Source organism: Bos mutus, chromosome 3 (genome assembly GCF_027580195.1).
Source record: "Bos mutus isolate GX-2022 chromosome 3, NWIPB_WYAK_1.1, whole genome shotgun sequence".
NCBI classification, from domain to species: Eukaryota; Metazoa; Chordata; class Mammalia; order Artiodactyla; family Bovidae; genus Bos; species Bos mutus.
In genome coordinates this window covers 87,266,225-87,532,552 of record NC_091619.1, presented here as the reverse complement: position 1 = coordinate 87,532,552, position 266,328 = coordinate 87,266,225, and the positions used below count along the sequence as shown (strand labels likewise).

Genomic DNA, 266,328 nt, shown 5'->3' with positions numbered 1-266,328 from the left:
ATTTCCAAGGCAAAGGCCTTTCCTTTTAACTTCTGTAGTGCCTATAGGAAAACTGGGCACACAGTACCGTAAATAGATATTCCTTCCAGATGTCTTTTTTTTGTACATCCAGAAATAGAAATATTGTAGCTTTTTTATACATTATATTGATCATGTTCTTTTTTATACTGACTTGTTATGGGGTTCAGTAACCTTATATCCAGCCACCACAAGCCACTTGCCTTGTCTCCAATAGTCATTTCCCACTCCACACTCTGTCCTCCTTCTCCTTCTGCCTGTAATACACATCTATCCCTTCTCTAACTACCAAAATGCTTCTCTTGTTTTAGAGTCTGAAATGTCACCTTTCCTCTGAGCCCTTCCTTGACCCCTGGATAGAATTAACTTCCCCTTCAACACTTTACTCTTGTAGCATTTATCACAATCTGATTTGGTGCTATAGTTAGTAAAGACTAGTGCCCTCTGTAGATCATCAGCTCTGAAGCATCTCCCAGGTATCTTGCACAGAGTTTGGTGCCTACAGAACTAAGCTCAAGTCTAGATGGCATAGCAATCAGTGGGCAAAGAGAGGCAAAATCGCTGTCTTCTGAAAGAGAGAGTAATTGAATCTCCAAGACAGTTTTGGAGCTGCGGTATCTAGATACAGATTAGACCCAGCATTCTCCATTCAAATAGCAGCAAGGAAAAGTCAGGGAAATTAAGAGAACCGATCCCTTAGACACCTTTACAGTGAGAAATACTTCTTCCTGACATGTTAAAATAGCAGAAACAATACAAGGCCAATTACAACAATTACAAGCCCAATTCACCATTACTGACATTCTCAGAGGAACTCTGGGATTCTGGTATCTACCCTTGCCCACCCCACGCTCCTTGTTAAGACGATCGTCCTTGAAGTTCGAAGTCACCAAACTACGTCTTTGGAATCCCAGATGAAAAGTAAAAACAAGCCCCTGAGACTTCAGCAGCCCTCTCTGATTTTTCCCTCCTCTGAGCATCAAAAGTCCTCTGAGGATCGTAAGTGCCACTGACAGCCACTTATATCCCACTGTAGAATCCTCTGTTCTGTTATTTGAATTTTAAGTTACCTCCCTTTACATCTCCTGTCTGTTTTTCCCTCTCTATGGAATGACTTTTATTAATTTAAGAATACACATTTTGAAAAGCTAGACTTTTACTGTAGTTAAATGGTATAACTCAACAATCGATGTTGGGGTCCTTAAAGTTACTGGGTAAGATTGATGGTAAACTTCAGCTTTACACTGAATACCAGGAACCTTTTTGGCTTTAAGGTTCCCTGGATTAAATTCAGCTACTTATTAAGAAGGATAAAAATCTGTTATTCCAGGAGTGGAAAAAAGGGGAAAATAAATGAATGTTTAAATAAGAGCTTTATATTTCCATTTACAAGGCTCTGTGGGCTACTTTTTCCATAACAAAAAGATCATAGTGCTAATTGATGCATGTTGTTGGGTGCAAACAACTATTACATTTGGATTACTCTTCAAAGGAGCAGAACACTACAGATACTCATTAAAATGGACTTGAACAAGCCATAAGCATAGTGTCAGTATCATTCTTTAGATAATAGGATATAAAACAGCCTCCCCAGATGCATACATTTGAAGGCCTCTTTGCTTTAAATCCTAAAATTGGAGAAACCAACTAGCAAGTAAAATGCAACAGAACTGACTTGATAGTTTAGAGTGGTGTCATTTCAAAGTAATTACATAATTTAAATTCCTGGTAAACATAGCCTACCGGAATGCACACCTGAAAATGACATTCAGTTCACTAAACTAGTTTGTATAAAGACTATAACATCAGCGGGGATAAATGCCTTCTTAAGATTAACTTATTATGTGTGGCAACAACAGCACATCATTCTTAAATAACTAATACCTCCCAAGAGATTTAAATGGCCTTCATTTCTAAGATCTCTCGTTACCTCATAACTTTATTTCTCTCTCTTTTTAACCCCTAACTTTTAATAATTAATCATTTCTTTATTTTTTGAAAAGGCATGAATTGGCTCTGGAAATATTTAAAGGAAAGGTAACTGGGTTTCTTTACATAAAATTGAGTAGTCAAAAGGTCAGAGCCCAAATTTCCCAAGTCGTTGAAATTCACTTAAGGAGACCTAAGTTTTGGCTAACAAGTACCCATTTATCCAGGTTCTTTTAAAGTGTTACATTCCATCTCTGGTTTTTACTAAACAAAACTTGTTGGCTTGCTGCTCCTAAGTGTTGGATTCAATAGCACAAGAGCTCCCACTGGACTAAGCAGAGGCCTCCAGAGCAACACTCTGGAGGAAAGGCAGGAAGGAGCAGAGGATTTAAGGTCTGAATATCTTGGGAGTGCTGTTTGACTTGAGAAACACTCAACAACCTCTCTGAACTTTAATTTCCTCAACTTTTCAATGGAACTGACATTTCTCTCTGGTTCCAGGGACTAAAACATTAGTAATGAAATAAGATTTGAAAACACCTAGTTCACCACACCAAATGGGCTTCCCAGGTGGCACAGTGGTGAAAGAATCCGCCTGCCAATGCAGGAGCCTCAAGAGACCCAGGTTCAGACCCTGGATTGGAAAGATTCCCTGGAGTAGGAAATGGCAACCCACTCCAGTATTCTTATCTGGAAAATTCCATGGATAGAGGATCTTGGCAGGCTACAGTCCATGGGGTCACAGAGTGGGACATGACTGAGCATGTGCATGCACACATACATACAACAGATAGTTGACAAATGTTAATTAAATGTTACTGTCTTAAATGAGCACTTTATTTCTACAATATACCTATTTTAAATTCAGATTTTAAAAGTTATCCAGTATAGACTGAGGGTTAAAGTCTTTGTGATTCATGTATCAGATTGCCCAGGATGCAAATAAAGATGTGGCAGAGATATTCCAATCCACTCCAGCATTTTTGCCTGGAGAATTCCACAGACAGAGGAGCCTGGTGGGCTACAGTCCATAGTGTCAAAAAGAGTTGGACAAACTGAGTGACTAACACCCATCCAGTACTAACTCTGAATGTATCATTTAATTTTATTTATTTTTCCCCTAGATGAAATAACACTTTCAGCATCTCTATATCTATATGTTTTTAAACGTGCAGTTTCTTGAGAATTCTGAAGGTATTAAATCAAGCATGTTTATTTCTTTTACATAATTTAGTTACACATGGTTTTCTTCAGGATTGTTTGTGAAACTCAAGAAAAGCTATTTGCTTAAACTAATGATCTTGTACAAGTGGAGTACTTTCATTTTAAAAGCCCTTTCACATCTATTATTTTATTCTTACAGCTCACCAGAGTAGGTGGGGTTGATATCATTAGACCATTTTATAGATGAGAAAACTGAGGCAAGCCCATTTAACTGGCTAGGAATGGTTTTCCCCGAAGGTAAAATGGAAATGATTCTAACATTAGCTCATGCTGTGTAAAATAGAGCCCTTTGCAGTTTATAAAGGTATTTACATTCACTGATCTCATTTCAGGTAGGTAAGGCAGAGATCATTATCTTCATTTTAGAAGTTAAGGCACTGAATTTTTGAAAGATAAGAGATTTACTTAAAGTTGGAGTTAAGGGGATTCCTGAAGCACTAGAATTCCTAAAAGTGAAAAAGTGAAGTCGCTTAGTCATGTCCGACTCTTTTGCGACCCCATGGACTGTAGCACCCCAGGCGCCTCAGTTCATGGGGTGCTTCCAGGCAAGAATACTGGAATGAGTTGTCATTTCCTTCTGTGGGGGATCTTCCCGACCCTGGGATCAAACTCAGGTCTCCTGAATTGCAGGCAGACTCTTTACTGGCTGAGCCACCAGGGAATCTCTAGAATTCCTGAAGCACTCTTTAATTTCTAAATTAAGATTCTTTCCTTTACACCCTCAAAGATACCAGAAATTTCTGCTTCTCATCTATGGTTTCAGAGTATGTTAAAGGGAGTGCAAAATTAGTCTCACATCTTTATTAAAAAGAACTAGAAAAAGTTTCACACTGTTTTGTCTTTTCTTATAGATTTGGAAAGGAATGACAATGTTGCACTTTGTGTCACTGAAAAGGAAGATTTGGGTCCGTTGTTTGTCAAGCAGTTATTTGTTACCAAAAGGAAGTTTGAGAACACAAATCGCTAGTATTACTGTAAAGCAGCCTCAATTCATTTCAATATTTTTACCTTTCTACAAGCAATAATCTTTTCTTTAGCTAAAACTACACAGTTAAGAACTAACTGCATAATAATTTAAACAGTCAATGCTGTTCATTAATTTTTTTTTAAAAAAAATCCAGAATGGACAAAGGAACTTGCCAATTTAAGATGTGGCAGTTTGTCTCTAGACCAAGTAAACCTGGAGCACGGCTGCAAACTCAAAAGGAGACTGATGCTGCCCCCTTGTGTCACTTTAGAAAAATGCTAGGATTCCCAAAGTAAAAATTGTAGCTGGTGGAATAATTGTAAGGATAATTCAGAATTTTTATATTGTACATTAAATGATAATAGTCAAGAATTTTTGATATTTTCCTGATCCAGCATTTGTTATTCATGCAACAAGGATTTATTGAGCATCTTGGAAGGAAAGTTATAACCAACCTAGACAGCATATTAAAAAGCAGAGACATTTCTTTGCCAACAAAGGTCCCGTCTAGTCAAGGCTATGGTTTTTCCAGTGGTCATGTATGGATGTGAGAGTTGGACTATAAAGAAAGCTGAGCACTGAAGAATTGATGCTTTTGAACTGTGGTGTTGGAGAAGACTCTTGAGAGTCCCTTGGATTGCAAGGAGATCCAACCAGTCCATCCTAAAGGAGATCAGTCCTGGGTGTTCATTGGAAGGACTGATGTTGAAGCTGAAACTCCAATATGTTAGCCACCTGATGCGAAGAGCTGACTCATTTGAAAAGACCCTGATGCTGGGAAAGATTGAGGGCAGGAGGAGAAGGGGACGACAGAGGATGAGATGGTTGGATGGCATCACCGACTCGATGGACATGGGTTTGGGTGGACTCCCGGAGTTGGTGATGGACAGGGAGGCCTGGCGTGCTGCGGTTCATGGGGTCGCAAAGAGTTGGACACGACTGAGCAACTGAACTGAACTGATATGTACCAAACATTCTTTTAGGAACTAGGGATATGGCAATGAACAAAGCAGACAAAAATTCCTGTCCTTGTTGAGCCTTTTGGCCTCTAGTTATTTTATATGTATGAACTCATTAAAAACTCTGTGAGGAAAGTGTTCCCATTTTACAAATGAGGTTACTGGGGCCCAGAGAATTTAAGAAACTGGTCTGAGATTACAAGGTGGTAGACCCTGGATTTGAACTTGGGCCATCTGATACATGAGTCATTGAAACTTTTATCATCAATCTGAATAAATTTGTCCTCTGTCTAGGTATACAAGGGAGAAATTAGAGCTTTTCCCTAGTGGCACTTCAGCTGTGTGTGTCTGGAAAAAGAATAGAATGTGTGAAGGTGTTGTGTGTGTGCATGTGTATATACATATGGGTTTCCCAGGTGTTCCTAGTGGTAAAGAACCTGTCTAACAATCAGGAGACATAAGGAATGTGGGTTCGATCCCTGGGTCGGGAAGATCCCCTGGAGAAGGCTATGGCAACCCACTCCATTATTCTTGCCTGGAAAATCTCATGGACAGAAGAGCCTGACGACCTATAGTCTGTGAGGTCAAAAGAGTCAGACATGACTGAAGCAACTTAACACACACATATACATACATACACATCTATGTGCATTATTTACTGAATTCATATGGTATACATATTCCATATATGTATTCACTGTATACATATATGTGCATTTATTCACTGTATATATATGGGCATTTATTAATTTAATCACATTTTCATGAGCACCTATTCTATACTAGAATTCATGCTAGATGCTAGAGATAATCAAATGAAAGTTTATGGTCTCTTTCTTCAAATGACTCATTCTTAGTAGGAAAAAAAAAAAACAAATACTTGCAGTGTTATCCTAACACTTATCACATTTTATTGTAAAGATTTAATTGCTTTCTTCAAAAATCTATACTCTTTAGACAAAAGCGAAATCTTTGTGCTTAGCATGGTACATAATAAGTCATCAAAAAGTAGCCATTGAATGAAAGGCTAGTAGAGAGATATAAGTTCCACATAGGGCTATCAGGGAAAGTTTCACAAAGCAGATAAGGAAGGGCTATGAAAAAAACCTGGGAAAAAAACCTTGAGTACACAGAAACAAAAGAGAAAAAAACATTTGCAAAAATTAACCCCAGAGGGATAATTGACATAAACATGAATGATAAAATACTGTTTTTAGAACAGAACAAAGAAGAATCTATTCATGACCTTGGGTAGGCAAAGATTTCTTATATGGGAATAAAAAGTAATAATGACAAAAGAAGAGATGTAATTGGAATTCATTAAAATTAAGAACTTACATTTATAAAATACACCTGAGGTCACCAAACCATGGGCTAAAATTCAGCCCACTACATGTCTTTGTACAGTCTGTGAGCTCAGAAAGGTTTTTACATTTTTGCATGGTTGAAAAAACTTTAAAGAACAATAATGTTTCATGATATGTGGAATGTATATGAAATACAAATTTTTGGTATCTGTAAATAAAGTTTTATTGGAACAACCATGCTTATTCATTTCATGTATGACTTTCTAGAGCTGCTTTGTGCTACAAAGGTGAAGCTGGGTAGTTGCAATAGAGACCACATGGCCTACAAAGTCTAAAATATTTACTATCTGGCCCTTTACAGAAAAAGTTTGCTGACAGCTAAAAAATATAAGTAAGAAATTAAAAAGGCAATTAGGACAGATTAGGAAAATACACATATCCACAAACAGGACATATTCAGAATGTATAAATAACCATAAATCAATCAAAAATATAGGCATCACTTAAAACTTTTAAAGGGTCAGGGAAGAAGGGGAAAGTCTTAAACAGGCACTTCACAAAAGAGGATATATGAATGACCAATAAGTATAGGACACGGTGCTCAACATAATTAGGCATTCAGTTCAGTTCAGTTCAGTCGCTCAGTCGTATCCAACTCTTTACGACCCCATGAATCACAGCACGCCAGGCCTCCGTGTCCATCACCATCTACTGGAGTTCACTCAAACTCATGTCCATCAAGTCAATGATGCCATCCAGCCATCTCATCCTCTGTTGTCCCCTTCTCCTCTTGCCCCCAATCCCTCCCAGCATCAGAGTCTTTTCCAATGAGTCAACTCTTCGCATGAAGTGGCCAAAGTACTGGAGTTTCAGCTGTAGCATCATTCCTTCCAAAGAACACCCAGGGCTGATCTCCTTCAGAATGGACTGGTTGGATCTCCTTGCAGTCCAAGGGACTCTCAAGAGTCTTCTCCAACACCACAGTTCAAAAGTATCAATTCTTCAGCGCTCAGCTTTCTTCACAGTCCAACTCTCGCGTCCATACACGACTACTGGAAAAACCATAGCCTTGACTAGACGGACCTTTGTTGGCAAAGTAATGTCTCTGCTTTCCAATATACTATCTAGGTTGGTCATAACTTTCCTTCCAAGAAGTGAGCGTCTTTTAATTTCATGGCTGCAGTCACCATCTACGGAAATGCAAATCAACCACTATATATCTATCAGAATGGCTACAATTAAAAATCCTGACAATACTGAGTGTTGGTAGATGTGGACCAAGTGAAAATTGGTACAGCTGCTTTGAAAACTCTTTGGCAATATCTACTACAAATGAATATATATATATATATGTATATCTATATGTATATGTATATACATATATGTATATACATTGTTCATAGTGATGCTTCCTAAGGCCCACTTGACTTCACATTCCAGGATGTCTGGCTCTAGGTGAGTGATCATACCATTGTGATTATCTTGGTCGTGAAGATCTTTTTTGTACAGTTCTTCTGTGTATTCTTGACAACTCTTCTTAATATCTTCTGCTTCTGTTAGGACCCTACCATTTCTGTCCTTTATCGAGCCCATCTTTGCATGAAATGTTCCCTTGGTGTCTCTAATTTTCTTGAAGCATTGATCGCTGAGGAAGGCTTTCATATGTTTCCTTGCTGTTCTTTGGAACTCTGCATTCAAATGGGTATATCTTTCCTTTTCTCCTTTTCTGTCTCTGCTTTTGAATATGCTATCTAGGTTGGACATAACTTTCCTTCCAAGGAGTAAGCGTCTTTTAATTTCATGGCTGCAGTCACCATCTGCAGTGATTTTGGAGTCCAAAAAAATAAAGTCTGACACTGTTTCCACTATTTCCCCATTTATTTCCCATGAAGTGATGGGACCGGATGCCATGATCTTCGTTTTCTGAATGTTGAGCTTTAAGCCAACTTTTTCACTCTCCTCTTTCACTTTCATCAAGAGGCTTTTTAGTTCCTCTTCACTTTCTGCCATAAGAATGGTGTCATCTGCATATCTGAGGTTATTGATATTTCTCCCAGCATTCTTGATTCCGGCTTGTGTTTCTTCCAGTCCAGCGTTTCTCATGATGTATTCTGCATATAAGTTAAATAAGCAGGGTGACAATATACAGCCTTGATGTACTCCTTTTCCTATTTGGAACCAGTCTGTTGTTCCATGTCCAGTTCTAACTGTTGCTTCCTGACCTACATACAGATTTCTTAAGAGGCAGGTCAGGTGGTCTGGTATTCCCATCTCTTTCAGAATTTTCCACAGTTTATTGTGATCCACACAGTCAAAGGCTTTGGCATAGTCAATAAAGCAGAAATAGATGTTTCTCTGGGACTCTCTTGCTTTTTCCATGATCCAGCGGATGTTGGCAATTTGATCTCTGGTTCCTCTGCTTTTCTAAAACCAGCTTGAACATCAGGAAGTTCACTGTTCACATATTGCTGAAGCCTGGCTTGGAGAATTTTGAGCATTACTTTTCTAGCGTGTGAGATGAGTGCAATTGTGTGGTAGTTTGAGCATTCTTTGGTATTTCCTTTCTTTGGGATCGGAATGAAAACCGACCTTTTCCAGTCCTGTGGCCACTGCTGAGTTTTCCAAATTTGCTGGTATATTGAGTGCAGCACTTTCACAGCATCATCTTTCAGGATTTGAAACAGCTCCACTGGAATTCCATCACCTCCACTAGCTTTGTTCGTACTGATGCTTTCTAAGGCCCATTTGAGTTCACATTCCAGGATGTCTGGCTCTAGGTCAGTGATCACACCATCGTGATTAACTTGGTCATAAAGATCTTTTTTGTACAGTTCTTCTGTGTATTCTTGCCACCTCTTCTTGATATCTTCTGCTTCTGTTAGGTCCATACCACTTCTGTCCTTTATCAAGCCCATCTTTGCATGAAATGTTCCCTTGGTATCTTTAATTTTCTTGAAGAGATCTCTAGTCTTTCCGATTCTGTTGTTTTCCTCTATTTCTTTGTATTGATCGCTGAGGAAGGCTTTCTCTCTTCTTGCTCTTCTTTGGAACTCTGCATTCAGATGTTTATATCTTTCCTTTTCTCCTTTGCTTTTCGCTTCTCTTCTTTTCACAGCTATTTGTAAGGCCTCCCCAGACAACCATTTTGCTTTTTGCATTTCTTTTCCATGGGGATGGTCTTGATCCCTGTCTCCCGTACAATGTCACAAACCTCAGTCCATAGTTCATCAGGCACTCTATCTATCAGATCTGGGCCCTTAAATCTATTTCTCACTTCCACTGTATAATCATAAGGAATTTGATTTAGGTCATACCTGAATGGTCTAGTGGTTTTCCCTACTTTCTTCAATTTCAGTCTGAATTTGGCAATAAGGAGTTCATGATCTGAGCCACAGTCAGTTCCTGGTCTTGTTTTTGTTGACTGTATAGAGCTTCTCCATCTTTGGCTGCAAAGAATATAATCAATCTGATTTCCGTGTTGACCATCTGGTGATGTCCATGTGTAGAGTCTTCTCTTGTGTTGTTGGAAGAGGAGGGTTGCTATGACCAGTGCATTTTCTTGGCAAAACTCTATTAGTCTTTGCCCTGCTTCATTCCGTATTCCAGTGAATAATAAAACAAGCAAGTGAATGAATGAATGACTACCTGGGATGGCACTCATGAACACTTCAGGAAGAGTTAATGATAATTTTAAATATTGTCAAGTCAGAGTCCTCACTGGAGGAGGCCTGCTCTATTGATATTTATTAGATACAAGACACGGCTATGGGGTTTCATCTCTTAGCAGCAGTGTCCCAGACTAGCCCAACTCTCCTTTTTTCACAAACTACAGTTCCTTAGGAACTACAGTCTGCTTTACTGTTTAAGATGAATTCTAAGTTTGCTATTGGCATTCTGTCTCCCCAGCCTAGACTGTTTCCTCCCCTCAGACATTGTTTTTTTCTGATCTTTTGTCCCCTCTTCAACAATGTTAACTGGCCTTTCTCTCCCATCTTAAATTGTTGGGCAGTGTAGTGGGTTTTCCCTTAGGAGAGAATATCTTGGGTTGATCCAATCAGGATAGAAGTAAAATTTTGATTAAGGCAAAATTCAGGTGGACAAATAAAGAAATTTTAGTCCCATTCTTCAGACTATACAGTAGTATCTTTCATATGTATTAGCTCAACTCTTCATGTTAACACTGTGAAATAATAGTAATAGCTACCACTTACATTGTGCTTATATGCCAAGTCCAAAGCACTTTGCTTGGCATTATCTAATGCATATACTAATTAATGGCCCTAAGAAACAAGGGCTTTTATTAAACCCCATATGTGGTTTAAGAAAATGAGATTCAAAGAAGTTAAATAACTTGCCCAAGGTCACACAACAATAGTCATCGTGGAACCAGGATCCAAAACAGAGAGTTGGGGTCCACCATCTGTGCTCTTAACCAACAAGCTCTAATAACCCAGTATGCTATTATTTGGCTATTAGAGGTTATTGTTATTATCTCCATTAACAGGTGAAGGGATCAGGAAAAAAGTAATTTTTCTCAATGTCATAGAGTTAGTAAACGGCAGAGCCCATATTTGAACCCAATCTAAACCACCTATCAAACTACCCATGTACATAGACACGGGGTTGTTCTCAAATGCATCTCAAATTAAGCATGTCCAGAAATACAGTATCCCAAACCACTCTACCTTTAGGAGTCTCCATCTAAGTAAACAGAATCTCCAGCTATCTCATGCTCTACATCCAATCAGTCACCTACTTTCACTGATTCTCCCTCCAAAGTAGATGACAAAATCTGTCTCTTATCCCTGTCGCAATGCCAGCCATCCTTTCTTTCTAATCTATTGCAATAACCTTTTAATTGCTCTGTTTCTACATTTGCCCACTTTGGGCTTCTCAGACAGGTCAGTGGTTAAGAATCCACCGACCAATGCAGGAGACCCAAGAGACATGGGTTCCATCCCTGGGTCAGGAAGATCCCACGGAGAAGGAAACGGCTGCTCATTCCAGGATTCTTGCCTGGAAAATCCTATGGACAGAGGAGCCTGACGGGCGACAGTCCATGGCGTCGCAGTGAGTTGGTCATGACTAAGTGAATGAGCGCACACACACACATACAATTTTCCACACAACAACCAAAATGATTTTTTTTAACATAAATTTGATTATGTCATTTACCTGCTTTTTAAACTTTGAGGCTTATGATAAAATTTAAAATCCTGCCTAATATGGTCCCTAACTAACTCTCCAGCTTATTCCCCACCTTGTTTGTGCAGTCTGGGGACATTGGCTTTCCCTCTATTCCTTATAGATGTTAAGTCCGTTCCCAATTTGGGGTCTTTCTTTATATGCACTGCCCCTTTTATTATGTTCTTTCCCCCTTTAATACTTCTATTTTTAATGGCTTTATAGAGATGTAATTTACACACCACAAAATATACTCATTTAAAGTGTACAGTTCAATGGTTTTAATATATGCACAGTGATGAGCAGTCATAACCACAATTTTAGAACGTTTTTATCATCCTCAAAAGAAACCTGAAAATATATACACATATACATATACAACTGAATCATTTTGCTGTTCAGCAGAAATTAACATAACACTGTAAATCAACTATACTTTAATAAAATATTTTTTTAAAAAAAGAAACTTGTACACTTTAGCTGCCATCTCTATTTCCTCCAATCCCTCCAGGCCTAAATAGTCACTAATCTATGGATTTGCTTATTCTGAATATTTCATGTAAAGGGAGTTGTACAATATATGGTCTTTTTTGACTAACTTCTTTAACTTGGGCAATGTTTTCAAGGTTCATCCAAGTTGTAGCATGTATTAATCTTTCACTTCTTTCTTTCCAATTATTACTCCACCTTAGGGGTACACCACATTTTATTTAGTGACATTGAGTTGTTTCCACTTCCTGGTTATTATGACTAAAGCTGCTGTAAACATTTGTTTCATGAAAGGGACATTAGCCTTTTTTCAGAGTGAAATGAAAATTTAGAGTTAGAATTGGAGGAGTGATGATCTAACTTCATTTTTTAAAGAATCATTCTAGCTGGGTTTTTTTGTTTGTTTTGTTTTTACTTTTTATCTTGTACTGGGGTATAGCCAATTAACGATGTTGTGATCATTTCAGGTGAACAGCGAAGGGACTTGGCCATACATATACACATATCCATTCTCCCCCAAACATCCCTCCCATCCAGGGCTGCCACATAACACTGAACAGAATTCCATGTGCTATACCCACGTAGGTTCTTATTGATTATCCATTTTAAATATAGCTGTTTGTACATGTCCATTCCAAACTTCCTAACTATCCTTTCCCCCCATCTTTCCCCCTGGCAACCATACATGTACTTTCTCAGTCTGTAAATCTCTTTTTGTTTTATAAATAAGTTCATTTGTATCATTTCTTTTTTCGATTCTACCTATAAGGGATGTCATACGATCTTTCTCACTCTGGCTGTTTGAAAGTAGATTGGATGTGGGCAAAGGTACAAGGAGGGAATCTAGTTTAGAGACTATTGCAGTAATCCAGGAGAAAGCAGTTGTGGGTTGATTTAAGGCAGTAGTGAATAAAAGTGATGACAGAGGTCAAATTCTGGAGATACTTTGAAGGTAGAACCATCAGAATTTGTTGACAAGGTGGATGTGTAGGAGGAGAAAAAGACAGACATCAAAGATGACTCAGGACTTTTAGCCTGAGTGACATTTGCTCAAATTCTAATAGGTTATTAACTACTAACTAATAGGTCCATGTCCAATACTGAACTCCTGATCTTCACTCCCGAGACCTGCTTCCTCTCAGTTCTTCTTACCTATGGATGACAGCCCCTTCCTTCTAGTTACTCAGGATAACTAGAGTAACTTGAGCAATTAGGACTTGAGCAAACTCTGGGAGACAGAGAAGGACAGGGAAGCCTGGCATGCTGCAGTCTATGGGGTCGCAAATAGTTGGACACAACTTAGTGATTCAACAACAACCTATTAGTTATTCAGGATGGTTATTAGTTAATAACCTATTAGTTATTCAGGATGTCAAGTAGACAGATGTATATGATAGATATCATTTTATTTATCCTTATAACATCAAATAAGATATTACCAATTTTTTATTCATTCAGTGAACAATTAGTGAATGCCTAGTATGTATAACGTAGATAGCATATTCAAAAGCAGAAACATTACTTTGCCAACAAAGGTCCGTCTAGTCAAGGCTATGGTTTTTCCAGTGGTCATGTATGGATGCAAGAGTTGGACTGTGAAGAAAGCTGAACCCTGAAGAATTGATGAATTGATGCTTTTGAACTGTGGTGTTAGATAAGACTCTCGAGAGTCCCTTAGACTGCAAGGAGATCCAACCAGTCCATTCTAAAAGAGATCAGTCCTGGGTGTTCTTTGGAAGGAATGATGCTAAAGCAGAAACTCCAGTACTTTGGCCACCTCATGCGAAGAGTTGACTCATTGGAAAAGACTCTGATGCTGGGAGGGATTGGGGGCAGGAGGAGAAGAGGACGACAGAGGATGAGATGGCTGGATGGCATCACTGACTTGATGGACGTGAGTCTGGGTGAACTCCGGGAGTTGGTGATGGACAGGGAGGCCTGGCGTACTGCGATTCATGGGGTCGCAAAGAGTCGGACATGACTGAGCAACTGAACTGAACTGAGTATGTATAAGGTGCCACCTGTAAATATCCAATAAAGATAATCTAACTCTCTTTATGTCTCTGACAGTATTTTACATACTGTCAATGAATCAGTGAAAACAGCAAGGGGTCTGAAGACATGAATGTTAATTCCATCTCAGTTCCAATTGGTTATATGATTTTGAGTAAGTATCTTCATTAGTTTCTTCATCAATTTCTTCATCTTTAAAATGGGGGGGGGATGGGTTGTGCAAGATAATAACCAAGATCCCTTTCCCAGCTCTAAAACTCTTTTCCGTTTGCTTATCTTAACTGAAACCTAGTTTTCCCCAGTCTACATCATTTCCCTGAAAGTTTGCTGGGAAAGGAAGCTACTTCTTCTTCTCCTGTTAATTCACTCAGCAAAAAAATAAGAGAAGTTGGACTATATGGTCACTTTCATACCTTTGTTTCTCTTCCATGAATGTAACAATCTCTTCTTTAAAAAACAAATAAATGGGACTTCCCTGGTGGTCCAGTGGCTCAGAATCCACCTGCTATTGCAGGGGATATGGGTTCAATCCCTGGTCTGGGAAGATTTCACATGCCATAGGGCGACTAAGCCTATGTGCCACAACTGCTGGGCCCGCACGTCCCAAAGCCTGTGCTCTTCTACAAGAGAAGCCACCACGAGGAGAAGCTTACACACCACAGCTAGCAAAGAGTACCCACTTGCAACAACTAGAAAAGGCCCACACACAGTGACAAAGACCCAGTGCAGCGAAAAAAATAAATATTTTTAAGTGGATCTTTTTATTATTATTACAAGAGTAATACATATAAATTTAAGTCTGAATTTGGTAATAAGGAGTTCATGATCTGAGCCACAGTCAGCTCCTGGTCTTGTTTTTGCTGACTGTATAGAGCTTCTCCATCTTTGGCTGCAAAGAATATAATCAATCTGATTTTGGTGTTGACCATCTGGTGATGTCCATGTGTAGAGTCTTCTCTTGTGTTGTTGGAAGAGGAGGGTTGCTATGACCAGTGCATTTTCTTGGCAAAACTCTATTAGTCTTTGCCCTGCTTCATTCCGTATTCCAAGGCCAAATTTGCTTGTTACTCCAGGTGTTTCTTGACTTCTTACTTTTGCATTCCAGTCCCCTATAATGAAAAGGACATCTTTTTCCGGTGTTAGTTCTAAAGGTCTTGTAGGTCATAGAACTGTCCAACTTCAGCTTCTTCAGCGTTACTGATCGGGGCATAGACTTGGATTACTGTGATATAGAATGGTTTGCCTTGGAAACGAACAGAGATCATTCTGTCGTTTTTGAGATTGCATCCAAGTACTGCATTTCGGACTCTTTTGTTGACCATGATGGCTACTCCATTTCTTCTGAGGGATTCCTGCCCGAAGAAGTAGATATAATGGTCATCTGAGTTCAATTCACCCATACCAGTCCATTTTAGTTCACTGATTCCTAGAATGTCGACATTCACTCTTGCCATCTCTTTTTGACCACTTCCAATTTGCCTTGATTCATGGACCTGACATTCCAGGTTCCTTTGCAATATTGCTCTTTACAGCATCGACCTTGCTTCTATCACCAGTCACATCCACAGCTGGGTATTGTTTTTGCTTTGGCTCCATCCCTTCATTCTTTCTGGAGTTATTTCTCCACTGATCTCCAGTAGCATATTGGGCACCTACTGACCTGGGGAGTTCCTCTTTCAGTATCCTACCATTTTGCCTTTTCATACTGTTCATGGGGTTCTCAAGGCAAGAATACTGAAGTGGTTTGCCATTCCCTTCTCAAATTTGGAAAACTCAGCAGTGGCCACAGGACTGGAAAAGGTCAGTTTTCATTCCAATCCCAAAGAAAGGCAATGCCAAAGAATGCTCAAACTACCACACAATTGCACTCATCTCGCATGCTAGTAAAGTAATGCTCAAAATTCTCCAAGCCAGGCTTCAGCAATATGTGAACAGTGAAATTCCTGATGTTCAAGCTAGTTTTAGAAAAGGCAGAGGAACCAGAGATCAAATAGCCAACATCTGCTGGATCATGGAAAAAGCAAGAGAGTTCCAGAAAAACATCTATTTCTGTTTTATTGACTATGCCAAAGCCTTTGACTGTGTGGATCACAATAAACTGTGGAAAATTCTGAAAGAGATGGGAATACCAGACTACCTGACCTGCCTCTTGAGAAATCTGTATGTAGGTCAGGAAGCAACAGTTAGAACTGGACATGGAACAACAGACTGGTTCCAAATAGGAAAAGGAGTACGTCAAGGCTGTATATTGTCACCCTGCTTATTTAACTTATATGCAGAATACATCATGAGAAACGCTGGACTGGAAGAAACACAAGCCAGAATCAAGATTGTGGGGAGAAATATCAATAACCTCAGATATGCAGATGACACCATTCTTATGGCAGAAAGTGAGGAACTAAAACGCCTCTTGATGAAAGTGAAAGTGGAGAGTGAAATAGTTCGCTTAAAGCTTGAAGCTCAACATTCAGAAAATGAAGATCACGGCATCCCATCCCATCACTTCATGGGAAATAGATGGGGAAACAGTGGAAACAGTGTCAGACTTTGTTATTTTGGACTCCCAAATCACTGCAGATGGTGACTGCAGCCATGAAATGAAAAGACGCTTACTCCTTGGAAGGAAAGTTATGTCCAACCTAGATAGCATATTCAAAAGCAGAATATGTTGTTACTTTGCCAACAAAGGTTCGTCTAGTCAAGGCTATGGTTTTTCCAGTGGTCATGTATGGATGTGAGAGTTGGACTGTGAATAAAGCTGAGCGCCAAAGAATTGATGCTTTTGAACTATGGTGTTGGAGAAGACTCTTGAGAGTCCCTTGGACTGCAAGGAGATCCAACCAGTCCATCCTAAAGGAGATCAGCCCTGGGATTTCTTTGGAAGGAATAATGCTACAGCTGAAACTCCAGTACTTTGGCCATCTCATGCGAAGAGCTGACTCATTGGAAAAGACTCTGATGCTGGGAGGGATCGGGGGCAGGAGGAGAAGGGGATGACAGAGGATGAGATGGCTGGATGGCATCACTGACTCGACGGACGTGAGTCTGAGTGAACTCCGGGAGTTGGTGATGGACAGGGAGGCCTGGTGTGCTGCGATTCATGGGGTCGCAAAGAGTCGGGCACAACTGAGCGACTGAACTGAACTGAACTGAATACATATCTATATAGATGAACGTTAAAATCTAAAATTATGCTGCCTCCCCTTTTCCTCTGCTAATTTCTTATAATACTGTACTCACATCTCTGGTAGTATCTATAACATTCTATCTGCTATTATAGTTATTAGTGCACTAGAATATTGTACATTTTCATGAGGTCAGTGATGGTGTCATACACATTTTTACAGTTTTCATAGTGTTCAGTTCATTGCCTTGTTGATAACAGATATCCCCAAAGTTTATACTGAATTAATGAATGAGTCAATCAACTATGTATAGCAAAATGAATTTTAAAACATTTAATGTACAATAAATAGAATTTTCCCAGGAAGACCCTTCTGATATTTGTGAGTAGTTTTTCTGCTGTTTTTGAGTTATCATTCTACACCCTTTGATTTTATATATGCCTGTGAGAACATTGGAATTCTCTCTGGCATAGATAAGGTATTTCTGATATTTGAAAAAACTAGAATAATAGAAATATCATAGCAAATATCATGGCAGTTTGAATCCCAATCAGTCACTAAGTAGCTGTGTGGCTTTGGACAAGTTGCTGTCTCTTCCTAAGCCTTAGTTCCCAGTGTGATCAAGTGAGAATTACCAATCTTACATGCTTGGTTGATGTGGAAATACAATGAAATAATGAATGTGGAAATTCTTTGCAAACTAAAATGATCATATTTTTAAAAATTATCTTTTTAAGAACCTAATTTCTGAGAAGACATTCTATTATTGTTTTTACTGTTAAAATGATCAAGTGCTTTGATGGAATAGTTGAGCTGATTTCTAGTAAATGCTAAGATTTGATAGGGATTGGACTAGAGAGGTATGTTGTATAATTTTCAAATAAGGGGACAGAGAAATAGGTCCATAAAAATTCTGAAAATGTATGTAACCTTAGGGCCACCACACATGGCCACACAATCTCAGGGTCTCCATCCACATGGATACACATGAAGGCTCCTGGGCTTGTAAAGCATAGCAGTCCTAGTAGGCAGCCATGTGGTTAAAAATATGGAGAGCCTTAGCATGGAACAGTGGATAAATTCTGAGAATATTTTCAGAAACATATTTATAATGACATTATATTTATAATCCTTAAACTGTATATGTCACCCTTTACCATTGTGCTGTGCTAAGTCATTTCAGTCATGTCTAATTCTTTGCAACCCCAAGGACTGTAGCCCACCAGGCTTCTCTGTCCATGGAATTCTCAGGCAAGTATACTAGAGTGGGCTGCCATGCCCTCCTCCTGGGGTACTTCCCAACCCAAAGATTAAACCCATATCTCTTATGTCTCCTGCATTGGCAGACCAGTTCTTTACCACTTGGGTTTTGATCTTTAACATCACTAATACTAAAAACGTGAAGTAACAATCATTAAGACAAATTGTTATTGCTGTTGTTTAGTTGCGAAGCCATGTATGACTCTTTTCGAACCCATGGACTGTGCTCCACACTTTTCTTGTGTAGCATAACTACCATGCGTACTTAACAGCTATGTTTCCTCAAATCATCCATTCATTAAAATGAACATCAGTTGAACATTGACTCTTGGTAGGTTTTAGGACAAAAAAACTGTCCCCAAGATGCTCACAGATATTTGCTGTGGATCCTAGGGCTCTTGAGAAAGCATGAAGTAAACTTTAAATATGATTGCATGAAATCCAGCATGAGGGTGTTTAAACCTCAAGCTAAAAGGAGTAAAGGGAGATAAAGACCATCTCTAATTTCTGTGGGGTAAAATCAACTTGAAGTCAGAAAAAATTAAGACAGCTTGGGGCTCAATTTGGAATGGTTTTAAAAATCAGTCCTGAATATTCATTGGAAGGACTGATGCTGAAGCTGAAGCTCCAATACTTTGGCCACCTGATGGGAAGAGTCAACTCATTAGAAAAGACCCTGATGTTGGGAAAGATTGAAGGCAGGAGGAGAAGGGGACGACAGAGGACAAGATGGTTGGATGGCATCACCGACTCAGTGGAATGAGTTTGAGCAAGCTCAGGGAGATGGTGAAGGACAAGGAAGCCTGGCGTGCTGCACTCCATAGGGTCACAAAGTTGGACATGACCGAGCAACTGAACAAAACAAAAAGAAAAAAAAGGACATTGAATCACTGTCAAATGTGTTTCATTCCAGCCAATGGAGAAAAACTGATAAAGCCCCTTGTGAGCCAAATACAAACCCATAAATGCTGGAAGGAAAGGACCTTTTATCCATTCCCAGGCATGACTGATGATACCAGCAAGGGAAGCAGCAGCAGTTTCAGAATGAGCCCAGCAAGTGCCAAAACAGCAGGGACACCTGGAGCAGCTGTAGCACCAGGAAAAAACTTCAAGGATCCCCATGGGAAAGGCAGACACATGTGGGGACTTGGGATCCTGGTGAGCCCACTGAGAAAGCTTAACAATATTAATGGTGGTCCCATAGTAACAAGAAGGAAAGGTTTACACAATGTCACTTTAGAGTCACTCAATCTTTTATAAGAAAGATGAGGCTATTTATTCATTTTTATGCTATAGGATCTGACTTTTGGCATCAATACTGCAATGTTTTATTTTATGTGTCAGCTTGGCAAGACTACAGTGCCAGATGTTTTTGGTCAAATATTAGTCTAGATGTTGCTGTGAGAGCATTTTTTCAAATATGACTAGCATTCAAATTAGAAGACCTTGAGCAAAGCAGATTACCTGAGTGGGCCTCAGCCAATCAGTTGTAGGCCTTAAGAATAAAAAGAGGGGTCATCTATAGGAAAAAGGAATTTTGCCTCTAGACTGTCTTTGGGCTTAAGCTACAATGTCAGCCCTTGCCTAGGTCTCCAGCATGCCAGTCTGCCTTGCAGAATTCAGACTTGCCAGTCCCCATAATCACATGAGCCTGTTCCTTCAAATCTTTTTCTATATATACACACACATACACATTATTGCTTTTATTTCTGGAAAATCCAGACTAATATGGATACCTAGAAACCCAGTATCATCACAGCTTTCTATAGAGTGGATGCAAAAGGTAGTCAAGCAATAAGTGGATTCTTGGTCAGGCATCCCATAGACAGGGAAGCCTGGTATGCTGCAGTCCATGGGGTTGCAAAGAGTCAGACACAACTGAGCAACTGAACTGAACTGGCAAAGTGAAAGTGTTAGTCACTCAGTCGCATCTGATTCTTTGTGATCACATGGACTGTAACCCACTAGACTCCTCCGTCTATAGGATTCTCCAGGCAAAAATATGGAGTGGGTTACCATTCCCTCTCCAGAGGATCTTCCCAACCCAGGGACTGAACCTAGGCCTCCTGAATTGCAGGCAGACACTTTACCATCTGAACCACAAGGGAAACCTTCTTGGCCACAGTTTGACTTGAAGTCTGTATACAAGGTCTGTGCACTCACCCTGTAGTTATTTCCCCAGTTCTTGAACGTATAATTGACATTGACACACTTGGCATTTGGAATAGCACTGAGCACGTGGGATAAGGAATGCGACAGTAGGGAGGGCCAAGTGGAGGTCTCTAAAGTTCCCCCACTTCTATCCACCAATCTAGATAGAAACAACACTGTATCCCAGGGAAGATGGAGTGGATTAGTATCACTCTGAAGTATCTCAAGGATGCAGGAGTGGTACTCCCTACCAGACCTCCATGTGTCCAGCCAGTCAGGTTCTGGAGAATGATAGCACACCACTGCAAGCTCAACCAAGTTATAACTCCAATTTCAGTTAGCATACTGAACATTTATGAGAGCAGATTAATTATGGTGTTAAGTATATGGCACATAATCATTAACTTAAAGAATGTATTCTTTTCTATTTCAGTCCAGAAAAGGGACTGGAATCAGTTCACATGGAATAGACAACTAGATACATTCACAATTTTCCCCCAGGGTTATATTACCTCTTTTGCTTTTTGACATTAATACCATCTTTGCAGTATATTAAGGGTTTTATGGATGTTGGTTGTTCCACCAAACTCTGTGAACTATTTAGAAATGCTGTCTCTTACATCATATTATTGGCTTCTTGGTGCCTAGGACTGAGTGTGCAATAGAAATTTGACTTCACTGAAAAGTCAAAGAATGCTTGCATTGAGAAGATGATTTCTATCCCTGAATACTGAATCAGTTCAGTTCAGTCACTCAGTCGTGTCCAACTCTTTGAGACCCCATGAATTGCAGCACGCCAGGCGTCCCTGTCCATCACTAACTCCTGGAGTCCATCCAAACCCACGTCCATCGAGACAGTGATGCCATCCAACCATCTCATCCTCTGTTGTCCCCTTCTCCTCCTCCCCTCAATCTTTCCCAGCATCAGGGTCTTTTCACTGAATAGGCAATAGCTAGAGGAAGAGCAAGAAAGGGGATTCCACGCAGAGGGAAAGGCATATCCTAAGGTACTTGGTAGAAGAGTACATGAAGATTGGGAGGAACTAAAGAAATCCAGTGAGTTAGAAGCACAAAAAGCAAAAGAAAATAAACTGGAGAGGTAGGTAGAGGCCAGAACATGCAGAATCTGTAGACTAGATTATGGACTCCTTGTTTCATCCTAAAATATACAGAAACCATTTAAAGATTTTAAGCAACTTAGTGACATGGCATCCCACTCCAGTACCCTTGCCTGGAAAATCCCATGGACGGAGGAGCCTGGTAGGCTGCAGTCCATGGGATCTTGAAGAGTCAGACACGACTGAGTGATTTCACTTTCCCTTTTCACTTTCATGCATTGGAGAAGGAAATGGCAACCCACTCCGGTGTTCTTGCCTGGAGAATCCCAGGGACGGGGGAGTCTGGTGGGCTTCCGTCTATGGGGTCGCACAGAGTCGGACATGACTGAAGCGACTTAGCAGCAGCAGCAGTGACTTAATTGAATTTGGAGATTTAAAACACCATTCTGGCTGCTAGGTGAAAAAAACTTGAAGTAGACAGATTCAAGAAGAATTTTAAATAGAATTAATGGAAATTAAATTCAGCAAAATATGGAAGCAAGCTAAATGTACATCAACAGATTAATGGATAAAGAAAATGTGATACATATATACAATAGAACATTACTCAGCCATTACAAAGAATAAAATAATGTCATTCACAGCAATATAGATGGATTTAGAGATGACCATATTTCAAGCAGTTAGTGAGACAGGGAAAGAAATGTCATGTGATATCAGTTATATGTGAAATCTAAAAGAAAATGATATAAATGAAATTATGTACAAAGCAGAAACAGATTTACACTTAGAGAACAAACTTATGGCTACTGGGAGGGAAGACTTTGGGGGAAGATACACTGGGAGTTTGGGATTGACAGGTACACATTGCTGTGTTTAAAATAGATAATCAACAAGGACCTACTGTATAGCACAGGGAACTCTGCTCAATACTCTGTAATAACCTAAATTGGGCAGGAGGAGAAGGGGGAAACAGAAGATGAGATGGTTGGATGGAATCACCGACTCAATGGACATGAGTTTGAGCAAACTCTGGGAGATAGTGAAAGACAGGGAAGCCTGGCATGCAGCAGTCCACCGGGTCCAAAGAGTCAGACACGACTGAGTGACTGAACAACAAGAACAATTGGGACAAGAATTTGAAGAAAAGAACAGATACATGTAGGGGCTTCCCGGGTAGCTGAGCAGGAAAGAATAAGCCTGCCATTGCAGGAGATGCAGTTTCAGTCCCTGGTTCGAGAAAATCCCCTGGAGAAGAAAATGGCAACTTACTCCAGTAGTCCTGCCTGGGAAATCCCATGGAGAGAGCAGCCTTGTAGACTACAGTCCATAGGGTGGCAAAAGAATTGGACACAACTCAGTGACTAAACAACAGCAACAAATACATGTATGCATACAACTGAATCACAGCACAACCTTGTAAACCAACTACACTCCAATATAAAATAAAAATTAAAACATATTTAAAAACTCTACAAATAGACATGTCTAGTGATGAACTTGGAGAAGGCAATGGCACCCCACTCCAGTACTCTTGCCTGGAAAATCCCATGGACGGAGGAGCCTGGTGGGCTGCAGACCATGGGGTCGTGAAGAGTCGGACACGACAGAGTGACTTCACTTTCACTTTTCCCTTTCATGCATTGGAGAAGGAAATGGCAACCCACTCCAGTGTTCTTGCCTGGAGAATCCCAGGGACAGGGGAGCCTGGTGGGCCGCCATCTATGGGGTCACACAGAGTCAGACACGACTGAAGCGACTTAGCAGCAGCGGTGATGAACTGGTTAAGTGGGTCCTTCCCCGTCAACTGTGTTTCTGCTTAGACTTGATGTCAGTGATACCAATCACTGAAACAGGGAACACCAAAAGACAACCAGGTTGGGCAGAGTGAAAGGTGGGTTAGAAATAGTGAGTTGGTTTTTCGGACATACTGAGACTAGTGCATTTGAGACTCCAAGATAGTAAGCACAGAATCAAAATAAATGTCAGAGGAAAGGTCTTGGTTGATGAGACACATTTGTGAGTCATCTGCAAATAATATAATTTGCATCATGGGTGTATATGAGAATGTCTAAGAATGTAATGAGGAGGGAAGACGCCTGGGCCAAATCTTGAGAACTTAACAGCATTCACAGCCAGAAAGAGGAGGAGGAGCACACAAATGTAACAGAAAAATAGCAGCCTGTAAGTGGGGTTAAAAGGAGGCCAGGAAAAGAGAGTGTTTAAAGGACAGAAGGCTGAATTGTGTTGATTGCTGCCTAAAAGGCTGAGTTAAAGTAAAGCCATAAAAAATAGTCATTACACTGAGCAACAGAGAATTCCTTAGTAACTTCTATAAGGGCAGTTTCAGTGATGTGGTGGAGGTGGAAGCCCAATTAAAGTGAATTGAGGAGTGGATGGAAGGTGAAAAATGGAGTCAGCTTTCTCTATAGACTGGGAAAAGAAGTACATTAACTGTGGGATTGGCTGACAACAATGTACAGTAAAGGGAGGTCTTTTGAAGAGGGGAGGGGCTTCCCTGGTGGCTCAGATTGTAAAGAATCTTCCAGCAATTCAGGAGAACAGGGTTTGATTCCTGGATCAGGAAGATCCCCTGGAGAAGGAAATGGGCTACCCACTCCAGTTATTCTTGCCTGGAGAATTCCACGGACAGAGGAGCCTGGTTGGCTACAGTCCATGGAGTCACAAAGAATCTGACACGACTGAGTGACTAGCACTTTAAAGATGGAAGCGCATTCTGCGCATTCTGAATGTAGTTGAGTGAGACAGGTGATCATTGCAAGGAGGAGGGAGAAATAACAAGGAACCAAACCCTGGAGAAGTCCAGATGTGTTCTGAGGAAACAGCCACCAACAGAAGGGAGACTTCATCAAATGAGAGGAGAGAAGGAGGTGAGGTGGGCAAACACAGATGGGTTTGTTGATCTAGTGATAAGCTTATGAAGAGTGCCCATCTGATGGTTTCTACTTTCCCAATTCAAAATGAAGAGTGGTCATCAATTGAAGATGACAGCGATAGGGATGGGAAGTTTGAAGGTAGTCTATGAAACAGATATCTCAGACAATTCAAAAGAGAGCTTATGAGAGAAACAGAGCCTGATGGTTGGACAGTGCTGACAGATCATTTTACTCATCATTGGCAACATTACTCTTCTTCTGTATTTAATTTCCTAGCTTGCAAAATTAATCCAAATTGATCTCTGTAAGAGTTTGGTCTGAATTAACCAGATGATGGTTTCAATTTTCCCCTTTATTAATGTCCTAGCCTGGATCTTCCAGAAGCAGAGCCTGAAGCAGAGGGCTTAAGTGCTCTCATTTTATTAAGGAGTACAATTCCAGGGAAGAAGAGTGAAGGCAGGCAGAGTGCAGCAAGGAAGACAAGAAAGCCAATGTGAGGATGTTGTATGTTAGTTATTGCAAAGTATGATTAATGGCTAGTTTCAAAAGACTGTGCTCTTAAGAATCAGGACACAGTGTAACTCAGGACTGTCTATTTAGGAGAGAATCTGGTAGAAGAGAGAAAGATTTTGGCCATTGACTATAATCTGTGAGATCCTTGGTTCACCACTATGCTTCCAGGTTGCATATGTCTGAGTGTCCGCCCTTGGGATTTCTGGATGGCACAGTGGTAAAGAATCCTCCTGCCAACGCAAGAGACACAGGAGACCTGGGTTCAATCCTTGGGTCAGCAAGTTATCTGGAGTAGAAAATGGCAACCCACTCCAGTATTCTAGCCTGGAAAATTTCATGGACAGAGGATCCTGGCAGGCTACAGTACATGGGGTCATGAAGAGTTGGACACGACAGCGACTGAGCACATACACATGCATATGTCTGGGTGTCAGTCCCTAGTAGGGGCCAGAAGGGGCTGTAACACAAGGAAACTCTGGGATGGGGAGAGAGAAGCGCCAGGCAAGTCCTGGAGGCAAAACACTTTCCACTTCAGCTTTTTTGAACTTTGTCAGAGCCATGCAGAACTGGCTGACCCTACAGCAACTAGAATGAGACACAAGTACCTCCAAAGAAGTAAATGATACAACTTACAATTAAGAATATAGCTTCCTTGATTTGACTAAACTCGCCTAATACTTTAGAATCACAGACAAAAATGCAAATCAACTAGTCTGTCTCTAATGTCATACTAAAATCCTCTAATCTGGATGGTGAGCCAGTTAGAGACTTTTATAGAAAAAGGAGTACGTCTAGGCTGTATATTGTCACCCTGCTTATTTAACTTCTATGCAGAGTACATCATGAGAAACGCTGGGCTGGAGGAAGCACAAGCTGGAATCAAGACTGCTGGGAGAAATATCAATAACCTCAGATATGCAGATGACACCACCCTTATGGCAGAAAGTGAAGAGGAACTAAGGAGCCTCCTAATGAAAGTGAAAGAGGAGAGTGAAAAAGTTGGTTTAAAGCTCAACATTCAGAAAACTAACATCATGGCATCCAGTCCCATCATTTCATGGCAGATAGATGGGGAAACAGTGGAAACAGTGGCTGACTTTATTTTTCTGGGCTCCAAAATCATTGCAGATGGTGATTGCAGCCATGAAATTAAAACACACTTACTCCTTGGAAGGAAAGTTATGACCAACCTAGATAGCATATTAAAAAGCAGAGACATTACTTTGCCAACAAAGGTCCACCTAGTCAAGGCTATGGTTTTTCCAGTGGTCATGTATGGATGTGAGAGTTGGATTATAAAGAAAGCTGAGCACTGAAGAATTGATGCCTTTGAACTGTGGTGTTGGAGAGGACTCTTGAGAGTCCCTTGGACTGCAAGGAGATCCAACCAGTCCATCCTAAAGGAGATCAGTCCTGGGTGTTCATTGGAAGGACGGATGTTGAAGCTGAAACTCCAATACTTTAGCTACCTGATGCAAAGAGCTGACTCATTTGAAAAGACTGATGCTGGGAGGGATTGAGGGCAGGAGGAGAAGGGAATGACAGAGGATGAGATGGCTGGATGGCATCATCGACTTGATGGACATGGGTTTGGGTGGACTCCGGGAGCTGGTGATGGATAGGGAGGCCTGGCGTGCTGCAGTTCATGGGGTTGCAAAGAGTCAGACATGACTGAGAGACTGAACTGACTGAACCGAAGATGCTTTTGACATAGCAGGAGGATTTCAGATTTGTGTTGGGCAGGCTTATGCAGGAAACAACTTTATAACTATTATTTTGATAGAGCAGAAGAGTCTTGTGTATTCTGAAGGCCCCTTTAATCGTGAACACTCTGTTCTGCCATCTAGTGTTCACTCAGTTCAGTTCAGATCAGTCGCTCAGTCGTGTTCGACTCTTTGCGACCCCATGAATCGCAGCGTGCCAGGCCTCCCTGTCCATCACCAACTCCCGGGGTTCACTCAGACTCACGTCCATCGAGTCAGTGACGCCATCCAACCATCTCATCCTCTGTTGTCCCCTTCTCTTCCTGCCCCCAATCCCTCCCAGCATCAGGAGGGATCATCAGTGTTCACTAGTTTATCAAATTTGAAAGGAGTGGCTTTATCTGTTTCTCAAAGGCAGTACTAACAACATTTTGTGGCAGGACAATTTCTAGTTTTGAGGTGTCATCCACATTTGGGAATATCTGTGTCCCTGCCCCCCACTCCACCCCCTTACTAATAGCAGTGACCACCCCCAGTTACTGTGAGGACTGAAAGGACTCCCCCACAGTTTCAAATGTGCCCCGGGACCTCAACCATTGAGAATCACTACAGGAGGTGTTGATGGTGAGTCCCCACTTTTCAGATGAGGAAACCAGGGCTTAGAGAAGCTAAGTGACAAGGTCATGTTACAGAAAAGCAAGTGCTCAGTACACACAAGTCTTTTATAACTCCTACCTTTCCCTTTGCAGAGGGTAACTTAAGCATTCTTGTTGTTTAGCCACTCAGTCTGTCCGACTCTTTGCAACCCCATGGACTGTAGCCCATCAGGCTCCTCTATCCATGGGATTTCCTAGGCAAGAATACTGTAGTGTATTGCCATTTCTTTCTCCAGGGGACCTTTCTGACCCAGGGATCAAACCCAAGTCTCCTGCATCTTTACTGACTGAACCACCAGGGACGCATTCTTAGTGCATGTGTAAAATAACACAATCTATTAAAAAATTATTTTCACATGGCTGTATTCTATAAGGTAAGATTCAATTGTAAGATCATCAAGTTAACAAAATAGAACAGTTGAGAGATCAAAGTGACAAAATACAAAGATCACTGAAAGTTTGAGAAAGAGTTTGTGGGAGGGAATTTTAAACAAACATAGTTATTGAGCCTAAAAATCAGAATGAGGATTTGATGATGGAACACCTTCTAGCATGTGAAGGGTGTTCACACAGAGAATGGTGTGTTTATGTGACTATATAGTCTGAGATAATACGAGTTCATGGTGATTGTATTGGAGTATCACTTGTATGGCACTTGAAATCTTACCAAGCACTTTCATATATGTTACCTCATTTTAATAGTTTTTATAGAACTGAGTCAAGGTAAAAATGTCAGTGTTAGATATACTTTGTTATACACATATGTAAAAGACTAGAAAAAAACATTACTGATAAAAATAAGGAAGAGAGCCACTGAATACAAACATATTCAGTGACCAAATTTTAACTAAGTAGGAAGATGGGCGTTCACGTAGGCCCATACCTGACCACCTAACATCTGGGCTCTGTAAAGAACTGATTAATCAAAGGCAGGGGTATGTATTACAAGACTTAGCTAGCTGAACAAACAAACAAAACATCCATCAGAGTGAAATCGAGTTCAAAAATAGCGTATACACTCCTGACACACTGCAGAGAATCCGTGAAAATAAACCAGACAACAGCGAAGTTAGGGACAATGGATTATAGAGAATGCATGAGGTACACAAAGACAGAACAGAAAAGGTAATACTTGAGAAAAGCCTGAAAAAAACAAGAGTTTTGAGAACTCCTTGAGAACAAAATTACTACTAATTCATTATTTGTGAAGAATTGTCCATCCAATTACCCACATTTGTTAGTCTGAATAACTAGAAATAGCCACCTGATACAAGAGATAAGAATGATTCACTATGCACTGTGCATGAATATCTGTTTTCATAGTCATAGTATTGATCAGTTTTTACATTAGGAATTACCTTTTGTGATGGTGTTCTTATACTTTCCTCTTTGACATTATTTATTCAACAAATAGAGCACCCACTAGGTGCCAGGCAGCATTCCAGGCACTGGTGATACAATAGAGAACAAAATAAGTATATTCTTACCCTCATGGAGGTTACTTTCTCATGTGTATATGAGGCAGGGGAGAGGAGGAAGAGAAGATAGATACACAAAATAAAGAAGTAAGAAAAAGTGCAGTGTGTTAATAGTGTTGTGTTACTGAGTTAAGCAGGAAAGGAAGTAGACACTGTTGGGGCATCAAAGGGAAAAATAACATTTGCTGCTTAGGCTAAATATTAGGTGAAATGAGCAGGACTGAAAACCACATATGAGTACATTGCCTATTTTATGTAAAAAATACATTTATAAAATATGCATAGAAAAGAGAATCAGAGGAAATATTATTAAATATTAAAGTGACTATCTTTTTTGTTGGTGAATCTAGGAGTAATTTTTAAAGTGCTTTTCTTTGTATGTTGCTATTTTTATTAGTTTTTCTATGATTAGCATATATTTTATAAATCAGAAATAATAAACATGTTATTTTTCTCAATGTTTTTCATCACAGCTAATTACAGTGGCTTAATCTCCAGCGTAATATATTTGTGTTAGATGTATAGAAGAATCATTTTTCAAGAGATAAAATAAACCCTCCTGCAATGTCCTGTATTCTCTCTTTAATATTATCCATGCTTCTGTTAATATGTTATCAGTTTTTACAGTTCTGGCCCATATACGCCTGACTTCTTTGCCCCCATTCACTTATTGGTTAAACCACTCATAAGATGCTTATCATTTGTTTTCTTGTATCAGTAGCCTCCCCTTGAGAGGTAGTGTGATAATCTCGAGGTCCATCATGTTGCCCCAAGTGGCATTATTTCATTCTTTTTTATGGCTGAGTAATATTGCGTGTGTGTGTGTGTGTGTGTTTCACATCTTGTGTATTTATTCTTCTGTCAGTGGTCACTTAGGTTGCTTCCATACCCTGGCCATTGTAAATAATGCTGCTATGAACACTGGAGTGCAGGTATCTTTTTAAATAAGCATTTTTGTCTTTTCTGATATAAGGCCAGGACAGGAATTGCTGGATCACATGGTAGTTACATTTTTAGTTTTTATCAGGAACCTCCACACTGTTTTCCATAGTGGCTGCACCAATCTACATACCCACCAACAGTGTAAGAGGATTCCCTTTTCTCTACACCCTCTCCATCATTTATCATTTGTAGACCTAAAATTTTTTATTTCTTTATTTTTTGGCTGCCCTGGGTCTTCACTGCTGCATGTAGGCTTGCTCTAGTTACAGAGAGTGGGGGCTACTCTCTAGATGCAATGCACGGACTTCTCTTTGCAGTGGCTTCTCTTTTTAAGAAGCACAGGCTCGAGGCACAAGGGCTGTAGTACTTGTGGCTCGAGGACTCCAGATGTGGCACAGGGGTTACGTTGCCCTGAGGCATGTGGGATCTTCCGGGATCGGGGATCAAACCAGCATCCCCTGCATGACAAGCCAGATTCTTAACCACTGGATCACCAGTGAAGTCCCTGTAGACTTTGATGATGGTCATTCTGATCAGTGTGAGGTTGATACTTCAACGTGGTTTTGATTTGCATTTCTCTAATAATTATATGTTGAGCATCTTTTCATGTGACTGTTGGCTATCTGTATGTCTTGTGTGGAGAAATACAAAGAATATTCTTCTTTGGAGAACTCTGTTTAGATCTTCTGCACATTTTTTTTGGCTGGGTTGTTGGGTTTTTTTTTTTTTTTTCCTATACTGAGTTGTTTATATATTTTGGAAACTAAGCCCTTGTCGATTGCATTGTTTACAAATACTTTCTCCCAATCCTTAGGGTATTTTTTTGTTTTGTTGATAAATGCTAATCATTATTATTGTAAATTTAATTTTCTAAATTTTATATTTCTCTTTATTTTTAGCTACAGATAAGCACATAGGAAACTCATCCACCCATTTTTTTAACCATCCAGTTTATTTCCCTAGTACCTAACATGTCTGCAACTGGTGCGATTTCGTGTGGGTGTGGGGGAAAATAAAATGTCAAGCAGTTTTATATGTTGTGCTTGTAACCCGCTCTATCTTTCTGTGAGGTAGATAGCAGATACGAAAACTGAGGCTCTGAGGATTTAAATAACTTGCTCAAGATCACCCAGCTGTTACGTGTAAATTAAATCCATGTTTGTTTGACTCTTTCCATTGTACTGTTGGAAATAAATGTGAATAAATGGATGAGTGAATTTGAGAAGGATCTGGAATTGTATTTTGAGCTCCTCCTGTGTTTATTTACCACTGTATTCCCAGAACTTCCCACAGTGACTACTTCATCGGAAGAGCTCAATAAATATTTATTGTTAAATGAATGAATAAATAAATGAAGAAAAGGACAAAGGAACAAATCAAGGAATGAATCGGCAAAATGACTGCTCAAAAAGTAATTTTCAGCCTTCCTATCCAGTCTCCTACATACAGTATATGACATATTTATGATAAACGCTCCCATTCGGTACCTAGAGAAAGTGGAGGAAGTAATACATTACCAATTTGCTACACGTATGATTTCAGACCAATAGTACACAATCACCTTTGATTTTATTTTATGAAATGAGGAGGTAATATGTCTCCAGCTGTGCAACCAGAAGCTTCATTTGTTTGGCTATGGGTTCACTTGGAATGGGCAAAGGAATTCAAATAAAACTGTATGGTGTATCCCAAACATATTTTTCCTTTCTGGTTCAAGGAACTTTGGGAAAACCCATTTGTTTGTATTTTACATAATTGTGTTCAACTCCCCCCATCCCTCACTCTAAAAAAAAAAAAAAAATCAGCCCAAAGCTGGCAAGGGTCTACAGGGACTAGGGACTCCTGGAAGGACCATATCAGATACTTCCTTGGATTCTAACTAGTCCCCTACTCCCTCTTAATATAAGCATAAGGGAAACACCATAAGCTTAACTTAAAATGGATTTGTTTATAATAAGATGTCAACATGATAAAAACACATTAAAACATCTGCAGGGTACAATGAAAAACTACTGCAAAAATCAGCTGTAAAAATAGTCTTCATTTAGATGAAAAGTACCAGATAGCTCAGGAATGAGCCAATATGTGTCTTTGTGAAGGAAGTTTGTATCCCACTGGTGCTTATAAAACATTTCTCAATTTTTAAAAATATGCTTTCTTGCATGATTTTAGAGGCTATAAAATACTCATACTGGAAATAGCATAATATCATTATGTTTTATATGGTTACATTATCTCCACTCCCTCATATAAATTGTCAACTTTATAATTAATTTTGGAACAGGGAGATTGCTTTGAGAGAGCCACATAACTAAGATACACAAATACTTTGTAGTGAGAACAGCAGAAATATAAATGAGTGTCATAAATGAGCAGTAGATGATTTTCAAGTTTTCTAATGCACAGCATTGAAGAACTCTTTTTCAGTGTTAGAACTAGAACCTCATTCCAAATGAGAAAATTGCTAATGTTTAGTATGATTATTATTGATATTTTTATTATCACACATATACAAGTATGGTATGATATGATATTATATTCATAAATATGGTTTCTTTGTTTCCTGTGATCATGAGCGGATAGTGAAATGGAAGCATTAAATAAATTTAAAGTTCTATTTTACTAGGGTGAAGCTCCCTTTGTTGTTGTTGTTCAGTCATTAAGTCGTGTCTGACTCTTTGTGACTCCCTGGACGGTAGCCTGCTAGGCTCCTTTGTCCATGGAATTCTCCAGGCAGGAATACTGGAGTGGGTTGCCATTTGCTTCTCCAGGGGATCTTCCTGGCTCAGGGATTGAACCTGGGTCTTCTGCATTGTTGGCAGATCCTTTACTATCCCAGCCACCAGGGAAGCCCTGAAACTCCCTTACCTCACTTAATTTTCTGCATTGCATTAGATTAATGGCAATAAATTTCATTGTAAAAATGAACCACTGTCCTTTAGAATATTACAATCTAAGGAGAATTGTGACAGAAACATAGCTATTAATTATTTACACAGTCATACAGATACATAGACATACCTGTAGATTATTTCCTGGCTCCTGAAATTTTCGTCTCATACATACACTTTGGTACTAAAAGGGAGACACTGTATTAAGGGTGAACAAATGGAGCACATTACACAATCAGTGTACAACTTTAACTTCTTGTATTGAATGTCACTTCAAATAGTCTGCTTTTTGTTTATATTGCTTAAAGTTTTTCATGAATATGTGCTTATAAAGTTTATTCTTGTATTAATCTTATTTGCTACATAACAAAATATTTATTTCATATTCATAGGCCTATGAATTGCCTACAGCTTTTTAAATTATTTTTAATTGGAGGATAATGGCTTTACAATATTATGTTGGTTTTTGCCATAAATCAACATGAATCAGTCACAGGTATACATATTTCCCTTCCCTCTTGAACTTCCCTCCCACCTCCCACCCCTCTAGGTTGTCACCAGATTTGAGCTCTCTGTGTCACACAGCAAATTCCCACTGGAAATCTATTTTAGATATGGCAATGTTTTATGTTTCAGTGCTGCTCTCTCAGTTCGTACCACCCTCTCCTTTCCACAATGTGCCCACAAGTCTGTTCTTTATGTCTGCATCTCCATTGAAAGTAAGTGAAAATGCTAGTCACTCAGTTGTATCCAACTTTTTGCAACCCCTTGGACTGTAGCCCACCAGGCTTCTCTGTCCATGGAATTCTCCAGGCAAAAATACTGGAGTGGGTAGCCATTCCCTTCTCCAGGGGATCTTTTGGACCCAGGGATCAAATCCAGGTGTCCTGCATTGCAGGCAGATTCTTTCCCATATGAGCCACCAACATTGCCAACCCATTGGTGCCCTGCAGATAGGTTCATCGGTACCATCTTTCTAGATTCTCTGTATATAAATTAATGCACAATATTTGTTTTTATCTTTCTGACTTATTTCACTCTGTATAATAGGGCTCTACATTCATCCACCTCATTGGAACTGACTTAAATTCACTTCTTCTTAGAGGTGAGTAATAACATTCCATTGTACGTATGTACCACAACTTTTTTATTCATTCATCTGTCGATAGACATCTAGGTTGCTGCTCCAACCGAAAGACACAGATTGGCTGAATGGATACAAAATGAGATCCCTATATATGCTGTTTTCAAGAGACACACCTCAGACCTAGGGACACATACAGACTGAAAGTGAGGGGCTGGAAAAAGACATTCCATGCAAACAGAAGTCAAAAGAAAGCAGGAGTAGCAAGACTCCTATAAAAGAGACCTTAAAGACCATTTCAAGAGACAAGGAAGGACTCTACATAATGCCTACAGCTTTGATGGGCTCTGTATTTTTTCAGTCTAGGGATATCTGAGGACAACTCTTCTTTTGGCAGAGGTAAGAAATTCAAGAGGCCTTGCCAAACTATGCAAGTATATTTAATACCTCTGCAAAGATGGGGTGTGGGTCACATTTGCCCACGTTCCTTTGGCCAAAGCAAGTTCCTGGGGAAGTACATTCCTCCCATTGTAGGGGAAGGGGAACTGGAGAGATACAATAATATTAACACACTCTATCATGACTACAGATTATAAAGTTAAATCATATCCCTGAGCTACAAAAAGAGGTAAATACTAAAATACCATCACAAATGTGAGTAAGTTTAATATCTCTTTGAACAGCTACTTACCAGAGACATTATTATTTGGGAGCCAGAGTGGAAGGTGAGAGAAAAAAGTCCAATAACTAATTAAATCTATAAAAGTACAAAATGAAACACATTCTTTCCTCTTTGCGGCTTCCTTAGTACCTGGCTTTCCTTTATCATGTCGCTCATCACTCTGCTTTCTGATTGTTCATTTCTAAGACAGAGCATTATTGATTATCTTTGTATACTACTAAATTCCCTGGCATAGAGTAAGCACTCAATGACTGTTTGTTGAATGATGAAATGAATTCATGCATACATAACCCAGACTATGTTGTTCTATTGTTTCTTTTTTTAATGTGAAATTATTTGTATTTTATAACATTGTAGAACTAACATAATTTTTTTTCTGCTCCCCGTTTTCTTTTCCTACCTGGGACTTTTTATTTTTCCTTCTCTCAAGGAGGTTATTTTAAATAAAATAAGTTGAACACGCTTGGTTTGATATATCTCAAGTGTTTCCTTGCCAACAAACTTTGTGCATATACATGTGTGCACCTGGCTGTGTGTGAATGTGTTTGTGTGTGAAGGAGAAAGAGATCTGGTGAAGTTTTTACACTATCAGGATATAAGTTTAGAGTATTCACTATACTATCAATGAAAATCAATTCCTGAACCAAGTTCTTGCCACACTTATTTCTTGTGTGATTTGCTTATTGGGAAAACCTCATAACCTTCACATTATGTAGTTATGAGCCTGTCAGGTGGACGATTACCATACTAGAACAGATAAAAAGATTTCAAACAGGTTGTGTAATGCAGTGCCTTCATAGTAAACAGCAGACAACATAAAGATATGAGAAAGCTGATGATAATTTTTAAAAAAGCAAAAATGGAAATAGCAGAATGCCAACTGGTTTCTATTACCATTCAACACAAATAATAAACCTTTAAATCTCTTTCAGTTTTGCAGGATGAAAAATTTTGGAGATTAGTTGCACAACAGTGTGTGAATATATTTAACCTAACTGAATGGTACACTTAAAAATGATTAAGATGGTAAATTTTATGTTGTGTTTATTTTGCCACAATTAAATTTTTAAGTGAAAAAAAGAGAGATAATGGTATCAAGTCCGGAAAAAAAAAAAAAGTATTGCTAAATTCACTTGGCTAAACTGTGTACTTTTCATGATTTAACTTCACTTGAAAGTATTTTCAAGTGAAGTTCATAAAATTCCTATCTTTGCAAGTCATCCAGAAATAATACAGATATCATTTCTATAGTTTCCCCAAACTATAACATTCCAATTCTGTAGCTAGTTTAGATAGACTATGTACGTGACGAGAGTGTAAAGAATTATTTTAGTGTAACTGCACTAAAGGAAACAGAATTTCCTCATGATTTTTACAAATGTATATCTACAGAAAACTTAATTGCTCATGACAAAACTTTTGAGGACTCAAAGGGATGTAATTTCTCAGTTCAAGTGACCTTGTTCTTTTTCCCTCATAAGTTAAAATGTGATAAGAGTTTAGAGACTAAATGAATTATCCAAATTCACACAGCAAAGCCAGCTTGCCCCATGAAATATCAGATTTGTCATGAACATTCAGAAGAAGACTTTAACTTTGGAACTTCGACATATCATGTCAGGAATAGTAAAGTGATTAAAAATAGTTAACATTTGAAATCTCAAAATTCTTTGCTGGGTGTTGAGAAATATTTGCAATACAGTAAGATTGAAAACAAGAAAGATTTGTTTTTATTTGATGATTGACTCTATTCTAAGGATGTTATCAAATATAAACTCAGCTAAGATTCATGACATAAACTCATGATATAGAACTCCCAACAGTAAAGGAGGAGAACATACAAATTCCTGGAGGGATTTATTTTTTAATTTATATTTGAAAAATGTTTCTAACAGATGGGAAAAAGTAAGGAGCTATTCACAAAAGCTTTGGCTTATTCCCATGAAAATGCTCCATTTATTGAATAGGAAATAAGGTATCCAGTGTACTTTTAACCAAACTAAGACTTCATTTCTCCAATTTATAAAAGTTGTTCATTGCTTCTACTAACAGTCCAAACATTTTCTCATCTGATACCTCTTAGTAGGCTGGACTCTTTGACCAAGCTCAAAAATAAATGTTTTTGGCATCTTCTTGCATGAAGAAGAGAGAAAAAGCCATCTCTTTTCAAAGCTGATAGATTCTAGTGAGTGACAAGGTTGGGGACCATTTAGTGTGACAAGAAACTTGCCAGACTGGCATGTTCTTGGTGTATTCAATGCTATGACAACCTTTTATTCAGGTGAAAACCTGGAGTTTGCTTGGGTGCGTCCAATGTTTTTAGAATGAATTTTGAACCTGTGAAGATAAGCCAGAAACCTTTAGACTCTTGAAACTGTTCTTGAAACCTTTAGACTCTGAATTAAACAGGAATGGAAAACAGGGGTAAACATCAAAAATGTAGAATTTACTGGCAAACTAAGAGAGAAGGTAAGGAACCGCTGGTGAGCTTGGATTTATGACTAATGCAGAGAGCACTTCCAGCAATAACTCAGGGTAGAAACTGAATTTTGGATTCAAGGAACATAATCAATGTTGTGACTTAGAAACATATTTATTACAGACAGATTTGATTGATTCTGTCTCAAAAAAAGTTTCTTTGCCTTCCAGCTTGTTTTCACTAAGCAATTATCATACCAGTTAGCTTTTGTTCTGTGGGCATCATAAAACCATTAGATTTTAAATTGAAGAAGTAAAGAAAAGGGCAGGAAAAAATGTATAATCACAGTCTTGTCTTTTTTTTTTTTTTTACAAGTCTATGTTTCTGAGGGTATTAGATCTAACAAAAGTAGGTACCAAAAATCATGTAACTTCTCACCTATGTAACTAAAGAGAGTTTGGTGAAAGAAATATAATGAACTTCTGTTTTCATCCATGAGCAGTTTTAACCCATGAGTTAAAAAACAAGTTACTGGTCTCTAAATTGTTTCCAGAGTACAAATTTCCTTGAGAAGGTAAGAGCCTTCAGGGCGTTATTCATGAGATAGTTCTTTTATATCTAGAAGGGTAGGCATTCAAAAATCCTGAGGCTTGAATTATATTCTGAAAAATAGCATTTAACTTACTCCTAAAGGTCCTCTAATGATTCAATTTTATAATAAGCCAAAAACCAATTAACTGGAAAAAAAGTCATGTCAAAAGTAGTTGTAAATTTGAGATAAGTGACTTTTATCAGTTAAAAAAATCCCTCCAATTTAAAAAAATTTCATTGTTCCTCACACAAACCTTTGAAATAGTTTGTAAAGGGCTTGAAATGTACTTTTTAAAAAGAGAAAGTGAAAGTTGCTCAGGCATGTCTGACTCTGCGACACCACGGACTATAGTTCGTGCAATCCTCCAGGACAGAATAATGGAGTGGGGAGCCTTTTCCTTCTCCGGGAATCTTACCGACCCAGTAATCGAACTGGGGTCTCCTGCACTGCAGGCAGATTCTTTATCAACTGAGCTATCAGGAAGATACTTAAAGTGCTTTTTTTTAATTCCTTATGAGGATAAACTCAAAGCCATATTTCTAAGAATATGGTTAAAGATAGCTTTGAATTCTTTTTTTTTTTCTGGAAAAATTCATGAGAGATGCTGTGATGTTTTCCATTATACATCATAACTGTTAGGATTTCCCTATGTCTGTAGCTAAGTATGCCTGAAATTCTACACAACTTATTACATAATCTATGTGAGATATCAGGTAGATCAAGCAATGAAAGAGTAAAGGAGCAGAATCATTGTGGAGATGCCAACCACATGCTCACTTTTCGAATTCTGGCAAGGCACCAAACTGTCCAATTTGCAGACAGCCCTCCCCCCAACACGCCTTGCTCTCCCTTCTCCCTTTATCCCAGTAACAGGAGAAGCCTTCTAGAATGATGACACAAAGAGAAAACACAAAGTGGATGTATCGCTGATCCTGTTCGTGACACTAATTGACTTGTGCTGTCCACACTGTCCACTGAACCCAGGGTAGGCAAGGTGTGAGCTAAGAGGCTCGAAGGAGACTCGAGGGGCCGTAGGAACTGCAGACACTTTTATTCTCTCCTGGCTGGCACGGCAGCCATAATACAGCCTCTCTCACGGCTGATGCAACAGCCGTAGCAGCAGCCATAACATAACCTCATATAACATAACCATGATGCCACTCCAGTGTAGCCCCAGTGCCATAGCAGCCAGGGCTTTCATGGTGGAACTCTTACAGGCATACTGCACAAAGCAGCGCGTGACCAGCTCATAACCATTTGGGTTACCTTCACCAGGGACATCTTCCGCTTTTCCAAAGAGCAAGAGGCTGTGGGGGGACAGAGCCTGACCACACAGGCCACCGTGGCTAAGTTGCTTTTTTCCTACAGAGGGGGGAATTAAAGCTGCCTCCAGTCTTTGGAAAAGTGGAAGATGTCCCGGGTGAAGGTAACTCAAATGGTAGAAGAAAGTATAAAAAAGACACATACAATTGACTTGAGCTACTTGGTTATGGGGTATTCCAGTGGCTCAGTGATAAAGAATCTGCCTGCCAATACAAGAGACTCAGGAGAGGCAAGGTCTCCCTGGGTCAGGAAGATACCCTAGAGGAGGAAATGGCAACCCACTTATAGTGTTCTTGCCTGGAGAATCCCATGAACAGAGGAGCCTAGCGGGCTGCAGTTCATGGGGTCACAAAGAGCTGGACACGGCTGAGCCACTGAGTGCACACACAGCACTCAGTTCCTGTGTGCAGGGAGCAGGGATACTGCTTATGACTGTGTGTGGCTGATGTTCTCTGTATGTTGCTCAGTCCTTTCCCTGAGAAATCCACTGCAAGTTCTGCATTGTAACAAGGGCCTACAGACTAAGAGAACAAAGTCACCTTCTCAATTATTAGAGCTGTTGCTGGGAAGAGGAAAAAAAAAACAACTCTTCCTCTTGAATTTTGAGGATCAGGATGGCAGTAGAGGGCGCCAGGTGGGTAAGGAGTGCTGAGTATCACTAGGAAATGGAAACAAGTGCAGGTCAGGTGGGCTCCATAGAGGTCAGAGCTCAATAAAACCTCAGGGGGTTCCTGAAATAGTTCTGTTTGCTTCCAAGACTAGCATGACCTGAGGAAATAAGCATCATTTTAAAAGTAAAACTATTATTTTCTTTAGAATTTAGTTTACGAAGGACATTATTGTATCCCTCTAGCTCACACAAATAATTATTTCTGGCTCTAAACAGTAATAGATTAAATGAGTGGACTTACTTTGTACAAAAGGCCAAGTCTGAATTCCCTTTGGACTTGGTAGTGGAAATAATGCTCCTTCCTTCCTTCTTTTATTCATTCATGAAATATTTAAAGAACACCTAGTGAATAAGACTCAGTGGAGCAAAAGATGATCATAAAGAGTTACTAATTTATGAAAATACTGTGCAAATGCAGTAGATTAATTGTTTAATAAAATAAACCATAACAAATAGAAGAGTGTTGCTTGACAGCTCTCGCCAGTGGGAAAGGGTAGAATCGTGCCAAGTGATCTAGGAACTGGCAGTGGTGTGCACTACCCAAGTGTAGCAGTACACAGAGAAGTTGAGAATCACAACACACGGGCAAACAATGAAGAATAAAAGTTCTCTTGTTCTTAGGCTTTTGTTGATACTCTACATCAATAACACCCCCCAAGTGATAATTACAAAGAGATATATTAATAGCCCTAGTAACAGAATGCCAGAGTGAAAGATTAATTCTAGCCAAGAGTGATTAGGGAATTCTTTGTGAAGGTGGAAAAAGATGGGCATGATTACATGATATAAGACTTTAAAAGGTAAGATAACTCTTTAATTATTGAGCAATACATTCTTAAAACATTTATGGAGAAACTAGGTACTTGGGATACAAAGATAAACAGGATAAACCCCACACCCTTGACTATTTCAGGCAGGGAGAAATGTTTTTCTGCCTGAAAACAGAAGAAAAAGAAAACAACAGTGCAACGAAACAAACACCATGTTATAGCACAGCACGGTGCCGGGAGAGAGGACAGAGGCCCTACAGGGACAGGCAGAAAGGAGCCTCCAGTGCTTCCAATGCTATAGCACAGCACGGTGCCGGGAGAGAGGACAGAGGACCTTATAGGAATAAACAAAAAGAAGCCTTTAGTGCTTCTAGGAGGGAATAGGTCAACTGAGATAGAGTTATGCTGGAACTAAGATGTCATTCATTTATTACTTGTCCAATTCATATGCATGAAGCACCTATGATTTTCACAGTGCCTGCTCTCAAGGAATTAATAGTCAAATAGTGGCCCAGACATATGGATAAGTATAGTGATGGATCTAATTAAGTGTAATTTAGCATTATTATTAATAGATGCAGCATGGTCAAATGCATCTGGGAAGTTGAGGAAAGCCTACCAAGAGAAGATGAATTTTGAATAGAGGAAGTGAATGTGTTACTGATACAGAGTCCAAGCTCACTTGCTCTGCTTGCCACACAACAGACCAATGAACCCAAGAGAAGAGGGGTTGAGGTAAGGAAGAGACTCACTGGGGAGCTGGATGACTGAGAAAATGGCAGGATAGCACCTCAAAATAACCATCTTATGGGAGCTGAATGCCAGACTTCTTTATAGATCAGAGATGGGGGCAGGTGAGGAAGCAAAGCAAAAAGGCGATTAATTTTGCAAGCATCTCCCAGAACGGCAAGCCTCAGGCAGGGGATGTATTAATTTCTTCCTTCCTGCCATCCACTGGTGGACAGGGTTCTGAACAAAGTCACTTAAAACAGTTAGGCAGAGGGCAGGATTCTCTGAGGCCAGGCCATTCTGTATGATTACAATAACAAAAGCAACCAAAAGCAAGTCATATAAACAGTTCTAACATGGAGTCAGAATTGGCTTCTTCTCTGCAACAAATGTTGAAACTGTCTGTTAGGCAGACTGTGATTTAGAATACCAAGGACTAAAGAGGTTCCAGACAATGAGAACAAAGCGAGCACAGGTACAGTCTAACTACAGCTTGGTGTGTACAAAAAACAGAAAGAAATCTGATATGAATACAGCTTTGGATAAGGAACATGAGGTTGCCAGGGATCAGATAGAGGGCCTTGAATGCAGACTTAAAGACTTGGAATTTGATGCTGTAGACCAGTACTTTTTAAACTGGATTTCACAAAGTCCTTGAGTTCCAAGGACATATCTCAGGAAGATGAAGGTACTTGCCCTAAAGGGCAGATTTTAGGGGTCCATGAATTCTAGTATAGAGTTTTAAACTTTTAATCTTTAGACAATGTAAAGTGTTTGAATATTTTGAAGGAAGGAAGTGATAAACTAAGAAAGTTTTTAGAAGATTCAGCCATCACAACTTCTTCATCCAGAATTGTCCCATTTCTCTAATTTATAAATAACCATACTAAATCCTATTCATTCTTTTTCTTCAATATCTCTGAAATTCATCCATTCCTCTCCTTTCCTACTGGAACTGTCACTGCCATTAGTTTTCTTCTGGTTAAACACAAAACCCTTTAATAACTGTCCTACACTCTTCAGTCAATCCTATCCACAACTTTTTATTACTTATTGCACCATTTTTGCAGCCATGAAATTAAAAGATGCTTGCTCCTTGGAAGAAAAGCTATGACCAACCTAGACAGCATGTTAAAAAGCAGAGACATTACTTTGCTGACAAAGGTCCATCTAGTCAAAGCTACAGTTTTTACAGTAGTCATGTATGGATGTGAGAGTTGGACTATAAAGAAACCTGAGCACCGAAGAATTGATGCTTTTAACCTGTGGTGTTGGAGAAGACTCTTGAGAGTCCCTTGGACATCGAGGAGATCAAACAAGGCAATCCTAAAGGAAATCAGTCCTGAATATTCATTGGAAGGACTGATGCTGAAGCTGAAACTCCAATACTTTGGCCACCTGATGTGAAAAACTGACTCATTGGAAAAGACTTTGATGCTGGGAAAGATTGAAGGCAGGAGGAGAAGGGAGCAACAGAGGATGAGATGGCTGGATGGCATCACCAACGATGGACGTAAGTTTGAGCAGGCTCCGGGAGTTGGTGATGGACAGGGAAACCTGGCGTGCTGCAGTTCATGGGGTCACAAAGAGTCAGAGACAACTGAGCGACTGAACTGAATTGATTTCACCATTTTCAAATTTACTAATTTTTTTGCAATTTACTAATTTAAGTGTATATGTTTTCCATTTGAGTATAAGTTCCTGAAAGCAGGTATGGAAGTTCCTTAAGGACTGCCAACATAGGATCCACTAATAAACGTTCTATAGTTATTCACTCTATCATACACCATCAATTTTTCCTTTTCTACATGATCATTCCTATCAACATATAAGCATGTTGCATTTTTCTTCACCCTAAAAAATCCCACCCTTGTATCCAAATTTGCCTTTGCTATGGTCCCTTCATAGCAAAACTCAAAAACTTCTCTGCTTCCTTTCATGACAAAAGATAAAAGAATTGTATATAATCACCTTCTCCACTTCTTCAACTTTTTCATAAGCTCACTCCATTCTTTAATCTTCACCATTCTGCTGCAAAGTCATTTGTCAAGGTCATCAAATCCAACCAGCAACTCTTCATTCTCATTCACTTGATCTCTTGGTATCATCAGACATAGTTGGTGTTTGTTGAAATGGTTGATGACAGTTTTTTAAATTTCCTCCCACTTTATTTTTTGATCACATGGCATGTGGGATCTTAGTTCCCTGACCAGGGATCAAACCCACACCTCCTGCATTGGAAGCACAGAATCTTAACCACCAGACTGCCTAGAAAGTCCCTTCCTTCCTCTTTTCAGCATCTTTTGATAACTTCTCTTCCTTTTACATATCTCTAAACCTGGGATATCTCAGTCTGAGAACCTCTTCCTTTTGCTGTTTATATTTATTTCCTAAGTGATCTCCAGCTGACTATTTTGAAACATTTTCAGACTGGAAATGTCCTGGAAGTTCCTGGAAGTTCAGTCTTGTATCAGTCTCCTACTTGACATATTCTTTAGAATTTCTATTAAACATCTCATGTTCACCATGATCAAAACAGAATTTTGTCCGTTGTCCTTCCCTTCTTCCCAACTAATTTCTCGTGAAGTCTTCCACACATCAGTCTATGGCACCCTTGTTCGTCTAGTTGCGTGGACCCCCAAACCTAAGTATTCAGTCCCTCTTTTGTGATTTTTCTTACACCTCTCATCCAACTATTAGCAAATTCTCTTGGTGCTAATATAAAAATATATGCCAAATCTGAATGCTTGTCACCATCTTCATCGTAACTACCATTGTGTCAACTACTATCAGCACTCATCTGTTCTGCTACAATGGCCTCTTAATTTGCTTTTCTTCCACTTTGTCCCCTTAGAGTCTTTCCCACACGGCCATCTAAAGAGATCCTTTACATTTATATCTCATCACTTTTCTGTTCAAAAACCTTCCCAAAATTGTGATTACACTTTGAAAGAAAATTCAAAATTTTTACCATAGCCTACCCCAGATGACCTGGCTCCAGGCATTCCAACTGCAAACCCCACCGTTCTCATTCTGGTACTTACCACTTTGGACACACTGACCTTCTCACTATTCCTCCAATATGCTATTTGTACTGTCTCAGGGCCTTTGGGCTTGCTTTTCCTTCTGTCTGGAATGCTCTTATCCCAGATATTTCAATGACTCCTTCCTTCCTTATCAGGTCCCTGCTCTATACATTCTCAGCAAGACTTTCTCTGACCATCTATATGAAATGCATACTCAACCTTCCCCCTTCCCCACTTTCATCTTTGTATCTATTTATTCTGCTTATTTTCCTCTACAGCTCTTGTCACTAACAGTATATGATATGATACATCTGTTTGCTTATTGTCTGCCTCTTCCACTAGAATGTGAAAAAGACTCTCTCTTTGACCTAACTCTTGTCAGGCTCCTCTAAACCCAATTAGGCCCAATCTTTGGACATGTCCTCAAGAGCTCAAGTTTAGCAAGAATCCTGTTAAGCTGGTGGCACTAGTCATAAAGAACCCACCTGCAATGCAGGAGACCAGAGTTTAATATCTGGGTTGGGAAGATCCCCAGGAGAAGTAAATGGCTACCCACTTCAGTATTCTTGCCTGGAGAATCCCATGAACAGAGGAGCCTGGCAGGCTACAGTCCATGGGGTTGCAAAGATCTGGACAGGACTGATCGACTAAGCATATACACCTACACACGCTGTTAAGTTTGGTTTAGCCAGAATAATCACCCTCAATATCCAATAAAATCCTTATCCTCACCATCATCTTGGCCTTCTTTCAGCAAGGATCCTGTTAGGTTAGTCGAACAAAGAATTACCCTAGCCTCCCAGTAATTTTCTATTCACCAATATTCCCATGCAGCTCCTTGGCTACAAATCCCCACTTTTCTTTGTTGTATTCAGAGTGGAGCCCAAGCCAATCTCTCTCACCTCTTGTAATACCCCATTACAGTAGTCCCTACAGATATAGTCAACTAAGCTTCTTTAAAACTGCTGTGAATAGCTTTTCTTTAACAAATGCTAACACTATGAGTGATAAATGAGACAAGGAGCAGATGTCTTGTTCACTACTATATCCCCAGTGCCTAAAACAGTATCTAGCACACAGTTGGCACTTAGTACATGTATTTTTCAATGAATGCATATATTTAGAACAAGGAGCAATATACCCAAAGAATCTGGGAATCTTTACTTGGTAAGATCACTAGTTTTATACCACTTTAAAAACATTTCAACACTTAAAAAAATAAAGGGTGTAAAGTTTATTAATGAATGCATGCGTGCTCAGTCACTTCAGTTGTGTCCAACTCTATGTGACCCCATGGACTGTAGCCCACCAGGCTTCTCTGTCCATGTGATTCTCCAGGCAAGAATTCTTGAGTGGGCTGCCATTTCCCTCCTCCAGGGGATCTTCCCAACCTAGGGATCGAACCCACATCGCCTAAGTCTCCTGCATTGCAGGCAGATTCTTTACCACTGAGCCACCAGGGAAGCCCCTTAATGAATGTAACACAGTTAATTTCAGAGAATCAGAACCTCAGAGTTAAGAGCCCTTGAAGGGCACCTAGTGCTTGCCCACAGAAAAGAAATAGAAATCTCTGGGTATTTTTTTAGGTCTTTAATCTTAGAGGGAGAGTTACTTTAATATATATGCAGCATTAGGAAATTTTGAAATTAGCTAATTGGTCTTACGTTTGCACTAATTAATCATGTTAAAGCTTTGTAGTTAATGTTCACAGGATTGAAGCAAAAACCCAAAGCATTAACACCCATTGGGGGTCATTAAAAGTGTATTATAAAAGACTTCAAATAATGTGTATACTCTATAGTTTTGTCAAGGGTTGTTTTAATTCCAACACACAGCTATAATACGATGATAATCATGTCAAGGTGACATTGGTATCACTTTATTCAAACCTCACTAGTTTAAAAGCACAGTATAGCTAGGCACTGAATCCATGCCAGGCGGGAAAGAATTGATTTAATTGATCTAAAAGTATGTTTGAGTTTGTTTTTTTTTTCCAGACAAGCTGTCAACACACACATGAAAGCAAGATTCTAAAAATGCTGTTAGATCCATAATGTTTATACAGCAAAGCAAACAACCTTTGTTATTCCAATTAATGCATCTGGCCATGGAGAAAATCTGATCCAAAATGTTATATTTTTCTTAACTACACTGAAAAAAAAGTTGACTCATATTGAAGCAATTTAGAAACATACTCAGATGAAAATGAAAATGGATTACATTAAATTTAATATTTGTTATTAGAATACCTGCTAAAAATAACATCACAAAGTTTTATACTTCCTTTAAAGGGTTTTAACGGTTGTCACATGTATTGTATCTACTTATTTGTTGGAAGACTGTTGGGCCAGGTAATATTATCCTCTCAACCTTACACTCCAGTAATAATAAATGTCAAGAGGTAAAACATGTGTAGGGAAAATAATGTACCAAGATCAGTTTGTTGAGATACCTTGGACTACAGCCTATAGTACTTCATAGTACTCTCCCTTTTTCCTTCGATAGCTTCATTCTAACACGGGCAGTGGATTTAGGAATTGAATTTCCTGACACTACTGGTTTTACCAATGAGATGTAAATCGATCTGTTTAAGGACACACTAAGTGATTAAGCTGAGACAGGAACTCAGGATTTTTGTTTCTAAATACTATGCTTCCTACAACACCAGACCATCATACTTTGATAATCAAGAATAATTGTTAAAGTAAATCCAACAGGGTTTAGAATATTCAACAGGTAAAATGACCTACTTATTAAACAACAAATGACACTTATTAAAGAGGGAGGAAAAAAGTCACGGATTAAAAGAAATATAAGATGCATTTCAATAAAATGCTATTCAAAAATCTTGATTAGAATAAACCAAATGTACAGTTATTCTTAAGACAATCAAGAGAAATTGAACACAAAATGGGTGGTTTATAATAGTAAGGAATTACTGTTATTTTTGTTAGATATAATAATGGTAGCATCACTATGCTAAAAAGAAGTTCTTATCTATTAGCAGTGTATACTGAAGTATTTACCAGTGAAACAGCAAGCAAATAATTTTAATAAAACACCCTATGAAACAAAAAAACTGAAAAAATAGATTGCTAAATGAAACAATACTGATAATCATTAAAGGTGGGAGTTATTTATCCTACTTTGGTGTATGTTTGAAATTTTTCATAATAAAAACAAAAAAGCAATTACTGAACAAATACTATCAGATACCATCAGCACATTTTATTAATCATTGAGTGTCCAACTTTCTTTTTATTTTAAATTGGAGAACAATAATAGGAAAGAATACCTTATCATGAGTCTCTAAGGTCCTATATGTTCTGGGTTATGCCCATCTCCAATCTCACTAATGACTGCTATACCAAAAATTCTGCTTTGTATTTAATACATGTGTTTGTGAAATCAAATTGATATTAATTTGACTTAGTTTTCAAATGCTCTTCCCTGTATTCTTGCTACTTGGTTCTGCATTTTGGTAATCTTTTTCTTTAATCTAATTCAATAAATATTTTGGGAATGATATACTAGGTTCTGTCAAGTCCCAGGAGCAGCAGAAAGGGTATGTTATTTTCACATGTATATGAAATATTAGTTTGTATATGAAATGTGAAAGGTATATGAAATATTCACATATATAATAACAGAATTGATAGATGCTATATTAATTCTATGAAAAAAGCGCTATGCGAATCCTGAAGAGGAAGATGTGAACAAAAATTCAATCAATCATGTTAGAGGAAGGACAGAATTATCTTTCTATTCTCTCTATAAAAATATAAAATATGAGGAGACAATCAAAGAATACACAGCCAAAATATGTAGAAAGCACATATTATAGAGATAGGTGGAATCGTTAATTTATAAAAATGTTATTTTTCTAGATTTGGTAAGTTTGTGTTATTTGTTAACTTCAAAAATTTTGTAGATTTAATTTCAAATATTTACTTACATCTTCAACTTCATATTTTTTCATTAAGGAGGTTCTGCCTCATTGTATAAACTTCAGGTGCCACACAAGCTTAATCCACTGAAGAAAGAGCCTGTGACTTACTAGGGTACATCTGTGCTGAGGATATATCCATTAGTGAATAAAAAGAGAGGGGAAGAAACTGTGAAGCTTACCTTCTAGTTGCAAAAGATAGACAAAACAAAAATGTAATAAACGAGTAAATTAAACAGTATGTCAGAAGGTTAGTGCCATGGAAAAAGCAGAGAAGGGCTAGGGGAATGGAGAATGCGGAATAGAGAGCACAGGTGCGTGGTCAGAGTCGGTAAGCCTCAAGGAGAAGCAAAGAATTTAAGAAAGTGGTTATTGATAATACCAATGGAATCTAGTTAAGTGTATTTGCTTAGGTGGTGCTCCATTATTCTCTTACTCAGGTCCCCAGTATAGAGGATTTGAAGTCAAGTAACTCCAAAGTTACCGTAGTAAGAAGGTAAAGCAGTAATAGCTGGACCTGGTTAAGAACTGAATAGCTTCCCAGGGGACAGTAATCTTAGAGACTGGTACTAAACAAGTGGACACTAAAACATCACTGGAAAACAATAAAATGGGGTCTATTGTGTTTACTAGGACTTTTTGGGGGTGGTAAGACCCTCTAAGTGGCATGGCTCTTTAAGGAGATTCAATCTGATGAATTCTCACGTTGTACTGTTGGGTAGGAGAGGCAAATATGGAATCACAATTGAAATTATTCAGCAACAGAAGACTGAGTGATGCCACCAAGAATTGTCCTTTCCCATCGTCATCACCCACTTAGCATTCCATCTATCCTTTAAACGAAAGTCATGAAAACAGACAAAAATACAAGATTAAAGTACATATTGTTGACATTCCCTGCTGCTGCTGATGCTAAGTTGCTTCAGTCATGTCCAACTCTATTCGACACCATAGGCAGCAGCCCACTAGGCTCCTCTGTCCCTGGGATTCTCCAGGCAAGAATACTGGAGTAGGTTGCCATTTCCTTCTCCAATGCATGAAAGTGAAAAGTGAAAGTGAAATTGCTCAGTCATGCCCGACTCTTCACGACCGCATGGACTGCAGCCCACCAGGCTCCTCCATCCATGGGATTTTCCAGGCAAGAGTACTGGAGTGAGGTGCCGTTGCCTTCTCCGGTTGACATTCCCTAAAAATAATAAAAACATGACAATGAAACTATAGTTGTAAAAATTTTATGTTTTTAGAGCATCACATACTCTTTTTTATATGGGTAGCTGTTTCATGGTAAAAATACAAAAGGACAGGTCAGAACTGGATATGAGTTCTGAGTCTGCCACTTAGTTGATCTGCATTGGGCAAATCAGAAAGGGAAAATCTAGGTTTTATCATCATAAAATGGGGATAATAATAAGTTTCTTTTATGACAACTGAGATAATTGCATTTAAATGAGCTTTTTAATCTATGAAGTATCATCTACTTGTTTGGTATAATAATAAAACTACAAAGTAGTTCATAGTTGCTAGGTAAGGATCATAGTTATGTGGCATATAATAATTAAAGTTTAATTATCCACCAATAGTTAAGACACTGCAGAATGCTTTAAAATTTCTTTATAGGCTGTCTTCATAAAGCTTCAAGAAAGCAATCTAACAGCCTTTAACATCTTTCACTGGGATGTTAAAACAAGTGACACATTCATCTTATTTCTCAAAAGCAGAACAGATATTTTTTCTTACTTGAATAAATACCGAAGGAGTGATCCTTAACCAAATACCAGTATCAAAATAACTGGCTATTTTCCTCCAATTGCCGGCTAGGTAGAGTGATTCTTAAATGATACTTCTTGTCAGCAAGAAAGATGATCCCAAGAATGAACAGAAATAGCCTCTGTTCAACAGCTGTGATGTCTATAATTTATAAGCCATGATCATCTCTCATCAGATTGGCTTGGTGTGCAGAATAGATGCAAGTTTGCAGTTTGCATATTCATCACTTCTCAGGAAAAGAACTTGTGTTACATCTTATCCTTTTTAATACATTTCTCTCTTTACCTATAAATAATGCGATGAGACTTACTATTTGAGGAATGTGACCTTGAAACTCTACTGTCATACACAAAGGTAAAAGATGTTCAACTAATCCTTAAACATTTATTCCCAATAGGCAAATGATTTTTAAGCACTGAAAGACAGGCAACACTGGAAACTAGGAGACTGAAGGAAGGAAAGAAAGAAGAAAAGAGAGGAGAAAGGAGGGCGGAAGGAGGAAGCCATAATCACTGTACTTACTGTATCTGGGCAGTTTTTAAGGCTCTGCCTGCTTCTAGTTTCCTCTTGCCGTTTCCTCACTCCCCCTTCAATCTTTACCTTTAATTCGTGCCCTTACATTGCCCTTTGTCCCTTAGGTAGCTTACTCCCCAAGCTCACTACGTTCAGTTTCCCTCTTCAATTTATTTCACTATTTCCCTCTTGTGCAGCTCTGCCACAATTTCTATGCTATATATACTTGATTAGTCGTGTCTGACTCTTTTGCGACCCCATGGACTGCAGCCCGCCAGGCTCCTCTGTCTATGGGAATTCCCAGGCAACACTATTGGAGTGGATTGCCATTTCCTTTTCCCTGGGATCTTCTCAACCCAGGGATCAAATCCTTGTCTCCAAGGCGGATTCTTTACGACTGAGCCGCCTAGAAAGCCCATATATTTATATAAGTATGTCTAAAATACAGTTGATCAAATATTGGGACTGATTGGGGAACTTTGTGCAAATTAGTTAGAACCGAGAGCTCTAGAGAGGGTCTCTCCTCAACTGAGAATTAGACAGTACGTAGAGGAGGACCAGTGAAGCCAGCAGAGTTGGCTTTTTTTGTTTGTGCTGTGGTGACCTGTATGAAAACAGTGCGTGACTCCAAACGCTTCCTTGTGACTCTCCTCCGACTGACCTTCGATCAAGGCCCTTCCCCACTGCCGCCAGCCTGGACTTCCCTCGGACCCACACGCTGCTTTTCACGCCCCTCTCTCCCCACACTTCAGGCCTGTTTCTCTTCTCCAGGCTCTATTAATACTTCCATCTCTTTCCACTCGCCAAGATTCGGCCCAAATCTCACCCTCTCATTTCCACCGTCAGGTTCTGCTCAAGGGCCCCTTAACCCGGCTCCCACCCCAGGGCCCCTCCTCCAGGTAGCGAGGCGACATCCTTCCTCCTCCCCGCTCCGCGCACACCTGTCGGCCTCCGACCTACCCCGCACCGAGCGCCACCCTCCCTCCACTGCGCCCCCAGGGCCCTAGTCCTGGGCCCACGCCGGCCTGACGCCCGCCCACGGGGCCTCGGCGCGCACACGCCCACGCCCCCCCCCACCTGCTCGCGTCCCCCCTCCCCGCGCCCCGCCCCGCCTCGCCTCGCCTGGTCCCCAAGTCTCGGGCCCCCGCCCCCCGCGGGCCCGCTGCACTGTGGGTAGGCGGCGGCGGCGGCCGCACAGAGGATCCCGCGGCGGCGGAGCGAGGCTGCGCGCGCCGAACATGGCTGAGAAGCAGAAGCACGACGGGCGGGTGAAGATCGGCCACTACGTGCTGGGCGACACGCTGGGCGTCGGCACCTTCGGCAAAGTGAAGAGTTGAGTACGCCGCGCCTCGCGGGAGGCCCAGCCCCGGAGTCCCGGAGCGCCGGGCCGCGAGCGGGCAGCGGGTGGCGGGGCCTGGCGGCAGGTGGAGCGGCCGCGCCCGGGCCGCGCGGAACCTGGGGACCCAGGGAAGGCAGTGGGTACTGCTTCGCCCCGCGGCAACGGCGGGGGCCTGGCTAGGGGGCTCGGGCGGGGGCGTCGCGAGGTCCTGGGACTGGCGTCCAGCACGCTTCTACTGGCCGACCTCAGTGCCCGCCTCTGAAACCCGGAGATTGGGTTGTTGGGCGAGATGCCTTTCAGCTGGGAGGCTGTAGGGATAGGGCTGGGGAATGATCCACGGCCCTGATGGTGGAGTTCCCATTTCGTGCCAGGTGTCCCGTTAGGTGCTTCACGTGTGATCTCCTGTAATCCTTACAGCAGGTGCAGGTGTTATCTTCGCCTTTAACGTGAGAAAACGGGGACCTCCTAGGAGGGACGTGTTCAAGGTCACACCGAAATTGGCAGAACTGGGATAAAGGTCTAAAATGTCCTCCAATTTTGGCCAGGCTGGGAAGTCCTCAAGTCTGGATTCTTTCGTGCTCCCTGGTTGTGGATTAGTAGGGCTGGTAGTCTACGGGGGATCCCGGGGCGCGAGATGGGTGGGTCTTTCTGCGGGCCGTGGGAAACGCTGGGATGCAGCTGGGTTGGGTCAGGGCTTAGTTAGAACTGGGAGGTCTGAAGCTTGCTTGGTGTGTGTAAAATGGTTCTAGGAAGGCTTCCAGGATGGAGGGAAAGGAAAGGGGGACTTTGGAGTTGGATCTTGGAGGATGTAGGGCTGAGGCCAGAACTGTAAGACATACTCTGCTGAGCTCTGTGTTCCTAGGTGATGGGATCCCATTTTGGGTGTAGAAAAACAGGCTGCTTTGATTTTTTTTTTTTTTTAACTGGTTACTGGTTAAGTATTGAACTTTCCTGTTTTTCTTAAGAGTCATGTGAGTTTAATTAACTTGTCCTCTCTCCAGAACTAGAATCAACTTATTAAAAATACTTCTTTTGGTTGTTGCTTTTTTCTTTTTTTCGTTTTGCTGGGAAAATGTTGGGTAGGCAGCTTGAAGATTTTATTGAGGCCTCTGCTTCCTTAAAAAATCATAATGAAAAAAATTTTAGGTTTTTAAAATTATAGTAAATCACTTTACAATTTCGTGTTAGTTTCTTCTCTATGACATTGTGAATCAGCTGTAAGTATACGTGAATTCCCTCCTTCTTCAGCCTCCCTCCCACCCTGCTAGGTCATCACAGAACACCCAGCTGAGTTCCCTGTGCCAGACCTTAGCTTCCCACTAGCTAGCTGTTTTACACATGGTAGTGTAGAGATCAGTACTACTCTTTTACTTCGTCCAAAAATCCTATTTTAACCTTGAGTCCAGGCTGTAAGTGGGTAGAAGAGACTCGTTCATTCATATGGCAGGGATCAGCTTTTATTTACTTGCACACATTTGATACCCTTTCTTTTGTTCAGTAAACACTTACTGAGTGCCTACAGTGTGCCAGGCACTGTTCTAGGTAATGGGGATACCCTAGGAACAAAATCTTGAAAATCTTTCCTTTTGTGGTGCTTATATTCTAGTAGGGGAAGACAGTAATCACTATATATATATTTGTGTGTATGTATGTGTGTGTGTGTGTGTGTGTAGTATTTTTAGTGCTGTGAAGAAAAATGAATCCGTTTTGTGCAGTTAGCAATTTTCAGTAAGATTGTCAGGCATGGCCTTACAGATAGGGTGGTATTTATGTAAAGACCTCAGGTTTGTAAAATTCTTTCAAGTCCTGTGAGGGCTGTGAAGTTCTAGCTTAGGTTTGCAAGACCTCATAAAGTGGTAAGTGAAGAGAATATATTTAGAGTGAATATATGAAGATTCAGGAACTGGATTAATGCTGTGACATTACTAAGGACTATTGTGTTTTGATGTTATACACTCAAGTCTTCACCATCTAGGCATGTACACTTTCCAGGTTATATAATGTATACTGTTCCTTTTCAAATTGTGTTAAAAATTGTTGTTTTTTAAAAAAAATTCTTGTGTAATCTGAATGTTGGCTAAAATACCCATCAGATCATTTGGTCCATTGTCACAGGACAACTTAAATCTCTTTTTGTATATATCCTTGAACTGCTTCTAGGCACTGACTTAAAATATAAACCAACAGAAGGTACTTGAATTTATGAGAAATCCTTTTCCTGGAAGACTCCTTCCCAGTGAGCAACTAACTGGGGAGATTTCCTAGCACTGTATGAGCACCTCTCCAAAGTTAGACAGTGCTCTCCCATCCAAAGTTAGAATTAGTACAGTTGCTTAATAAAAATATAAGTTAAAATAAAAATATAAGTTATATAAGTTGCAGCAGTCTGAAGTTACTCATTTACAGTGGACCCTTGAACAACATGAGTTTCAACTGCAGGTGTACTTTTACAACAGATTATTTTTTTCCTCTAAATAAATACTACAGTATTATACAGTCCAGGTTGGTTGAATCCTAAAATGTGGAACCATGAATACTAAGGGATGAATATAAGGTTATACACAAGTTTTTAACTTCCTGGGGTCCAGTGCCTCTAACTCCAGTGTTGTTCAAGGGTCCATTGTAATTCTTTAAGGGACTACAAACAAGAGCACTCTTATTTTTAAACACAACTTTTTTCCAAGCATATTTAACATATCATAAAAGTCACCCATCCCAAATGTATTATGCATAGTACAAGTCAGTGATTTTTAGTGACTTTACTGAATGGTGCAACCATTTTATAGATCGATTTATAACATTTCCATCACCACAATAAAATTCCTCATGCCATTTATAATTAACCCTTAGCCCTAGGAAACTGTTCATCTGTGTTCTGTCTGAATAAATATGCTTTCTCTGGACATTTCTTATAAATGAGATCATTGAATATGAAGTCTCTCGTGTCTGACTTCTTTAACAAGGCTTTTGATGTTCATGCATGACATAGCATTGTTCCTTTTCCTTGCTTAATAATACTCCACCTCATGGAAATGCCACGTTTTGCCTGTGCAGTCACCTGTTGATGACCTCTGTTTTCAGTTTGGGACTGTTACAGATAATGCCACCATGAACGCTGTGTGCAATCTCTGTTGCAGATATCTGTTCTCATGTATATTGGGTAGATATACCCAAGAGAAGAATTGTTGGCTTGTATCATAATTTTATTTTTATTTGTTGGAGAAACTGCATACTGTTCAAAGTGGTTGTACCATTTTACAATCCCACCAATAATGTGTGAGGGTTCCTATTTCTCCAAATCCTCACTGACATTTATTTATTGTCTTCTTATGACTCTTCTAGTAGGTGTGAGATGGTAACTCATTGGGGTTTCAATTTGTGCTTTCCTAGTGATGATACTGAACATCTTTTCATGTACTGAATCGCCATTTGTGTATCTTGGGCGAAATGTCTTTTTTTTCGTTCATTTGTTGGATTGGTTGAGTTTATAAGAATTTTTTTTTTTATAAATTCTGGATACAAGTCCCTTATTGCAAATATTTCTTCATGTCAGTTGTCTGACATGTATTAAGTGTTTTGAATTTTTGTGAGGTCCTTCTTATTGACTATTTCCTTTTATGGATGATGCTTTTGATGTTACATTTAAGAAATCTTTGCTTTGGGTTTCAAGAATTTCTTCACATTTTTTAAAAAAATAGATGTTTATTGTTTTAGCTCTTATAGTTACATTTAGGACCCATTTTGAGTTAACATTTGAGTATGGTATAAGTTGAGATTCTAAGGTCAACTTTTTGAATATGGATATCCAATTGTTCCAGGAGCGTTTATTGAAAATACTTACATTTTGATTTGCTATTGATTTAGACTTTATAAATTTAATTTCTACTAAAAAACAGTAGTAGATGGTTTAGTTTTATATGGCTGTAAAAACATGGAGAAGTGCTGAATATTTTATGTGCCTTCTCTCTTTAGCTATTATGTTATTTATAGATATTGAACATTTAACTTCAGTTGTTGATGTATCAGTTTACAGAGCAAAGTTAGGTGCAATGAACAAAAATGGAAAGAACTAGTTTTCATTTAATAGCACTTGTTTAAAGCTACTTTTAAAAACATATGGAAATCCTTCTAATTGTTGATAAATGATTGAAACCTTATTTTAAATATTGAGTTGATTTTTCTCCATTGTTCTAGTGTAAGAGTACTAGGGGAGTACTTATGGAAACAGATTATGTTGGCTGTCAGAATTTAAAGTAGTGCATTTTATCTACTTAAATTTTTTTCTATGTATTGTTTTGATTCTTACTCTTTCCCAGGTAAGGTATAACTGCTGTTTAAAAGGTCTTGTAATTAGACTTGCTCAGTTCCTACCTAAATAATGAAGGTCATAGAAATTCTAGAAGAACAGATCTGTGCATGTGTTTTACAAAGACCAGTTGAAGAAAAAAAGTGTTTTAAATATAATGGTAATTATATTTTTAAAAGAAGCTTGTATTTTCAGGGTGAGAACTGACAGATTTGATTTATAAAATCATTATTCTTCATTAGAATTATACACAATAGGGTCAGTTCAGTTCAGTCGCTCAATCGTGTCTGACTCTTTGCAACCCCATGGACTGCAGCACACCAGGCTTCCCATCTATCACCAACTCCCAGAGCTTGCTCAAACTCATGTCCATCAACTTGGTGATGCCATCCAACCATCTCATAGGAGGCTTTCAGTCAAAGTAGCCTTTTCTAGTCAGCAAGGTCTCATCAAGGCTTTGTTTTTTGTTGTTTTTCAAATACTTATGTGAATAGCTCACAGAATTGGCTTTCAAGAAATTAAGTAAATATTTTGTTAAATCTTCACTTCTGTGTAAGATAACAGGAAAGATAAGCAAATGTAGAGCTTGTGTTCAGTTGTTCAATTGTATCTGGCTCTTCGCAACTCCATGGACTGTAGCCTGCCAGACTCTTCTGTCCGTGGAAATTTTCAGGCAAGAATACTAGAGTGGGTTGCCATTTCCTGTTCCAGGGGATCTTCCCAACCCAGGGACTGAATTCCTGTCTCCTGTGCCTCCTGCATTGGCAGGCAGATTCTTTACTACTGTGCCACCTGGGAAGCCCTAGAAATATAAATACCAAGTCCTAAGTGATAAATTATATCTCAGACAACTACCTGGTCAGTTGGTGGACCTCAGAGTTATACCTGTGGTATTTCTGACCCACACTGGCATTGTTTTTGACCCTCATGTAGTGACAAGTCCCTTGAACTACAAAGAGATCAAACCAGTCCATCCTAAAGAAAATCAGTCCTGAATATTCATTGGAAGGAGTGATGCTGAAACTGAAGCTCCATTACTTTGGCCACCTGATGTGAAGAATTGACATTGGAAAAGACCTTGATCCTGGGAAAGACTGAAGGCAGGAGAAGAAGGGGACAACAGAGGAGGAGATGGTTGGATGGCATCACAGACTCGATGGACATGAGTTTGAACAAGCTCCAGGAGTTGGTGATGGACAGGGAAGCCTGGAATGCTGCGGTTCATGGGGTTGCAAAGAGTTGGACATGACTGAGCAACTGAACTGTAGTGTCAAGGCCCTAAAGAATACTTGAAACCTCTTTGGGCTTTGTTTTTTTCTTGTCCTTAGCAACAACACTGGAATGTGAAATTTATTTGCAACCGAATTTTTGAAGATTTAATTTCAAAAAATGGATAAGTTTAATTGTTCCTTCTGGTTTAGTAGAGGTTTGAATTACTGAAGACCATAGCTGAAATAATGTAAAACAAAAGAAAAGGGAAACATGTTTGTAACAATTTAGTGATAAAAGCTACAACTTGATTAAGTTGATACTATGTTTACTATATATGCACTTGGTTTTATTTATTCCCCAAAGTAATCCTGGATTTGGTATTATCTCCATTTTGCAAATGTAGATATTGAGAATTAGATACCTTAATTTGCCTAAGGTCACAGTGCTAGTAAGTTGCAGAAGTGGCAAATTTAGGGTTCTCTGATGCAAGTCTGTCCCACTCTTTGCGACCCTTTGTGACCCTTTGCGACTCTTGCCTGCTAGGCTCCTTTGTCCATGGGGATTCTCCAGGCAAGAATACTGGAGTGGGTTGCTGTTCCCTCCTGCAGGGGATCTTCCTCATCCAGGGATCGAACCCCTGTCTCATAAGTCTCTTGCATTGGCAGATGGATAAATTACATATGGATGATTAAAAATTATATTTTCATATAAATTTTACTCTTGTGTCTCAATCCATTCCATTTTTTTAATATGATAAGGTTACTGAATTCTGACACTATTAACTAATTTAACTATTTAAATTTCTTTAAAATACCAGGTATTTCAGGGTTGCCCCATCCCCATTATGAAAATAACTTTGACTAAAGATTGCCAGTGGCCTTTAGTAACCAGACTAAAGAGAATTTGTAAAAACATAACGATGTCCTAGGATGAAGGAACATTGGTTTTGGAAGGCATTAGCTGGGGATTTTCATTTCATGCTACTGCCAGTTATATGAATTTGGGAAACCATTAAACTTCTTTGAGCTTGTTTCCTCTTTTGTAAAATGACAATAACAATACTTGGCTACCTCCATTCTAGGTGTTTTTTTTAAAGGATTAAATGAATTGAGGCACATAAAATGGCTTAAGAGAAAATGAGTTACTTTACAGAGAGATGGCTGTTGTGGAGATGACTAGATACATGGCCAGTTTGAGTGAATCCTGTACCCTGTGTGAGGTGTTATTAATAATAAATATTTACTGATTGTGATTCTGATTGCAACTCTGATTGCAACATTGAGACTTAACTTTAATAATTTGCCCCAACTTTTTTGGTTGCCTGCATTGGAAAGTTCCTAATGATTAACTCATTTGTGCTATATGATGTTTAGTTTTTAGTGTTTATATTAAAAATCCAGTATCTTTTTGGGTTAAGCCATGAAATTTGTTTTTTCACAAATATGGAAAATGAATAAGAATGAAATGAAAATAACTGTTGATGTTCATATAAATTGCTAGCTGAACTGATTTTACTTCTGAAAATATGTAATTCTAAACAGCTGTTAAGCAATACTTCCAACTAATGAAGCTATATATTTTCTGAAATACTAGACCGTTAATGGAATGAAAATGAATTCATCATCTTTCTTAAATAATCAAGTAAATAGTGTGCTATTTAGGGTTTTTTCCCCCTGATTTATCTCATTTTTGTGATTTCAGTGTTTTGTCCTTAATGCTGAATGGATTTTGTTCATTTTGTGTAATGGATTGATTCTTGAAAGACACTTTTCTATAGGAAACAATGTTATAGATGGATAGATTCAGAGGAAGTCCACAAAGGCAGGATGGTATACAATATAGAGAATACTGGATTTAGAAGGCCTCCTGTGTGGAAGTTTGCTGTTGCAAGCCAAAGTCACTTGATCTCTGAAAAAGGGAATAAGACTTATATGTTCTTTTATACTTTTGAGAGTAATAGAGGAGAAAATGTAGGTGAAAATATACAAGTACTTAACTTTTATGTATTTGTATACTTGGGCCCTATTTTATATATTTGTAAACCTGTAATTAGCTGAACTCAGAATAATCTGTGATCTGGTTCTGAGACCAGGATTTAATTGATGTTGAGAAGAAAGAGTTTACTATGTTCTATTTTTCTCTGGTCTTTTTTCATATTTCATTTGTGTATGTTTATTAATCTAATTCTCCAGACACTGCTCACTTATCACCCTCTTCTGTATACCGTGTATATGTATGCAATGAATATATGCAAACATGTAACATATCTATTCCAGGTCTCATGGTAGTGATCATAGAACTCTTGGATAAAGGAGGCAAAGCTGGGAAAGGGAGGAGGATGTGAGCAGCAGCTGGCAGTTTTTATATGTGGTTTGTTGTCAAGGTTCTACTTGGAGCAGAACCAAAATAATACAGTTAATTTTTTTCAAACTTCGGAAAATGCAGACTCTGAGCTAAAAATGCCTTTCTACAATCTTTCTCCACACATATCTATGTGAGTTAGAAAGGATTTTTGTAGTTGATCATATACTGAGGAACTTACTTCAATTCTGTGGACTTTCTCCCTTTCCCATGCTGACACAGCACTGCTTTATCTAGATTTTTTTTTTTTTTTTCAATGTGCCAAAATAGTCACTTACCTTGTAGTTCATGTTAGCTTTCCTTAAAGTGTTTGTACTGCTTTGTAGTGATTATATTGTCGCATTTACTCTTCTGAGATTCTTGTGGTTTCCTTAATGATAGGGAAAGTACTTTATAGAGCAAGTAGTTAATATTTTGAAGCCAGGTAGATAATTTAATTGGATCTAAGAGAAGATCTAATCTCAGATGAAAAAGTGGGTGGCAGAAGACCCCTAAAATATTGAATGTGCTATGAAAGTGACAGCCAGTCTCCCTAGTGTGTTTATTAGTTGCAAATGTAAGAGAAAACACTTTGAATCAGGTTAAATCGATTTTTATCTATTATTTAGACCACTGAAATGCATATGCAAAGCAATGTGTTTATTTTGAAATGTGGCAACCATTTTATTTTTAGTATAGTGTTATTAAGGAAAGAATTTGAGGCAGCTCTTATCTCTGCTAATAATAGAAACCTGCACCCCTTCAAGGGAACAGTATTCTTGCTTAAGTGGTGTCTTATGGTTGACAGTGTTTGCCTTTGATAAATTTTACTGTATTTCTTTTGGTAGTGCTTTTATTTTTAAGTGTTAATAATCCTTTTTTAAATTTGCCCTTAGTTTTTTTAAATGCCTTTTATAGAATCATCAAATATTGCTCTAACATCTCTTATCCTGAATGTTAGTGTGTTAATTTATTGAAATACTTTTTTTTGGACTCTTTATTCTTCATATTATTTTGTATTTACATTTTATGCACTATTAAAAACATAGTGAGCAATATATTCTCATTTAATCTCTCAATTTCTTAATTATAAACTAATTATAAGATGGTTATATAGCTATCATAATTGAAAATAATGGAATTAAAGTTTTAAGTATGCCATAAGTGTTTTTCTAAATTCTTACTTTACTCGATAAATACCATAAATATTATCTAATTTTTGTTTTTAACGTGTTGGGGCATAACTTGGTACCATACGTATTCCATAATTGACTTGAGTTTTGCCAGACTTAGTTATGAGATAATCAGTCAGTCAGTTCAGTTGCTCAGTCATGTCCAACTCCTTGCGACCCCATGAATTGCAGCATGCCATGCCTCCCTGTCCATCACCAACTCCCGGAGTCTACTCAAACTCACGTCCATTGAATCGGTGATGCCATCCAGCCATCTAATCCTCTGCCATCCCCTTCTCCTCCTGCCCCCAGTCCCTCCCAGCATCAGGGTCTTTTCCAGTGAGTCAACTCTTCGCATGAGGTGGCCAAAGTATTGGAGTTTCAGCTTCAGCATCAGTCCTTCCAATGGAACACCCAGGACTGATCTCCTTTAGGATGGACGGGTTGGACCTCCTTTCAGTCCAAGGGACTCTCAAGAGTCTTCTCCAACACCACAGTTTAAAAGCATCAATTCTTCGGCGCTCAGCTTTCTTCACAGTCCAACTCTCACATCCATACATGACCACTGGAAAAACTATAGCTTTGACTAGATGAACCTTTGTTGGCAAAGTAATGTCTCTGCTTTTGAATATGTTATCTAGGTTGGTCATAACTTTCCTTCCAAGGAGTAGGCATCTTTTAATTTCATGGCTGAAGTCACCATCTGCAGTGATTTTGGAGCCCAGAAAAATAAAGTCTGATACTGTTTCCACTGTTTCCCCATCTATTTCCCATGAAGTAATGGGACCAGACGCCATGATCTTCGTTTTCTGAATATTGAGCTTCAAGCCAACTTTTTCACTCTCCACTTTCATCAAGAGGCTTTTTAGTTCCTCTTCACTTTCTGCCACAAGGGTGGTGTCATCTATATACCTGAGGTTATTGATATTTCTCCTGGCAAACTTGATTCCAGCTTGTGCTTCTTACAGCCCAGCGCTTCTCATAATGTACTCTGCATATAAGTTAAATAAGCAGGGTGACAATATACAGCCTTGACATACTCCTTTTGCTATTTGGAACCAGTCTGTTGTTCCATGTCCAGTTCTAACTGTTGCTTCCTGACCTGCATACAGGTTTCTCAAGAGGCAGGTCAGGTGGTCTGGTATTCCCAACTCTTGAAGAATTTCCTACAGTTTGTGGTGATCCTCACAGTCAAAGGCTTTGGCATAGTCAATAAAGCAGAAATGGATGTTTTTTCTGGAACTCTCTTGCTTTTTCAGTGATCCAGCGGATGTTGGCAATTTGATCTCTGGTTCCTCTACCTTTTCTAAAACCAGCTTGAACATTTGGTAGTTCACGGTTCACGTATTGTTGAAACCTGGGTTGGAGAATTTTAAGCATTACTTTACTAGTGTGTGAGATGAATGCAATTATGTGGTACTTTGAGCATTCTTTGGCATTGCCTTTCTTTGGGATTAGAATGAAAACTGACCTTCTCCAGTCCTGTGGCCACTGCTGCATTTTCCAAATTTGCTGGCATATTGAATGCAGCACTTTCACAGCATCACCTTTCAGGATTTGAAATAGCTCAACTGGAATTCCATCACCTCCACTAGCTTTGTTCGTAGTGATGCTTTCTAAAGCCCACTTGACTTCACATTCCAGGATATCTGGCTCTAGGTGTGTGATCACACCATTGTGATTATCTGGGTCATGAAGATCTTTTTTGTACAGTTCTTCTGTGTATTCTTGCCACCTCTTCTTAATATCTTCTGCTTCTGTAGATCCATACAATTTCTGTCCTTTATCGAGCCCATCTTTGCATGAAATGTTCCCTTGGTATCTCTAATTTTCTTGAAGAGATCTCTAGTCTTTCTCATTCTGTTGTTTTCTTCTATTTCTTTGCATTGATCGCTGAGGAAGGCTTTCTCTCTCCTTGCTGTTCTTTGGAACTCTGCATTCATATGCTTATATCTTTCCTTTTCTCCTTTGCTTTTTGCTTCTCTTCTTTTCACAGCTATTTGTAAGGCCTCCTCAGACAGCTATTTTGCTTTTTTGCATTTCTTTTCCATGGGGATGGTCTTGATCCCTATCTCCTATACAATGTCATGAACCTCCATCCATAGTTCATCAGGCACTTTGTCTATCAGATCTAGTCCCTTAAATCTATTTCTCACTTCCACTGTATAATCATAAGGGATTTTATTTAGGTCATACCTGAATGGTATAATGGTTTTCCCTACTTTCTTCAATTTCAGTCTGAATTTGGCAATAAGGAGTTCATGATCTTAGCCACAGTCAGCTCCCGGTCTTTTTGCTGACTATATGGAGCTTCTCCATCTGTGGCTGCAAAGAATATAATCAGTGTGATTTTGGTGTTGACCATCTGGTGATGTCCATGTGTAGAGTCTTCTCTTGTGTTGTTGGAAGAGGGTGTTTGCTATGACCAATGCGTTCTCTTGGCAAAACTCTATTAGCCTTTGCCCTGCTTCCTTCCGTACTCCAAGGCCAAATTTGCCTGTTATTCCAGGTGTTTCTTGACTTCCTACTTTTTGCATTCCAGTCCCCTATAATGAAAAGGACATCTTTTTCCGGTGTTAGTTCTAAAAGGTCTTGTAGGTCTTCATAGAACTGTTCAACTTCAGCTTCTTCAGTGTTAATGGTTGAGGAGCATAGACTTGGATTACTGTGATATTGAATGGTTTGCCTTGGAAATGAACAGAGATCATTCTGTTGTTTTTGAGATTGCATCTAAGTACTGCATTTCAGACTCTTTTGTTGACCATGATGGCTACTCCATTTCTTCTGAGGGATTCCTGCCCACAGTAGTAGATATAATGGTTATCTGAGTTAAATTCACCCATTCCAGTCCATTTTAGTTCACTGATTCCTAAAATGTCGATGTTAACTCTTGCCATTGCCTGTGTGACCACTTCCAATTTGCCTTGATTCATGGACCTGACATTCCAGGTCCCTATGGAGTCTTGCTCTTTACAGTATGGGACCTTGCTTCTATCACCAGTCACATCCACAAGTGGGTGTTGTTTTTGCTTTGGCTCCATCCCTTCATTCTTTCTGGAGTTATTTCTCCACTGATCTCTAGTAGCATATTGGGCACCTACTGACCTGGGGAGTTCCTCTTTCAGTATCCTATCATCTTGCCTTTTCATACTATTCATGGGGTTCTCAAGGCAAGAATACTGAGGTGGTTTGCCATTCCCTCTCCAGTGGACCACATTCTGTCAGACCTCTCCACCATGACCCGTCCGTCTTGGGTGGCCCCTCATGGCATTGCTTAGTTTCATTGAGTTAGACAGGCTGTGGTCCATGTGATCAGGTTGGCTAGTTTTCTTTGATTATGGTTTCAGTGTGTCTGCCCTCTGATGCCCTTTGAACATCTACCATCTTACTTGGGTTTCTCTTGCCTTGGACATGGGGTATCTCTTCATGGCTGCTCCAGCAAAGCTCAGCTGCTGCTCCTTACCTTGGATGAGGGGTATCTCCTCAGGGCCGCCCCTCCTGACCTTGAACGTGGAGTAGCTCCTCTCGGCCCTCCTGTGCCTGCGCAGCTGCTGCTCCTTGGACGTGGGGTTGCTCCTCTCGGCTGCGCCCCTGACCTCAGGCGTGGGGTAGCTCCTCTCAGCTGCCGCCCCTGACCTTGGACGTAGAGTAGCTCCATATAATGAAATAATAGAACCAATTATATCTTAAGCACCTACATGTTTAGTCATACAAGATTTTAAGCAAACTGTTTATGTCATTGTCAAAAATGTGGCAATGATGCTACAAATTGGGAGTATCTGGAAAGAAGGAAGAGGGAAATGTTCAAAACAGAATTTACTTAAATGATTCATCTCTCATGTTTGAATTCTATGTCAAATATGATGTAATGAATCTACCTTTTACTCAAATTTATACCAGGCCTTCTCAGTGCTCTACTAATTCACAGTTAAGTAGTATGATGGTTATACTATATACTATAAATTTGCTTTTAGTAAGAAATTTAGCTTTGTGTCTTATGGTAACTTTTTGGTTAAGATAAAGAAATGTGCTTTGGAGGGCTTATTGCTGCTGAACAACTATTCCCAAAGAACTTACGTGTCATTCTAAGGGAAATCTTGGTCCTTTACTCTATTTAATATGTATAGTAAGATTTCCTATTTGGGATAGAACAAAGCTAGATGAGATAATTGATAGACAAGTCATAGAATGAGAATTTAAATATTCATTGACTCTTTGAGTTGCTAGGTAGAATTTGATAGGGATAAGTGTCAAATCTAGGGTAAAAACAAAAATGAAAAGCAGGTATATAAGAGAGTAGAACAGTTGATAGCGGTTCTAACATATTGAAATTTTATCTGACCATGAGTTTTGAAGTATATATTATGAGTATATATTATGTATATATTATGAGTACTTAAGTGTAAAGATTGTTTTTTGGTAGAAAATAGACATATAGATTGATATTAATGAACCATATTAGTAGATAGTTGTAGAAGTATTAATAGTATAGTTCTGTACTTTGTATTAAGCTAAATGTTGAATATTGACTTTAGTTCTTGGTTCCATAATTTGGAAAAAAATCTTAGCCACATATATTTCATTCAGAGAATGATCATTATAACTAGAGGAGTTCAGAAAGTATGCCATGTGAGGTATGGTAAAGAATATATTCCTAGATTTTATCTGGAATTTATCTAGATTTAATCTGGAAAAGAACCTGATGCTGAAAAAGATCGAAGGCAAAAGAAGAAGGGGACGACAGGATGAGATGGTTGGATGGCATCACCGACTTGACAGACATGAGTTTGAGCAAGCTCCGGGAGTTGGTGATAGGGAAGTCATGGGGTCCTGAAGAGTCGGACATGACTGAGCAACTGAACTGAATTGATAAACATGTGTGCGTGTGCACACACACATATTTGTATATTTTAATTTTAAAGACTCGAGATTGTCTTCCCTATCTGGCTATGATTTCTAACTTGCATCAAATCAACTTTCTAGTTAAAGTGGAATTGAAAATCTGGAGAAAATTAAAAATCTGAAGGCAGCCAGGACTTGAGTGGTTGATATCCCTGTGAGAAGAAAAATGCATTGGAGTGAGTCTGACATTTTGTTTGGCCTTTCTTTTTGAGTCATTTGCTAATTTGTAAAGATGGTAAATGTAAGAAGCCAAACAGAGAACAGTGGATAAAAGGCAGAAAAGCTAGGCATAGTTTGAATCCTGGGGAGACAGCAGTTGGAGTTCACAACGTATCAAGGAGGAGAGTCGCAGGTAAGCACTTGGGTTTTTGTTTGCAAGCCCCTGAAGACCGAAATCCTTAGAATCAGCTTAATACTAGACATATTAAGATGATCTGCCTCCTGTCTTTATTCTCTGAAGGAGAATAAAATAAAGTGGGCCCTCTATATTTTCACACAGTGTTCAACATGCTAGGAAACAAGGGCAAGACAATAGAAAAAACCTCATAGGAATTCAGATATTTAAGCTATCAGACATGGACTTTAAAATAATTACGATTGAAGTGGTGTCAGTATGAGTTATTTCTCTTTTTCCTCTCCCCTTCAATGTACATCTAATTGGACATGCATAACCAAAAAAAAATTTTTTTAAAAAGCTCTTCTGCATAGCATTCCAGGACACTCGAGATCCATCCATCTTTGTACCTGAAAGTGAGTGGATTGGAATGCAGAAAAGGCTGTGGAGTGAGGGAATGTTGCCAGTAGGTCTGCAGTGGGCCAGCACAGACCTTTTTTTGGCAAAGGAGGTGGAGGGTGATGGTGGTGAGTAGGGGTCTGCCCAGCTGTGCATGCTGCAGCTAGAGGGACCTGCTGCTCTCTCTGTGGAGAGAGCTCAGTGACTAGAGAGAGGGAAAGGAAAGAGAAAGGAAAGAAAACATCTCCTGTCCATTGGTCCCATGATTCTGGCCATACCATGGGCCATACCAGCCCATAACTACCCATGGGCTGGTGGGACCCTCACCCCAAACTTGGGGATCCCTCTACTAGGTTGTGGGCACACCCAAAGCCCAAAGATTAACATACATCTCCTCCAATGTGCCACCAGCTACCCTCTCCTCTTTTATTTTCTCTGCCAACTTAACTTTTGTTGTTGATACACATTCCCAACTCCCAACCTTGTACTGGTAAGAGAAATGAAAAAAATTAAAAATAATAATAACCTGTGTTATAGCACCACCTTCTGGAAAACAAAAGGAAGACTTCTAATTACCAACCTACTGAATTGTTAGGAATAAACAAAGCCTTGCCTAAATAAAGAAAAATCTTTGCTACTTCAAATGTGAGAGCAAAGTCTCATTTCATCAAGCACCATGGGAAAATATCATTGTAATCATGTTATCACAAGAAGAAAGTGACAGTTTTCCCACAACCAAACCCAAAGATCTGGAATACTGTGATCTAACTGATAAAGAGTTGAAAATAGCTATTAGGAGGAAATTCAGTGAGCTGCAGGAAAACTTAGGCAATATAATGATCTCAGGAATAAAATTAATAAACGGGAGGAGTACTTTACCCAAGTGACTGAAATTCTAAAAAGAAACCAAACAAATTATGGAGCTAAAGGACTCGATAAATGAGATTAAGAATTAGAATGCAATGGAAATAGAGCAAGTCACATGGAAGAATTAGCAAGCTCAGGGGTAGGGATATAGAGATGATTCAGATGGCAGAAAGAGAAATAAGATTTTTAAAAAGTGAAGAAACTGCAAAAACTCTCTGACTTCATCTGGTGAGCCAAAGGAAGAAGAGAGGGAAAAGGGAGCAGATAGTGTGTTAAATAATAGCTGAGAACTTTCCAAACCTGGAGAAGATACTGGATATATACATCCACCTTTACATATGTAAACATGAAAGGACATTCTCCAAGACATATTAAAACTGACAAAAGTCAATGATAACTTTAAAGACTGCAAGGAAAAATAGTAACCTATAGAGTTACCCTCATTAGGCTATCAGCAGATTTATCAGGAGAAACTCTGTAGGCTAGGAGACAGTGGAATGACATATTCAAAATGTTGAAAGATAAAACCTGCCAACCAAGAATACTCAATCTGGCAAAATTACTCTTCATATATGAAGGAGAAATATAGGCTTTCCCAGACAAAAACTGAGTTAATCACTACTAGACCTGCTTTACAGGAAATGTTGAAAAGAGCTCTTCAAGTTGAAAGTGCACAAAAGATGAAAGTACACAACTCTGATTATGATGATAGAAAAGTAACCTTTTGTAATAATATATTTAAGTCTTAATTATAGCACAGAAGGTAAAGGAAATGAAGTATAGCTACCACAACTTGTAATCAAATCATAAGAAAGGTAATTGGTGATGTCAAAAATGTAAAAAGGAAAGAGCTAAAGAATGGAACTTTTATAGACAAATGAAGATAAGTTGCTATCAGCAGAAAAATAACTTTCATCTATGAAAAGTTTTATATAAATTTCATGGTAACCATAAAAAAATTTAGTGGAGAATGAAATATTTTTTTTAAAAAATGGGAGACTGAGAAAATCACTATGAAAACCACCAACTTACAAAGGTAGACAGAAACAGAAGAAGAAATAGTGGAGCAGTAAAATAATAAAAGATAAAGCACACTGGGGCGACCCAGAGGGAGGGTAGGGGAGGGAGGAGGGTGGAGGGTTCAGGATGGGGAATGCGGGTATACCTGTGGCGGATTCATTTCGATATTTGGCAAAACTAATACAACATTGTAAAGTTTAAAAATAAAATAAAATTAAAAAAAAAAAAGATAAAGCACAATATGGCAGTAGTATGTTCTTACATGTCAAATAGTCACTCTAAATGTAAATGGATTGAATTCACCAATCCAAAGGCACACAGTGGCTGGATGGATTAAAAAAAAAAGCAATTGTATGTGATCTACAGAACACTTTTTATCTTTGAAGACACAGAATGGCTCAAAGGAAAGGATGGATGATGATATTTCAAGTAATTGGAAACCAAAAGAAGGTAGGCATAAGCACACTTATATCAGACAAAGTAGACTTCAAGTCAAAAAAGTATAATGAGACAAAAAAGGTCATTGTATTATGATAAAAGTATCAGTATATCAAGAGGTTATGTGCTCAGTTACTCAGTCGTGTCTGACTCTTTGTGATCCCATGAACTGTATGCTGCTAGGCTTCTCCATCCATGGCATTTTCTAGGCAAGAATACTGGAGTGGGTTGCCATTTCCTTACAATCATAAGTATATATGCTCCCAACACAGGCATATATATGTGCCAAAATGCATTAAGCAAATAATAACAGATCTTAAAGGAGAAATAAACAGCAGCACAGTAATTGTAGGATATTTCAGCATTCCACTATCAGGAGTGGATAGAACATACAAACAAATTCAACAAGGAAACATTGGAATTGAATCACACTTGAAAACAAATGGACATATGTAACATTCTGTCCAACAGAATACACATTATTCTCAAGTACACATGGAACATTCTCCAGGATAGATCATATGATAGGCTACAAAACAAGTCTTAGCAGATTTAAGATTGAAATCATACCATCTTTTCTGATCACAGTGGTTTGAAACTAGAAATCCACAAGAAGAAGATAGTAAGAAGGTCTGAAACCATGTGAAAACTAAACACACTTATAAAAAACCATTGAGTCAAAAAAAGAAAATGGAAATAAATTATCTTGAGACAAATGAAAGTAGAAATATAGTAGATATTCTGGGAGGCAACAAAAGTATATCTGAGAGGAAAGGTTATAGTAATATGTACACATAAATTCAGATATGCAGGAAATACACCACCCTAGTGGTAGAAAGTGAAGAAGTAAAGAGGAACTAAAGAGCCTAAAGGAACTAAAGAACTAAAGGAACTAAAGAGCCTCTTGATGAAGGTTAAAGAGGAGAGTGAAAAAGCTGGCTTAAAACTCAACATTCAAAAACTATGATCATAGCATCCGGTCCCATCACTTCATGGCAAATAGATGGGGAAACAATGGAAACAGTGAGAGACTTTATTTTCTTGGGCTCCAAAATTACTGCAGACAATGACTCCAGCCATGAAATTAAAAGACACTTGTTCCTTGGAAGAAGAGCTATGAAAAACCTAGCCACTGTATTAAAAAGCAGAGACATCACTTTGCCAACAAAGGTCCATCTAGTCAATGCTATGGTTTTTCCAGTAGTCATGTGTGGAAGTGAGAGTTGGACTGTAAAGAAGGCTGAGCACCAAAGAATTGACTTGAACTGTGGTGCTGGAGAAGACTCTTGAGAGTCCCTTGGACTGCAAGGAGATGAAACCAGTCAATCCTAAAGGAAATCAGTCCTGAATATTTGTTGGAAGGACTGATGCTGAAACTGAAGCTCCAGTACTTTGGCCACCTGATGCAAACAGCCAACTCACTGGAAAAGATCCTGATGCTGGGAAAGATTGAGGGGAGGAGGAGAAGGGGTGACAGAGGATGAGATGGTTGGATGACATCACTGACTCAATGAGCATGAGTTTGAGCAAGCTCTGAGAGGTAGTAAAGGATAGGGAAACCTGGTGTGCTGCAGTTCATGGAGTCACAGAGTCGGACACAACTGAACAACAGTAGTAACATGTGTATTAGGAAATTAGATCTGAAATAAGCGACCTAACTTAATACCTCAAGGAATTCAAAACAGAAGAGCAAATTAAGCCCAAAGTTAGTAGAAGGAAGGAAATAATAAAAATCAGAATGCAAATCAATGAAATAGTGACCAGAAAGACAACAGAAAGGATCAATGGAACTAAGAGGTGGTTCTTTGAAAACAAAACAAAACAAAATTGACACACCTTTAGCTGAACTAAGAAAAAGAAAGACTCAAGTAAGTAAAATTAGAAAAGAAAGAGGAGACATTGCAACTGACTACAGAAATGTAGACTCAAAAGAGACTATTATGAATAACATGCCAACAGATTGTATAACCTAGAAGGAACTGATGCACTTCTGGAAACACAGAATGTACCAAGACTGAAAAGGACATCATTTTTTTGTTTGTTTTTTTGGATGTTCTAAGAGGTCTTGTAGGTCTGCATCAGAGATCAGTCGCTCAGTCATGTTCAACTCTTTGCCACCCCATGAATTGCAGCACACCAGGCCTCCCTGTCCATCACCAACTCCCAGAGTTCACTCAGACTCACGTCCATCAAGTCAGTGATGCCATCCAGCCATCTCATCCTCTGTCATCCCCTTCTCCTCCTGCCCCCAATCCCTCCCAGCATCAGAGTCTTTTCCAATGAGTCAGCTCTTCACATGAAGTGGCCAAAGTACTGGAGTTTCAGCTTTAGCATCATTCCTTCCAAAGAAATCCCAGGGCTGATCTCCTTCAGAATGGACTGGTTGGATCTCCTTTCAGTCCAAGGGACTCTAAAGAGTCTTCTCCAACACCACACTTCAAAAGCATCAATTCTTTGGCACTCAGCCTTCTTCACAGTCCAACTCTCACATCCATACATGACCACAGGAAAAACCATAGCCTTGACTAGATGAACCTTTGTTGGCAAAGTAATGTCTCTGCTTTTGAATATGCTATCTAGGTTGGTCATAACTTTCCTTCCAAGGAGTAAGCGTCTTTTAATTTCATGGCTGCAGTCACCATCTGCAGTGATTTTGGAGCCCAGAAAAATAAAGTCTGACATTGTTTCCACTGTTTCCCCATCTATTTCCCATGAAGTGGTGGGACCGGAGGCCATGATCTTCGTTTTCTGAATGTTGAGCTTTAAGCCAACTTTTTCACTCTCCACTTTCACTTTCATCAAGAGGCTTTTGAGTTCCTCTTCACTTTCTGCCATAAGGGTGGTGTCATCTGCATATCTGAGGTTATTGATATTTCTCCCGGCAATCTTGATTCCAGTTTGTGTTTCTTCCAGTCCAGCATTTCTCATGATGTACTCTGCATATAAGTTAAATAAACAGGCAGACAATATACAGCTTTGACGAACTCCTTTTCCTATTTGGGACCAGTCTGCATAGAACTGTTCAATTTCAGCTTCTTCAGCATTACTGGTAGAGGCATAGACTTGGATTACCATGATATTGAATGATTTGCCTTGGAAACGAACAGAGATCATTCTGTCATTTTTGAGACTGCATCCAAGTACTGCATTTCAGACTCTCTTGTTAACTATGATGGCTACTCCGTTTCTTCTATCCACAGTAGTAGATATAATGGCCATCTGAGTTAAATTCACCCATTTCAGTCCATTTTAGTTTGCTCATTCCTAAAATGTTGACGTTCACTCTTGCCATCTTCTATTTGACCACTTTCAATTTGCCTTGATTCATGGACCTAACAGTCCAGGTTCCTATGCAATATTGCTCTGTACAGCATTGGACCTTGCTTCCATCACCAGTCACATCCAAAACTGGGTGTGGTTTTTGCTTTGGCTCTGTCTCTTCATTCTTTCTGGAGTTATTTCTCAACTGATCTCCAGTAGCATATTGGGCACTACTGACCTCGAGAGTTCATCTTTCTGTCTTTTTGTACTGTTCATGGGAAAGGTCCGTGTAGTCAAGGCTATAGTTTTTCCAGTAGTTATGTATGGATGTGAGAGTTGGACTATAAAGAAAGCTGAGCGCTGAAGAATTGATGCTTTTGAACTGTGGTGTTGGAGAAGACTCTTGAGAGTCCCTTGGTCTGCAAGGAGATCCAACCAGTCCATCCTAAAGGCAATAAATCCTGAATATTCATTGGAAGGACTGATGTTGAAACTGAAACTTCAATACTTCGGCCACCTGATGTGAAGAGCTGACTCATTTGAAAAGACCCTGATGCTGGGAAAGATTGAAGGCAGGAGGAGAAGGGGATGGCAGTGGATGAGATGGTTGGGTGGCATCACCGACTCAATGGACATGAGTTTGAGTAACCTCCGAGAGTTGGTGATGGACAGGGAGGGCTGGTGTGCTGCAGTACATGGGGTCGCAAAGGGTCTGAAACGGGTGAGCGACTGAACTGACTGACTGACTGACTCACTGACCAAGACTGAATCAGTACTGGAATTCTAGCCAGAGCAATTAGCCAGAGCAAGACAAAGAAATAAAAGGCACCCAAATTTCCTGTGGAAAGATGACCTTAGGTTTACTTTACCTTCTTTTGATACAGTTTCTCTTGGACATATATGAAGATAAATGTGCTATTTCAGTTCTGTTACCAACCAGCAGTATTTATGGTGAAAATTATCTGTGATTGGTAAGTTACATCTGGACTTTGAGGACTAAGGAAACACATGTATATCTCTAAGGATATACATTACTGCTTCATTGTTTCACTAGCATAAAATTTGTAGGGAAATAGCTCTTCAGCTCCCCTTTGTGACATCTCTTCTAACTCAATGCATCCTTTGTGCAGGGGTTAGAAGCTGCATGCATGGACTGTTATTTCATGTGGTTACTGTTTGAAATCTACAAATGCTCTGAGTCTCTCTGTGTGATTGATTAAGGGTCTGGGAAGCAGCAACTGGATATTTTAAGGACTCCAGATAAAGATGTGTTTGATTTTTGTCATACTGACATGCTATATTTCCAGTGCTAAGTCCTTCCAAAGAGCTAAGTGAAATTGGTGATGAGATGACTACCTGTTGTGTCCTGTGAGTTTGAATGTTATTTTGAACCCAATACTACTGATGATCATTCTAGAAGAGGAAGGGAGAGGGAGGCGGGCAGAGAGAGGATGACAGGGCACCCCCTGCCGTCCCCTCTCGTCCCACCCTCAGTCCCTCCCAGCATCGGGTCTTTTCACACGAGTCAGCTCTTCACATCAGGTGGCCGAAGTATTGGCGTTTCAGCTTCAAGCTATAGTTTTGTACTCAATATTTGAAGAGATAATAGAAAAGTTTTCAAAGCTGATGAACACATCAGGCCACAGATTCAGATGTATGAACCATAAGCAGAATAAATACAAGAAAACCATTCATAGGTATATCATTGGAAAACTGGTTAAAATTGTTTGTTTGTTTGTTTTCCCTTGAGACTTTCCTATACTGGAGTGGACTTCATCTGTGTATGCGGAGATGGGGAAAATATTAAGGGAAATCTTAAAAGTAGCCAGAGGATTAAAAATGCATATTATTTTCGAAGGAATGAAAATAAGCTGACTTTTTAACCAAAAACAATGAAAGCAAGGAAATAGTGGAGTGATATCTTTAGAGAAGTGAAACAAACAAACTGCCAACCTATAATTTTGTACTCAACAAAAATACTCTTCAAAAATAAAAGCATAATATGTTTTCAGGCAACGGTAAACTGAGAGAGTATGTCTCTAGAAGATGTCTATGGAACATAAAATTATATTAAGTAAATATATTCAACAACAGAAATTATTCAGTTAGGGGCATTGAAGGGGAGATGTCTGAAGGGAAAAAATGAAAGGGGAGTGAACAGGAGGGAGACAAAGCATGTAAAATAAGACACACAGAAAGAGAGCAGACACGTAAGGACAAGAGTTGGAAAGATAAGAGAGGGGATGATTTAAGAAGCTTTGGGAATGTTTTTGGAAGATTTTGTTTTTCATCTGGAGTGATTACATACGTGAACATTTTTTCAAATCTTTTATCTCTGACCTAAATACTAATACTTGATTGGCCAAAAAGTCTGAGTCTTCCAGCAACATCTTACAGAAAAACCCAAATGAACTTTTTAGCCAACCCAGTACTTTGTCCATCAGTTTTAAATAATCTCTTCTATACTAGAAAACTTTTTCCCTGGCTCTGTGTAGATAATTCATCTTAAATGATTCTATAAAAAGTTGATTCTCCTGTGAAATTCTTGATTGACTTCAGTTTTAAAGAAGTACTTTAAAATTATAATCCAAGCCAACATGTTTTTAAAAATGAAGCCGAATACAGAATATCATTATCAGTAATCAGTTCTCGAAGGTAGATTTAGAACATGTGCATGCTCAGTCACTCTAGTTGTGTCTGACTCTTTGTGACCCTGTGAACTGCAGTCTACCAGGCTTCTCTGCCCATGCGATTTTCCAGCCAAGAATCCTGGAGTGGATTGCCATTTCCTCCTCCAGGGGATCTTCCTAATCCAGGGATCGAACCCTCATCTCAGTGTCTTATGCATTGGCAAGTGGATTCTTTATCACTAGCACCACTTGGGAAACCCTGCTTTAGAACAATCTTTGCTTTAAAAAGGGCTTCCCTGGTGGCTTAGATGGTAAAGAATCTGCCTGCAACGTGGGAGACCTGGGTTCGATCCCTGGGTTGGGAAGATCCCCTGGAGAAGGGAAAGGCTACCTACTCCAGTATTCTTGCCTGGAGAATTCCACGGACAGATGAGCCTGGCAGGCTATAGTCCGTGGGGTTGCAAAGAGTCAGACACGACTGAGCGTAAGCTTTCACTTTGTTATTGATCACTTTGCTTAAAAAAAAAAAAATCACATCCTCAGGCCTTTCCTGATCTATTTCAAATAATTTTCCCACCTTAACCCCAATTATTTTTGTTATTCCCAGTACTCAGCATGATTTTCATTTTTTGTCATTATATCACCATTATATCATGTGTGTTTATTGTTTATATTCTCCTCCAGAATGCAAGTTCCATTTGTACCTGCATTTTCAGCATTTGGAGCAGTGGCTAGCACACATTAGACACTCAGAAAATATTTCTTGAATGAATGAACAAATGAATGTTCAGGCCAACAGGGAGTAAAATTAAGAGAAAAAGGTCTTCAAAGATGTATGAGTTTGTTCTCTCAGTAAAAATTTAGTGCATGTTATATATTGTATAATGGGATTATTTCAGTCCATGTTCTATTTTCTTGAAATTAAGTAGTCAACTTTTGTATATTCTGATCCATAGGAAAGGCCACAGCCCTACTCCAGCCTCCATTTTACCTGAACATATCAATTCTTCCTTAATTTTTCTTACTCCATCCCTTCACTGTGCCCGAATTTCTCAGCTGAAATGCTGGGCGTAAAAGGATAAACATGCAAGTAAGCACTCTTGATGTGTTATAATTAAAGAGATCCTGGCTATTGGAAAGTGAAGTAATGTGAGTTTTGAGCTTGTGTGTTGGAGGCAGATGAACCATTTTGTTCCTTATTGTTCTGTAATTCTAGTTTCTTCATCTGTAAACTTAGGGTAATGTTTACTTCTAGAGTTCTGGGGAATAAATAAGATTTGTATATAATGTGCTCATAGTACTTGCTTAATCAGTGATATATCAAAACAGGAAGTCTTTTGCTTCCTGTTCAGAACTATCCTTTATAGAATTTTAAAGGACTTTCAGGGAAAGGAAATTTGGAGAGCAATGAGATTGTTTTGTCTTACCACAGGTGAAGAAGAAAGGAGGCTTGTGTTATTTTGGCAGAAGTCTGGTGATGGTAGGGGCCAGAACATGTGTGCAGTCAGATGACTGTCTTAATTCCCAGAGTGAAGACTCTTGATGCAATGAGTAAGGGGTGGCTGATGCCCCCGCACTGCCCTGCTTGCTGGCACTTAGTGTCCCTTGGCTTGTAAAGCCTGGCAGGGTATAGTGTCATCCAAACATTCTTTCTTAACTTTTTATATTGAAGTGTACCATATATGTGAAGCAGTACTTATAGTCTAAATGACTTCTTACATAAATCCTCAGTGAATTTTCACAGACTGAACATAACTACTACTTAAAAGCACAAAAAATGACCAGTTTCCCACAAGCCCCCAGTTTGTGTCCCATTTTAGTTACTGTTTCCATCTTCTGCCCCATCAAATATCCATGGATTATAGTTTTATCTATTTTTTAACTTCATAGAATTATAGCCATATCTGTCTCATTTATTTCACTTGAGGTTTTGTTGGTGAGATTTACGTATGTCATTATATGTAGTTGTAATTCATTTATTCCCATTGCTGTATAGTATTACATTAAGACTATACATTGTATATACTGTATGATAAGAATATAATTCAAATAATACATATTATACAGTATGTTTGTAACCTTTATAGCAGAATGACATTTTGACAGTTCTTTGCTTTGCTTGAACCTCAAAGACAAATAGATTGTAATTTAGACCTAAAATATACAATAATTTTTTAATTCTTCCTTTATTAGATTTTAATAAAGAATTTCTATAAGAATTTTAGTAAAATTTTAATAAATCTTAGATTTTCTTTACTTCATTAGATATATTAATGTTCTAAATTATATGATATTAAAATTGAATGGAGTATTTAAATGAATTAATATATCACAACACCCTTGTGGCAGAAAGTGAAGAGGAACTAAAAAGCCTCTTGATGAAAGTGAAAGAGGAGAGTGAAAAAGTTGGCTTAAAGCTCAACGTTCAGAAAACTAAGATCATGGCATCTGGTCCCATCACTTCATGGGAAATAGATGGGGAAACAGTGGAAACAGTGTCAGACTTTATTTTTCTGGGCTCCAAAATCACTGCAGATGGTGACTGCAGCCATGAAATTAAAAGACAGTTACTCCTTGGAAGGAAAGTTATGACCAACCTAGATAGCATATTCAAAAGCAGAGACATTACTTTGCCAACAAAGGTCTGTCTAGTCAAGGCTATGGTTTTTCCAGTGGTCACGTATGGATGTGAGACTTGGACTATGAAGAAAGCTGAGTGCAGAAGGATTGATGCTTTTGAACTGTGGTGTTGGAGAAGACTCTTGTTAGTCCCTTGGACTGCAAGGAGATCCAACCAGTCCATCCTAAAGGAGACCAGTCCTGGGTGTTCATTGGAAGGACTGATGCTGAGGCTAAAACTCCAATACTTTGGCCACCTCATGTGAAGAGTTGACTCATTGGAAAAGACCCTGATGCTGGGAGGATATTGGGGGCAGGAGGAAAAGGGGACGACAGAGGATGAGATGGCTGGATGGCATCACCGACTCGATGGACATGGGTTTGGGTGAACTCCAGGAGGTGGTGATGGACAGGGAGGCCTGGCGTGCTGCGATTCATGGGGTCGCAAAGAGTCAGACATGACTGAGCGACTGAACTGAATTGATCTTGACAAATGACTGAGCTTTCTCTGCTTGGATATCGGATAGTGCATGCTTCTGAGTTTTAATCCTGATGCTGCTCCTTCATAGTTGAACGACTGTGGGCAAATTCTTAACCTCTCTGTGCTCCATTGTCTTGGTTTATCATTTATTTCCAGCCTTGGCAATAGGAAAACACTACAGGGGACCTGACCTCCAATCTCTTCCCCTGTAGTATTGAGAGATGAAATGAAAAACCAATAGATGTTAGTGTTACACATCCTGTCAAAAAAGTATGCTCAGGGTATGTTAGTAATACTAAAAAGGAAATTTTCAGTGTAGACTTGAATGGTGAGAAAGGTGGAGATGAGAGGGGCTTCGTGGAGCAGATGACTCTGTTAGTTGAAAGAATTTGTATTGATTATTCTCAGTTCTGCTCCCAGAACAATATAAAACAGTTTCACTCTTCTGTATAACAGCTGTTCACCTTATCAAATGTAAAATTCTAAAAGGATAGATGGGTTTTCTATGTAGAGGATCATAGAAAACCCTAAAGACTCCACCAGAAAATTACTAGAGCTAATCAATGAATATAGTAAAGTTGCAGGATATAAAATTAACACACAGAAATCCCTTGCATTCCTATACACTAACAATGAGAAAACAGAAAGAGAAATTAAGGAAACAATTCCATTCACCATTGCAACAAAAAGAATAAAATACTTAGGAATATGTCTACCTAAAGAAACAAAAGACCTATATATAGAAAGCTATAAAATACTGGTGAAAGATATCAAAGAGGACACAAATAGATGGAGAAATATACCATGTTCATGGATCGAAAGAATCAATATAGTGAAAATGAGTATACTACCCAAAGCAATCTATAGATTCAGTGCAATCCCTATCAAGCTACCAATGGTATTTTTCAGAGGACTAGAACAAATAATTTCACAATTTGTATGGAAAAACAAAAAACCTCGAATAGCCAAAGCAGTCTTGAGAAAGAAGAATGGAACTGGAGGAATCAACCTACCTGACTTCAGTCTCTACTACAAAGCCACAGTCATCAAGACAGTATGGTACTGGCACAAAGACAGAAATACAGATCAATGGAACAAAATAGAAAGCCCAGAGATAAATCCATGCACCTATGGACACCTTATCTTTGACAAAGGAGGCAAGAATATACAATGGAGAAAAGACAATCTCTTTAACAAGTGGTGCTGGGAAAACTGGTCAACTACTTGTAAAAGAATGAAACTAGAACACTTTCTAACACCATACACAAAAATAAACTCCAAATGAATTAAAGATCTAAACGTAAGACCAGAAACTGTTAAACTCCTAGAGGAAAACATAGGCAAAACACTCTCTGACATAAACCACAGCAGGATCCTCTATGACACACCTCCTAGAATATTGGAAATAAAAGCAAAAATAAACAAATGAGACCTAGTTAAAATTAAAAGCTTCTGCACAACAAAGGAAACTATAAGCAAGGTGAAAAGACAGCCTTCAGAATGGGAGAAAATAATAGCAAATGAAGCAATGGACAAAGAATTCATCTCAAAAATACACAAGTAACTCCTGCAGCTCAATTCCAGAAAAATAAAAGACCCAATCAAAACGTGGGCCAAAGAACTAAACAGACATTTCTCCAAAGAAGACATACAGATGACTAACAAACACATAAAAAGATGCTCAACATCACTCATTATCAGAGAAATGCAAATCAAAACCACAATGAGGTACCATTTCACGCCAGTCAGAATGGCTGTGATCCAAAAGTCTACAAGCAATAAATGCTGGAGAGGGTGTGGAGAAAAGGGAACCCTCTTACACTGTTGGTGGGAATGCAAACTAGTTCAGCCACTATGGAGAACAGCATGGAGATTCCTTAAAAAACAAAATAGAACTGCCATATGACCCAGCAATCCCACTGCTGGGCACACACACTGAGAAAACCAAAATCGAAAGAGACACGTGTACCCCAATGTTCATCGCAGCACTCTTTATAATAGCCAGGACGTGGAAGCAACCTAGATGTCCATCAGCAGATGAATGGATAAGAAAGCTGTGGTACATTTACACAATGGAATATTACTCGACCATTAAAAAGAATACATTTGAATCAGTTCTAATGAGGTGGATGAAACTGGAACCTATTATACAGAGTGAAGTAAGCCATAAAGAAAAACACCAATACAGTATACTAACACATATATATGGAATTTAGAAGGTAATGATAACCCTGTATGCAAGACAGCAAAAGAGACACAGATGTACGAACAGTCTTTTGGACTCTGTGGGAGAGGGCGAGGGTGGGCTGATATGGGAGACTGGCATTGAAACATGTAAAATATCATATATGAAACGAATTGCCAGTCCAGGTTTGATGCATGATACAGGGTGCTCGGGGCTGGTGTGCTGAGATGACCCAGAGGGATGGGATGGGGAGGGAAGTGGGAGGGGGGTTCAGGATGGGGAACACACGTACACTCATGGCAGATTCAAGTCAATGTATGGCAAAACCAATACACTATTGTAAAGAAAAAAAAAAAAAAAAAAGGCGTCTGCCTGCCAAGCAGGAGACCTGGGTTCAATCCCCGGAGAGGGAAATGGCAGCCCATTCCAGTGGTTTTGCCTGGGAAGTCCCACGGACAGGGGAGCCTGGTGGGCTACAGTCCACGGGGTCTCAAAGAGTCAGACAGAACTTAGTGACTTTGCAACTCCATGGATTGTAGCCCATCTTCCTCTGTCGGGGGAGTTCTCCAGGCGGGAATACTGGGGTGGGTTGCCATTCCCTTCTCCAGGGGACCTGACCCAGGGCTTGAACCCGGGTCTCCTGCACTGCAGGCAGATTCTTTACCATCTGAGCCACCAGGGAAGCCCCAAACAACAATACTCTATTACAATAATGTAATGGGTTATAGATAATTATACGGTAACAATACTCTATTACAAAATAAAAGTAAATAAGTAAAAAAAATAAAAGGATAGATGGGGTAAGTCTATATGTTTCAGTCGCTTTAGAGAGTATTTTGTATAATTAGGCTAGAGTTCGGGAAGAACAAAATGGACCACTGAGTGATAACTTTGTAGAATCATTTAATCCAAGAAATTATATGAGCTATAAATATAGTTTATTTCCATTAGTTCACAGATGGCAGTTCAGCAAAATTGGAAATTTGAAATAAGTTAAAACATTTTGCATATTATTCTGTTTTAGTTCCACACATAAGGAATGCCACATATTTCTCCTCTGACTTCGCTCAGTATGACAGTCTCTAGGTCCATGTATGTTGCTGCAAATGGCATTATTTCATTTTTTTAATGGACAAGTAATATTCCACTGTAGATACATACCACTTCTTTATCCCTTCCCCTGTCGATGGACATTTTACAAATGAACTTACTTACAAAACAGAAAGAGACCTACAGAGGAGTTTATGATTGCTGAGGGGAAGGGGGACTTAGGGAGTTTGGGTTGGACATGTACACACTGCTATATTTAAAATGGATAACTAACAAGACCTATTGTATAGCATATGGAACTCTGGTCAATATTATGTTGCAGCCTGGATGGGAGGGGAGTTTGGGGGAGAATGGATACATGTGTATGTATGGCTGAGTCCCTGTGCTGTTCACGTGAAACTTTCACAACATTGTTAATCAGCTATACCCCAATACAAAATAAAAAGTTTAAAAAAATAAAAATATTCTAGACCGTATTATTGAGACTCAGCTGTGAATGACAGGAATTTTCAAAATAAGAATGGCTTAAACAAGATAGTATTTTACTCACTTAACAGTCTGAGCAGGTAGTTCCAGGCTTCAGGATGGTGGAAGGATCTGAAGAAGCTGCTGCTAGGGACATTTCTGCTGGCATGTCATTGGCCAGAGCATAGTCACATGGCCATATCTACTTAACAAGAGATACTGGAGGCAGTCTCTACTTCAGGTGGATATATATTCAGGTGTAATTTGGGAGTCATATGTCTAGGAAGGAAGACTGGAATAGATATTGGGGAACACCTCACAATGTGACAGAATTAGTATGTTCACCACTTTATCCCAAGTGCCTATAATTGCACTTGATACAGAGTGCACCATAGTAGGCATTTGTTAAATAGTTGTTCCATGGATGAGTGTTCTTTATTGCTGCTGTCAAACTAGATATTGATCTGGATATTTATATATATGATATACACGATAAATTATGGCAAATTTGTTCACCCTTGGTTTTTAAAAATGTTTTGCTTTTTTTCATCGGTGTTCTTTCTTCATAGTTAAGGTATCCCTAAGAGTTTTCATATAGATTTGCTACCATGCAGAATCCTTTATTGCTGATGTTTCTTCTCACTAAAACTTGGAGACCTATTGAATCTCTCTTAACACATGTCTTTGATCAGCATAGTCCTACCATGTGAATGGTGCTCAGTAAATGCTTTTAGATTGAATAAATGAATGTTGCTGTGCTTGGTTATGTCTGACTCTTTACAACCCTATGGAGTATAGCCCACCAGGCTTCTCCATCCATGGGATTTTCCTGACAAGAATGCTGGAGTGGGTTGCCAATCCTGCTCCAGTGGATTTTCCCAACCCAGGGATCAAACCTGCATTTCCTACAGTGCAGGTGGATTCTTTACCACTGAACCACCAGGGGAAGCCCAAATGAATGTTAAATGTTTATGAATCCAAACCTTTCCTCTCAGTTAATTTCCCTAGGAAAGTTTACAGCTGTAATACACATAAAAGAAATTCTTGGTCTTAAATCTGTTTATATTACAAGATTTTAAGAAATATTCATTCAGCTTTCAGGTGGGATGTGATTATGAGACAACTATCTGTATTTAATTATCACTAAGTACTAATTCACTTAAGTTAGTAGGTAATAGAGGCTATTGTATTTCAGCAAAAAAGGGGGCATTCTTAATGCATTTGAATCTTTTGATCTCAGATAACCAATTAACTTATCATTATGCTTAACTCTTTCAAGAGATGATGCCATTTCTTTCTGTTTTTTTTTTTTTTTACTGGAGTATAGTTGGTTCACAGTGTTGTGTTAATTTCAGGTGTACAGTACAGTTTTAGTTATATTAATACATATATTCCTTTTTTTTTTCAGATTCCTTTGTCATTTAGGTTATCGTGGAATATGGAGTAGATTTCCCTGTGCTATAAGTTCCTTGTTGGTTGTCTATCTTATATATAGTAGTATGTGTATGTTAACCCCAAGCTCCTGATTTATCCCTCCCTGCCAGGTTTCCCTTTGATAACCATAAGTTTATTTTAGTATCTGTAGATCTTTTTCTGTTTTGTGAATAAGTTCATTTATGTCATTAAGAAATCAGGTTCCTCATATGAGTGATAGCGTATGATATTTGCCTTTTTCTATCTGACTTACTTCATTTAGTGTGATAATCTCTAGGTCCATCCATGTTGCTGCACATGGCATTATTTTGTTCTTTATAACTTAGTAATATTCCATTGTATATATGTACCACATCTTTATCCATTCCTCTGTTGATGAACACTTAGGTGGCTTTCATGTCTTGGCTATTATAAATAATGCTGCAATGAACATTGGGGTGCATGTATCTTTTCTAATTTTGTTTTTTTGCAGATATATAGAGTGGGAATTGCTGTGTTGCATGGTAGTTCTATTTTTAGTTTTTTAAGGACACTCTATACTATTCTCTGTAATTGTACCAATTTACATTCCCACCAACAGTGTAAGAGGGCTCCCCTTTCTCCACACCCTTTCCAATGTTTATTATTTGTAGACATTTTGATGATGATGACCATTCTGACCAGTGTGAGGTGATACCTCATTGTAGTTTTGATTTGCGTTTCTCTGATAATTAGTGATGTTGAGAACCTTTTCATGTGCTTTTTGTCCATCTCTATGTCTTATTTGGAGAAATGTCTATTTAGATCTTCTGCCCATTTAAAAAAAATTTGTTTCATATTGAGCTGTATGAGCTGTTTATATTTTGGAGATTAATCCTTTGTCAGTTGCATCATTTGCAAATAATTTCTCCCATTGTGTGAATTGTCTTTTGTTGGTGGTTTCCTTTGCTGTGCAGGAACAGTTAAATTTAATAGGTCCCATTTATTTATTTTTGCTTTTATTTTCATTGCTCTACAAGGTGGATCAAAGAAGATTTTGTTATGATTTATGTCAAAGAATGTTCTGCCTATGTTTTCCTGTAAGAGTTTTATAGTGTTCAGTCTTACATTTAGGTATTTGACCCATTTTGAGTCTATTTTTTGTCAATGGTATAAGTAGATTTTCTGCTTTCATTCTCTTGCTTGAAGCTGTCCAGTTTTCCCAGCACCACTTACTGGAGAGATTGTCTTTTCTCCATTGTATACCTTTGCCTCTTTGACATAGAGTAATTGGCTATAGGTGCATGGGCATATTTTGGGGTTTTCTGTGCTGTTCTTTCGATCTGTATTTCTGGGTTGTTGTTTTTTTTTTTTTTTGCTGCCAGAGCCTGATTCCTCCAGTTCCATTTTTCTTTCTGAAGATTGCTTTGGCTATTCAAGACCTTTTGTGTTTCTATAAAAATTTAAAAATTTCTGCTAGTTCTGTGAAAAATCCCATTATGCCATTGGTAATTTGATAGAGATTGCATTGAATTTCTAGGTTGCCTTGGGCAGTGTAGTCATTTTGATAATATTGATATTTCCTATCCAAGCACATAGTATATCTTTCCATCTGCTTATATCATCCTCGATTTATTTCATCTGCATCTTGTGGTTTCCATACTACAAGTCTTTTGTCTCCTTAGGTAGATTTATTATTAGATATTTTATTTTTGATGCAGTGATAAATTGGATTGCTTCCTTAATTTCTCTTTTTGATCTTTTGTTGTTACTGTATAGGAATGCAACAGATTTCTGTGTATTAATTTTGTATCCTGCAACTTTATGAACTCTAGTAGTTTTCTGGCAGCATCTTTAGGATTTTTTATGTATAGTATACTTGTTCCCAATTTGGATTCCTTTTATTTCTTTTTCTTCTCTGATTGCTGTGGCCAGGACTTCCAAAACCATTGAATGAAAGTGGCGACAGTGGACATACTTGTTTTGCTCCTGGTCTTAGAGGAAAGGCCTTCAGCTTTTCATCATTGAAAATGATGTTAGCTCTGGCTTTGTCCTATATGGCCTTTATTTTGTTGAGGTAAGTTTGCTCTGTGCTCACTTTCTGGAGAATTTTTATCATTTGTTGAATTTTATTGAAAGCTTCTTCTGCATCTATTAAGATGAACATACAGTCTTTATTCTTCAGTTTGTTAAATGCCATGTATCACACTGATTGATTTTCATATATTGAAGAATCTTGCATTCCTGGGATAAATGCCCCTTGATCATGTTGTTTGATCCTTTTAATGTATTGTTGGATTTGATTTGCTAGTATTTTGTTCAGGATTTTTGCTTCTATGTTCACCAGTGATAGCCTTCAATTTTTCTCTTTATTTTGGTGGCATCTTTGTCTGGTTTTGATATCAGGGTGTTGGTAGCCTCATAGAATGAGATTGGGAGTGATCCTTCCCTTGAAATTTTTTGGAAGAGTTTCTGAAAGATAGGTGTTAACTCTTTTCTAAATGTTTGGTAGAATTAGCCTGTGAAGTCATCTGGTCCTGGACTTTTATTTGCTGGAAGACTTTTTTTTTAACTTTTTATTTTGTTTTGAAGTATAGCTGATCAAGTTTCAGGTGGGCAACGAAGGGACTCAGCTATACACACACACACACACACACACACACACACACACACACATGTACACGTGTATCCATTCTCCCCCATACTTCTCTCCCATCCAGGTTGCCACATAACATCGAGCAGAGTTCCTTGTGCTATATAGTAGATCCTTGTTGGTTATCCATTTTAAATATAGCAGTATGTACAGTGCTAACTGTTTCTTCCTCTCTAACTATTCCTTCCTCCCATCCTTCTCCCAGCAACCATAAATTCATTCTCTAAGTCTGTGAGTCTGTTTCTCTTTTGTAAATAAGTTCATTTGTATCATGGCTTTTCAGATTCTATGTAAAAGGGATGCAATACAATGTTTCTGTTTCTCTGACTGACTGACTTCACTCAATGTGACAATCTCTAGGTCCATACATGTTGCTGCAAATGGCATTATTTCATTCTTTTTAAAGGCTGAGTAATATTCCATTGTATATATGTACCATCTCTGTCAATGAACATTAGGTTGCTTCCAGGACTTGGCTTCATAAACAGTGCTGCATTGATCACTGGGGTTCATGCATCCTTTTGGACCATGTTTTTCTCCAGATACATACCCAGGAGTGGGATTTCAGGGTCATGTGCCTGCTAAGTCGCTTCAGTTGTGCCTGACTCTATAAAACCATATTGACTGTAGCCCACCAGGTTCCTCTGTCCATGGGATTCTCCAGGCAAGAATACTGGAGTGGGTTTCCATGCCCTCCTCCAGGGATCTTTCCTACCGAGGGATCGAACCTGCATCTCTTAAGTCTCATGCATTGGCAGCCAGGTTCTTTACCACTAGCCCCACCTGGGAAGCTCTTGCAGGGTCATATGGTAGCTCTATTTTTAGTTTTTTAAGAAGCCTCCATACTATTCTCCATAGTGGCTGTACCAATTTACACTTCCACCAACAATTTAAGAGGGTTCCTTTTTTTGCACTCTCTTTCTGCTGGAAGATTTTTAATCAGTTTCAATTTCATTACTTGTGATTGGTCTGTTCATATTTTCTGTTTCTTCCTGGTGCAGCCTAGTTCAGCCTAGTTCTTGGGAGTTTGTACCTTTCTAAGAATTTGTCCATTTCTTCTAGGTTGTCCGTTTTACTGGTATATAATTAGTTGTTTGTAGTAGTCTCCTAAATGACTTTTTCTTTTGATTTCTGTAGTATCTTTTGTAACATCTCCTTTTTCATTTCTAATTTTATTGATTTGAGCCCTCTCTCTTTTTCTTGATGAGTCTGGCTAAAGGTTTGTCAATTTTGTTTGTCTTTTTAAAACACCAGCTTTTAGTTTCATTGATCCTTTCTTTTGTTTTCTTTTTCTCTATTTCATTTATTTCTACTCTTGATATTTATGGCTTCTTTCCTTCTGCTAACTTTGGGTTTTGTTCTTCTTTCTCTAGTTGCTATAGGTATAAAATCAGGATGTTTATTTGAAATTTTCCTTGTTTCCTGAGGTAAGATTGTATTGTTACAAGCCTCCTTCTCAGAATTGCTTTTGCTACATCCCATAGGTTTTGTATCATGGTGTTTTTGTTGTCACCTGTTTTTAAGTTTTTTGTTTATTTTATTTCTTTGGTTTCTGCTATGATTCGTTGGTTGTTTAGTAACATTGTTTAGCCTCCATGTAAACATGTCTTTTTTTTTTTTTTTTTTTTACAGTTTTTTTTTTCCTGTAATTGATTTCTAATCTCATAGTGTTGTGGTGAGAAAAGATGCTTGATATAATTTTAATTTTCTTAAATGTCCTGAGGCTTAATTTGTAGCCCAAGATGTGATTTATCCTGGACAGCATTCCATCTGCACTTGAGAGGAAAGTGTATTCTGTTGCTTTTGCATAGAGTGTTCTATAATTATCAATTAAGTTCATCTGGTCTAATTTGTCATTTAAGGCCTTTTGTCTTCTTATTGATTTTTCTGCTTTGATAATCTGTCCACTGATGAAAGTGAGGTGTTAAAGTCCCCTATTATTACTGTGTTACTGGCAATTTCTCCTTTAATGGCTGTTAGCATTTGCCTTATACATTGAGGTAGTCTTACGAGGGGGTGCATATACATTTATAAATGTTACATCTTCTTGGATTGATCCCTTGATCATTATGGATCCTTGTCCTTCCTTGTCTTTTTCAACAGTATTTATTTTAAAGTCTGTTTTGTCTGATATGAGTATTGCTACTCTATCTTTCTTTTGGTTTCTCTTTACATGGAATATCCTTTTCCGTTCTCTCAATTTCAGTTTGTATGTCCCTAGATCTGAAATGGATCTCTTGTAGACAGCATATATTTGGGTCTTGTTTTTATATCCATTCTAGTCTATGTTTTTTGTTTGAAGCATTTAACCCAATTACGTTTAAGGTAATTATTGATAATGTATGCTCTTATCACCATTTTGTTAAGTGATTTAGCTTTTATTTTTGAAAGTGAAAGTGTTAGTCACACAGTTGTGTCTGATTCTTTGCCATGGAATTCTTCAGGCAAGAATACTGGAGTGTGTTGCCATTCCCTTCTCCAGGGATCTTCCCAACCCAGGGATTGAACACAGGTCTTCTGCATTGCAGACAGATTCTATACCATCTGAGCCACCAGGGGTCTTTTTTATTCCCTTCATTTTTTCTTCTCTCTCCTTGTGATTTGATATCTATAGTGTTGTGTTTGCTTTTTCTTTTTTGTATGTGTATCTATTACAGATTTTTTGTTTGTGATTCCCAAGAGGTTTTAGTATAGCAGTCTGTATATGTACAAGATGTTTTAAGTTGCTGATCTGTTCATTTCCAATACATTTTCAATATGCTGCATTTGTACTGTCTTCACAGTCCCTGGTTTTGGTATCAGATTTATGTGTGGGTGATTTCCTACCTTTGTTTTATGTTTGCCTTTACCAGTCATCTTTCTAATTTCTATTGTTCTTGTTTCTAGTTGTGGCATTTTATTTTTTGCCCAGAAAAGTACCTTTAAGATTTATTGTAATGCTGGTTTTGATGGTGCTGAGTCTCTCTTTTTTTTTTAATATAAATTTATTTTAATTTAATTGGAGGTTAATTACTTTACAATATTGTATTCATCTTGCCATACATCAACATGAATCTGCCACAGGTATACACATGTTCCCCATCCTGAACCCGCCTCTCTCCTCCCTCCCCGTAACATCCCTCTGTGTCGTCCCAGTGCACCAGCCCCAAGCATCCAGTATCCTGCATCGAACCTGGACTGGCGATTCATTTCATATATGATATTATACATGTTTCAATGCCATTCTCCCTAATCATCCCACCCTCTCCCTCTCCCACAGAGTCCAAAAGACTATTCGATACATCTGTCTCTTTTGCTGTCTCGCTTAACAGGGTTATCGTTACCATCTTTCTAAATTCCATATATATGCGTTAGTATACAGTATTGGTGTTTTTCTTTCTGGCTTACTTCACTCTGTATAATAGGTTCCAGTTTCATCCACCTCATTAGAACTGATTCAAATGTATTCTTTATAATGGCTGAGTAACACTCCATTGTGTATATGTACCACAGCTTTCTATCCATTCATCTGCTGATGGACATCTAGGTTGCTTCCATGTCCTGGCTATTATAAACAGTGCTGCAATGAATATTGGGGTGCGTGTGTCTCTGTCAATTCTGGTTTCCTCTGTGTATTTGCCCAGCAGTGGGATTGCTGGGTCATAAGGCAGTTCTATTTCCAGTTTTTTAAGGAATCTCCACACTGTTCTCCATAGTGGCAGTACTAGTTTGCATTCCCACCAACACACATTTCACCCCAAAACAATGAATTTCACCTTTTTCTCAAGCGCACACAGAACCTTCTCCAGGATAGATCACATCCTGGGCCATAAATCTAGCCTTGGTAAATTCAAAAAAATTGAAATCATTCCAAGCATCTTTTCTGACCACAATGCAGTAAGATTAGATCTCAATTATAGGAGAAAAACTATTAAAAATTCCAACATATGGAGGCTGAACAACATGCTGCTGAGTAACTGACAAATCACAGAAGAAATCAAAAAAAAGAAATCAAAATATGCATGGAAATGAATGAAAATGAAAACACAATAACCCCAAACCTGTGGGACACTGTAAAAGCAGTGCTAAGGGGGAAGTTCATAGAAATACATGCATACCTCAAGAAACAAGAAAAAAGTCAAATAAATAACCTAACCCTACACCTAAAGCAACTAGAAAAGGAAGAAATGAAGAACCCCAGGGTTAGTAGAAGGACAGAAATCTTAAAAATTAGGGCAGAAATAAATGCAAAAGAAACAAAAGAGACCATAGCAAAAATCAACAAACCCAAAAACTGGTTCTTTGAAAGGATAAATAAAATTGACAAACCATTAGCCAGACTCATCAAGAAACAAAGGGAGAAAAATCAATCAATAAAATTAGAAATGAAAATGGAGAGATCACAACAGACTACACAGAAATACAAAGGATCATAAGAGACTACTACTACTACTACTACCAGCAATTATATGCCAATAAAATGGACAATGTGGAAGAAATGGACAAATTCTTAGAGAAGTACAACTTTCCAAAACTGAACCAGGAAGAAATAGAAAATCTTAACAGACCCATCACAAGCACGGAAATTGAAACTGTAATCAGAAATCTTCCAGCAAACAAAAGCCCAGGTCCAGACGGCTTCACAGCTGAATTCTACCAAAAATTTAAAGAAGCGCTAACACCTGTCCTACTCGAACTCTTCCAGAAAATTGCAGAGGAAGGTAAACTTCCAAACTCATTCTATGAGGCCACCATCACCCTAATACCAAAACCTGACAAAGATCCCACAAAAAAAGAAAACTACAGGCCAATATCACTGATGAACATAGATGCAAAAATCCTTAACAAAATTCTAGCAATCAGAATCCAACAACACATTAAAAAGATCATGCACCATGACCAAGTAGGCTTTATCCCAGGGATGCAAGGATTCTTCAATATCCGCAAGTCAATCAATGTAATACACCACATTAACAAATTGAAAAATAAAAGCCATATGTTATCTCAATAGATGCAGAGAAAGCCTTTGACAAAATTCAACATCCATTTATGATAAAAACTCTCCAGAAAGCAGGAATAGAAGTAACATACTTTAAGATAATAAAAGCTATATATGACAAACCCACAGCAAACATTATCCTAAATGGTGAAAAATTAAAAGCATTTCCCCTAAAGTCAGGAACAAGACAAGGGTGCCCACTCTCACCACTACTGTTCAACATAGTTTTGGAAGTTTTGGCCACAGCAATCAGAGCAGAAAAAGAAATAAAAGGAATCCAAATTGGAAAAGAAGTAAAACTCTCACTGTTTGCAGATGACATGATCCTCTACATAGAAAACCCTAAAGACTCCACCAGAAAATTACTAGAACTAATCAATGAATATAGTAAAGTTTCAGGATATAAAATCAACACACAGAAATCCCTTGCATTCCTATACACTAATAATGAGAAAATAGAAAGAGAAATTAAAGAAACAATTCCATTCACCATTGCAATGAAAAGAATAAAATACTTAGGAATATATCTACCTAAAGAAACTAAAGACTGATATATAGAAAACTATAAAACACTGGTGAAAGAAATCAAAGAGGACACTAATAGATGGAGAAATATACCATGTTCATGGATTGGAAGAATCAATATAGTGAAAATGAGTATACTACCCAAAGCAATCTATAGATTCAATGCAATCCCTATCAAGCTACCAATGGTATTTTTCACAGAGCTGAAGTCTCTTTTTAATTTTTGCTTATTTGTAAAATCTGTTGATTTCTCTGTCAAATCTGAACTATAGCCTTGAAGGGTAGAGTATTTTCGGTTTTAGGTTTTTCCCCATCTGCACTTTGAATATATTGTAGTACTCTCTTCAGCCTGCAGAGTTGCTGCTGAAAAATCAGCTTATAACTTTATAGGGATTCTCTTATACATTATTTTTTGCTTTTCCCTTATTATTTTTAATATTTTTTGTTTGTCTTTAATTCTTGTCAGTTTGATTAATACATGTCTCAGCAGGTTCCTCCTTGAGTTTATCTTATAGGGGACTCTTTGTGCTTCCTGGATTTAAGTGAGTGTTTCTTTTCTCAGGTTAGGGAAGGTTTTGTCTGTAATAGCGTCAAATATTTTCTCAGGCCCTTTCTCTCTCTCTTCTCCTTCTGGGACTCCTGAGAGTCCAGGATGGTAGTGATGGCTTGTGCTTGTCCCTAGAGCTCCCTGTAGGTGGTGGTGCTGGTGTGTGTGTGGTGAGAGGAGAAAAAAGCAGACCATTCTTCTTTATCCATTCATTCATTTGTTGATGGACACTTAGGTAGTTTTCATATCTTTGCTTTTGTGAATAATGCTGTGATGAACATGGTAGTGTAGATACTTCTTTGATATCCAATTTTTATTTCCTTCTAATATCTACAAGGGGGTGCAGAATCATTATATAGTTCTTTGCTTTAACTTTTCAGGAACCTCTCTACTGTTTTACATAGTGGTTACACCAATGTACATTTCTGCCATCAGTGCACAAGGGTTCCCCTTTCTCCACATCTTCATCAACATTGTTGTCTCTTCAGTTTTAATGACAGCTATTCTGACAAATGTGAGGTGATAACTCATTGTAGGTTTGATTTGCATTTACTTGATAATTAGTCATGATTTACCTGATGATTACCTGAAGATTTTGTGTATTTGGCCATTTGTATACTTTGTTTGGCAAAAAGTTTATTTAATCAAATCAGATTGGTTTCTTTGCTATTAAATTGTTAGATAATTTACATAATTTGGATATTAACCCCTTATCAGATGTGTAATTTGCAAATATTTTCTTCCATTTGGTAGGTTGCCTTTTCATTTTGTTGATGATTTCTTTTGCCATGAAGAGACTTTTTAGTTTGATTTAATCCTACTCATTTATATTTGCTTTTGTTGCCTTTGCTTTTGTTATCAAGTTCAAAAAATTATTGCTAAGGTCAATTCTAGGAGATTACCTCTTAGGTTTTTCTCTGGAAGGTTTATGTTTTTTTTTGTTTTGTTTTAAATTTGTTTTTAATCCATTTTGAGTTGATTTTTGTATAATGTATGAAATGGGGTCTATTTTCATTCTTTTTTATGTGGCTATCCAATATTCCTAGTGCCATTTATTGAAGAGATTATCCCTTCCCCATTGTATGTTTTTGAGTCATTTGTCATAAATTAATTGACCTTAATTATGCATGAGCTAATTTTTGGGCTGTCTATTCTGTTCCATTGATCTCTGTGTCTGGTTTTATGCCAAGACTATGCTCTTTTAGTTTTTACACCTTTGTAAGATAGTTTGAAATAAAGAAGTGTGATACATCTAGTATGTGCAAAATACTGTGCTAGACACTTCCTGGCAGACTCAGATGAATACTGACTGTCTTATTTGAGGAGGGTAAGAGCTGGTAGCTCTTACCATATGATTTTTCAAGAACACAAATAAATATATATAACAGCCTAAAAATGATGAAGGAACATGAACTTTGTCAGTATACTGTGAAGGTTTGAAAGAAAGAGATTCCATCGAATGTGGGAAAACAAGAAACCTTTGTAGAAAAGGTGAAAAAGGGCTACATGTGAATTTTCTGATGAAATGGTACTGAAACTAGTTATGAGTTTTAATTTATTATAGCAATTATTTATTCTTTCATAATACAAGTGATTGAATTGACCAGAGAAGAGGAAGAGAGGGACAAAACATAGTAATTCTATTCTATCCAAAAGATGTTTCAAATTCATACCTATAGTTTTAGGTATGAAAATGGAATTCAGTAATCCTTTCCACAGATACTTAATTAACATCTCTGTGCTGGGTGCTGAGGATACAGAGAAGATAAGATACAGTTTCTGTCCTTCAGGAGCACATACTCCAGTAGAGTAGACAGACATGAAAAGAGGTTATTTTCTGTTCTATACAATAAGTGATATTAAAGTGGTAAATATGAGGAAAAAAATTTGGGGTTACAGAGGAAGGAAGCATGGATAAATGATTACATTGCTATGGTGGCAAAGTTATTTTCCTTTTTCTTTTCTCTAGTTGGAGAGCATCAATTGACAGGCCATAAAGTTGCAGTTAAAATTTTAAATAGACAGAAGATTCGCAGTTTAGATGTTGTTGGAAAAATAAAACGAGAAATTCAAAATCTAAAACTCTTTCGTCATCCTCATATTATCAAACTGTAAGTACTTCTGCACCTGATTACATGAGAGAAACTGTCTCAAAATATATTTGAATTTATAAATAATTATCTATTTTTAGTTAAACTTTTTATAAATATACAGTTTTTCATATTTACATTTAACAAATGTAATTCATTTAACCTCATTATCCTTTTTTGCATGCTTCTGGTTTAGAATTAAAAGTCTAATTGTAAATTGACTCTTATCTCTAGTATTCATGTTGAAGGTAATTTAGGACTTTGCTATTTCTAGATTTATTTTATAATTGTTTTCTAGTCACTTTTAATGAACAGGGTATTTTCTTTTTGGAAAAGGTAGAAAGTAACTGTTAAAGATTATCTGCCATTATATTATTTGCAAAACTGCCATCATTACTTTAATTACTGATAGTAAAGTCCTTAGGAAGGCAAATTAATTTTTTTTTTTTTTTGGATAAAGCAAGTTACAAACTTAGAAGATAATAAATTAAGAGTTTAGTAAATAAGTAATTAATTTGAAAGAAAATTAATTTAACATCATCTAGACCCATAGAAAATTTAGACATTAAGTATGCAGCAGCATTCTTTTACATCATTTGAAGTTGTGTTTAAAGTGGCTGAAATAGCTCAGTTGGGAGAACATTAGACTGAAGATGTGTTTAATATTAATTGTGAAAATGTAATATGCTAAAACACTGAAGACTGTCTTTATTTTTTATCTTAAAGCTTGGACAGAGTTTAATAAAGTAAATATTAATCTTACTGAGTAACTGATAATGGCTAGAAACTGTATTGAGCATTTTACATATATAATTTCACTTCATCCTCTCAATAAGTGTATAAGGGATATTATTATCTTCATTATACAGATAAGAAAATCACATGTTTAAAGAGTATCAGCAACTTGACCAAGGTCAAATAGCTAGTAAGTTGCAGAGCTAGTTGTTAACTTCATATCTGATTTCAGATGCCATGCTATTAACCTCTATTCCAGGACTGAAAAAACTGAGAAAAGCAGTATTAATATCTTTGAGACTTTGCTAGTTAGTTATCAGTTCAGTTCAGTTCAGTCGCTCGGTTGTGTCCGACTCTTTGCGACCCTATGAATCGCAGCACACCAGGTCTCCCTGTCCATCACCAACTCCCGGAGTTGACTCAAACTCATGTCTATCGAGTCGGTGATGCCATCCAGCCATCTCATCCTCTGTCGTCCCCTTCTCCTCCTGCCCCCAATCCCTCCAAGCATCATAGTCAGAGGTTATATTTAGTCTAAACTTTTTTAGTGAGCTGTCTTTAGGTATCAGTGTTGATGAGAAACAATCTGATAACCCTGTAGAGGCACTTTGTTTACCCATAACAAGGTTGCATAACAGCTGTGGTAGACAATAGTGCCCCCGCCGACACCCCTGGCCACCCAAAAAAAGGGAAGATGTCCTAATCTCCAGTGAGTGTGTTATATTATATGGCAAAGGAGAATTAAGGTTATGAATGGATTTAAGGTTGCTAATCAGCTGACAAAATAGAAAGATTTTCCTTGGTTATCTTGGTGGTTCCAGGGTAATTCAGCGGTCCTTAAAAGTGGACAAGGGAATCATAAGCCAGAGAAAAAGATTTGAGATGGAAGCAAGGTCAGAGAGAAGAAATATGAAAAGGATTCAACTGGCTGTGCCTGGCTTTGAAGGTGAAGGAAGGGGGCCATGAGCCCACGGAAGGCAGGTGATTTCTAAATATGATGAAATAGATTTCCCCTAGCGCCCCCAGAATGCAATGAAGCCCTGCTGTGCCTTGATTTTTAGCCCAGAGAGGCATGTATCAGACTTTTCCCTTTAAAACTGTAACATAATACAGAACACATTTGTGTTGTTTTAAGCACACTAAGTTCTTAGTATGGCAGCAATAGAAAACCAATAGAGTAGCATTCTTGAAATCTTTAAGTGAATGGCTGATCCAGTTATTGCTAGGATTTGGGACACGCATTTAGTCTTTTCTATAACTAGATGTATTTATTGCCAGGGAACCAGTGCAAATTGGTATGTTAAATGAGGGAGCCCCCTCAGTGTATCTTACTAACAGCATAAATATGCCACTAACTGTTCAGAGGAGGCTTTTGTGGGGGTTTGGTGTGCCATTGGATGACCTGTGATGACTCAGTTCTCTCATCATTATGATGAAGACTTGGTTCTAACAATAAGCTTCAGTGTCGTTTGATCTTCATTTGAAGTTCACTTGATCATAAGCATAAATAAGAAATGAGGTCCCTGAAATTGCATGGCTGTACTGATTTTAAGGTTATATTATCTAAGACCTGTGGTCTAGATGATCCAAAATTTGTATATACAGGTTTTTAAAGATATCACAGGAATTAAAATATCACCTATGATTCACTCTTCTACTCTTTGTTTCCTTAACTTTAAAATGGGGATACTTCATGGTGCTGTTTGAGAATTATTGTGTTCTCATTGTTACAGTGCCTGCTGGTTGAAGTGCATTGACCCAGAAGCAGGGTCAGTGATTTCACTCCTCTCATGATTCCAAATGATTTTCAGTTAACTGAACCAGTTCATGTCTGACTTCAATTCCATGTTAATAATTATTTTATTCAAGCTAATGAATAACTGAGTGGATGAATTTAGCTTCTAAGATAAATCTCTTTGCTCTTCCTTCCTGAGTGGTCACTTCCTATAAGAGGGGAAAGCTGCTAAGCCAGGCTAAAACTGTCACATGCCAAAGTGAGAGTGGAGAAAGGAGAGATCTCTGTATTCTTCCTTTCTTGACCTTATCACTTATATAATGCAAACCCTGAAAGAGGCCAAGGAAACTTTGTTCTTTTAGAGCATGAGTTCTAGTTGCTATTTTGTTCCTATAAATAAATCATTTTGTCAGTAAGCAGTTGCAATTGTTAAAAGGACTTAAAAGCTTTTTTTTTTTTTGATGTTATAGCTACTAGTGTTTTCTTGCTTCCATTTCTATAACTATTTATAGTTGTCTGACTTTGGTTTGACTATTTACCCCATTCTGTTTCAGAATTATTTCATTATGTTCTGTTTTGTGAAGGAGTACTAGGATGTTCTCAGGATTGGTCAGAAGGTAACTGACAGAGGTGAATTTAATGTTTAAAGTTTCTGGCTACCAGCCTAAGCTTAGTCCATTTAACCATGTTGCCTTTTAATTGTGAATTTGATTTTTTGGTTTTAAAAAGGCACTCATGTATTCTTGCTTCAGAATAAACTTGCTGACACAGCCTTCTAACAGTGTTAGTGATTTAAACAGGGAGAGAGACCTGATCCTTTCAGTGGTTTTGTTTGTTTTCTGCAATCTTGAACTACGCAAGTGAGCCAAAAATAGTTTCCTTGCTACAGAATGGACTTCTAGAATAAGCAAGAAAGTTTGAAAACTAAATACTGAAAATGAAGGTTGTATGTTGCATAATTTCTCTATTAACTCAAAATGAAAAAAACCCATGGGGAGAAAATTAAAAGGAATAAACCGGATTGAAAGGAAACTCCAACCTTCCCATCAACTAGAATTTGTTGAATTGATTTTTGTCCTGGTTTTTCATTTCCCCATGGTTCTTAGGGAAATTTCACTTTAACTGGTCAAAGGATCAACACTTTATAATTTGGCAAAGATGGTTTTTGCCTACCAACTTTTAAATATCTTTATCTTATCCACCTCATGGACAGCTTTTAACATTTTTCATGAGCACCACCTGAAAATGTTGTAGTCCCTAGATTTCTATGGCACCACGGTTTTCTGATTTTCTTTTTACATTCTTGCCTTTTCTTGAAGCTTTCTTTTATGGGCCCTTCATTATCTGCCTGACCATTAGATACTGATATACTTCAGCATTCTGAGCTAGTGTAATCTTAGTGAATCCTTTTTAGGTGACCTCATCTGCCACCATGGTGTGATTTGTCATCTCTATCTTAAAAATTTACAAATCTATGTTTCTGCTGAATTCTGAACCCATTCATTGAACTATTTATTGAGTGTTTTCCATTCTGAAATCAAAGAGCCATTTGAAACTAAGTTGAATTTTTTCATATATATGCATATGAAAAATTCATATTAGTTTATTGAGTTCAGCTTAGTTTATATATGTATATAATTCAACTTAGTTTATATATATGTTTGTGTGCATGAATGAAATAAATTTGTGTGCATGAATGAAAATACCACTCATACAATTTCCAAAGCCTAAAACTTGAGGATCATATTTAATTCCTCTTCCCTTACCCCTTACATACAATTGATCATTAAGTTCTACTACTTTTTTTCCAGTGTCTCCTAAATCTGCCCATTTCTCTCTGCTCTTATTGTTACCATTTTCTTACTTGTTGTATTTCAAGTGTTGCTTTTGCTTGGAAAACTTTACCTATATCTCCCTTCCTCTAGGCTTCCAATTCCAACTTGTCCTTTAAATACAAGCTTTTAAATGCAGTTACCTCTAGAAAAACTACTTTGCCCTAGCCGTAACACAATGGGTCAAGTTTCATCCTCTCTGTTCCTAGAGCACCCAGAATTTCAGCTTTTCCAAAGCCCTGGACATTACATTGTAATTGCTCATTTTCTTTTTAGTATCTCCACAAGATTGAATTCTTTAGGTGCAAAAACAATATTTGTTTTCATCTTTTATTCAGCCAATTTTTATCAGGTACCTAGTATCTGATAGGCACTGTTCTAAGGCTTTGGGGGTACAGTAGTAAAAGACAGGGTCTCTCTCTGCACTTGCGATGTTTATGGCTGGCCTTATCTAGCAGCTCAAAATAGTAAGTAAACAAATTAACCAGACTATCTTAGGCATTGATAAGTGCTATATGGAGAGTGAAACATGGTGCTGTCCTTGGGTGTGACGAGGAAGGAGGAGGTGCTAATTTAGATTAGGCTGTTAGGAAAGCCTCATTGAGCAGAGATAAGGCTTAAGGATTATAAAGATCTAGCCATTTGAAAACCTGGGGACAGTATTTGTAAAGCAACCTCAGAGGGGTGAAAGAAAGATTGAGTATTGTAGGAAAAAGAAGATGACTATAATCTATAATGTCGAGAATGGAGTGAGTGATGGAAAGAGAGGTAGTTCATGAGGTCAGAGAGTAGCCATGGACCACATATCATAGGATCTTGAAGACTTTGCCGAGAGGTTTGGATTTTGTTCAAGAAGTTGAGGGAGTGAGAAAGTTGGAGGAGTGACACGGCCATAGTGTCGAATGGGTACAGAGAGACCAGCCAATTAGGAAGCTGTTGCTATGGTCCAGCTGGGAGATTAATGATGGGTTTAGCCAAAATGGTAGTGTAGATTAGTGCTGTCCAATATAGTAGCCACTAGCCATATGTGGCATAAATTTTAATTAAATTAAAAGTTTTGGTTCTCTGGTCATATTAGCCACATTTCAGGTGTTTTAATAGCCACATGTGGCTAGTGACTATCATATTGGAAAGTATAATAAAATATTTCCATCACTATAGAAAGTTCTGTTTGATGGCACTGGTCTAGCTGGAGATAAACCTGTCAATTCAATGTATATTTTAGAGGTAAAACTAATAAAGTACTGAGGAAAAGAAAGGGAATGAGGAATCTTCTCTTTTGCCTAAGCAACTGGAATTTGGGGTTTTGACTTGAACAGTTAGGTGTTGATGGTACCATTTTCTGAAATAGGAAGACTAGAGGAGAACCATGTTGGGGGTACAAGTGAATGTTAATGATCTGCCTTGGCTGTGTTAAGTTGAGCATCCCATTAGTTATCTAAGTGATAGTGAAGATTGGTGCCGTCAGTATCATCTTTATCTCCTCAGCACCTAGTAGGTGTTCAGTGGTTACTCTGTGTATAAAGAAGTGACATATGAACAAGGTCCTGATGGTTCTAGAAAAACAACAAAGCAAAAGAATGAAAGTGTAAGGAACGTGGTATGGTGGGAACAAGTAGTTTGATTTGTCTAACACACAGACTGTTGTATAGGGACATGGAGGAAAATAAGGCCAGAAAGTTAGCTTGTTGATACATTCATGCAACAGATAGCACTGGGGATACATCAGCAAACAAATAGAAGTCAACAACAAAATCTTTACTATTATGGAGCTTATATTTGTGTGTGTGTGTGCTTGTGTGCTTGTGGCATTGAAGAGATAGACAATAAATCCTATATTAGTAAAATATGTTAGATAGTAAAGAGGTGAGGAAATATGCATGCAGATATTTTGGAGGGAGGAAATAACAGATGGCGAAAGCTGCACATACAAAGGCTATGAGGTGGAAATTGCTACAGGTGGTAGATCATGGGAGCAGAGTGATCTGGGGGAAATGGAGTAAGAGGTGTAGTCAGAGACACAGAGGGGAGCCAGATTGGATAAGGGTATACCAGACCATTGTAAGAGCTTTGGTTTTTAACTCTGAGTAAAGGAAAGCCACTGGAAAGTTTTGACCAGAGGTGTGATATTATCTGACTTATGTTGAAGCAGATAAATCAGATTAGGGGTCAGTTGCAGTATTCTGAGTGAAAGAGATGGTGGCCTGGATTAGAACATAGTGTGGAGAGTATTGAGAAGTAAACATATTTTATATATATTTTCAAGGTAGAGAACAGGATTTGCTGACAGATGTAGGTTGTGGGCTTCTCTAGGTAGCTCAGATGGTAAAGAATCTGCCTGCAATGCAGGAGACTTGGGTTCAATCCCTGGGTTGGGAAGATCCCCTGGAGAAGGGCATGGCAACCCATTCCAGTATTCTTGTGTGGGGAATCCCTTGGACAGAAAAGCCTGGCAAGCTACAGTCCATGGGGTCACAAAGAGTCAGACACGACTGAGTGATTAAACACAGCACAGTAGGTTGTTAGAGGAGAGAAATCAAGGATGACTCCAAGGTTTGCTGGTGTGGACAAACAAAAAAGTGGAGCTGCCATTAATTGAAACAGAAAAGATTGTAGAATGAACAGATTTGAAGTGGGGTTTTAGGTATCAAGAATTTGATTTTTTCTTTTTTTTGAAGTTGAAATACTTATTAATTATCCAAGTAGAAATGCAAGTAGTTTATTTGATATGTGAGTCTGAAGTTAGAGGAGAAAGCTGTAAACTAGAGATAAATTTGGAAGTCATCAGCATATAGATGGTATTTAAGATATTTAAGGCCCAAAGACTAGATGAGATCCTCAAGGATGTGAGTGTGGAATGTGAATTCCACAATCCACTTCTTCCTCCATAAGAATTCAAGGAATTGACCTCTAGGTCACCATGATGTTAAGATGTCTGGGAGAAGGGGAGGAGTCAGCAAAAGAAAATGAAAATGAGCAATTAAAATGGTTGGAGGAAAACCAAGAAAGTTTTTGGTGTCTCGAAGCCAATTGGAAAACATATTTGAAGAAAGAGAGATTATTAACTTTTCCTTATACTGTTGAATATTGAGTAAGATGAGACTGAGAATTGACCATTGGATTTGGCAAGGTGGAAGTTGCTGGTGTCTTTGAAATTTGTTGGAATAGTGAAGACAAAAACCTGTAGGAAAGAATCTGAGATATAGAAGGGGAGATAGTAACAACAGCATTCAGGGATTTTAGAGAAGAGAGACATAGGAGTGGTAACTAGAAGGAAGTGTGAGATCTAAACAGTATTTGTTTTTTAAGATGGAAGATATTATAGAATGCTTGTGTGTCAAAGAGGGCAATACAGTCAAGAGGGAGAGATTGATACAGGAGAAAGAATAGCTAATTGTAGAAACCAAGTTCTTCAGTATGTGGGACAAAGGAATCCAGTGCATAATCGGAGGAATTAGTCTTAGTATGTGACCCTGGAGTAAGTGGCTATGTGTAGAAGAGGAAAAGAGAATGAGAAAAAGGAGTCAAGGAAATTAGAGGGCATGTATTGGACAGATCATCTACATGCATATCTTGTTCACCCAGAATGATGACAACATTCAGTTCAGTCCAGTCACTCAGTAGTGTCAGATTCTTTGTGACCCCATGGACTGCAGTATACCAGGCCTCCCTGTCCACCAGCAACTCCCAGAGTTTACTCAAATGCATGTCCATTGAGTCAGTGATGCCATCCAACCATCTCAACCTCTGTCATCCCTTCTCCTCCCACCTTCAATCTTTCCCAGCATCAAGGTCTTCTCAAATGAGTCAACTCTTCGCATCAAGGATGTGAGTATGGAGTGTGAATTCCATAATCCACTTCTTCCTCCATAAGAATTCAAGGAATTGACCTCTAGGGCACCATGATGTTAAGATGTCTGGGAGAAGGGGAGGAATCAGCAAAAGAAAATGAAAATGAGCAATTAAAATGGTTGGAGGAAAACCAAGAAAGTTTTTGGTGTCTCGAAGCCAATTGGAAAACATATTTGAAGAAAGAGAGATTATTAACTTTTCCTTATACTGTTGAATATTGAGTAAGATGAGACTGAGAATTGACCATTGGATTTGGCAAGGTGGAAGTTGCTGGTGTCTTTGAAATTTGTTGGAATAGTGAAGACAAAAACCTGTAGGAAAGAATCTGAGATATAGAAGGGGAGATAGTAACAACAGCATTCAGGGATTTTAGAGAAGAGAGACATAGGAGTGGTAACTAGAAGGAAGTGTGAGATCTAAACAGTATTTGTTTTTTAAGATGGAAGATATTATAGAATGCTTGTGTGTCAAAGAGGACAATACAGTCAAGAGGGAGAGATTGATACAGGAGAAAGAATAGCCAGTTGTAGAAACCAAGTTCTTCAGTATGTGGGACAAAGGAATCCAGTGCATAATCGGAGGAATTAGTCTTAGTATGTGACCCTGGAGTAAGTGGCTATGTGTAGAAGAGGAAAAGAGAATGAGAAAAAGGAGTCAAGGAAATTAGAGGGCATGTATTGGACAGATCATCTACATGCATATCTTGTTCACCCAGAATGATGACAACATTCAGTTCAGTCCAGTCACTCAGTAGTGTCAGATTCTTTGTGACCCCATGGACTGCAGTATACCAGGCCTCCCTGTCCACCAGCAACTCCCAGAGTTTACTCAAATGCATGTCCATTGAGTCAGTGATGCCATCCAACCATCTCAACCTCTGTCATCCCCTTCTCCTCCCACCTTCAATCTTTCCCAGCATCAAGGTCTTCTCAAATGAGTCAACTCTTCGCATCAAGGATGTGAGTATGGAGTGTGAATTCCATAATCCACTTCTTCCTCCATAAGAATTCAAGGAATTGACCTCTAGGGCACCATGATGTTAAGATGTCTGGGAGAAGGGGAGGAATCAGCAAAAGAAAATGAAAATGAGCAATTAAAATGGTTGGAGGAAAACCAAGAAAGTTTTTGGTGTCTCGAAGCCAATTGGAAAACATATTTGAAGAAAGAGAGATTATTAACTTTTCCTTATACTGTTGAATATTGAGTAAGATGAGACTGAGAATTGACCATTGGATTTGGCAAGGTGGAAGTTGCTGGTGTCTTTGAAATTTGTTGGAATAGTGAAGACAAAAACCTGTAGGAAAGAATCTGAGATATAGAAGGGGAGATAGTAACAACAGCATTCAGGGATTTTAGAGAAGAGAGACATAGGAGTGGTAACTAGAAGGAAGTGTGAGATCTAAACAGTATTTGTTTTTTAAGATGGAAGATATTATAGAATGCTTGTGTGTCAAAGAGGACAATACAGTCAAGAGGGAGAGATTGATAGAGGAGAAAGAATAGCCAGTTGTAGAAACCAAGTTCTTCAGTATGTGGGACAAAGGAATCCAGTGCATAATCGGAGGAATTAGTCTTAGTATGTGACCCTGGAGTAAGTGGCTATGTGTAGAAGAGGAAAAGAGAATGAGAAAAAGGAGTCAAAGAAATTAGAGGGCATGTATTGGACAGATCATCTACATGCATATCTTGTTCACCCAGAATGATGACAACATTCAGTTCAATCCAGTCACTCAGTAGTGTCGGATTCTTTGTGACCCCATGGACTGCAGTATACCAGGCCTCCCTGTCCACCAGCAACTCCCAGAGTTTACTCAAATGCATGTCCATTGAGTCAGTGATGCCATCCAACCATCTCAACCTCTGTCATCCCCTTCTCCTCCCACCTTCAATCTTTCCCAGCATCAAGGTCTTCTCAAATGAGTCAACTCTTCGCATCAAGGATGTGAGTATGGAGTGTGAATTCCATAATCCACTTCTTCCTCCATAAGATTTCAAGGAATTGACCTCTAGGGCACCATGATGTTAAGATGTCTGGGAGAAGGGGAGGAATCAGCAAAAGAAAATGAAAATGAGCAATTGCTCAGGTGGCCAAAGTATTGGAGTTTCAGCTTCAGCATCAGTCCTTCCAATGAATATTCAAGACTGATTTCCTTTAGGATGAACTGGTTGGATCTCCTTGCAGTCCAAGGGACTCTCGAGTCTTCTGCAACACCATAGTTCAAAAGTATCCATTCTTCAGCGCTCAGCTTTCTTTATAGTCCAACTCTCACAACCATACATGACTATGAGAAAAACCATAGCCTTGACAAGACGGACCTTTGTTGGCAAAGTAACATCTCTGCTTTTTAATATGCTATCTAGGCTGGTCGTAACTTTCCTGCCAAGGAGTGTCTTTTAATTTCATGGCTGCAATCACCATCTTCAGTGATTTTGGAGCCCCCAAAAAGAAAATCTGCCACTGTTTCCACTGTTTATCCATCTATTTGCCATGAAGCAGTGGGACCGGATGCCATGATCTTAGTTTTCTGAATGTTGAGCTTAAAGCCAACTTTTTCACTGTCCTCTTTCACTTTCATCAAGAGGCTCTTTAGTTCTTCTTCACTTTCTGCCATAAGGGTGGTGTCATCTGCATATCTGAGGTTATTGATATTTCTCCCAGCAATCTTGATTCCAGCTTGTGCTTCATAAAGCCCAACGTTTCTCATGATGTACTCAGCATGTAAGTTAAATTTAAGCACAGTGACAATATACAGCCTTAACGTACTCCTTTTCCTATTTGGAACCAGTCTGTTGTTCCATGTCCAGTTCTAACTGTTGCTTCCTGACCTGCATACAGATTTCTCAAGAGGCAGGTCAGGTGGTCTGGTATTCCCTCTCTTGAAGAATTTCCCAGTTTGTGGTGATCCACACAGTCAAAGGCTTTGGCATAGTCAATAAAGCAGAAATAGATGTTTCTCTGGGACTCTCTTGCTTTTTCCATGATCCAGCGGATGTTGGCAGTTTGATCTCTTGTTTCTCTGCCTTTTCTAAAGTTTGATCTCTTGTTTCTCTGCTTGAACATCTGGAAGTTCACAGTTCACTATTGCTGAAGCCTGGCTTGGAGAATCTTGAGCATTACTCTACTAGCGTGTGAGATGAGTGCAATTGTGTGGTAGTTTGAGCATTCTTTGGCATTGCCTGTCTTAGGGATTGGAATGAAAACTGACCTTTTCCAGTCCTGTGGCCACTGCTGGGTTTTCCAGATTTGCTGGCATATTGACAACCTTAGTAGTGGGAAAAAAGACATTAAGTCAGAATGACAGGAAGATGATAAGGAGACTGGTTAATGAATATAACAAGAAAAAGAACCAGGCAGTTACCTGATGGCCTGCACTTCAGAGACAATGGAGGTTTTGAGGGAGTATTTCCTATAGACTATAGTTCATTAATAGACTATGGAAATTGGCCAGCATTTAAAATTTCATTGTGACTTAATAAGATCTATGCTGTGATCAGTAATGGCTCCTAATATCTCAGAAAAGAGACAGACATCATACACCTTTGGCTGGAAGCACGCACAACCATCTAGTCTTTAGAAAGAAAATAAAAATCAAATGGTATCTGATCAAGTCTCTGGGTCCAACAATATTTATTGAAGACTGATGATATACTCAGAGGAATCAGCAGCTAAATTTATTGGAATCACTGCTTTTTCTTATACCCAAAGATGCACAAAGCATGAAAGTGGCTGAGACTTCTGTTGATAAATCAGATCAGCCTGCAGTGAGGTGACAGCGTGGGTGCTCTTGCTGTTCACTGTTCATTTTATTCCATTAGAGTTTGGTGCCTGTTAGGATTGCTTCTTTAGAACCTTTTTTTGCCCCTAGAGTTCTCAGGGTAAGTTCCCTGTTCACAGTTCATTTGAGAAGACTCAACCTTATCTGCCAGTTACATTAATCTATAGAAAATAGGGTACCTTTTTCATCCCAAAGACTAGCGACTGCTATTATAAATATTTCTTCTGAAAATCTGTAATCATTTTCAGATGTGGAAGCTATAAAAGGATAGCTTTTATATTTTACTTTTTTTCCTATTTCTTTTTAAATTGAAGTATAGTTGGTTCACAATGTTGTTAACTATTTTACTTTTTGCAGGTATTAATTTATATATGATGTGTCCTCTCTTACAATATATACTATGTAGTTATGTCACCAATTTCATGGCCATTTTTTTCCTTCCTCTTTAAAGAAGAATAGTAACCAGGACCACCATTTAGAACTTTCTTTTTTGAACATTAATAATAAACAGTGCCCCATCTGGAGGACTAATTACCAGAAGCCTGCCCTGCTCCTGACACATGTTGTGTCAGGGTGTGCTGCCTGCGGGGTGGCATCTGGGCCACTTCTTAGCCCCTGCTTGTGCCTTACACTGGGTGCCTGCAAGCCATGCACAACCACACAGCTATACATAGCAGCTCTCAATAGAAACTCAGTGTCATTTAGATATTTCTAATAATCAACTAGATGTAACTAATCCTTTATAAACAAAGCAGAGTAGAACAATTGTTCATTTATATGTGTTAGATGTGACCATCATTTAAAACATTAATACTATAGTTAACATGTTTTTAAAGTTTTCAAACTCTAGTATAATTGTGTGTGGATGTGGAAGTAATAGTTTTTTAGGAAAAATTTTGACAAATAGAGCTAAGATTCTTTATTGTTTTATGTGCTCAGTTTTGAGTGCCTAGAACATATATATTTTCACACGTATAAACACACCATATGTACATATATACATCTGTTTAATTTTGTATTATGGAAGTTTCATAATGCATACAAAAAAAAAGTAAAGTGATGAAGCCTTATATGTCTATCATTCAACTTCAGCAGTTATCAGTGTATTATTTTATCTGCTTCCTCCTCCTTCTCCCACCACAAATTATTTTGAAGCAAATCCCAAATAGTATGTTTTTAATCTGTAAAGTGAAAGTGTGAAAGTGTTAGTCACTCAGTCGTATGCAACTCTTTTTGACCCCATGAACTATGGACTGTAGCCTGCCAGGCTCCTCTGTCCATGGACTTTTTCAGACAAGAATACTGGAGTGGGTAGCCATTCCCTTCACCAGGCAATCTTCCTGACCCAGGGATCGAACCCAAGTCTCTTGTATTGCAGGCAGATACTTTACCCTCTGAGTCACCTTTTAATCTGTAATCTCTTCAATATCTACTTTGGAAGGTAAAGACTGTATTTTAATAAAATAAGCACAGTTTAGTATCATCTAATATTTTAAACAGTTAAATATTATCAACCAGTCATTCAGACTTTCTTTTCTTGTTTTACAAATAGTTTTTAAAGTTGGTCTGTTTGAACTAGAATCAAAACTAATCTATACAACATGTCTCTTAATTTACTTTTAATCTATACCTTCCTTCCCTTTTTTTGCATTTTATATCTTGAAGACAGGATCATTTGTCAACTTTAAGATTTTTCTGATTGTATCCACATTGATAACATTTTCCTTTCCAAGAATATTTTCCACTGTTATTTAAATATAACACACCTCAACTCCATAGTTCAGTTCAGTTCACTCAGTCGTGTCTGACTCTCTGTGACCCCATGGACTGCAGCATGCCAGGCTTCCCTGTCTATCACCAACTCCCAGAGCTTTCTCAAAGTCATGTCCATTGAGTCAGTGATCCCATCCAACCATTTCATCCTCTGTTGTCCCCTTTTCCTCCTGCCTTCAATCTTTTCCAGCATCAGGGTCTTTTCTAATGAGTCAGTTCTTTGCATCAGGTGGCCAAAGTATTGGAGCTTCAGCATCAATCCTTCCAATGAATATTCGGGACTGATTTCCTTTAGGATTGACTGGTTTGATCTCCTTACTGACCAGGAGACTCTCAAGAGTCTTCTCCAACACCACAGTTCAAAAGCATCAATTCTTTGGCACTCAGCTTTCCTTATAATCAAATTCTCACAGCCATACATGACTACTGGAAAAACCATAGCTTTCACTAGATGAACCTTTGTCTGCAAAGTAATATCTCTGCTTTTTAATATGCTATCTAGGTTGGTCATAGTCCATCTCCATAGACTACAAACACATTTTTGCTTAAATGGAAAAATTAATTCTTAATTTAGTTGTCAAGGAATGGATGATTTCCTAGATTTTGTAAACATGAAAAGTGGGATCTGGAGGGAAGTCTGTAAGCTCCAGGACCTAACTGAGTTTTATGAACCTCCATGTTTATAACTCTGTGATTATTTTGCTAACACTATATAATTTGTTGACATCTTAAAGTATTATAAAACACTAGAATATCAATTTATAGTAGGAATGAACATGCTAGGCTGATTTTGGTTAAAGTAATATTTTTATTATATTTTTCATTGACAAAAAAAGATACCAGGTGATCAGCACTCCAACAGATTTTTTTATGGTAATGGAATATGTGTCTGGTGGTGAATTGTTTGACTACATCTGTAAACATGGACGGGTGAGTAACATTCTATCTAGTACAATAAACCCTTAAGCAAAAAAAAGAGGAAAGTAGTAAGAAATAGCAAACCACAAAGATATCTTCAAAGTGAGATTGTTTCTGTAATAATGTCTAACTAAACATACAGAGTGTTAGATGTATTTTCTTTCTTAAAACATGCAATTTATGACATAGTGATTTTAGGAAATATATTCCACTTAATTGCCAACATGAAAAGCCTATGCTTTTCAAAGTGCAAAATCAGTTCCATAACACCATGCTGAAGCTTCAGATATTTCCTTTTCTTAGCAGTTTCACTTAAATTCTATTTTAGATTGTTTTACTTGTGAAACATTGTGCACATTTAGTAATATTATTTGAAAATGACCTGTGACATCTAGCAACAAAGAAAAGCTTGTCAATTGATATGTTGAGCTTGAATGCAAGTTTTTGGCTTGTTTGTCTGATTTGTTGAGAATTTTAACACAATTCTAATTGCTTTATTACTCAGTTATATTTAGGTTGATTGTGAAACTAAAACTTGCTATGTAGATGTCCCAAATATTCTTGGTATACTTTCTTTTGTACCTGATAGGTTGAAGAGATGGAAGCTCGGCGGCTCTTTCAGCAGATTCTGTCTGCCGTGGATTACTGTCACAGGCACATGGTTGTTCATCGAGACCTGAAACCAGAGAATGTGCTATTGGACGCACAGATGAATGCCAAGATAGCTGATTTTGGTATGTAACTCCAGAGTTGTTCAGAAGTGTACTAGCTGCCTTTGCAAGTGTGACAGTACCAACTCTTAATGAGCTAAAACTTTCACTTTCAAGGATGTAAATCCTATTTTGTGAAAAGGGATTAGTCGCACAGTCTGCACACTAGCTTGTTCTGTTCATTTAAACCACTTTCTAAAAATGCAAGTACATCTCGAGAAGTTAGAGAACTGGTATCAAGGTAAACCTACTCAACCTGCATTCCCTCCTGAGGAAATGAGACTTGACTGTTTTTTGTGAGGGTTACAAACCCCCTTTGAAAATCTAATGAAAGTACGGGCTTTTTCCCTGATAAATGCATTTAAATGGAGGTTCATGAAAATTTCCATGCAGTTGTGGAGCATTGTAATCCTTCTGAACTGGTGGAGGAGGAATGTCAGTAGACTGAGTAGTAACATCTAACAGCTCTTGATAAAAGAATAGGAGTTTTTGTTGGGGGGTAAAATAAAGGATAAAATGTAATTTTTATGACCAGACATTTTCTGGGATTAACATACCTGGACAGGGTGCCATAGTAGGGGAAAGGGTTTAGGAAGTGAGAGATTATAGAAAGAGATGAAAAGGTGCCAGAGTTCAGCATTATTTAGTTAACATTTTTGTCTGTACCTTGTCTTTCATCTAAAAGTCAGGAAATTCCTTTTTCTATTTCTCTTCTCTAATCATAAACCTCATTTAGTGCTGTAGTTCAACTAGATTTTGGTTCAATAGAATATTTTTTTATGTTGAATTAAAGCTTTCCAAATTAAAAACTTTTGGAACATAATCTTTATAAAATGGAGCCTATCTGATTTCTACCTAGAGATTTTTTTTAAAAGGCCCATGAAAACAGAGTATAAAAAAGTGATAGTACTCTCTGTTTTCTTTCACTTGGAGAAATGGGTAAGTAATATTTTGATGCTTTTATGTTTGAAAAATTATGCATAATTTAGAATAACCTCATATTTGTGAAATGAATCAACATTCTTATTTAGGAAAGGAATCTCAGTCTTACGTGTGATGTGCTTTACCTTTTTTTGTCAGGTATAAGCACTCTGAAATGGTCTCTTTCGAGTCTAACAAATACTTTCTACTGCTTTTTAACATAAGTAAACATTATGATATTTGAGGCACTACAGACTTGATGTTATTCCTTTTGCATTAATCCATATTTACTTTAAACATATCTGAAAGTGAAAGAAAGAAAGTGAAGTCACTCAGTCGTGTCCGACTCTTTGCGACCCGTGGACTGTAGCCCACCAAGCTCCTCCGTCCATGGGATTCTCCAGGCAAGAATACTGGAGTGGGTTGCCATTTCCTTCTCCAGGGGATCTTCCTGACCCAGGGATCAAACCCAGGTCTCCCACATTTCAGGCAGACGCTTTAACCTCTGCACAACCAGGGAAGCCCTTAAATACAAGAATACAGTCTCTCAGAAAACCTCCTATAGAGACACAGAACTTCAGATCCAAGTACTAACATCAAAGATTTCGAGGGAGGAAAGGAAGCCAAGTTGAAAGAAGAAGGGGGAGGAGGCGGGAGAGGTGGGGCAAAAGGGGTGGCCTTACAGACCTGCCACCTACAGATACCCAGGCGTTATGGGACTTTTCCCTGGGCCTCCAGAGAAGGGTGGACTGGAACTCGGCCCTACCAGAAATCAGACCAGACCAGAACCAGAATTCGAGTTCTCTGCCAGGAGGAGGTGATCAGTCTCTAATCCTCAGCTCAGGCTGATGGCCCTTCGACCAGATTCCTGCGTCCAGGACTGGGGGACTAGAAAAACAGGGAAGGATAGAAAGGGTTAAGGAGAGGAAAGAGAGGGCAGGGGAGAGAGGTCAATAAAGTCTCTTGTTCCTTACCCAGTCGGGGCACTCTGGACAGTTGTCCATGTCAGGAGGAGACCAGGGACAAAAGGGTCCCAGTTGCAGCTGCTGGGTCTGGTCCATTGGCAGGCAAGCTGGCCCCTGAGTACCCCGGGATACCTAGCACCAGCTAAACATACTACTCTTATTTTTAGGATTATCTAACATGATGTCAGATGGTGAATTTCTGCGAACTAGCTGCGGATCCCCAAATTATGCAGCACCTGAAGTCATCTCAGGCAGGTAATATAGTATATCAGTGAAGAGTAAGCTTTTCGTAATGTTTTGTTCATTCTGATTACATTTAACTTTCTCTTTGGAAGATAAGGTTTTTAATAGAAGCACATTGTCCCTTTAATTTTTCTGTCATTGAAGACAGAAGAGTTACATTAAACAATTTTTAAAACATTTAATTTTAATTTTGTTATGAAGTATTTAAGGAGTTTTTCCATTAAAATTGCAAAAAAAAAAATCTTGATTTTTTTTTTTTTCATTTTAGGCAGTTGCAGCTAGGAAAGCAAGCATTTGCCAGGCTCATTATTTACTTATCAGACACAGTCTTTTAATCATACTTTATATACTCTTATAAAGCATGCAGAGTATATTTATGTTGTCTTTGGAAGAATGAGGTTTTGAGGGGAGACGTTATTGTCATTTCATGAAAACAAACTGCACAAGAGAAGACTGTAATTATTCATGTAACTTACTCATTGATACATTTTTTAAATGTTTATACAGATTGCAGTGATAAACTTAAGTATTCTTTGGTGACCAGTGTCTGATCTTAAGTTAACAGAATTCTGTGAGAGAAAATATAAAACAGTTATCATTGCATATATAGGAGCTTGGGCTACATAGCAAATGCTGTAAACATTGGATAGTGATTTTTATTGAAATGGATTATACTGTTTTAATTGGAATTGTAGAGATATACTGTATTACCTGAGGCTTAGGTTTGAGTTTGGTAATGTGCCATCAGGGCAATTTTAACACTGTAGAAAGGTGAGAGACAAAAGGGACAGCATTCTAGGCATAGGTTTTCTGGATAAAGGTCGTCTCAGCCCCATGAGCCACCAGGTTATTTGAATGAAAGTAGTAGTTATGCAGGATAATGTGATATAGCATGAATACCATGAAAGAGATTGCTATAGAACTAGTTAGGTACTTTACTATTTCAAATATTCTTTAAAATAGGTCTGTTGGGCATAAACATTCTATTTTTTATGCATTGTCTTGTCTTTTAATTGCTTTATGTAAGAAGATTTAGCCTATACACTAATACACTATATAGTATTGCTTTTCTTAAAGTTTATGGTCATCTACTTTGATGTTTCTATCAAAAATCAACCACAGAAAGTTTTATACTTTTTAATTAGTAAGTTCAGTTTAGTTTGTGTCAAATACACGTAAGTACTGTTTTCTCTTGGGAAATTTGAATCGCAATGGGTTAGACCAATTGTTCTCTCTGGAGACCAACCATTGAGTGTTGGGGAGTGGCCATGGATTTCATTAAAGAGCTTGGAAAGCAATACATTTGGAGTCTGCACTGTGTCTACAGGCGCACAGAGAAGAAGTAGGGTGCGTGCAATTGAGAAGTGACACTTGCGCTTCAGTTTTGTGCTGTCATCTTCCCCTAGGCTGTATGCAGGTCCTGAAGTGGATATCTGGAGCTGCGGTGTTATTTTGTATGCTCTTCTTTGTGGCACCCTCCCATTTGATGATGAGCATGTGCCTACGCTGTTTAAGAAGATCCGAGGGGGTGTTTTTTACATCCCAGAATATCTCAATCGTTCTGTTGCTACTCTCCTGATGCATATGCTGCAGGTTGATCCCCTGAAACGAGCAACTATCAAAGACATAAGGTGAATATTCTTTTTGTGACTATTAAGTACATATTCTAGTATTAATATTAGTACCACTAACTGAATGCTTGCTTTATGTTAGGCACTGTAACACTTTATATGGATTTTACTTTCCTTATTATGTAAACCTGGCCCTATGATTCAACTTTTAATTATTTCAGATTGTGTCCCAAACTTTTCAGTTAAAGTAGCAAAGCATACAAGGCCTGTCATAGTAACGCTCTGCTTACTTCTTCCTGCTCTTACCCCTTGTACCAGAGCTCCAGCCACAGTGAACTTTTCCTTGTTCCTCAAATATAATGATGCATATTTTATGCCTTCATGTCTTTGTTTGTATTATTCCTTTGCCTCTAATACCTTTTCTGCCCTTTCGGACCTAAAAGTTTCCATTCATCCTTTAAAATTCTGCTCACTTATCACCTGCCTTGTGCAATCACTCCTGATTCTCCAGGGCATGGTCAGTTGCTTGCACTTCTGTGATTTCCACACTTTGTTCATGCTCTCATTCTCATTTTGTATCTGGCTGCTTTCAGTGTAACTTTCTCCTCTCTTGTAATTATAAAAGGGTAGAGAGAGTGTCTTAGCACCTTTGTATATACAGTGCTGGAAGGCCTAGAAATACAGTAAACATTCAGAAAGTATTTGAATACGTTTCAAATGGAAAAAAACAGGGTGAGAGTTATATATTTTACATAGAGTTGATGAAATAAACCATAAAGAGTTTTGCTAAGATTTTGAATCCAAAAATAGCCTCTAGTGGGTTTGCTGTGAAGGATTTCTTGTTATGTGAGAAACTTTGGAAAGTGCAGTTGCTGGTGTTACTGTGAATATGACCTTTATATAGCACACACAAGTCAGGATGATTCATTGCCCTCTGTGTTTTATTTATCAGTCATATTTCTTAGAGGGTTTTTTGTTCTTACCTGACATTTCATCAGGTATTTATTTGCAAACACATTCTTTTAACATCTTTCCTGAATACTCTGCCTTGTCTTGACTCTTGAAATATTTAAATGATGGCTGGGGTAGTTGTTTGTGTGACTGCTGCTGATCTCTTTTGCATTCCTGCTGCATTTGTGTCTTCTTCCCTTAGCCTCTGTTAGTGTTCCAGGCCTCATACATAAAAATATAAAATTGTAAATTAGTACCATATTTAGTTTTGGAATGGAAATGAACAACTTAGCAGGGGAAAATTCTTTTGTGTTCATAGTTCTTTAGAGTAAATAGGTCACTTAGTTGGCTTTTCCTTAGAGCATTAAATATGCTAATATGTATATATATTTGCACCTGTTCACATCAGCACATGTACTTAGAATAATAAAAGTACCAATTCTGTTATATTAAACAGGTACCTGTATATTCACAAGCTTTAGAAGAATAATGTAAATAAAAACCTACTAGGAGAGGTTAATTTGCACATAATGTGGGTGGTATAAAAGAGTGGCAACCATCTCAGGACTTAAAATTGTTGTTGTTGTTCAGTAGCTCAGTCATGTCTGACTCTGTGACCCCATGGACTGCAGCACGCCAGGCGCCCCTGTCCTTCACCATCTCCTGGAGCTTGTACAAACTCATGTCCATTGAGTCAGTGATGCCATCCAACCATTTTGTCCTCTGTCATTCCCTTCTCCTTCTGCCTTCAATCTTTCCTAGCATCAGGGTCTTTTCTAATGAGTCAGCTCTTTGCATCAGGTGGTCAAAATATTGGAGCTTCAGCTTCAGCATCAGTCCTTCCAATGAATATTCAGGACTTATTTCCTTTAGGAATGACTGGTTTGATCTTGCAATCTAAGGAACTCTCAGGAGTCTTCTCCAACACCACAGTTCAAAAGCATCAGTTCTTTGGTTCTCAGCCTTCTTTATGGTCCAACTCTCGCATCCATACATGACTACTGGAAAACCATAGCTTTAACTAGACAGGCCATTGTTGGTGAAGTAATGCCTCTGCTTTTTAATATGCTGTCCAGGTTTGTCATAGCTTTTCTTCCAAGGAGCAAGTGTATTTTAATTTGAGTAGTAACTTGAATTTATAGTTTTCATCATTTTAAGATTTCTTCATATTCTGTATTTAGTGTTTGGAAATTCTTCATTTGACAAAATACAATTCAACAGAAAGAGTTACTAATTTATTGAATGATTTTATATAACAGGCATTTTGCTAGATACTTGACGTATTTTCTTGCATTGATTCCTAATAGGTAGCTCTTATTTTTTTTAAATGCTTATAGTATTTCCTTTTTTAAAACAATATATATTCATTTTCTTTTTGGCTGCTTCGTATCTTAGTTGTGGCACATGGGCTCTTCGTCATGGCGTGCAGGATTCTTGCTAGTTGTAGCACAAGGGCTCAGTAGTTGCGGTGCTCGGGTTTTCTAGTTGTGTGTGGACTCAGTTGCTCTGTGGCGTGTGGGACCTTAGTTCCCGGACCAAGGATTGAACCCATGTCCCCTGCATTGGAAGGCAGATTCTTAACCACTGGACCACTAGGGAAGTTCCAAGTTTTAATAGGTAGCTATTGTTATTCTCATTTTACAAAAGTAGGGCTGAGAAATTGCCTGATTTCAGAACCTGTACTACTTCAACTAATCCGTATTGCTACACCAGTCCTATGACATCCATCCTTTCTCCAGCATACCTAGTTTTATTGTGCTTCACTTTTTTGCACTGTGTAGATACTGTGGTGTGTTTTTTTTTGTTTGTTTGTTTTGCAAATTAAAGGTTTGTGGAATCCTCATCTCATTTGATGATGGCTAGCATTTTTTAGCAATAAAGTGTTTTTTAATCAAGACATACATTGTTTTGGGGGCGTAATGTTTTTGCAAATTTAATAGTCTACAGATACTCTAAGCATAATTTTTTATGACATTCATTTATTTCAGTAGAATAAAACTATAAGCAACATGAAAATGTAAAGTGCTACATAAAAGCCCCATAGTAATAAAATTTGAAAGGTTTCATTGGCTTAAACAGTTACAGGTAAAAGAGACTTTATATATATTTTCAAGCATGCTATTTTAACTATCTTGATATGTGCTATGTTGGTCAAAGAAAAGGCCAATGAGTTACCTAAATCTGAGGACCGAGGGAAGGAATCCTAAGCCTTTACCTACTAGATCACACATCAATTTTGGCCTTATCCTATAAATAAGCCCCACTGTAAACATAATTTTTATATGCAGTGGGAAACCAAAATATTGGTGGCTTGCTTTATTGCAATATTCACTTTATTGCAATGTTCTAAAACCAAGCCCGCAATATCTTTAAGGTATGCTTTTATTTTTGTATATATCTTTTCTTTTTCTCTTAAGATGGTAGGCTATTGGAGGTTAGAAAATATATCTGTATTTATTTGTTCATTTAATCATTTTTATTTACTTAACAGTTATTTAACATCTGCTTTGTTCAAGGTCTTATGCTAATTGCTGGGAATATTGGTAGGCAAGACAGACATTGTCTTCAGGAAACTCATATCTTTAAGTGCTTTAAGCTTAGTATTGCTCAGTAGTGCTTAGTATGTTGTTATGGTTAAAATGAAAGATCTGAAGTTCAACTGTCTAATCACAAATTCTGATTCTTTGTTAGCTATTGGCATATTTCCTACCTCATTGTGCTTTAGTTACATCGTTTATAGTGGATTTGTTTGAAGGATAGTCTTAGGTTAAAACATAAGAATTTACTATTTCTATAGGTCTAGACACAGTTGAATGTTAGAAACTACAAGTATTCATTCTAATATAATTCCCATTTTTAGAATAATGCCCAGCATATAATATTAGCCATTAATACTATCCTAAAGTGAATATATAAGGACCTTTTAGCTGCACTTAAAGAAGTTTGCACACATTGTGAAATTTATACAATTTGATTGGAGTCATTATAGCTCATTTAGTCTTAAGTCTTATATGAAAATCAGATATTAGGCAGCAGTGACAGAAAGACGGTTTCTGGAGGCTGTGTAGTAACCCATCTGAAATGAATTGATTTTGTTTCAGATGAACCTTCATAAACATCCTGGTTACTACTTACCTTGTTTAGAAATTGACTCCTTAAAATTAAAAGCTGGGTGTATGACTTTTTTTTTTTAACATGTTCAGGGTTGCTTTATTATCATTAAAATATTTTTTTAAATTTTAATTGAAATATAGTTGGTTTACAGTGTTGTGATACTTTCAAGTATATAGCACAGTGACTCAGTTACACACATACACACACACACAGAGACATATACATACACACATGTATATATCTTCCTTTTCAGATTCTTTTTCCTTATAGCTTACTTCAAAATATTGAGTATAGATCCCTGTGCTGTACAGTAGGTTCTTATTGGTTATCTATTTTATGTATAGTACTGTGTATATGTTAATCCCAATCACCTGATTTGTCCTCCCCCTATCCCAAAGTATGGCTTTTTAATTGGCACTGTTATTATTATGAAGAACTGTGGTTCTTTTTCTGAATTAATTAGAAATGAAAATTTAGATTATTTCTGTTTTTTTAAACATTTATTTTATTGATATAATTCACATACCATAAATTTGTTCTTTAAATTGTATGATTCAGTGGTTTTTAGTATGTTCACAAAGTTGTATAGTCATCGCCACTCTTTGATCCCAGAACAGTTTTCTCATCCCCAAAGACGCTCTGTACTCACTTTCTCCTCCTTGCAGCCCCTGACAACCACTCATCTACTTTCTGTCTTTATGGATTTGCCTCTTCTGGACATTTCATATAAATAGAATCACAGCATGTGGCCTTTTGAGTCTGGCTTCTTTCACTTAGCATGTTTTCAAGGTTCTTTCATGGCGTAGAATATCAGTACTTAATGTTTTGCTTGAAAAATATTCTGTTGTTTAGATAAACTACATTTTGTTTATCCATTTATTAATGGATATTTGAGTTGTTTCTAATTTTGGTTCATATAATGTTGCCATGAACATTTATGTACACACTTTTAAATGGTCATATGTTTTTATTTCTCTTGCATAGATGCCTGGAATTTATAATTGTTGTACACTGTTGTTGCTTTAATTTACTTAGTGATTTTACTTAACTAATTCTGTTAAGTCTGTATTCTTTGTCAAGGGTGGCCACTGAAGTCTCTGCTTCATTAGCTTAATGGTCAGCTAATTGCTAGAGAAAGATTTCCTTAAAGGCCTTGATCTAATCAGTCTCCCAGCCTTTGCTGAGGGATTCTGTGTCCATGTTGGGGTGTGTCTTCAGCATTTTAATGAGAAGTTCATAATTCTGCATTAGTCTTGATTCTTTCTAGCTTAGAGCCTCAGAGTCAATCAGTGATGAGAAATCAGGGGCTTTCTTGGTCATGAACAACAGTCCTGCATTTGTGAATTCTAGGATTTTAAGAGTATTTTAAGGACTCCTATGGAACTTAGTCCCTAACGTTTCCTTTCAAGGTTTTTGATCAGCTACTTGTTTGCTCCAATTCTTTTTTTGCTGTTTGGCAGCTGGGATGTTAGACAGTTGCCACTGATTGTTTCTGACAAGTGTGCTGGACAAAAGGCTGTTTGCAGATGGAACGCTAAGTCAGGTCAGATGAAGACAGGGCTTGACAGAAGAGGTTTCCAGAGATCTGCCAGCCCTGTCTAATAATGACAGTTCTCTGGGGATAGGACTTTTGGAGAACTCTAAGCCTGTTCTCCCCAGTTGCCTCCCAGTGGTTCTAGGTGCTAGTTTTGGGGGTTAAAATGATTGTGAGGCTGTTGGTTTTCAAGGCCACCATAGAAATGGAGAAGAGGAAGTGGATATTGGGTAACTGAAAGTGTCACAAATCTCACTGTTCTTATTGAGACACAACCATTTTTTAAAAAACAAAAAACACTCCTCAGATTATTACAAGCCTTTGGTTAATTTCCAGAGTTCTGAAAAAAGTTAATATTGACAGTTTCTGCTAGTAATCTCATTGCTTTAATAGAAGAATGAATTTTTGGAGTTTATTCAAAAGTGTTTACCCTATTTTAAAGTTTGATGTTTTAAAAATGCTAGATATGTAGCAATTTATTTTTTATATCAATTCTTTTCAAAAAATTAGTACTTACTGGTCATTTGATTACTAAGTGTTTATTTGTGCTAGTAGTGCTCAGTCACCTCAGTCATGTCTGACTCTGTGTGAACCAATGGACTGTAGTCTGCCAGGCTTCTCTGTCCATGGGATTCTCCAAGCAAGAATACTGGAGTAGGTTGCCATATCCTTCTCCAGGGGATCTTCCCAACCCGGGATTGAAATTGCATCCCATATCTCCTGCATTGGCAGGCGGGTTCTTTACCGCTGGCACCACCTGGGAAGCCCAGATGTTTATTGAGGTGCTTATTATTATCATTATACAGCAATTAAATACTTTAATAATTCAGTTTTTACTTCTTTGTCTATTCATCATTCCACATTTATTGAGCATTTGCTCTGTCCTGGCTACTGAAACGCAGGTGAATAAAGCATGGTCCCTGTTTCAAGGAGCTCTCAGTTTAGTATAAAAATCTGTAACAACTGTGAGAAAGTATGAGTGTTATAATAGTATCATTTAGTAGCAGCTGTAGAAGTTTCACCTCTGTATATATCCACAAGACATGGCACACCATCATTTCTCACTTGGACTATTGCACTAGCGTCTTCCTCCTCCTCATCATTACTAGTTTTATCTTTTCAATTCAGTTACTTTATCACAAGCCGAATGATCTTCACAGAATGCAAATTAGATCATGTCACCCCTGCCTCTTTAACACCTTTGTTATTATCATCAACCATAGGTTCAGCCCCAAAACCATTTTTATAGCCTACAGCTGTCAGAAAAACCTGATATCTTTTGCCACTCCAACCAGTAACTTATTATGATTTCATGATTCTGGCCTCAGTTCAGTTCCTTGAACACAGGAAAACATTTTTAACCTCAGAATCTTTGCATATATTGTTTGTTTTGCTGGGAATATCTGTTCCCCAGCTCTGCTTAGCTGACTTCTAATCATTCTGATTTCTGCTTAAATATTATTGAGAGTGGCTTCCTTAAGCACTCACCTCCCATTCTGAGTTAAACACTCTTATTTTACCTTGTGCTTTTCACTCATAATTTTTATCACAGGGTTTTTGTATTTGTGTATTTGTAATTCTGTGTTTATTTTTGAGAGTATTTGTTTAGTCTGTTTTCAGCTAGAATGTAATCTCTGTGTGAATGAGTGTGCATTTTTACCACAGTATGTCCTTTACCACAATAAATATTCATAAATGAATTAATCACTCAGTAGAAGGCATTCAGGTAAAATATATACTGATCTGAATTTAGCTTAGGGAGTGCCCAGTTTACCCTGTAGCAATGGTTACACAGTCTTGAAGAAATAGTATATGTTAATTAAATGAAAAGGGATGGGATATTCTAGGGTGTCAGTAGTAAACATCATGTGTAAAGGCCTGGAATAGTGTGAAAATAAGATCTAGGAGACTAGGTTCTCAAATGTTTTGGTTTGAATACCTCCCCCCTGCCACGTCTTAAAATTGAGGACTCCAGAGGGTCTTTTTTTTTAATGCAGGTTATTTTTACCAATTTCAGATTAGAAATCAAAAGTGAAAAATTTTTTAAATAGTTAATTCACTTAAAAATAATAGTAAACATGTTATTCTGAATAATATGTCTCCTATGAAAAATAACCTTATTTTCCAAAACAAAATATGATGACAAGAGTACCATTATTTTACATTTTTCAAATCCTCTTAATCAGAGACAGCAGCTAGGTTTTCATGCCTACTTCTTGATTCATCTGTTGCAATATGTTGTATTAGTTGAAGTCTAGGAAACATATCTGATCTCAGATATTGCCGGAAAAGGGAGGAACATTCTCATAACCTTTCATATAGTTAGATCTTTTTCTTTGATATTAAATCAAAGCTTAATATGTTAATTGCAATATCAAATCACCAGTGAACTTTTGTACTTTACTACATTGAAATCCACAGGGTCTGTTTTGCCTTTTGAGTGGAGCTTCTGCCCATGTGTGACTATGTAACATCTTGCATTGGTCATATGGAAAATATTGGGTTAGTGAGATAGCCTGGTGTTCAGGATGGTAACACATTTCATTATATACTATCAAATTATAGGCATTATCCTCTTCATTCTAAAAGTAGAAAAGTCTCTTAAATATTGAGAATCTGTCAAACTTATGGAAACATATATAAATTATTCTGTTATATACAATTCTATATATATATATATAGAACTCCGTTATAAGCCAAATTCTAACATTTTACTTGAAAGCTTGAATTTCATCACTGGCACCAAATACTGCCAGTTGTTTCCTTTGAAGTGACAGACTTATTTTCTTTCTTTTTGTGAAAATGTCAGCAAAATACCCAAGTCTGAATAATCATAGTTACTCTAGAGCAAGGGTTAATGAACTTACCCAAGGGTCCCATAGTTAGTAAGTGACTAGAGACCCAGGTCTTTCTGATTCTGATATATTGTATTGCCCCATGTCTAAATTATTTGGGACTTGCCAAAGCATGTTCTTACAATAGTGTATTGTGGTATCTTTCCTAGAGAGCATGAATGGTTTAAACAAGATTTGCCCAGTTACTTATTTCCTGAAGACCCCTCCTATGATGCTAACGTCATTGATGATGAGGCTGTGAAAGAAGTGTGTGAAAAATTTGAGTGTACAGAATCAGAAGTAATGAACAGTTTATATAGTGGTGACCCTCAAGACCAGCTTGCAGTGGCTTATCATCTTATCATTGACAATCGGAGAATAATGAACCAAGCCAGTGAGTTCTACCTCGCCTCTAGTCCCCCAACTGGTTCTTTTATGGATGATAGTACCATGCATATTCCCCCAGGCCTGAAACCTCATCCGGAAAGGATGCCACCTCTTATAGCAGACAGCCCTAAAGCACGATGTCCACTGGATGCACTGAATACAACGAAGCCCAAATCTTTAGCTGTGAAAAAAGCCAAGTGGCATCTTGGAATCCGAAGTCAAAGCAAACCATATGACATTATGGCTGAAGTTTACCGAGCTATGAAGCAGCTGGATTTTGAATGGAAGGTAGGGAATTGTAGTATATGAAGATCATTTGTAGAAGCCATTTTCTGTATAGTAAGCCTGTCTGAGCTGCTGAATTGAATACTAAGATCAATAAAAAGTTGGTTTTGATGTGAATTTAGTGGTCTCAATAAATATATGGGCTGATAAATCCTATTCTTTCCAATAATGTACCATGTGCATTCCAAACAAAACAAATCTTCGTAAGGATGAAGAACTGTTGATGTTGGGGACCTATATATTTTTGAATTAGAGAATAGCATTCTTGGCTGAGAAATATGGTTTTAATCAACTTGAAATTCCTTGAGAAAATAGTCCACCTGTTTTAGCATGTATCATAACAGTAACAGTCATGTGTCTTCAAAGATAGTATATTTTTACCTTTCTCTGTCTCTTTAAGGGCAGGTTTTTGGGGGGTTTTTTGCCAGTAGCTGTAGTGCAAGTAGTTGATACACATTATACTGTCAGGGCATGTTTATTTAGTAAACAAATACTTTTCTGTAAATTGAGAAAATTTCTTATCTGGCTAGTATTTTTAGTCCTTAGTTATGATGTATTTTTGTTACTCTCATCCCACATTTTGCTTTATTAGTATTTTTTTGTTTTTTATTAGTATTCAAATTCATTTCAGTTCTATTTGACTATATGTGGGGGGATCTGTTTTTCATTTTCAAGTATCTTTTACCCTTGTTCTTTCTTGAGGACTGTGAATGTACTTTTAAGGGAAGAAAAACATATTCAAACATACCATGTAAATATTCATTTGACATGTTTTTATTTCATTATTTGTATATGGAATGAATAAACAATAGTGAAGGTGAAAATTGCTCAGTCATGTCTCTCTTTGTGACCCCATGGACTATACAGTCCATGGAATTCTCCAGGCCAGAATACTGGAGGGGGTGGCCTTTCCCTTCTCCAGGGGATCTTCCCAATCCAGGGATCAAACCCAGGTCTCCCACATTGCAGGTGGATTCTTTACCAGCTGAGACACAAGGAAAGTCCAGGAAGACTGGAGTGGGTAGCGTATTCCTTCTCCAGCGATCTTCCTGACCCAGGAATCAAACCGGGGTCTCCTGCATCGCAGGCAGATGCTTTACCAACTGAGCAATGAGGGAATAAACAATAATATTTCCTTAATACCATTTAAGGAATATCTCCATTTTCTGAACAGTTTTATTGAGTTAGTTAAAAAAGACATGTTAGTGTCTTTAAAAGTCCTTATTGAGAAATTTTTGGAACTAATTTGATAAGGTATTTTGAAAACTAGAATTTTCTTTATCTGAGTTGCAGTTTTATTATCCTCAAAAGGCAAATAATATCTTCCTCACAAGATTACTATGATACTTAAACTTTGTGACAGTACCTATTAACAGAGCCTGATTCAAACCATTAACATGTTATATCTCCTTTTTCTGTCTGTTCTATATTCACAGTTAAAGGTATTCAAATTGAGACAGGGAAACCAAAATATTTTGGCAGCCAAAATATGGTTTAGAGTGGAGGCGTGTCTGGAAAGAAGGCTAGACTCTTAGAGTCTCTGAGTTCCCTTTCAATTTTAATTGCTGTACATAGTACTGTTGAAAGCGAAAGTCAGTCAGTCATGTCCAACCCTTTGCGACCCCGCGAACTGTAGCCTGCCAGGCTCCTCTGTCCATGGAATTCTCCAGGCAAGAATACTGCGGTGGGTAGCAGTTTCCCACACAGTACTGTTAGTGGGGATTAAATAAATACTAAACTACTATGTAATGTAAACAATGATTCAGAAATTTGTTCTCTACCCCACTCCTTCCAATTATTTGTTTAGATATTATTCTTTGCAATAAAAATAATGGAAATATTTTATAGTTTTTTATTTGGAATGTTTTTCCATAAAGAAGATTTTTCATTTTAGGTAGTGAATGCATACCATCTACGTGTAAGAAGAAGAAATCCAGTGACTGGCAATTATGTGAAAATGAGCTTACAGCTGTACCTGGTTGACAACAGAAGCTATCTTTTGGACTTTAAAAGCATTGATGGTAAGGAAGCCATGCAAGCATGAGCTCTGAGAAGATAAAACTTGGCACTAGTTGACAAGATGTTAAATCATCTCAAAGACATGGTGGGTAGTCTTCTATACTGGTTTTTAGTAACCTAGATTTAACTAAGAATGTGAGTGAAACAAAAAGGATTGAAGATGAGGAAAATCTCTAATCTAGCACTTCTTCTGGAGAAGTGCTTCCTCATTTAAAAAGTCATTTAAAGTGTTGACTGTGGAGGAAAATAAGGAATAATAGGGAAATAATTTTTACCTACAATTAGCTGAATTAGGCTCTTTGTCACACTTCTCCTTTCATATTTTATCAGTAAGCATTATAATATCTAAAATTCCCTGTTGATTAGCTTCTTTTATCTTGGGTGGCCATGGTGTCCAGATAGGCCTCTCCTGGGATTTGGGTTGGATTTTATGCCCATGGCCATCCAAGAGGCAAAGGAGTCAGGGGAGGTGGTCACGTCCAAGGATCTAGTATGAGTCGAGAGTCATACTTGGCTGAGCAAATGTGCTTATTCTGCTCAGAGGCCCAAGTGGGATGTGAGCAGAATAAACCAAGGGTCCACTGCTGGATGGAATCAGAGGAAAACTGAGTTCAGAGTTAAAGAAGCTATTTTCAACAGTTTATTCTTAAACTGCCATAAACTATAGCTGTGTCTATATGGTCCCTAGAACACCTTTATCAAAATTACCCAGAGTTCTTATTAAAATGCAGATTCTTGGGAACTCTCCCAAACCTAGCAAATCTGAATCTCTGGAGATGGGTCCTTGGGAAACTGGGAATCAGCATTTTTAACAAGATTTCCTTTGCCCCTTCCGCCAGGCAATTGCAGTGTGCTCTGAAGAATCAGTGCAATTGTAATTTCTGTTTTTATCTTAATTATTTTTTGTTGTTGTTTATACACTGCAAGAAAATAATCCTCCAAAGGTGTGCTTTCTTCAGATAAAAGGGTGTCAGGAAACTTTGACTTCAAGGTTACTGTCAAACAGTATGTTGAGAAGGATTCAGGCATCACATTTTGACTGTGTGGCAGTGTTACAGTTGGACAGTGATGTCCTTCACAGTCAGGAGGGAAAAGGTTTTGCCACCCCTACTCCTAAAACCCTGCAACATGACATTGGCTCCCAGGATGCCCTAGCTCAGATGTGTTCACTTAATATTCTGAATAAGATACCTTCATAGGAAGGGCTGGGGCGAATACACTGTTCATGTAAATTGCTTTTCTTTGGTCCATTTCAGATGAGGTGGTGGAGCAGAGGTCTGGTTCCTCAACACCTCAGCGGTCCTGTTCTGCTGCTGGCTTACACAGACCACGGTCCAGTTTGGATTCTGTAACTGCGGAGGGCCATTCACTCTCTGGCTCTCTCACGGGCTCTTTGACCGGAAGCATGTCGTCCTCTGTCTCACCTCGCCTGGGCAGTCACACCATGGATTTTTTTGAAATGTGTGCCAGTCTGATCACTACTTTAGCACGCTGATGATCTTTCCCTAGTTTTTTTTCTTTCTGTTATTGCACTGTGAAAATCAGATATATTCTTTAAATTATTATTTTACTTATGGATATCACATATTCTGAAGTACTGGTTGAGAGCCGTGACTGTCTTCAGGGGACACAGTACCATTGAAATTTACTGAAAAGAAAAAGTCTGACATCTTATTTACTGTAGACATCTGTAATTCTGTTTTGCCTATTATAAATTCACATAGGCAGTATCTTTAATATGTGAACACTCATGATTATTGTTAACCTGAAATTGTGGACTCACTACAGATGATTAATATACCTTTACTGGTGAACCATCTCAGTCAACAGGTGGTTTGGCAACATCTTGCTTTACTGTTTAGTGTAGGTAAATCCAGTTTGCTTCCTAAATTTCAGCAGGTTTTAAGCTGTGTTTATGCACAAGATTTAAAAATAACATATATATTAGTAAGATAGTATTTAAATGTTGAAATCTTAAGAGCCAGATCCCCCTCCCCCAAATTTTAGAACCAAATTCTAGCAGTTTCTGCAGATATTGCCCAGTGTTCAACAGAAGGACTGTGGTCCTGAGACAGGTAATGGTCATTTCCAAGTTCCTTCAAAACAGCTATAACCAACCAGAGGCTTTATCTTGAGATTTTCCTGAATAACATATATAAGAGCCTTCAAGGTTCTACTCAGTACTGGAACATCTGGAGTTACAACTTTTGTCTTTTTCATAAACTTGTATCATTTTACAACATGCCTTCAAAATCTACCTTTCTCAAGTTCTTTTTCACTGTATTTATTTTTGTACTCCACCAAGCATGATAAAATAGTTAAATGAAACAAAGCAAAATGTCAACAGTCCCTTAGAGAGAACTCTTATCTCTGGTCTCTTCCTGTGTGTAGTGGTAAGGAGTGTGTGTGTGCCTGTCCTTTTGCATCCTGTAATGCCAGTTACTCATCAGAAGTTTGCTATTGTAGTCACCCCGCTCCCTCACCTCCCCTGATCACCTTTGTCTTTGTTTATTGTTTGATCCTTAGTGGCTGATGGGCTTAGTTTTGAAATCTTCTCTGGTTCTCTTTCTTTGTTCTACATCTTGGTTGCTAGCCATCCAATTTGAAACACTGTTCTGGCCCTAAGGGCTTTTCTGTACTTCCAAAGCTTGGTAGGCTTGTGACCTTCACTGTTGAACCTGTTAGGGCAGGGAAGCCTTAAACATTCAAAAAAATTCTCTCTTGAATAAATATGTATGTTGTTTACATATATACATATATGTATTTGTATACCAGTGCTTTTAAAGGAAAACCAAACTTTTATTTTTGGCTTTGTGCAAGTTTTTTTCAGGCTTTAAAAAAAAAAAAACCCTATATAAAAAGCAGGGTAGATAATAGCCCATTGATTATATTGTTTTAGTAAAAAATATTTAATTTTTAAATTATGTGTAATTTATCTAATTTGTATTTATTCATCTTATTCAATATGTTGTAATTAACAGTCTCATTCACCTGACTTACCCTAGAAATGATTAAGTGATTAAGCTCTTGAAAACAAAAAGTGAACACTTCCTTGACAGGTTTCTGTCTCTTTGCCAAAAAAAAATGTGTTTTCTACCAAGAAGCAAATGAGAATGTTAAACCAAATTTCTCTTGGGTTTGGGAAAGACAAGTATGTCTGTCTTTAAAGAGTTTTGAGTCAGGAGTTTGCAGTGTGTCACATAATATTGTTTAGCAGAACTTTAAAAAATGGTATTACATAACTTTTAAGTATGACTTAATATCAAAATACAAGGAATCCTTGTTTGGCAATTTGAGAAAGAGAGTGGGGTTGCAGTTAAGGTGTTTTTTTTAACCTTTGAAATATTGCCATCTAGTGGCATCAAAATAAACTTTTTTGTGTATATTTTTATAGGGATAAGCAGTCCTGCTGCATTAATCTTGATGTATATATACATCTGGCAAAATTTTGGCCCCAACAAATGTGTAAATACCTCTTTTGGAAAACACAGGGCCACCTCATAATATTTACCTGTTAATGGGATGACCTTCAAAATAATCTGACTCCTTACTCCCAATGACAAAATCCCTAATAATTTTGAAGGCAGAGAAACAGTAGGAAGGAATCCAGTGGCATTTTAACTTCCTTAGTTTAATAAATCAGATGTTAGAAACATATTAAAATTGATTTATATAGTTATCATGTTTTTTAAAGTTAAAAAAGTATTTACTATTTTTTCATTCTTGCCAGTATTTATGAATATCTACATTTCGATAGCTATGTGTTTTCAGAGAACCAAGGGTCACAGTTTGGGTTCTTGTGTGCTGAAGTTTTGAGAGACAGCTCTTCTGTGAATGTAGATGGTGTGATACATTGGTCTGCAGAGAGAAGATTACAGGAGGCTCAGTCCAGCGTAATAGGTCTAGAACATTTTCATAGGAGTCTCTTTGCTGCTCATGCAGGGCGAGGGAAAGAATCAGTTGCTAAATTCCCATATTTCAGTCTTGTAACCTGGATGAGTGTGGATGTGGTATGTGGTAGACAGACCGGGGGTAGGAACACTTTCTTCATGCTATGATTTTGAAGGAGAACTCTATTATTAGGCTACAGATAAAGTCTTAGCTATATCATGGAAATGGAGCCCATAGTGGTTCTAGAACGGCATTTCTGAAACTGCATTCTGTGAGATGCTCTGCAGAAAGGGGGTTTCATTGAGCAAGTCTGATAAATGAAACATGTTGCTCTCCTGCTTGAAGATGACAAAGGATGTGATCATTAAAGACTTTGACCAGTTCTTCTGTGGAAAAAGAAAATCATTTAAATTTGTTTAATCTTGCTTTGTCCAAATTAATTTAAACATTGTTTTAAACTTACTATCCCCTGGGAGGAAAAGCATATTCAGAAAATATGATTTTAAGAAAATTATTTACCAGGTTGCCATAATTAGGTAGATAAAAATAAAACTAAGATTTCATTTGCTCTTATCAGTTGTTGGAGAGACTCTCATTCAAAATCAGAATTATTTTAACCAGTATACATATTCATCTTGAGCGAACAATGGGTTAATGGAATTTTGCATGCCTACAACTTATTTCATAGCACTTTGATTGTCTAAATCAGGTTTGGTATTTTGTGGAAAGCAAAATTTATTCTTTTTTGTGTTGAATGGATAACTGAAAAACCTTAAATAAGATTACTTCTAAAAATGGTGTAAGAGACTCGTGACTAATGCTTTGGCTCAATGGGTAATGAGTCAATAGCTTTGATTCCTTCTTTCAGAAAGTGTAATCAGTGAACATTTCTGAACACTTTTATATAAGAAGACACCAAATTTAGACCTAATTCTGGTTATTCTTCAATGAAGGAACAAACAACATCCCAAATTACATATGTAGGGTGGGAGGCAAGACTATTACAAGTTGGGCTTTTGTTTTGATCAACAGACTTTTGAAACACTTTTGTAACCTCTGGTGTTTGCATTCCTTGATACTTGCTAGCCCTAAAGAGAATCCAGGAGCCTAAATTATTCGGAAGTAACAGTATTCCATGTCAGGCAATTGGCTATATGTAGTGCAGACAGGTCTCTCCTTTCCTTTCTGCAAATAGGTTTCCTATGACAGTTACATAATCCTGGGCTTGCTTTCTCTTATTCCCTAGCCAGTTTGTACTCAGGGAATACAAATTGATTTTTATATTAGATAAGACATAATTGAGAAAATAATCATAGACAACTGTTACAGATTCTTTGACTATTTGGATTTATCTGAAAATGTACATTTTATTGAATTAATCTAAGCAATGTACCTTCGATTTTATAAACTAAATGATCTTGGAATCTGCCTGCCAGAGGCATTGCATCTTTGTCTCTTCACTGATTAATAATTTAAAATCTTGTTAATGACTGTGAAATCTAGGTATCTAAATGCTAGACATATTCACAGTTTTGTCTGTTTTTATTTCTTTTTAAAAGACCTCCACATTTTCAGTTTGGCATTTCTTTACCTGATACTTTTGTCACTCTGTGACTTTTTAAATAGAGAATGTACTTTTTTAAAATAATAGATCTCAGAGACTCTAAAATTCTGGATGAGGGATCTGTGCAATTTGTTTGTAAGTCACATCCTGTGTTGGGCCTCATTTTTATAACCTCTGAAGTGGAAGGGATAGCTTAAAAGACCTCTGGATTACCTTTGAGCTTTAAAATTGTCTCTTCTCTGCCTTTTCATATGATTTGTATTAGCGTTCACTTTTTACATGCTGAGAGATTGTATACTGATGTGAATGATCTACATTTGCTTGGCTTGGTGTTTTGAAGACACATACTTAAATGTTTTTCTAAACACAGCTGCCCCCCTGGAATACAAATGAGAAAATCATCCAGAAAACCAAATATGTTAAAATATTAATATCATGTATGTATACTTTCCATAAAGCAAAAGATGACAAATTTGGAGTGATGGAAGTGTTCCATACATTTTAATGGTGATTGTGGCTCAGCTGATAAAGAATCCGCCTGCAATGCAGGAGACCTGGGTTCGATCCCTGGATTGGGAAGATCCCCTGGAGAAGGAAAAGGCTACCCACTCCAGTATTCTGGCCTGGAGAATTTCATGGACAGTATAGTCCATGGGGTCGCAAAGAGTTGGACACAACTGAGCAACTTTCATGTCACTTTAGATCCAGAGACCCTCCATATCTATTAACTTATTTAATACATTATAATCACCTTGTGTGTTAATGATTTTCCAAATGAGAAAGCAGGACCAGAAAGCTTTTCACAAGCTTTAATGCCATATAATGTTCAATGATGATCACTTTATGTGCCCCCTTCCCTTGGGGGAAACAGTCTGAATCACTGAAACATCTTAGTAGTTAAATAATAAACACAGAAGCATTGCTTTCAAGTCTTAGAGTGACATGAAGTAGTCTTAATATTTTTTAGTTTATTTGAATGAGTTGATTGTACTAACTAGATGTGTTTATGATTATATTCACTTTTGTTAAGTACTTCTAAGTTATTGAGGGTGCTTAAAACTACTGAAGAAACTTTTTAGGCCATGCTTCTCCCTTTATTTATGTGATTCTTGTAGCACAGTGCTTTTTAAAAAAGTAAAACCAGCCCCAACTCCTATCTTAAATTATCATTTTTTACTATTAATCTAAATTAGGCTTATCTAAATTTCATATACAAATTGGTAATTTTTCATTTCATATGCATATTAGATGATAAGATACTATTCTCATAGAGTATATTTCTATTCACAAACTACCAAGTATTATCAACTTGATACAGATTCTTCCAGACCTTACAGAAATTTGAAATGTAATTTATGTTTGAGCTCTTAAGAGTATATCTTATTTACACAAGTTGCTGGCATCCTTACCAGCCTTCCATATACAATTATAATGCATTTGATGCCACTGAACAGTAATAACATGAAGAACAGGACCCACAGTGTAGACCAGATTAAGTTTTAATTCAGCTTTTTCAGCCATAACCTGATAAGAATCAGGCTGGGTCTAGAAGTGATCAGACTGTGGGACTGTGTTAATGTTGTGAGTCAGTGTTTACTGCCGGCATTGCACAGCAATGCCAGTTTGCAGCCATGGCTGTGTATGTGACTTTCTGTAACTACCGTTTATATATAAAGCAGTCCAGATGTTATGGAAGTAGCTCATGGTTTTATCTGGACAAACAGGGTATGTAAATTTAAGTTACATTTGAAAAAGTGCAATTAAGGAAATCCTAGCGTAGGAAGCTCTTTGGAGGAAAAAGTGAAGTGTTTATAGGACATGCTAGCATGACAACACTTTTAAACATATACAGAATTTTGACAAGGTTCATACAGTGTGAATTTTTTAATTCAAGGTTTGCTACTTTGTGTTGATTTATAATTTCAAGGAAGGAATAGGAACATTCTACCCAAGGAGAACTGCACAGTTAATTTTTTGCTGTTAATTTAAGCTTGCACTTTTCACAAGTAAAAGTCCTTTTTAAATTTTGTTACAAAGAAAAACCATTTTTCTTTGGTTTCCTAATGTGGAAAAGAGAAATAGATCCCACTAAAAAAGCAAAACACCTTAATTAATTGTGCCTTCTCTCTTAAATTGTAGGAATAATAATTAGTTAAAAACTTATTTAAACTCGTTTTTGCCCTGACTCCCCTCATTTGTACTTGCCCGTCCCTCCACAGTTGCACTGTTTTCGCCTGTTTGCTGTCGGTTCCTTTGGCCAGACCTCACTGTCACTGTCAGAAATTGTTCACCAGGTGTGTCTGTTTATGCCGCTTCACTTTTTCAGTCACCTTGGTAAAAGTTTGGCTGCCTTCTCATGGCTTTAAAATGAAAGCAATGAATAACAATCTTTATATTTCAACCCTTTAAAAAGTTTGTAAAGGAAAGAAATAATGCAGAGCAAAGAACAAAATCTAATTTGGAATCTGATTCTCAGTTTGGCTGCTGTGGCAGCAGCAGGTCATTTAACCTCATTTAATGTTTTCATCTATAAAATATGGGTATAACCTACCTCACAGATATGTGTGAGAAACTGTTTGGAGGCCCTTGTTTAAATACAGGGTTTATCATCATATTTAATGTAAATCCCCTTTTTTTTAATAGATATCGTTGATACTGATAGGATGAATATCTTGATTTTAGGTAAGTTATGTGGTAAGAATGTAGAAGAATGTTTAGGAACACAATTTCACAAATTATGGTATTCTTATTTTTAAGTGACTTTTGAAATTTCTTGAAAATATCAAATATTCAAATATTAAATTCGTCTTTTGTTGCGAGAGATATTCAGAACTTCTTAATATGTTGGCTGAAGATGCCTTAACATACCAAATTACAGCTTTTTCTCGAGACTACTCACAAATATCTATGGTTGTACAATGTTTTGAGTGTTTAATGTAAAATTGTTATAGAACTGTGAACTCTGAGCATAGTAATCGTTAATATTGTTTGAGGAAGAATGCTTGTATTCTATATCATATCTGCTTAAATAGACAGTGACTTTGGAGTGCAACAAACAAAACTGAAAGTTGACAGCCATTAGGCTGTTGTGTCCATGACAATCATAAGAAAATATAAGATTGGATATTGTTCAAAAAAATTTCAAGAAGATCTTTAGGAAAAAAAGTTCCATAGGCTGATATATTTACCCATCAAAGCACTTGATTACAAATCTAGTAAGATAATTTTTTAAACTGTTAAAATTGGGATCATGTTTTATAATTCATTTAAAAAATGGAAAAAAAAAAAAAAAGACCAGACTCTTAGTGCTTTTGTGTTTTAATAACCATAGATGCAAATTTCAGTTTTGTTATATATATATATTTTTTTCTTTTGTGAATGTTAAATGATCAGTGGAAGGATCTGTCTTCCAGCAACTGTGTGCTATGGGTGTCCTCTTAAATTACACAGCATTTCATAGTTACAGGTTCTCCCTAGTTAATATTTGCACTGTATAAGCTCACAGGTAACAAACACAAAAGAGAAATGATTGCTTCCAAGCTTTTTTCACAAAATCAAATTAAAGTCTCTGGTTAATTTGAAAGCTCTTTTGTTTCTATTCAGTCATTGATACTCTGCATGTCAATTAACAATTGCAGACAAAGCTGTTGTAGAACTTGGTTGCCTCTAACCCCTTGGAGACTCCATACCATCTGTCCACTTCTGTCTTCTTCGTTCTGCACTGTAGTCTCTAACTTTAGCCACTGTATTAGTTTCCTATTGCTGCCATAAGAAGTTACTATAAACTTGGTGACATAACACAAATTTATTATCTTACAGTTCTGTAAGTCAGAAGTTTGGTGGGCTTAGCTGGTGTTTCAGTATCAAGTCAACACAGGCTGACAACCACAGCAGCAGTAGGGAAAAGCTCTGGGCAGAATCTGTTTCAAGGCTTATTCAAGTTGGTGGTGAGTTCAATTCCATGCTGCTATGGGACTACAGGCCCGTTTCCCTTCTGGCTCTTCACTGGGAATCACTTGCAGTTTCTACAGACCAGCATCATTGCCTGGTCCATGGCCCCTTTCATCCTCAAAGTGAGTAACAGACATTTACTGCCTGGTCCATGGCCCCTTTCATCCTCAAAGCAAGTAACAGACATTTACTGCCTGGTCCATGGCCCCTTTCATCCTCAAAGCGAGTAACAGACATTTCCTGCCTCTTCTTCACTATATCTCTGACTGGCTGACTGTTCTGGTTGTCAGGGTCCATGCTATTAAATAGGGCTCACTTGAATAATCTCCCTATTTTAAGGTCAACTGGTAAGCAAACTTAATTTCATGTAAAAAGTTCCTTTTTCCCAAGTCACATAACATATTTATAGGTATTAAAGCCAGGATAAGAAGATCACTGAAGCCAAAATTCTGCTTATCATAGGAGAGGAAGGCAAAGGCCTAGACGACTTCAGGCTTACAGCAGCGTTTTAGACTGCAGGCTGCTGAGAATAGAGAACAATGTAGATGTGGTCCTATGTGCTTATGATGGTCACCTCCCATATACTTTCTGAAAAACATCCAAGTTGAGATTTATAAGATTTCTATTTGCTTCCTCAAACGTCTGTACTTTTCTGATTTCCTACAATAAGCATCTATTACCTTTACACTTTAGGAAATAAAGGGAAAAGGTATTCAGTAACAAAAACAAACATGTTCTCTTCAAATTTTGGATAAAGAAAATAGAACTCTTATAAATCTCAACTTGGATGTTTTTCAGAAAGTGTACGGGAGGTGACCATCATAAGCACATCAGACCACATCTACATTGCTTGTTCTCTATTCTCAGCAGCCACACTGTTCTCAGTGTCCAAACTGTTGAAACCCTGAAGTCTTACCCCTGTTACCCAGAAACAACCACTTCTTAGCAATTTGTCTTTATGTATTGACTTTTTTCTCTTCCTCTTCTTCCCTCTAGAATCCTATGTTTTAAAAGTTGTGAACATATGTGGGAGAGGCCCTGCTGGAGAGAATGCTAAGGCGGCTTGGAAGACCAGGTGTGTCAGAGGTACTGGAAAGGAGGAAGGGACAGCTCTGTCGGTGCGTGTTAGCAGGTTGCTGCTGGCTTGGCCTATACATGAATGAGGGTATCGTTAACCTCTGTTAGGTTCAGGTCCCTTTGCAAACTGTCTTTTTCTCTGACAGAGTGTTGTCATCTCTAATGATATCTTTTGATACAAAATTTAAAAGTTAAATAGAAACTCAGTCTTTCCATTGAAATGTTTTGCTAGATTAGGGTTTCTAGGAGACAGATGACATCTACTTGAAACATCACTGAAATTATAATGTTTGCATTAAGGGACTCTGTAGATTAATAGCATTGAAACTGAACTTCACACACTGTGATTTAAAGAATGGAAGGAATGTGGCTGATCATGAAATAGAAATAACTACTTTGATGTGGATGGAATGTTTTTCCTAAAAATGTATTCCGTATCAGTAGTTATTAGGTATTTGTTTAAATTAGACCAAATGGTTTATACTTTAAAAACATAGAAAAGTGTTGTTTCAAAAACCTGTTAAGTATTTCTATGTAAAAATCTTATATCCTAGCCATTCTTTTTTTTTTAAGCTTGGATTATTTTATTAACATCTTCAGTCGCTCAGTCATGTCCGACTCTTTGCGACCCCATGAATCGCAGCACGCTAGGCCTCCCTGTCCATCACCAACTCCCGGAGTTCACTCAAACTCACGTCCATCGAGTCGGTGATGCCATCCAGACATCTCATCCTCTGTCCCCTTCTCCTCCTGCCCCGAATCCGTCCCAGCATCAGAGTCTTTTCCAATGAGTCAACTCTTCGCATGAAGTGGCCAAAGTATTGGAGTTTCAGCTTCAGCATCAGTCCTTCCAAAGAACACCCAGGGCTGATCTCCTTCAGAATGGACTGGTTGGATCTCCTTGCAGTCCAAGGGACTCTCAAGAGTCTTCTCCAACACCACAGTTCAAAAGCATCGATTCTTCGGTGCTCAGCTTTCTTCACAGTTCAACTCTCACATCCATACATGACCACTGGAAAAACCATAGCCTTGCCAACCTTTGTTGGCAAAGTAATGTCTCTGCTTTTGAATATGCTATCTAGGTTGGTCATAACTTTCTTTCCAAGGAGTAAGCGTCTTTTAATTTCATGGCTGCAGTCACCATCTGCAGTGATTTTGGAGCCCAAAAAAACAAAGTCTGACACTGTTTCCCCATCTATTTCCCATGGAGTGATGGGACCAGATGCCATGATCTTAGTTTTCTGAATGTTGAGCTTAAAGCGAACTTTTTCACTCTCCTCTTTCACTTTCATCAAGAGGCTTTTTAGTTCCTCTTCACTTTCTGCCATAAGGGTGGTGTCATCTGCATATCTGAGGTTATTGATATTTCTCCCGGCAATCTTGATTCCAGCTTGTGCTTCTTCCAGCCCAGCGTTGCTCATGACATACTCTGCATCTTAGTATCATCCAATTTTAACAGAATTCACTGAAACCAACATGCTTCTTTTTCATTATATGATTTTTATCCTCTTTTCTTGGCTAGTAGATTTACTAGCATAAAAGATTTCTTACTAAATTGTAGTGACTCTTTTGCTATCCCATGGACTGCAGCCCACTATGCTCCTCTCTGTACATGGGATTTCCCAGGCAAGAATACTGGAGTGGGTTGTCATTTCCTTCTCTGAGGAGTAACGATGACAGTTTTCCCCTAACAATATTTCTGGTAGCCCTGGGGTCCATTGGAAGTGGCTGCACTGCTTAGGAAATAGAGCAGATGGCCTGATGCACCTAAGGTCACCTTGGATTGGTTACGAGGCCATATCACACCCACAGGGTTATGCAGTGATGTACACATCAGCCTTTTTGCCTTGATCTTCCTTACAGATGATTTTCTGAATTTAAGAGGTAGAGATATCCTAGCCATTCTTTCAAGTCTTAATTTCCAAAACCTGTTTTTGTGTTCAGCATCTTCCAACTTCACAAAAGGCCAGGTACTAAAATAACCACACTTATACAGTATTTTGTATTAAGGGTTTTAGGACACTTATTTATTTATATTATTACATTACAGCCTGACAACAATGCTGAGAAGTGGACAAGGTGAGTGCTATTAGCGCTGCTTTACTGATGAGGAAATGAGACTCAGAGCTAAGCCACAGACGCAGAATACAAGGCCATGCCATGAGACAGAACGTGAATGGGACAGAGCTGTGTCAGGTGAAATCGAGTCCCACTGTCACCTCAGATCTAAGGTCATGTTTTGGTGAGGTGGCAAGAGTGATACGTAGGTTTTGGTCCTCTTTCGTATAGGATTATTGCATGAATGGTCTCTGCTCAGCACAGCCTTGCACTCCCTCTCACTGAGCTTGGGCCACACCTGTCCTAGTCTCCTACAGTGCCCACAGTGTGGGAGAGGGCTACAGTTGCCTGGCTGCCCTGCCTCTCAGAGTAGTAAATTTCATCCGGGGAGGTTAGTGGGGGTACAAGCAGAAATATATTCCCAGTCTTTGGTGTCAGCCTTAATCTCATCTCCCAAAAAAGAAATTTCATCATCACGTCTCAATTCTGTTTCTCTCTTACCTCTCCCTCTAATGGGGCTCCTGTACTGTATATACTTCTATTGTGGCTGTCTTAAATTAAGGTCTAGTGCTCTTTTGCCTTGAATATCGCAAAGATGACTAGTCTCTCCTCGTTCTTATCTGTCATCCATAATCAGTCACCCATATTGCTGTGATTTTTTTTCCCTTTTTTCTCTAGACGTCTGGTGTTGTCTTCCTGCTTAAGACCGCTGGATGGTTCCTACTCTCTAGAGGAAAAAGTCCAAGTGACCTCTGTTACATTCTAGCCCTGGCTTACCCCATTTCAGCTCTTGCTACTTCCTACCAGATAGACTAGACTCCTTCTACTTTGAATTTCTTTTTTTTTTTTTTTTTACTTGAAGAAATTTATTAAACTTGTTACAGTAGATGTGTATGTAGTAAAATAAATGGTTGATTTTTTTAATTTTTTTCTCTAATTTTATTTTATTTTTAAACTTTACATAATTGTATTAGTTTTGCCAAATATCAAAATGAATCCGCCACAGGTATACATGTGTTCCCCATCCCGAACCCTCCTCCCTCCTCCCTCCCCATACCATCCCTCTGGGCCGTCCCAGTGCACCAGCCCCAAGCATCCAGCATCATGCATCGAACCTGGACTGGCAACTCGTTTCCTACATGATATTTTACATGTTTCATTGCCATTCTCCCAAATCTTCCCACCCTCTCCCTCTCCCACAGAGTCCATAAGACTGTTCTATACATCAGTGTCTCTTTTGCTGTCTCGTACACGGGGTTATTGTTACCATCTTTCTAAATTCCATATATATGCGTTAGTATACTGTATTTATGTTTTTCCTTCTGGCTTACTTCACTCTGTATAATAGGCTCCAGTTTCATCCACCTCATTAGAACTGATTCAAATGTATTCTTTTTAATGGCTGAGTAATACTCCATTGTGTATATGTACCACAGCTTTCTTATCCATTCATCTGCTGATGGACATCTAGGTTGCTTCCATGTCTTGGCTATTATAAACAGTGCTGCGATGAACATTGGGGTACACGTGTCTCTTTCCCTTCTGGTTTCCTCAGTGTGTATGCCCAGCAATTTCTTCCTAGTCACCAGGGAGAGCATCGACCTCTCTGTGTCTTGTCCAGCAAATATATTATGTTTAAAGACCCAGTTTCAGTGTCACCTATATGTTGTTATAACTGTTATTTGTAATAATCTCTCCACCTATTTTCCTCTCTAAGCCCTATGAATAATTTTGATACTTTTCATCTGGAATAAGCTTGGCCTTTCTTGGCACATGCCATTTGCAACAAGAAAAAAAAGATAAAAGAACCTAGAAGCTTAAAAAATAGTGTCACAGTATAGAGGATGAGGCCGTGGATCATGCCCTTGAAGGTCAGGGTCACCCTGCCTAACGTGCCGTGTACATCATTTGAAAAATAGAATGTTATTTACAGCTCAGCTTATTTTTACTCTCTGTAAGTAAAAATACTTATAAATAATTTTAATACATATTAAGTCATAAACAAAATATCCTGTTGTCTAAAGTAAAAAATGGTTATTTTAAACTGATACAGTGTATAATTTAAATGTTTAAACATATTTAGGCAATTCTCAAAATGTTGGGTGAATTTAGGAAAAAACTACTTTTCAGCATCCTATTCCCAACAAAACCAATTTTTGGCAACATTTGTTAGATTTTTAGTTTTATGATAAAAATCAATGTAGAAATGTCCTCTTGCTTTAGGATTATACCTGAAATTGGAGTATTTGAAAGATGTTGGTTACACTATTTACTTTTCAGAATTAAATTACACCCAATTTAAATGCACATCTTCTTGAAATTATAAACACTCGTGTACTAATATTAGAAGCATTAGAAGCAAACTAACCATCTGCACAACTGACTAGGTGCCATAAGGCGTGATTTCTAACTTTGGACATGGCTCATTAAACAAGTGCTCAAATGCCAACTCACACTGTTTCACATTTTGAGCCAGCAGTGAAATATATACTGAAATAGACATCGAAAGATAACTGTTTAGTAGTAAAACCAACATCTAAATGTGGAGGATTTTTCTTTTCTAAGTTGTTAACGAAAATTTCCACAGATTCCACCGTCTCATGCTGGCAACATAAACTAATGTAAAGCAGGGCTGAGACCGTAGAACTAAAAGCTTTTGATTTCTCCTTCATACTTGAATGAGATCCTTGCTGGGTACAATAATCTGGGCTGTAGGTTATTTTCTTTCATCATTTTAAGTATGTCTTGCCATTCCCTCCTGGCTTGAAGAGTTTCTATTGAAAGATCAGCTGTTATCCTTATGGGAATTCCCTTGTGTGTTATTTGTTGTTTTTCCCTTGCTGCTTTTAATATTTGTTCTTTGTGTTTGATCTTTGTTAATTTGATTAATATGTGTCTAGGGGTGTTTCGCCTTGGGTTTATCCTGTTTGGGACTCTCTGGGTTTCTTGGACTTGGGTGATTATTCCCTTCCCCATTTTAGGGAAGTTTTCAACTATTATATCCTAAAGTATTTTCTCATGGTCTTTCTTTTTGTCTTCTTCTTCTGGGACCCCTATGATTCGAATGTTGCAGCGTTTAATATTGTCCTGGAGGTCTCTGAGATTGTCCTTATTTCTTTTAATTCGTTTTTCTTTTATCCTCTCTGATTCATTTATTTCTACCATTCTATCTTCTAATTCACTAATCCTATCTTCTGCCTCTGTTATTCTACTATTTGTTGCCTCCAGAGTGTTTTTAATTTCATTTATTGCATTATTCATTATATATTGACTCTTTTTTATTTCTTCTAGGTCCTTGTTAAACCTTTCTTGCATCTTCTCAATCCTTGAGACCTTAGAACTAGTTCACACTTGAGCAGACCATACCATTTGATCTTGATCTCTCTAAGGTGATCAGACTTGTTGCCTGAGGGAAAAAAGGAGAAATAAACAAACACTTTGAAATACAGGCCCATGGAAGAGTAAGAGATTTGGGGAGGATTTCTTATTCAGTTTAATATTCTTATACTCCTTTAAAATGTTTACAAATATGCTCTATAGAGAAGTCTGATAACATACTCAGGAGTGGCAGACAAAAAAATTACTCTTCCAAGTAATCTTTATAGAAGAAAGAAAGAATTAGTTCTCAGTTGTGTCTGACTGTGACCCCATGGACTGTTGTAGCCCGCCAGCTCCTCTGCCCATGGGATTCTCTAGTAAGAATACTGGAGTGGGTTGCCATTTCCTTCTGCAGGGGATCTTCCTGACACAGGGATTGGACCTGGGTCTCCCACATTGCAGGCGGATTGTTTACCATCTGAGCCACCAGGGAAGTGCTCCTTGTAGAATAGAGCATTGCATATTTACAAACTTTTCCTGAAGTACATATATGCAATAGTCTTTCCTTGAGACTCATGTACACAGTAATGTATTAAGTATTCAGAATTTGATTTATAGTATAAAGTCAAACCACTTACTTGAAATCTAGATGTTCAATTAGCACATATCCATCTATAGAAATAAAAATCACTATTACTAATCTGAAAGTTATAATGCTTTTGAGTTTTTTTCAAAAGCAGTGATTGAAATCTTACGGGCAATAACCTAGTAACTTACATTTGCCTTCAGAATTGCGGCATATCACTAGATTTTCTTCAGTGATATCAATGACATCTAGTTCTTCTCCAGGGGTTATTGGCAAGTCAGATATTCCATTTCTTGAATTATTGGAACACACCACTGCTGTGTTGATGACAGTAATCTCTTTGTCATACTGAAAGAAAAAATTAGTAATCAGAATATGTTTGCATAGATTTATTTTTTCATTATAACATTAATGGAAGACATACTATGGTAACCTCAAAATAAACTCAAGAGGCCAGATATCTGTTAACTAATGTCTAAGGAAAAAGAAAATAGCAAGATATTTAGGGAAAGAAAGGTTATTTAAAGAAATAAAAGTACATTTATTTATTATCACAACCTTTACATTTGTTTGGTAAGATCATATTTTCAAAATGTTTTCATACCCATTATCGAATTGTAGTTAGAAGGAATTCTGGGAGGAGAAAAGGTGGTAACATTGGTGTAAATTAAGTATTGTGAATGGTGTATTAATTGTTCTAGTAATGAAGCCAATCAGTAAACCCAGGAAAGGACAAGTTACAAAAAGAGGGAAACAGAAAACCTCTTTGTGTAGTGTAGGGCTTTAGAGTTTATAATGTTCCTATATATATTGCATTTCTAGATGGCACTCTTTCCACCCTTCCTCTCTAGTGGGCTCATATATTCTTGCATACATGTATTAATAGCTGCAGCACACATATTTTAAAGAGGTAGGAATGGTGTGTGCTTCCCTGATAGCTCAGTTGGTAAAGAATCTGCCTGCAATGCAGGAGACCCCGGTTTGATTCCTGGGTCTGGAAGATACCCTGCAGAAGGGATAGGCTACCCACTGCAGTGTTCTTGGGCTTCCCTTGTGGCTCAGCTGGTAAAGAATCAGCCTCCAACGTGGGAGACCTGGGTTCAATCCCTGAGTTGGGAAGATCCCCTAGAGAAGGGAAAGGCTACCCAATCCAGTATTCTGGCCTGAAGAATTCCATGGACTAAGTCCATGGGGTCACAAAGAGTCAGACACGACTGAGCGACTTTCACTTTAGGAATGGTGTTTGGGAGCAGGTCCCACTATCCTTTTGTGGTTGAAGACAAACACTTGTGGAACAACTGAGGGATTCGATTTCTGGCCTTAGGAGAGTTTGTTTGTTTGTTTTTCCTGTGTTATTAACTAGCCAATCTGTCCATGTACAGGTACACCACCTTTTAATGTATTGAAATCCACTTATTGGAAAAAGTTCTAGAATATGTAGCTTATACTTGCAGATGTCTATTTCACTAAATTAGGGTAGCCACACATCTTCCTTTACTCAGGATAGTCTCTGTTTATATTTAATGTCTCTAGTTATAAATACTTACAATGATTAAGTGTGCCTCCTTCCCCTCAGAAATGTCCTGGATTTGGATGATGAATTATGATGGGTACCAAATGTGATCTAATCCACAAGACAGGTTTTTCTTTTGCCTAACAGAGTAATAGCTTCCTAACTGATCTTACCCTTCCCAGACCACTGTTCACAATGATTTCTTAAAATGCAAATCTGATTTCTTAAAATAAAATTCTAAAAACTCTTCATTCAAACCCAGATTTCTTAGTTTGACATTTAGGGTCCTTTGCACAACATCATTCCCATCCCCCCCTCTTTCTTTTCCCTTCATTGAAGCTTCATCAAGCTATATGATAATTCTGAATGCACTGTGTACCTTCCATATTTCCATGCCACTGCGCTTGCTGTTTTCTCTGCCTGAAATGCTTTTTTTCTCTTAAGCACTATTCATGAAGGCTTTCATGAGTGCCATGTATAATTTACTGTTTTAACTGCACTTTGTATGTACCCCATGATGACATTTAATCAACATATTGTCTCATAAAATAAAAACGGGAAGCAATTTTATCCATCCTTGCACCCTCAATGCCTGACACAAATGAAGCACCCAATATTTTGGTTGGGTGTGATTTGAGATGAGTAAAAATTATTGAAACTGTATAGTTTTTTTAATGATATATCAAGGAGACTCACCACAGGTGATTGGGAAGAATGGACTCAAGAGAATGGGAATTTCTGCTGCCTATGAGAGCGTCAGAAATACAGTGGTGAATAAAAGCACTAGATGGAACATAGGGTCCTTTCAACAAGTAATTGTTACACACTCGTTTTTCAACTAAGCAAAGAACATCATGGTTTGCAGTAAGTAATTTCATATTATAGATCTAGTAACCTAAATTAGCTTGGTTCAAGCAGAACGTATTAATGACTAAGAAGAATTTGTGTTTATTCCTAAGTTGAGTCCAAAAACATTTTTATACAGTATTAGGTCTCACTACATGGACATGATACATAATATAACCCCTGTCCTCCAGGAATTCAAAGTTTAACTGATGAACATGTATTGCAATAATGCTAATGTTTTGTGATAAGCTAGAGGTTTGCTCAGGTATAAAGTATTGTAGAGGAAGAGTTGGAGAAGGTGATGGCACCCCACTCCAGCACTCTTGCCTGGAAAATCCCATGGATGGAGGAGCCTGGTAGGCTGCAGTCCATGGGGTCACTAGGAGTCGGACATGACTGAGCGACTTCACTTTCACTTTTCACTTTCATGCACTGGAGAAGGAAATGGCAACCCACTCCAGTGTTCTTGCCTGGAGAATCCCAGGGACAGGGGAGCCTGGTGGGCTGCCGTCTCTGGGGTCGCACAGAGTTGGACACGACTGGAGCGACTTAGCAGCAGCAGCAGAGGAAAAGTAATTTCTTTCATCAGCAAGTGTGAGTTCCTAGAGGAGATGCCTGAACTAGGTCATCACAGATTAACAGGTGCTAGTCAGATGGAGAAGCAGCAAGGGTACACTGGACAGTGGAACGGATCGCGTCAATGTCTAGAGGAAGGAAATAGCGGGACAAGGATGCGGTGGATGTTCACTCGAGAAACAGAGCGATGCACAATGTGTTGCCAAGGCACAAAGTGCAAGGTGGAAAATGGCGAGAAATAAAACCAGAAAGACGAAGGTTATGACATGAAGAGCTTTGTATAACTCTCTCTCAATCCAGTGTCTGGTACATGGGAGGTGTTCAATATATGTTTCTTAATAATTCTCACTGTGACAGTACATGAAATCAAAAGGGAGGAGTGTGTGAACCTTGGAAATTACAGAAAATGCTCCATGGACTCAGTGACAGAGTTGTTTAATCATTCAGTGTATCCACTTTTATGTTGGGAGCTAAGGGGGAACTTGAAAAAGACAAAAATCTGTCCTTTAAAAGGGACTCAAGCCTTTAGTTCAGACTACACACACACACACACACACACACACACACACACACACACACTCTTTGGCTCAAGGAGTTAAGGAAGAGTAAATGACATTTGAACAGAGTCTTAAAGAACAACTTAGCAGTTTTTCCAGGCAGAGGAAATAGCATGTACAAAGGCATGATAATACAGAAATGTATGGGGAAAAATTAACCTATCACATGTTTAATCAAAGATCATGACAGTCCCAGAGAGACAGATGTGCACCACACTTAACAGAATTTAAAAAAATATTTTTTTACTTTCTCTGTTAATGTTTACCTTCAAAGAAGAACATACCTTGAATCTTTCTCTAAAAAGTCTTTCTTCTCTTTTCATCCTGTCCTTTTGTAAATTTTGCTTCTTGGTTTTGAAGAAACTCCTAGAAGATGGCAAGAAAGGTGCAGGTAGGGTTAAGTGTTACTATATATAAAAAACTCTTTAAGCTTCCAAAGCTATAAACTCATTCTACTCCAGGATAAATTCAGGTATAATTCTGTGTATAATTTTATACCATCTTATTGTTGCCTCTTCTTTCTCAAATCCATCTGTATACCTGCCTCCAGAGTCATCTTTCTAAAATTTAATTGATCATATCACTCTCCTTCTTAAAGCCTTCCTGTCTGTCTCTGCTGCCTCTACTGTAAGATAAAGTCAGGTCCCATTGTGTTGTACACAGGCTATTTTATAATCCGGCCCAACCCCCCTTTGCAGCTGTCCTTTTGCATATAACATTCAAAGTCTACATGGAATATCCTAGAAGGTGGGCTGTCATTTCCATGCCTTTATACCAGGAAACTGCCCTCAAACTTCTCTGAGAACTGGCCATCATCCTGATTAATAAAGGGATAAAAAAAGGGTTGCAGTAAAATTACACTAAAAAAGTAATCCTTACTTATTGGTAGAGTAAGTTATGGAAAAAAATCATTTGAAAAGGAACAAAGAATGCATAGAAATGGATACATCAATATACAGGAATAATGTTAAACTCAGTATTGCATTTTCAAATTACTCAGTTGAAGAAAACAACTATAATATCAGTTTGTTGTAAGAAATAAAGCACTTGAAGATTGTTTCCTAAAATGGTTTATGTATAGTCATTAAAATAGTGGGTTTCCCCAGTGGCTCAGAGGGTAAAGAATCCGCCTGCAGTGCAGGAGACATAGGGTATGTGGGTTCGATCCCTGGGTCAGGAAGATCCCCTGGAGTAGGAAATGGCAACCCACTCTAGCATTCTTGCCTGGAGAACCCCATGGACTGAGGAAAGCTTGTTTTTGGCAGGAGATGGGGAAAGTAAAAAATTTCACTGATATTTCATTTCTTGGAATTTTGTTTTGCTATGCTATGCAAAATTAAAAGATGCTTGCTCCTTGGCAGAAAAGCAATGACAGACCTAGACAGCGTATTAAAAAGCAGAGACATCACTTTGCAACAAAGGTCCATATAGTCAAAGCTATGGTTTTTCCAATAGTGGTGTACCAAAGTGAGAGTTGGACCATAACGAAGGCCGAGCACTGATGAATCAGTGGTTTCAAAGTGTGGTGCTGGAGATGATGGTTAAGAGTCCCCTTGGACAGCAAGGGGATCAAACCAGTAAATCCTAAAGGAAATCAACCCTGAATATTCATTGGAAGGACTGATGCTGAAGCTGAAGCTCCAATACTTTGGCCACCTGATGTGAAGAGCAGACTTATTGGAAGAGACCCTGATGCTCGGAAGGACTGAGGGCAGGAGGAGAAGTGGATGACAGAGGATGAGATGGTTGGACAGCATCACTGACTCAATGGGCATGAGTTTCAGCAAACTCTGGGGAATGGTGAAGGATGGAGAGGCCTGGTGTGCTGCAGTCCATGGTGTTGCAACAAGTTGGACATGATTGAGTGACTGAACAATAAAATGTAGAAGTGTGATGTTTAAGGTAGAAAGATGCTTTTGTAGTCTTGAATACATATTTCCAACTTGGGAAAAGTAAATTACATCAAGTCTAAACTTAAAAACTTAGAGAAGGGCCATCCTCACCCTATGCCATCCTCTGAGTTTAAATTTGGTATAGATTGATGTCTGATTTCTTCTGGGGTGCCCCTCTAGGACTTTTCTAGACAGATTTCCCAGAGCAGACAGACCATACAGTGTTTTCAGCCCAGTGACTGTTTAGACAAGGATTTCCCCAAGACATTAGTTAAAGTGCCTCAGCTCCTGCCCTAGATCCCAGCAACTGAGAAGACTGAAGCACAGAGCAGTAAGTCACCATCAGGGATAGTAAAAAACATCACCTCCCCCCACAGCCACCTAGGAGTTTGAATCACATGAATAAAGGATAGATCTTGAGTCAATAAAACATTGTTTTATTTCTAACACTAATGTAGTGATCACTAGAATTATATTGTATCAATACGTTAGGGAAATCAGCCTTGCTATATGATACCCAGTTTCTCTTCTCAAGGCATCATTCAAGTTCTAAATGGTATATTATTTAAGTTCATTCTTACAGGGAAAAGGTTCCTACAGCCTAGAGGAAGACGGGAAATTTTTCATCCTTTGATAAAAAATGATGGCTAGAATTCTTTTCTTGCTCCCTATCTACCAAAAGCAGGAATGATAAATGTGTGTGACACTCACATTTTCATATTCTCTTTCTCTTTTAATCCTCTCTGTTGTACTGTAATATAGATGTTAATATTTTCATTCAGTAGATGAGGATCCAAATATCAAATTTAATAACCTGACAAGATCACACAGCCAGTAAGACGTGTAAACTGCAACAGAAAAGCTGTGGTGTGAGTGCGCTTGTGTGCTTACCTTTCCGATTCTTTAGCACCTTTTTTCTTTTTTTCTTTCAATGTCAAAAACTTCAGCTTCCAAGACTTTCCTTTAAGTTCATCACTAAGAAGAAAAATATTTTGTGCAAGTAAATTAAGACTGAACTAAAGTCTTCATGGAACCATCAATACTTTTTGGGCAATTGTGTTTTACCAAAAAATTAGAAAGTCATCTAGAAGTATGTTTTGATAATCTCTGGCAAGGCCAGAGAGTAAATATCTTACGCTTTGCAAGCCATGCTATCTATCATAACAATTTGACATTGCTGTTGTTACTGTATTCACAAAAACAAGTGGTGGCCATATCTGGCTCCCAGATATGCTAACGTCTGATCTGTGGCAATCCAAATTTGAAGCCAGAATCTGAAAAATAATAGATATACCATATTGCTTTGCTATACACCCAAAACTAACACATTGTGAATCAACTGTACTCCAATATAAAATTAAAATAAAAATTAAAAAAAAAGCAAATTTGAAGCCAGAAGCAAGAGATCAACTTGTTTATAATCATACTTTCTCTCCTTTCTGAGCCTTAGTTTCTTCACCTATAGAACATGAATGATAAAATGGACCCTCACTGTGAGACAGGAAAGGATGTGTTTAGCAGAAAAGGATGCAAAGAGTGGAGAGTGTGTTACAGAAGAAACTATTTTTGAACACCTGTGTGTCAAGTCTTACGCTTGGCACTTCACATATCTTAACTAATGTGTTTTTTACAGGAAGCATTGCAACAATCAGTGTTTCATAACGTTTTACAAAGTGGAAAATAGATGATCTTCGTAACTTATCATGGTCACAGAAACAGTACTTTGAACCTAGTGGCTTTGTATCCAAGTGTGCTTGACAACGAAGTCTACAGTCTTTGATCATGCCTGCTGCTTCAAAATGTTTCTTCACTTGTTCAGTTCAGTCACTCAGTCGTGTCCGACTCTTTGGGACCCCATGGACTGTAGCACGCCAGGCCTCTCTGTCCATCACCAACTTCTGGAATTTACCCAAACTCATGTCCATTGAGTCAGTGATGCCATCCAACCATCTCATCCTCTGTCATCCCCTACTTCTCCTGCCTTCAATCTTTCCCAGCATCAGGGTCTTTTCAAATGAGTCAGCTCTTCGCATCAGGTGGCCAAAGTACTGGAGTTTCAGCTTTAACATCAGTCCTTCCAATGAATACTCATGACTGATCGCCTTCAGGATGGACTGGTTGGATCTCCTTGCAGTCCAAGGGACTCTCAAGACTCTTCTCCAACACCACAGTTCAAAAGCATCAATTCTTCGGCGCTCAGCTTTCTTCACAGTCCAACTCTCACATCCATACATGACCACTGGAAGAACCATAGCCTTGACTAGACGGACCTTTGTTGGAAAAGTAATGTCTCTGCTTTTTAATATGCTTTCTAGGTTGGTCATAACTTTCCTGCCAAGAAGTAAGCATATTTTAATTTCATGGCTGCAGTCACCATCTGCAGTGATTTTGGAGGCCAAAACAATAAAGTCTGCCACTGTTTCCCCATCTGTATGCCACAAAGTGATAGGACTGGATGACATGATCTTAGTTTTCTGAACGTTGATCTTTAAGCCAACGTTCTCACGTTCCTCTTTCACCTTCATCAGGAGGTTCTTTAGTTCTTCTTCACTTTCTGCTATAAGGGTGGTGTCATCTGCATCTGTGAGGTTATTGATATTTCTCCCGGCAATCTTGATCCCAGTTTGTGCTTCATCCAGCCCAGCATTTCTCATAATGTGCTCTGCATATAAGTTAAATAAGTAGGGTGACAATATATAGCCTTGACATACTCCTTTTCCTATTTGGAACCAGTCTGTTGTTCCATGTCGAGTTCTCACTGTTGCTTCCTGACCTGCATACAGATTTCTCAAGAGGCAGGTCAGGGGGTCTGGTATTCCCATCTCCTTCAGAATTTTCCACAGTTTATTGTGATCCACACAGTCATAGTCTTTGGTGTAGTCAATAAAGCAGAAACAGATGTTTTTCTGAAACTTGCTTTTTCAATGATCCAGCAGATGTTGGCAATTTATATGTTCATCATTGATGTGAGCAAAACTAACCCTTCCTCTGTCAACCATTTGTATGTATGTGGTGTCTGCACATCAGAACACAGTAATTCTTCACTGGGTAAATTAGAACTACAAGGATACTATATCAGAGGAATTTTAAAAGTTCTTAGTGACACTGTGTCACCATTCCTTCAGATTATGGTCCAGGTGTCTAATAGAATATCAAGGATGCAGCATCTAACCAGCATTAAAGATGCAGCCTAGGAATATGAAATTAACAGATATAGACTACTATACATAAAACAGATAAGCAACAAGGATATACTGTATAGCATAGGAAATTATATTCCGTATAATACCCTGCAATGGGACATAATCAGAAAAAAATAAACTGGATCACTGTGCTATACACTTGAAACTAACACAATATTGTAGTCAACTGGAGTTCAATAAAATAGAAAGACGCATCTTAGCCAAGGCTTTCAAGAACTTGCTTAGGGATCTTGTATAAAAGGTTTTCCAGGACTTGCCTAGGGATCTCCCATCACTCTTTGCTCAACGTTCATTGCCTTTGGAGTCTATAACAAGGAGCTCAGCAATTACTTTTCTACCTGTCTAATGTTCACTCATTTATCTCTCCATTTTAGGTTCACAAAAGATGGGATCCAGACAAGAATTCCAGATGTATCTACTACAAACTTATCACAATGCTAGGCAAAGAGGAAGTGTTCAGTGAGAATTCATGCATGGACTTGTTAGGAAGGAGCTATAGCTATGTGAGAGAAGGCAATGGCACCCCACTCCAGTACTCTTGCCTGGAAAATCCCATGGATGGAGGAGCCTGGTAGGCTGCAGTCCATGGGGTCGCTAAGAGTCAGACATGACTAGGCAACTTAACTTTCACTTTTCACTTCCATGCATTGGAGAAGGAAATGGCAACCCACTCCAGTGTTCTTGCCTGGAGAATCCCAGGGACGGCGGAGCCTGGTGGGCTGCCGTCTACGGGGTCGCACAGAGTCGGACACGGCTGAAGCGACTTAGCAGCAGCAGCAGCAGCCAGTGTTCTTGCCTGGAGAACCCCAGGGACGGCGGAGCCTGGTGGGCTGCCGTCTATGGGGTCGCACAGTCGGACATGACTGAAGCGACTTAGCAGCAGCAGCAGCATAGCTATGTAGGCAGGGAATAGGCAAAGCAAATGCCTACTGAACAGCTTATTTTCTTTACTGATTATAAAGCACTGTATCCTGAGTATTTAAAAAAATGGAAGCAGAACTGTAAGAGAGACAAATTAAACATAATCTGACCTCTCAAAGGTCCAAATTTCCTTCTAAACATTTTCTAAGCACTTTTAGAAGCTGAATTGTGATCAAAACTGTATATATAATTTTGCATTCTGCTATTTTCAATTATAGTGAAAGCATTTACCCATGTCACTGGAAACTATTTTACATACACTTAAGTGGTCATGTTGCCTAATATTCCTAGTGAATTTGGGTTCTATTAAACATTTCTTTTTATATACAGCCCTGAGATAGACATTTTATATATAATTTTAATGTTTCCTTTATTTTTTACTAGAGCTAATTGCTTGTAGCAGAATTACAGAAAGGGTTTGGGCATTGTAGATACATAGTACCATATTGTTCTTTTGGAAAAGTCATAACACTTTTTACCGCTGCTAGCCATGTGACCATTATGGTCAACTCTTTGCCTCTCTGCAACTTGTTTTAGCTTTTATAGGGATCTAGTTAGAGAGCTTAATGAATTTGACAGGACAAGGATAGCGTTTTTGTCATATCATAGGTTAAGAAACTAAGATTCAGAGAAGATGACATGCCATAGGCCCCACTAGTACCAGATTGCAGAAGCTGTTCCAGTGTCCTTTTTAAGATCCCCCCTTCTTCCTTTCCTTGGTGACTCTTTAGGAGAAATTCTAATGAACAAAAGGAGATGAAAAGCAGAGGTCTGGATTATCTAGCAACAATTTAATCCAGAGTTGTTTAGGCATCTCTTCAACCTAACACCTGCCAGGACATGACATCCAAACTACCCATGCTTACAAGACCTCGGGCATCACCTTCCGCCTCCCTTCTCATCCCAGTTGTGCTCTTTTCCATTAGTGTTCCATCTGCTACAAATGTCTTTAGTAATTGATTCATTGAGGCCATACTACAGAGGATATGCTGCATCACATGAAACAGAAATTGGTCAGGTTTTCGATAGGCTTAAGTGACTTGGTAAGTATCATTTAATCATACAATATCTTCATTTTTATCACCATCTCAGAACACATTTTGATCACTTTTTCATCTGAGCAACTTTAATAATATTCTAATAAATATTTTGCATCCAACCTTCCCTCCAAAGCTTTCTGCAGAAGGGTCTAGGTCGAGTTACTCTTCCTAAAGTGTGACTAATTATTTTGTCCTCTTGCCCATAGTTCTGGACTCCCTTATTCAGCAGAGAAAGTGTCAGTCACTCAGTCGTGTCTGACTTCTTGTGAACCCATGGACTCCAACCCACCAGACTCCTCTGTCCATGGAATTCTCTAGGCAAGAATACTGGGGTGAGTTGCCATGCCCTCCTTCAGGGGATCTTCCCAATCCAGGGATTAAACCAGTGTCTCTTGCAGCAGGAGGATTCTTTACCCACTGAGCCACATGGGAAGCCCTATTTGGCAGTTGGGCAAAAGAATTTTCTATAAATAGGGCTCTCCCAATACAGAACTACTAGGTCCTGGATAAAAGTTGTTTGTGTTTGTTTGTTTTTAACAAATTGCTATGCTTTGCCCTTGTAGTAAGTCCTGCATACTATATTCTAATAACCCCCAGCAAACAAATTGAAACTAGATAGGGCCGTAAGCAATATGCAAGCGTAGAAGACAAGTCTGTCCTGAGGAAAGTGCTGTCAGCACCATGATATTTCAGAAGATTAAACTTTACGTCAAGGGCAAGGTAGGAGTTAAGACAGGTCATTATATTAGATTTTTTTAAAAGCCAATTCAGCTATATGTATACAAGACACAGTGAACAAGAATATGGAAATCAGAAAAAAGATTAAAAATGTATACTAGGGAAATACTAACTAATAGAAAGATCAAGATAAAGATCATGAAAGATCAAGATAAAGTATCACTAGGAAATTAGCTTAGTGCTTCAGTGAAGAGAATGGATTGGGAGCGCAGTTGCCAGGGTTTGAATCCTTATTGGCTACATGAGCTTGGGCAAATAACCTAACCTCTGTGTCTCTGCCTCTTTTTTTTTTTTTTTTTTGGTAAGGATGGACTTCTGTTTTTTGTTGAAAGTCTTGAGGACTACAAATTATATGCTAAAAACAGATCACTATGTAGAAATGTAATGACTACATTTTGCTTGTGTATAAAAGCTTTACCAAAGTCATTCCTTTAATAATTTCACCCCATTCACAATGGTATCAGTTATAAAATGCTCTTCATAAGGTTATTATACCTCTATTTCAAACTATATTACATGTTATTCCCCCAATATAAACTTTTAAACACCAAATTCTTGGCTCATAAGAATGGCACCTGTGAAAGGGCGATTCCCACTTGGTCTGTGGTGGCGTTATTCCAAGTTCGTTTCTTTCACCAATCAAAAAAGCTTTCAAAATGTTCACTTTTAATATGAAGTCTTTCCACCAAAAAGTGTGGCCACATTTTGTTTTCTTACAATTCCAATTTTATATTCCAGTGCTCTCCTCCATCTCCTGCCAAGTTAACATTTCCTGCTCATGACACCAGTTTCCTGATCACGCACCGCATGGTCCAGTGAAGCTTCCCAAACACACGTCTTTCGTGTACACAGCTGCCCTCCTCTCTCCCACAGCAAATCATCCTCACTTCCCTCTCTCAATCCCCAGTCTCCAACTGACAAAATGTTTCCTATCCTTGCTTGCTTCAGCTTGGCACAGGCTTTCTGGATCCCCTAAAAATGGAAATGTCTGCCTATTTTGACCATAAATCATTTTGCAAATTTTTTGAAAGCAGGTCTTTCTTCATTAACCAATTTAACAAACTATCTTTTGGTATGAGGCCACATGATACATTGGATTAGAAAGCCCAGGCCCCACCTCAGGAAGTTTCCATGTAGAGGAGGAGACAGGGAAGAAATAAGACCAATACAACTGTGAAAAGAATGTTCTGATAAAAAGGGGTACATAACCCAAAATAGGTAACCCAAAAGCTCTCTGAGCTTTTGCTTCCTGGGGAAAGCAAAATTTGAATTCAGGTTTAAATAATAAAGGATAAAATACTTAGCCTAGCAAAAAGCATGGCAAAGTGTGTTATGGGCAGAACAATTCTTTCGTTCTTAAATTCTAACCTTGGAAAGCCTTTTCCCAGATATCTACCCTAAAATGACTATCAGCCTCCTCCCAACACACACAGCATATCCCCAGTCTCTTTCAGAATATCCAAAGCAATCAGATTCCCATGTTTAATGATCCATCATTTATCTATCTATCTCTCCAACCAGAAAGGAATAGGAATTATAACTGTGTGTTCACTGCATTTTACCCAACACTTAGCACAGTGCCTGGCATATAGTACCTGCCCAGTAAGTATTTGTTGGATGAACTGAAGAGGTTGGAGCAAACATGAAAGTTTAGATGTGCTGGACAGCTTGATGAGTTCAAGGACTACCCAGATACTACAGTATGGATGGAACACAGGAATAATGGGTGAGTGGCAAGTACAGTTGAGGCTGAGAGTTTGCCAGGGCTGTATCAATAATGAATTTTATGTCTTCTTAAGCAGTTTGGATTTCATTCTGCCATTGCAGTAATCCAGCTGAGAAACAATAGGTGCCTGCATGTGGCTAGTAGTGAGGATAGGAAGCAGGAACACTTTGATAGATTTGAGTTATTTAGGCTTTGAGAATGTTGGTTCTGCCAGGTGGTGCTTGCCATCCTCCAGAGGAGGTTATTAAGTAAGTGTTGTATTGAAATGAGTTTCAAGTCTATAGATTCAAAAGTAAGAAACAAAGCTCCAGTGAGTTTTGAAACACCTACCACTGTTAGGTCATCTGTATTATTCATTGTTCCCCATTCCTAGTGGAAGCAATGTATTACAACCTGACTTTTCACCCAAGGATCTAAAGAGATGGTCCTCTGACCATAGTTAACAAAACATCAGGAAATGGGTTAAACACCAGCAGAGATGACCAATGCAGTAAATTGACTTACTTTGGCTGTTTTCCATTTATGGCCACATCATCATAGATAATAACTTCCTGAGACCTAAGTTCTGGCATCAAGATAGGATAAAAATAGTCTGTTATTTGACATGGTTTATACAATCCTTGACTTTCCAAATTATACACAATTATTTAATTATCCACATGTATCTGAGCCTGTTTTATCAAAATCTGATCATAGACTATAGATAGGCTTAAAGGATCAAGAAACAAAAAAAGAATCCATTTGGGAAAAATTCAACTGAGGATTAAAAAAGAGATGTCCTGGTATCTGAAACACATGCATAAATATTTATATCAATTTGATTTTATGCAACTTTCTAAAAAATATGAGTTGCTGAAGGGATCATTTTAGACTGGGTTCCCATCAACCTGGAACCGGACAAAGATGTTAACACTGCTAGAACAAGAGAGGGCTGAATTTCAAGGGGAAAACACCAACTTAATAGACATTAATGCTGATTTTTCCTCCATGATTTTTATTTGAAACCATTGACAACTGCTTCTTTATAATAATCCTGTGTAAAATTGAATCTAACTTAGTACATAATCATAATTAGACATTTTCAGTTTAGGATATTCACATTTATTGGTGCTCTGCATAGAACTCCATAACGTTCCAGTGACTCACCACTGGAACTAGTTAGAAACCTTTTGGCGTAATTATTCACAATTCATGTTCGGTTATTCATAAATTTGGATGGAGGTAAAATGCATGCCTGTTCTAAGTAGACTTAAATGGACCAAGGATGATTTTATGAGATGTAATTATACCAGATTTATATAATTAATTGTTATTTAGTGCAGCAAACTCACATTTGTGGAATGTAAAATACACTCTAATTGCCAAGTCAGAGTAAAATCAAAGTAGCCACTGTCACTAGAGCCCATAAACTGAAGCTAACAAACAACAAAACACACGGCCCTCCCTCACTGACACAGTCAGCCTACAGAACGCGATGGAGAGCGAGCACTCTGTATGTCAGGCACTGTGCTAATGTGTGCACCATCGCTTTTACAGCAAAGCAGACAGTATTCTAGTGACTCGCCCTGGATTCAGTTAGTATGTATACTGGAAAGTGTTCATGGTCAAATTACTGTGTCTTAATTCGGGTGAGCTGACTGTGGTAAAATGTAAAACACACACACGTTGTGTATTCAGAGACTTGAGTACAAATCCTAGGTCACTAAAATACGGATCTTAGTCCGAGAGTCTTCCTACAAAGGGACAATGCATCTATTTCTTAGATGTTAAGGGGCGCCTGGTCTATAGGAGGCACTTGAGCAATGTCACCCGTCTTCCCCAAAGTAAGTAATACTATGATGTAAAATATCTTCCTTGATTTTAATGTATCAATTTTTCATTACATATGGAATTCAGGGAGGATTACTACTTCTTTCTTAGACTGAAAATGTCAGTGCTGAGTAATTTTGTTCCAGCAATAAGTGAATGTCACTTACTTAAATCAGGCAGCGAAAGGGAAAATGCCCTGTTAATTGACAAAAGACACAAAGGGTTAAGGAAAAAGCCATATTCAGAAATGCTGATTGATAACATCTCAAACAACATAGCGATGACTAGGTTTCTTGATTTGGATGCTTTTGGGGGAAAAAAAATGGCAATATGAAGCAAGCTTCCCTGCAGCTTTATTCTGATCACCTCTCCCCTTCCTGTAAATGAGCTTATTTATCCCCAGTGACCATCCTTACCCACTTACCTAATGGGACAGTCTCAGGCTCTCCCACAGCTCTTCTCTGTCCACAGGATCCTATTTCTCCTTTCTAACCTTCCAGGGTGCCAATCAGATATATCCAGTGCGTGGGACACAAGGTGAGAGAGATGACCCTCTGGAGACGCTGGACCCTGACTATGTACAGATGTAACCAGAGAGGTGACTTAAGCCGAGAATGCCAGGCCAGATGGAAGATGGTAAACGTGCCAAGTAGGAGAGGACACTTGGCTAAGTAGATTGTCCGGTTTTCGTCAAATCTCATAGTTACAGAGATCACATGGAAAGAGTATGATGTGGTAGAAAAAAAATTCATGTGTTTTAAGCAGTTAATTTAAGCTCAGTCCTATAGGCCTGGGGATAAAAGGTAAATAAAGTTCTGTGTTATCTTGGTATGTCTCCATGGCAATAATTGAAAAATTAAGGTAAAGAGGCAAATTTTGGCAAAATTTAAGGGGAAAAATCTTTTCAGACCTTACTAAAATGGCAGATTTTCCCCTGAATGTAGTGAATTTATAGAGGTGTGCAGACACAGAGATTTGGCCTCTTAGGAATAGCTGCAGAGAAGCTTGTGTAGTGGGTTGTACAAGGTCATATGGACCCTTCTTACCCTGAGATTCTCTGACTGTAAGGAAAAGGATTTCTTGTAATAGATCTTACAAGATTTGCACAGGATGTTCTGGAAACACAGAAGAGAAACCAGTAATACAGGTTTGGGATTCACGGAATGCATTGTAGAAGGGATAATATTTAACCAAATTTTAAGAGAAGGCTAGAACTCTGAAAATCAAAGGAAGAGAGAGAAGTGCAGATGCATTTCAGACCTATGGATGTCATGGTTGAAAGCAAGGAGGCATGAAATAGCACGGTGTACACAGGCTGTGTGTTATGGGGCGAAGCCGAGAGTAAATCTGAGAGTAAGATGGAGCTGGACAAATAGGAAGGGGACTGCCATATAGTATTTACTTGCAATGAAAAAGAATTGGATATTTGTTCTAAAAGTCATGAACAGTCACTGAATAGTTCTAAGGAAAAGGAAATCACATTTACATGTAAAAAACATCAGCATTCTCACCTGGATTAAAATTTTAAGGGGCTGTAGCCACCATGCTAATAATTTTTGTTGAAACATCTAACCTGCTAAGGTCAACCCCTTAAGGGTCTCACTGGCCACTAGAACTAGACTCTGTCTTCCGTGTTTAGGACTGCAATTTGTGAACCTCATATACTGTATAAATCTCTTGGTAGATCTAGATCCAACATACAGTTAGACTTAAATTCATGTTACTTTAAGGTTTTACAATTGAAAAGAACTTCAAGATAATTTCGATGTCAACATATGTAGTGACCTGGGGCAAACTATTTTACCATCCCCTGCCCTCATAAAATACAGATCTATGTCTGTGTTTCTCTCCCTCCCTCTCTGAAGTGCCTTCAGAGACCATGCAATCTCCTATTATAAGCTAAAAGAAATGTGGTCCCTATGGATGCAAAATGGAAGTGACTTGCCCATAGTTGCACACTGAATAAATGGAAGAGCTGAAACCAGAATCCGGAATCAAGGAGTCAAGTCACTCCTACACATGAATTGTAACCTTCCCAATTCCCATCAGTAACTAGCTAGGGTGAACTTGGAGGGTCCCTTCCAGAGCTAAGACTGAGATACATGGACCATTCCGCTGAAAAGTTCATCTCCCCTCTCCACACACTACCTCTCTCAAGAGAGGCAAATTAGAATATGGAAGTGTAGACAAAAACCACTGGAGCCTGTAGGACTGAGAAAGCATAAAAGAATGTAATTGATAACGTAATGCTCAGTAGTAACAATAGGAATATATGCCAAGGATGATGAGGAAGTTCCTTTCCTGGACTTTTTAAGACTTTCCCTCTACCTTTGTTCACAATCTTCCCTTGTCAATTTTTTCAAAAAGGACGTTGTCACTTTCTCACTAGCATGTGTGTGTGTGAGGCACTCAATACTGGCAAGGAGGAGGTAGGTGATAACCAGGGCTTTGGTTTTAGCTTCTGGTACCCCTTTCACTAGAAGAACAGGATGGAGACTATCAGCTGTGTAACTACCAGGGTGGCATTGCTAATCCTCTCCTAGAAAGAGAAATAAAAAGGGACTTTTTACCTTATATTTTCTTTTGAATTGATTTTGTTCACTTTAAGTCTATCCTTTTCTTTCTTGAAGAACCTCTGCAGTCTTTTAAGTGATGCTTTTCCATCTGAACTAAGAGGAATCAGAGAATATAAATAACACATAAACATATAACATAAACATATTTACAAACATAAATACTGTTTGAGAGAGTACTGGGGATGGGAAGCTGCTGTAGTAAAAAAGATCAGAGATTTCAGTCTCATTACTATTAAAACACACCCACTTAAGGAAGAGCAGGAAATACCTTGTCAACCCCTATGTTCTTCTTTTAGATTCTGATAGGAATTAGCACATACCAGCTATGAAGGAAATTATTATATTTCAATACAAACTTTCACCTACTCCAAATGGTCTTTGTTTTACAGAGTTTATGGAGCAAAGTCTTCCTTTTAGAGACCATGACTCAAAGACTGATACATTAGTGAAATTCCTGGCTCCTGAGATTCATATCACTGATCTTTAACTTATGGGATAATAATATAACAGTGATGCTACACTGACTGCCTACTTGATGATTAAAATTTTTCCAAATATACCCTGATTTTCGGGGGTGGGGGAAAGGTTAGGGAAAGTGGATGATACACCCACATCATCCCACCCAGCATAAATGCCCTATTTTCCTTTCAACCTTCAAACTTCTTGCTTTTGACTGCTGCTATTTTCCTTGCCACAATGTGCCCCTAATAACTGAATTTGATTAATAATCCCCATTTGAGCAAATATTGATAACACTGAATTATTACATATTAAATTAAGCCCCAATTCCAGAGATAGCCTCATTAGCTTGAAAAGACACAAGTAAATCATAACCATTGATTTCTTCCTGGAAAAAAAACTGAAACATTTTATTGCTATTTATTTCTTCTTTCTCACTTACTCCCTAATGCAATATCAAAGTCTTCTACTTGGGGAGATGGACATTTTCTCAAAAGAAAAAGCAACATGCTTAAAAATTACAAGATATGATTATATACAATTACAAATAACCTACTGATAACAGTATTTTATTACAACAGCTTATCTCCACTCTCTATGAAAATCTTCCCTAAAGATGGGGTGGGTAGTGATGGAGGTCATTTCTTAAACTTTGGTTTTCCCAGACTAGCAGGAAATACCCTTAGGTATGAAGTCAAGAAAAAGAGAAACTTGCTCTATCTTTGGGTCGTTGCTCTTTGTTTTGTAGACATCTTCATACATTTATTCACTATTTTCTTTTGAAATTAAAAAAGTATATAATGTCAGTGATACAGATTCATATTTGACACAAAATTATGGATACCTACCAGGTGCTAGGTACTCTGATCTTCTGTTTTTGAAATAGTTTTTATGGCAACATATGCACATGTTTTTACAAGCAGGTGGTAAAATTAAGTAAACTCTATAAAAGTATGTACAAACAAAAATTAATATTTGCTTCTACCCTGTTTCCATGTTTGTTCTCATTTAGTGAGAGAAAGTTAATTTATTAACAGATTCCTTCCTTGACTCTCCCCCTTTGCATATTTTACATTTAACAATCAGTCTACTAAACACCAGACATTGTGCCGAATGCTGGAGAACTAATGGAGACAACCAGACACATCTTGAACAATCCTCCTCTATAGCATGGCTTTCACCTCACCCAATATATAGGCTTAAAATACACAGATATATTTTGAATCTACCCTGGAAATGGAGGATTTTCAAGTTCAGAACTTAATTCACATTGAGTTTAGGAGAGTCACTTCTCTATGCCTCAATTTCCTTTTCTAAAAATGAGGGTACTGTGTTTAATGATCTCTAGACTGCTTCTCCATCTCTGACATTCTAAGAAGGACAAAACAAAAACCAGTAGCATTTGATTATCCCTCCTCCATTACCTTTTCATTCATGTAAAAGATAATTTTTTAAAATATCTTAACATGTGCCTGGCATTATAATGTGGGTAAGGAAAAACGGTAAGTGTAAAGAAGAAAATCATCTAAGAGGGAAGACAGCTAATAAAGAATCACATAAATATAGAATTATTAATAACTGTGACAAGTGCTGTTAAAGAAAGGGTGATGGTAATACTATAAAACTACATACGTAGGAGAATATTCCCTAGGGAATAATGACTGAGCTGAGGTCAGAAGAGATATTAAGAGTCACTTAAGCAAAGGGGCACAGAAGAGGAAAGAACATTCCAGGAAGAGGGAGTAGCATATGCAAGCACTCTGCAGTGGGAGCTTAGCAAGTCAGAGAAGTTAAAAGGTCACCATGACTGCATCTCAAAGATGAAGACTGAGCATGTGTGAGAAGAGGCTGGAGGGGTAGATAGGGACACTCAAGTCCTCTATACCATGTTAACGTCAATTGTAAAGGTATTGGGAATATACGACAAAGCTACAGTAATCAAAACAGTATGGTACTGGCACAAAAACAGACACAGAGAGCAATGGAACAGAATAGAAAGCTGAAAAGCAAACCCACACACTTATGGTCCATTAATTGATGATGAGGAAGGCAAGAATATACAATGGAGAAAAGACAGTCTTTTCAATAAGTGGTGCTGGGAAAACCAGAAGAAAACATAGGCTCTTTGACATAAGTCTTAGCAATGTATTTTTGCTATTTGGATTTGTATATTTTGCTATTTGTATTTTTGCTATTTATTTTTGTATTTAGAGCCAGATCTGTCTCCTCAGGCAAGGGAAGCAAAAGCAAAAACAAATGGGAGCTATTCAAACTCAAAAGCTTTTGCATGGCAAAGAAAAACATTAACAAGGCAAAAAGACCACCTACTAAATGGGAGACGATATTTGCAAATAATATGTCTGATAAGGGATTAACATCCAAAATATATAACAAGCACTTATAACTCAATATGGGGAAAAAAAAACAAGCAACTCAATTAAAAACAGACAGAAGGCCTAAATAGACATCTTTTCAAAAGAGACAAACAGATAGCCAATAGGCACAAGGAAAGATGCTCAGTATCAATGATCGTCAAGGAAATGCAAATCAAAAGCACAGTGGACTATCACCTCACAGCAGCCAGAACGGCTGTTGTTAAACAGATGCAAAAGACGTTAGTGAGGATGCAGAAGAAAGGGAATGCTCACACTGTTGGTGGGAATGTAAACTGCTACCACTACTATGGAAGACAGGATGGAGTCTCCTCAAAAAATTAAAATTAAAACTTATATAATCCAGCAATTCCACTCTTGGGTATATCTGAAGAACATGAAGACACTTAATTCAAAAAAATATACAGACCCTAATGTTCATAGCAACATTATTATTTACAATGGCCAAGATATGGAAGCAACCTCAGTATCCATGAACAGATGCATGGATAAAGAGGATGTAGTGTACACACATACACATAAGAATACTAAACCATAAAAAAAAAATGAAATTTTTGCCATTTTCAGCAACATGGATTAACTTGGAGAATATTATGCTTAAACATAATACTTAAACATAAAACATAAACAGAAAGACAAATACTGTATGTTTTCACTTACAAGTGGAATCTCTGAAATAAAAAGTAAGTAAAAGAATGAAACAGACTTGCAGATACAGAGAACCAATGGTTATCAACCTGCCTGTAAGTGTTTGAGGCTCTCCTGTAGAGGTGTGAGTCAGCAATGGCCTGCCACAGGGACAGGGCACTGGCAGCAGCAGTCCTGGGAGGCACAATGTGTAGCATAAATTCTCTTGGAGGAGGTCACCATTAGCCCTACCATAAAGATGCTGGATGGGTGACCCACAAACTGGAGAACAATTATAACAAAGAAGTTCTCTTACTGTTGAAGGTTCTAGGCTCCACATCATACTCCCCTACCTGGGGATCTGGAAGAGGGACTGGAAATCCCCAGGGAATCTGAAGGTCAGCAGGATTTGATTATAGAACTTCCACAGGATTGGGGGAAACAGAGACTCTTGGAGGGCACAAACAAAACCTTGTGTGCACTAGGACCCAAGGGAAAGGAGCAGTGCCCCATAAGAGACTGAGCCCGACCTGCCTGTGAGTGTTTGGGGGTCTCCTACAGAGGCGTGACCTGCGATGGGGTCAGGGGCAGCAGCAGTACTGGGAGGTGTGGCGTGTTGGCATAAGTCCTCTTGGAGGAGGTCGCCATTATCCCTACCGTAGAACCTCTAGCTCTAACACAGAGATTGCAGACTCCCAGGACTGGGTCACCTCAGGTCAGACAACTAACAGGGAAGGAGCACAGCCCCACCCATCAGCAGAAAACTGGATTAAAGATTTACTCTGCCCACCTGAGCAAGACCCAGTTTCCCAACAGCCTGTCCCTCCCATCAGGAAGCTTGCACAAGCCTCTTATCCGTCAGAGGGCAGACAGAAGAAGAACTATAATCCCATGGCCTCCAGAACAAAAACTGCAATCACAGAAAACTAACCAAAACAATCACATGGATCACAGACTTGTATAACTCAGTCAAACTATGAGACATGCCATTCAGGGCCACCCAAGACAGGTCATGGTGGAGAGTTCTGACAAAATGTGGTCAACTGGAGAAGGGAGTGGCAAACCAGTATTCTTGCCTTGAGAACCCCCATGAACAGTATGAAAAGGCAAAAAGATATGACAGCAGAAGATGAATTCCCCAGGTTGGTAGGTGTCCAATATGCTACTGGGCAATAGTGGAGAAATAGCTCCAGAAAGAATGAAGAGACTGAGCCAAAGTGGAAATGATGCCCAGTTGTGAATGTGTCTAGTGGTGAAAGTAAAGTCCAGTGCTGTGAAGAACAATTTGCATAGGAACCTGGAACGTTAGGTCCGTGAATCAAGGTAAATTGGATGTGGTCAGATAGGATATGGCAAGAGTAAACATTTATGTTTTAGGAATTAGTGAACTAAAGTGGATGGGAATGGGTGAATTTAATTCAGATGACCATTATATCTACTACTGTGGGCAAGAATTCTTGAGAAGAAATGGAGTACCCCTCATAGTCAACAAAAAGAGTTCAAAATGCATTACTTGCACACAATATCAAAAATGACAGAATGATCTCAGTTCGTTTCCAAGGCAAACCATTCAACATCACAGTAATCCAAGTCTATGCCCCAACCACTGATGCTGAAAAGCTGAAGTTCAGTGGTTCTATGAAGACCTACAAGATCTTCTAGAATTAATACCCAAAAAAAGATGTTCTTTTCATCATAGAGGATTGGAATGCAAAAGTAGAAAGTCAAGAGATACCTGGAGTAACACTCAACTTTGATCTTGGAGTACAAACTGAAGCAGGGCAAAGGCTAACAGAGTTTTGTCAAGAGAACACACTGGTCATAGCAAACACCTTCTTCCAACAACACAAGTGATGACTCTACACATGGACATCACCAGATGGTGAATACCGAAATCAGACTCATTATATTCTTTGCAGCCAAAGATGGAGACGTTCTATACAGTCAGCAAAAACAAGACCTGGAGCTGAATGTGGCTTAGATCATGAACTCCTTATTGCAAAATTCAGGCTTAAATTGAAGAAAGTAGGGAAAACCACTAGACCATTCAGGTATGATCTAAATCAAAACCCTTATGATTATACAGTGAAAGTGACAAATAGATTCAATGGATTAGATCTGAGAGAGAGAGTACCTGAAGAAATATGGATGAGGTTCATAATTTTGTATAGGAAGTGGTGACCAAAACCATCCCAAGGGAAAAGAACTGAAACAAGGCAAAATGGTTGCCTGAGGAGGCCTTACAAATAGCTGAGAAAAGAAGAGAAGTGGAAGGCAAAGAAGAAAGGGAAGGATATAGCCAACTGAATTCAGAGTTCCAAAGAACAGCAAGGAGAGATAAGAAAGCCTTCTTAAGTGAATAATGCAAGATAGGAAAATAATAGAATGGGAAAGACTAGAAATCTCTTCAGGAAAATTATATACCAAGGGAACATTTCATGCAAAGATGGGCACAATAAAGGACAGAAATTTCAAGGACCTAATAGAAGCAGAAGAGATTAAGAAGAGGTGCAAGAATACACAGAAGAACTGTACAAAAAAAGTTCTTAATGACCTGGATAACCATGACGATGTGGTCATTCACCTAGAGCCAAACATCCAGGAGTGTGAAGTCAAGTGGACCTTAGGAAGCATTACTATGAACAAAGCTAGCAGACATGATAGAATTCCAGTTGAGGGATTTCAAATCCTGAAAGATGAGCCGTGAAAGTGCTGCACTCAATATGCCAGCAAATTTGGAACTCAGAAGTGGCTACAAGGCCGGAAAATGTCAGTTTTCATTCCAATTCCAAAGAAGGGCAATGCCAAAGAATGTTCAAACTGCCACACAATTGTGCTTATTTCACATGCTAGCAAAGTCATGCTCAATATCTTTCTAGCTAGATTTAAACAGTATGTGAATTGAGAACTTCCAGATGTTCAAACTGGATTTAGAAAAGGCAGGGGAACCAGAGTTCAAATTGCCAACATTGTTGGATTATAGAAAAAGCAAGAGAACTTCAGAAAAATATCTACTTTTGCTTCATTGACTATGTTAAAGCCTTTGATTGTGTGGATCACAACAAACTGTGGGAAAATCTTAAAGAGAAGGGAATACCAGACCACCTTACATGCTTCCTGAGAAACTTGCATGCAGGTCAAGAAGCAACAGTTAGAACTGGACATGGAACAATGGACTGGTTCAAAAATGGGACAGGAGTACATCAAGGCTGTATATTGTCACCCAGCTTATTTAACTTCTGTGCTGAGTATATCATGTGAAATGCTGGGCTGGATTCATCAAGATTGCTTGGAGAAATATCAACAACCTCAGGTATGCAGATGATACTACTCTAAAGGCAGAAAGTGAAGAGAAACTAAAGAGCCTCTTGGTGAAGGTTGAAAGAGGAGAGTGAAAAAGGTGACTTAAACTCAACATTCAAAAAACTAAAATTATGGACTCCAGTACCATCACTTCATGGCAAACAGATGGGGAAAAGTGGAAACAGTGGCGGATTTTCTTTTCTTGGGCTGCAAAATCATTAAGGATGGTGACTGCAGCCACAAAATTATTAAAAGACACTTGCTCCTTAGAAGAAAAGCTATGACAAACCTAGACAGTATATTCGGAGAAGGCAATGGCAAGCCACTCCAGTGCTCTTGCCTGGAGAATCCCATGGATGGAGGAGCCTGGTAGGCTGCAGTCCATGGAGTCGCTACAAGTTGGATGCGGCTGAGCAACTTCACTTTCACTTTTCACTTTCACACAGTGGAGAAGGCAGTGGCAACCCACTCCAGTGTTCTTGCCTGGAGAATCCCGGGGACGGCGGAGCCTGGTGGGCTCCCGTCTGTGAGGTCGCACAGAGTTGGACACGACTGAAGCGACTTAGCAGCAGTAGCAGCAGCAGACAGCATATTAAAAAGCAGAGACCTCACTTTGCTGACAAATAGTCAAAGCTATGATTTTTCAGTAGTTATGTATGGATGTGAGAGAAGTGAAGTTGCTCAGTCGTGTCTGACTCTTTGCGACCCCATGGACACCAGGCTCCTCCGTCCATGGGATCGTCTAGGCAAGAGTACTGGAGTGGGTTGCCATTTCCTTCTCCAGGGAATTTTCCCGACCCAGGGATCAAACCCAGGTCTCCTGCATTGTACACTTTACCATCTGTTTGTACCATGTACAAACAGACACTTTACCATCAGAGTCACCAGGGATGTGACAACTGGACCATAAGGAAGGCTGAATGTTGAAGAATTGATGGTTTCAAATTGTGGTATTGGAGAAGACTCTTGAGAGTCCCTTGGACAGCAAGGAGATCAAACCAGTCAATCCTGAAGGAAATCAACCTTGAATATTCATTGGAAGGACATGCTGAAGCTCCAATACTTTGGCCACCTGATGTGAAGAGTAGACTCATTGGGAAAGACCCTGATGCTGGGAAAGACTGAGGGCAGGAGGAGAAGGGGGTGACAGAGGATGAGATGGTTAGATGGCGTCACTGACTCAATGGACATGAGTTGGGGCAAACTCTGGGATATAGTGAAGGACAGGGAAGCCTGATGCGCTGCGGTCCATGGTGTTGCAAAGAGTCAGACACAACATAATGACTGAACAGCAATAACAGTGGTTACCAGAGGGAAGACGAGGGGAGGAAGGGGCAGGACTGAAAGAGCATTAAGGTATACAAACTGCTACCTATGAAATAAATAAGATACAGGATATAAGGATATAATGTATAGCACAGGGACTATGACCAGTATTTTATAATAACTTTAAGTGGAGTATAATCTATAAAAATATTGAATCTTCTGTGTTGTACACTTGAAACTAATGTTGTGAGTCAACTATACTTCAATTAAAAACATATTGAGAATCCATAGAAGTGTTTTAAGTAAAACACATTCTATCATCAGTCTTGGATTGTGAGGAGATCAGGAAGTTTCATACCAAAGTTGCTTCCTTGTCACAAAAGACCCACTACCAGCACCTTCATGATTCTAAATGCACCTATTCATGCGTACCTTGAACCACTTCTGTTAGTTTATCATCACTTCACCCAAATGGCATTAATACAAGTATATAAATATAAGATACCTCATTACTAATGTGCCACAGAAATTCAGCAATTCCTACTGACAGTTTCAAACATCTTCTTATACTTACCATTATATGAGATAAATAAGTTAGAGAAATCTGACTTTGTTATGGGGAGAAAAGATACAAAGACCACTGACCTATTGTGTTGTACTTTTTTTTTTGGCCATGCCAGCATTTGTGATCTTAGTTCCCTGACCAAGAATCAAACCCACACCCCTTGCATTGAAAGCATGGAGTCTTATCCACTTGACCACCAGAGAAGCACATGTATTTTACAGTCTCAGCACGTTCATCTCACTGCAGGGCTGAAATGCTTACCTCTTACTCCCAGAGCACTCAACATCGTCATAGTTCTCTGAAATGGAATTTGGCTTAATGGCTCCTTGGCCTTGGGTTTCTTTAGTCATCTCCAAGGCCTTCGCATAACCACCTGCAAGGAAAACAGAGAACCCCCTGAGAATATTTCATCAACCACTCTCCTAAATGCATTCACGTACATCAAGAATAGAAAAAGGCAGATTAAATATGCTAACACTGGATTATAACTTTGGTTTGGATGATCCTGTGGCAAACCAGCTTTCGTACTGAGCCTCAGTTACGTTTCTCTCAAGCCAGGTTAATGATGGTAACCCCTACTTTTAGATGACTGTGGCAAAGATTAATACATCTTTATGAAAGGTGCTAATTACCCAGTAAGCCAATGACCCCTCCTTCTTCTTGGAGGGTTCTTCCTCTAATCCCCAACCACAAATGTTGAAGTCTGCCAAGGTACAGCCCCTGGGGTTTCTCTTCCTACATTTAGATGCCTTTATCCAGTTTTTTTCGAGAAAGCAATGGCACCCCACTCCAGTACTCTTGCCTGGAAAATCCCATGGACAGAGGAGCCTGGTGGGCTGCAGTCCATGGGGTCACTAAGAGTCAGACATGACTGAGCGACTTCACTTTCACTTTTCACTTTCATGCATTGGAGAAGGAAATGGCAACCCACTCCAGTGTTCTTGCCTGGAGAATCCCAGGGATGGGGGAATCTGGTGGGCTGCCGTCTATGGGGTCGCACAGAGTTGGACACGACTGAAGCGACTTAGCAGCAGCAGCAGCATCCAGTTTTGTAGCATTTTTTTCCCTTAAAGTAGAATTTCTTAGGTTGATTGAGTACACACCAACATTTATTATTCATTAATGATAGCATCAGTGAGATAGTATGCCAGGTTGAAGAATGTCTAGGGATTGTTTGCACAAGTAGCTAGCCTGTTAACTGCAGAATTTGGTTTATTTCACAGGGCTGTAAACTTGTCATAGCCATAAAACTTCCACCTTTTTATCAGTTGGCATAGGTTAATATTTAGAGCACTGGTGATTCAGAACCATTTTCAGATATGAACTATTAATCAGAAATAAGTAGTAATATATCTGATAAGTAGCAACAGGCACATTGACTTTTGTCTATTAATTAAAAGCACCAGACAACATGATTTTATCTTCTGATAAGAAGTCAATTAGCACATCAGCCCCAAACCATCTCAATGAATGTCAGCTCCCAGAGGCACAAAGGCCCTGCTTTTCCTTACAGAGTTATCAGTAAGTTTCTTTAGCACAAATATTTTTTAAAAATTAAGAATACCATTTATGTTTTTAACTTTTTTATTTTATAAGCAAAGATGCTCTTATTTCAGGGATTTTTTTTTTCTTTCTTAATCTTTCCTTTTGGCTGAAGCAAAATTTTATGGCTTCATTTTAAAAACATAAAGAAGAAAGTGAAGTCGCTCAGTTGCGTCCAACTCTTTGCAACCCCATGGACTATACCTACCAGGCTCCTCGGTCCATGGCATTCTCCAGGCAAGAGTACTGGAGTGGGTTGCCATTTCCCTCTCCCAGGGATCTTCCCGACCCAGGGATCGAACCCGGGTCTCCCGCATTGCAAGCAGACGCTTTACCATCTGAGACACCAGGGAAGCCTTAAAAAGACATAGACAACTTAAAAACATACACAACTCCCAAATTTACATCTCTAACCTAGACATCTCTCTCAAGAGTTCTAGATACTTCGTCAGCCTTCACACTGCTTCCATTTGGTTGTCTCAACATAATACATGCCAAACCAAACTTTACTTTCTGCAGATGTGCTCTTCCTGAAGTTGGCCTCATCTCAATGATGAGTGGCAACCCACCTTTCTAGTTGCTCAGGTCCAAAACCTTGAAGACCTTCTTGATTCTTGTATTATACCCCACCTCCAATCACAGCCATCTGTCAGCCTGACTCTCACATTTATATCCTGAATCCAAAATTACAAATCTCAACTCAACCATGGTACCCTCCTCCAAGCTACCATTGTCTTTCACTTAAATTATTGCAACAAACTCGTAACAGGTCCCAGGTTCTTCCTCTACGTTCTTCTTTCAAGACAGCAGCCAAGATGATTCTTTAAAATACAAGTCAGATCATTTCTGTTCTTGTGCTCAAAACCTTTCACTGTTTTTTTTTTTTTTTAATATTACTTAGAATAAATGCCAATGTTCTTCGATGGTCTACAAAAACAAAAACCCCTGGTCCTTTGTTATATCTCTGACCTCGTCTCCTACCAGTCTCCTTCATCACTGCTCCAGCCACACCAGCCTCCTTGCTATTCTACCAGCACATCTAACAGGCTCTTGCCCAGGACAGCTGCATTCCTTTCCCACTCTCCCTAGAACATACTGGATAGATATGGCTCTGTTCTTCATCTGCTTTCTGTCTTTGAGGTCATCTGTCAGCCCTTTAAAACTACAACGTCCACTTCCTCTACCTACTTCCTTAACTCTTTTTTGCTTTATTATTTTTTCTATATTTATTAAAATTCCACATAGTGAATATTTTACTGTTTATATATTTATCATCTGTCTCCTCTGATCAGAATGCAACCTCCATAATTTTTGTCTGGTTTGTTTACTGCTATACCCCCAACACCTAGAACAATTCTGGGGACATAAAAGGCCCTGAAATATTTTTAATATTGAATGATTTGAATGCATATGTCCTCTAATTTTGGAGACAGAAATGGCAACCCACTCCAGTGTTCTTGCCTGGAGAATCCCAGGGACGGGGGAGCCTGATGGGCTGCCGTCATGGGGTTGCACAGAGTTGGACATGACTGAAGCGACTTAGCAGCAGCAGCAGCAGTCCTCTAATTAGAGAGTTTTATGCTTATAGTATTTACTGATATTTTGAAATAAATATTTAGTGTCTTATTACATACATTTTATTTGTTCTGTTTTCCCTCATTTTCCTTGTGTTTGACTGACTGAGTTTCTTCTCTTTTTCTTCATTCTGTTTTTTTGTTTGTTTGGAAAGTACACACTCTATGTCTGTCTTTTGACAATTACATTAGTAAAATTACAGTATGAAAGACAGGAAAGGGCACAAATCATGAGTACAGCTCAATAAATTTTCCCAAAGTGAATATGAGGATCGGATGGTAACATATTTTTTTTCCTTTACCCAGCACCAGGAGCAAATGAGCAAATATCCTTCTGCTCCCTGGTGTTTGTCTTTAATGTTCTTCTTCTTTTTTTTTAATGGAAGGAAGGAGTTCTTTTTATTTTGTTCATTTTTTTTCGAAAGAGACCTATTCATATAGAAGGAATTAGAAAAACAACTGTATATTTTTTTTCCCTCGAAACTTTCCTCTCTGTGTTCGTGCCCACTTTCCTTGACTAAGCATTTTGTGCTCCTCATCACAAGTATTGCAGAGAACTCTTCAGGGGGGTTTAGCACAAGTTTATTACAGACTCCCTTTGTGCTTTAGCGGTATGTACAGATTACTCAGAAGAATTTTCTTCAGACTGTTGCAACATAGTGTGATCCCGAAATCTGCAGTGACTCTTCAAGGACAATACGTAATTGCTTGAAAATGCCTTCAGCCCTGTGTTCAGGCCTCTCCTTTAACTCTTATTTACTTCAGCTTGTTTCCCTCCCCTTCTGCCCTTCCATTTTTTTCTATAGTCCAAATGAGTCTATCCGTTTTTCATCTAAAGATGTGGCTTTTGATTTAGTACTGCCTCTGTGCTTTCTCATGTGTCATTTATCTCATTAGAAATGTATTTATTTGTCCTATTTCTTAATTTTTAAAAAAATTTTTATGGTTTAAGAGCACTTGAGGTCTACTCTTGTAAATTTCTAAGTACACAATATAGTATTGTTAACAACAGGCATAGTGCTATCCATTCTGTGTGGACATAATTCTTTGAGGTCCCAACTTTATACAGGAGTCTCCTATTGTATGGGCTTCCCTCGTGGCTCAGTGTTAAAGAATGCACCTGCCAAGGCAGGAGACACAGGTTTGATCCCTGGGTCAGGAAGATCCCCTGAAGGAGGAAAAGGCAACCCACTCCAGTATTCTTGCCTGGAGAATCCCACGGACAGAGGAGCCCGCCGAGCTGCACTCCATGGGGTCACGGAAGAGTCGGATATGACTGGGTATGCACACATGCACGCTCGGATTATACACTCGCTTTGGGCAGGCCCTGGGATATAGCTCCTGTCCTCTGCACACCATGCATTCAAAACAGGAGAACAAAGGATTCAGAGCTCAGTGAAAGGCCTCAGGGCGAGAGCAGCTTTGGTGCTCACTCATTTCTCAGGGTTCCTGGTTCCTGCAGGCATGTGGATACTTCCTTTTAAGTCAATTCTGTGATGCTTTAATGAATTGTCCCCCCCACCCCCAATTTTCTTCTTCACTTTAGTTGTTTTAGTCAGAAGAATCATTAAGATTGTCAAATCTAACGTACTCTCTCACTGAAGTCTGATTTATTATTTCATTCTTTCCTTTAACAAAGTTTTGTTGGTTGCAGGTTGCAGATACAGAGAAAAATGTCAAACGGTCTCTGACCCCAAGGTGTTCACAGTGAACCATGGGAAACAAACATGTACACCATGAGTTATAAAGTAAAGCATGCTGTAATTGTTTTAGAAAAGTAAGTGAGCAAAGAGAACTGACAGTTATTTAGCAATGAACCAGATACTTTATATGCACTGACAAAGAGCCCTGGGAAATAATAAATAGTACTGTCCCCATGTGTACATAAAAGTAAGTGAACTTCCCAGGGTTGTAGGATTAATACATAGTGGTTTGGTGTCCCAGAAACGTTTGAATCTAAAAAGAACCAAATACATCACTTTTCTGACAAAGGCTGTTTCCGGTAGCATGTACAGATGCATCCAACAGTGAGAGTTGGATCTCATAAAGAAGGCTGAATGCGGAAGAATTGATGCTTTTGAATTATGTTGGAGAAGACTCTTGAGAGTCCCCTGGAAAGCAAGAAGATCAAACAAGTCCATCCTAAAGGAAATCAACCCTAAATATTCATTGGAAGGACTGATGCTGAAGCTCCAATACTTTGGCCACCTTGCAAAGAAACGATTCACAGGAAAAGACCCTGATGCTGGAAAAGATTGAGGGCAGGAGGAGAAGGGGATGACAGAGGATGAGATGGTCAGATGGCATCACTGACTCAATGGATGTGAGTTTGAGCAAACACTGGGAGATAGTGAAGGACAGGGAAGGCTGGCATGCTGCAGTCCAGGGGGTCGCAAAGAGTCAGACATGATTTAGTGACTGAAGAATGAAAACCTAATATGGAAAACTGGTCATTCCATTGCTGTTTTGGTGTCCTAGAAACAGAGAGGAGTGAGCAACTATGGTCCCTGGAGAGTGGGAAAGTGGAGTATAGGTCCTCAGAAGAACTGACTTCGGAGATAGATCCTGAAAGATAGCTAAGACATCAGCAGATAGAGGGTGGGCAGAAAGGCATTTCAGACACAGGAAAGAGTTCAGGCAAAGTGATGGGGCACTTAAGCACATGACACAGTCAGTTAACTTAGAATAAACAGTGTGTAGGGAAGGAAGTGCATGGCAGGGATGCAGTCAACTAGCCTAGAGGCAGATTTTATAAGGCCTGAGTCAATCTTATGATTGTAATATATTCTTATAGCTTTGATTGTAACACGTTATGGCATGTCAGTGGTTTGCCGTGAGTAGACATCTGTTTTGTCTATCCAGTGTCTACTTTTTTCCCTATGATAACAGCTCTTAACTTGGGAAATCCTTCAATCTGAAATGATACTGTTTTGGTAAACTAATTCTGCCTCCAGCTACGGATATGAATTTATGACATAGGCCTGGGTCAGTCAGAGGATCCTATCCCACATTCATGATGCTTGGATCGAGATTGGCATGTGACACAATCAAGCCAGTAAGACTCAAATCTGGACCTTTTCTTAAAGCTGTTGAGAGGATAAACATTTCCAGCTTTCTGTTGGGGTTCCTAAGAGGATAGATAGCGTGTAAATCTGTCACTGCCAGGTGCCACCTTGTCTCCACAGGCATAGAGTTTGCTTGAAGATGGAGCCAAGAGGGAGGGGAACAAAGCCAGGAGCAAAAAAAAGTAACGCTAAGTCCCTGGGATACTGTTTGTGTCCCTGAGTCCAGCCATGTCCAGACCTTCTCTAGGTGAGCCTCCTTCTCCTCTTTTGCTTAACACAATATGATTTTATTACAGTTACTTGCAATCAAGAGTTTTGACTCACATGAAGATAAAAATTCAACCTGAATAAAGTCAAATAATCGTATCATACTATGTCATCAATGTGTCAATGTCTTGAGTCTACAAAAAACGACAGGTTCTGGAGATATAAGAAGAAATGAGTAAACATTGAATTGTGTAACTATTATGCAACATACTGTCAGATTTGGTCTGTGCCAAACTCCAGTGAAATCTATATTATGATCCCTTTTTATAAATGAAGAAATTGAGGAATATGAAGGATTATGTTACACAGCTAAAAGTATAAGAGCCTTGATTTGAACTTGGGCCTTCTACCTCTAAATCTAGTACAGCTGCCTCACTCAGGCAAGTGATTTGATGTATAATAGATGCTAGGTGAATATTTATAAAATCAATTAAAATCTTGGTCACACACAGCTTTAAAATAATTCAGTAATGGTAAAAAGAACCAGGAAAAAATGAAACTCACAGTAGTCAATGGGGTGCCTGGCCGGATGGAAGTCCTCAGGACAAGCCTCCACCTGGATGATGTCCATCGCAGCATCCTGCTTTCTGGGTGGCATGATTCTCCCACCTGTGTGGTCTTCTGCCATCTGGGTTTTCCCAGGTATCTCTTCATAGACATCCACCTAAACCCATGTAACAAGGACAGTCCTGCACAGTTTTGACTTAACTATTGGTTTTTCGCTTACTAATGCTATTCTGTATTCATTCATTCCTCCCAGCTAGCCATTGTTTGTTGTTTTATTTAACACAGTCTCATTTCTCTAAGTTTCACAAGGGCACATACAATGTCTTTTGTTCCCCTCTGAATAGCCATCAGATGTCTGGCTTGGAGGCAGGCCCACAGGATGCAATCAGGCTTATAATGGCAGGCTGACCATGGAATAGGCTCTTGATATATCTTATCTTATCTTGATGTTCATGACATCTCATTCAAAAAATACCATTATTTTTCTTGATAAAGAATTTAGAAAGGTTAAATAACTGGCCTCTGGTCTCACAGCTAGTCATCTGCCCAGGCAGGACTGGATCCCAGAGCCCTGTGCTCTTGGCTGCCAGGGATACACTGAAAAAGAGAGCATGCATGCTTTTGCTCTTTCATGGTCAGTATCTTCAATCATATCAGATTTCTCTGGTGGCTCAGTGGTCAAGAATCTACCTGCAGTGCAAAAGCTGCAGGAGATGTGGGTTCATTCCATGAGTCAGAAAGATTCCCTAGAGGAGGACATGGCAACCCACTATAGTATTCCTGCCTGGAGGATCGCATGGACAGAAGAGCCTGACAGTCCATAGGGTTGCACAGAGTCGGATTCAACTAACCGACTGAGCACGCACACACCCTTAATCATGCTCCTCTGCTGCCTTTCTCATCATGAAACGCTCCTGATGAACCCCTCCCTGATCTCTGGTCCCACCACCCATCTTAACACATCATGTCACTCCCCTGTCTCTGGTCCCTGTCTTTCATTATTAATGACTTCTCTGAATTATGCTTTTTTATATTCTGTAAACACCCAACCTATTCCAGTGAGGCCTCTGGGCCTACACCTCAGTTGAGGCCCATACCACCACCAAGACATCTGATTTACCCAAGCTCTGCACGGGGGACTGGAACAATTTGATGTGATGTGACAGACCACCTGATCTGCCTCTTGAGAAGTCTGTATGCAGGTCAGGAAGCAACAGTTAGAACTGGAACAACAGACTGGTTCCAAATAGGAAAAGGAGTACGTCAAGGCTGTATACTGTCACCCTGCTTATTTAACTTATATGCAGAGTACATCATGAGAAACACTGGACTGGAAGAAACACAAGCTGGAATCAAGATTGCTGGGAGAAATATCAATAACCTCAAATATGCAGATGACACCATCCTTATGGCAGAAAGTGAAGAGGAACTAAAAAGCCTCTTGATGAAAATGAAAGTGGAGAGTGAAAAAGTTGGCTTAAAGCTCAACATTCAGAAAACGAAGATCATGGCATCTGGTCCCATCACTTCATGGGAAATAGATGGGGAAACAGTGGAAACAGTGTCAGACTTTATTTTTCTGGGCTCCAAAATCACTGCAGATGGTGACTGCAGCCATGAAATTAAAAGACGCTTACTCCTTGGAAGGAAAGTCATGTCCAACCTAGATAGCATATTCAAAAGCAGAGACATTTCTTTGCCAACAAAGGTCCGTCTACTCAAGGCTATGGTTTTTCTTGTGGTCATGTATGGATGTGAGAGTTGGACTGTGAAGAAGGCTGAGCACCGAAGAATTGATGCTTTTGAACTGTGGTGTTGGAGAAGACTCTTGAGAGTCGCTTGGACTGCAAGGAGATCCAACTAGTCCATTCTGAGGGAGATCAGCCCTGGGATTTCTTTGGAGGGAATGATGCTAAAGCTGAAACTCCAGTACTTTGGCCACCTCATTGGAAAAGACTCTGATGCTGGGAGGGATTGTGGGTAAGAGGAGAAGGGGACGACAGAGTATGAGATGGCTGGATGGCATCACTGACTCGATGGACATGAGTCTGAGTGAACTCCAGGAGTTGGTGATGGACAGGGAGGCCTGGAGTGCTGCGATTCATGGGGTCACAAAGAGTCGGACATGACTGAGCGACTGATCTGTTCTGATCTGATCTGACAGGCCCATCTCAAACAGGCATCCCAGATGTTTTGAACCCTGGTAACAGCCCCGGTGGTATCTGTTATTTAAGCCTCTGACTGTTTTGAAGGAGATAGTGTCCATTGGATGTGGATATACACATATACAGTGTTTCCTATCAACAATCAGTGTTATCTGATTAGTTAATTAACAACAATATACTTCATTTTCATGGTAGCTTACAGTTTACAAAGCACCTTCATCTACATTATTTCATTATCAAAGATAAGACAGTTCGGATGGGAGTGGGGATGGTAATCAGATAGGGGTTATTTATACTCATTTTACACATGAGATGCCTAAGCTCAGAGATTAGGTCCCTTTTAAGCAGAGCCTCAGAGCACAGAACTTCAGGAGGCCCTCCCATCAGGTCCCACAAAAGCAGGGTGGGCACCTGAGTTGTCTCTTTGAATTTGCCCTCCGGGTGTCTTGCTGAACTCACACTAATCTCAGCCCAGTTTATGAGACCTACTTCACAGCTAATAAGAAATCAGAGGCTAGAGTTCAGTGTTCTTGTCCCATCAATTTCTTTTATAAGACACCCAACACCCATTCCATCTTCTGTCTTTCTGGAGAGTTGCATGGTTCAGCCTCTAAAAAGTCACTTCATGAACTGAACCTATTATATGGATGTCCTGGACTGTTTGATCTGGAACCCTAGAATTACAGATACCTTGAAAAGATGGTCTAAGTGTAGATCTTCTGTGTTTTGAAGTTTCAGTTGGTATGGTTCTTTTTCCTTCATTTGTTTATCTTCATCTTCGTTTTGGGGTCTGAAATGTGAAGCGATACCAGGGAAAAAGTGAAGATGAGAGAGTTTTGATGATAGTGTACCCCTCAATCCTAAATGAAATGAATGAGGGAAATGAATTTAAACAGAGCTGAACCCTCCTCTTCCCCTTCCCCCTTCTCCTTCCCTTTCTCCTTTAAAGATGAGAGGACCAGGATCAAGTCAACCATAGAAAATTTCCCTGCATTTCTGGCTGTTCCAGTCAATGCCAGAGTGAATTCCTGCTTAAAATCTAACTTCCTATTGGCTGATGGATAAAATATCAGCCCCACTGTGATTTGGCCCCCACCCTTCTTTCCAACTCCATCCTCTCTGCTTCTTGTCTCCATGTTTATGCTAATCTACACTCTAATTCCCCAAACTTTCCATCCTATCTTGAGCAACTCTTCCTTCATATTTGCTAGTTCCTTTTTCAGTCCTGCCTTCCACATCTTACACTGCAGAGAAACAGAGCACCCTTTCCAGTCTGTCTAAATCGGCTCCCCTCTGAGAAGTGTTGCCTGACTCTCTTTTATCCCTCTGTTTTATATTAAAATGTACAGTCTACAGATCTGCTGCTGGCTCTCCCATTTTTCCTTGACACTAACTAAAAATCAGGGCTCTATTAATTCACGTGTGTACCTCCAGCACTAACGCTTTGTAACCCGCAGTAGCAAAGTCTTCCAGCTAGTATTCCCTCATGAAAGGCATGACTACCACACACCTGTGTACTGACAATAGCTGCAGTGGAGGAGTGGAGGGGGGAGTCAAGGTGAAGAGTATAGTCAGCAAGCTGAGGCCCGGCGACAGAACACTGAGGAGCATCAGCGTCCAGATATGAACGTCTGTTTCTGGCAACATAGTGAAGCAGAGAGTTCTACAACCACTTTTACATGGAAGGCAGAGACAGAGAGCCCTCAAAGAAAAGCAGAAGTGGTCATGCAGGAAGGAGAAACACCAGGAGAGAGAAATATTCTGTGACAATGGGAAGAATTTTAAAGAGTCTCATTCATCCAATGACTGGTGACTCTTATCCACCATTAAGGCCACTAAGTCTAGAACAGGGGCTGTGGAGGGAGGGCTGGGATGAGCCCCTATTCTGCCTCTAAGATCCTAAGATGAACCTTTCTAAAAGTCAAATGTTTCCATCTGTAAATGAAAAGTCGTAATGCTAGTCTCCACAGTTGCCATGAAAGTGAAATGTGATAAAAATGTTGAAAGCCTAACACTGCTTACAGCATGTAATTGGCTCTCATAACTGTCAGTGTCCTTTTCTCCATCACAGCATCTGCTGAGTTAGAATTACCCAAGGCTTCTCTTCCCATTGCTGAAATTTTTCCTAAGGCATTTACCTGCCTTGCTGATGTACATGTCCTTTGTAATCCATCTTTCTATCCCCCAGGTTTCGTCCAGTAGTTTCTACATGGCTGGGATCTCCATGAATAACTGTCAAATTACATTTAATGTTGTGACTCGTAGGAATGCTAGGGGTATATTATTTCTGCTTTAAAACTCTTTCGTGGCTTCCATTGACTTATAGAATAAGGTTTAAAACTGTGCCGTCCAAGAGGTCACTGTTCACATGTGACTTTTGAACATCTGAAATGTGTACGGTCCAAACTCAAGCTGTTTGTGTAAAACACATCTGGATCTTTAAGACTTGGTGTGAAGAAAAGGATCTAAAATATTTCAGTAGAAACTTTAATACTAATTGAAATGATAATGTTTGGGATATATTAGGATCATTTCTTTTTTTCTTTTTTTTTTTTGCATTTTAGAAGATAGCTACTAGAGGCATTTTAAGTGACATATGTGATTTGCATTATATTTCCACCAGACAGGATTGGTCTGAATGATTAATTAGGGAATGCAGGTCCTCCTGAATCTTGCTCTGTATATGGCCTCATTCCTGCTGCTCCACACCACACTTTATGCGCAAGCATCATCCAGCTCTTCGTGGGCACCTGTAATGACCTCACTGTGCAATACTGCATCTTTGCCCCCCACCTTGTCCTCTGCCTGGAACATGCATCCTGCCATTTTCACCCGGCCAGTTCCTACATGTTTTCATGATTCAGCTCAGCTGTCACTCTTGCAGAAAGCATGCCTACCACCTCACTTCTGTGTTTTCATAACTTTTAACAGTGATTATCTGATATTGTAAATTCCTACTTCCATGGTCATTTTCCCCTCCAAGTGACCCCCTCACCACTACCACTCTGGTCTTCATTCTTAAGCTGAATTAAGTATAGGGAATACATTCTATTCATTTCTGTACCTGAGAATCTAGCAGTGTCTGAACAGAGAAAAAGCTCAATAAATGTTGAACTAAGTAGCTAATCATCTGACATGTGCTTACTCCGTGCCCAGCACTGTGTTAGGTGCCAAAGAGTAATCACAGGACTCATGAATTCAAGGTCAGGCAGGAGCTCAAGGATAGAGATGAAGAAGGGTTTTCCTCCATGATCCAGTTTGTGTGTTTTTAGCCTCAGCCAGGAAATGCTGAGGCTAACATGCTCCTCCAGAGCTCACAGGCCATGTTTATTTTAACGCATTATAAATAACTTCCATGGGTAGGTGGTGAGAGAGACAGGCAGACTCTGAAGGATCAGGCAAAAGCACTGCTATAGGCCAAGCCCAGGTCTGGATCAAGAATGAGAAAAATGGGCCCTGCCCACAAGGACCTCAGAGAAGGGGAGAGTGAGGATGAACTCGCATCTTAGCAAACAAAGGACGGACATGATGTGAGTGCAAAAGTGTGCGTGTCTTACAGCAGCACCACAGGGAAGGGACTAGAGGAGGAGAATGAGGAAGGCTTCTTACAGGAGGGGTCATTTGATGGTTAGTAGAAGTCTGCCAGATCATTAAGTTGGGCTGAATGAAGTAAATGAGCAAAGGCAAAGAGACCTGAAACAGCACGGTGCGTTTTGGAAACTGTCAATTCTTTGGGACCCATGTGATTGTCATATGCCTGTTTGACTGTATTTCTCTCACTGGGGAACCCCCAAGCGTAGTGGCTAGCTCTCTGTCACTGCCCCAGCCCCTGAAAGTGAAAGTTTCTCAATTGTGATGCCATGGACTATACAGTCCATGGAATTCTCCAGGCCAGAATACTGGAGTGGGTAGCTGTTCCCTTCTCCAGGGGGTCTTCCCAACCCAGGGATTGAACCCAGGTCTCCCACATTGCAGGTGGATTCTTTACCAGCTGAGCCACCAGGGAAGCCCAAGAATACTGGAGTGGGTAGCCTATCTCTTCTCCAGTGGATCTTCCTGACCCAGGAATTGAACTGGGATCTCCTGCATTGTAGGCGGGTTCTTTACCAGCTGAGTTACCAGGGAACACCCAGCCCTTGTGGTTAGCAAATGGCCAGCATGTTGGGGACCCAGCAAGCCTCTGCTGAGTGAGTACAGAATGAGCTAGAATGAGGTGAACCCAAAAGGCCAGGCAGGACCTTTGAGCACCTTCTCTGTACCAGACACCTTGCAGGGTACTAGGGGTGCCGAATCAGGTCAGGCCCTAGAGACAACTGGCCCATTAAGGAAAAACAGTTCTGTCATCAGAGGGTCAGTGGCTAATTAATGCTTTTCCTTTTGAAGATAAAACTCACGTAAGTTCTTGATGGTAAAAACTCTTCCAAGCCTGAAAGTAAAGAGAAAAATGGTCATTTTCATAAATCTACCCACGTCAAACCCCAACCAGGCCTCTGTTGTTTGGTTACAGATCATTAGAGACATGACCAAAGGGTGAGGCAAGTGAGGTCTCTGTACAGAGCAAAGTAGATGCTGACAACAGAATGCTTCATGAACTGTTGCCAGTGGAGCTGAAGATCAATCAAAAAAAACAAAAAACAGGCATTTCTAAAGTCATGGTGCATGCCAGAGGTAATGTATAATTTGACTTAGAAAATTAAGTTGTTCTCTGCATGCCCATCCAGGAATGCCTCTGTTGAATAAAGAACTTTTAAACCCCATGAGCAAATAGGAATTGTGATATTTGAGCAATGTTCCAGTGAGCAAAACTGGAACAGGCAAGTATGCCAGCCATATTGGGCATTCTTCCTTTCCTGATCACACACTACCTGATCAAAAATCAGCTCTTGTATGATCTAGACTTGGCACCATTAAACTTAGGCCCCAGTGACCACAACCTAGTCCCTCATTTAGTCGCTTGTCACATATCACTCACAATCTGGAATCTAGCCAAGCACCTGAAGAGAACAGAAAATAAGCATCCAGAACGCTGCCGCAGAGTCCCCGCCCAGGAGCTCACATCCCTTCCTTTGAGGAGAGCCTCGCGGTTTGCATTCCGGGACGACTGGCTCTCATTTTCCACACAATTCTAACAGACTGGATGCGAACACTTGTTAGGAATGGGAACAAGTTAGAATGGGAACTTGTTAGGATGGGAACAAGTTAGACTGACCTTGCTTTATATCTCTGCTACATTACTTACAGTTATTTAACTTCTCTGAGCCTTGAGTTCTCATCTGTAAAAAGCAGTGATGCCAGCTCACAGGGTGACTGTGAGGATTATATGATGCCATGTGAAAAAATGAAAGTGTTAGTCACTCAGTCGTGTCTGACTTCTTTGTGACCTCATGGACTGTAGCTCGCCAGGCCCCTCTGTCCATGGGATTCTCCAAACAAGAATACTGGAGTGGGTAGCCATTCCCTTCTCCAGGGGATCTTCCCCACCCAGGGATCAAACACGGGTCTCCCACATTGCAGGCATATTCTTTGCATCTGAGCCACCATATACACAGATACTTGCCCCCAGACAGGGACCTGGTGTGTACTGGACCACATGGAAACTCACTGCTGGACACAAAGAGGTTGACCGGAGAAGGAAATAACAATTGATAGAAATAATAAAACTACAGCATATAGACAATGGCAGTTTGGCGTGAAGGCAACTCATTCTGAACACCTACAAGGGCTTAAGAGCATCTCAAGAAAAACATGAACAGTGCCCATTCAGCCCTTATGTTTCAGAGAACTCCAAGTCATCAAGAAATGGAGAAATCAGGTTCCAGCCACTGAGCTCAAAAACATGAGATGAACATAATACATGTCTGAAGGTTGAAAGAAAAATACTTTCATGCTTTTTAAATTTTGAATGGGATAAAATTGTGGTCATTTGGAAAGCTCCATTGTGCAGAAAAGTTTGTCATTTGCTGATACTGCCAGGTAAGTGAAGCATCTTTCTACTTTCGTTAATAGGAATAATAATCATTTCTAGTTTTCTGTCTCTAAAGTGTATCACCAATGAACAATCCTTTTTAGTAATCATAAGAAAAACAAAGCAGAAAGATGAAGGACCTCGAGTAAAGGCACCCAGTGAGGAAGGAGTAGTACCTTAACTGACCCAGTTAGAACAGTAAGTACCTACTGTGTGCTGAGTGCTGGACTAGGTGCTCACCTGCTTCATCCAGCTTAGTTCACTCAGCAATTCAGTGGAACAACTGTTGGTCTCATTACTTATTGAGCATCTACTACTGCCCAAGGCTTATGCTTCCTGCCATTCCAGAGAACACACCATTTTACAGAAGACACAGCTGAAGCTCAGAGAGGTAAAGTGCCAGGATAGATTCCAGCACTTACTATTAAACTGCCTGAATTTACCTCTTTTCATTCTCACAGTGACTTCTGATGGGGGTGTTCCTATGGCCACACGTGAGGAAATGGAGGTTCCAGGTCATATAGCCAGAAGCCAGAATCAAAGCCTGTGATTCTGCTTGGGCCCTAATCAAGTTGCTAGCACTATGCCCACCAGAAGTCCAAAAAATATGCCTTCAAGGGTCTGGTTATTCTCATGGAAGCACATGCTATACAAATTTGGCATGTGACGAGGAACTTTTCTCTCCGGAAGGGACAGTTGTTAGAGGCCAGTTGGTACTGACCACCTTACATCAGGTGCCAGGAATACGTTACCACCGCCTTCTCCCATCCTAACACGGTTTCTGTCTCTGATCAATCTGGGCTCAGACTTCAGAATCTTAGCAGGTGAAGTCTAAAAATGCCTCTGAAATTGCAGGGAAACACAAAACAAAGAGCTTTCCTCCCTCATGAAAGAAACTACTTCAGAATCAGCTCTGCACACTTGCTTTAGCTATGAAGCTGATAAGAAGAAGATACTGTACCTTTCGGAGTTCTTCAATTCTGACTTCGTAAGTTGCTAAAATTAACATGAGACAATTATTTCAAAGCAATTTCTCATAGCATCCATTTCTTATACAGTACCCCAGATTAAAGCAATTATGGACGGTGGCAGAGTTCAGTCTTCTCAACCCTCAGAACAATCAATGTATGGGAAACTTGTCCACAAGGTTTAGGAAATTCTCAGGTCATTGATCCTGGTATCTTTCCTTTGGGGATTTCTAGGATGGAAAGTACAGTCAATGAAAACATTTGAAACAGTTGTCAGTTTCCTTTTTGTTAAGCAGATTCATACTTCATTATGAAGAGAAAGTACTGCAATTGAGTGGTAGCAATCAGAAGGCAGACTTGAAAGGAAAGGGAAAGGAAATAAGGCCACAAAAGCCCAGGCCCACTTCATCAAATCCAACTCCACAGTGTGCCTGAAAGTGGCTCCAATAAGCATTTTGTTTCCATGGAACAGCTGGCTGTCAACTAAGGCTCAAATACCTTTCAATTTTTCCAAAAGTTTTGTGGATTTTATTTAATGACATGATGCCAAACTTAATCATTAATTAATATCAGTAGTAGCAAGAACTGGGGTTCAGAGCTCAGTCCTGCCCCTTCCTACCTGTGGAATTACAAACAAATCACTTCCTTTTTTTGAACCTCAGATTGCTTATCGGTGAAATGGGGCCAACTGGTATCTGCCTTCCAGAGCTCATGGGAAGATTAAAGCAGACGATGAAAGAAATGTAAACCTAGCAGAGCACCAGACACTGCTGCTAAGTCGCTCAGTCGTGTCCGACTCTGTGCGACCCCACGGACGGCAGCGCACCAGGCTCCGCCATCTCTGGGATCCTGCAGGCAAGAACACTGGAGTGGGTTTCATTCCTTCTCCAATGCATGAAAGTGAAAAGTGAAAGTGAAGTTGCTCAGTCATATCCGACTCCTAGCGACCCCATGGACTGCAGCCCACCAGGCTCCTCTGTCCATGGGATTTTCCAGGCAAGAGTACTGGAGTGGGGTGCCATCGCCTTCTCCGAGACATTGTATAGAAAATGATATTTTAAAAATAAAATTGCTAATTTAATTTTTCTTTGCTTAAAAGTTTTCTATAAACATTTCACCTACTGATAGTGAATACACGTACATAATAAGTAAGACTTTCCCTGTTCTTTTTCTCTTTCTTGCTGCTGGAGTCCTAAAGGTTTAGTTTACAGAACTGACCAAACAACACACATTTCAGCCACTTTTACTCTACATATACAATTCACTCATAAATGATTTAAATGAAATCAGTTTCTTTTTAGGGACTATCTGCATGCAATTGTTGACACAAGGACCTAAAATTCTGTGTGGCAGATTAATAACCTGTACTTGAAGTGAAGTGAAGTCACTCACTCGTGTCCAACTCTGTGCAACCCCATGGACAGTAGCCTACCAGGCTCCTCCCTCCATGGGATTCTCCAGGCAAGAGTATTTTGGTAATTATACACTTGTTTTCACCAATTTTTGAATCAACACATTTTATTCTATTACTTGCTTTAAGAACATTTACAAATATCTGCTTATGATGCAGGTGGCCTCATCCTTTTCAAGTATGGATTTATTTCCACCTTTAAAAAATGATAATCTCCTTTTCTCTCCCTCCTTCAATTTATTCACCCTTATGTGTTTTTGAAAGAATTAACAAATCATGATATTTTTGCTTCTACCTGTCACCTGATGAGGAGGGAGATATTATTATTCTTAGAAATGAGAAAACCAAGGCCCAGAGAGAACTTACTTGCTAAGGCTAATAACCAAAGAAAATACATAAACAATTAATAATGCATTCATTAACTTGATACTGTTTTGTTTTTTTTTTAATTTAAACAAAGTGGGTGTTCTCAACAGTAAGTGTTGCCATCAAAACTTGCTCCCAAGGTAGGAATATAAAGTACAAATGATCAAACCTCAGGGGGTCAGGAAAGGACTAGGAATTATAATAGGAGGATATACCCCAAAGCATCAGAGCCCTCACTTAGCTTCCACGGGGAATTGTCTAACTCTTTCCACTGAATAGCTCTGTCCCAGCTGGGAGGAAAATGACAAATGTCAGAAGATGGTCTTCAGCAACCCTTCACTTGTACTTCCCAGTATGGGACACTAGTACCACATCATGGTCATGTCTTCCAGACCCTCAGCTCTTTGTCCAGAGTAACTAACTGGGAAACTCCCCGTGTGAGTTTCTAACTCCCTGTGTCACTCTGGAAAAGTCCCTTTCCCATGTTTTACACCAGGAGGTGAGACAATTGTTACTAATATTAGAACAAAATAATAAAAAAATAGCTGACAGTTTTTTTTTTCCTTCATGATAATCACTACTATATCTGATATACTGATGAGGAACAGACACTCAGAAAAGTAAAGTAACTTTCCCAGGGTTGCTCAGTTAGGAAATGGCTTTCAACCTGTCTCCTAGCCATGGAATCATTCACTCATTTAAACACAATATTACAGGAGCATAAATGAAACTTCTCTGGTTGAAGTTATCCCCAGGGGTTTCTAGGACCGCCCCCTGAGGACAGCACAGTCTGAAAGCCACTGTCTAGATGAGCTATGAGGACAATTCCACAGAGCTTTCAGAAGAGCCTAAATCCTGCTTCCCCATCACCCAGTTGATATGAAAGGGTGAAGTTTCAGAAAGTCACCTGTGCTGAGCTAGGCACCCTGAGGGGTGACCTTCTGTTTTTCTTGGCATTGTTAAAGAGACAGACTCACCCAAAGGTGATGGCAAAAGCCTTCCCCTCCTTTCCTTTCTTTCCTTCTCCCTCTCTTCTTCCTAGAAGGGCAATATTTAAAGATTCCTCACCCTTGGTGAGCAGAGGAAGGAAGAAATCCATTCTGAGCTAATTTTTTCTCCAGGTTTACCGATTCTTCTGTTCCCTCCATTCTGCTATTGAGCTTTTTTTTTCTTTACTGTATTTTTTAGTTCTAAAATTTCCATTTGTGTTTTCTTTACATCTCCCATTTCTCTACAGAGATATCCCCTATTTTTGGATAAGACTTTTTTCCCAATTTGCTTCAATCATATTTATAATTCTCACTGAAGCATGTTTATAATAGCTGCTTTAAAGTCTTTGTCAGACACTTCTAACACTTCAGTCATCCCAATGTTGGCATCTGTCAATGTCTTTTTTTTTTTTAAACTTTACATAATTGTATTAGTTTTGCCACATATCAAAATGAATCCGCCACAGGTATACATGTGTTCCCCATCCTGAACCCTCCTCCCTCCTCCCTCCCCATACCATCCCTCTGGGTCGTCCCAGTGCACTAGCCCCAAGCATCCAGTATCATGCATTGAACCTGGACTGGCAACTCATTTCTTACATGATATTTTACATGTTTCAATGTCATTCTCCCAAATCTTCCTACCCTCTCCCTCTCCCACAGAGTCTATAAGACTGTTCTATACATCAGTGTCTCTTTTGCTGTCTCGTACACTGGGTTATTGTTACCATCTTTCTAAATTCCATATATATGTGTTAGTATACTGTATTGGTGTTTTTCCTTCTGGCTTACTTCACTCTGTATAATAGGCTCCAGTTTCATCCACCTCATTAGAACTGATTCACATGTATTCTTTTTAATGGCTGAGTAATACTCCATTGTGTATATGTACCATAGCTTTCTTATCCATTCATCTGCTGATGGACATCTAGGTTGCTTCCATGTCCTGGCTATTATAAACAGTGCTGCGATGAACATTGGGGTACACGTGTCTCTTTCCCTTCTGGTTTCCTCAGTGTCTTTTTCTTTAAGTTGAGACTTTGCTGGCTGCTGGTATGAGTGATTTTCGATTGAACTGTGACCTTTTAGAGTATTATGTTGTGAGACCCTGGATACTATTTAAGCCTTCTGTTTCAGCTAGCATGGCAGCAGAAGTGCAGAGGACTGCCTCTTTCCTGCCAGGCCAGGGTGGAAGTGTAGGTTCCCCATTTCTTGGTCTTGTTGATATCCAAGTAAGGCAAGGGCTCCTCATCACTTCTGAGCAGGAGTGGGTGCTCTGGCCCCCTGCTAAGCTTCTGCTGGTAACACTCTGGCTGGGAGGGGTGGGAGTGCTTGTTATTACTCCCATAGCCTCTACTGATACCACAGGGAGAGGGTGCCTTCTTGCTGAGAGTGTGTGAAAGTCTTGACTCTCCACAAGGTCTGCTCTGGTGCTGTCCCAACAGGGAGGGGAAGGGACACCTTGTTATTGCTGGGTGGAGGGCTGGAGTCCGCATCCCCACATGGTCTTCACTGACCTTCACTGTAGGTGGAGTTTGTTACCCTGGCAGGGACGAAAGTCCCAGCTCCCTACTTCACCTTCTTGACCAGCAGAAGGGTTGGGGTGCATCATCACAGCCTGATAAGGGTGGATGTCCAGTCTCCCCACTCAGCCTTGGCTGGTGGCGGTGGGGCCAATTTGTTATTTTCTATGACATTTAGCTGGGATAAAGTAGTTGTTGTCTAGATGCTTTCTGTTTTTCTAGGCTTCCCTTTTACTGGTCCTTTGGCTACAAAGAGCAGGCTTCTGTTGGAGCTGCTTTGTCTGTACCCTGTGGTGTTTCTGGGTTGCCAGCTTCTTCAGCTCCAAGGCTGGGATATATGAAGCAAGAAGAAAACCCAGGGAACTCACCACTTATCCTTCCTTGGGTCTAGAGATGCCTAGCTGGTCTACCTTCTTTCTACCTTTTCACAGTGCTCTAGTTTTCTTATGTTTGTATATAAAAATATACAATATAAATATATGTATATATTTGTTTTAAATATATAATGTCCAGGGGTTTTAGTTGTACCTAGCAGGAGCACTAGGGAAAAATATATGTGCTCCATCCTCTCAGAGAAGAGTCACTTGACTTTACACACATTACCTTCTCAAACACACAGAACAGTTACACAAAGAAGATATTATATCCATTTAGTAGATAAAGAAACTGAGATTTGTACATCTTTCAAACGGTAAGTGTAAAGAGGATGAAGCACATGGGGAAAAGTCAAATGAACGTGGACAAGTGGGGGCAAAATAGCCTATTTCCTTCCCTTTTTTTGCCTGTAGGGTAACTATCCCATGCCTCTTTAGACAGGAGCAGGGAAAGGAGTGTGGGCTAAAACAGCATCCTTTCCATCCCAGACTAGGGTTCTCTGGCTCCCACAGAGAATCTCCTGGCAGGCTTCTCTCCTATCCCCCACAGGACGCCATCCTGGCTGGGGAAACCCTCGCCATCCATGCCCTTCTCCCTCTCTCCCCACTTCCAATTGTCCTTTGCACTGTGACCTCCCAGCTGCATCAGTGGCTTATTTTCTGAGCCCTTTCTCTTTTCAGTCATGAACACTTACCTCCTCAGCAGCACTGAGGGACACAAAGGATTCCTCAGTGAAAGACTAAGGAGAGGCCTGGGTTAGCGGTTCCTTCGTTGGGTACCCCAAATGATATCCCCAACAGACCCACCTTGAACATCTGTGGCCTGGAGAGAACACATGCAGGCCTCTGGTCCAGCTTCCTTCCTTCCAATCCTCAGCTTCACCCTACACACGAAGGACCTTGCCTATGTTACCCTTATCCTCTCCTGCCCCACCACAAACAGATCTCTCTGCAGCTCCATCTGTTCTGAGATGGAAGGACCCAGGGAAGAGACCCAAGCAGCATCTTAGAGACCCACCTGCAGGAGGGCATTCTGGGGGTCTCCTGAAGTCCAGAGGGAAGCTGCAGGGGAGCATCCCCTTGGCCCTGTGAGCACTTAGCTTTGTAGGAAAACATGCAGCTGGGCTGCAGTCCAAATGGGGCTCACGACCTTTCTATTCAAAGTGCAGTCTGCGGACCAGTGGCATCAGGGCACCTTTAGAAATGCAGAATCTCTGGCCCAACCCAGAGCAACTGGCCCAGAATATATGTTACAACAAGATGCCCAGAAAATTCATGTGAACATTAGAGTTTAAGAAGCCTTGCTTTTAAGTCAGGGGCCCAGGCACCCCAACTACGAGGCAGTCCTACCTTCTGGGTTGATGCAGACAGTAGTTCCACTTCTTAAGCTAGTATCTTACAAGCCAGTTTGGAGAATCTAGAGCTTACCCAGCCTAGGAGAAAGTTTTTCCAGTAGTTCTTTGGCCCCTTATTTCCTGGGGGAGAATGGAAATTTCAATGGGTTCTAACTCTTACCCATGAACTTCCTAAGCACATGTTCCCAGGCAAATGACTTCCTCTCCCAGAGCCCTGGGCTTCCTGTCTGTACAATAAAGAGGCTGAACCAGGGGATCTCTAACTCTCCTTTCAGGGAAGTCAAACACTCTTGAATGAGAAGCAGCGTAAAACTGTGGGGAAAGCATGGATCTTAGAGGCAGTCTGGGCTGTTGCACAGTACAGCCCTTCTACATATTACTTGTGTGACCTTATGCAACTCAGTCTCTCTGATTTTCAGTTTTCTGTCTCTAAAAGTGGGTGAATACAATGGCATGTAAGAGGACCTTTAACAGGACTGTGGCCCACAGCACAGCTCAGTAAATACTAGTGTTTATTCTGGCACTAATATTTATGCCTTTTGTAGAGAACTGGTTGATTCTATTGATACAAGCAGAAGAAAGACACAGAAACCTGAGGAAATGCTATGAGTTTCTGATTCTTCACCATCTTGCCTGAGACAGTCTCTTTTTTCATGGAAAGGTCTGAACTTTGTCAGTAATACCAGAGACAGGAAGACCCAGCTCCGAACCAGTTGTCAGATCCATTTAATGAATCCTCTGCTCCTATTCAGGCTAAACACAGGGACCTCATTCCCCTAGTCTGTTATCTCCCTTTTCCACAGGGAGTTACCAGGGGACTTCAAGACAGACATCAAGAGAAGAGAGATGAAGTTTCCATTGGAGGAGAAGGAAGAAAAATGAATCACCATAACTTGATTTTCTCCCCCATATAGCTACAAAAGGCAAAGTGTCTAAGCAGACTGGTGAAGGAAAGAAGAAAGTAATGAGAAGGCAGCACTAGGCGCTGGGAGACAGCACTGGTGCAGAGCTGGGTTTATTTATATATTTAAGAGGCTGGAAGAGGGGAAAAGAGAGAAATGTGACAGTAAAGCAGCATGGCTGTTGACTTTTAAACTTAGAGTTAGCTGGGGGAAATACCATTTTGGACATATTTTCATTCCATACAGGATTACAATATTAATTGGCTTAGCACACTTACAATCAGCAGATTTTTTTGCGGTGCACAGGTTAATGGAGTTGCTGGAGTGTCTCAGATAGGAAATGGTTGCCTCATAATTATGTGGTTCTTCAAATTCAGCACTGAGAAGTGTGGAGAAAAAAAGGTTACTTAAAGCAAAATATTTTTAAAACACATTTTCAAACTCTGGGTATTTTTTTCCTCATTAGAAAAGTAACACAAGTAAGTCTGGCCAACGTGGTGACCTATGGCCAATATGGACGGCACACCACCCCCACTTTAAATACAGAAGATTTCTGGATGAAATATAACAATGTAAAAAATTATATCAAGAACCCATCATTTACCTAGAAATCAGTAAGGTAAAAATCCCCAGGTGCCAGACAGAGAGGAAATTCGCAATTAAAGTGTCAGTGAGAATTCAGCCAAGGGACTCCATGGGAAATTGGGATCAAATAAAAAAAAAGATCCCAGTGACTGGTGGCTGGGGATTATATTCAGTTCTAAGCCACAGGCCTCAACTGAATGGGAAGCTGGAATAAGGTCCAGGGTCACAAAACGCCATCCCATCTGTAAAACTAATTGTAATAACCATGCACTCTCCCAAGGAGCAAACAGGAAAGCCTCCTATCTGAGGAGGGCAGTTGTAGCTCCAAGAGTCACCCAGAAGAAGGAAGAAACTCTACAGCCCAGCACCAAGGGGACGGGGTTCTAAATGCATACTACCTGTGTGTTCCTGAGACATGAAGCCAACCTGCTGTTAGAAGCAAAATCCCCACCACCACTGGCTCCCCTGTAAAGGAAACCTGAAGTCATGGTTTCCCAAGGGAAGAATTCCCACTCAAAACAGGCTTATAATGGAAAACTGCTAATCACACAAGAAGATGAGCCACTATAGGTAGTCAAAAGATCGAATGAAGAGCCTGTTGTTCAGAGTGAAGTAAGACAGAAAAAGAAAAACAAATATCATATATTGACACATATATATGGAAACCAGAAAAATAGTATTGATGAAAATATTTGCAAGGAAGGAATGGAGATGCAGACATAAAGATCAGATTTGTGGACACAGCAGCAGAAGGATACAGTAGAACGGACTGAGAAAGTAGCACTGACATATATACACTACCACGTGTAAAACAGGAAGCTAGTGAGAAAGTGAAAGTGAAAGTCACTCACTCATGCCCGACTCTTTGCAACTCCACGAACTATACAGTCCATGGAATTCTCCAGGCCAGAAGACCAGAGTGGGTGGCTTTTCCCTTCTCCAGGGGGTCTTCCCAACCCAGGGACCAAACCCAGGTCCCCCACATTGCAGGCAGATTCTTTACCAGCTGAACCAAAAGAGAAGCCCAAGTATACTGGAGTGGGTAGCCTGTCCCTTCTCCAGCAGATCTTTTCCGATTAATTGGCCAAATTTCCCTAAAATTTGGCAAATTCCAACCCAGGAATCAAACCAGGGTCTCCTGCATTGCAGGTGGATTCTTTACCAACTGGGCTATCAGAGGCAATAGCTAGTGGAAAGCTGCTATATGATACAGGGAGCCCAGCCAGGCACTCTGTGGTGATGAAGAGGGGTGGAAAGGGAGAAGGGAGGAAAGTTCACAAGGGAGGGGATATATATATAAATAGTTATGGCTGATTCACACTGTTTTACAGCAAGAACCAACACAACACTGTAAAGTAATTACCTTCCAATTAAAAAATAAATTAAAAGAAGAATAAAGTAGAATTAAAATACTAAATAATAAATATTGAAGATTGTGAAACAGGGCTATGGGAATTATTCTCAGGTACCATTCAGGAGCAGGATAGATATTTTGATTATTATTAGACTTAGTTAACTGAGGATGTCAAACTTTGTCACCACAAAAATAATAGAAATAGAATATTTAACTTCTTAAGTGGTACAAGTTCAGTTCAGTCGCTCAGTCATGTCCGACTCTTTGCAACCTCATGGAATGCAGCATGACAAGCCTCCCTTTCCATCGCCAACTCCCGGAGTTTACTCAAATTCATATCCACTGAGTCGGTGATACCATCCAACCATCTCATCCTCTGAGGTCCCCTTCTTCTCCTGCCTTTGATCTTTCCCAGCATCAGAGTCTTTTCAAATGAGTCAGCTCTTCGCATCAGGTGGCCAAAGTACTGGAGTTTCAGCTTCAACATCAGTCCTTCCAATAAATATTCAGGACTGATTTCCTTTAGGATGGACTGGTTGGATACCCTTGCAGTCTAGAGGACCCTCAAGAGTCTTCTCCAACATCATAGTTCAGAAGCATCAATTTTTCAGTGCTCAGCTTTCTTTATAGTCCAACTCTCACATCCATACATGACTTCTGGAAAACCATAGCCTTGACTAACCAGACCTTTGTTGGCAAAGTACTATCTCTGCTTTTTAATATGCTGTCTAGGTTGGTCATAACTTTCCTGCCAAAGAGTAAAAGTCTTTTAATTTCATGGCTGCAGTTAACCATCTTCAGTGATTTGGGAGCCCCAAAATAATAAAGTCTGTCACTGTTTCCATTGTTTCCCCATCTATTTGCCATGAAGTGATGGGACTGGATGCCATGATCTTAGTTTTCTGAATGTTGAGCTTTAAGCCAACTTGTTCATTCTCCTCTTTCACTTTCATCAAGAGGCTCTTTAGTCCTTCTTCACTCTCTGCCATAAGGGTGGTGTCATCTGCATATCTGAGGTTACTGATTTTCTCCCAGCAATCTTGCTTGTGCTTCATCCAGCCTAGCATTTCTTATGATGTACTCTGTATATAAGTTAAATAAGCAGGGTGACAATATACGGCCTTGACGTACTCCTTTTCCTATTTGGAACCAGTCTGTTGTTCCATGTCCAGTTCTGACTGTTGCTTCCTGACCTGCATACAGGTTTCTCAAGAGGCAGGTCAGGTGGTCTGGTATTCCCATCTATTGAAGAATTTCCCACAGTTTGCAGTAATCCACATAGTCAAAGGCTTTGACATAGTCAATAAAGCAGAAATGATGTTTTCTTGGAACTCTCTTGCTTTTTTGATGATCCAGTGGATGCTGGCAATTTTATCTGTGGTTCCTCTGCCTTTTCTAAAACCAGCTTGAACATCTGGAAGTTCACGGTTCACGTATTGCTGAAGCCTGGCTTAGAGAATTTTGAGCATTACTTTACTAGTGTGTGAGATGAGTGCAGTTGTGTGGTAGTTTGAGCATTCTTTGGCATTGCCTTTCTTTGGGATTGGAATGAAAACTGACCTTTTCCAGTCCTGTGGCCACTGCTGAGTTTTCCAAATGTGCTGGCATACTGAGTGCAGCACTTTCACAGCATCATCTTTTAGGATTTGAAATAGCTCAACTGGAATTCCATCACCTCCACTAGCTTTGTTTGTAGTGATGCTTCCTAAGGCCCACTTGACTTCACATTCCAGGATGTCTGGCTCTAGGTCAGTGATCACACCATTGTGATTATCTGGGTCATGAAGATCTTTTTTGTACAGTTCTTCTGTGTATTCTTGCCACCTCTTCTTAATATCTTCTGCTTCTGTTGGGACCACACCATTTCTGTACTTTATTATGCCCATCTTTGCATGAAATGTTCCCTTGGTATCTCTACTTTTCTTGAAGAGATCTCTAGTCTTTCCCATTCTGTTGTTTTCCTCTATTTCTACGTGGTAGAAGGAAAATACTAAATGAGAAAGCTTAAATATTAAGAAGGCAGGAAAGGAAAAATGAACATAAGGCATTTGCATGGTAAGTCTAAAATATAATAGGAAGAAGTCCAGACTGATCAAGAATCACAAAAAATGCACAAAGATTAGTTTACTGTAAGGAAAATGGAGAGTATCTGACTGGATGTTGCAAAAATCTTGCTAATGCTGCTAAAAACTGCCAGATAAACCAAAACTCCCATATCAATGGAGAAAGTGTGTAAAGCAAACTTTCCAAAAGAAAGCTTAGGTAGGTGTATTAATATTAGACCACACTTTAGCATGACTGATCAAGACAATGAGGGAAGGCACACGCGTGTCCGTACACACACAAATTACAGATACAAAAGGGGACCAAACTAGAGTTTGTTTCAGACTTTCAGAAATCTAAGAAAAATATTAAGATCAGCTCTCTGCCAATAACTTTGAAATTTTAGGGAAATTTGGCAAATTAGTAGGGAAATATAAAATTACCACAGTGACTGAAGAAGAACTAGAAAGACTAGTAGGCTAACAAACCATTAAAGGGCTCGAATCAATAGCACTCACACCCACCTTCACACTCAATGCATCTCTCTCCTTTTCATCCACTATGTTTTATGAGAAAATTTTAGCAAAGTTTCAGAGGACAGAAAAAGAGAAAAACTACTTTACTCATTTTCAGAGGATAGTGTAATTTTGATATGAAAATCACAAAAAGTTCAAACAATGAAATAAAAATAAAGCCCAGTTTCATGTAAGAAAATTTAGTCAGTTTTAAACTAAGTACTAAATAAATGAATTAGTATTAAAATCAACTTAAGAATAACTAAAATTTATTCCAAGACTTCAAGGATGGCTCAACATCCGAAAATCTATCACTGCAATGAATCACATTGAAACAATGAGAGAGAAAAACTCATTTAACTATTTTAATAGATATTAAAAAATTTCCGTGTAGATAAACTCTCTCAACTAGGTTAAATGCCAACAAATACCACACTTAATAATGAAGTCTAATAAACTTTAGTTGATATCTAAACTCTATTGGGAATGCCTGAAATAGGAAAAAGTCAAATCCATAGAAAATTGAACAAAAGGATATGACAGACATCACAGAAGAAAAAAAATGATCATTTACAAAAGTAAATTTGAAGTCTTATGGTCAACAGGAAGATAGAGTCAAGACAATGAGAATTTCATTTACAACCATCAGTTTAGCAAGAATCCCCCAACTGGAAAAGCGCACCACATTTGGCAAGAACACAAGAAACTCCTTATACTGGTTTGAGAGGACAGCCATTTTGAGAGATAAGTTTTCAATACCTATTATAGTAAAACTGAAGTTTCTTATTTATTATTATTTAGCAATTTCTACTTTAAGTAAATAACCTAGAGAAACTTGCTTATATTCACTTGGAAATACATAAGGATGATCATTGCAATATCATTGGGAAATGTGAAGATAAGAAACAATTTCAATGTCCCTCAGTCAGAAAATACACAAATTATGATACATTCAGAGGTTAAAGCATCTGCCTGCAGTGCAGGAGACCCAGGTTTGATCCCTGGGTGGGGAAGATACCCTGGAGAAGGAAATGGCAACCCACTCCAGTATTCTTGCCTGGAGAATCCCATGGAGGGAGGAGCCTGGTAGGCTACAGTCCATGGGGTTGCAAAGAGTCGGACACGAGTGATTCACTTTCACATGAAATATATATAGTATGCAATTATAATGAATAAACTAGCTGTACATGCATCAGCATAGATAGAATATGAAAACAGCTTTGAAAAAATTCAAGTTTCAGAAGGATAAACGATGCTGTTCATACAAAAATGTAAAATTCTGTATCTTTAACAGATATCTGAGTTTGTAGCTGAAGAATAAGAAATACAAATGGATACACTCTAATATTCATAGTTGGAGTTGCACTGGAAAGAAAGAAACAAGACTAGGGAGTGAAAGGAAGGTTTCCTACAATTGTATCTACAGCAAAAGGAAAATCACTTCTTTACCCGAACTGTGGATAGGACAGAGACAGACAAATCATCCATAATCCTTCCACCATCACACAAGTGAGCTCTTTTCATTTTGGTATTCTTCCAGATTTCTGCCCTATTTCTATAGTAATAGACAATGGAAAGGCCGGACTTCCTCCTTTGTTTCCCTAATTTTTTTTTTTATATTATAAGCATATTCCACTCGATTCCCTATCTACATTTGACCACTTTGGTTATTTCAGGTTTTTCTTTCATAATCTCTGTAATATGTTAAGATATGTATGAACAGTTCATTTTGCTGAAGAGGAAAAATTATGAACTCTAATGCATCAGTAATTTCTCCCCTCACTATTTTGTTCCCTTCCCCCTGCATAAAATAATCGAGAAAAATGTTCTTAAATTATAGACTATGCCATGCATCTTATGCTCCAGTGACCTAACAATCTCCATGGGTCTATGGTAAATTAACTTTATTAATTAGAAACAATTTGTGGAAATGTTGAAAGAAATGTCTAATCAATTTCTTGGACTACTTTTGTCAGAAATGAATAAATATCTGACTTCAGATAATCAGAAAGAATTTCAACAGAGCATAAAAAAAGTCATCTTTCAGATCAGTTGTCTTTAGAGAGAGGCAGTCCTAGGATTTATGTTAAAAGGGAAAAAAGACACTGTACATGTATTTAAACTTCCCTTTCTGCCATCTGAGAATGTCTTTTATCTTTTTCCTGGTCCATTAAAACAAGATCTGAGATACACCTTGATTTAATATGACATGGGTCAGTATAATGACCCTAGATTTCTGGGAAGAAATAATTCTACAATTTAAATATATCTATGCTTCAATTTCTTTGTTTCCACATTCATTAAAATATTTGTGTACAGTCTATATCTAGGACTTTAGACGTCATTGGGAGGCAACACAGAATTACTGATAGACTCGGAGCTGGGGGTCAGACAGATTTGAATTTGAATCCTCTCTGTTCCATTTTCTAGTTTTAAAAGTATTGAACAAATACCTTAAATCTTCAGTTTCCTACTCCACAAAACAGTAATAATAAAATCTACTTGAAAGGTATACTATAGATACTGAATGAAATATCTGCCCTCTGAATATAGGCATTCCACCAAAATTGTGCTACAAATTTATTATATTATTAAAATTACAGTATTTTAAAAAAGAAGTGTTGAGGTTTGCATTTTGGAAAGTTCCTTTTGTTACTTGCATATAGCATCAGGTTTTTATCTTTTCTGCCTTTCTTGTAGAAAACCTCTAGTAATTTAAACATTACATAATAAAACATGAATGCTTCTTAATGATACCTTCAACATTATGTTCCTGGAGAAATAAGAACCCTGTAAATGCAGTGGAAATGTTAAAGATGACTTGTAAAAGCAAATCTTTTCTAACTGTATTTGGACCCTTAGAAACCTATCTTCTAAACAGATTTTTGGACTCTCTGGATGAAACACAGACTTGTGACTTCCTCTCATGGTTGTTTCCACTTGCCATGTCCACCCCTGGGCCACCACCCTCCTTTGAAGAAAATAATTAATCAACCTCTATATCAGACTGTACCTGCTAGAGAAGCAGCTCACATAGCATATTCAAACACCTATTCCCTTCGTCAAACAGTGAAGTTTTCCACGACAGGATCAGCGGCTAATTGTTGAGGGTGCTACATACTGGACACTGTACCTAGATTCATCCCATCCACCTCTCACTGGTCGTGTGATCTCACTGGTCGGGTCACCAGCAGTTCAGTGGTGGAATAACTGAGTTAACATGTGGGAAATGCCTGATAGGTACATTTCCATGCTCATCTTCTCCTATGCCACACTGCATGAGGATGAGTCAAAAAGTTTTGCTGCAAGACAGTTCTGAAAAATCTAAAGAACCTGAATTAAAATAGAAAAGACTGAGACTTACACAACAAAACCAGCATGCCCTACTTTTCATCTGTTTTATTAGGGGTGTGGACCTAAGTTGAAAATCCAACTTATTCCAATTTTTTCGATGGTCCACCAGTTCTAGAAATAGGAAGAAGAGTTGTAGCTTAGCCAGCAGCTGCTCCCTGTGACATTCTACAGGTTCCTGGTGACAAGAAAGGATGAGACCATCTGATCTCTCAATTACCCAATGTCCCAAAGTGGAAAAGTTTCTATCTCCAATAAATACTTCTTGTAAGACTAACCTCCCCATAGGCTTTTACCCTAAGAAATTCCTGAATGAAAGAATTAATTCTTGAATCAAATGACTGGTAATTAGACTACAAACAATGGCATCCATTCTATCTAAACTGGATCTCAAAATGCATTTGTGCGAGGTTTACAAAATTGCATGGAAATTTTTTATTTAAATTTTTCCTCATAAGCTATTCCAACCTCTGTCTTCTAAATATTAGATAATGGTTAAAGATGAAGTAGTTGACCAGAATGGCTATAAGGAGAGACACACTTCTGGAAATAGAGGCTTTCAGGGTGGAATCTCCACACCTCTAGCCAGCTTTACCTGGCTGTGACCCTGCATACACAGTTGGATCCAAGTCTCTTCTTCCTTTAATCCTGTTTCTGATGAGGACGAAATGATTGCCATTATGCTGTGTTTAGCACAGTGCTTGGCACAAAGAGTTCACTACTTCCATTTACAGTAATATTTACTACCATCTCCCCCTCTGCTCACATCAACCACTTGGACTTTAGCTTCTACTGCCTCTACCACCAGTTCTTCAACTTTTACCACTTTTACAGAACATACACACACACACCTCTACATATACACACCTCTTTGTACTTGATTTTACTATCATTTTACATATGAGTTTATGTAGCCTCTATATGTTTATGTACATATACATGTATACACGTGTGTGTATGCATGCCCAATTCCTACTCCTGCATGTTTCATAACTTCACAGATTCTACTATGACTCTACAGTAGCATCAACAACAATGTCATTCAGCCCTGAACACCAGGTTTTGTTTCTAATTCACGAATGGGTAAGTCAACTCTCTCTACATAAGGGCCACAAAAGTACACTGACTAAAGGGATGGTTAATTTTGTGTGTCAACTTGACTGGTCACAGGGTGTCCTGATAAATATTATTTCTAGAACTGTTTAGAGGGTGTTTCTAGATGAAGTTAGCATTTGAGTCAGTGGGTTCAGTAGAGTAGACTGCCCTCCCTAATACAAGTAGGCATCATGAAATCCATTGAGGGTCTGAACAGAACCAAAGGAGGAAGAAAGAGGAATTCACTCAATTTGTCCTGGCTCATCTGTTGATCTGGGTCATGTCAACTCATCTTCTCCTGCCCTTGGACAGGGATTTATCCCATTGGCTACCCTGTTCTCAGGCTGTTGGACTTGGAATTATACCACCGGCTTTTCTGCTTATAGATGGCAGATTATGAGACTTCTTGGCCTCTATAACTGTGTGAGCCAATTCCTCATACTTAATAAATAATGAAATATTATATATGTAATATATGCAATCTAATATGTAATGCATAAATACATAAAATACATGCCCTACTGGTTCTGTTCCTCTGGAGAACCCTGACTAATACAATGACCAGGTAAATGTTACTAGAGTAATCTCAGTTTCAGAAGTAATATTATTAACTTTGAAACTACTTTGTCAAACCACTGATCTCACTCATAAGGAGGGCATGTCAACAATAATAATAGCTAATAACTTTTATTCCCTTACTTTGTGCTAGGCACTGTTCCAAGTATATTTCTCAATTTATTTGATTCTCAATTGACCCTATGAAGATACTATCACTTTTTCCATATTCAAATGAGAAAACTGAGGCACAATCCAGGTCACAGAGTCATAAGCAGCAGAGCAGAGATTAGAAGCTAGATATTTGAGTGCAGAATCTTGGGTCCCAATCACTCTGTTGTAGAATTTCTGGGAAAAATAGAAGTGCCAGCTGAGGTCAAACAGAGCATGAACAGCTCCCACAGCAATGGAAGTCATTACAGGAGGAGGTCATTGGCACACACCGCAGAGAGGACCCAAGAGGACCAAACAAACTATGAAGCAAAGCCACGATGAGAGGCCATCGTGTGTGATGAAGACGGGGAGGTACAGAAGCTATGAGATTTCTCACTCATTAACTCGCATGGCCTCATTCCCTCAAACTCTATTCACGCTAATGCTATATACGTTCTCTCCTTGAATCCTCTCAGTAGCACATGTGGAAACTGAGGCTTGGACAGTTTCAGTAACTCACTCAAGACAGCACCACTGTGGGTCAGGAAAACAGGCCTTCTAATTCCTGGTCCATTGCTCTTTTCCTTGGAACTACAGGAACAAGGAAAAATGAGAAATGAAAATGATGAAGCCCAGAGTGATGGTGAAGGTCACGGAGCTTAAAAGTGGGTTTTAGATGATGTTTTTCAAAATTTCGTTAGGCTGATCCAATGGTTTCACAGATCAATTCTTCTATATAGCAGTCATTATATGGGGAACATGTGACAAGGCAGTTACTATATTTCTCTGTGCCTGATATTATCACTTATAAGAATAGTATTACTTAACCTTAATAGTATTACTTAACAGAATCAATGAAATCACTGATGAACTTAGGAATGACTCTTTAAATGCACCCTGACTTCTACTAATGCAACCACTAAGCAATTTTTCTAATAATCTAGTGGCCACTTTCAATGCATGAATAAAAGATGACCCTAAGCCCTCATTTTTATTATTAAGGTCAAGCTTTAAAATATCTGAATTTCAAATTTCAGGGTGTCTGCTTTGAGGTGGGACATCATATCTGAGAGCATTTGTTTTAAGAAGTGAAAGGCAGGGTCATCTGAGCTACTGGTAGGCTTTCCTAGGAAACAGACCTCCTGAAGCCAGGCGCTGCCTGCAGCCCTAGACCTTGTTACAAACAAACCCTGCACTCCAAACACACGACAAATTGCTGCCACTTATCAAGTGTTTACAGCATTGCTGGGCACTTTGTGGAATTATAGATACATATCTTGCTCTTCACAGCGACCCAAAAAAGGGAGGATTTATTGATTTCTCCATTTTCCCATGTGAGGAAATCAGAGGCCCAGAGATATTAAATAACTCTTCTAAGATCACACAGCTAGTGTGGAGCTCAAAATATAAACCTAAGGCTATCTGACCACAAAGTCTATGCTCTTAACTCCTTATAACACATTCCTTCGATCTTCCTATTTTCAAGTATTGCTGTGTTGTTCAATTTAAACAAATCTCAAAATTACGTAGTTGGTAAGAAAGAAGTATTTGATTCTCTCCCTGCTTTCAAATAATTTATAATTTGGACAGGGAGCTGAACTACACCCAAGAATCTAGAAAATAACAAAAACAGACTGTATATAATTGAGTCTCAAACTAAGAACCATCTAAGTCCATTATATTACTCAGCCAGTACTGGCTGAACTATTATTACCTGCTACACAGGCTGCCACTATGCATTCTAATTATGTCGAGCTACTGTGGATCCTCCACACATCAGGGTGTTTCTTGCCCCTGTGCTTTTGCACGTGTGGTTCCTCTGCTTGTAACAACCTTACCTCCAATGTCCTTTCCACAAACTTTCACTTATTCTTTATTTTTTTTCAGCTTGGTCATTTTCCTTTATTATGATGACTAACAAGTGAACAGGCCTTTTTTTACGTTACTTTTTTTGTTGGAGTACAGCTGCTTTACAATGTTGTGTTAGTTTCTACTGTACAGCAAAGTGAATCAGCTGTACATATACACGTATCCTCTCTTTTTTGAATTTCTTTCCCATTTAGGTTACCACAGGGTACTCAGTAGATAGAGTTCTCTGTGCTATACAGTAGCTCTTACTTACTCTTTAAGACACTAATTAAGTATCATTTTTCTCTGGTCCTTCAACAGTTTTTATTCTCCACACAGCAGCCAGGACGATCTTTTAAAAAGATAGCTCAGATCTTGTCACAATCTTGCTTATGCTATTTAAAAACAACAAATGTTAATTCGTGTTGTTAAAAATATTGTTAAATGAATTAACAACAATGTTAATTCATGTTGATGTATGGCAAAAATCATCACAATATCATAAAGTAACTATCTTCTAATTAAACAAAAAGTAACAACAAAACCATCGAATGCCTCACCTGTATGATCTCAGCCCTAGCAACCTCTCCAAACTCCCTACGACCCTCTTTCTCCCTCGTTACACTCTAACCACACTGGTCTCCTCTCTGTTTTACAAGGATGCTACGCACTCTCCTAAATCAAGGACTTTGCAAATGCTGTTCCTGCTTCCTGGAATGTTTCTGTATGGCCAGCTGCCTCTCAACCACCAGGACTCACCTTAGAAGTGTGGCCATGTCAAATTATTTAGCCTGTGACTCAAGTTTTCTCACTTATAAGATCTATAATAGTTGTATCTACTTCTTAAAGATTGTCACAAATGAAATCATTCACATAATTAGAACGGACACTATGTCAGCATTGACTGCTATTTCTAATACTGTCATTGTTTCATGGTTGTCATAGTGGCTCCCTAGGCTATCTGCCTATTTCTACCTGCTTCTTCACCATATGTTATTTATACAGCATCCAGATTGATCTTCCCCAAATAAACGTCAGCTCACTACCTGGCTTCCCCATGCATTTAGAGCAAAATCCAAACTCAGCCCATGGCTTCTAAGAATCACCACTGGCACTGCCCTAGCACACTGTGTTTTAGCTCTAGCCCTTGCCTTTTTCGTTCTTGAAACTCACTGAGAGTGGTTCTCCCTTGAGAGTGCATCCCGGCTGTCCCTCTCTTGGAACATCTTCTAGACCCTCCATGACGGGGTCCTCGTTATTGAGGTCTCAGCCCAAATGTCACCACTTCAGGAAGGCTTTTCCTGATCACCCTCTACCTCCTTGGTTTCATTTCCAATCCCATTTTATTATCCTAATATGCTTTAACTTTTTTCTTTATAAAAGTAGACTCATAGATACAGAAAGCAAACTAGTGGTTACCAGTTGTAGGGGGAGGGTCAATATATGGGTGGGGAAAAAGGAGGGACAAACTCTTGGATGTAAGGTAGGCTACAATGATATATTACACAACAGAGGGAATACAGCCAATATTTGTAATAACTGTAAGTGGAGTATAACCTTTAAAACTTATATATATTTTTTCCCTCATAGCATTTACCACTGTTTAGGTAAGAACTACAGCCATATCTTATTTGACCACCGTGTCATTTCTCTGTTATCATTATTTTACTTGACTGCCTTAGGAAAGGCATTCACTCCCTGGGATCTGTTCTTCCTAGTCATAACATAGGTCCTAGACATGATCACATAATCTGCTCAGCCCTGGAAGACACTTATATTCCCCACTCTGTGTGGGGTAGAAATACCAAAAACACAAACACAAAAGTATGTTCCAAAGTACCAGGTTGAAGGAGGCCATCCAGACATTGAAAACAGGTTTATATTATCTTTTAAAGACTATTGTCAAAATGAAAATCAAAATTAAATGCTTGGGAGAGAATATGGTGGACTCCCAAGATCCACCCACAGACCCTCACATGAGAGAAACATTGTACTGTCTGAATCTATTCTCCTGAAATAAAAAGCTTCTCTCTCTGTCAGTGTCTGAATCAGAGATTTCCTGACTCAGGACTCCACTCTGACTCTTAGTAGGAAAAAACCCATAGTTATAGCTAATGAATAATATATTAGCCAACAGTCAACTCTGCTAAGTACTGACATAGACCCAGGGCTGATTGCTGCCCTGGGACTAACCTGCTTTGCTCACACACACAAATAGAAGCTGCTTATTCAAATGGCATGCCAACTAGCTTGGTTTGCGTGAAAGAGTGATGACAAAGGATAAACTCCAAAGCGTCATTTCATTAATGTGATATTAATATTCTAGAGAGAAGAAGAGAGAGAGAGGCCAAGGGCTGAAGAAACTAAGACTCATTGATCATCTTCTGTGTACTCCTGAGCTTTATATAATCTATATCATTTAGTCTTTGTGACAATCAATAAAGTAAATATTACTATGTTCACTTTAGAGATGTGCATATCAAAGCTCTGAGCTGTTCAGTGACTTGTATTAGAGGCAGGGATGAACCCATGCTAATTTGACTCTGGGCCTGTACTGCTCCATTACACAATGCTGCTTATATGTAATACACAGTATAAAGGGGCTTAGAAGTAAAAATGGCTGTTGTAAATGCACTGAGTTCCTAAAAAGAGGATTACAAAATATATCCGCAGAGATACAGCAAAAACATAGACCCCTGTTATGTGAATAATAGTTAAAAACAATAAGAGTTTGAGATTAGGGAAGAATGTAGTCCTTAGATACTTTTTTAAAATATCATGTAAAGAAAAAATAAAGGGACTTCCCTGCTGATTCAGTGGTTAAGAATAACTATAGTTATAGTTATAGCATTTACTTGTTCAAAGTACTTTCTTGGCATCACAAGATAAAATTCAAAACCCTTAGCATGGCACTTAATGTATTTCAGAATTCAATGTCATGTCTTACTTTTCCACATCAGCATCCTTCTTCTGTCTGTTTATATCCTCTTCTCTACCACCTTGCTTTCAATCATGTTCTAGCTCTATAGTGAACATCCACTGGTCTGTCCAACCACCCATTCTTCCATCTACCTACTATAAGTCAAGAATGTCATTATTTCTGGGAATAATACTCTACCCTCACCTACCTTAGAAAGTTAAAGTGCTAGCAGCTCAATCGTGTCTGACTTTTTGCCACCCATGGACTATAACCCGCCAGGCTCCTATGTCCATGGAATTCTTCAGGCAAGAACACTGGAGTGGGTGGGTAGCCATTCCCTTTTCCAGGGGATCTTCCTGACCCAGGAGTCGAACCCAGGTCTCCTGCATTGCAGGCAGGTTCTTTACTGCCTGAGCTACAGAGTCTCACAAAAGGGAACAAATAAGGAAACCTGTGTAATCCTGACCTATCATTACAGGATACATTTCAAGTTCTTTTTACTTCCACGAAGCCACACCTAAGTATTCTGGTCCCTCTTCATCTCTCATCTTTCACTGTCATAGCACTATGGCTCATATCATCACTGAGGTATAGCGAGTCTCATTTAAATGAGATTAAGTTTTAAAGTCAAAGGAAACTGTTTAAAGTCAAACTGAAACTCTGCTTGTAAATCCCTTAGCAAGAACGTGTCACTCCAGAGACTGACTACAGTTTCCCAATACTTGCCTATCACAGCAAGTTTGCCCCACTGCCCCGCATGTTGAAATGGATGATTAAAATGCCAGAGAAGAAGTCAGCTTAGTTCAGAGCCAAGCTGTGGAGAAAATGCATATCGAGCTGAACACTACTATCACAGCGCACTCATAATCACACTGAGATGCTCACAGTATTCAAGGCAAGAGGGAATCAAGACCAACTTAGAGCACAGCAGAAGTGCATTGTCCCCTCAAACTGTGACACTGGGGCCCACGTTCATAGAGTAAACGGTACAGATCATCTCCGAGCTGTCTAATTTTTTCTCTCTTTCACGCAAATGCACATAGAAGGCAGCTGACTTACCCTGTCATCACTGAACTCTTTCAAATAGGTAATTGAACGGGGTTCCCAAAGCACATGAATTTTATCTAGCTCCATGCAGTTTGTTCCTTGTTGAACCAGATCATCTCATCCAATCCTTGGTGTACAGAATCCTCCATTATTTGGTACCTATCTCCCTCTAACAACGCATTCCTTCCCATTTCTTACTATACTTTCTATACTCTAACTCAACTAGTTCAGTTTCCAAAAGAAAACAGGATACTCCACACTTTTTGGTTCTGGTTATGATGTCTTTTCCTGTGTTTTCTGACAGATGTTTATCCTTAATACTTAGTTCACATGTTGCATCTTCCCTGCTAGGTTGATTGAAATAATGCCTCTATTCTTCATCCCTTCCTGGATCCCTGCCCAATGCCATGTAACCTTTCAGTGTTTTACTCTAAGTCAGTATTTGCAAGATTGCCTGGATAGTCTGCAACATATGAGCCAGGCAGTTGAGCCTAGCCCAGATCAACTGAACCCATACTCACTGTGTTTACTATTGTTATATTGTTATTATGGAGTATTATTGTAGTAATAGCAAACTGATATGTTTTCTATAAAAAAAACTTCCCTGACCCTCCCAAGGAAAAGCGATCTCTCCACATTTTTGCAACCTCTGAAACTTGTACCTTTCTCTATTATAAAATGTAAAACATTCTACTATTATAAACATTTAATGAGTGAATAGGTAGTATGATCATTTTTAGGTTTAGTTTTCCTTCTAAGACTGACCTTCTTGAGAACAGGAGCATCTTTGGGAAGGAGTTAAGGTGATACACTCAAAACAGTTTGGGCATATCTATTAGTACAGCCATTATGGAATACGGTATGGTGGTTCCTCAAAAAATTAAAAATTGAAATGCCATATGATCCAGAAGTCCTACTCCTCAGTATATACCCAAACGAAACAAAAACAGGATCTCCAACAGATACCTGCACTCCTATGTAGACTGCAGTATCACTCACAATGGCCAAGATATGGAAACAACCAAAATGTCTATCAACAGAAGAATGGGTACAGAAGATGTGAGAGAGATATATATAATGTACATGTGTATATAGTAGATATATATGTGAGTAAATGTGATAGATAACAAATGTTAAAGATATGTGAATGTAATATATTATAAATGTGATATATGTGTGTGTATATATAAAGATAGATATATATGGAATATTATTCAGCCTTGAAAAAGGCCGTCTTGCCATTTGCAACATGGATGAACCTCAAGGACATTATGCTAAATAAGTCAGAGAAAAGACAAATACTATGTGATATCACTTATATGTGGAATCTTAAAAAAATAAAATACCTGAACTTGTAAAAGCAGAAGTAGAATGGTGGTTACCAGAGACTGAGGAGTGGGGAAACTGGAGATGTTAAGAGTACAAACTTGCAACATAAATTCTGGAAACTCAATGCACAATATAGGGATTCTAGTAAAAAAACAAAAATGCTGTATTATAAACTTAAACTTGCTGAGAGACTAGAATTTTAACTGTTTTCAAAAGAAATGATAATTATGTAAGGTGATAAAGGTGTGAGCTAGTGTTAGTTAATGCTACCACAGTAACAATATTGTGAAATATGTATACTGAACCAATATATTGTGCATTTTGAACTTACACAGTTGTACATATCCATTATATCTCAGCTTAAAAAAAATAGTTTAGGAACACGTGGGTTAGAATCATGGCTCTGCAAGTGGCAAATTTTCTGAGCCGAAGTATCTCTAGCTATAAAATGAAAACAGAGCCAGAAACTTTGCAGCCTTCTTGAGAAGAGGACGTGAGAACCTCAGTATAAAGTGGTCAGCTCAACACATGACACATCAGAGGCGCAATACATAGACTGACACTTCCACGGCAAAAGTATTACAATGAGCGCACCAGAGCCAGAAAGGCCTTTGTCCCATGCAAAGTGAAGTCGCTCAGTTGTGTCCGATTCTTTGCGACCCCATGGACTGTAGCCTACCAGGCTCCTCCATCCATGGAATTTTCCAGGCAAGAGTACTGGAGTGGGTTGCCATTGCCTTCTCCAGGGGATCTTACTAGCTGCCCACAGCACTCTGTAGTCTCTAATCCGATTTATTACTAGGAGGCTGATGTTTCAATTTACTGAGCCCAACTGTACCGTAAATAAAAGGACCCCAGAGACCCATCTTTGCAACTTAACATCAACACAGTTGTTAAATGCAGTTTATTTAATCTCTCATTTAATCAAAAGTTGCAGTTGGTTGCGGTTTGTTATCTCTTCTTCCCCCAACTCTTCTGAGAAATACAGACACCTGACCTGGGCTTATTGCCTGCTTTAGGGCAGGCTAAGCAGCCTCGTTGATGGGCTGCATTGCTGCACAATTAAGAAATGGGTACTCACCTCACTGGAGGCAGGCTGCCTTCTTTTGCAGCTTCTGCAAGAGCAAGATGCAGGGTGGGAAAAAAAAAAAAAAAGACATGTTAGTGGCAGTCTGTTTAAGTGAACTGTTTGTACAATGACCTGACCCCCTCCCACCACCAGAGAAAATGCAGAGGTGCAGCTCACCCGCCCCACCCCAGCACCCAGGGACTGCCAGGGACTACATGTAGCATTCACACACACTTTATGGTGCTTATTTATTACTGCAGTCTCTCTATATTAGACTTTGACTTCCTTGGGCCCTGAAACTCCTATGGGATTTATCTCTTAATTTCTTGTTTCTTTAAAATTTTTTTAAATTAAACTTTCCACTTTGAGATAATTGTAGGTTTACATGCAGTAGTAAGAAATAATACAGAGGGACCCCATATATTCTTCACCCAGTTTCCTCAATGGTATGAGACCTGGGTTGATGTTCTTGTTTTCCCTTTGCCCTGTGGATGTCCACTAGCTCTAACAGCACTTGCTGTAACTAATGTCTTGTTTCTATCACAGAGTCCGGGAAAGAAGAGAGCAGCTGCTCGACGCATGCTTGAGGTAGTGGTAAGAGTGCCTTCCCTGAGCGCTTACTGTTGTGCTGGGCACTGTTCAGTCTTCCCAGGCCTCATCTCATTTCTCCTTACAATCATCCTATGAGAGGAGTGTTACTATCATCCCCATTTTACAGACAGGGACAATGAAGCTCAGTGGGTCCCACGACCAAACCTAAATAGCCAGTGATGAGGGAGCTGGGGTTTAATAAAATTTAATAAAATGGGGAGCCCGTTTTATTCCCCAAAACTTAGTCCTCTGTTCTCTGACAACTTTTTTCTCTTTCAGAGAGATGGTTTGAGGCCTGAATTATTTAATGTTTATAAAAATCAAACTTCACCCTCTTTGATATAGAGATAGCCATATTATCAAAGTACACTTAGAAGAGCTCTATTTCTCGTTACAGAATTTCCTTTTAGGATATGACTTAAGGTGACTTTTAGCAATGGTTCTCAAAGCATGGCCCCCAGACCAGCAACATCAGTGTCTCCCAGAGAACTTGTTAAAAACGTAAATTCTCAAATGCTCCAAACCCAGACTGGACTTCCCCAATGGCTCAGTGGGTAAAGAAGCCACCTGGAATGCAGGAGACAAAGGAGATGCAGGTTTGATCCCTGGGTCGGGAAGATCCCCCGGAGGAGGAAATGGCAACCCACTCCAGTATTCTTGCCAGAGAAATCCCATGGACAGAGTCTGACAGGCTACAGTCCAAAGAGTTGCCGAGTCGAACATGACTGAGCGACTAAGCACAAATCCAGACCAACTGACTCAGAACTCTGGGTTCGGGCCCAGAAAGCTGTATTTTAACAAGTCCTCCAGTTGATTCTGATGCATGCTGATGTTTGAGAACCACTGAGTTAAAGAAATTTCACCCTGAGGTTGCCCAAAGCAGTCAAATGAGCAACCAGCAAGCTAAGAAGAAATGAATGAAGAATTAGCTCTTTCAGTGTACCGTCCACTGGTGCTCGTGGCCACAGTAAGAAAAACGCTAGCACCGCACTACACATCGCCCCAAAGTGTACATTCACCTCGTGTTTCCTTAGAGCAAACGTGAGCGAAGGCGTTGACCGTGTCAGTGGGGTCAGGCTATGGAGGTAGAAGGGGGTGAGAAGGCTCCCTTGCATAGCAGAGGAAAACACATGAGCACGGAAAGAAGGCTGCCAAGCAGGGACGCTGCAGGCTATGGAACGGAGGACAAGTGGGGGCAGGGTGGGGCCCTCCAGTCCATTCCCACAGTGGCCCTGGTGACTCCCATCACCATCCCAGGTCAAGTTCACACTGAGTTTCCTCTCTCCGCTCCCTCCCCCTCTCCTACTCCACTTGGTTGTGTTGACAACACAGGCTTTGTAGGAAAACAAAGACTCCCTGCCTCCCTCTTCAGCTACTTTTCTTTTTCTTCCTCTTGGACAGATTCCCAGTGATCAAACGCAAAGCTCTCAGGGGAAGCAGGCTGGCCCAAGAGCGATAAGGGGCCAATTCTCACAGATTTGTCATTTCACGGGCAAGCTGCCACAGTCTCTATATGAGAATACGCAGTGAAGGATGTCCAGCCCCACAGAAAAGCAGTCTGGCACCGTCCCCTGGGAGCTGATGCAGCGGGGGGAGGTGACAGAGAGACGGGGGCACGGGAGCCATGACTCCCCTTGGCTGGCTGTGCAAGGGCCTGTGTGTGTGTTTCCTTACCTTCCCCATCGGGCTTGGAAAGAGCAGCTGCCTGCCTCTGGAAGGCCTGGAGGGTCACGACTGGGGGCCTTGGCGGCTTTGGGGGAGGAGGACCCAGGGACTCGACGGAAGGCAGTGGCTTGGTATTGGGGAGTTGTGGATGCCTGACATCTGGCTGTTCCTCTGGGCACAAAGAGTCCAAAATATAGGTCATTATTTCCATCTCATGGTTGGCCTCAGTCTCACTCCCGTCCCACCTATTCTCCACCCAGTAGCCAGAGTGTCCTGATCAACATGTGAACCCAAGCTGGCCACCATCCCAGCTGCCCAGAGGATGAAGCTCAGTCTCCTCAGCTGCCGTCCACTCACTCCATCCTCTGGTATTAGACCACCACACAGCATCAGTCTACACTTTTTTTTCTTACCACACTTTACCATCCTGCTTCCCCAACCTTCAGTCCCAACATCTTTTGCTCACACGCCTGGCTTCTCAGTTTTTCAGATTTCATAAATATTTTTTGCAGTTTCTTTTTTTTTTCTTTTTCATTCTATTTTTAATTCACTTTTTTATTTGAAGTATAGTTATTTTACAAAGTTGTGTTTGTACAGCATAGTGAGTCATATGTTTGTGTGTGCGTGTATATGTATATAAGTTGTGTTCATTTCAGGTATACAGCAAAATGACTCCGTTTTTATATGTGTATAAGATCCTTTTCTGATTCTTTTCTAGGTTATTACAAGTCCAGATTTGATTTCAAAAGCCTTAAATAGCTCTCAAATATCCAAGATTTTGTTCATTCCACCTGATGCAAAGAGCTGACTCATTTGAAAAGACCCTGATGCTGGAAAAGATTAAGGGCAAGAGGAGAAGGGGACGACAGTGGATGAGATGGTTGATGGCATCACCGACTCAATGGACATGGGTTTGGGTGAACTCTGGGAGCTGATGATGAACAGGGAGGCCTAGTGTGCCGTGGTTCATGGGGTCGCGAAGAGTCGGACACGACTGAGCGACTGAACTGAACTGAACTGTTCATGCCATTCTTGTTCTGGTATGCTGTTCCCTTACTCCTCCCTTGGTGAACTTTGACTCATTTTTTAAGACCCTCCTCCAATGATACCTTTCCTGATTTCTACCAGAAAACCAGCTCATAATCAACCACTCTTTGTTCAGTATCACCTATCACATTGTTACCACCTCTCCATCAGTGCTGTGACATATGAGAAGGGCTGGTCTATCTTCCCACTGAATGTAGGTTCCTAGAGGGAAGCAACTAAGCCCTAGGGATCTCCTCTCAGTGCCAAGCACAGGACCAGCATCAGCAGAAATGCACAATGACAATGACTATTCCCTGAAAGGATTCGTCGGGCACTCATGATGGGCAAATAATACGGGAGACATGAAGAGGAGTAACAACTGGTCTCTTGATGTCCAGGGCTCCAATATCTAGAACAGGTTTCAAGGCTGGCTTTGTAGTACCTGGGCACCTGTGGATTCTATATCCTGTAATTTTCCAGGACAGTCCCAATTTTATGTATTTTATTCTTCTGCACTGATGAGCTAACCAACAGAAATTCCAACATTATATATAAATATTGCATAGGCTTTCTACACCAAAAACAGCACAAAATCTTATATTATTCACGTACCTTGACTTTTGGTTGACATAACACAGTGGCTGACCACATGGTAAAACTAAAGAAACTTGGCTAGTGTTTTACAAAAACATCAGTGCAACCCCCTCAAGGCCCTGCTATCCTCTGCAGTCAAGGAGCAGGGGTCCTTCTAGCCCTACTAGCAGGGGTTACATAGTTAGGGCCAAAGTTCCTTTCTTCTAAGACTTGAAGTATAAGCTGCAAAGTCAGAGATTTTAGTCTTTATCAGATAATAGAGAAGACAGTAAAAGTGCATGATCACTTACTTACTAACTGAGCTCCTAATTTTTATCAGGCACTGTGCTAAGCAATTTACATGGGTTATCCCATTTGATCCTCCCAGCAGCTCTGTCAGCTAGGTTATCTAGACCTTTCTTTCCTCCCATCTCTCCTTGCTCCCATTCATCCTTTCTTCCTCCCTATCCCTTCATCAACAATAATTTATATTCCAAGCATTGTTCTAGGAGCTGGAACTAGAGTTAAGGACAAGAAAAGAGAGAGTTCTGCCCTCAAGAATTTTCATTCCAATAGGAGGAGGCTGATGATAAACATGCAAACAGATAAACAGATAAGAAAACCATAACAGGGCGGTGATGTGGGACAAATAAGGATTTAGGGATTAACATGTACCATTACTATACATAAAATAGATAGCCAACAAGGACCTACTGGAAAGCACAGGGAATTAAACTCACTATCTTGTATTAACCTATACAGGAAAAGAATCTTAAACAGAATAGAAGAGTGTGTGTGTGTGTGTGTGTGTGTGTGTGTATAACTGAATCATTTGATGTACATCTGAAACTAACACAACATTGTAAATCAACTATACTTCAATTTTAAAAAGTAAAAAGAGAAAATCACAGCAATCTATTAATTCTATAAAGGAAATAAAACAGGATGATATGAAAGAATGTGAATTCTTGGTGGTGAGGTAATAGACTTTAGATAGAGATCTTTGGCTAGAGAAGGCTTATCTGGGAAAGTGTCATTTAAACTTAGACCTAAAGGTAATGAAGGAAAGATCAAAGAAAAGTATTATATAGGAAGGAGGAACAGAAATCATAAGGTCCTGAGTCATAATGAAGTCTGTTCACAAAACAGCAAGGAATTCCAGGATGTTGTCTATAGGCTAGTGAGCCAGGGAAAGACAGCAGGAAGTAAGTCCGAGACATCAGCAGGGACCAAAAGCAGCAGCGCTATGAAGTCAGCAGTAAATAGTTTAGATGCTCTTCTGAGGGAAAGAGAAACCAAACAGGATCATAAGCAAGAGAGCCAGCCAGCCGGCCAGCCATTTATTCAAAAAATACTTTCTTGAGAACTCATTGAAACGGGCCTTGTTCTTTTAGGTTATGGGGATACAGTGGTAAAGAAGACAGTTTTTATTCTCACTTAACTTATACTTTACTGAGGTAAACAAATACATAACAAACTAGATAGGGGTAAGTGAGAGAAAACTAAAGCTGTGTAAGAAAAAGACTGCTGGAGGTGGGTGGCTATTTCAGATAGAGTGATCCACAAGGTCCACACGCAGCAGGTGACCTTGATAAAGTGAAGGAGTGAGATGTCAAAGTTCTACAGGAAAAGTGTTCCAGACAGAGAGAGCAGCAAGTATAAAGGCCCTGGGGTGGAACTAGCTTGGTATATCAGGAATAGAAAGAAGGTCAATGTGGTGAGAGAGGAGAGAGTACGAGATGCTGGCAAGGAGCAAACTGTATGAGCCACAGTAAGACAGCTAAAGTTGAAATGAGCAGGGGGGTGATATGATTGGATTAATGCTTTAGAGCATCACTGTACCTGTGAGGAGGAGCATAGACTACAAGAGGGCAAGAGTGTGAAAGCAGGGAGACCAGCTGGACCTTGCAGTGGTCCAAGAAGAGATGGTCCACAGTGGTGTAGACTTGAGCAGAAGGCAGAAATGGAAGCAAGTCAGGAGATTCAGAACGTATTTTGGTGACAGAGCCAAGAACTTGCTGCAAACAATGATTAGTTACAAACAAAGAGGCAGGGAGGTGGATAGGGGAGGGGAACAGAATATGATTCCTAGATTTTTGGCCTGAGCAAATAGGAGGGTGGTTGTGCTACTTATTAAGACAAGGAAGACTGGCAATGGATCGATTGATAGGAAAGGAAACCAGGCTTTGTGAAGTTAAGCAGACTGCCCCAGTTCAGGCATCTTGTAAGAAGCAGAGCTAAAGGATTCAAATCTGGGTTTGTCCCACCTGTCTCTCCATATAATTCCAGGAGATTAATCACTTAATCCAAACCTGAAGTTATAATCTAGCAGATGGGCTTAGAATATCTGTGCTAGAGTGTGGGACAAACACTGGCCAGGCCACATATAAGACCACCCATGCCAGTAAGCTCTAAATTAGAGAAATACAGTGATCCCTCCCCCTAGGCCTGTGGGGGCTTGATTTCTTACCTGAGGTCTGGCTGGTGAGCTCATTGTCATAGACAGGGTGACAGATGCTCCCTGTCAAGCTCCTCTCAGGACTGGAGTTTGCTTCGCTCTCCCTGCTACATTGAGAAGGTTGAACGGTGGGATCTTCAGAGATGGCACACAATCTTCTTTGAGCCATCAGGTGCCTGTGGGAAGGTAGGGACTGGGCTTCTTTTATTTCCATATTTTCCATGGGCTCCTCTGAAGTCAGCTTGATACTTTTCTGCTCTTTTAGATGGAAGGCCCTGCTTCCACAACTGGCAGGGAGAAAGACGGATGGTGTCTCACTTTTCTGAGATAAAACCTCCCAGCTCCAGAGCTTGTTTCTGAAGCTATCATTCACCATGACTTTCTTCTTATTGGCTATCTCACCATTTGACTGATACACATCTAACAGCGGAGAAGCCTTCTGTGACCTTACTGCAGAACCAGGAAAACTTGGCGGTTCCAGGTAATTAGAACATTTCTGAGTCTCACTCTTCTGAGTCCCCTTCACTTGCTGGGGTTTAAGAGGCTGCGGATCACCATCAGCACAGTTGGGTGAGTGCTGATTGTGGCTGGATGAGGGGGGTTTCCCACTGGCCAAAGTCTTCATGGACTGTCTGCTTCCAAAGTCTCCCTTTTGAGAAACACCTGCTGGGAATTTGATAGGTCCTGAAAGAGATGATGCATCAAGATTTTGAAATTTGGCTCGAAGTTCCTTGAAGTTTCTTAATCCTTCCTAGAGCATAAAAGAAAAGAAACAAGCAGCACCATTAGCTGACTTCACTGTGCTTGCTAAGCGGCTCTAGGTGCTGATGTAATGCCATTGCTTATCTACTGAGTAGTATCAGTAATGCTACTGTCTACGTGAGGCAGAGTCAAACTAACTACATGCTCTTTGAAACACTGCAGGTGTGCCTAATTTCTTCACAACATACAAAGAATGCTTATAAGATATATAGCACTAACAATTGCTGATAAACCCCTTGATATAAACTTCTGGTAGCTCTCTGCTGCCTGTGCAAATAAACCCCTTCATGTGGCATTTAAGAACAAAAGTTGTGGAATTATGATCTCAGCCACAGATCAACATGTGCGTGTGTGCTTAGTAACTCAGTTGTGTCTGACTCTGTGACCTCATGGACTGTAGCCCTCCAGGCTCCTCTGCCCATGGGATTTTCCTGGCAAAAGTACTGGAGTAGATTTCCATTTTCTCCTCCAGGGGGTCTTCTCAACCCAGGGATTAAACCCACATCTCTGGCATCTCCTGCACTGGCAGATGGATTCTTTACCACCACTTAACCCTGATGCTGGGAGAGATTGAAGGTGGGAGGAGAAGGGGACGACAGAGGATGAGATGGCTGGATGGCATCGCCGACTCAATGGACATGCGTTTGAGTAAGCTCCAGGAGTTGGCGATGGACAGGGACGCCTGGCGTGCTGCGGTCCATGGGGTCTCAAAGAGTCGGACACGACTGAGCGACTGAACTGAATTGAACTGAAACCAAAAGGATAATTGACAAGTTTCTAGAAACTTTATACTCTCTACCACCCTGCTTATGTGTTCCCGCTCCCCCAATGCATCCCCCCATCTACTTGTCAACTGCTTTCTTGCAACAATAATGCCCACCTTCTCCACAAGATTTGCCCTGTGGCTGACAGGTAGACTAACTCCTTCCCTGGCTCCATGTTGCCTGGCTATTGAGCTTAACATCATAGGGTGGAGACAAGAGCAATCTTTGGAACCTGACAGGTACATGTTCCATTTCTGACTCCACTCTTTATCATCTAGGCAAATACTTTGGGAAACTTGGTATCATCAGTGAAGTCTCATCATAAAAATAACTTGCAAGCAGTAGAAGCATGAGGGCTGCCATATGTAAAGAGTCCATCACAGTGCCTGGCACATAGTAAATAAAAGCTATTTAAAAGGGACGAGATGATGCTCTTGTATTTTTGACTCTCCTTGGGAGATTGTGTTCTACTTTAAATTCCACCCAAATTCAGTGAATGAAAATGGTGGTAGTAACAGCAGGCCAACCCTTGGAGCAAAGGAAGGGACACGCACAGGATCATACAGTAAGTTGGTGGTCTATGTAGGTGGGATTGGGCTCGAGGCTTATGCAGTGCTCTTCCTAGTCCCCGCCACCCTCACTAAATTTACTTTTGTAAATGTATTTTGGCATTTTCTGTCTTCAGAGGAGGTGGTGGGTGGATAGAGCATAGGAGGACATCTAATGGAGCCATTTCCAAAGAGCCATCAACTTCTTCCGATCATCTTAAGGGTCTTAATTTTAGGTATACAATCTCCATGCAGGTAACTTCGGATTTTGCCTGCTGAAGGAATAACTGTTGGGTGACCTTTTCTCACTGTGTTTACAGTTGACTCACACCTGCCCTCTGAAGAATTAGGAAGGGAGGAATATTGAACAGGAAGTATGAAGCAGGTGTCTGGAAGCATGCTTGCATGCTCTTCTCTCTTTCTTCAACCCTCCCTCCATCCCCTTCCTTCTCTTCCTCCTTTCTCTCTCTCTCACTCACACACACACACATATCCCTACACACACATTTATAGCTTTCTTCACAAACTTCCAAGGGTTAATTTCTTATATTTCAACCAGCAGTCAAGTTGATTCCATTGACCTTCCTCTTATGTGCTAGCAGCCAGCACTGGGCATGGAACCAGCAGATCCGAGTATGAGGCTCAGCTTTGCCATTCCAGTCATGTGCCTTGGACAATTTACTTCACTTTTCTGAGCCTTAAGCTCCTCACTATAAAATGGGGATATCCTACTAACAGTTCAGGGTTATTGCAACACATGACATGACAGATGTATATACCTCAGTGATTAATATTTTTTAAATTGTGGTAAAATACACTTAACTTTAAATTTACCACTATAGCCATTTTTAAATGTGTAGTATAGTACAGTAATGTTCAGAACACTCACACTGTAGTGAATGTCCGGGACTCTTCCCATCTTGAAAACTGGACCACTATATTCATTAAACAACAGCTTCCCATTCCCCCTCCCCCCGAGAGAGCTGGGACAGAGAGGAAAGGGAGTACAGACACTGGTCTGTGGCAGGCAGGACAGTGTAAGACCTACATGAACGGTCTGTGCTGCAGCTCTGCATGCCCCAGCCTGAGTCACATTCACTGGTGTGGAAGGGGTTGGGTGCTGGAATGTGGGGCTTGGAGAATGGGCTCAGGAAGAGAACAGCTACTGGCTGCAAACAGACAGATCTGAAGGGGCAGGAATAAGGAGTTCCACAATCAGGAATGTTTGTGAAAGAAATCTGGGCCGCCAGAGAAGCAAAATGCCATTGCTGAGTGGTGCACAAGAGGCAGGGCCCCCACTGTGCCCCCTGCCCCTGTCCCCTGCCTTGGTGGGCACTAGGAGGAGCACCCACCGGAGCAGGCTCCCACTTCCCTCCTGCCAATACCTCCTCTGGCCCTGCTGGCCCCAGTGGGCTTGCACACCCTGCCCATTGCTGCCTCCACCCGCACTGGCCTTAGAGGGGTCTCAGGTACAGGTGCTGCTGGGAGGAACACATGCAGAGGTGGGACTGAAACCACAGTTAAGCCCCTGGGGTCATGCAACAAAGGAAGATGAGCTGGATTCTCTCGTCATGGCTGCAAGGACCATAGATTTACACCACTGCTGCTGGCTTTGAAAACTTAGCACCTGCAGAATATCTGAATGGATGAGTGCTCCTGCGTCTGAGATGGGTCTAGCTTTAGCAGCTGTGGGCTTTGTGGGCACATACACAGGGGGACTGGAGCAGGTCCGAATCTGAGCTGTCTCCATTAACTCCCACAGTGGATCCAGGCACATGATTACTGCAGTCCTGGGATGACTTTGGGGGATCTGCACTGGTGGCTTGGTGAAAACAAGGCCTGAGAAAAACCAGGAACAACTGCCACTATAACCATGGTTAAGGTGGGGCTGAGGGCAGTTTCAACAATAGTGTAATTTGTGAGTCAGCACAAGAGGTGAAAAATGACACAACAGAACACACACACAGGTAAATAGCTCCGGAGGAGGAAAACTCAGTGACTTTTCTCCCAGTGGGAGCGCTCCAACTCTGCCTCTCTCACGCTGCAGATCAGAAACACAGCTCAGAGACAGATCTGGGGACCTCTACTCCAATAACTAGGGAGCAGACTTGCCCCTGACAGGGAAGTAACAACACAGAGAAAGTGGGGGTGGGGAGCTTTGCTCAGTATCCATCGCAGGCTCAGGTCACCACCACATCAGTCACATCTCCTATCAAGGGGATAATGGCCAGCATACACTGAGGAAAGGGGTAGTAGACATCCGTACTAAAACAGTCCTCACATCAAAAAATTTAAAACATACAGAGACTGCACAGGGACATTACCATATAAAAAACAGCCTTCCAAGGCCATGTGAGGAATTGAAAAGAAAAACCCTCAGAGTATTTGGCTTTGAAGGCCACCAGGGCCTGCAAGCAGGAGCTCCACAGGGCTGGGAGAAACAGAGACTTCTCTCTTGGAGGTTGCACTCAAGGTCTCACACGCACTGGGAACCAGCACAAAGCAGTACCTCTACATGAACTGGGGCTAGGCCTAACTAGGGGTCTGGGAGGTGGGCTTTGGCTGTAGCTCACTGTGAGGGCAAGGACACTGGTGGAGGAAGCCCCAGAGAATATTGATTGGCTTGAGCTCCCCCATAGGTCCCATTTTGGCACCAAGACCTGGCCCCACCCAACAACCTAGAGGTTCCAAGCTGTTATGCCTCAGGCCAAAGAACCAGCAAGACAGGAACACAGTTCCACCCATCAGCAGACAGGCTGCCTAAAGCCATACTGAGCTAATAGCTACGTCAAAACACACCACTTGACACAGCCCCGTCCATTAGAAGAACAAGATCCAGCTCCATCTACTAGAGGGCAGGCATCAGTCCTTCCCACCAGGAAGCCTGCATAAGCCCCTGGAGCAACCTCACCCACTAGGGGGCAGACACCAGAAGCAAGAGGTACTGTGATCCTGAAATATGTAGAAAGGAGACTACAAACACAGAAAAGTTGACATAAGACATGTTGCAAATGAAGGAACATGACAAAACCCCATAAGAACCCCATAAATGAAGTGGAAATCATTGCCATAGAATAAAGTAAAGAAAAAACAAAGAAAATAAATGAAGACAGCCTCAGAGACCTCTGGAACAACATTAAATGCACCAGTATTTGCATTAGGGGTCCCAGAAAAAGAAGAAAAAGAGAAAGGACCTGAGAAAATATTCAAAGAGATTACAGTCAAAAACTTCTCTAATATGGGGAAGGAAATAGTCACTCAAGTCCCAGGAAGCTCAGAGGGTCCCATACATGATGAACTCAAGGAGGAACATACCAAGACACATATTAATCAAGCTGACAAAAATTAAAGACAAAGACAAATTATATAAGAGCACCAAGAGAAAAGCAACAAATAACATACAAGGGAATCCCCATAAGGCTATCAGCTGATTTTTCAGCAGAAATTCTGCAGGCCAGAAGGGAGCACCACAATATATCTCAAGTGATGAAAGGGAAATATCTGCAACCAAGAATACGCTAGCCAGCAAGGATCTCATTCAGATTTGATGGAGACATCAAAAGATTTACAGATAAGCCAAAGTTAAGAGAATTCAGCACCACCAAAACATCTTCACAACAAATGCTAAAGGAATTCTCTAGGTGGGAAAGAGACCAGCAACTTAAAACAACGTTTGTACATACACTGTTATATCAAAACCTCATGGGACTATCAAACCAAAAAAAAAAAAAAAATCTATAGATACATACACACACAAAAGAAAAACCCAAACACAACACCAAAGATAGACATCAAATCACAAGAGAGCAAAAGCAGAAGGTAAGAAAAAAGACCTAGAAGAACAAATCCAAAACAATAAAGAGAATGTCAACAGGAACATATATATTGATAATTACTTTAACTATAAATGGATTAAATGCTCCAACCAAAAGACATAGTCAAACTGAATGCATACATAAACAAGACCTGCATATACTGTCTTCAAGAGACCCGCTTCAGATCTAGGGACACATACGGATTGAAAGTAAGAGGATGGAAAAAGGTATCCCATACAAATTAAAATCAAAAGAAAGCTGGAGCAGCAATACTTAGATCAAACAAAATAGACTGTTACAAGAGATAAGGAAGGACACTACATAATGATCAAGGGATCAATCCAAGAAGAAAATGTTGCAGTTGTAAATATATAGGCACCCAACATAACAGCATCACAAATACGAGCCAAATACTAGCAGCCATAAAAGGGGAAATTGACAGAACACAACTATAGTGGGGGATATTAAAACTCCACTCACATCAGTGGACAGACGATCCAGACAGAAAATCAATAAGGAAACACAGGCCTTAAATAACACATTAGGCCATGTGAACTTAATTGATATTTATAGAACTTTCCATCCAAAAGCAGCAGAATACACTTTCTTTTCAAGAGCACAGGGAACCTTCTCCAGGATGGATCACATACTGGACCACAAATCAAACCTCATTAAAAGTTAAGAAAACTGAAATCATATCAAACCTCTTTTCTGACCACAATGATGTGAGATTAGAAATAAATTACAGGAAAAAAAACTATAAAGTGAAAAACAACAAATACACATGGAGACTAAACAATATGCCATTAAACAACCAAGAGATTACTGAAGAAATCAGAGGAAATAAAAAATAATAATCTTACCTCAGGAAACAAGAAAAACTGCCAAATAAACAATCAACCTTATACCTAAAGCAACTAAAGAAAAAGAACAAACAAAACCCAAGGTTAGTAGAAGGAAATAAATCATAAAGATCAGAGTAGAAATAAATGAAATTGATACAAAGAAAAAAACAAAGATCAACAAAATTTAAAAGCTGGTTAATTGAGAACATAAACAAAATAGATAAAACCTTAGCAAGACTCATGAAGAAAAGAGAGAGGACTCAAATCAGTAAAATTAAAAATTTAAAAAGTTACAACTGAAACAAGAGAAGTACAAAAGAGTGTAAGAGACAACTACAAGCAATTTATGCCAATAAAATGGAAAGCCTAGAAGAAATGGACAAATGCTTAGAAAGGTACAGCTTTATAAGAATGAACCAGAAACAAATAGAAAATATGAGCAGGCCAATCACAAGTACTGAAATTGAAACTGTGGTTAAATACTTCCAACAAACACAAGTCCAGGACCAGGTGGCTTCACAGGTGATTCTATTGAACATTTAGAAACTCTTTCAAAAAATTACAGAGAACAATCCCAGGCTCATTCTATGAGACCACCATTATCTTGATCCCAAAGTCAGACAATGATAGCACAAAAGGAGACAATTATAGGTCAGTATCACTGATAAACATAGACACAGGAAACCTCAAAACAATGCTAGCAAATAGATGCAGTACATTAAAAGGATCATACACCACGATCAAGTGGGATTTACCTCAAGCATGCAAGGATTCTTAAAAATCAATCAGCATAATATATCATACTAACAAACTGAAGAATAAAAACCACATAAATCAAGAGATTCAGAAAACGCTTTTGACAAAATTCAACATCCATCTATGATTAAAAAAAAAAAAAAAAACTCTCCAAAAGTGGGCATAATAAGGGCCATATACAACAAAGCCACAGCAAATATTCTCAACAGTGAAAAACAAAGTTTTTCCTCTACGATTAGGAATAAAACAAGGGTGTCCACTCTTTCCACTTCTATTCAACATGTGGAAGTCTTAGCCACAACAATCAGAGAAGTAAAATAAATATAATGACTCCAAAATGGAAAAGAAGTAAAACTGTCACTGCAGATGACCTGATACTATACACAGAAAATCCTGAAGATGCCACCAGAAAACTACTAGAGCTCAGTGAATTTGGTATAGTTGTCCACAGTATAGTAACGAGGATGAAAATTCATCACATAAGCTCTACATGTTGGTTACTTATGTACCTGTCACCACTTTTAAAAATCTACAGAGAGTTAATGTGAATGAGAACTAACCACTGATTGTCAAAGTTACAGAACTATTGGGTAAAAAGATATGCTGATGAAATAAATCAAAGATGATACAAACAGATGGAGAGATATATCATGTTCTTTGATTGGAAGAATCAATTTTATCAAAATAAGTATACTATACAAAGCAGTCTATAGATTCAATGTAATCCCTATCAGATTACTGATGGGATTACCAAATTTCTTACAGAATTTCTTACAAATGTCTTACAGAAAATAATTGCATGGTTTTTATGAAAACACAAAAGACTTCAAAGAGCCAAAGCAGTCTTGAGAGAGAAAAACGAAGATATAGAAATCAGGCTCCTGACTTCAGACTATAATACAAAGTTAAAGTAATCAAAGCAATTGATACTGACACAAAAACAGAAATATAGATCAATGTAACAAGATAGAAAGTCCAGAGATAAAACCATGCTCCTATGGTCAACTAATCTATAACAAAAGAGGCAAGAATATATGACAGAGGAAAGACAGTCTCTTCAATACGTGGTGCTGGGAAAACTGGACAGCTGTATGTAAAAGAATGAAACTGGAACACTCCCTAACACCATTTACAAAAAATAAACTCAAAATGGATTAAAGACCAATATGCAAGTCTAGACACCATAAAACTCTTAGAGGAAAACAGAGGCAGGACACTCTTTGACATAAATTACAGGAAGATCTTTTTTGACTCACCTCCTAGAGTAATAAAAATAAAAACAAAAAGAAACAAATGGGACCTAGTTAAACTTAAAACTTTTTCACAGCAAAGGAAACCACAAACAATTGAAAAAACAACCTTCAGAAGGCAAGAAAATATTTGCAAAAAAGTGACCAGCAGCGGATTAATCTCCCAAATATACAAACAGCTCATGAAGCTCAATAACAAAAACCAAACAACCCAATCAAAAATTTGGTGTAAGATATAAATAAATAGTTCTCCAAAGAAGACATACAGATGATCAAAAAGCACATGAAAAAGTGCTCAACATCACTAATTATCAGAGAAATGTAAATCAAAACTAAAATGGGTATGACCTCACCCCAGTCAAAATGGCCATCATTAAAAAATTTACAGACAATGAATAGAAGCTGTAGGTGTGGAGAAAAAGAAACCTTTCTACACTATTGGTGGGGATGAAAATCGGTAGACCCCTATGGAGAACAGTATAGAGGTTCTTTAAACAACTAAGAACTACCATATTACCCAGTAATCCCACTCCTGGGCATATATCTGGAGAAAACCATAATTCAAAAAGATACATGCACCCCAAAGTCCACTGAAGCACCATTTACAATAGATAAGATATGGAAGCAACCTTAATGTCCAGTGACAGAGGAATGGATAAAGAAAAGGTGGCACATATATACAATGGAATATTACTCAGCCATAAAACATAACAAAAGAATGCAATTTTCAGAAACATGGATGGACCTAGAGCTTGTCATACTGAGCCAAGTCAGACAAAGAAGAACAAATATTGTATGATACCACTTACACATGGAATCTTAAAAAATGGTAAAATGAACTTATTTACAAAATACAGTCATAGATGTAGAAAACAATCTTATGTTTACTAGGGGGAAAACAGGGGGATGGATAAATTAGGAGACTGGGGGCTTCCTGGTGCTCAGTGGTAAGGAATCTGCCTGCTGATGCAGGAGACACAGGTTTGATCCCTAGTTTGGGAGTACCCACATGTCACAGAGCAACTAAGTCTGTGGACTACAACTACTGAGCCTGTGCTCTAGAGCCCAGGAGCCACAGCTACTGAACCCTGTGTCACAGCTACTGAAGTCCACATGCCCTAGACTTCATGCTCCACAAGAGAAGCCACAGCAATGAGAAGCCTGCATACCACAACTAGAGTCGCTCCTGCTCTACACTAGAAAAACGCCTGTGCAGCAATAAAGACCCAGCGCAGCCAAGAATAAATAAATTTTAAAAATAGTTTTAATTTGGAGATTGGAACTGACATATACACACTCAGTTCAGTCACTCAGTCATGTCTGACTGTTTGTGACCCCATGAATTGCAGCACACCAGGCCTCCCTGTCCATCACCAACTCCTGGAGTTCACTAAGACCTATGTCCATCAAGTCAGTGATGCCATCCAGCCATCTCATCCTCTGTCGTCCCCTTCTCCTCTTGCCCCCAATCCCTCCCAGCATCAGAGTCTTTTCCAATGAGTCAACTCTTTGCATGAGGTGGCCAAAGTACTAGAGTTTCAGCTTTAGCATCAGTCCTTCCAAAGAAATCCCAGGACTGATCTCCTTCAGAATGGACTGGTTGGATCTCCTTGCAGTCCAAGGGACTCTCAAGAGTCTTCTCCAACACCACAGTTCAAAAGCATCAATTCTTCAGCGCTCAGCTTTCTTCACAGTCCAACTCTCACATCCATACATGACCACAGGAAAAACCATAGCCTTGAGTAGACGGACCTTTGTTGGCAAAGGAATGTCTCTGCTTTTGAACATGCTATCTAGGTTGGTCATAACTTTCCTTCCAAGGAGTAAGCGTCTTTTAATTTCATGGCTGCAGTCACCATCTGCAGTGATTTTGGAGCCCCCCCAAAAACAAAGTCTGCCACTGTTTCCACTGTTTCCCCATCTATTTGCCATGAAGTGATAGGACCAGATGCTATGATCTTAGTTTTCTAAATGTTGAGCTTTAAGCCAACTTTTTCACTCTCCTCTTTCACTTTCATCAAGAGGCTTTTTAGTTCCTCTTCACTTTCTGCCATAAGGGTGGCAGCAGAAACTAAACACAACACTGTAAATCAACTATATTTCAATAAAAATTTTTTGAAAAGAATTAAGGTTTAAAAAAGACATTAATAATGAAAGAAATTGAAGAAGACCCAAATAAATGGAAAGAATTCCAAAGAAATCTACAGATTCAATGTAATCCCTATAAAAATTTCAACAAACTCTAAAGATTGTATAGAACCATAAAAGACCCGAAATAGCTAAAGCAAACTTGAGAAATAACAACAAAGCTGGAGTATCATACTTCCTAATTTTAAACATCACAAAGCTATAGTAGTCAAAGCAGTTTGGTACTGGCATAAGAACATAGATTTCAATCAGCAGAACAGAATGGAGAACCCAGAAATAAATCCATGCATACAATCAATTAATTTACAACAAAGATACCTAGAATATACAACAGGGAAAGAACAGTCTCTTCAATAAACAGTATTGGGAAAACTGGACAAACGCATGCAAAAGAATGAAATCAAACTACTATCTTACACCATACACAAAAATCAACTCAAAATGGATTAAAGACTTGAATATAAGACCTGAAACCACAAAAGTCACAGAAGAAAACATAGGTGGTAGGCTCCTTGACATCAGTCTTGGTGACAGCCTTTTCGGATCTGACTCCAAAAACAAAGGCAAATGGTACTACATCAAACTAAAAAGCTTCTGCACAGCCAAGGAAATAATAACAAAATGAAAAGACAATGAAGTGAATGGAAACACGTGCAAATCATATACTTGAGGGTTTAATATCCAAAATATATAAAAACTCATACATCTCAACTGTAATGTAACAGAGAAACCAATTTTTAAATGGGTAAAAGATCTGAATAGATCTTTTTCCGAAGAAGACATATAGATGGCCAACAGGTACATGAAAAGGTGCTCAACATTATTAATAAACAGGAAAATGAAAATCAAAGCCACAATGATATATTACCTCACAGCTGTTAAAATGGCTATTATCTGAAAGATAGGAAATAACAAGAGGCGGAATAGATGTGGAGAAAAGGGAACCCTGTGTTGATGAGAATGTTAGCTGGTACAGCCACTATGGAAAAGAGTATGGAGATACCTCAAAAAAATTAAAAATAGAACTACCATATGATCTCCTGCAATTTCACTTCTGATTATTTCTCTAAAGCAAAGGAAAACAGTACCTCAAAAGGACATGCACCTCCATGCTCACTGTAGGATTATTTACAATAGCCAACATATGGAAACAACTTAAATGCCTGTTGATAGATGAATGGATACACAAAATGTTATATACACATATACAATGGAGTATTAGTCACCCATAGAAGGATAAAATAATAACACTTTTGACAATGTAGATAGTCCTTAAGGGTACTATGCTAAGTGAAATAAGTCAGACAGAGAAAGAAAAATACTGTATGATCTCACTTAATGTGGAATCTAAAAACGAAACCAAAACTCCATCAAGTTTGTAGATACAGAGAACAGATTGGTGGTTGCCAGAGGTGGGAGCTGGGAGATACGAGCAGTTGGTGAAGAAAGTCAAAAGGTACAAACATCCAGTTAGAGTAAATAAGTCACGGGTATGTAATGTACCACATAGGGACTACAGTTAACAACACTGTATTGCGTATTTGAAAGTTGCCAGGGGAGTAAACCTTAAAAGTTCTTATTACAAGAAAAGTACTTTGTATCTATGCATGGTGGTGGATGTTTCCAGACTTACTGAAGTGATCATTTTCCAGTGTATAAACTGTATACAGTGTATATAATTATCAAATCATTATGTTACATACCTGAAACTAATATAATGATTTATGTCAATTATACTACAGTTTAGAAAAGAACAAAACAGTCCCTGACCTTTCAGAACTTGCTGAATGAGGGAAGCAGGCACAAATTGATCATTCTAGCATAAAGCAAAGTTATTAGATACAAGGTATAAAGTCTGCTCTGAGAACATAGAGAAGAGATCATGAGGCCAGTTGGGTGGGAGAGGGTACAAAGAAGGCTTCCTAGAGTTGACTCCTCAGATAAAACAGGCAGTCAAGCGAAGGACAGTGGGAATGCAGTTAAGATGAGAGAAGAACATCAACAAAGGAGGCATGACATGTGAAATAAGAGGACATGCATGAAAAGAATTCCTTATTCTTAGAGTCCCAATGTTCAGTATGTAAGGCTGGAGAAGGAAGTAGAAGTCAAGTCTCCTTTAAGTAGTTGGACTTAATTTTCAGAGTCGATGAGTTTTACACAGTAACTGGAGCTACTGATGAGTTTTACACAGGGCAATGACATGGTTAGGCTTATATTTCATGCTGATTATAGAGCAGAAACCAATTAAGAGGCCACTACAATGGTTTATGGCACCCCACTCCAGGATTCTTGCCTGGAGAATCCCATGGACAGAGGAGCTTGGTGGGCTACAGTCCACAGGTCGCAAAGACTCGGACACAACTGAGCAACTTCACTTCACTTTCACAATGGTCAAGTAAAATAATGAGAGGCTGGACTTGGGCAGTGTTGGTGGGCACAGAAGAAGCAGATAGATAAGAAAAACATGCAGAGTGGCATGAACTGGGCCTGGAGATCACTGGGTCTGAAGGCAATGGGAAGAAGGACTCCAGGATGATGCCCAGGTTCTAAACTGGGTGAGAGATGAACGCTAGTACCTGACACTAAGGCTGAGGACTGGAGATACAGACACTGGAGGAAAGGGTGAGCCCAGTTTGGGATGTGATGGTTTGCATTTTTAGGGAAGCCATCTAACAGGCGATTCTATATGTGACATTTGTGGGAGACAGAAACTTAGATTTGGAGTTACTGGCTTATTGGTTCATGTGGAGCTTAAGAGCATGGACCCTGAAGTCCAAATAAGCTTAAATGCCAGCTCTGCCAATTATTAGCTTTATGACTCAGAGCAAATTACTTAACTACACTGTGTTTTTTGCCTTATCTGAGATAACTGCATTCCTCAAAGGGTAGATGTCATAGGTAAGATAAACTGAAAGAAAAAGTGAAAGTTTTAGTCACTCAGTTGTTACCAACTCTTTGCAACCCCATGGACCCCAAGCTCCTCTGTCCATGGAATTCTTCAGGCAAGAATATCAGAGTGGGTTGCCATTCCCTTCTCCAGGGGATCTTTCTGACCCAGGGATTAAACCTGAGTTTCCTGCATTCAGGTGGACTCCTTACCATCTGAGACACCAGGGAGGCCAATGGCACCTCAAAAATGTCCACATCCTAGTTCCTGGAACCTGTGACTATGTTACCTTGTGACTTTACAGATGTGATTAAGGTAAGGACCTTCAGATGGGAAGATTATCCTGGATTATCCAGATAGGTCTAATGTAATAACAAGGGTCCTTATAAGAAGGAAGCATGAGGTCAGAAAAGAAGAAGTAGACATAAGGAGGTAAGGGTTGAAGATGCTACGTATGGCCATAAAGATGGAGGAAGGGTCCATGAGTCGAGGAAAGCAGGTAGTCTCCAGAAGTGGTAAAGGTAAGGAAACAGTCTTCTCTAGAGCCTCCAGAAAGAACACCATTGGCAAACACTGATTTTAGGCATCTCATGTCCAGAACTGTAAGATAATCACTCTGTTACTGCAAACTACTAAACTCATGGTAATCAGTTAAAGCAGTCTAGGAAATTAACACACCTGTTATGTGGATTAAATTGTTAAATACATACAAAGCATTTAGAAGGCATAATAAGTGCTCATTGAGTGTTAACTCTTGCTGTTACTATTAGAAGTGGTTGTTGAGGCCATGAAACTGGAGGGGATCATGGAGGAGAATGTGCAGTGAGATCAGAGTCAAGGGACAATGGCAGAGGCCAAGAAGCAGCAGAGAGGTGGGAGCTTAGGAGAGAAGGAGAAGGGCTGGGCAGTATTAGTGAGGAACGAGTGCCTGCAGTGGCAAGTGCAGCGGATCAATTCTGTAAGATAAAGATGAAACAGCGTCTGGTGGAGTCTGTCAAGATGGAAACCACTGTATGGACACTGCAAAAGAATATCATGGCAGAAACAAGGCTGCTGTGGCTTCCAGAATGAATGGGAGGTGAGGGAGTAAAATAAATGACTGTAACTTTTCTTTTAGGAAGGGGGCATGGCAAAGAAAGGAGAGGGGAATACTTAGAAAGGGATTCAATATCCACCAAAGGTTTTAAATTAATTTTTCTTCCTACTGAGCCTTACCCTAGTACAGATCCTGGAAAGCAAAGAACTCTACTTCCAAGGCACTCTTTCAGCTAGAATTCTGCCAAGCACAGACATCCACAGGGCAAGGGAAGCAAGTACATTCGAGTATACCCACTTAGGGTGACAATGGATCCCCTGTGGAGGAGCTGTGGCAGATGTCCCCATGCTGTGTACTGGGCAGCAGTTATTGATGGATTCCCACTGGAACGGTCCCATGCTGGACATTTCGCTTAGATAGAGCATACAAGCCCATCCTCAGCCCTTCTGGAGATTCCTACCATAACCCATTATAAATCTTTTCTGCTCAGATTGGCAACAAGAGATTTGGTTGTCTATAATAAAAACTACTAACCAGTACATCTTAGTTTTTTGCTTCTTCATAGTGCCAATCATGGAGAAGGAAATGGCAACCCACTCCAGTGTTCTTGCCTGGAGAATCCCAGGGACGGGGGAGCCTGGTGGGCTGCCATCTATGGGGTCGCACAAGCTCCTCTGTCCATGGGATTCTCCAGGCAAGTATACTGGAGTGGACTGTCATGCCCTCCTTCAGGGGATCTCCCCAACCCAGAGATCAAACCCGCATCTCTTATATCTCCTGCAACGGCAGGCAGGTTCTTTACCACTAGTGCCACCTGGGAAGCCCCATAACTCCCTCTGTCCAAATGTAAACTCTCTGAGAACAGGCATTATAGCATGCGCGTGTGCATACACACACTTTGTCAGCATGTGTTCACTGCAATAGCACCAGTGGTCAAAAGCATATTTGACCCATAGTAGGTGCTCAATAAAAGTGAGGTGAATGAATGAATTCTTTATTTACAAGTCTTTCAGTATCCTTTCAAGCGAAGGTGTCTCATTTATTTTGGTACTCCCAGTACCAGCCCTGGGGAGCACCAAACACTTGTTGAATGAATGCAAGTGAAAGTTTCTCAGTCGTGTCCGACTCTTTGCAAGTCCATGGACTATACAGTCCATGGAATTCTCTAGGCCAGAGTAATAGAGTGGGTAGCCTTTCCCTTCTCCAGGGGATCTTCCCAATCCAAGAATCAAACCAGGGACTCCTGCATTACAGGCAGATTCTTTACCAGTTGAGCTACCAGGGAAGCCCTGTTGAATGAATAAATTAGTTTTCTTTAAAACAAACAAACAAACAGAACATTTAGAAAAATTAGTGGGTTCACATAATTCATGCACTATAATTTTACAGAATTTTATTTTTTCCCACACACAGCTTAGAATGCACACAGAAATAAATTATCTATAAGCCATAATGTTAGAGACAACCCTGAAAACAGCCGTCGAAGACAGCCTTGGCACTTCTGATCTGGATGGAGCGAGACTCAAATACCTCACTGGGGAAGCAAAGCCAAAACAATTCCAGATATTGTAGGAACAACCTAAGATAAAAGACAGTGGTATCCAATAAACACAAGGGATTTATTTCCTTTGATATGGAAATTAACCAAGGAACCAAGGACATAGCCACCAGCCAAGAAAAACAAAGACCCTGGTGGCTCAGACGGTAAAGCCTCTGCCTATAATGTGGGAGATCCAGGTTCAATCCCTAGGTCAGAAAGATCTCCTGGAGAAGGAAATGGCAACCCACTCCAGTATTCTTGCTTGGAAAATCCCATAGACGGAGGAACCTGCTAGGCTACAGTCCATGGGGTCGCAAAGAGTCAGACACGACTGAGCTGCTTCACTTCACTTGCTATTCTAGAATAAGGAGAACAGAGTGAGATGGTTATAAGTCTGAGCCCTAGTTCTCTATATGTGGTATTATTATATCTACAAGAATATGTATAGCCAAACTAGGGGGGAAAACTCTAAACAGACCTCTCTCACTATTTATTTTACAGGAATCTAAGGAAGAATAATGATAATAATAATAATAACCAAAATAGCCGTGAAGTGCCTGTTTGATGCATACATGCTTTACATGACATCACTATGGGCCAGGCACTGTTTAGACCCTTAACAAAACAACAACACACCAAACAACCCAACTGAAAAATGAGCAGAAGACCTAAATCTATATATTTCTCCAAAACAACATACAGAAGACCAACAGGCACATGAAAAGATGCTCAACATCACAAACTATTTGAGACATGCAAATCAAAGCTACAATGAGGTACCACCTCACACCAGTCAGAAAGTATCTGACTCGCAAAGATCTGGCCTGGATCTTTTCAGGCCATCGTTAAAAATTCTACAAACAACCATGCAGGAGAGGGTGTAAAGAAAAGGGAAATCGCCTACACTGTTGGTGGAAATACAAACCAGTGCAGCCGTTATAGAAAACAGTATGCAAGCTCCTCAGAAAATTGAAAGTCGGGTTGCGGTGTGATCCAGAAATCCCACTGCTGGGCACATACCCAGACAAAGCTGTACCTCAACAAGACACATGCACCCCTATGCTCGCCACAGCACTATTCATAACAGCCACGGCATGGGAACAGCCTAATGTCCACTGCCAGATGAGTGGGTAGAAAAGACGTGACGTGTATATCTATATCTCAACATGGATGGATCTAGACATTACTATAAAGTACTGATGAGCCAGAAAGAGAAAGACAAATATCATATGATACTATTTAAGTGTGGAATCTAAAATACAATACAAATCAACAATACAGAGAATAGACTCCTTGTTGCCAATGGGAGAGGTGGGGAGAGGAGGGAAGAAATGGGAGTCTGGGATTAGCAGAAGTCAACTATTACATACAGGATGGTTAAACAAGGTCCTACTGTGTAGTAGGAAATGGAAACCCACTCCAGCGTTCTTGCCTGGAGAATCCCAGGGACGGCGGGGCCTGGTGGGCTGCCGTCTATGGGGTCGCACAGAGTCGGACACAACTGAAGCGACTTAGCAGCAGCAGCAGCAGCAGCAGCAGCAACTGTATACTTAGAGGGAACTACACTCAGTATCCTGTGGCAAACCACAAGGGAAAAGAATATGAAAAAGAATATATATGCAAATTTTACATATATATATATATATATGAATCACTTTGCTGTACAGAAGTAAAACAACATTATAAATCAACTATACTTCAATGAATAAAAAAACCACTTAACTATATTACACCATGTCCATGTATCTTGCATTTTCAAGGCAGTCCTGACTTAACGTAATTTAAAAGGTGATAAGAAAATGCAGAACCAGATAACAAAATACAATTTAAATACCCTTTCAAAAGAGATCTGCAAATGAGAATAAATTCTGTGTCAAGTCACATGTCCTGACTTCTGATTTATAAAATATGGTATAGAGAGCTGCTCCACCCTCTCTGGAGTTTGCCCTGCTACAGTAGGCTGCTTGGTAACCCACTCGTGCATCATAGCTCCCTGAGTTTAATCTACAATGACATACATCCCAGCACACTGCAAACTGCAGTGAACAAGGACAACAGGTGCTCAGTGAATTCACAGTGACTCAGAAAGTGGAAGTCACCATCAGAATGTACATAAAATAAGTTCCCAAAGGAGAAGACAGGTTTAAAAAAAATTATTATTTTGTATTGGGGTATAGCTGATTAGCAATGTTGTGACAGTTTCAGGTGGACAGCAAAGGGACTCAACCATACATATATGTTATCCCCCAAACCCGTCTCTCATCCAGGCTGCTACGCTACACTGAGCGGAGTTCCATGTGCTATACAGTCCTTGTTGGTTATCCATTTTAAATGCAGCAGTGTTTACATGATGATCCCAAACTCCCTAACTATTCTTTCCCCCCTTCCTTCCCTAGGGCAACCAAAAGCTCCTTCTGGAAGTCTGTGAGTCTGATTCTGTTTTGTAACTAAGTTCAATGGTATCACTTCTTTTTAGATTCCATACATAAGGGATGTCATAGGATATTAGGAGAAGACAGTTTTGATGCTGGTTTAAAAACAAAAGTGAACTCATTCCTCAATTTCTGCGAATTGCTGAATAGTGCCTTCCACAGGGAGAAACAGTGACCAACATCAATGGCAAGTTTATAGTGAACATTCTTCTAGTAAGCAAATGCAAGATCCTTAAGGAGAACACCAGAGAAGGCAATGGCACCCCACTCCAGTACTCTTGCCTGGAAAATTCCATGGACGGAGGAGCCTGGTAGGCTGCAGTCCATGGGATCACTGAGAGTCGGACACGACTGAGTGACTTCACTTTCACTTTTCACTTTCATGCATTGGAGAAGGAAACGGCAATCCACTCCAGTGTTCTTGCCTGGAGAATCCCAGGGACGGTGGAGCCTGACGGCCTGCCATCTGTGGGGTCACACAGTCGGACACGACTGAAGCGACTTAGCAGTAGCAGCAGCAGTAAGGAGAACACAAACTCAAAATTTGAAGCACCGGGAAGGCAGTAGAAGCCAAGAAATTATAAGCCCAAGAGCGAGCTATCAAATCATCCCTAACAAGTAAAGAAGCAAAAGTTGATTAATATTAACACCTGAGTCATCCTTCACAAATAAAAGGGCGTCAATTCAATATTCAATACTACAAGAGCTGTTACCATTGGGAAAAAGTGGCCTGTGTTCTTGATATCAATGACTGATTCCAAAACCCCCAAGGAAGAGGTAGGGATAACAGAGCATAGAAGTGCTGTTTAAAGTCTTCCCACCTGCCCTCTGAACAGACCCAGGATAGAAAGGTTAAAAACTTCCATCATAGCCAATGAACATCTAGGTTGCTTCCACGTCCAAGCTATAAATAGTGCTGCTATGGACATTGGGGTACATGTGTCTTTTTCAATTACAGTTTTCTCAGGGTATATGCCCACCATGTATCAAATAGATAGCCAGTGAGAAGTTGCCAAACAACACAGGGAGCCCAGTTCAGTGCTCTTTGATGATCTAAAGGGATGGGATGTGGGGAGGGTGGAGAGGTTCAAGAGGAAGAGGGATATATGTATACTTAGAGCTGATTCATGTTGTTGTACAACAGAAACCAACACAACATTGTAAAGCAATTTTCCTTCAATTAAAAAATAAAAATTTTTTAAAACTTCCATCATAAAGGAACAAGAACCAATAACTGCACAAACCCTATCTCATTATCCAGTAGATAATGTCAGTACTTTTCATCCTTCAGGTTAAACATGGGCAAGAAGCCCAGCTCTGCTAGATGTGTGATCTTGAGTAAACCACTAAATCTCTCAGCATCTGTAAAATGGGGCTAATAATACCTGTGACATGGGGCTATTGTAAGCTTTCAGTCAAGTGGGAACAAAGCCTGATAAGTGTCTACCCCAGGCCGGTGCTTTGGTAAGACTGCCCCTCCTCTGGTTGCAACCCCATATGCTGCATGTTAAAAAGGAGGCATCTTGAGCTCCCGCAGGCTACCTGTAAAACCTCTCCTCCTTCAGCCATGACACTGCCCACTGTTGCCTTTAAAAGCAGTCCACAGAGTCCCATGGGGCCCTAATAAGACTGCTTTGCTTCCTTCACCACTATACCCCATGCATCACCCTGAAAGCTGTAGTGGGCAATAGTTAGCCAATCACTCAGCTTCTCCTAAAACAACAGGCCATCGTGGCTTATATCCCCGTTTACCTTGGTCATTATCAGAAAGCCAAGCTAGTCCATTAACACAGGGATTTATCTCCCACAGATCTTTATATTAATAATGTCCCCAGTTGAATCCCATTCTTCACCCTTCCCTCACCTCCCCAATCCTTTCATTAAGCACTCTGGGGACACTGCAGTCAGTGGTCAGGAAAATTCCTCAGGTTCTCAATCTCATTTATGAACCTGCTGTCTGCCTCGTCTCTCTAACTCAAACTGCTGTCTCCCTTGGACACACAGTTTCCCCTGACGCCCTCCCAAGTGTGGCTGTTTTTTGCCACCCTCTTCTCCTGGGCCAGGAGGTGGGTAAATGTTCTCTTTAGCTCTTCACTGCTGCTTCCAGATCGTTCTTCTTCGTTAGAGATACCAACTCCACCTAACAGGATACCAAACTAAACCCACTGCTTCTTATGGAAGTCATCTACAATGCTCTGGCCATTCCTCTTCTTTACTGAAGATTTTAGCAGCTGGCTTACTCCCCTCTCTTCCCTACGACAGCCATGACAATAAGCAAATTTAGAATCCATATAGATAATCCTTTCAACACCCTAGATTCATTGCTGATGACTTTGTTCTCCACCCAACCTCAGCCACTGGTTTCCAAGGATACACCCGAGTCTTCTTTACCAATAACTGGGCCATCTCTAACACATCAATTTCAAGTATCCTATTCTTGCATCATCACCTCCTATTTCAGCCACTTGCCTACTCTGATACCTCAACTCTAGCAATTCTTTGACCCCAGCACATTAATCCTCAGGCCCCAACATTTCTTCCCTCTCTACTCTTTCCTGCTGTCTTCATTTCCCCCATATACCCAAATTAGATCCCATGCATAGGCACTGTAATCACTGTGGAGTATATTATCTCTCTTACCTCCCTCCCATTTCACATTACTTGTGCTAGAATTCCCGAGTTAAACTCTGTTTCTACTCTTGGTAGCTCCTACCTTGCAGTGTATAAAAACTGGAATTCTCTAATAGAGTGGGTGCATGCAAAAACTTGGAGTTAAGGATTTAGGATTTTATTCAGTAGGTACTGGAAAGTCTCTGAAGACTGCAAGCAGGAAAGAGACACAGTAGGTAACCCCTATGCACTCAAGTCTCATTCGTGGCACTGTTTCCCCAAACTTCCTGTCCTCTCCCAGTTCCAAGCCAAATGCCTCCCTCTGCTGACGTCCGTCTCAGTGCTTATCACGCTCCAGCTTATCATAATTGCTTACTGGTCTCTCTCTCCCACTAAATTCGATCTTTTCCCAGGGCAAAGACCATGTCATTCCATCACTGTATCTTCTGCTGATAGCTAGGCTAGTTAAACAGACCAATTCAAAACATTCGATCCTTGGATAGTGAAGACACTTACTAAACAGTAACCTAACAAAGTCTATGTATGGGATTCATGAAAATATAGGGAAGTGAAAAATTAGTTTGGACTGGTCTGTTCAAGGAGTCCTTCCCAAGGAGGTAAGATTGAAGGGTACAAATGGGTGTTCATTGGAGAAAAGTGGGGCTCTGGAGACATTCAAGGCCAAAGGAACAGCACAGGCAGAGGCGGGAGGCATGTGGGCACACTGAATTTTCAAGCGAGTAGATAGAGCAGGCGAAGTGGAAGGAGAAAGTCATTATTTGTCCCTGAAGCCTGTCTCACTTAGTGCTGCAAAGTTCACTCAAAGTTTCACTCAAAGATGTAAGCAATTTAAGTTGCATTTGATGGGCAATAAAAGAGAGATGATATGTTAGTGCAGAGAGCCTTTTGGTGGATTTAATATCCAACCCCCTTGCGGCTTTCCTGTCTTTATCTGCCTACATCCTTTTCTTCATGAGAGCCTGTCTGCTCAACCATCACTAATTACAGAGCCATTCGACCTTTCATTCCAGAATCCCAATTGGACTTTGGCACCAACACAAATAAGGATCTCCCTGTGCTCAATCAACATGGAATCTTGCAGGTTAGCTCTACCTCTGCAAAGGCCCTTCCGTCTGTGCCTTCCCCTTTATAGGCACTCAGGCCCCTTTCTTTCTCTTTCCTTGGAAAATTACGTGGGTTCTTTCAGATATAGTTTCCACCTTTACAAAACAATACTAATTTGGTCTACAATCCCTCTACAGCAAAACCCTTGGTCCAGGTGTACTTTGGAATCCAGAAAATTTGCAATTTTAGAAAGGTTTTATGTTACAAATTCTATACATGTGGTCTGAGGCAGTAGGCTGTGATCAAACATGGTACTATTTCTGTGGTAAGACATATTAATGTTCATCTAATATAGCAAAAATAAAGACTGTAAAATGGCTTGTGTTGGTTCAGGTAGGTTTCTGACACCAAAAGAGTTTAAAAAAAAAAAAAAAAACACTGGTTTTTAGTGTTTATTGGATTTTGGAATTATGGTTAAGAAATCATGGACTGGTTCCTATTCATTTCTGAGGGTTTTTCAAGGCTTAAAGAAGAAGAAAAACACACAACAATTATCCTAACTCTAAGCATAGTGAATGGTAGCTGTTACCATAATTATTCCTTGTCTAGCTGGTTATCATCTACTTGCTACTGTTGCTTAGTCACTCAGTCATGTCCAGCACTTTTTGATCCCATGGACTGTAGACTGCCAGACTCCTCTGTCCACAGGGATTCTCCAGGCAAGAATACTGAGCCACCAACTATGTGAGCCACCAATTATCCCTTGTCTAGCTGGTCATCTTTATCTACTTGGATTTTTGCAATCACTTTCTAACAGGTGTTAGAAATGTCTTTAGACATTTTTTCAGTGACCTGATAGATCTAAAATATAGTTCCGGTTTTGCCTTTCCATTTTTGAAAAATTAGTAATATTTTATAATTATCTAGCAATTAAAGTATTAAGTCCTTTGCCTCCTTAATCTGGTCCCAAACAACCATCATACCTCTTTATGTTACAGTTGTGCAGAACTCCTGGGGTTCCCCCAACAGGTGCTTTCTTTTCCTGAATCCCACCATAACCTGTGCTTCATTTGCCACTTGGAATGGCCTTGCCAGACATCTACTGTCCAAATTCTACTCATCTGTCTAGGAAAGGATAAGCTCTTTCAGTTGTGCCCAACTTTTTGAGACCTATGGACCATAGTCCACCAGGCTCCTCTGTCCATGGGATTCTCCAGGTAAGAATGTTGGAGTGGGTTGCCATTTCCTCCTCCAGGGGATCTTCCCAATCCAGGGATCAAACCCACATCCCCTTGTTCTCTGACACAGCTCAAATGATTCCTATGCCATGAAACCCTCATCACTGCCGCTGCTGCTGCTGCTAAGTCGCTTCAGTCGTGTCTGACTTTGTGCGACCCCATAGATGGAAGCCTACCAGGCTCTGCCATCCACGGGATTTTCCAGGCAAGAGTACTGGAGTGGGGTGCCATTGCCTTCTCCGAACCCTCATCACTGGCCCCCTTTAAAATGTAACCACTCCTTTATCAGATCCCTCTGGCAATGGTTCTCAAATCTTGCAGTGCACTGGAATGTCCTGGGGAATCCTAAACCTACCCCACTAAAACAATTTCTGGAGAGCCCATATATTATGAATTATCACAAGAGGCTTATTATGAAGCCTATATCTGGTCCAAGGAATAGACTGGGAAACATATCTATACAATTTTACCTGCATATCTCTTTTGATCTCATGCCTCTTACTATATTCCATGTCCTACTACACAATTACTCAAGTAAATATCTCATCTTCCCCAAAAGTCTGTGAACACCACAGCAGGTAGAAAACCATATGTACCTCTATAGAGCCCACAGGAATAGAGCATAATGCTTTAGTCCTAGTAAGTACTCAATAAGTACTTACCAAATGACTACTGAATGAAAAAATAAATAGGTTTTCAGGGGTAATGACCTAGAGGGGATGCTCTTTAAAAAGTCTTTCTTAGAGACTTATAAATCAAGTTCACACTAATGATGCATCAAAAATGCAATTCTGATTATACCTCTCCCTGCTAAATCCTTTAGTGGTTCCCCACCGTCCTCATGGTAAATCAGACCTTCCCTAGCCATCCACATACGACCCTCTGTTCTTTTCCTGCCTCCGTCACCAGCTTCATTTCCTACTTCCTGTCTTTATCTAACCCCTCCAGCAAATCTTTTGAACTTCCCTGGTGGCTCAGACTGTAAAGTGTCTGCTTACAATGAGGGAGATCTGGCTTCAATCCCTGATCCCCTGGAGAAGGAAATGGCAACTCACTCCAGTATTCTTGCCTGGAAAATCCCATGGACGGAGGAGCCTGGTGGGCTACAGACCATGGGGTCGCTAAGAGTCAAACACAGCTGAGCAACTTGACTTTCTTTCACTTTCCAGCAAATCTTAACTTGCCCTGTGCAACTTATTCATGCTGTTCCCTCTGCTTGGAATGCCTTCTAAATACTTATTCATCTGGCTAAAATTATTCATCTTTTTGAGATTTAGCCAAGTTATCAATCTGTCCCAAAAGCTCCTCCAGTTCTTAGGTTAGCCTAGAAATTGTTGTTGTTGTTCAGTTGCTAAGTCATGTTTGATTCTTTGAGACCCCATGGACTGTAGCCTATCAAGACTTCTCTGTCCATGGGGTTTTCCAGGCAAGAATTCTGGAGTGGGTTGTCATTTCCTTCTCCAGGGGATCTTCCCGAACCAGGGATCAAACTCATATCTCCTGTATTAGCAGACGGGTTCTTTACCACTGAGCCACCAGGGAAGCCCTAGCAGTATCTGATCCATATTCTGCGGCACATTTGGCTTACTGCCATTTTCCCATTTAATTTTATTAAGAGCTTCTAAAAGGTTCTAAAAAGAGAGTAATAAAATCACAGATATTTTACTTGTGAATCAGAAGGCTACTTACTAAAACAACTTCAAGAAGGAATACACAATTCTGGAATTACTAAAAAAAAAAAAAAACTTCCATATTTATGTCTACTTTACTTATATCCTATTCACACTGTGAGGTCCTCAAGGTCATAGACCAGACCGCATGTATTCTTTTCTACTCATTCTTGCCTCACTATGCTTGGGCACACTGAATTTAGATGGATAATACGTCTTATTTGAATTGAACTGAGCTGATTAGAAAGCATTCAGATGTATTTACGGATGGAGGAAACTGAGGGAAAGTTAGTAATTCCAGATAAAAGGATATGAAAGATGTACTGAATCCTTATTATGATATTATGCTTTCAGGCACGGTGCACATATGTATTCCTCTCAATTATTTTAATCCTTGTCATGGGCTTCTGAGCTGTGCTCCTGAAAATGAAGAAAAACTCAAGGATCAGAGTCTTCTGTAGCTTGCTCGGGTCACATAGCTAATGAGTACCTTAGCCAATGGCAGAACCCAGTCCAGACATTAAAGCCTATGACATTTCATTATTATTATTTTTAATTGTATTGAACTGTGGTTGATTTTGGAGAAGGCAATGGCACCCCACTCCAGTACTCTTGCCTGGAAAATCCCATGGACGGAGGAGCCTGGTGGGCTGCAGTCCATAGAGTCGCTAAGAGTTGGACACAACTGAGCGACTTCACTTTCACTTTTCACTTTTCACTTTCATGCATTGGAGAAGGAAATGGCAGCCCACTCCAGTGTTCTTGCCTGGAGAATCCCGGGGATGGAGGAGCCTGGTGGGCTGCCGTCTATGGAGCTGCACAGAGTCAGACACAATTGAAGCAACTTAGCAGCAGCAGCAGTGGTTGATTTACAATGTTGTGTTAATTTCTGCAGTCCATGATGAACCTATTTCCAGGACAGGAATAGAGGTCCAGATGCAGAGAACAGGCAAGTGGACACAGGAGGGAAGGAAAGGGCGGGACAAACTGAGACACCAGCATTGACACATACATGAGCGAACTAGCTAGCTAACAGCAAACAGCTGCATAGCACAGGGAGCTCAGCTTGGTGCTCCGTGATGACTTGTAGAGCCGGGATGCAGGTGGGGGGCGGGAGAAGGCCCAAGAGGGATCAGATATATGTATGCATATAGCTGATTCATGCTGTTGTACAGCACAGACAACATAACATTGTAAAGAAACTATCCTTCAATTTCTTATAAACTCAATACCCTATTAAAAAAATTTCTGCTGTACAGCAAAGTGATTCAGTTTATACATGAAAGTGAAAGTGTTAGTCACTCAGTCATGTCCAACTCTTTGTGACCTCATGGACTGTAGCCCACCAAGCTCCTCTGTCGACAGAATTCTCCCGGCAATATACTAGAATCGGTAGCCATTCCTTTCTCCAGGGGATCTTCCTGACTCAGGGATCAGAGCCAGGTCTCCTGTGCTGCAGGCAGATTCTTTACCGTTTGAGCCACCAGGGAAGCCTATATAAATTGTGTGTGTGTGTGTGTGTGTGTGTGTGTGTGTGTGCATGTATGTGTGTGTATGTGCATTCAGTCTTTTCCATTATAGTTTATCATAGGATATTGAATATAGTTCCCTGGGTTATACAGTAGGACCTTGTTGTTTATCCATCCTATATATAATAGCTTGTATCTGCTAATCCCAAACTCCCAATTCTTCCCTCTCCACTCTGCTCTGGGCAACCAAAGTCTGTTCACTATATCTGTGAATCTGTTTCTGCTTTGTAGATATGTTCATCTGTGTCATATTTTAGATTCCCACATATAAGTGATAACCTATAATATTTTTCTTTGTGTGGCTTACTTAGTATGATATTCTTTAGATCCATCCATGTTACTGCAAATAGAATTCTTTCATTCTTTTTTATGACTAATATTCCTGTGTGTGTTTGTATACACATATTCTTTATTCATTCATCTGTTGATAGACATTTGTTCCCATGTCTTATCTACTGTAAAGAGTTAAAACTTGTGATGTTTTCAAATGAACTCAGTGCTATAGCATGCCTTTTCTCTGTGACAGGCTTTCATTTGTCTTTCCCTAAATTCATTTGGCAATTACTTGTTGCATTTCTACAATAGTTAACATAAATGAGTAAGACAGACACAGGACTTGCCTTCATGATGTTCACAGTCTTCTGGAAAAGACAGACAAGTAAACAATGATGATAACAGGACCCAGTGGTCACTGTGACCAGGCAGTACCAGGGCAGACAGAGGGATAACCAAACCAGGTTTGATGAGTACAAAGTCTTTCCTGGAGAAACCCAGATGCAAAGAACAAACAGGAGCATGACTGTCAGAAGCGTGGCAGGCATTCTAGGTAGAGGACATATTTATAAGACCTGAGGCATGAGAAGGGCTTTTTCCTGGTGGCCTAGCAGTAAAGAATCTGCCTGCAATGTAGGAGACACAAGTTAGATATCTGGGTTGGGAAGAAACCCTAGAGGAGGGCATGGCAACCCACTCCAGTATTCTTGCCTGGGAAATTCCATGGACAGAGGAGCTTGGAGGGCTACAGTCCTTAGGGTGGCAAAGAGTTGGACACAACTGAAGTAACTGAGCAGGTACGCACGCATGCTGCATGAGAGAGTCTGGCATGTGTGTGTTTCCAAAGTGGGGAGCGTGGCTGAAATGTGAGGCAAAGAGGGGTAAGAAATGGGGCTGAGGCTGCATCCTGAAAGCCATTAAAAAGCTTATCAACATACATTTGCATTTTTATGCTTCTCAATACCTTTACAGGCTATACCCGAAAATAGTGAGTTAGCGATCAATTTTGCAAGTTACATACCTTCATTCAAGGTACAGCAGTACAGAAACCCTCAGGATGAAGAAAACGGAAAGAGCTATTCATTTCAAACCAATAAGGTTATGATGTCTTTTAGGAAATCAGGAAAAGAAGAAAAAAAAAAATACTAACAACCTAAAACAAAACAGAAAAGGGGCAATGGGCTAGAAATTGCTTTAAGATACCAAAATGTTGCTTGTTAATGGCATTTAGTGGTGGGGGTGATGGTCTCAGGGGATAACTTGGGTCATACGTCCTCAGATGCCTAATTCAAAATGTGCCTCCCAGCAGAAGGGCTAACGTATGACTGAGTTAATAGTCTGGGGATAAGGGCCTGAAGTCAAAATTTATGACCCTGCCAGCAGACCGGTCCTTGAACTACCCCATTATGGCCTCCTCATTACACTCTCCATGCTTGTTTGTCACTGAAACTTGGGGCAAGAACAGGGAAAGTTCCCTAGAAACTGACTGCCAGCAAGTTGGAAATCTCAACCACAGAGGGTCCTTTTTTGAGAGCACCGCCTGCTCTCTGTGCTGCCCTCTCGCCCCAGGCAGAACAGTCATTTAGTGTCCTTTGGGTTGTGATGGTTTTACTTAAGGAGCAATTTACTGAACACTGAAAAGAGAAGGGCTGAATAACTTCTTTGAGTCACTTTATAAGCTTTCACCCTACAGCATGTGATGTAAACTCCTCAGCCAACGCAACCATTTTTAGTTCCTAGGTTTGCTTTTCATATTAGAGTCCCAGCTGCACAAAAAAATAGTAAAAGAAATCAAAGACAGCACTCTATATGCAACGGAGGGAGATCGGGAAGCAATTTTACAGGTGTTCAGTGATTTTGTTTTGTTTTTTAAAGAAGAGATAGCAGCTCCTATCTGGTTTTCTGTCTATCCAGTATCTTCTCTCTCCAATAACAGCCACAGAAGTCACCTGGAAGATCTGCAAAACCAATAATCCTCAGAGGTATCACCATCCCCTCTACCATGGCCCCATCACCATACCACATGTTAAGCTACTTGGACCCCTGCAACAGGTGCTTTCCAGATATCACCTTCTACTAACCAGGCTGGGCAGGTGTTACTATCCCCATTTTATGGAAAAGAAAGCTGAGGTTTGGAGAGAGAGAACAGTTTAGAGATTAAAAACCATGCTGTGATCACTAAGTATTAGAGAGATGCAAATCAAAACCACAGTGAAGTATCACCTCATATCAGGTAAAATGGCCATCATCAAAAAGTCTACAAATAACAAACACTGGAGAAGGTGTGAAGAATAGGGAACCCTCTCACACTATTGGTGGGAACATAAATTCATACAGCCACTATGGAGAATAGAATGGAGGTTCCTTGAGAAACAAGAGTTTCCATATGATCCTGCAATCCCACTCCTGGGCATATATCCAGAACAGATGAAAACTCGAATTTGAAAATGTTCATGCACCCCAATTTTTATAGCAGCACTATTTATAGTCAAGACATGGAAACAATCTAAGTGTCCATCAACATACTTAAGAAGATATGCATGTACAATGGAATATTACTCAGCCATAAAAAGAATGACATATTGTCATTTGCAGCAACATGGACGGACCTAGGACGTCCCAGGTGGCTCAGACAGTAAAGCGTCTGCCTACAGTGCAGGAGACCTGGGTTCAATCCCTGGGTCGGGAAGATCTCCTGCAGAAGCATGGACCTAGAGATGATCATTCTAAGTAAAGTAAGGCAGACAGAGAACGACAAATAGTATATGGTATCACTTATAAGTCAGTTTTCAATTCAGTCCCAATTCTTTGGCAATGCCAAAGAATGTTCAAACCACCACACAATTGTACTCATCTCACATGCTAGCAAAGTAATGCTCAAAATTCTCCAAGACAAGCTTCAATAGTATGTGACTGAGAACTTCCAGATGTTCAAGCTGGATTTAGAAAAGGCAGAGGAACCAGAGACAAAATTGCCAACATCTGTTGGGTCATGGGAAAAGCAAGAGAATTCCAGAAAAACATCTACTTTTGCTTTCTTGATTATGCTAAAGCTTTTGACTGCATGGATCACAAGCAACTGGAAAATTCTTACAGAGTTGGGAATACCAGACCACCTTACCTGCCTCCTATGAAACCTCTATTCAGGTCAAGAAGTAGCAGTTAGGACCAGACATGGAACAACAGACTGGTTCAAAATTGGGAAAGGAGAATGTCAGGGTTGTATATTGTCATCTTACTTATTTAATTTATATGCAGAGTACATCATGCAAAATGCTAGGCTGGACGAAGCACAAGCTGGAATCAAGATTGTGGGGAGAAATATCAATAACCTCAGATATGCAGAACTAAAGAGCCTCTTGATGAAAGTGAAAGAGGAGAGTGAAAAAGTTGGCTTAAACCTCAACATTCAAAATACTAAGATCATTGCATCTGGTCCCATCACTTCATGGCAAATAGATGGGTAACAACGGAAACAGTGACAGACTTTATTTTGGGGGGCTCCAAAATCACTGCAGATGGTGACTGCAGTCATGAAATTAAAAGACGTTTGCTCCTTGGAAGAAAAGCTATGACCAACCTAGACAGCATATTAAAAAGCAGAGACATTACCTTGCTGAAAAATGTCCATATAGTCAAAGCTATGGTTTTTCTAGTAGTCATGTATGGATGTGAGAGCTGGACCATAAAGAAGGCAGAGTGCCAAAGAATAGATGCTTTTGAACTATAGCGTTGGAGAAGACTTTGAGAGTCCTTTGGACAGCAAGGAGAACAAACTAGTCCATCCTACAGGAGATCAATCCTGGGTGTTCATTGGAAGGACTGATGTTGAGGCTGAAACTCCAATACTTTGGCCACCTGATGCAAAGAACTGACTCATTGGAAAAGACCCTGATGCTGGGAAAGATTGAAGGCAGGAGGAGAAGGGGACGACAGTGGATGAGATGGTTGGATGGCATCACTGACATGATAGACGTGAGTTTGCACAGGCTCTGGAAGTTGGTGATGGACAGGGTAGCCTGGTGTGCTGCAGTCCATGGGGACGCAAAGAGTCGGACATGACTGATCAACTGAACTGAACTCACTTATAAGTAGAGTCTAAAAAATAATACAAATGAATTCAAACACAAAACATAAACTCACAGACATAGAAAATATGGTTACCAAAGGGGAGAGGGAGGGCTGACAGATAAATTAGGAGTATGGGATTAATAGATACAAACTACTGCACATAAAATATATAAGCAACAAGGATTTACTGTATAACAGATAATTATACCCAACATCTTATAATAACCTATAATGGAATAAATTTGCAAAAGAATCACTATGCCATATACCTGAAGCTAATGTAATATTTATTGTAAATCAGGTATATTTCAATAAAAAGCCACATTGTGGACTTTAGCATCAGGTAATCTGTTTTGGACTGTGCCCTTTTACTCTCAGTGAGGCCATGTCCAACTCAATCACCTGAGTTCTCATCAATAAAATGGAGACAATAGTAGAGCTTACTTTACTGCTGGCTATTAATTTAGACCATCCTTGTTAGAGGTTATCACAGTGCCTGGTGCCTAGCATGTTTTCTATAAACGCTAGCTATTATCATGATTGCTTTTACTATTACTGATGTTGTTGAAGTTTGCATCATTATTAAGAGGTAAATTTGGATTTAAAAATCAAGTCTGATTCCAAAACTCAAGTTCTTTTCACTCCACCACATTGGGTCAGACCCTCTTCATACATTGTTTTGTTTAGTTTCCCACAATACTGCAGTGGAGAAATGGTTAACTTCATTTTACAGATGAAGAACCTAAACTGGAGGGGCCAAGTGATCAAAGATTAATGAAAGATTGATTTAGACCTTTAGACCTCAATCCCTGGTTCTTTCTAGCATACTACTGCAGCCTCAATTTTTGTCTGAAAACAGTTAAGATAAATACAACTGAAGAGTATATGCAAGGCCCTTCATCTGGGGCAGAATTTCTTCATCCAAACTGATGCTCAGCAGTCTTTATGCTTTCTAAATATGTATTCTTCTAATCTGCTCACTAAACCTCAGGATCATCTTTCCTCAAAGAGCTAGTGAAGTCAGAGCCTCTTGTGAGAGGTTTACAGTAGCAATTAGTTACACACTGATCCCTGACACAGCTCCCAATTTCCTTTACCTTGGCAGGGGGCCAAGGATGCTCTCTGTAACCCAGCTGTTTCCCAGGAAAGAGGCATCCTTGGAGGAAACCATGAACTGACGGATTTACAGAGAAACTGCACGCTGTAGTAGAAAAACACTAAGGGAAGCCTGGGTTTCTCTTTCGGCTCTTACACTCCATAAATGTGTCTTTAGAGACAGGCTTTCTGTATCTCTTCCCCACCTGTGAAATAAGACATGGTGATTTACAGCATGAGAGTTAACTAATGCCTTCTACATGACTAAGAGGCTGAAGAACACTAATCTCTGTTGAGCCTGCCTTGTTCATTTGTTAGCTAATTCAATCAATAATTATGAATCCCCTGGAGCAGAAGTGAACCCAGGCTGCCAAGCTGCACACTCCCAGAGGCATTTGTCACATTATGATCACACAGACCATTCACAAAGGCTACCCTGTGGACAGAGTCCCCTGGAGAGGTGCAACTTGGTGGCTCCACTGCAGATACAAGTGGTGATCGTGGTGAACAAATGTACTCTGTCCTCATGGGACTTACTATAAGCAGCTGGACTGTGGTAAAGGTCACCTGAGATCATTCGGTCATTCACTAGTCAAGTGCCTATTATGTACTAGGTCGTGTTGAAGGCATCATACTACAGGATATTATCCACAGCTTGTTTTCTCCTCATTTTTACCTGTAAATTCTTACTGTCCTTGAAGCTTCCAGACTTTTCTCCAGTGCACCCATTGCACTGGATACGTCTCTCTCTTTTTTAATTCACCCTTGGGTGTTCTAACAGTACCTGAAGCAGAGAAGGCAGTAAATATTTGTTGAAAGAATGAAGGCATCCATGCTTCTGCACACATTTCATCCGCTGCCTGGAATTCCCTTCTCCACTTTCCTTGTCTGGAACATATGTATTGCTTGACTCAGATCACTTGCAACTTCATGAGGAAGCCTTCTAACAAATATGCAGTGAGAGTGCTCACTCCTCTCTGCTCCAAGAAACCCTGTACTTCTCTCAGTTGCAGTGTTTATTACAATTACTGTCTTCTCCATTTCCCCTTTCCTCCCTAGACTAAGAGCTACCTTAAGTGCAGCAATAGGGATAAGCACATGGGCCTTGGGGTGGAGAGTCTTAACTTAGAACCCCATCTCTATGAATTATGGCTCTGTCACTTTGACAAAGCTATCTCAGTTTTCTGTTCCCTATTTCTGGGTGAGTAAGTTGAAGATACAACTATTCACATCATAGAACTGCCATGGGCATCAAGACTGGCCCAGGGCCTGACACAAAGGAGGCCTCCAGTAATGATATTGTGATGAGAAGGGTTGTGATGTGAATAAAGAGAATGAGGAGGAGGAGGAGGAGGACACTGATGTTGATGACTATGATGATTGTGGTGATTTTTATGATGAAATGAATGTCTGTGGCAAAAAGCACATGCTTAAGAAATATGTACAGAATTAATCGGCCTGCTGGTTTCAGATGAAAAATTGCATTTCTGAGAGGTGGTATTCTAATTTCCAGTGCTTCCATTTTGACCTTCCTCTTCCGCATTCACTGACCTGAAGTATCCATGGATTTTACCCCTCGGTTCTACTTCTCCTCATTCTGTGAAATCTCCATGTGTGTGTATGCTAAGTCACTTCAGTTGTATTCAACTCTTTGCAACTCTATGGACCACAGCCCTCCAGGCTGCTCTGTCCATGGGATTCTCCAATCTCCTTATCCCTCACAATTCTTCACCTGTGCTCCAGCCCAGCCAGCGAAACTAGTTCAGAACAATGGACAACACGGGACTCACCCTTCAAACATTCAGTTTGGCTTTACTTATGCTTAATCCACGTTTGCACTCTGTTCTGAAGGTTTCTCTAGTAAGTAAGTGTGTGCTCAGTCCTGTCCATCTCTCGACAACCCCACGGACTGTAGCCTGCCAGGCTCCTCTGTCCGTCCATGGGATTTTCTAGGCACTGGAGAATACTGGAGTGTGTTGCCATGCCCTCCTCCAGGGGATCTTCCCAGCCCAGGAATGGAATCTGCATTTCTTAAGTCTCTTGCTTTGGCAGGCAGGTTCTTTACTACTAATGCCACTTGGCAAGGAAAAAAATGACCAGGCAGCTAGATGGAGATGGCCTTGTACTGATCTCATGATTTCTGGGTCAGACTGTCACTTAGCTCAGGGATACTATCTTGAGAAACAGGCAGAATAACTGCAATGCAGAATAATGGGAATGTAGCACTTAATGGAATATTAACTGAGATTTTTCTTTGGATTATTGACGAGAACATAATAAGGTTTTAATAACAAATGATGCTGGCAAACAAAAAATAATCATTGACAATTGCTTAACTCCAAGAGAAGAAATATGATAAATAGAAGAGAAGTGGTCTAGCTGATTTTTAAGGTGTAACACCCTGGATCCTTATGAAGAATGTGTGGGCTTTTGACTTGTTGAAGTCAAACTGAATAGAAAAATAATATCTGAATCAGCCCAGGATTGAATATGTCACTCTGTGATTTTTGAGAAGTCCCTTAATTTCTCAGAGTTTCAGTTTGTTCATCTACAGAATGGGACCCTTGATTTTGAAAGTCTGTTGTAAGGGTTAGAAATCCCTGATTCTAACATTTGATGCTGATCACACAGTAAGCAATTAATAAATTTACATTGACTAAAGGAATATGTATACATGAACTTTGTTAATCATAATCTTATTCAACCATATAGAAACTGTTTCTCACAAGTACTTATCATGGCTTGAGGAAGTTAATTATTCAATATATTTATTGTGTAAGTATATACATATTATATATATATTGAATAAGCATATTATTCAATAATTATATAATAATTCAATTATTATTCAATAACATATTGAATAAGGTAGTTATTCAATATACTTATTGACCAATTAAAGATACAAAATCACATTCTTTTTGGGTGATACTGGAAATATAAATAATTCTATTTATCCTATCTACCCCATGAAGTTCTTATAAATATCATATAAAATGAATTATAAGGACACTTTGAATAAAGTAAAAAATAAATGGAATGCAACACAGATTTAAGACATTAAATATATATAAATGCCATAGATCTGACACAAAAGGATTTTCCACATAGAAAGAGCAGTTAACCCTTGGAATGGGCTTACCAAAGAGAATAAGCAATTAGCTTAGGATTCCAGTATTCACAACACAGCACCTGCCATGTGGTGGATACTCAAAACTAGATACTAAATTAATGAACAGATGAATAAACCTCATGGTGGGGGGGATGAAGTAAAAGGGAGTGGCTTAAAGCAGGACTCATAATGATTCTCCAAAGCTCTATCTGAAACCTTGAAATAAGCATAGCCACATACCCACTGGGTCATAAGCAACTTGAGGAAGGGGAGGAGGACTTACTTAATTCAGCATCTGCTCTATTCTTCCTGCCACCCACCTACCACCCTACTCTTCACCCAGAATTTATCTAGTGCTGTGCGGAGGATGCAGTCTTCAACAGAGGCACACAAGCCCCTATCTTTTCCTTTGCCTCATGTCTCTTTGTTCCCAAATATGCCACTTTTCTGCCTCCTTCATATATGCTATTCCCCATGCCTGGAATAGGGCTTCCCAGTGGTCAAGAATCCACCTGCCAATGCAGGAGATGTAGGTTCAATCAATGGGTCGGAAGATCCCCTGGAATAGGAAATGGCAACCCACTCTAATATTCTTGCCTGGAAAATTCTATGGATAGAGGAGCCTGGTGGCCTATAGTCCATGGGGTTGCACAGTCAGACATGACTGAGCACGCACATGTGCCTGGAATGCCTTTCCCTCCCCCATAGCCCACTGCCCGGTGAACGCTTTTCAACTTTTAAAACCCAAATCAGAAGTTACCTCCCTTGGGAGAGGCTTTTCTGCCTCATCCAAGTCAAGTGAAAAGATTCTCTCTTTTTCCTTAGTTATTTGAACATAATGTCATTGTTCATATTATAACTGTCACAGTGTATTAAAAACATGCTATTTTTATAGATCTTCTCTACTAAACTCAGAGCAATTTGAAGAGGTCTAAATTGTATTTGAGGTTTTGGTCCCTCAGGCTCCCCTCATAGCTCAGTTGGTAAAGAATCCGCCTGCAGTGTAGCAGACCCCGGTTTGATTCCTGGGTCGGGAAGATCCACTGGAGAAGGGAGAGGCTACCTACTACAGTATTCTTGGGCTTCCCTGGTGGCTCAGCTGGTAAAGAATCTGCCTGCAATGTGGGAGACCTGGATTCAATCCCTGGGTGGGAAGACCCCCTGGAGAAGGGAAAGGCTACCCACTCCAGTATTTTGGCCTGGAGAATTCCATGGACTGTATAGTCCTTGGACTCACAAAGAGTCATATACAACTGAGCGACTTTCTTTTTGGTTCCTCAGTACCTTGTCTGTTAAATTAAAGATCTCTGGGGTCAGATGGATTCAACGCTGGGATCAGCTTAACAGTTTTGTGGTTTTGGGGGCTAGTCACTTAAACTCATTGAAGCCCACTCTCACCAGCTGAAGACAGAAACAGTAATGGTACTCATCTTTGCCAGACTGCTGTGCAGATTAGACTATATTATTCAAAGGGCGGGCTTCCCTGGTGCCTCAGACAGTAAAGAATCCACCTACAATGCAGGAGCTGCTGCTGCTGCTGCTAAGTCGATTCAGTCATGTCTGATTCTGTGCGACCCCATAGATGGCAGCCCACCAGGCCCCGCCGTTCCTGGGATTCTCCAGGCAAGAACACTGGAGTGGGTTGCCATTTCCTCCTCCAATGCACGAAAGTGAAAAGTGAAAGTGAAGTCACTCAGTCGTGTCCGACTCTTAGCGACCCCATGGACTGCAGCCTACCAGGCTTCTCCATCCACGGGATTTTCCAGGCAAGAGTACTGGAGTGGGTTGCCATTGCCTTTTCCGACAATGTAGGAGAGCTGGGTTCAATTCTGGGGATGGGAAGATCCCCTGGAGAAAGGCAAGGCAACCCACTCCAGTATTCTAACCTGAAAAACCCCACAGACAGAGGAGCATAGCAGGCTCAGTCCATAGTGCTGCAAAGAGCTGGACACGACTAAAGCGACTTAGCACAGCACATTCAAAGGAAGAGCTAGATACAGTGTGGCTGTGTTAGTCACTCAGTTGTGTTCATGCTTATCTTCCAAAATGTTATCAACTGGAAACCCACATACATGCTCTGAAATAAGACTTTTGGGGTATACGGTACTTGGGATAGACTAGGTTTTATTGTAACGAAGCAACTCCTCAATCTCAGTGGCTTAACCTAAAGGTCAGGGTGGGTCAGTCGGTCTCTCACTCATACATACACATATACACACACACTACATGTTCAACAGGAGCTGGTAATACTCACTGAGGGACCCACCACTAGTGATGTCATCCTCTCAACACATGACTTGGAAGTCAGAGAGCCAGAATCTGAACCAAATGTTTGACTTGAAGCTGTTAGATGCTCAGTATTGACTACAATCCTATATTTGGAGTTCATTAGCCAGAGAAGCATAAAGAAATGCATAAAGCATATGCAAAGCATAAAGACTCATAAACAACATTAAGTTGCTTCAGATTCTACTTGGGGCAAAACAGTGGGTTTACCAATAAAGAAGAAGAAAAACATCACTAATCCTCTTAACCTCCCCCATGAACCAGAAATTCTTCGCATGTCTCAAAGTGGTAACTGAAGACTCTGATTCCACCCATCGTTTTACAGATGAAGATACTGAAGACTTGTCCAAAGTCACATAGATTTCTTCCCAAGGCCAAGCTGTTTCTCAAAACAACATGTTTCCTAACATTTTGAGTGGGAGAACTGAAGCAGAGAAAGACATTTCACGTACATCTGTGAATCATTTTCATAAGATATAGAAAGAAAAAGAAAGTGACGTCACTCAGTCGTGTCCAACTCTGCAACCCCATGGACTGTAGCCTACCAGGCTCCTCCCTCCATGGGATTTTCTAGGCAAGAGTACTGGAGTGGGTTGCCATTTCCTTCTCCAGGGGATCTTCCTGACCGAGGGATCGAACCCAAATCTCCCACATTGCCGGCAGACGCTTTACCATCTGAGCCACCAGGGAAGCCCCAACTGAGTGGAGGATGTGATATATTCAGAGAGTATTCCAACTTTTCAGATGGAAGAAAAACAGGTCCGTGGAGTTAATGTCCCAAGGAGCAAAGCTTAACTTTGAGCCTCTGGAACTCTGCCCAGGTTCCTAACCTAATCTACGCCACCTCCTCTGGGAGGATGCAGCCCTCTCTTCATCAGTGCCGGTGGCATGGAAAGGCAATACTGGAATTCCTTATCCTTTACAGTCCCCAGTTTCACACAGGAAATGTTCCCAACAGTCTAAAAGTTGAATATTCTCTCCTAAATCAAACTTGTGAAGCCAAAAGTCGATATAAATTTGTCTTTGGCACTAGTAAAGATATGGGAGATTTATACCCCATGAAGCAAAGATGAACGCCTTCACCAGCTGATATTTTAAGGAGTTAACTGGAAAGCACTCAGAACAACATATTCAGAAACAACTTTTCAGATGAAGGATGTAGCCAGGATCTATTTTTCTGCTAGGAGATTTCTTACTGGTTTTCATTGTGAATCCATGCTATGAGGAGATGTCTTGCCTGAAAGAGAGGCAGGAGGAATGGTAAGAATGTTTCGACTATGCCATTTCCCCTAGGGGTTGTATACTGCCGAAAATGCTTTTGTTTTTCTAAGCAGAAAATGTGGCTAGTTGTGTCCTAGGGTTTCCTAGTGTTGGTATTGGGATGCCTTCCCGTTTTCAGCCAGCTCCGTCCTTTTCACACCTTGACACCACTATTCATTCTGTAGAGTTTCTGGGAGAGACGAACTCTTACAGAATGTGTTCTTCAAAGCTTCAGCTTCTGGGTTTGAAACCCAGTGCCACCACAACTGGCTGTGTGACTTTCAGCAAATTGTCCACCCTCTCTGGGTCTCTCATAATACTTGAGACCTCCAGGGAGTGCCTACCTGCCTAATGACAGTGCCTATCCTAGAGGGGCTGAGAGGTAGTACATAACGAGCTCTAAGAGTCATGGCTGATGTATCTAACTGTCAGCGTTAGCCACTATTGTTAATCATGACAAGAGTGAAACCCCAGAGAACTTCTGTTTTCTCATCTGTAAGATGGGGATAGTATTTCTCACAGATGATTTGTGAGGTTTGAACAAAACAATGCATCTAGACACAAGGAGTGGCACAGAGTGAGTGCTCCACCAGTATTATCTTTCTTCCTTTCTGGAATATAGGTCAACAAAACAGTCACTAAGCAAGGGATGGGGGTGGGCACTAAGAGGGAATTAAGAGCTCAGAGCTGGTTAGCACAGAACTGGTAATTCCTTTGTTTCTGAGAACTATAGTTCCAGACATTAGGGTCCTTGTCCATGACACGTACACCAGAATGAAGCAGAAATATCTTAAGTTCTTCCTAGGGTCTCCACCACCCAGCCTAAAAGTGAATAGCAGGTTAGACTAAGAGTACCCGGATATTGGGCTTCCCTGGTGACTCAGATGGTAAACAATCTGCTTGCAATGTGGGAGACCCAGATTCGATCCCTGGGTTGGGAAGATCCCCTGGAGTAGGAAATGGCAACCCACTCCAGTATTTTTGCCTGGAGAATTCTGTGGACAGAGGAACCTGGTGGGCTACAGTCCATGGGGTCACAAAGAGTTGGACATGACTGAGAAGCTAACACTTTCACTTTTCACATAGATGTATTTGATGCTTTTTTTTTTCAATATGTCATCTCATTCATATAATCCTGTTTAATAAGTGAGGATGGTGAGTGCAGCCATGAAATTAAAAGACGCCTGCTCCTTGGAAGAAAAGTTATGACCAACCTAGACAGAATATAAAAAAGCGGAGACATTACTTTGCCAACAAAGGTCCGTCTAGTCAAAGTTATGGTTCTTCCAGTATCATGTATGGACATGAAAGTTGGACTAAAGATAGCTGAGCGCCAAAGAATTGATGCTTTTGAACTGTGGTGTTGGAGAAGACTCTTGAGAGTCCCTTGGACTGCAAGGAGATCCAATCAGTCCATCCTGAAGGAAATCAGTCCTGAATATTCATTGGAAGGACTGAGGCTGAAACTGAAACTCCAGTACTTTGGCCACCTGACAGAAAGAGCTGACTCATTGGAAAAGACCCTGATGCTGGGAATGACTGAAAGTGGGAGGAGAAGGGGATGACAGAGGATGAGATGGTTGGATGGTATCACCAACTCAATGGACATGAGTTTGAGTAAACTCTGGGAGTTGGTAATGGACAGGGAGGCCTGGTGTGCTGCAGTCCATGGGGTCACAAAAAGTTGGACATGACTGAGTGACTGAACTGAATAAAAATATATTTTTATAATTTTTAAAAAATAAAAACTGAGGGTCCCTCCCCATCTCCCTGGGTAGACCGCAGCCTCAATGCACACAAGCAGGAGTGGCAGAGACTAAATTCAGATCATGATCTTCAGACTCCCAATTCAGTGCCCTTTCCTGGGTACCACAGCTTGGGGGAACGTCCCTAGGCATTGTACTCAGAAACAGCATTGGGTACAAAATAAAACACAGGAGACTTTGGGGTGATATTTTTAAGGATGTGGAAGATGGACCTCTGTCCTGATCCTTTAAGTGCTTAAGGGAAAATGCTGGTTTGTTCTTGTATATCAACTTCGAATTGTTAAACATTGTTCCCAAGTATGATTTCCTTATTCCTACCGAAGATCACACACTGATCTTTAAGGTGAGCTCTTGACTGGCTCACACAAAGTAGAGAGTGCTTTGAATTCTATGTCTCCTCTGCTCAAATTTTGGAATGGGGAATGTGATAATATCAACAATTCTGAATATTTTTATGGCATTCTATTATTTACAACAGTACTTTACAGACATTATCCTATATAATCCTCATGGACAAAATATCAGATAGGTATTATTAGACACAGAGAAAAGAACACTGGGTCTCAGAGACGTAGAGTGACTGGGATGATAGGCCTAGACTTGAATTCAGGTGTACTTTTTTTAATTGCTTTACAGAATTTTGTTAGTTTCTGCTAAACATCAACACGAATTGGTCAGGTGTTCTGTTTTAAAAATTTTGAAATATCTCTGTCCAAAAAACCATTCAATACGACCATACTTGAACCAAAGGTCAAGATGACTTTGAGTCAAATATATCTGAGTTTGAATCTTGAGTCTGCCTTATCTATAAAATGGAGAAGATGAAAACGGTAAGAGTGAACACTAAGAAATAAAAACTAACTTTTTCCAATATTATAACCCCAAACTGCTTATTCTGGACTTCCCTGGTGGTGCAGTGGATAACAGTCTGCCTGCCAATGCAGGGGTCATGGGTTCAATTCCTGGTCTGAGAAGATTCCACATGCCTCAGAGCAACTAAGGTTGTAGACCACAATTACTGAGCCCCTGTGCCACAAATTACTGAAGTCTGTGCACTCGAGAGCCCGTGCCCCACAGCAAGAGAAGCTACCACAAGGAGAAGCCTGTTTACCATGACAAAGAGTAGCCCCTGCTCCCTGCAACTAGAGGAAGCCTGAGCACCGTGGTGAAGGTCTAGCAATTTTTAAAAATAATTAAAAACAAACAAAAACTGCTTATTCTTTCTGAAGCACATAATTTGTTCACTTGCCTATATTTAGTATGTCCTAACAAAATATGAGTATTCGTTTTGAAAAAACTTCCCAAGACTTGAGTATTTTAGAGTTTTACAGATGAGAAAAACCAAACCCAGGGCTCAGTGATCAGAAAGGAATACTGACCACGATCCTGAGATCATTTCACTCCATTTCTCAAGCCAGGTGCTGATAAATACTTCTCAGATTTCTTCTTTGAAGAGCTAAGCACAGCTGTCTTTTTTGATCATCAGAACAACAACATGTCCCAAAATCCTTCCCAGGTTGATGGGGGAAGGGCACTGTATTGAGTATTCAAGTGAACTCTCTTAACTTCCCAGTCAGGTCCATGTAAGAGCTTGCTAGGCCTGCTCTGAAAAGGTACCCCTGACTGTGTGACTCAAAACAACAGAAATGTGTTGCCCCATGGTTCTGGAGGCTGGAAGTCAAAAATCAAGGGTCATTGCTTTGGTGCCTTCCGAGGGCTATGAGGGAAGGGTCTGTTCCCTTCTCCTTGGCCTGTGGATGGCCATCTCCATGTTCACAAGATGTTCTCACTTTATCTTCACACTGTCCTCCCTTTGTGTGTATCTCCATGTCCATCCCTCCTTTTCATAAGGACATCAGTCATATTGGATTAGACCTGCCCCAATGACCTCACTTTATCTTGGTGACTTCTGTAAAGACTCTATCTCCAAATAAGGTCAACTTCCGAGGCAGTGGGGGTTAAGACTTCAACATACGGGACTGGGGGAGGGGACAGAGTTCAATTCATAATGGTCCATGTATTATTACTGGGAAGTGAAGTGAAAGTTGCTAAGTTATGTCCAACTCTTTGAGACCCAATGGAGTATAGAGTCCATGTAATTCTCCAGGCCAGAATACTGGAGTGGGTAGCCTTTCCCTTCTCCAGGGTATCTTTCCAACCCAGGGATCAACCCAGGTCTCCTGCATTGCAGGCAGATCTTTTACTATACCATATCACTATTTTAGCTTGTAGAATTACCTGCCCTGTGACCTCACTGAGCTGACCTAAGCCCTTTATATAAAACTCAGCTGACTGCTGAGAGGTAGATGCCATTCTCCCCTTTATAGATGGGGTAACTGGGCACAGAGAGATAGGTAACTTGCTCAAAGACAAACAGCTAGTAAATTGTGGAGCAAGAAACTGAAACCAGTTGGGCTGCCCCAGAGCCCATGCCTTTAAGCCTCAGGCTGTGCTACCTTTGGGATCTCACAGTCCAGACCTGGGGCTGGTCAAAGGGCTGGGAACTTGCAAGCTGGAGAAAAACCAATCATGACCACCCAGGAGCAAGAGAAGGCTTCTCAGGAAGGTGATAGCTGAGCTGAGTATTAATGAAGTGACAAGATTCTAGCAAGAGGAATGTGCATGGTGCAGAACAGGCTGGAGCATAAGGGATGCAGGACCAGGAGGCTTAAGTGGGAGTACCTTGACCTTGTCAGCCAGGTGAAGCCCCTGGGCTCTGCTGCACAGGCAATGGGGGACAATTTGAGGGGATCTGGCAGGGGTGTGACATGATCAAACTCGCCTGTTAGAACCACTTCTCCAGTGGAGAAATGTGGACGCCTAGTTTGGGGAAGAGAAAGCTTGACTCAATGTCAAGGTAACTGTGGGTAACTCCAGGGTACAAGCTGCTGGTTAAGACTGAACATCAGTCCTGCAGCTGTGCAGGTCACTTCATGTTTCATGATCAAGGACTACACAACACTGTTTAAGAGGCCTCTGCAGCACAGCTTGTCTGCAAAGATAGAAGGGAGGTGACCAGTCTTAAGGCCACCTCTTGGAATTCCCAAGAAGCTTCACCCAACCATCTGATCTGAATCCCTGTGCACTCCACTTGTCCAAGGACAAGCTCATTAACAACAGACCATCTTCACAGCAATATCTTTCTCAGTGGGCCCACCCCTTTCCAGATGTTACCCTGCCTCATGACCTATTTATTAAGAATCAGAATATTCAGAAAAAAACCCTGAAATCGTTCTTGAGGGCTTGCTAAGTGGTCTCACTTAGCATTCAGAACCTGGGTTCTAGACAGAACTGTCAAAAATAAGCCATCTATGACCTTAGGACAGTCCTATGACATCAGAGCATGACAAGACTACAGGGCTGTGTTTAGTCCCATCCCAGAGGTGCTGGCCCTCAGTGGCTCCCTTGGTCTCCAGCATGAAGTACATCTGTGTTCAAGGGATTCAGTTGTTGTTCAGTCACTAAGTCATGTCCGACTCCCATGGACTGCAGCACGCCAACCTTCCCTGTTCTTCACTATCTCCCAGCGTTTGCTCAAATCCACGTCCATTGAATTGGTGATGCTATCCAGATGCTGATGTTTCAGTATCTGGCTCCAATTTACTTCTTGGGATTTGGGTCTTCCCTTGTCCCTCATCCCTGCCTACTCCCTCCCCTTTCCGTCCTTCCTCTGACATGCATCTCAGATACTAGCTCCTCCAACAGACCCTGGATGGTCCCACTTAGGGTTAGGTCCCCATTCTTGATGCTCCTGGTAAAACCTGAGCCTTTCTTCATCACCCTACTTTTCATTAATACTGCAATTGTCTGTTTTCTTGACATTCTCCCCTGCCAAACTGAGCAACTAGAGGACATGTATGACAGACTCCCCTTTTAGAAGTTCTAAGCTAGGGCCTGACTCAGAGAAGATCTTTGGTGATCTTCTGCTGAACAGTGCAAGAGGAGAGCCTAATGATCTGATGCTAGAGTTTACTCTCAAAAAATAACAAGATCATTTAAGAGCATCCACTATGTATAAGGCACAGCCGAGAAGTAGTTGCAAAGTGTGTGACTTTTCCCTCCTGGGCTCCAAGTTTCCCATCTCTAAAACGGGAGTCATTAGACTAGCTGGTCTTTGAGAAATCTACCAACTCTTACATTTTATTATTCAATGGTTGGCTCAAGTCACTTGGCTAGTAAGAGGCAGAAGGAAACATAAATACAGGTATTTGGGCTCCAATGCCAACGCTCAGGAGAAGGCAATGGCACCCCACTCCAGTACTCTCGCCTGGAAAATCCCATGGATGGAGGAGCCTGGTAGGCTGCAGTCCATGGGGTCGCTAAGAGTCGGACACGACTGAGCAACTTCACTTTCACTTTTCCTTTCATGCATTGGAGAAGGCAATGGCAACCCACTCCAATGTTCTTGCCTGGAGAATCCCAGGGACGGGGGAGCCTGGTGGGCTGCCGTCTATGGGGTCGCACAGAGTCGGACATGACTGAAGCGACTTAGCAGCAGACAATGCTCATTCATCAAGAATTCAGGTACCACTTTCTAAGCTCCCCCACTGACAAGCAATCTCAGCTTAAAAATGCTAGGATTCTCTCTTGCCAAGACTGGGGAACTACTCAGCTGAGGGAAGGCACCAAGGTAGAACTTCATCAACCTCTGAACTATGTAACAAAGTATATTTTTAAAGAACTCTCTAGAGCCTTATATCCATGAGGGAGAATGATACTTTTATAACTAAAATAAAGAAAAAATTAATAGTTTCGGTATCTACTGTTGCAAAACAGACCTCACAACTGAGTGGCCTAAAACAATAACCATTTTTCCTTATCTCACAATTTAGCTGGGATAGAAATTTGAGCTAGGTTCAGTAGGGTGACCCTTTTGTTCCACAGGGTGGTGATAAAATTGCCACCAGTAAATGGGCTGGTCTGCAGAACCCTGGTTCTTTGTCATGCAGGAATGCTGGAAGGCTAGGTTTAACAGGAACTGTCAACCAGAGCCGACACGACTGAGCGACTTCACTTTCACTTTTCACTTTCATGCACTGGAGAAGGAAATGGCAACCTACTCCAGTGTCCTTGCCTGGAGAATCCCAGGGACGGGGGAGCCTGGTGGGCTGCTGTCTATGGGGTCGTACAGAGTCGGACACGACTGAAGCGACTTAGCAGCAGCAGCAGCAGTCAACCAGAGCAGCTGGTTGACAGATGTCTCCATAGACCTCTTACATGGGGGTTAAGGGCTGCAAGAATAAGGGTTCCCACAAACCAGGTAGAAGCTGCATAGTCCTTTACGACACAGCCTCTAAAGTCACATAATGTTACTTGTGTCACAGTCTATTGGCCAAACCAGTCATGATTCTGCCCAGATTCAAGGCAAGGGAACACAGACTCCACATCTTGATGGGAGGAATGTCAGAGAATGTGTAGCCAAGTTTGAAAACCGCCACAGCAACATATACTAAATGCTGCTATGCACCCAGCATTATGCCAAGCAATGAAAATTTTTTATGTTAATCATATTCCTAGCTGGGCCTCCCCCTCAAACTCTAAACTCAATATCTGTCTACTCAGCCCCTCAACCTATAATTTACTATGTCTAAAACTGACCCCCTGGTCTCCCTGCAAACCTGTTCCACCTTAAATCATCTCATTCAATGTCAACTACATTCTTCAAGGTGCTTAGGCTTCACACCCTAGCGTGGCTTTCTTTCACATTTTTTGTTTCATCCATCAGTTAATCTTGTTAAATCCACCTTTAATACATATCCAGAACCTAACCATTTCTAGTCACCTTCATTGCTAAGACTCTGGCCTGAGCCCCCATATTCTATTGCTTGAATTCAGGCAAGAGCCTCCTAACTGGTCAGCCAGCTTCCAATCCTGCTTCTTCTACCATCTAGTTTCTAAACAACAGCCAGGTGATCCTCTTAAAAAGCAAGCTGGATCATTCTCTTCTGCCACTCATTACACTCAGGTGCTCTCCATCTCACTCCAAGGAGCACCTGGAATTCCCACAATGGCCTCCAGCATCCTACGTGACCTGACCTCTACTTCTTCGCACGCACTCTCTCCTTTGATCTCTCCATGCTGGGCATCTTACTGAGCCCTTGAACACATCAGACAAGCTTCTGCCCCAGGGCCTTTTTGCACTTGTTTTGTATCCCTCTGCAGAGCGCTCTTCCCTACAAGATCCACAGCACCAAAGTCCTCACCTGCTTCAAGCGTCTGCTCAAATGGCACCTTGTACTGATGCTGTTCTTGAAACTATCCCATTTAAAATACCAGCCTCTCCTGCTCACTGCCTCAGAGTCTTCAAACTCTGCCTTACTCTGTGCTTCTACACTGAGTTCACCACCATTTGACCTAACGTGTGTGTGTCTTCACCAGTAGAACACAAGTTGTATGAAGGCAGGCATTTCTGGCTGGGTCATTGCTGCATCTGCAGCCCCTGAAGGAGGCCTAACAACACAATGCAGGTGCTTAGTTATGCATATGGACTGGTGTTTTGTTAGCTTTACAACAAATCCTTTTAAAATGAGAAATAACCCATATTTCTCTTTTGATCTTTTTCCCCCCTCTTTCTCTGAGCAGAAAACATTGCATAACCACATCAGCTTATCCCATAACTGCATTATCTTATCCCATAAAAATGCCATGAGCTAACATGCCCTTTGGTACATTTTTCTCTCCAGTTACCTAACATTCCCCCATTTTCCAGTTGTCATCCTTGCCGGCAATGCCTGGCTTATAGTTGGCACTCAATATTTGTTACTGACAAATCACAGCCCGTGCTTTGGCTCTGCTGCTTACCAGCTGTGTGATATTGGGTAACGAACAACATTCTGTTTCCTCCCTGTAAGAACTGGGGCAGAAAGCACTGACCTTGACCTCACTGTGTTGTTACCTAGATACACTGAAACAATGGAAGCTAGTGCATACCCCTGGCATATCAGAGAGGGCAAAATATAAGTTTGTTTCTTTTTATTCACAACCACACTGGATCTATTCACCCTGGCATTTTCCCATCAATTAGGAGTTTCTCAGAAATTGCTAAACTGTAGGATAGGGAGAGAATTCAGAGGAGGGGAGACAGACAGAAACCATACCAGCGTGCCTTTGCTCTCTCTTCCAAAACTCAGCTAGCTGGAATGGAGGGTCAGCCACAGAGACATGTGTCCACTGCCTTGGGACCAAAGGGAGCTTCTTCTGATCGGTGACCACTAAAATGGGTCCTCCATCCCCACGTACAACCAACTTCTGGGAAAGAAGTGCCTGACTCACAGAAGAAAATAACTTGACTCCAGATGCATAATAAAGAAGACAATGAAGGTGAAACACATCATTGCCCTGCCCCCTTGTAGAGAAACTGACTTATTTTAGAGAAGTAGGAAGGCGGTGGAGAATTAGAAAAGAGGAAAATATGGTCAGTCAGGTGAAAAAACTCTCCAACTAGGCAAACAGGATGTGGCCATCCATCCAAGCAGAAGGGAAGTTCACCTGCTCGGTGCAGGGCACTTCCCCAATTTTTGTTTTTTTTAACAAACACCTCCAATCATCTCACTAGTTATTCTAGTAGTAATCCTATTTTACCAGTGAAGAACCAGAGGCTAAGGAAAATGAACTTACTGGCCCCAGGCCATACAGCTTATAAGAAGCAGAGCCCGCAGGAAAACCGCAAGCCACAGAAGAGCCCCTGCTGCTACTGCTACTGCTAAGTCGCTTCATTCGTGTGCGACTCTGTGCGACTCCATAGACTCCCCCGTCCCTGGGATCCTCCAGGCAAGAACACTGGAGTGGGTTGCCATTTCCTTCTCCAATGCATGAAAGTGAAGTCGCTCAGTCATGTCCGACTCTTAGCGACCCCATGGACTGCAGCCTACCACGGTCCTCCGTCCATGGGATTTTCCAGGCAAGAGTACTGGAGTGGGGTGCCAGAAGAGCCCCTGCAGCCTGGCAAAGGACAAGCAGACAGAGACCAACACTCACTGACACCCAGGCTGGGGGCTGAGTCGGGGGAGGGGAGGTTAGAAGCCTGGCTCACAGCGCTGGAGGTAGAGTCCCTCACGCCACCCCTCCTGAGACCCTTGCCCTTCAGCCTCCAAGGTGGCACAGGACAGGTACACACACCCCTTTTCCGCTTCCCACCACACCCCCGCCAGGCCAGGCCAGTGTGAGCTGGACGGCATGAAAGTGTACTCCTCTCCAGGAGGCGGGGTGCACAGGCAGCCTCTCCCCATGCTTTCTGCCGGGAGGAACTGGACGCACAAGAAAGCCCACGACCAAACCCGCCACGACTTACCGCTTCCATGACTTTCTTCCGAGGTAAAGTCTGGGAGACAAAACCGGCTTCCCAGAGCTGGATCCTAAGGCCAAGGGCACGTTTGGCTCTGCCAGCGCCTGCCAGGGAGCAAGCGCTTCCCCTGGCCGCCGCCGCGGAAACACCTGCGCTCAGGCTCCCCACCTGTCCCACCTGGGCGGCGGCTCCTCCCTCTGCTGGGGTTGGAGCGCTCTCGCCCGCGGCGGGGCGCGCGCCGGCCTCCATCCGCCGAGTTCGCAGGACCGGCACCTGTAGTGGGCGAGGGATCTTTCCGTCCAAAGATCCGCAGACTCTGGCGCTTCTCAGCCAGCGGCTCTGCCCGCTGTTCTCTCCCAGGCTGGTCCGCCCGTCGCCCTGCAGGGAGTTCACGCTGTGCCCTCGTGGGAGTAGCTGGTGAACAAGGCGGCTGGCGGGGCTCCGGTTAGGGCAGAAGGCTCAGGTCATACAAGGTAATTTTTCTCGGTCACAGTTTCCGCCCCACTCCAGCCCTGCAGATGGGTGCTTTCCCTCTTGTTAACAACGGGGAAGCCAAAGCCCAAAGGGGACAGAGCCATCCAAGCTCACGGGGGATTTCAGGGAGCCAGAATGAGAGCTGTTAGAGCGGGACACCTGTTTTGGTCAGGCCCTATCTGAGCATGTGGATACATTATTCTACCCAAATCTTCCATTCACCCTGGGGAGGCTTATAATCCCATTTAAAACGAGAGAAGGAAACAGGATCCAAAAACCTGCCCCATGGTCACATAGGTGGTAAGTAGAAGGCTCAAGGTTTCAACACAGGTCTGGCTAATTCTAAAAGGATTTTGTTTTCTGGCTTCTGTGTGTGTGTGTTCGGGCTTTTGTTTGTTTTCTGACAGAGCTGGTGCTGGAAACCCAATCTCTGGTTGTTCAGAGCTCACAGCTGTCCTGGAGTGGGGTGGGTGGGGGGCAGCCAGAAGCTTGTTCTCTGTCTCAAGTACAGTCAGTGTGACTTTTCTTGCTTTGTTAGGCCAGGTTCCCAAGAAGTGAAAAGCCTGCCCTACCCTGTCCAGAGAAAAGGGGGGGTGGGGAAGCAGGTGAGAAAACTCAGTTAAGTGCCCTTTCTTCTAACAGGTGGCTCCCAGACAGAGCTGATCATCTCAGCTGCCAGCTGTGTTAAAACTATAGGCTTCAAGGCCCCCCGGGGCAGACAGGAAGACAGGAGCACCCTCTTCTGGTCTAGGGTCTGGGAATCTGAATTTTAATCAGATTTTTAGGTCAAGGTGTTTTAATAATAAATGACTCACAGATCTACCTTTTATCTCATGAGTCAGCACACAGACACATACACATTACAATTTAAAATTTTCAAAACAATAATTGCTCGTGCTGTGTGTGATCACACTGATATTTTCTATTTTCTGAGCCTCGATGTGCTATTTAATTAAAAAAATCAATGGTCAGCCCACCCACTCCATTGATTTCACAGTTTGCTCCACACTGTAGTGGTGTGGGCTCTGCCCACCAACAGATGGGGGTGCCACTCCTGCAAGCTAAATGAGGCACAAGCCCAAGATTCTCTGTAACTTTCCCTCCAAGCCCAGCCTTCACTCAGGTCATATGTTTACCACATATGATGAGAAATCATGGGCAGAAGCTCTCAGGAAAGGAAGCATCCTCCCAACCCCAGGTGATAATTAGGTTGTCAAATACCTTTTGCTCTTAATGCTAGGGCACCCCCTGGTGGCTTCAGGCCAGCCTACAAAGACAGAGGGATGGAGTAGGTAGGTCAGAAGGGCTTTCATCTCTCTGGACCTGGCCAGACTGACAGCTCTGTACTTCTGGTTTGGTTTAGGACAAGTTACCGTGGTAGGTCAAAGGATGTCGTGGGCACTACTTATTGGTAGCTGTTAGGAGTGTTTTGCAAGTGGGCTTAAGAACTGTGACTCTTGGAACTCAGTAGGATCCCCTGTTATTACCTTATGATCCTCTAGGTGCTAAACTCAGTTTCGCCACTAGATGTTGGCCTTGGGATTCTCAACAAACCCCTGAGATGTATGTTCCTGGTGTGTACAACTAGATAAGAGGGCTGACAATGTTGGCTTGAGGATTACTGTGCCAGGCAAAAATCTCTACAGTGCTTACTGCTAAATAAGCACCAAAAAGTTCCTCTCTTCCTTGTTTCTTTTCTCCTCAATTCATGGTGGCTATGTCACTGTCAAAATGCCCATGCTACATTTGGATGTACTGATGAAGTAACACTTTTATTTCCCTGTAACGATCCCAGTTTGCTCGGGAGCCCCCATCCCATGAGTAAGCAGCCCTTTGCATTCAGCTTGGTAGGAGAACGCACACACGCTTACGGAGGGGAGAGGCAGAAAAGAAGGTTCATAGTGGAGACACTGTGGATAGGGGGATTGGGGATGTGAAGTTTGAGGTTTGATCTAAGTTTAGATCTCATCACTTCACGGCAAATAGATGGGAAAACAATGGAAACAGTGACAGACTTTATTTTGAGGGGCTCCAAAATCACTGCAGATGGTGACTGAAGCCATGAAATTAAAAGATGTTTGCTCCTTGGAAGAAAAGCTATGACAAACCTAGACTGCATATTAAAAAGAAGAAACATTACTTTGCTGACAAAGGTCCGTCTAGTCAAGGCTATGGTTTTTCCAGTAGTCATGTATGGATGTGAGAGTTGGACCGTAAAGAAAGCTGAGTGCCGAAGAATTGATGCTTTTGAACTATGGTGTTGGAGAAGACTCTTGAGAGTCTCTAGGACTGTAAGGAGATCCAACCTGTCCATCCTAAAGGAAATCAGTCCTGAATATTCATTGGAAGGACTGATGCTGAAGCTGAAACTCCAATACTTTGGCCACCTGATGCAAAGAACTGACTAATTGGAAAGGACCTTGATGCTGGGAAACATTGAAGGTAGAAGAAGGGGACGACAGAGGATGAGACAGTTGGATGGCATCACCATCTCGATGGACATGAGTTTGAGTAAACTCCAGGAGTTGGTGATGGACAGGGAAGCCTGGGATGCTGCAGTCCATGGGGTCACAACAAGTCGGACACGACTGAGTGACTGAACTGAACTGAACACTTCAGGAAAAATAATTCAACTGAAGAAAGAACTGTGGGGTCCTCCTATACCGGAAGGTGGTGGGTGGCCCACTGTGATCTGCACTCAATCATGGAGCAGGAAATGACTGACCGAGTTTGGACTCTCCTGGGGAACAGTGCCCCAGACGTTACAAATGTCACCTTATTTAGTTTTTATTGTGATTCTCATTTTCCAGTGGAGGAAAATGAGCCACAGACCAATGAAAGTCACTGATCCAGGCTAAGGCAGTTAATAAATGGGAAAGCAGACACTGCAATCCAGGCAGTCTGGCTCCAGAGCCCACACTCACCACCCCTCTGGTTGCTTCCACTTGCATCCTTGAGAAACAGAGACTCATAAACACAGAATCTGAGAGCTTGGAGGGTTATTTGAACCGTCTTATCATTCGCTAAGAACGCTTAGCAGATCCTTGGGCTAAAGTTAGGCTCCATATCTTATGGGTATTGCTGTCTTTCAAGCCCCTAGCTTCAGTTTGCTCCTCCTTGTAGTGGGGATAATGGACCATACTCACCAATGAGGTCTTGTCCATTCTTGGGCATACTGAGCAGTAGAAATCAGTATTTCCAGCACGTTCTTCATGATTCCAAACCTTACTTTCAGTCCTGCACGCTGCTTGTAGCTTTTTAGTGTTTCCATTCATGTCTCAGTTTTCATTTCTTAGCAAACATATTGCTTACACTTTGCACCATAAGTAAGGGTTTGTAGCAGAATACTGTGATATTAAAAAAAGGGAGATTTAAGTAATATCCACAAATGGGCAATGCTGTGCATTCACCTCTTCCTAGGGCAAAGCTCTGAGCAGTATTCGTGGTGTGAAGACAAAGCTGGAGCATATTGATTGTCAGAATCAGGATGTGCTGCTGAAGCAACCCATTATTAATATTAAAATTATTATTAGTTACATTAATCATTTCTGAGGATTTCCAG

At 39.8% G+C, this 266,328-nt stretch overlaps 2 protein-coding genes across 3 annotated transcripts; one reads left to right on the top strand and one right to left on the bottom strand.

Moving 5' to 3' along the window:
- The first annotated feature begins 51,433 nt into the window (after positions 1-51,433).
- On the top strand, positions 51,434-128,023 carry PRKAA2 (protein kinase AMP-activated catalytic subunit alpha 2). The gene is made up of 9 exons (XM_070367965.1): positions 51,434-51,617; positions 93,370-93,511; positions 108,030-108,123; positions 108,701-108,845; positions 110,875-110,962; positions 112,357-112,581; positions 121,125-121,629; positions 123,521-123,647; positions 124,902-128,023. The coding sequence occupies exons 1-9, from the start codon at positions 51,524-51,526 to the stop codon at positions 125,138-125,140; spliced, it is 1,659 nt and encodes a 552-aa protein (XP_070224066.1). The 5' UTR covers positions 51,434-51,523; the 3' UTR covers positions 125,141-128,023.
- Positions 128,024-139,047: 11,024 nt separating this feature from the next.
- On the bottom strand, positions 139,048-262,785 carry FYB2 (FYN binding protein 2). Of its 2 annotated transcripts, XM_070367964.1 has the most exons (18): positions 262,299-262,785; positions 213,263-214,001; positions 209,203-209,364; positions 206,950-206,983; positions 189,352-189,452; positions 182,147-182,181; positions 179,615-179,646; positions 175,911-176,010; positions 173,053-173,212; positions 166,362-166,473; positions 157,482-157,580; positions 155,079-155,107; positions 153,607-153,667; positions 146,366-146,449; positions 143,867-143,948; positions 140,282-140,438; positions 140,143-140,176; positions 139,048-139,592 (listed from the first exon to the last, which is right to left on the bottom strand). In XM_070367964.1, exons 1-18 carry the CDS (start codon positions 262,539-262,541, stop codon positions 139,580-139,582), a joined length of 2,277 nt encoding a protein of 758 aa, XP_070224065.1. In that variant the 5' UTR covers positions 262,542-262,785; the 3' UTR covers positions 139,048-139,579. The 2 variants fall into 2 exon arrangements, with proteins under 2 accessions (XP_070224065.1, XP_070224064.1); XM_070367963.1 differs by lacking the exon at positions 140,143-140,176.
- Positions 262,786-266,328: the final 3,543 nt, after the last annotated feature.

What these genes read in the sequence shown, in the direction of transcription:
- PRKAA2 (XM_070367965.1), top strand. Translation starts at nt 51,524, where the DNA reads ATGGCTGAGAAGCAGAAGCACGACGGGCGGGTGAAGATCGGCCACTAC. An exon ending in CACCTTCGGCAAAGTGAAGA is followed by an intron (nt 51,618 to 93,369) that starts GTTGAGTACGCC and finishes TCTTTTCTCTAG; the next exon opens with TTGGAGAGCATCAATTGACA. An exon ending in GGACTTTAAAAGCATTGATG is followed by an intron (nt 123,648 to 124,901) that starts GTAAGGAAGCCA and finishes GGTCCATTTCAG; the next exon opens with ATGAGGTGGTGGAGCAGAGG.
- FYB2 (XM_070367963.1), bottom strand. Translation starts at nt 262,541, where the DNA reads ATGGAGGCCGGCGCGCGCCCCGCCGCGGGCGAGAGCGCTCCAACCCCA. An exon ending in TTTTTAGAGAAAGATTCAAG is followed by an intron (nt 140,439 to 143,866) that starts GTATGTTCTTCT and finishes TTTTTCTTTCAG; the next exon opens with TATGACAAAGAGATTACTGT. An exon ending in CCGCAATTCTGAAGGCAAAT is followed by an intron (nt 139,593 to 140,281) that starts GTAAGTTACTAG and finishes TTTTTCCCTCAG; the next exon opens with GCAACAAGTCTGATCACCTT.